Source organism: Oncorhynchus nerka, linkage group LG25 (assembly GCF_034236695.1).
Source record: "Oncorhynchus nerka isolate Pitt River linkage group LG25, Oner_Uvic_2.0, whole genome shotgun sequence".
Classification (NCBI taxonomy): domain Eukaryota; kingdom Metazoa; phylum Chordata; class Actinopteri; order Salmoniformes; family Salmonidae; genus Oncorhynchus; species Oncorhynchus nerka.
In genome coordinates, this window is record NC_088420.1 from 32407133 (window position 1) to 32695490 (window position 288358).

At 41.7% G+C, this 288358-nt stretch overlaps 2 protein-coding genes across 8 annotated transcripts; both read left to right on the forward strand.

The window, feature by feature from the left end:
- The first annotated feature begins 19929 nt into the window (after positions 1-19929).
- On the forward strand, positions 19930-136397 carry LOC115109404 (myocyte-specific enhancer factor 2A-like). Of its 5 annotated transcripts, none has more exons than XM_029634251.2 (11): positions 19930-20170; positions 26456-26584; positions 59528-59720; positions 77334-77537; positions 104232-104366; positions 107559-107772; positions 126716-126900; positions 128839-128862; positions 131937-132060; positions 132217-132340; positions 132528-136397. In XM_029634251.2, the coding sequence occupies exons 3-11, from the start codon at positions 59667-59669 to the stop codon at positions 132883-132885; spliced, it is 1422 nt and encodes a 473-aa protein (XP_029490111.1). In that variant the 5' UTR covers positions 19930-20170; positions 26456-26584; positions 59528-59666; the 3' UTR covers positions 132886-136397. The 5 variants fall into 5 exon arrangements, with proteins under 5 accessions (XP_029490111.1, XP_029490110.1, XP_029490108.1 ...); XM_029634250.2 differs by lacking the exons at positions 19930-20170; positions 104232-104366 and adding exons at positions 23639-23817; positions 104434-104568; XM_029634248.2 differs by lacking the exon at positions 19930-20170 and adding an exon at positions 23640-23817.
- Positions 136398-143865: 7468 nt separating this feature from the next.
- On the forward strand, positions 143866-186620 carry LOC115109792 (multiple C2 and transmembrane domain-containing protein 2-like). Of its 3 annotated transcripts, none has more exons than XM_065009745.1 (24): positions 143866-144055; positions 145336-146056; positions 146192-146416; positions 147306-147365; positions 147471-147567; positions 154658-154800; positions 155014-155090; positions 155212-155323; positions 155421-155453; positions 158141-158335; positions 159517-159647; positions 159752-159938; positions 160121-160214; positions 160327-160429; positions 160529-160631; positions 160774-160875; positions 160969-161043; positions 161358-161477; positions 171744-171863; positions 172912-172953; positions 178036-178145; positions 178314-178423; positions 180458-180555; positions 182821-186620. In XM_065009745.1, the coding sequence occupies exons 2-24, from the start codon at positions 145364-145366 to the stop codon at positions 182878-182880; spliced, it is 3090 nt and encodes a 1029-aa protein (XP_064865817.1). In that variant the 5' UTR covers positions 143866-144055; positions 145336-145363; the 3' UTR covers positions 182881-186620. The 3 variants fall into 3 exon arrangements, with proteins under 3 accessions (XP_064865817.1, XP_064865816.1, XP_064865818.1); XM_065009746.1 differs by having other exon boundaries at positions 143867-144055; positions 145336-145518; positions 145738-146416; XM_065009744.1 differs by having other exon boundaries at positions 145336-146416.
- The last annotated feature ends 101738 nt before the right edge of the window (positions 186621-288358 follow it).

The window sequence follows — 288358 nt, forward strand, 5'->3', positions numbered from 1 at the left end:
GATTGTGGGGAGGAAGCTATAACAAGTTGTATAGCTATGTAAACTATGACCAGCCTACCTCCACTCAACATGCCTGGACATTTTATCTGATATACATATCAACTTGCTTTTAAACAAACACTGCTTGAGTGCCACTACTTGAAAAAGAGTCACCCGATTGCACAAATGCAGTGCATGCCTAGAACTACTGCAGGTATCTGGATTACAATGGTCCCCTGAACTTGGCTGGGAAGTGGTTATTAAACAGAGCTGCCTATCATGTAAAAACAACCCTAAGCCTATCAAAGTCAAACACTGGCTGCCTCCTTTATGTACAATGTCAGCTTCAAGGACACCCTTCCAACCACAGATAAAACTGAAGAGATCTCGGGGCAGTTTAACCCTGTGAGTTCTCCCAGGATACAACACTGTAAAGGCAGTTCTGGATACCGGGACCAGAATGCCTGCAAATTTCTAATAGAGTATCAGCGGCCAACCGTATTTGGTTTATAATTCGAGACGCTTTTACAGTAGCTGTGCATCCAGCCGACTCTGCTCTTTCTTTGCAAGGATAGTGAATTATCTTAATCTTGTGTATCTAGGAGACCTTTTCTGAAGGAGGAAGGATATGAGGCAGAGAGACTCCATGCTTTGTCACAGCAAAACAGTGAGGAAGCCCCTCTGTACCAGACATTAAAACAAAATATGCTTATAAGGTCCAGCATTGATTGGATTGAATTACGGATGAGTAACTTCTCAGGGATCATTTGCTCTCATTCTTTTTTCCATAGCATGACAAACATTGGCAGATTTCCATGCCTTAGTTATACAGAAGGCCTGAGAGCTGGAATAGAGGGGGTACAAAGAGTTAGGGGCTCTCCTTTTGGGTTAAATAAAGCCCAGCCCCCTAAAATCTGCCTGCTTTTACACCGGGAGCACAGTACTATGCACTGTGTAAGTCCCAGAGGCCTCTGTGCCTAAGTATTTTGATGCCCTGGAGCTGCTGTGAAGGGCTTGGTGAGACCCCAGTCTCCTGGCAGCATGCAGCACCGAAGAGAGGAGGAGAAGACAAAGCACACAGCACTCTGAGGCTTCGTGTGATTAATGGCCGAGGTGTGTGTTGTAGTGGGTATCCTCAGAGCAGGTACAGATCAGTCTTCCTGTAAGACAAATCTGACACTGGCTCCCCCCCCTCTAACCCCCCCTCCAACCTCACCGCCATCAAACCCTCAGCTCCTCACAGCCAAGTGCACCCAGGCATCAAAGCTATAAATCATTCCTAAACAAAGCATGTTTAATCTGTGATGCACAGGCCTGACACGCACATTCATTACCTGTTGTAGGAAAAGTGCATGAGTCCCCTGTGTCTGTCTCCTGTTTACCTTTGGGAAAATAGTCAAATAAAGGGAAAAACTAAAAACCATAAAACAAAACACAGGAAAGCTTATATGATGGCAGTGTTTTTCTGTAGAATTCCAGAGACACAGCCTGGCATTGCTGGATCATTTCACTGGCATTTTATGGCGGAGGATGTGCTTGCGATTTGTTCGATTGCTCTTGCCAAGGAGATTTAGCTAAGGATTTTACTCATGCATTTGTAAGACATGAATAACAAATTATCTTTCATGGATAAGAGTTGGATCGTCTATGCTTGCTATGAGTCATAACACTTTGTTGAAATTGTGTACCTTCAATTTTATGGCAACCTTTAGAGTCGGCGAATGGAACAAATGTTATCTAGTGCAGGTATTTCCAAACTGGGGTATGTGCGCGCAATGCCATCGGGGGTACGCCAAATAATAACAACATATATCTTTTGTATTTTTTAACATTTACTTTCAAACAGTGCATTTATATTTTCCAACGGGGCTATACATTTGGGTGAGTTATTTTTCTTGCCTGAGTAGCCTCGTTTCACTGCCAAAAATAAAACGATACCATCTAGCGTTCAGCGAAATAACAACATAATGTCAAATACATGTAGCCTAGTCAAATAATGAACATCCAATCACATTAACCGCTACTCTCTCGCGGGAATTCCACTAACGGTCTGTATTTAGCTGCTGCTCATTCCGTTTGCTCGAAAATTGATAAATGGTTAAAAAAAAGTAAGGCCTGCATCCATAGAGACACATACTAGCTCTAAAGTTGTGGCCAAAAGTTTTGAGAATGACACAAATATTAATTTTCACAAAGTCTGCTGCCTCAGTTTGTATGGTGGCAATTTGCATATACTCCAGAATGTTATGAAGAGTGATCAAATGAATTGCAAAAGTCCCTCTTTGCCATGCAAATTAACTGAATCCGCAAAAGAACATCTCCACTGCATTTCAGCCACAAAAGGACCAGCTGACATCATGTCAGTGATTCTCTTGTTAAAACCTCTAGTGACTCCCCATCCCGCATGAGGGAGCGTAATTATCGACTGACGCTAATTAGCATAACGCAACAGACATAAATATTCTTAGAAAATATATTCATGAAAATCACAAGTGAAATATATTGAGACACAGCTTAGCCTTTTGTTAATCACCCTGTCATCTCAGATTTTCAAAATATGCTTTACAGCCAAAGCTATACAAGCATTTGTGTAAGTTTATCGATAGCCTAGCATAGCATTTTGTCCAGTTAGCAGTAGGTAACTTGGTCACGGAAATCAGAAAAGCAATCAAATTAAATTGTTTACCTTTGATGAGCTTCGGATGTTTTCACTCACGAGACTCCCAGTTAGATATTCAAAGTGTCCTTTTTTCCAAAAATATTATTTTTGTAGGCGAAATAGCTACGTTTGTTCTTCACGTTTGGCTGAGAAATTGCCCGGAAATTGCAGTCACGAAAACGCCGAAAAATATTCAAAATGAGCTCCATAATGTCAACAGAAACATGGCAAACGTTGTTTATAATCAATCCTTAAGGTGTTTTTCAAATATCTATTCGATAATATATCAACCGGGACTTGGCTTCTTAGTAGGATAGAGAGAAACAATGGCCGCATTTGTCCTTTACGCACCAAACACTCTGGGAGACTTCAGCTGACCACTGACGCAATGTTGACATTCAGGCTCATTTTTCAAAATAAAAGCCTGAAACTATGTATTGTGACACTAGACGCATTAGGGAAGCCATAGAAAAAGGAATCTGGTTGATATCTCATTCACTGCTCAATAGGGATGCAGAGCTTCTAAATAAGAGTCCATTCCTGATTGGATTTTTCTCAGGCTTTCGCCTGCAACATCAGTCCTGTTATACTCACAGACAATATTTTTACAGTTTTGGAAACTTTAGAGTGTTTTCTATCCTAAGCTGTCAATTATATGCATATTCTAGCAACTTGTCCTGACAAAATATCCCGTTTACTACGGGAACGTTATTTTTTCAAAAATGAAAATACTGCCCCCTGGTCACAAAAGGATTTAACACAGGTGTGAGTGTTGACGAGGACAAGCCTGGAGATCACTCTGTCATGCTGATTGAGTTCGAATAACAGACTGGAAGCTTCAAAAGGAGGGTGGTGCTTGGAATCATTGTTCTTCCTCTGTCAACCATGGTTACCTGCCAGGAAACACGTGCCGTCATCACTGCTTTGCACAAAAAGGGCTTCACAGGCAAGGATATTGCTGCCAGTAAGATTGTGCCTAAATCAACCATTTATCGGATCATCAAGAACTTCAAGGAGAGCGATTCAATTGTTGTGAAGAAGGCTTCAGGGTGCCCAAGAAAGTCCAGCAAGCGATAGGACGTTTCCTAAAGTTGACTCAGCTGCGGGATCGAGGCACCACCAGTACAGAGGTTGCTCAGGAATGGCAGCAGGCAGATGTGAGTGCATCTGCACGCACAGTGAGGCGAAGACTTTTGGAGGATGGCCTGGTGTCAAGAAGGGCAGCAAAGAAGCCACTTATCTCCAGGAAAAACATCAGGGACAGACTGATATTCTGCAAAAGGTACAGGGATTGGACTGCTGAGGACTGGGGTAAAGTCATTTTCTCTGATGAATCCCCTTTCCGATTGTTTGGGGCACCCGGAAAAAAGCTTTGGGGCATACGGAGAAGACAAGGTGAGCATTGATTATGCATTGATTATGCAAGAATAGTTTGCCATCCGTCAGAATGTGGCCCTGAAGTTAATTGACAGCATGCAAGGGCAGATTGCAGAGATCTTGAAAAAGACAGGTCAATACTGCAAATATGAACTCTTTGCATCAACTTCATGTAATTGTCAATAAAAGCCTTTGACACTTTTGGGGTTCACGTATATTGGGAGTAGTGCCTTTCCTCAGACAGTGTGTTATATGTGCAAAAGTATTATCTCACAACACGATGAAACCATCAATCTTGCGCAGACATTTAGAAAGAAAACATGCCAATTTGAAAAATAAGCCACAGGAGTTTTTTGAGCGAGAATTAAGACAACATTCGAGTAGTAAGACATGTATAAAAGAAACAGATAGCATTAACCTCTTGGTAGCGGGATGAAATTCGACAACATACGGTGATCGCTACATAAATAGTCATATTAAACATTCATAAAAATACAAGTGTCTCGCATGTATCGAAAGCCTAGAATCATTCTAATCCAACTGCGTTGTCAGATTTAAAAAAGGATTTACTGCGAAAGAATACGATGTGATTATCTGAGGATAGAGCCCCATAAAAAAACAACTATTTCAACCAGCACAGGCGGAACAAACTGCAATAAAATAAATTGTTTACCTTTGACGATCTTCCTCTGTTTGCAATCCCAATGCTCATTGTTACACAATGAATGGTCTATTGTTTGATAAAATTAATTTTTATAGCCTAACACGAAACATTTTGTGAACCGCTTGTGTCGTGAATCCTGTCTCATTCCATTTTCAACGACACACTCGAGGTAAATACACACACAGAACGTGACTTTTCCAGTCATGTTTGGTTTCATTGCAATCAACTGGCTTGTTTGTAACACAACCACACCTGATGGGTCATTTCGCGGGACGTATTGACTGAAAGAAACCGATTTGAAGACAACAAGTAATAACATCATTGTGCACCAATGATTTGCCCGCTGTTTTGTTGATTGACTGTATTTTAACCCAATGACCACTGATCGTCTTGAAATCTAGCTGGGTAAATAGCCAATGAGCTGAGGTAAACGGCAATATGTAATGGTTATGTGTTGGAAGACCAACCCATGTAGTAAACTCTGCCGTAAAGAGGGTCATTCGCCAATGAAGTTTCATACCGGAAGGACCAACGCATGTTGCGCACAGTGTTGTTTTGGTAAAGCATATATTCAGCTGTTTATATATCAATCAGTATGGCGACTAAGTCAGGGAAAGCTAAATCTAAGTCTAGATATACAGATGTACACACAATTTTAGAAGACATTGATCGAGGACGATTCATTTAGTGATTCCCAAATGGAGGAATATATTTTGAACGGACATCGTTTTGGACTGGTAAATTCTTCTCATGCCAATGCCGTTGTTTGAAATTAATAATATAAAATATTATTTGTGAAATGAAATAGCCTATTTGAGGCTGTTGAGGGGAGGGCAGGCCCACAACAATGGCCAAAGTGAAATGGAGACAGTAGATACAACTGGTCTGTTGTAATATAATAAAGACAGTAGATCTAGCTGGTCTGTCATAATATAAATGAGACAGTATATCTAGCAGGTCTATTTGTTTGTTTAGTTCATTTTATTTTTACAGGGACAGTGCACATTAATCAACGTTTCAGTAAAAGTGCCGGTTTTAGCCAGCCGGCTAATTTTCAACCGCAGTCCCTGGGCAGGTTATTAAAAACAATTACAATATAGACAATAGCACCATAGAACAAGCAAGACATAGCAACATAGGACATAATAAATAATAATATAATAATATATTCAACCTTATGTTCCCTGTATTCTATATATAAATATGTTTATTACACCTATTGATACAGGGCTCATATGTGAAACTATCCTAACTGAACATTTTCTTTCACAGTGACACTGACTCTGAATGGGAGCCCCCAGTGCCAAGGTGTCCATCCCCTACTGAAGCTGGTTCATCCAGCTCCTGCCAAAAGTGGTGTTCATCTGCCCAAATGTATTTCTGCAGGCATGGATGTGCTATGGCACCTGGCATCAGCAGCATACTATTGTGTGTAGAGGACTGAGGGTCTTCCAAATATTGAAAGTGTTTTATTTTGTAAATGTATATATTTTTTTCTTCATGTTTTTTCTCAATTTATTTTGGGAGGGGGGGGTGTTAGAATACCATTTTGGTATTTTGTATATAGTTATTCCATTCAAAATGTATAATTTCACCAACTTGGTCACTTCATGATAAATGTCATGTAGCACACTCATTTTGGAAGTTATCATTCTGAAACTTTGCACAAGTACTGATGCCCTCTTATGTTCTGCACTGAAATTGTCCCCATCATCCTATCTGAATGTTTGTTTTATCTTCTTCATTTTAAAGATGATGATACAACAATAAAAAGAAAAAACGTTTTTTTTCATTGTATTATCTAAACCAGATCTATTGTGTTACAGTGGGGCAAAAAAGTATTTAGTCAGCCACCAATTGTGCAAGTTTCCCACTTAAAAATATGAGAGAGGCCTGTAATTTTCATCATAGGTACACTTCAACTATGACAGACAAAATGATTAAAAAAATCCAGAAAATCACATTGTAGGATTTTTTATGAATTTATTTGCAAAAATAAATGATGGTGGAAAATCAGTATTTGCTCAATAACAAAAGTTTATCTCAATACTTTGTTATATACCCTTTGTTGGCAATGACAGAGGTCAAACGTTTTCTGTAAGTCTTCACAAGGTTTTCACACACTGTTGCTGGTATTTTGGCCCATTCCTCCATGGAGATCTCCTCTAGAGCAGTGATGTTTTGGAGTTGTTGCTGGGCAACACGGACTTTCAACTCCCTCCAAAGATTTTCTATGGTGTTGAGATCTGGAGACTGGCTAGGCCACTCCAGGACCTTGAAATGCTTCTTACGAAGCCACTCCTTCATTGCCCGGGCGGTGTGTTTGGGATCATTGTCATGCTGAAAGACCCAGCCACGTTTCATCTTCAATGCCCTTGCTGATGGAAGGAGGTTTTCACTCAAAATCTCACGATACATGGCCCCATTCATTCTTTCCTTTACACGGATCAGTCGTCCTGGTCCCTTTGCAGAAAAACAGCCCCAAAGCATGATGTTTCCACCCCCATGCTTCACAGTAGGTATGGTGTTCTTTGGATGCAACTCAGCATTCTTTGTCCTCCAAACACGACGAGTTGAGATTTTACCAAAAAGTTCTATTTTGGTTTCATCTGACCATATGACATTCTCCCAATCTTCTTCTGGATCATCCAAATGCTCTCTAGCAAACTTCAGACGGGCCTGGACATGTACTGGCTTAAGCAGGGGGACACGTCTGGCACTGCAGGATTTGAGTCCCTGGCGACGTAGTTTGTTACTGATGGTAGGCTTTGTTACTTTGGTCCCAGCTCTCTGCAGGTCATTCACTAGGTCCCCCCGTGTGGTTCTGGGATATTTGCTCACCGTTCTTGTGATAATTTTGACCCCATGGGGTGAGATGTTGCGTGGAGCCCCAGATTGAGGGAGATTATCAGTGGTCTTGTATGTCTTCCATTTCCTAATAATTGCTCCCACAGTTGATTTCTTCAAACCAAGCTGCTTACCTATTGCAGATTCAGTCTTCCCAGCCTGGTGCAGGTCTACAATTTTGTTTCTGGTGTCCTTTAACAGCTCTTTGGTCTTGGCCAAAGTGGAGTTTGGAGTGTGACTGTTTGAGGTTGTGGACAGGTGTCTTTTATACTGATAACAAGTTCAAACAGGTGCCATTAATACAGGTAACGAGTGGAGGACAGAGGAGCCTCGTAAAGAAGTTACAGGTCCGTGTGAGCCAGAAATCAAACAACACTGTTTCACGACGCATCAGTGACATGGCAGGAGATGTTTTGAAACAATTACTGCTTTGCATACAAGCCAGTGAATTCTATGTGTTACAACTGGATGAGTCAACAGATGTGGCATGCCTGGCACAGCTCCTGGTATATGTCCGTTACGTTTATGGGGGGTCAATTAAGGAAGACATCTTCTTTTACAAACCACTGGAAACCAGGACAACAGGAGAGGATATTTTTTAAGTACTGGACAGCTTTGTGACACCAAATGGACTTTGGTGGTCAAGATGTGTTGGTATCTGTACTCATGGCGCAAAAGTCATGACAGGGAGAAATAGCGAAGTGGTAACATGCGTGAAAGCAGTTGCTCCTGACGCCACTTGGGTACACTGCAGCATCCACCGAGAGGTTCTTACTGCCAAGGGAATGCCTGACAGCTTGAAAGACATTTTGGACACTACAGTGAAAATGGTTAACTTTGTTAAAAGCAAGGCCCCTGAACTGCACTATGCAATGATATGGGCAGCAACCATAGTGCGCTGGTTATCAAGGGGCACAAGCTTAAAGTTTTCTTTACTGAACATAATTTCACTTGCTTGACCACTTGTATGATGATGAGTTTCTCACACGACTGGTCTATCTGGGTGATGATTTTTCTCGCCTGAATGATCTGAATCTAGGATTACAGAGACTCTCCACAACTATATTCAATGTGCGGGACAAAGCTGAGGCTATGATTAAGAAGTTGGAACTCCACTCTGTCTGCATCAACAAGGATAACACACAGGTCTTTCCATCATTGTATGATTTTTTTTTGTGTGCAATTGAACTCAAGCTTACAGACAATGTCAAATGTGATATATTGAAGCACCTGAGTGAGTTGGGTGCGCAATTACGTAGGTACTTTCCCATCTCCAGTCCACTTACCGATATCTGAACAAGACAGCCTCATCGAAATTGCAACAAGCGGTTCTGTGTAAATTGAATTTAATCACAAGCCACTGCTAGATTTCTGGATTGGGCTGCGCACAGAGTATCCTGTCTTGGCAAATCACGCTGTTAAGACACTGATGCCCTTTGCAACCACGTACCTATGTGAGAATGGATTTTCGGCCCTCACTAGCATGAAAACGAAATACAGTCACAGACTGTGTGCGGAAAATGATCTAGGACTAAGACTCTCTCCAATACAACCCAAGTTATGTGCATCCTTTCAAGCACACTCTTCTCCTTAACCTGTGGTGAGTTATTCACCATTTTCAATGAACAAATAAGGTTTTATATGTAAGACGGTAAGATGTAAGATGGTTAAATACAGAGCAAAATGATTGATTATTATTATATTATTATTTGTGCCCTGGTCCCATAAGAGCCATTTGTCACTTCCTATGAGCCGGGTTGTGACAAAAACTCACACTCATTCTTATGTTTAATAAATACATCGTATAGTGTGTGTGTGGCAGGCTTACAATGATTGCAAAAAACAACATTTGAGAGTGCGCTGACCCTGGTGCTAGAGGTACGCAGCTGGTTGAATGTTTGAAGGGGTACAGGACTATAAAAAGTTTGGGAACCACTGATCTAGTGTATACTATGAACACAGGTCTATGTGATATTCTAGTCATTATTCAAATTGAACGAATGCAATGTATTAAATAGAAATGCAGTAAGTAACGTACTGCATTTGTTAGAATATTACAGTTATTTTCCTACAATCACAATACCTTTTTTGTGGACAATTTTCTATTCTATTATTAATCTATTCCATTAAATATGTGAGGAAACAGGTTGTTTAATCTGGGTGCCACCCAATCAGTGGGAGGTGAACAGATTGTGTTAGAGAATTCAAGTGTAAATTGATCTTAGATGTTAGATGTGAAAGGATGGGAACAGATTCATTTTTTTAAATTACTCACAACAAAAGCAACACTATTAGATGGGTAGACAGCAATGCCTGTATTTTATGAACACAGCAGATGAAATAAGATGAAGTAGATGTTTTTCTGTTAAGCAGATATCTTGTATGTGCATAATTATAAGTTTAGACGTTAAACTTACTCTTTATCAAATCAATACTAGCTCTTTTATGTAGTATCTCAGATGCATTTCCCTGGTCAGTGTGGCAGTATTAGTACAGGGATATGCTTAAGAAGCCCCAACATCTGGAGAAGATGAGGTCTGAAACGATCAAATAAAATAAAAAAGTCTCGCTCACATACTATTAGGCAAACAATTGATCCTGCTCCTAGTCAACATGTCCTTACATTAAAGGTGGTGGGAAAGTGAAGTGATGGCAACTGCTGATACGTTAAAGCAATGGCAGACGCAGAGACACTGGAAATGACAAGCAACAACTGCTTCCAAATGGGCTTTTTAGGCCCAGTCAGCACAGTGCAAAGAGTCAAAAATGTTGTCTGGTATGATATAAACTGAGATGCATCCCACTCTCAAACATGTCATGACACTTTCATTATTAATGACTAAATTCATGCAGAAAATTCAGCTCTTAAGCTTTCATCACCTTCCTTTAAGCAATTAAGAAAATCTTTGATTAAATATAACTCGCAACTTATTCCTTGTATTTGAAATGACTGTGAAATTTAGTAAACAATACGAAGGTGAGTCTGCAAATGAACACTCTTTCACTAACCAGATTTTCATCCAACCTTTTTATGTGCGTAAAGTATATGTCGGATAAACAAAATGTCACGACAGGCCTGATGAACACAGCTAATTTGTCGGTAAACTTTTCAAATGTTGACAAAACAAAATACTTTATACACGGTGGGATCTTTGTGTCTGTAAAATGAATTATGTAAGAAATATTGCTGTAATAACCATCGGCAGGTAGCCTAGAGGTTAGAGCGTTGGGCCCGTAACTGCATGGTTGCTGGTTTGAATCCCCAATCTGGTAAGAACCAGATGCAGACAGTTCAAAATAACAAAAGTTTATTTACAAAACAGGGGCAGGCAAACGACAGGTCAAGGGCAAGCAGAGGTCAGTAATCCAGGGCATAGTCGTAAGGTACAGAACAGCAGGCAGGTCCAGGGTCAGGGCAGGCAGAATGGTCAAAAACCGGGAGAACTAGAAAACAGGAACTAACGAGAAACAGGAGTAGGTGAAAAAAACGCTGGTAGGCTTGACGAGACAAGGCAAACTGGCAACAGATAATGGGGAAAATGGGCGACACCTGGATGGGGGTGGAGACAAGCACAAGACAGAGGAAACAGATCAGGGTGTGAAAAATCGATGTGTCTTTGAGCAAGGCACTTAACTATGGATAAGGGTGTCTGCTAAATTACTAAAATGTCTATATTGGAGTCACACGATGACATGTTGTTTGGTTCTCCCACTACAACTTGGTAAAGCAGGCAGTTTTTTGGCTGCAGATGAAATAAATTATAATGAACTTCACAAGGTGGTGAAAGTGGAAGGTGACAAGGTTGATGCTCCTTTCCAATAAATATTGAGGGTCTTATTCTGGTCACATGATTATTGATGCTTGGGTGGGGTACATGCCAATACCAGAGCGGACATATTTGCTATATAGCACATGTTTTGTAACAAAACCATCAGTAGAGTTGAAAATACGATGGAAACCCATTTAACTTTTATTTTTAATTCGGTACATGGGAATTTAACCACAAAAGTCATTTTTATGTGCACTATGTCATCATGCACAGACTTTTATTCGCAACAGTCAATATGATGGAATAACATTCTGGGTGGGAAAAAGCGCATCTTTTATTTATGCAGATTTGAGAATATTCACATTAAAATCTGTCGCCAATTGGATGGAAACCTAGCTAGCGACATCTTTAATAAGTTAACACTAAATATAAAGTTACTTTTTATTTAATCATCTATCCTGCCTTTCTCTTCTCTTAAAATGCATTATGGGAATAGATTGGGTGTATGATTCAGAAATGGCTCCTGTCCTCAAGTACTCAAGAGTTTCAAACAATCTGCTCATATATCCACTCCTTAGCTGAGAAAGATCCTAAGCAAAGATGGGGTGCAATGGCTTTGATGGAAATTCATCAGAAAAAGGGGATGCGCAAGAACATCTTGCGCAAGAATAGGACTGTCGTTGGCAGAAGATTTGACCTCACTAGACCCAACATTCATCTAGAAGGTCTGATAACAAATCACAATCAAACTCGTGAACAACAGGCCATCCAACCATGCTATGTTATCAACTTTCCCGATGTCGAACCCCAGATCTCTTGTAAGATTGATGAGTTTCAAGCCATTGTGACAAAAAAACACGTAGATGTTGCTGCAATCTCAGAGACTTGGTTTTCCCTCCACATACCTGAAGAGTTACTGGGCACTGATGGCTACACCCTTTTTTTCAAATGGCGAACCACTTGCCGTGGTGGAGGTGTTGCACTGTCAATCAGAGACTGTGTTTGTAACGGCTGTTAGAAGGAGAGGACCAAGGTGCAGCATGGTATGTGTCCATATTTATTTAATGAACACAAGAATAACAAAGATAACGACCGAAACAGTTCTGGCTGGTACAAACACACAACAAAAAACAACTACGACTCCGACGGGCGACTCCGGCAGCCACGGAGTGACGGGCGACTCCGGCAGCCACGGAGTGACGGGCAACTCTGGCAGCTCCTGACTGACGAGCGGCTCTGGCAGCTCCTGACTGACGGGCGACTCCGGCAGCCACGGAGTGACGGGCGACTCTGGCAGCTCCTGACTGAGGAGCGGCTCTGGCAGCCACGGAGTGACGGGCGACTCTGGCAGCTCCTGACTGACGAGCGGCTCTGGCAGCTCCTGACTGACGGGCGGCTCTGGCAGCTCCTGACTGACGGGCGGCTCTGGCAGCTCCTGACTGACCGGCGGCTCTGGAAGCGCTGGACAGGAGCGAGACTCCGGAAGCGCTGGACAGGAGCGAGACTCTGGAAGCGCTGGACAGGAGCGAGACTCCGGAAGCGCTGGACAGGAGCGAGACTCCGGAAGCGCTGGACAGGAGGGAGCACCTGGAGGGAGACGGAGAGACAGCCTGCTGCGTGGGGCTGCCACAGGAGGCCTGGTGCGTGGAGGAGGCACCGGATGGACCGGACCGTGGAGGTGCACTGGAGGTCACGAGCACCGAGCCTGCACAACCTGTCCTGGCTGGATACTCCCTGTAGCCCGGCAAGTGCGGCGGGGTGGAACAGACCGCACTGGGGACACCGTGCCACTGGAGACCAGATGCGCTGAGCCGGCTTCATTATTCCTGGCTCGATGCCCACTCTAGCCCGGCCAATACGAGGAGCTGAAATGTAGCGCACCGGGCTATGCCTGCGCACTGGGGACACCGTGAGCCTCATGGAATAACACAGTGCCTGCCCGGTCAACCTCTCGCCACGGTAAGCACGGGGAGTTGGCTCAGGTCTCCTACCTGACTTAGCCACACTCCCCGTGTGTGTCCCCCGTGTGTCCCCCCCAATCATTTTTTGGGGCTGCCTCTCGTCCCTGGTGCGCTACCGTGCTAACTCCTCATATCGCCACCGCTCGGCTTTAGCTGCCTCCAGCTCCTCCCTGGGGCGGCGATATTCCCCAGCCTGTGCCCAGGGTCCCCTACCGCCCAAAATCTTCTCCCATGTCCAGGAGACCAGAACCCTCTGCTTGGTCCGGTTGTGGTCGGTAGTTCTGTAACAGCTGTTGGAAGGAGAGGACCAAGGTGCATTGTGGTATGTGTCCATATTTATTTAATGAACACAGAAATAACAAAAATAACAAAGAGAACGACCGAAACAGTTCTGGCTGGTGCAGACACACAACAGAAAACAACTACCCACACCCATAGTGGGAAAACAGGCTGCCTAAGTATGGTTCTCATGAATGAGTGAATGAAGCAACCAACTCTAATGCTAAAGCCGATGCCTTCTGCAACACCCTCCTGCCTGAAATTGATAGAAAATTCCCTATAAAGACTGTGAAAACCTAGTCTTCAGACAAACCATGGCCGTCAGAACCGTTCCACAGAACATTGCCTGTTCAGCCTGATGTTCCTTGCTCAGTGTGCACACTAGTTGCAACTGATTGTGCCAAGGCATTCAATGTTGTAGACCACACAACAGTAGTACAGTGCCTCCTTGATCTTGGTGTGAGACCTCCCTTGATCCCATGGATCTGCAGTTTAATGACCGACCACCATCAGAAAGTACCCTACCAGGGGCATTTCTCTGACTGGGAATACCCCACTTGTGGAGTGGCACAGGGGACCATGCTTGGGCCTAGAGTCTTTCTAGTCCTGATTGACAGTGCCCTCTTCGGGACACAACAAACCCCTGGAAATACATGGATGACATGTATCTGGCTCAGACTTGGACACCTCAACTACCCTGTACCCTCCAACAGACCCTGAATGGTCTCAACATCTGGGTAGAGGAGCACAGAACCTAACCTAACAAAAATGTAAAGTTCTCCATGTCACCCACATGAGGCATCCACCCAGCCTGCCGACTCTCTCCATTGACCAGAACACCCTTGAAGTCTGTGACACCATCCAGAATAACTTACGATGGGACAGTCAAGTGTACCACATGCTGATATCTGCCAACAGGAAGCCGTTTACTCTGCGGAATCAGAAGAAATGTGGCATCCTATACCCAGAACTGGTTTCCATCTACACAGATTATGTGTGCCCTGTACTGGAATGCGCAGCCCCGGTCTGGCTCTGACGACAGACCAGGCTGAAAGGCTAGAAACACACATAAAAGGGTCTGTAAGACCATCCTTGGTCAGAAGTACTTAGGGTACCCAGAGGCAGTCTGTGCCCTCGGCTTGTGCACCCTATCTGACAGATGCACTAAACTGTGCCTTGACTTTGCCAGAAAGCTGATAAAGACCGACTTCAGAGCCTGGTTACCCCCCCCCCCCCCTCCTCCACCCTATAGGAGGAGCTCACAGGTAGTCATACAAGAAACTCAAACAAACTCGTCATCCCAAACTGTCATACGAAGAGATACAGGAGATCACCAATAGCTTATCTGAGCAGGCTCCTAAATTAAAAATGATTTTATATTTTAGCAGACATTTTTAGCACTTTAAATTAGTTGTATTTATTCAACATTTATGTTTTTTTACTGTTACAGCAAAGTAATTCAGTGTTTTTAAGAACCTGTAATAATGCTGAAGGACCAAACTAAATAAACACAACTAAATAATAATGCTTAGTGAATATCAATATCCCCTGTTAGCGTACAGTACCATATCCATGAATAATAGCACTGCTACCAAAATATCAGTCAAAACCCCATGAATGTACAAAGGAAACCAGCTCATAACAATGTATTTTGACTGATCTTAAGTATTTTTTCAAACGATTACAGGTGGTTTCTTTCAATTGTCATTCATAAATTAAAGTCAACAATGCATTAGTGAATCATCTTCAGAAAGATATTCTAAAAAAGAAAAAATCCCAATAATGGGTAGTACCTCTTTTTTGCTCAGAGTACAACATCAAACTATTCAGACTTTTCAATCTGTGCTTATTGCATAGATACTGCTGATGTTACCTGACCACAAAATGTCAGAGTGAATTATTTGGTAGTCATTTTAAGTGATAAATGAAATGATACTTGAAATTAAGGCCAAAATGAATAATGGGAAGAAGAGTTTCATTTCTAACCTTGTTCAATTTTTAATGAGCTCAGTACTATGGCTGGCACATTTTGTAAATGAAGACATGTCTGAATATTTGAGATAATTAAGGAGCTCATATTGTTGCCAGGAACTATTTACTTCTATCAGAGAAAGGGCCTGGCCAAAACAAACTGACAATAAGTTGTTTCGGGCTCCTCACCCCTTCGGAGCTCGTAAACATCGAGCAGTGTGAGGAACAGAGCAGCATGGGCTCGAAAACCACAGCCCAAGGGGTTTAGAAATCCCCAGGGGAGATCATCTAATCATTAAAAAAACATGCTTTACATGCCACCTCAGTCACTCCTGAGATAAGCACAGATGCAGGTACTAATTACAATAACCTTCATGTACGCTGTTAAAGTTATTTCACTAGAAAAAACATACATGATACACTCCTGTACATAAATCAACAGAGGCACACAAATACCTGTGCTTTGTCTTCGAAGGTGGATCGTACAAATGCATTGTGCTCCCTTTTGGTTCTCTCCTGCACCCAGGATATTCACCAATTGTGCAGAGGTAGTGAGGGCTTATGACTCCTCAACTATAGTACATGACCCTAACCTCTCACTCCTAAACAGTTTTCATGGATCTGAAAGGATTGGATGGGTGTAAGCAACATGGTGAAATCTGTCTAGCCTGCAGGTAGCCTTGTGGTTAGAGTGTTATGTCGGGTTGCTGGATCAAATCCCTGAGCTAACAAGGTAAAAATCTGTAGTTCTGCCCCTGAGAAAGGCAGTTAACCCAATGTTCCCTGGACACCAAAGACATGGATGTCGATTTAAGGCAACCCCTGCACCTCTCTGATTCAGAGGAGTTGGGTTAAATGCGGAAGACAAATTTCAGTTGAATGCATTCGGTTGTACAACTGACCAGAGGATAGGAGTTTATTTTGGACTGGGTATTTGGAAGGCAGGACTTTTGCATTCATGAGTGACATGTCTCTTGGCCTACCCACATGATTATAGATCTTGATCAGCCTGACTCGTGAGTCATGGTTTTGTATTCCCTGGTCTATGTGCTACGTCTCGTTCCTCTCCCTCAGGGAACTAAGATGACATATTGTAATCAGTCATTCTCATTACGCATGTCATACCTCCACATAACAGTTGTGTGCTGCTCTACACTACTCTGAGTTGGCTGGGCTTGGTTAGTGTTAATTACAGTTGGTAATGAGAGAACTGATCCAGACTGAGACATTGGGTATTTTTAGATCTTTGACAGAGTTATCTAACACATAGCTGGAGTCTGCACAGAGACAACGTAATATTTCTTTTTTCAACTTACTTACTGCTTTATTCCATTAGAAATAAACAGTGCTTTCACCTGAAGACTTGCTACCTGTGTTTTGTTGAATCATATTTTTGCGGCAAATAACATGCTGTAGATATGTAATAGTGTTAGTGATGATTTCACTGTCTTTTATAGAGGCTTTAATAAAACATATTTGTGTATTGTTACATTCAGACATTACTGTATATACAAGTTCTTAAAGTTGCTTTATGTTCAAATATATATAAAATTAAAATCAAGACATTTGGAAAATATTCAGACCCCTTGACTTTTGCCACATTTGTTACGTTACAGCCTTATACTAAAATGTATTAAATTATCATTTTTTTCTAAATCAATTTACACACAATACCCCATAATGACAAAGCAAAAACATTAAAAAAAAAAAGTTTACTAATTTATAAAAATTTAAAAACTGAAAAACCTTATTTAATAAAGTATTCAGACCCTTTGCTATGAGAATCCAAAGTGAGCTCAGGTGCATCCTGTTTCCATTGATCGTTCTTGAGATGTTTCTGGCCGCCCAGTCAAACTGCCGCCCATGAGTTGGCCGCCCAGTCAAACTGAACAATCAGGAGAGAAGGGCCTTGGTCAGGGAGGTGACCAAGAACCTGATGGTCAGTGACTGAGCTCCAGAGTTCCTCTGTGGAGATGGGAGAACCTTCCAGAAGGACAACCATCTCTGCAGCACTCCAACAAATGTTTGTTTTTTTTGTTTTATTTAACCTTTATTTAACTAGGCAAGTCAGTTAAGAACAAATTCTTATTTACAATGACAGCCTACCCCAGTCAAACCCAGATGACACTGGGCCAATTGTGCACCGCCCTATGTGACTCCCAATCACAGCCAGATGTGATGCAGCTTGAATTTGATCCAGGGAATGTAGTGACACCTCTTGCATTGAAATGCAGTGCCTTAGACCCCTGCGCCTTAGACCCCTGCGCCACTAATAGAGTGGCCAGACAGAAGCCACTCCTCAGTAAAAGGCACATAACAGCCCGCTTGGAGTTATGTAAATGTGATGTTTCAGAATTAAAAAATAAATACATTTTCAAACATTTCTAAAAGCCTGTTTTTGCTTTGTAATTTGGGGTTATTGCGTGTAGATTGATGAGGGGGGAAAACAATTTAATCCATTTTAGAATAAGGCTGTAACGTAACAAAATATGGAAAAAGTCAAGGGGTCTGAATACTTTTCAAATGCATTGTATGTGATTTGTTGACTGTCTGCCCCATGACTGGATTTGAAAAGTATTCAGAAAGTACCCCCATCGAGAAGCAGAGATTGGACAGTTAAAGATTAGAGAGTCACAGATTTGAGAGTCACAGATTGGAAAGGGGCACTGAAGGCTTTTTAGAGGGGCTGTTCTAATGAGCCATATATAAGTGTTATTTCAGAGATGCATGACCAGACTACGTCTTGGAAAACTGTGAGACACGGGGAATTGTTTGCAGAGTCCTAATTTACCAAGTAAACATCCATCTCTTTCTTCAATATCATATACCAGTATTTTCTTCAATATATTTTTTTATTGGAGGGAAAGTGTCTCTGGAGCTTTTTGTAGTCTGGTGCAAAGTTGGTACTCTGATGGAACCGGTTGTTATCGTTTGTATTTGTCCAACTTAATATTCATGTAAAATATTATTTGTTTTTGATACATAATTCCCAAATGTGGTGACCCTTGTGACCTAAATAATTATCGGCCAATTTCTAAACTTTCTTGCCTAGCTAAAATATTAGAATCCTTGATTAATTCTCAGCTAGGATCTTTCAATTTCAAGTCTCATAGCAAAAGGTCTGAATACGTATGTAAATACGGTATTTCTGTATTTTTTTTAATACAATTGCAAAAATGTCTAAAAACAGTTTTTGCTTTGTCATTATGGGGTATTATGTGTAGATTAATGAGGAAAAATATATTTAATACATTTTAGAATAAATCTGTAACGTAACAAAATGTTGGAAAAGTCAGGGGGTCTGAATACTTTCCGAATGCACTGTACTTTGGATTGTGATCAAATCAATCGTGTCCCTGTTTACAAATATCTGGGCATCTGGATAGATGGAAAGCTGTCTTTTAAAAACATTATTGATAGGACCGACGTTCCTATCGCTCCTAGACTACGGCAACATCACCTATATGAACGCAGCTGCCACTTCATTAAAGCCACTAGATGCAGTTTATCATAGCACACAGCTCTTTATTATGGGTGACATTTTAAGTACTCATCACTGCATTCTCTACCAGAAAGTTGGTTGGCCCTCTTTGCTGTCACGTAGCTTGATGCATTACTATGTTATCATTTACAAATCCCTTTTACAAAAAGTCCCACTGTACCTAACATCTTTACTAAAAATTTAGACACAAGTTACCACAACTGGTCTCAGGGATGGCGAACTCTGGAAATTCCTTTGGTCTCTATTGAGTTAAGTAAACCAGCTTTTAGTTTTTTGTGGAACAATCTTCAAAATGTTCTTACATCTGTACTCTGGTGCCTCTTTGGGCAATTCAGAAAGCTGATTGAGGACCTTATTATTAAAGAATGTTTTTGTTTTTCTTTCTTCTTGCATTTTGTATTTATATTTGAAGTGTGTATTTTCTGTCATTTATGTCATTCAGGGCTCATCTGTAAAAGACACATTGGTCTCAGTATGACTCCCTAATAAAATAAACATAAAAAATACATATGTAGTTTTTAATACAAATGTAACTTTGTTTACAAACATTTTTCATACTTGGAAGGCGTTGCACCATGCTTCTAATGCCATGTTGTAAAGATGAAGGATCTGACTTTCTGAACCTAACATCAAAAGTAAATCTTGTTTATGGGTCAGTTTAAGCATACGCTCATAAATACACTACAACAATTTATCTGGAAAGTCATTTTTAACTTGATAAGTCATGATGTTTGCACTCCATCTTCACATTGATATTAATCACAATAACACAAGGAGAAAAAACCTAACACCTTCTGTGCCCATGACTGACAGCTGTGGCTCGTCCAGAGAGCCCCAGAGCCCTGTCACACAACGCATGCCCAGCATGTCTACGTCCATCTGGGGTATTACCCTTCCAACTGCTGTCGCCCCACTCCCGGCAGAAAGACCAAGGGACAAGAGGAGGCAGAGGGTGTGAAGTCAGGCCTGTCAGGGGCAAGAAGGAAAGCATCCAAAGCCAGCTGGTCTGGCTTTGAAGAACAAGAGAGAAGCCGTGATACAAAGAAGAGAGAGAGTCAGATAAAGAGAGGAAACAAGAGATACAGAAAGTGAATCAATGCAGGAAAAAACCTGAAGACCCTTTTTGGTTCCGTTAAGGTATTTGTGCAAAAACTCAAACAGGTGAGACACACAGCAACATAGGCTTGGTGTTACACAAAGTGTGGGGGTGTCATGAGTAGCGTCTCCATCTTGACACATGGAAGAGGAGGGTTGTATATGAAGGAGTGTTACCCAGGCAAGGAGCATTCATGTGGTGAGCAACGGCTCATTCTACTGAGATGTCAAAGTATTATGCATTATTATCAAGGTGGTGATATATAGGAATATAACTGTTTCCCAATCGTATCACAAGTGACTGGGTATATGCTGAGGTCTTCAGTGGTATATGGTGAGGTTTTTCAGGGGTATACAGAGAGGGTTTCAGGGGTATATTAGGCTGAGGTTACAGGGTTCCAGAGCTTACAAGTGTTTGTGGAATGGATCTATAGAATCTGCCTCACCCTGGCAGGACTATTTTTGTAGACGGTCTGGGTTTTGCTAGGACTGAAGTCTAGCTACGAGAGGGATAAATAAACCCACTAAAATCAATGATAGTCGAACCGTAGGAACAATTTAATGAGGGATTTTAACAGTGCAGAGCTTCATTTGAGGAATTCATTATTCAGACACCTAATGTGGTTTGGAGATCTGGGATGTAACTCTGTGTCTGTATACACCCTATTTCCATTCACAGGTGCTGGTCCTTTCTACTCTAACATACACAAGCTCTGACACAAATGCCATGTACATTAGTATGAAAAGGGCAATGTATACCTTATTCCCTGATCTTTAATGGGAGTATAGAATAAACTTATACAATAGCTAGAATGTGATACCCCTAGGGAAAAACTTTAACTTTCCTGAGTAATCATTAATAAATGATGTATAAACTGTTAATGAATAAGTATTTCATTATTTGTAAGCATGTATAACAAATAATGCATTTATACACATATGGACATTTCTTCCTTGATAATGCTTTATGAAAGTTATGATAAAGTGTTACCCAGGTCATAACAGAGTGTGTAGACAGTGCACCAAAGTTATTATAGTAAACTAAAACTGAAACTAAAATGAAAACTAATCATCATCATCAATCATAATTAACAAACCCTTTTGAAAAACTAAACCTATTCTGGAACTATTACCTTTGACTCCAAAATGAACTAAAATAAAATAAAAACATGATGCTTTGATTAGGACAAGACAGAGCCAGCATGAGATATGGCTCAGAAACATACTTTAATACAGGAATAGCACTGTAGTCCAAAATTTCACATAATCCCAAAAAACTACATTGAGGAGATTGAAATAGTGCTATTTTGTTTAATTAAACTGCCTTTGCCATCCTCATGCTAGGTAGCAGCAGCCACAGCAGCCATTTTGGAATGCATGTTGCAGTGAATAACAAGGGGCCTGATTGGCTGACTATTCTTTGTTGTTCAATGCAACATACAATCCAAAATGTAGGTTTTTGGATAATGGGTACATTTATAGTATTCCTGGATTGAGGTACGTTTTATGACTGGCACCGGCTCTGCTGTGTCCAAAACAGAAGCCATGTCCTACCTTATAGGGTAAGGTGTACTTAGAACAATTGGGGCGGCAGGTAGCCTAGTGGATAGAGCTTTGGGCCAGTAACCGAAAGATTGTTCTGCCCCTGAACAAGGCAGTTAACCCACTGTTCCTAGGCCATCATTGTAAATAAGAATTTGTTCTTAACTTACTTGCCTAGTTAAATAAAGGTTAAATAAACTAAAAATATATAAACATTACCGTAAGGTTGGAAACAGTTACCCATACATGAAAAATGTGGCTATAGCTAATAGTGATGGGGGGAAACATGTATACAGTTAAATATTGCAAGATTATTTTGGACTATTATTATATTGATACTTTGAATCCCAAGTATGGATTTGTAGGTAGCATTAGCTAGTGCTAGTCGGCTGTACCTGCGCCAAAACTCTGGAATTTTTCATTCTATAGCTTGTTCTCCATCTTCTTCTTAAATAGTGAGCCAACATGTTTTCAGTACTTATATTTCCATGACTGATCAAAACTAATGTTCTCATGCTCTCTCTTGTCTCTGCAGCAGATATATAGTGAGTAATATGTCTGGAACATCAAATTTGAATAAAATTGCAGTATCAAATCGCAATACATATAGAATTGTGAAAATCGCAATACATATCACCTCGAGACCTAAGTATTGTGATAATATCGTATCGTGAGGTCCCTGGCAATTCCCAGCTCTAATATCTAACTTAATTCTTACATGCACTACAGTTAAAAAGCATTTGATTGGTGTAAACATTGGCGAGGGAGTTTCCTTTTAACATGTTTTTTTTGCACCAGTCTCGCATGATTCCTTTTAAATCCAAGTCATATTGAGATTGACATTATAATGTAAATCTAACCTTTGACCTGACCCATCACTTTATGTATTATAATTTTAAAAACTATACAACACAAATGGCTCCTAGCCTCCCACGCAACACTAAAACTGAAACTAAATATTTGTATACAACTAGGTCTAAAACTAAATAAACACAAACAAATCAGGTATGAAAACTAACTGAAACTAAACTGAATTTCAAATAAAACGAATGAATAAAAATGAATATGAAAACACAACTATATGAACCTTCCCGTGCTTACTGTGCACATTGATGGAAATATGGTGCCAGATCATTTACTTGTTTTCTTGATGCTTCCAAAACCCACTCCAGTAAGGTGCCCATGCAAAATCTTATAAAAAAAAATATGTCATTGAAACTAGAATTGACCTACGTTTTCTTTCACATGCACATGTTCCTTTAAATCCCGGTAAAAACAATCTGAGAACAGGATCTGCACCACACCTCTTCCTCAGATCCTTGCACTTACACGTGACTTTGTCACATGCGAGTTATACAGGTCCCACCTCCCTTCTGTAATTGGTTCTGACCAGCCGCTGATGATTTCTATTGGATCAGAAACATGTCCTTTTAAAATCAATGGTCCTATGCTGCTGTTGTCTTTTAGAGATATGACGTCAATCGTATCTAAGGGGTGTGAGGTGACGGGCCAACAATCATAATTAACACCAGAAAAAAAAACTTGTCGCTGAGATTTCATACTGTAGTTTCAATTAATTTGACTGTAGTTTCTGCCACAAGTAAACTCTGTCAATCACTTACAATGTAAGATAATTTGTTGCGTTACACTACCCAGGTGTCAACCACTTGACTGTAGCTACCACTTGACTGTAGCTGCCTACCGAAGAGAGGATCAGTAACAAACGTAGCCGAGTTAACGTTTAAAGGAGTGTTATTTTGACACTAAGATTTCAAAGAATGATGTAGTAAGACTGGAATTATAATGCTAATATCATTGGACATGTATTACAAACCATAGATATCCCGCTCGCGAAGTGTCCTTTCCACATACTTTTTCACTTTTTAGAGTCACCTTTTGGAAATCCAGATGATATTAGGTAGCCTACAAAAGGTACAAACCTAAGTTTTTTTGTAGTGACGATAAGACGAGTGGGAGGAGGTTGATTTCTACCTCGTCTGGTATTAGTCAGATAAGGGGAGGAGTCTCTCACTGACATGAGACTGGCTCTTCTGAGTTTGTCTGCTCCCTAAAATAGCAGTTCGTGTGTAAATGTGACTGAAATTACGTGTATGTCTATTGGAGCCTCTGATATAGAGTGTCTATATACAACGAGGAACTTGGGAGACAAGGTGAGTAGCAAAAATAGCAACAATATTGCACAGAGGGGCACTAGTGAGAGAGAGAGAAAGCGCAAGAGGAAGACGTAGAGTGAATTTGGGATCGAAAAGCCATCCCATACTGTAGCCTACATGTAGCGCTATGTGATTATGCCATGCCAGTTTCTGTGTTTATATTCTGGATGAATATAGTATGAACTATTGTTTATTAGTATTCCTAATAATAGGCGACACTTATTTTAGATATACATTGATTTTACCCTAGATGCCCGTGCGTCTTTGCTCTTATAGCTCCAATAAGTAAACAGTTATGCTTTATCTTATTTGGTAGCCTACAGTAATTCAATCAACTTTATCGTAGTCTGTCAATTTCAGGATATTTCTTAGAATAATAGATTATATCAATCGTCTTGAATTACTAATGCCTAGCTATGACTTTACTATAACTTGTTTACTGATTATGTTTGTGAGCGCGCAATATCGTAGAGTTAACAGTGTCGTGGACTCAGACAACAGGAGGAATGCGTTTGCTTGCAATTTTACTTGGTTTTGTATTATCTACGTTGAAATATATATATATTTTTCCACATCAATGCCATCACATCACAATAGATTACATGACATCAGATTACTTTTCGGCTTTTTGCTTTGGTTGCTTTGAAATCCTTTATAATTGTCTGTGTAGACTAGGCGAATTAATATAACCGTCTATGTGCACTATAGCTGTATGAACAACTAAAACTTGACTTTATCCATTCCATTGCATACCACTGTAAAATCGAATGCATTTTCTTACTTGTGGACTAGAATATTTCCTTATTTTAATAGGTTCACAATAATAAGTTAGTAGCCTAAACATGTGATTACTTTGTTATAAACAAATAATAGTAATATATAGTAGTCTATACAGTGTCAGTTTATTGGTAAAGATACTTTGCATTGTTAGTTCTGAAATCTACATTTTGCTGGTCAGTTGGTGGTGGTCATTTGTCCATTTAGAACTAGGCTACTCCAACTTCTATTGTTGCTTTGTTTTTATCACTGCTATTTGCTTGAGTTAGGGCAACATCTCCTCTGCTATGGAGCAATGTATGTTTGCCACCAATAAGATGTTTTCTTATAGTAGGCCTATGTCTTGTTCTCAGTTATAAGGGACTATTTTGATGATATATTATATTTATAGTTTGAATCTGATGTTTTTTTTTTTTTAGCCTGGGGCATATCTCCAGTAAGGATTCATTCCACAGTCAGGAGCTACATCACACTTATTCCCAGTAAAGGATTAATAGAGCAATTCTTCAATCTTTTGAATGGAAGAGTCATTGCACCTGTTTTGTATGGTTTTATTTCTAATTACAAGTCTGATGAGAGGCAGTCTGGTCACAGTGAATAGTTAGGAGAATGACCTCAACATCAGTGTTTTTCTGCACTAATGACTGAATGGATTGAACAGATTTACATCTATGATATTATGAAGGAGCCATGGTGGTTTATTGACTGTGTTGATTTGTTGTGATCATTTATCTGCTATTTCAAATTAAACATACATCATTAAATGAAGGTTTAACATAATAACAAATGACACTTTTCTGATTCAGCATATTTGTTTTGGAAGGCCACAAGCCATATTGCAGGTGTCAGTGTAAAGAGTTATGTGCAGTCAGTCAAGAGCTCGTAAACTCACACAAGATGGTCAAATAATAAACCCCAGGACCTTAGTTTGTTGTAGATGATTTACTGGCACTGTGAACTTCAGTATGAGGACAAAAGTTTATGGCATCTCCACTTGACTTGACCCCATTGTATATAATTCCAGACAGATAACAGTAGAGAGTGTTTCGTTGATACTGACTGATAAATGTCTAATGTCGGTTTCCCCAACCATGAGGTATTCCTAGCTTGTTGATAATGAAAATAGCAACGTTTTTTAAGTTAAGGGACGGCAGTCTTGGCAGCAATATAAAGGTATATCTGTGTGTATTTTTATTGAGTGTCTGTTTTGGTCCCGTCTGCATTAATTTTTCCCCCAACCGTTTACTGCCCCAGCTTATAGAAAGGTGATTTGCTGCAGTACAGTTAACTTATTTAAGAACTTATAATAAAATTGGTCATATGGCACTCATAGTATGATAGTATCCTGATCTGTAATATACATCCTTGTCTGTAATATATATATTTGTGGCCTTATTAACGAAAGAGCAATGCAATGTTTTGTTTGTTTCTCTAGTGTTATGTCAGGGTGCAGTAGATAGTTATTCATTTAATATCATCTTTCTCAGTACCATATTACATAATGTGTGTGTGTTTGTGTGTTCAGGCCTAAATGTCTCTGTAAATTGATAGATGTGTAAATACAGTATTTGTTGTGAGTGAAGAAAGTTGACCCAGGTAAAAGGGAGAAGTTCTGAGGTGGTGATTGGTGTGAGGAGTGGGGGTCTGGAGTGTCTCCCACCTCGCTTCTCTTCATAGCACCAGAATATCACAGCTTGGATTCAGCTCCTTCCAGGAGACACACAGGAGAGACGTTGAGTGTGTGGGCAAGTCGGATATGCAATTAACGCTGGTTGTCAGAAAGAGAATGCTGGCGTTTACACCATGCCTCTGAATTAATGAGCGAAACACTTTCTCAACTCTCTTCTCCCCCACCCAGGACATTTTTCCCAAGGAGGAAAACGCAGCAGGAAGCTTAACGCAGGCGAGGGAAGCATTGAAGGGAAAGGAAGAGACAGACAGGAGCTGGATTTTCCCATAAAGAGAATATCACTGCTTTGATAGTTGGGTAAGCCACGTGTTCTTAAAAATCTTGGTATTGTTGTTGTTGTTTACCTGTTTATTTACTCTCCTGTTTTTTTAAGAGAGTCACTTAACTTACTTAATTGTATATGCCATGGATCTCCATAGGGTTGGATGATGTCAACCTTTGTCCTATGGTGATTAGGTACTCATAAAACATTGTGATATAAGATGGCATCGCCCCCTATTGGCCAACCCCCAAAATTGTTTTTGTGAGAAAAAAAACTCAGTTAAAACAACTGTTGGGCTATAGCCAGAAATTGCATGCTATAACTTGATGAAAGATACGTTTGTTGAAAGCCTGGACAAAGCCTAAGTGGAGGAAAAGCTTAGATAATATTTCGGGTGGAGCTTCCGTATGGCCAGGTCAGTGTGTGTGTGTGTGTGTGTGTGTGTGTGTGTGTGTGTGTGTGTGTGTGTGTGTCTGTGTGGCATGCACATGATGGAGTGACAGTCAACTGATGAGGAACGGGCTGTTTTACCATAGTGAGTTAGGTTATAAATCATGGCTTGATAGAAGCGTACCGTTTTCAGAACTATAATTGTTTGTTATATTTCTCATAAAGCTGTGATTGAGAATAGCATATGCCTCGGCCTATAGATTCCATCTTTCATTCTTGTAATTTTTGATAGCGGCACATTATAGACAACTCCTTCTTAAGCTATTTGAATATTTAGGAAATAGGTTACTGTTCATAACTTCATAGCTATTTGAATATTTAGGAAATAACTTGTCTTGAAGCTTTTATGATAGACCTAGTAGGAGGATAGTTTATAGGCTATTTGGTTTTCAACCTCGCATGGGGGGATTTTTCCTGGCACACACAGAAAATCAATTTCTTAATCAGCTTAAACTTGATTGAACTTTATTTTTCTGTAGTTTATTTATATTGTTTGTTCACTCTCATTATTAGTCCCCCGGCTAAATTAAGTTTTTAGGGAATTAAAACAATATTTTGCTCTCTCCGACTCCATTCTTTGTGGCACGGTGCAAGTCAAGTTCAAATAGGCTAAACCATCGTCTGTCACATAACAATGTCGTCAACATCGATGATGGCTGTCAGTCATCGTTGATAGGTGATGCTGTTGTAATATCGCCCAACCCTAGATCTCCAGTAATGTTTTATGCTTTCTTTGGTCCTTTTGGTTATTCTCTTTATCTCAAGTGGGAAACATCATTAAGACCATCTGGTTTCATGAGAGTGTCAGCTGTACATGGATTTTGTAGTGTTCACCATGTTACACCATTGTACTGTGGCACAGCACTTCCCCTACAGTACACTTGAGAGCTGAACTGGTGTCAACTGCAGCTGACTCATCAGGCACAGTTTTATAGCACATTTTTGAGAGTTCTACAAGACTACTTGTTTTGAGAGAACCAGTAGCTAACACAATTAACCTTTAAACTTCTTTAGATAGATACAATAACAAAGAAGAGAAGCAAAGGTCATGATATGACATTATTTCATCAAAGTACTGAATGTGTTTATACATCGAGGTGTAAATTATTATTTGTTTTTCACTCTCACTCTCTCTTTATTCACCAGTGTGACTGCGACCCTATGTAGGAAGTCCTCTCTTATTCTCAGAGTTAGGTGTGAGGGAACTTTGGCAATTATGTTCAAGATATTTGTCAGAGCAACAACAGGAAAAACACTATGCTTCTTCTCTATGTCCACTTTGCTTAGTTTCTTTGTTACAAAGCCCTCTGCACATGCTCTCAGCAACATGATTCATTGTTTAATGGAGCTCCATCATCAAACTGGAGATTCCAGCATTCTCCCGTGAGACCTGGAGGCAGGATGCAGAATCTTGAGCCTAGCAGACAATTGTGTACGCTCTAGACTATTTATTCTAAAGGAACGCTTCCTGAGTACTTTAATAAATAAAATGGGTATAAATGTAGTTATTCTATTCCAGAAAGGGCGAACCATGAATATGGATGTTCTTTCTTGTGTTTATACACTGCATCAAATCAACTCTGACTTCCCCTTCTATCGTGTGTGGCTACTGCAATGGCTGTGTAACCCAGAGGAATGCACAGTGTCCTAGCGGTGTCACCCAACCCAACAACCCAATCCAACAGAGAGCTGAGCTCCAAACCCAGAAACCCCTGGCTGCCTCCTGTCTGACCAGCAGGTCACAGAGCCTCACCTTTGATGCTAAATGAGTTAGTTACCCCCAGGATACCATCCAGTTTGACAAACACACGCAATTATAATTTAAAATGTGCATCAAAATATTAGCTCCCTGTTCGTTTTTCCTCTCTCCTCCAGTCTCACAAAACTGAGTCAAGTTATTCTGCAAATACGTTGTGGAGTGTGGCCTGATCACATAATACAATATAAATAATTTGATTTGATTTGGTCACAGAGCCTCACCTTTCTCCTCTCTCCTGTCTCCTGTAGGCTGATTCAAAGCATTGACAGTAAGGCCTACCTCTGACAAGAGCTCTCATATTTGCTTAATTTAGTCCTTTTCCATCAGATTTCCCTTTAAAAGGCTCAGCAGTAACAGAAAATAACGTATTCTACGAATCCAAATTGACACAGGTAGTGCGGAAAGAGGGAATATTACTGGAAACTTTCTAGGTTTACCACTAACCTACCAGAATTTTACTAGAATTCAAGTTTTGGGAGGAATTTTATAAAATGACATCTCGTGGCCTTTTTGGATACTTCAGATTATCACAGATGTTCCTCTGTGTGGCCTGATCACATAATACAATATAAAAAATTGGATTTGATTTGATTTGGTCACAGAGCCTCACCTTTGATGCTAAATGGGTTAGTTACCCCCAGGATACCAGCCAGTTTGATAAACACACAAAATTATCATTTAAAATGTGTATCAAAATATTAGCTCCTTGTTTGTTTTTCCTCTCTCCTCCAGTCTCACAAAACTGAGTCAAGTTATTCTGCAAATACGTTGTGGAGTGTGCCAAATCAAACCGTCTATCATGCTATGAGGCTGCACAGTTGGAACTTTATTAGGCAGGCCCTTAATGTGCTGTGATGATGACTTCCAAACCGTTAGCCTGTGGATCAGGGACCAGCCCTGGCACAGGCTAATATACCACATGTACACTTTATAAATACGGCTTAATATCCTACATGGCGGTGCGGTTTCAAAGTTAATATAATTAAAATATTTTGAAATCATATTCAAACACTTATTATGCAGTTATTTTTTTCTTATTTTTTTTAAAGAAAAGCCACACTCAAATATATAATTAGACATGATTTTAAATCTGAAATTAAGAAAGATTTATACTAATAACGTACAGTGGTGCGGCCGATGGTCAATGTATACTTGGAAAAGCAAATGTAAAAAGCACCAATTTTTCCTATAGACCTATTTATAATTCTCATCACATCTGCCTGCTATGTCACTGTAGTATGTCAACAAAGCAACTCTGTTGACAATTAGCCCCCTATCATTCTGACCTAAATATCAATATCCTAAACTACAGTGGCTTATAAACATCTGATAGCCTGAAAAACTGTTTCTAACAGAAGCATGAGTGAACCACTCACTAATGCACTGTTGTCTAAGGGAGCACCTAACAGTGACCTTTCAACTGTCCTGCCCTTGGCTGTGACCTCTGGTAGTAAGCCACCCCATACGGCCCACTCAGCACATGTGCTGCTGAGCAGGGCAGAGCGGCTTAAAGATAGACAGCTTCTTCCTGTCTTCTTTGCCTTTCCCCTTCGAGCCCTCAGTCAGACAGAGTTGTCCTTACCCCCTCAGCTCTCTCTGGTCATACTGAAGAATCAGCTGAACCAAAGCGGCAGCCTCAATCTGCAGCTAATCCTCTTTCACTACTATCATCCCTGTCTCTCTCTCCCCTCCACTGTTTAAGTGGCCCACACAGGGTTAAGACTGCAAATCAACTTTGAATGTGAAAATGTTTTACTTGTTGAAGTAAACAGTCTTGAGGAAGTTCATAGTGTAAATTGAGTTATCAATGGTTTATGATAAACTTTCCCTTTTAAATCTATAAATCATCACAAGGATATTTTTTAAAGTTTCATAAGGACATTATGAACCATTTGTTACCAGGTATTAGATGATCACAGCTGTCTTTCTATATGGCATTGATTTGGGCTATTGCCATTTGAATGTCTCCTGTAGGCTGATTCAAAGCATTGACAGTAAGGCCTACCTCTGACAAGAGCTCTCATATTTGCTTAATTTAGTCCTTTTCCATCAGATTTCCCTTTAAAAGGCTCAGCAGTAACAGAAAATAACTACGAATCCAAATTGACACAGGTAGTGCGAAAAGAGGGAATATTACTGGAAACTTTCTAAGTTTACCACTAAACTACCAGAATTTTACTAGCTTTCAAGTTTTGGGTTAATTTTTATAAAATGACATCTCGTGGCCTTTTTGGATACTTCAGATTATCACAGATGTTCCTCTGTGTGGCCTGATCACATAATACAATGTAAAAAAATTGATTTGATTTGAAATGTCCGTATCCTGCACGGTTCACATATCATATGCTGCATTTAGACAGGCAGCCCAATTCTGATCTTTTTTTCACTAATTGCTTAAAAAAGATCTGATGTGAATAGATCTGATGTGATTAGTCAAAAGACCAATTTAGTGGACTAAAATATCAGAATTTGTCTGCCTGTCTAAACGCAGCTTATGATACGTGAACCGTGCAGGATACAGACATCTAAAAGGGTACTTTTGAGATATTGATATTACAATTTTCAAGGTTGAATAAATCAATGTGAATTTTTCTCAGAACATAGACTTACCTCATATTTTCGAGGACTCCATAACGAGTATAATGACACCAAGATATTGTCTGTATCATGTACGGTTCACAGATCAAAGGTTCTGACAGGAGGCATGTATAGGTCTCAAAATACAAATGTAAAAAGCATGTCAAACATCCTTCCTTCCAATGAAGTTTCTATGTGAGAATTGACAGATTTTGTTTTATTTGGGACATGCTGTCGTGGAATCGCCCCTAAGTGAAATTGACTAGAGCAGTTTTCATGTTGAGTCATGTTTGATCAACAGTGCACTCCAATCTTTAGATGTCTTTCTTTCTGAGGGCATGTCTGACAGGCTCTCTACAGATAAAAAATAAAGCAGTGCCACGACACTATGGCATTCGAAGAAATGGTACACATCATTAAAACAAACTGAGGGCTAAACTGACACATTGTCATAACAAATGTGACTCACTTGTATGTGAACTTTAAGGTGTAAAGTGTAAAGTTTTCTATGTTACTTAATTGGAGTAGGACAAGAACCATACTTTTAGTTTGATATATTCACCCTCTACCTCTAAGTCAAGTTAAGTGACTTGAGTTATACCGAGGACTGACAAAAGATATAAACTGAGATAAAATAAGTAGTACATGTATGCTATCTGCAGTGTGGCTTCTGAGGTTAGTGTGTTAAAGCTTCTGCTATGTGGTGGAGCAGAAGGGATGGCAACAAACAAAGTCACCATGCACCTGATGGACCGCTGGTCTCTCATTCTACAATATTAGTGTCACTATTGATACGTTAGCAAAAACACAATCATGTTGTGCATCATAAAAATAAGAGCCTTATGTACATAGTCAAGGAAGTCCATCCTGTGGTTGATTTGTTTGTTCTTTGTTTGCATGATACTGTAGGTGTCAGAAATGGATTTCATTTTGTTGTTGAAGATTTGTTGCATCGTAATAGCAGGTGAAAAAAAAAAGCGGTAGCCTAACAGATAACACTGAAATACATACATTATCATAGATCAGAATTGTTTTAGGAATTTCCCCATTAATTTAAGGAAAACATCACTTTTGCTGAGTTGCAGTTTGACTGAATTTCAATGAGACTTTGAAAAAACATTAAGGAATACATTATAATCTAATTTGCCAGATCAAAAGATTTCTTGTGACCACTAATATGCTCCCCTGTATCCCATTTAAGACACATCCACTTACGGTAATCTTAACATAAAAAGTTTGGAGTCCCGATGGAGGACCTGAGTTGTCTTGCAGGGTCGATAGGGTTGCACATTTTGGGGAATATTCAGAAGTGGAAATTTTCCATGGGAATTAACGGGAATATATGGGAATTAATGGGAATATATGCAAATTAATATTAATACCATTTAAATGTAGATGTGTTTTACATTGGATATATTTACCATATCATATGGAGACAGAAACATAAACCTTGTACCATATCATAAGTAGACATAATTCGGGCGGCAGGTAGCCTAGTGGTTAGAGTGTTGGATTTGCAACCGAAGGGCTGCAAGATCGAATCCCCGAGCTGACAAGGTAAAAATCTGTCGTTCTGCCCCTGAACAAGGCAGTTAACCCACTGTTCCTAGGCCGTCATTGAAAATAAGAATTTGTTCTTAACTGAATTGCCTAGTTAAATAAAGGTTAAAAAAAATAGCAAATGATTAAATCCTTCCACTAGAAAAAAAACCAGATTTAGTTACGAATTTAACTTTAATTAAAATAGTTGACTCTTTACATGGGATGATTTCACTGAACAACAAAACAAAGGGAATATTGAATGATCCCCAATGATCCATTCCGTCTCCCAAAATGCGTAAAATGATTTAGTCTGGAAACTAAAAGCTTTGGTTGTCTTCCTCTCAGGCTTCCATGTCTTCTCCCTGGACCTCCTCAATGTCCACCTCTTGAACATCAGACTCTGAGGCCTCACCTTCACGGTCACTTTCCAACAATGTTGAGGATGGCTCGTTGTCAGGCTTAAAAAGTCTTCATTTTTCAACCCTTGTTGGTCAGCCTGTTGCGTGCTTTGGTGTGTGTGTTTCCAAACAACGACCAGTTGCGCTCTGAGGCGCCTGATTTTGGTGGGATTTAGAGGAGGATGGAGGCAACAGGGGAAAGAGCCTCAGATCCACAAAGTCCCTTCCACCAGGTGACTGCCATATTGCATCTCCATCCCAAAGCCCTTGCTTGGAAGTGTACTTCGCCAGACTGCCAAGCACCTTGCCCTTATCCAAGACAAGGTGGTGAGACACTGTAGTGATGACACCATAAGCCTTGTTGATCTCTGCACCAGACAGGATGCTCTTGCCAGCATACTTGGGGCCCAACATGTATGCTGCGGCGTGTATGGGCTTCAGGCAGAAGTCTTCATGCTTTTTAATGTATTTCAAAACTGTAGTTTCCTCTGCTTGGAGCAACAGTGAAGTGGGCAGGGCAGTACGTATGTCTTCTCTTACATCTGCAAGCAGAGTCTGAAAATCAGACAGGATGGCATCGTTTCCCTCAATCCGTGCAATGGCTACTGCTATAGGTTTCAGGAGTTTCAGGCTGATTACCACTCTCTCCCAAAATACATCATCCAGGAGGCTCCACTTGATGGGGCTGTCCATATCGGCAGACTGTGATATGGCCATTTCTTGGAGAGACTCATTCCCCTTCAAGAGACTGTCAAACATGATGACAACACCACCCCAATGGGTGTTGCTGGGCAGCTTCAATGTGGTGCTCTTATTCTTCTCACTTTGCTTGGTGAGGTAGATTGCTGCTATAACTTGATGACCCTTCACATACCTAACAATTTCCTTGGCTCTCTTGTAGAGTGTATCCATTGTTTTCAGTGCCATGATGTCCTTGAGGAGCAGATTCAATGCATGAGCAGTACAGCCAATGGGTGTGATGTGAGGGTAGGACTCCTCCACTTTAGACCAAGCAGCCTTCATGTTCGCAGCATTGTCTGTCACCAGTGCAAATACCTTCTGTGGTCCAAGGTCATTGATGACTGCCTTCAGCTCATCTACAATGTAGAGACCAGTGTGTATGTTGTCCCTTGTGTCTGTGCTCTTGTAGAATACTGGTTGAGGGGTGGAGATGATGTAGTTAAGTATTCCTTGCCCACGAACATTCGACTACCCATCAGAGATGATTGCAATACAGTCTGCTTCCTCTATGATTTGCTTGACCTTCACTTGAACTCTGTTGAACTCTGCATCCAGCAAGTGAGTAGATAAAGCATGTCTGGTTGGAGGGGTAAATGCTGGCAAAGAACATTCAGAAATCTCTTACAATACACATTGCCTGTGAGAATCAGAGGTGAACCAGTTGCATACGCAGCTTGAGCAAGACATTCATCAGCATTTCTCTGACTATGTTCATTGAGTCAAATAAACTTCTGATTCCAGGAGGACCATGAGCTGTTGCTATCGATAAGGTGTCTGTTTCATAATTTTCACCTTGAATAGAAGTAGAGGGACTTTTGTCAGAGGTTGCTTGTTGTGAGCACCGAGGGAACTTATGCACTTGGCCAGATGATTCTGTATCTTTGTTGCATTCTTCACATATGATTTGGCACAGTATTTGCAAAAGTACACTGCTTTTCCTTCTACATTAGTTGCAGTGAAATGTCTCCACACATCAGAGAGTGCCCGTGGCATTTTCCTGTAAAGATGAGAAAAAAATTGTAAGAAAAAACCCAAATACAATTCCATGTACAGATAAATAGTTAAGCAGTTGGATTAAACAACTCCTTTGTAAGATAAATGTTTAAAAATGAAACATGTATGGAAATAGGACAGTGTAGTAGTAAGGGCTCAATTGCATCTCATTAGTGTGCAAGATCTTGAGAATCAGCTGTACATGGAAAAGTGCACTGCACATGTGATGGAAGAATGCACTGTGCATGCAAAGGGTTGCAATTCCATTGAATTGGGGATAGTTTAACCAAAAAATGCCAGGAGACCTCACTGTTATAAGTGAACTTTTTTGATGAATTTAAGCAAAATTCCCGAAATACCCAGGCTTAACATCCCATGGAAAATTTCCGGAAACATTCCAGAGCTGTCATCAAGGCTAAGGGTGGCTACTTTGAAGATTCTGAAATATAAAATATATTTGATTTTTTTAACACTTCTTTTGGTTACTACATGATTTCATAAATGTTATTTCATAGTTTTGATGCCTTCACTGTTATTCTACAATGTAGAAAATAGTAGAATAAAGAACAACTATGGAATGATTAGGTGTGTCCAAACCTTTGACTGATACTATACATACAAAAGTATAGAATTGAATCTGATTAGGTGTGTCCTGAATAATAAACAGATTTGCAGGTGTATGGCCCTTATTTGGGGATCTGGAGGTCATAGTCCCTAGTGTGACCCCATGCAGTCAGTAAGTACAGTTGCTGGTGGTGACCTAACACCCTCTTCTGGTTTGAAAGCTGGTCGCTGTCCACCTCTGGACTCAGACTATAAGTCCCACCATCTCTCTGCTCTGAGGGTCGTGTTTGAGCAGAATGACCGGTAGTTTTGTTTTCAAACTGAGCATTTTAAGTAATTAGGGACACTAGGGGTAGGGGGTTTAAGTCCACTAGGTTGTTTTGTATTCAGCAAAACATGTAGCGTTGTGTGTGTGACACTTACGAACTTGATCTTGATTTCAGAATGTCTTTACTCACCTTCGCTTTGACACTGTAAAATTATATCAGAAGTAGGTGCAGCCCAAAAACATTCTCCCCATCAATTTCCCCTACTATGCTCCTACACCAGTGTACGAAAGGAGACTTGACCCTTGCCATATGAGGAGAAGTGGAAGGCGGGGCAGGGACGTGTCACTAATACTGGGCTGAGCATGACATCATTCCTTGGCCTTTACAGCCCTGGCAGCATCCAACCAGGGAAAACATTACATCACTCCTGTAGTAAAACATGTAGTCTCACAATAACAACTTAGTGCTGGGAGCGGTAATACATTACAGGTTATCACCTGGAATGGAAAAACATTTGTAGATGTCTGAAATGTTTGAGTTTGAAAGTGAACTGTTTTGATATGGTGATTTATATTAGGGCACTCTGTCTTTCTCCATCCCCCCAAAATATATTTAATCCCTGTCCAGGCTGCAGTAGTTGTACCCTACTCTCCATCTCCAGAGCCCAGCTCTCTGAAGCCTCTGTTTGAGAGTGTTGAGGCTGCCAGTTGTCTGTGCCCTCCCTCATCTTCTCCTTCTCTCTACCAGTCCAGTCTCTCTCTGCCTGGGAGCAGACTGTGTGGCTTCCGTGAGCTGCTGATCCAGGTGAAATGGTAGACAAAACCCACTGGTCTATCAGCTGTTCTCTGGCTGTACTCGGCCAGTGTCACACTCAATGCTCCCCAGCTTGTTCCTAGTCCCCTCCCTCCCTCCCCTCGGCCCTCCTGTCACTGACCCAGCTGCCAACAGTGTTCAGACCATGTATGGGGGAGAGGCATCCGTCACCAGCAACTGGGCCACAGGCTATCACAGAACAGTTAGGCTGAAAAGATTCCTGGAGAGGCAGGCAGCAGGGCCAGTGGGTTTATCTCACTGTGTGTTGTGTGTGCGTGTGCGTGCGAGCGGGCATGCTTATGTGTGTGTGTGTAGTTATGTATGGATGTGAGGGTATGTTTGTTTGATGACCTATCAAACTGTTTGATGACCTATCAAAGTGGTGATCACAATGTGTCTGTCCTATTGACTTTAAAAGGAATGGGTTTGATTTGGTATAATATTGAGTCAGAGGACATTTAGGGAATTCCAAAAGGCTGAGTTGTGCATCTACAAAACATGTAAATTGTGTTAAAGATGGATTGTATCAGCTCTACTTTCTCCACCCATACACAATTCCTGTTGTTCCCCAGCACCGGTATGTTATGGAGGTACTGAATCATTATGCAAACTAAGTCAATTCTTCCTGGAATGCCTGGAAATATTCATAATATTGTTTATTTGATGTCGAGTCTTTTGCTTAAACAATACATTCTTGCATAATTTACAATACTTTTATCCTTGATCTTGAGACGGATTAGTTGGAGGAAAGTTTTCATGTTTTGTTCAGATTCAGTCTTCTGAGCAACAAACAACAAGTATAGAGAAAATACTTTAATATGACTCATTTTGTGTCCTTTGTGTCCTGTCAGAACGTAGCTTTTCCAAGGATATGCCCCCATTCAAACCTGATTGCATAAACACCAGTCATGCACCAGGCAGACACTGTTTATATAAGAGCACATTTTTATTTCAAAGTGAAAATTGTTACTCAGCTTTGACTTGGTATTGAAGTAAAATGACCTTGCATCCCATGAACGTTCTCCCTGGTGCCTACATGATGTGATTGTGTTTAATGTTATCTCTACTGTACATCTTTCCTCTTCTCCCTGTCGGTTTTAACAAGGACCCATTTACAATAAACGGAAGAGGTTTTATCATGCCAAAAACACTAAACAACCAATTGAAACCAGCAGACATAAAACTGATTTGTTGAAAATGAAGGCTTACGTTGTAATGGAAACAAATGGTTTCACCTTGCCAAAGTGATATGGATTTATTGGCTGTATGTTGAAATCAGTCTATTAAACCAATTACAATTATGTTGTTTAGCATTAGAAAATCTTCCAACTGTTGTACTTTTACCTCAAGGGATTAGTGTTACATTTAGTCATTTCCATAATCATCCATGTAGGCCTAGGTTTGTGTGGAGTCATATTTGTATTTTTTTATCTAATCAATGTTGAACCTTTCACAGTTATTGTGAGTCATAACCGTCCATGCTGCTTGGGTTGCATAAACATTTTATGTAATGGAACACTGAGCAACAGAGGGATGGAGAGCACAAGAAAAATGGGAAGAGAAAATCTAATATTTATTCCAAGCCATTTTTAAACTCCCATTAAAAGAAGCACCAGTGCTCTGTTGGTCAGGACAGGAAGAAACACACTAACAGCCAACAGAAACTAGACAGGATGTGTACAACACAATATGGTAAACACAGAGCAGTTTAATTTGTTTGTGTAGTTAAATCTGCCCGCTGTTGATCAAACAACATATTTGAAGGAGAATGAAATATCTAAACTGAATCGGAAAGTCTCATCTGGATATTCAGTGAATTTAGAGAGGGGATGAGAGTGAGGAACTGTAGTGCTGCCGATACACATTAATGCATGACGTCCCTAACCTCCTTACACAGCGTATTCCCCCAGGAGGAAGATCTTGATTCATCTGTGCTGTTTACCATTTCAGTGTTGTGTTCTATGGAACATCAAAAGGCTGCCATGCCACTTAGCACAGCTTGTAGGGGGCCTGGGGGGTAAGGGGGCTGTCGCACCCCTCTGCGTTGGTGGGATTATCTCTCCCTGGTGAGAAGTCCCTGTGATGATGGACAACCATGCAAATGGACACATACCACCACATCACACAGACAACAGGTTATTTGGGTGTGGGTGCATGCATGTTTACAGAAGACTCTGAAAATGGGCTTTTCCTGATATCCCTGAAAAGTTGATGTTATGATTGATGAAGAAAATCTACAGAACTGTACAGAAAAACAGAGGAATGTGTAGTCTGTGAATTTCTTTTAGACCTGTGTCATCTGTGACTCCATCCGAATGATTTAGAAAAGGAGAATTTGGTGCGTTGTGACACTTGAAGTGCTCATACAGAGAGAATGTCAGATTCTGACACTAACTCCTGCCAGGAAATCCACTGGTAAAATTGGCGTACTGTCATAAGAGATGTTGGTGATAAAATGTTTTTGGAGAGAGGTTTTGGCTCCGAGACATTAAGTGGCTGTTACTGTTTATTTTTTAAATTTAACTAGGCAAGTCAGTTAAGAACAAATTCTTATTTTACAATGACGGCCTACCCCGGCCGCACCCTTTGGGACTCCCAAAAACAACCAGTTGTGATACACCCCAGGATCGAACCAGGGTCTGTAGTGATGCCTCTAGCACTGAAACTCTATGAGATGCAGTGCCTTAGACCGCTGTGCCACTCGGGAGCCCTAAAATCTTATGTGAGTAGTTCATTTGATGTAAGTAGTTAGACACTTTAGTCAGTACATTTTGGTTGATTAGAAGTGATTACTGACTATCACATAACAAGGTATTAAGGATGATGGAACAATATTACATTTGGGGCTTCATCTAAGAACAGCAACATATTCAAGTGAATATACTTGCATATTGTTTGGGTTTAGCCTGTGGTTTGTTGACTATTGATGGAAAATTGCCAATGCCAGTATAATTTAGGATAGCATTAATGTACATCATGCATTTCTCAATTGCCAAAACCAGATCTTTTTAATCAAGAATAATCCAAGCTTGCATCCGTTTCTACATGCTTAAACTTGTACAACAATTAGCATAACGAGACGAACCTTGAGAAGGAGAGTGGCCTCTGCACATGAAATGGATATACCAGTTAGGAGAGGGTCATCTCTTCATCCTTGAGAAACTGAGAATCCATTCATTCGCTAGGCTCGAAAACTTGATTGACACAAATGGATCATTGGGAATAGAATTGTCCCAGCAGTAATTATGTTACAACGCTGCGGCTACTGCACACAACCAGCGTACCGGGGCTGGCAGGGGGGAGAACTCTTCCTCAAATCCATCTCAAGGTTTTATCCCTGTTTCCTCTCCATTTAAGTTCACACAGAAACACATGTGCGCTCACATACTCACACACACACAAACTCCAGCACAACAACATCTGTTTAGACTGTGCAGTTACAAAGTCTGAACTTCACTGCACTGTCAGTAGAAGTTACCTGAACAGTACAGTGTAACTGGCTCTGTCTGCTAGAGTGTACATACATGTTGGCAGTGATTACAGTACACTGTATCTCCAGCTTGTTGCAGTTGTCTTACTGGCCTCAGATTCTTCTCACTATGCCTTCAAGCCAGAGGAAGATGTGTATTGGTTTTGTTCTTCCTGCTGGTTCCATCATACAGGTTTGTCGGACTCAATATGGTGATAAATGAGAAACAAATGCCATATTAAAGTCACTTCAATGGAATTCTCTCATGGACCCCAAGGCATTTTGTCAAAGTCACCTTGCATAGTCCTCTCATCCCCTGACATTACTGTGTGACTGAGAGTGAGGGTGTCTGTCTGCTAGCGCTCGGTTTCACTGTCAGCATCTGATGTCCTTTATATTTCTGAAGATGTAGCCTATTATCCAAACCTTACCATACCTTTGAAACCTGCTCAATTCAGCTGATTTCAGCATGCAATAGAGGAATACATTAAAAAGTAACAATAGGATACCTGTAGTGATTGGCAAGGGTGTATGTTCTGTTATTGTGCTCTCTCCTAAAGAGCTACGTTTTTTGCATTTGTCTCCCAGGTTATTGATGGATGATGTATGATGTGGGGGTCTAAAGCTATTTTCCCCAAGAGAATATTCAGTTGATCCAGTGGGGTTTTCCTGATAATGTCATTGTGGAGGTGATAAGTATCTTTGTCTCTGCGTGCCGCTGTCTGTAGCTCCACCTTCCCAGCCAGAGTTGGGTGCTAGCAGGATGGATCATGGTTTGAACTTGCGTTGTTCCAATGAGGGATTACAGCTGGGTCAGTGGAGAGTTGGATTGAGGTAAGAGTCATCATTTGGAGAGATTAACCACTCGCAGCCTGGCCTGCTTTGGTTTGACTCCTCAACACAAACACTCAGAGCAAGATTCATGATGAAAAACCTAACCTTTGCATCATTGTCCCCTACAAGTCACACACCCATACATGTCAATGGATTTCTTTTTTGTATCAACTTGATCAAGGTAGGTCTAAAATGCATGCTAAAATAGTTATAAAAGTGGAGAAGCATTGCCATGCCCCAGTAGCCATAAGCTCAATAAACCATTATTGTTTACTATGCAAGCTATGCAGAACATGCTCTGGAATGTTTGTGAGTCACTGTTCAACCCTTGTTGAACTTTGACTTGAATTACCAATGTACAGTATGTCAGGGCTGGATCTACTAACATCATAACAAGCTCTACTTGAGTATAACTATTCATTGAAATAAACAAAGGAAAATACTTTCTATTGTCTGTTGGTATCTCAAGGTCATCTAAAAAAAACACATTCACCCTTCATTCCGTCAGTGACATAAAGCCATTACTCAATGTAACATTTTCATTATGAGTTTTGTCACATAGCTTTTAGTGGTTCAACGTATCACAGATATTTCAAAGGGTGTGGGTTTAAACTCATTGTTCACACAATGGTTCCTAGGAGTTATCATTTGGTGAGATTTGCAAGTCAAATGTTTTTTTCTTCACAAATTGAAATAACAGTATATTGCAAACCTCTTCAGAGTATAGCATTCATGCTTTTAAAAAATCTAAATCTTAAGCCAAGCAATTCATTTTAAACTTAATGACCATGTAGAAAATATCTACATATTTCAGTTCACCCCATAGGTTTATGTTTTGTGGAAATTACATTTCTTTATAACAGTCATGGCCCTCATATAGTTATTGTTTTAGCTTCTCAGTACTGTTTTTCAAGTCATTGTCTAGGAAGATAATGTCACCCCAATAAATGTTTTACAAATAAAGTTTACAGGCTGTAGAAAGTCCAATACGAGCACATATTAAAAGCATTTTATTTAACTCACAAGGGAAGCAGCTCTCCCTCTTTTTCTCAAAGCCTATTTCCCACTAATTTTTGTTCACACAGCCCTTTGGTAGATCTTATTAATATCTCATTAGTTGCCTTGGAAACAGAGGTGAGGGAATGTACAGAGTGAGAGAGCGAAAGAGAGAGATATGAGGGAGATAGAGAGGGTGAGAGATGTGGGAGAAAGGGAGATGTGGGAGAAAGGGAGATAGATGAGGGAGAAGGAAAAAGACGGAGAGAGAGGAATGGAGAAAGTGGTTTGTGAAGGATCAGCCTTGTGTCAGATTAGCATCAGGAGACATTAACACTAGTGGTGCTTCTTCTGGGACCACAATCCTCCGTCTCCCTGCTCTGCTGGAGTGGGAGATAAGCGTGCAATCACAAAGGCAAGTGTAGGAGCAGGAGAGAGAGGCTGGCTCGCCTCCACTCGCCCCCAGGCCAACAGCCCCATTGACAGGTACAGCACAGCCTGATGACAGGAAGAACAAAGACTTGGGGTGTTCATTTCTTAATGCACTTATGTCAGGGTCTCATTGAAATTAAGCAGCAGAACCGTGAGGGTTTTCTTTGCTCTATGTCCCACTCCGCGTAAAGCCTTACAAACTGGAACTGAGCCATTTCCTTACACTTTCAAGTTTTGGAGTTGAATTTCATATTTATACTGTTTTACATGGCTGTTTTCTTGTTATGTATGAACTTGCATAACTCATCATTATGTAACTCAGGTTATGTTTCAAATCATTATCCGTATTGGCCAAAACAAGGAAAGTACTGACGTCTAAAAGAATAGAAAGTGGTTGTGTGCTTGGTGTGGCAGCATGTGCCTGTCCAGCCTGTCTAATGGCCATGTACTGTAAATATAATAAACACACGGAGAGAATCAACAGGAGATGGAGTAGTGTTGTTGTTTAGTCTCAGACTTACAGTCAGGAAGGTAACAAGCAGAGGGATCAGAGAGGAAGGGTGTCCCCAAGGCACACTCCTTCCCTTTTTTCTCTCCCTCCATTTTTTTCCCTACCTCCCCTGCAGTGGGCATTTAGAGGGGTCCTGAAAAACAGGAAGTAGAGAGGCAGGAGGTTGAGTCTTGTCTGCTCACGCTGTGGCCTGGCCCTGTGGTAAGGATAGTCAAATGAGGTCATCACACACAGGAAGCACAACTGTCATGGCTATGCTCAGGACTTTGACTGATGTCCATCACAGTCAGAAGAATAAGGGAAATAGGGAAGGCTTTCCTCATATTAAACACTCAGTTAGACAGACAGCACAGTACATGTTTGAAAGTACAGAGTCTTAAGCAAGGAAGAGCTGAACATTCAAAGTATTAGATGTTTTTCTTGGCTTTAAGTTTATATAGATCATTGTAACCACATCATGCTCTGGATGTAGTTTTAGACTCTTGTGTTGTAGTTGATAACAGCATAATAACATGGTCAACAACAGGGTCAATAATAGCTCCTGTTCTCATCCTTTTTTACGAAATAAACCATGTAGGATGTCATATTTTGTGTTTGCCAGCATTGCGAGATGTATTTTAAGGTTAAGTAATACTAGGCATACGTGCAGAGCTTATTCAGACTTACTGACTGAGAGCGAAAGAGTGAGGGAGGCGGATGTGCTGTGTTCAGTAATTACAGTGGTAGTGGACTATGTTTTATTGAGTGTGAAAGGGCCGACCCCGTCACCAACCCTCCCCGTGTTCCAGAGGCCTGTCTCACGGGAGGGAGGAGGGGACAGAGAGATGGAGAGTGGCTGCTACTGGGCTTGCCTCTCTGGGCCTGTCTCTCACACAAACAGTAACACACAACAAAAGTGGTCAAACATCACTCCAACTTAGATGAATACCAAGGATCTACAGGGGCTTTTTAAACTAAACAATGCACAATATCGTTCCACTATTTTAACAGCTTCACTACACTCAGATGGTAGTCGTGAGTGAGGCTTGGTTTCATCTGGACATTCTGTGGGACATGTAGCTCGTATTGATTTTGATGTCAGCCTGATGTGGTCTCCGTCGAGACATATTCACTGTACATTGATCTCTGTGGTGCAAATGTTTGGTAAGCAACCTTTCAGAATTGCTGGACCGGTTTAAAGACAAAGTGGTCCAGGTGTACATTATCGAGGTCTTCTAAAGAGTACATGGTGAGATGTATATGTTTACATTCTTAAGCAAGGTTAAATGGACAGAATCGTCCTATCAAGCATCATTAGCATTGAGTAATGCTTTAAAGGGAGAGTTCAGTTTACCTCACCTTATGGATCAAATTGTTGTATTGGCCTGTAGTGCAAGGTTATTATAGTTTTGTGTTTTTATATTCGTTATTTTTTATTTATCCTAGTTTTTCTATTTTTATTTGAAATTCTTTTTAGTTTCAGTTAGTTTTCAGACCTGATTTGCTAGTTTTATTTAACTGTAGTTAGGATTGCAAAGCTACTGGTAATTTACCAAATTTACTGGAATCTTCAGTAATTTTGGTAATTAACAGAAAATCCAAGGCAATCTATTATAACTTTGGTAATTTATACTTGAATAAAAAAATTATTCATATATAAAATCATTTTGTCAATGAGTTTCTAGTAGATAGACCATATGGTTCAACAGAAATAGCCAATTTTTTTTTGAAAGCATCTAATCAATGGCATTATTTTCAATTATAAACTGGGTGGTTCGAGGACTGAATGCTGATTGGCTGAAAGCCGTGGTATATCATATACTGTACCACGTGTATGACAAAAAAATATTTTTTACTGTTTGTCAGTGGTGTAAGTGAGTGGTTGCGTGCATAAATGTGATAATGAAGGGTGTCTCAGATTTAGAAATTATGCTTTACAGCGAAAGCAATCCAAGCGCTTGTGTAAGTTTATCGATATCTTAGCATAGCATTATGTACACTTAGCATCAGGAAGCTTGGTCACGAAAATCAGAAAAGCAATCAAATGAACCGTTTACCTTTGATAATCTTCGGATGTTTTCACTCACAAGACTCCCAGTTACACAGCAAATGTTCCTTTTGTTCCATAAAGATTATTTTTATACCCAAAATACCGACGTTTGTTTGTCGCGTTATGTTCAGAAATCCACAGGAAAGAGTGGTCATGACAACGCAGACGGAAATTCCAAATAGTCTTCATAAAGTCCACAGAAACATGTCAAACGTTTTTTATAATCATTTCTCAGGTAGTTTTTAAAATATATATTTGATAATATATCAACCAAGTGTGTAGCTTTTTTCATAACAGCGCGGGTAACAATGGCGGCTTTACTCAATTGCGCACAAACTCACTCTGAGAGCCCCCACCTCTCCACTTACGCAATGTGATCCTTCACGCTCATTTTTTCAAAATAAAAGCCTGAAACTATGTCTAAAGACTGTTGACACCTTAGAGAAGCCACAGAAATAGGAATCAGGTTTACAGTTTTGGAAACTTTAGAGTGTTTTCTATCCTAATCTGTCAATTATATGCATATTCTAGCATCTGGTCCTGAGAAATAGGCCGTTTACTTTGGGAACCTTATTTTTCCAAACATAAAAATTGTGCCCCCTAGCTTCAAGAGGTTAAGAGGAAAGAAGAAACCTTCCCAGAGCAAACTCTCCCCTGAGAGCTTTCCTTCCCTAACCAACTGTAGCCGCTCTGGTAGCAACTTGATTTTTGCACACTCCAAATCCTGTTTAAATGCCAATTCCATGATCAAACATGATCATGCTCTAGTTGTAACAGAAGCCGTTCTTTCTGTTCAAAAGACAGAACACTAGGTCTAACAGTTGGCGCGGCCAATGTAACGAAACGGGGAGACGGCGCGTCCTCGTCAGAGGATGCCCCAGTGGTAACTTCAAGAATAACACTTTCCATCAGATTGGCTTTCAATATCAACCTAACATAATTTTAGACTTTTAGCACTAATTTCAATCTTGTAGTGTTCAGCAATCTTCAACAGCTGTTCTTCAGTACATAATTCTAACAGTTCCTCTGATGGAAAGCGAATTAACTCATCTACATTAGACACCATAGTCACTAGTAAATACAATAAAGAAATTCTCTCTCTTCCCCTATGCTGAGCACACCAGACCACAACAAGAGAAATGACAATCACACTGGGCACCACAGAAGATAAAGATATATATGGAGCTTCCCCAAAATCAACAATAACTCAACTATAACCATAGTCTTCGTACGGATTTGCGGTGGGTAATTACGCACTGTAGCCCGCTGGCAAAGGAAGAAAAAAACTCATCATGCTGGCAGATTCCCCCAAGCCACAGATGTGCACCCGAGACAACTGCTCAGTCCAGACACCACACAAAAATAACAAAATAACCATGCCCAATGTATTCCAAAGTGAAACACGTCACTAAACCTAACAGGGGAAAAAGAAAGGCTTTAGCGCCGGGTAGCAAGTGTCACTACCCTACCCAAATCTCCCACTGAGGTACACAGCCGATTGTACTCACCTCCTCAGACCAATGTCCCAACAGCGAGTAGAGCAAGAGTCTCCAACCTTAGCAGGGGCCTGGAAACTAACCAATGTACTCTCTCCAACACAGCACACAACCAACTATCCACCGCAGTGGCAAGTTTACCAAACAAAGACAACCAATACTGGGCCTACCAAACATTACAACTCCAGAAAAATCTGTAACAAAAGATTCAAACACATGAACTCCACATTTTCTCCCAAACACAATACCTTCAAAATCCCGGATGAGCCCCCACTTGTCACGAACCGGCTCGAGGTCCGTAAAAAAAAAGGGAGACAACATGGAGATTTGGAATAACAAAAATATAATTAACTGATGTAACGTAAATACAATTAACAATGGTGAGTGTAGTCAGTAATCAGTAGTGTAAGTGAGTGGTTGCGTGCATAAATGTGATAATGAAGGGTGTTGAAAGGTGCCAAAGCAAGCAAACACACAAAAATGCCACAACCAAATTCTAACAGTGCGTCTGCATGGAGAGAGTCTCCTCAATGAATGGGGAAGAGGTGTCCCATGTCGCTGACGACCCTCTCGGCTCCGCCCACCGGCATCCTAATAAGGAAAACAAGACCAAAGAGAAAGAATACAGCAGACAGAGTGGGAGGTTCGTCACATTTCTAAGATGGCGTAGCAGTCAGACGTCTATGTCTCTGTCTTGTCTCGTCCCATGTATGTATATTTTTATATATTTTTCTTCGCATTCTTTTTAAGATTTTTCCTAAACCTCAACTTCAAAATACTCTCCTGCAACCCGCCTCACCCAATGTGGTGTTGATCTGTTTTTTTTCTAAAGTATTTCTATTTACCTCCGAACTGGAATACCTCAACTGAAGCTAGCTAGCTAACTAGCTACCAGCTATCAGCTATCAGTCAGCTAACCCCTGCTAGTGGTCATCAGCTAATCTTTAGCTCAGAAATCTCTCACCAGTTCGTACAACGCGTTTCAAATCAGAGCATACCGGACCTATTTTTCTCTCCATATCCTCGGATTGCTACCGCAAACTCTGAACCTTTTCATCTGGATCATGGCAGCTAGCTAACCGCAAGCCGGGTTGACTACTCCTGGAAAATGTTTCCGTCCCAGAGCAAGCAACAACTAGCCTGGCGCAAGCACCAACTAGCCAACTACCCATACAATTACCTGGCTACGCATGCCTTTCCCTAATATCAATATGCCTTGTCCATTACTGTCCTGGTTAGTGATTACTGTCTTATTTCACTGTAGAGCCTCTAGCCCAGCTCAATATGCCTTAACCAACCATGTTGTACCACCTCCCACATATGCGATGACATCACCTGGTTTAAACGTCTCTAGTGACTATATCTCTCTAATCATTACTCATTGCCTATGTTTACCTCCAATGTACTCTCTTCCTACCATACCTTTGTCTGTACATTATGCCTTGAATCTATGCTATCGTGCCCAGAAACCTGCTCCCTTTTACTCTCTGTTCCGAACGTGCTAGACGGCCAGTTCTTATAGCCTTTAGCCGTACCCTTATCTTACTTCTCCTCTGTTCCTCTGGTGATGTAGAGGTTAATCCAGGATCTGCAATGCCTAGCTACACTCCTACTCCCCAGGTGCTCTCATTTGTTGACCTCTGTAATCGTAAAAGCCTTGGTTTCATGCATGTTAACATTAGAAGCCTACTCCCTAAGATTGCTTTATTCACTGCTTTAGCACATTCTGCCAACCCGGACGTCTTAGCCGTGTCTGAATTCTGGCTTAGGAAAACACTGAAATTTCCATCCCTAACTATAACATTTTCCGCCAAGCTAGAACTGCCAAAGGGGGCGGTGTTGCAATCTACTGCAGAGATAGCCTGCAGAGTTCTGTCTTACTATCCAGGTCTGTACCAAAACAATTCGAGCTTCTACTTCTAACAATTCACCTTTCCAGAAACAAGTCTCTCACCGGTGCCGCTTGCTAAAGACCACCCTCTGCCCCCAGCTGTGCCCTGGACACCATATGTGAATTGATTGCCCCCCCCCCCCTCCCCCATCAATCTTCTGAGCTCGTGCTGCTAGGTGGACCTAAACGGGGGCATGCTTAACACCCCGGCCATCCTACAATCTAAGCTTGACGCCCTCAATCTCACACAAATTATCAATGAACCTACCAGGTACAACCCCAAATCCGTAAATACGGGCACCCTTATAGATATCATCCTAACTAACTCGCCCTCCAAATACACAATCAGCAATCACTGCCTCATTGCCGGCATCCGTAATGGGTCTGCGGTCAAACGACCACCCCTCATCACTGTCAAACGCTCCCTAAAACACTTCAGCGAACAGGCCTTTCTAATCGACCATGCCGGGGTATCCTGGAATGACATTGACCTCATCCCGTCAGTAGAGGATGTCTGGTTATTCTTTATAAGTGCCTTCCTCACCATCTTAAATAAGCATGCTCCATTCAACAAATGTAGAACTAGGAATAGATATAGCCCTTGGTTCACTCCAGACCTGTCTGCCCTTGACCAGCACAAAAACATCCTGTGGCATTCTCCATTAGCATTGAATAGCCCCCGTGATATGCAACTTTTCAGGGAAGTTAGGAACCAATATACACAGGCAGTTAGGTAAGCTAAGGCTAGCTTTTTCAAACAGAATTTTGCATCCTGTAGTACAAACTCAAAAAAGTTCTGGGACACTGTAAATTCCATGGAGAATCAGAGCACCTCCTCCCAGCTGCCCACTGCACTGAGGCAAGGAAACACTGTCACCACCGATAAATCCACAATAAGTGAGAATTTCAAGAAGCATTTTTCTGTGGCTGGCCATGCTTTCCACCTGGCTACCCCTACCCCGGTCAACAGCCCTGCACTCCCCACAGAAACTCGCCCAAACCTCCCCCACTTCTCCTTAACCCAAATCCAGATAGCTGATGTTCTGAAAGAGCTGCAAAATCTGGACCCCTATAAATCAGCCGGGCTAGAAAATCTGGACCCTCTCTTTCTAAAATGATCTGCAGAAATTATTGCAACCCCTATTACTAGCCTGTTCAACCTCTCTTTAGTATCGTATGAGATTCCCATAGTTTGGAAAGCTGCCGCGGTCATCCCCCTCTTCAAAGGGGGAGACACTCTAGACCCAAACTGCTACAGACCTATATCTATTCTACCCTGCCTTTCTAAGGTCTTTGAATGCCAAGTTAACAGATTACCGACCATTTCGAATCCTACTGTACCTTCTCCGCTATGCAATCTGGTTTCAGAGCTGGTCATGGGTGCACCTCAGCCACGCTCAAGGTCCTAAACGATATCATAACCGCCATCAATAAGAGACATTACTGTGCAGCCGTATTCATCGACCTGGCTAAGGCTTTCGACTCTTTCAATCACAACATTCTTATTGGCAGACTCAACAGCCTTGGTTTCTCAAATGATTGCCTCTCTTGGTTCACCAACTACTTCTCTGATAAGAGTTCAGTATGTCAAATCGGAGGGCCTTTTGTCCGGACCTCTGGGTGCCACAGGGTTCAATTCTCGGGCCGACTCTTCTATGTATACATCAATGATGTCGCTCTCGCTGCTGGTGATTCTTTGATCCACCTCTACGCAGACGACACCATTCTGTATACCTCTGGCCCTTCATTAGACACTGTGTTACCTAACCTCCAGATGAGCTTCAATGCCATACAACTCACCTTCTGTGGCAAGTAAAACTAAATGCATACTCTTCAACCAATCACTACCCGCACCTGCCCGCCCGTCCAGCATCACTACGGTTCTGACTTAGTATATGTGGACAACTACAAATACCTAGGTGACTGGTTATACTGTATGCTCTCCTTCCAGACTCACATTAAACATCTCAAATCCAAAATTAAATCTAGAATCGACTTCCTATTTCGCAACAAAGAATCCTTCACTCATGCTGCCAAGCATACCCTCGTAAAACTGACCATCCTACTGATCCTCGACTTCGGCGATGTCATTTACAAAATAGCCTCCAACACTCTACTCAACAAATTGGATGCAGTCTATCACAGTGCCATCTATTTTGTCACCAAAGCCCCATTTACTACCCTCCAGTATTGGCTGACCCTCGCTTCATACTCGTCGCCAAACCCACTGGCTCCAGGCCTTATCTCAGCTCACTGGTCACCATAGCCGCACCCACCCGTAGCACGCGCTCCAGCAGCACTGGTCACCCCGAAAGCCAATTCTTCCTTTGGCCGCCTATCCTTCCAGCTCTCTGCTGCCAATGACTGGATCGAACTGCAAAAATCTCTGAAGCTGGAGACTCTTACACCCCTCACTAGCTTTAAGCACCAGCTGTCAGAGCAGCTCACAGATCACTGCACCTGTACATAGATCATCTGTAAATAGCTCATCCAATCAACCTCATCCCCATACTGTATTTATTTATTTATTTATTTATATTGCTCTTTTGCACCCCAGTATCTCAACTTGCACATTCATCTTCTGCACATCCTACCATTCCAGTGTTTTAATTGGTATATTGTATTTAATTTGCCACCATAGCCTATTTTTTCCTTACCTCTCTTATCCTACCTCATTTGCACATGCTGTATATAGATTTTTCTACTGTATTATTGATTGTATGTTTGTTTATTCGATGTGTAACTCTGTGTTGTTGTATGTGTCGAACTGCTTTGCTTTATCTTGGCCAGGTCGCAGTTGCAAATGAGAACTTGTTCTCAACTAGCCTACCTGGTTAAATAAAGGTGAAATAAAAAACAAAATAAATAAAACATCACTCAATGTGATTTTAATTTGAAAAGAATAATCCTGAGACTGGTGAAAAAAAAGATGTTGTTAAGAAACTCTCTCACCCATGTTTACACCAATCCAATGCTTTTTAACTGTAGTTAAAAAGTTACAGTGGAAGTCGGGAAGTTTACATACACCTTAGACAACTAAATTTAAACTCAGTTTTTCACAATTCCTGACATTAATCCTAGTAAACATTCTCTGTCGTAGGTCAGTTAGGATCACCACTTTATTTTAAGAATGTGAAATGTCAGAATAATAGTAGAGAGAATGATTTATTTCAGCTTTAATTTCTTTCATCACATTCCTAGTGGGTCAGAAGTTTACATACACTCAATTAGTATTTGGTAGCATTGCCTTTTAATTGTTTTACTTGGGTCAAACGTTTCGGGTAGCCTTCCACAAGCTTCCCACAATAAGTTGGGTGAATTTTGGCCCATTCCTCCAGACAGAGCTGGTGTAACAGGTTTGTAGACCTCCTTGCTTGCACATGCTTTTTCAGTTCTGCCCCCACATTATCTAAATGACTGAGGTCAGGGCTTTGTGATGGTCACTCCAATACCTTGACTTTGTTGTCCTTACGCCATTTTGCCACAACTTTGGAAGTATATTTGGGGTCATTGTCCATTTGGAAGACCCATTTGCAACTCAACTTTAACTTCCTGACTGATGTCTTGAGATGTTGCTTCAAAACATTTTCCTCCCTCGTGACACCATCTATTTTGTGAAGTGCACCAGTCCCTCCTGCAGCAAAGCACCCCCACAACATGATGCTGCCACCCCCGTGCTTCACGCTTGGGATGGTGTTCTTCGGCTTGCAAGCCTTCCCCTTTTTCCTCCAAACATAACGATGGTCTTAATTGCCAAACAGTTCAATTTTTGTGTCATCAGACCAGAGGACATTTCTCCAAAAAGTATGATCTTTGTCCCCATGTGCAGTTGCAAAACGTAGTCTGGCTTTTTATGGCGGTATTGGAGCAGTGGCTTCTTCCTTGCTGTGCGGCCTTTCAGATTATGTCGATATAGGACAAATTTTACTGTGGATATAGATACTTTTGTACCTCTTTCCTCCAGTATCTTCACAAGGTCCTTTGCTGTTGTTCTGGGATTGATTTGCACTTTTCACATGAAAGTACGTTCATCTCTAGGAGACAGAACGTGTCTCCTTCCTGAGTGGTATGACGGCTATGTGGTTCCATGGTGTTTATACTTGCGTTCTATTGTTTGTACAGATGAACGTGGTACTTCCAGGCATTTGGAAATTGCTCCCAAGGATGAACCAGACTTGTAGAGGTCAACAATTTTTTTATGGGGTCTTGGCTGATTTCTTTTGATTTTCCCATGATGTCAAGCAAAGAGTACCTGAGTTTGAAGGTAGGCCTTGAAATACATCCACAGGTGCGCCTCCAATTGACTCAAATGATGTAAATTAGCCTATCAGTAGCTTCTAAAGCCATGAAATAATCTTTTGGAATTTTCCAAGATGATTAAAGGCGCAGTCAACTGTGTATGTAAACTTCTGACCTACTGGAATTGTGATGCAGTGAATTATAAGTGAAATAATCTGTCTGTAAACAATTGTTGGAAAAATGACTTGTGTCATGCACAAAGTATATGTCCTAACCGACTTGCCAAAACTATAGTTTGTTAACAAGAAATTTGTGGAGTGGTTGAAAAGCGAGTTTTAATGACTCCAACCTAGGTGTATTTAAACTTCCGACTTCAACTGTAGATAGTAGGGCTGGGAATTGCCAGGGACCTCATGATATGATATTATCACGATACTTAGGTGCCAAGTTGATATGTATTGCGATTCTCACAATTCTATGTATATTGCGATTCGAGACTGCGATTTTACTTCCGATTTGATGTTCCAAACATATTTCTCACTATACAGTATGTCTTCTGCAGAGAGACAAACGAGAACATGAGAAAATGAGTTTTGATCAGTGATGGAAATTAAAGTGCTGAAAACATGTTGGCTCATTATTTAAAAAGAGGATGGAGAACAAGATTTAGGTTGAAAATACAGAAGTTTAGGTGCATGTACAGCCAACTAGCGCTAGCCATTGGTGTAGTGGTGCCTGGAGAAGTGGGTATACTCTAATTTTGCCAAATTCTTTCCAAATGGCACCCCTGGCAAAGGAAAGGCACCCTGTGTGAAAAATTATATGAGAAACAGTGACATACACTCTGAATGACCTAAAATGATGAATCCCATATCTTTCCCAGTCAGGCCAACCCAAGCTGTTCTGTGCAGTAGGCTCATTCTGTAGTAGGCCTACGATTGAAACAGATAAACTGAAGACAGTCAGGCCAACCCAAGCTGTTCTGTGCAGTAGGCTCATTCTGTAGTAGGCCTACTATTGAAACAGATAAACTGAAGACAGTCAGGCCAACCCAAGCTGTTCTGTGCAGTATAATCATTCTGTAGTAGGCCTACTATTGAAACAGATAAACTGAAGACAGTCAGGCCAAGCTGTTCCAGTAGCTCATTCTGTTCTGTGCAGTAGGCTCATTCTGTAGTAGGTGAAACAGACCTGCTGTTCTGTGCAAACTGAGAAGACAGTCAGGCCAACCCAAGCTGTTCTGGCTCATTCTGTAGTAGGCCTACTATTGAAACAGATAAACTGAAGACAGTCAGGCCAACCCAAGCTGTTCTGTGCAGTAGAATCATTCTGTAGTAGGCCTACTATTGAAACAGATAAACTGAAGACAGTCAGGCCAACCCAAGCTGTTCTGTGCAGTAGGCTCATTCTGTAGTAGGCCTACTATTGAAACAGATAAACTGAAGACAGTCAGGCCAACCCAAGCTGTTCTGTGCAGTAGAATCATTCTGTAGTAGGCCTACTATTGAAACAGATAAACTGAAGACAGTCAGGCCAACCCAAGCTGTTCTGTGCAGTAATTCTGTAGGCCTACTATTGAAACAGATAAACTGAAGACAGTCAGGCCAACCCAAGCTGTTCTGTGCTGTTCTGTAGGCCTACAGTAGGCTCATTCTGTAGTAGGCCTACTATTGAAACAGATAAACTGAAGACAGTCAGGCCAACCCAAGCTGTTCTGTGCAGTAGGCTCATTCTGTAGTAGGCCTACTATTGAAACAGATAAACTGAAGATAGTCAGGCCAACCCAAGCTGTTCTGTGCAGTAGGCTCATTCTGTAGTAGGCCAGTACTCATTAGGAAACAGATAAACTGAAGACAGTCAGGCCAACCCAAGCTGTTCTGTGCAGTAGAATCATTCTGTAGTAGGCCTACTATTGAAACAGATAAACTGAAGACAGTCAGGCCAAGCTGTTCTGTGCAGTAGGCTCATTCTGTGTAGGCCTACTATTGAAACAGATAAACTGAAGACAGTCAAGCTGTTCTGTGCAGTAGGCTCATTCTAGTAGGCCTACTATTGAAACAGATAAACTCAGTCAGGCCAACCAAGCTGTTCTGTGCAGTAGAATCATTCTGTAGTTCTATTGAAACAGATAGACAGTCAGGCCAACCCAAGCTGTTCTGGCTAGGCTCATTCTGTAGTAGGCCTACTATTGCCTGAAGACAGTATTGAAACTATTGAAACAGATAAACTGAAGACAGTCAGGCCAACTGTTCCAAGCTGTTCTGAAGACAGTCAGCCAACCCAAGTGCTCATTCTGTAGTAGGCCTACTATTGAAACAGATAAACTGAAGACAGTCAGGCCAACCCAAGCTGTTCTGTGCAGTAGGCTCATTCTGTAGTAGGCCTACTATTGAAACAGATAAACTGAAGACAGTCAGGCCAACCCAAGCTGTTCTGTGCAGTAGGCTCATTCTGTAGTAGGCCTACTATTGAAACAGATAAACTGAAGACAGTCAGGCCAACCCAAGCTGTTCTGTGCAGTAGGCTCATTCTGTAGTAGGCATACTATTGAAACAGATAAACTGAAGACAGTCAGGCCAACCTAAGCTGTTCTGTGCAGTAGGCTCATTCTGTAGTAGGCCTACTATTGAAACAGATAAACTCAGTCATATTTTACCACATTTTTTCATTCTTAGTCACACTTTCTTTGTTTTACAGAAAAACATCAAATTATGTATGTATGTTCTAAGTCCATAACAATGCTTAAACCACACTTGAGGGTAGTTACCATTTTATTCCAGGCACATAGTACTATTGTTTGATTAGTAGTGTTTCTTTAGCTCAAAATATCATTATTATTTAACATTTAACTGAGAACGTTTTTGGGAGTCTTTCCATCTACCAGAAGACAGTTAAGCCTATCATTACCATGGCTATATCTTTCTTGTTCCTTAATTGTCTGAAACCTGAATGTTTTACCTCATTAGGAGGCATGTTTTACCTTGCTTCAAAGTAACATATAGACTAAATCCCACCGTAGAAACATGGAGGCAATTATTTTTATAAAGACTTACACATATGTGTTGTCCTGTTCATTTAGTTTTCTTTAAACTTCCTTTCATTGTCTAGCAGCCAAAGGCATTATCCTAATCAAATTGGCAACCCATGATAGTTGCATCTCTAAGTCCCCCCTCTTTCTAACACATATTTCCATCTCTGTCCATGAAACCACTTGCATGTGCGGTGCACATTTTAGAACAGTGGTTTGCTGCAAATTGCATTTTGGAACATTCACTCGTAGGCCTACTGCCGTGTGTACATTGCATTGCTGCGCCTAAAATGTGAAAAAAGTATAGTTTTTCAACATGATAAGCCAAACATTCCGGCCTGTTCCATCAGCTCTATTAATTGATAGGCCACATATCTCCACTACACTACTTTAATCCCCTCTGCTGCCTCGGCCCTGCCCTGCTCTGCTCTGTCACCCAACAAGATTAGGACAGGTCTCACAGTCAAGACTATAACTCTGCTCTCTACCTACCTAACTCTTACACCTGTTCACTTCACATCCATCAAGCAGTTAACCAACCCAAAAGCATTTCTTTTAGTTTAGTTATGGATGAAGTTTAACTTAATTTTTACTTTGAATTTGATTGTGTAGGCAGTTATGTGAAAAGGTTTAAAACAGTAAATTAAAACAGTAAAGGTGTTGATTGTCTGTCTCCCATCTGGTTTCTCTTTTGGGGCAGCAGATAGCCAAGTGGTTAGAGCGTTGGGCCAGTAACCGAAAGGTTGCTGGATCGAATCCCTGAGCTGTCAAGGTAAAAATATGTTGTTCTGCACTTGACCAAGACATTGTAAATAAGAATCTGTCCTTAAGTGACTTGCCTAGTTAAAAAAATGTAAAGTATGCCTTAACATTCACCAGTTATTATGTGTTGATTTTACATTGGGATTCACAACACCTTTTATTAGGATAAAATTGGTCTGCATTTTTGTAATGGCAAACAACTTGTACTGTGTTAATTATTACTCTCATTCAAGTAAAATGATGCAAGTCAATCTAGGTTTACAGATAGAATAAGGAAATATATTTATTCAGAGTGGCTGTACCAAGCGGAGTGTAGCACACCTGGTGTCTGAGGGGCCTCAGCTTGTCATCTCATATTTATGTAACAGAAATGTCATGACACAAGGCATTACACCACAAGAACCTGCACTGTCCTGCACTGCTATGACATATCCTCTCACAGTTTAGAGACATGGTGGAATGTGTGTGTTTTACTGGCAATAGATTCAGGCCTACTGTACAATTGTACAATACAGTGTCAAGACAAGCAAGATAACTTACTTTCAAAGTAAGAGACAGACAGACAAACACTCATATAGACACACCAGTAGAAAAAGTGTCAGTATGAGTATTTGGAAACGGTGAATGAAAAAGTACACTCGTTCTCACTGGTGTGTTGTGATGTGGTTTAGGGAAATTCTTAATGGGTTTTTACGTGGTTAGTTTCCTTACTGTGGACAGCCATGCGTGGGTTGTTGGCTCGGTGAACTCATGTTGAGTTTGCCTAACAGTGGAGGTTAGATTCAGACAGCCAGACACTATAATGCCAGTGTCACAAACCCCCAAATTACTGTATGCAACTGGAACTGGCCATTTCTGGTCCCATGATGTTAGTCAGCTCTCAAGTGTAACCACACAGTAGTCTGTAATGCTGACTGTATCTCTGGACGTGGGCTGAATACTCTAACGTTAACTTTATTCAGAGGTTCTGCTCTATGGTGAAATGTAGTTGTATATGCATTTTTTTTGTGTGTCAGTGATGAATGCTCCTCCAGGGAGAGGTATATACAGTGCCTTCGGAAAGTATTCAGACCCCTTCAAATTTTCCACATTTTGTTAGGTTATAGTCTTATTCCAAAATGTATTAAATAGTTTCTTCCCCCTCATCAATCTACTCACATTAGCCCATAATGACAAAGCAAAAACTGTTGTTGTTTTAAAAAAACATTTTTGCTAATTTATTACAAATAAAAAAACTGAAATATCACATTTACATAAGTATTCAGACCCTTTACTCAGTACTTTGTTGAAGCACCTTTGGCAGCGATTACAGCATCAATTCTTCTTGGGTACGACGCTAGAAGCTTGGCACACCTGTATTTGGGGAGTTTCTCCCATTCTTCTCTGCAAATCCTCTCAAGCTCTGTCAGGTTGGATGGAGAATGTTGCTGCACAGCTATTTTCAGGTCTCTCCAGAGATGTTCGATCGGGTTCAAGTCCAGGCTCTGGCTGGGCCACTCAAGGACATTCAGAGGCTTGTCCCGAAGCTACTCCCGGACTGTCTTGGCTCTGTGCTTAGGGTCGTTGTCCTGTTGGAAGGTGAACCTTCGCCGAAGGTCTGAGGTCCTGAGCGCTCTGGAGCAGGTTTTCATCAAGGATCTCTCTGTACTTTGCTCCATTCATCTTTGCCTCGATCCTGACTAGTCTTCCAGTCCCTGCCGCTGAAAAACATCCAAACAGCATGATTCTGCTACAACCATGCTTCACCGTAGGGATGGTGCCAGGTTTCCTCCAGACGTTTCCTCCAGACGTGACTCTTGGCATTCAGGCTAAAGAGTTCAATCTTGGTTTCATCAGGTCTGAGAAGTTTTGGTGGTAAAGAGTTCAATCTTGGTTTTTCTCATGGTCTGATAATCTTTATGTGCCTTTTGGCTTCCGTCTGGCCACTCTAGCATAAAGGCCTGATTGAATGCTGCAGAGATGGTTGTCGTTCTTGAAAGTTCTCCCATCTCTACAGAGGAGCTCTAGAGTTTTGTCAGAGTGACCATCGGGTTCTTGGTCACCTCCCTGACCAAGGCCCTTTCCTCCAATAGCTCAATTTGGCAGGGCATCCAGCTCTCGGAAGAGTCTAGGTGGTTCCAAAAAAATGTCAATTTAAGAATGATGGAGGCCACTGTGTTTTTGGGGACCTTCAATGCTGCAGAAATTTGGAAAAAGTCAAGGGGTCTGAATACTTTCCGAAGGCACTGTATTTCCCTTAGATCAGAGGAGCAGCTAGAGGGCAGAGTTCATAAGGCCTGCTGAAGTCTGAACCAGTCGCCAGGTTGGCAGGTTACAGAGCACCTCACGTGGGAACTACCTCATCCACCTCAGAGGATTTAAACCTGAGGATGTCAACCTGAGACTAGGTGCACTCTTAATCATCTTAAGAGCAAAGCTGGGAGCAGCCTGGGTCAGATAAGGAAGAGTGAAGCAGAAGTATATTAGTTAAAGCTCTGTGATTCTGTCGTCCTGTTACTGGTTGTTAGGCTTTAAGATCGAAGAAAGATAAACCCAGTAGAAATGTACTTGGTTGGGAGTCATAAATGGCAAGGTGCACTTCAATAACAGCTCAATGCAGTAATTTCTCACTTCAAATGGAAAACATCATTTCACAATTAAGTTTAAAATGCTTTTGAAAGTCTTTTCATTGGTTCTGAATCAGGCCTATTCAACACTAAGGACATATCAATTGCATTTAGCATTTTCTAAGCAGTTTCCCCTTAAAGTCTGACGTGTTCTGCCAGTGGCTCCAGCTGCTGTGTAAGTGCATGTGGAGAGATAAGGAGACATCATGTTCTCCGGTCATTCTCAGATTCTCTCTGTATGTGTCAGGGAATGGAATACAGACTCCTTGGCTGCTTTGATGTGCCTGAGAAGAGATCACTCAGTGTTATGTTAGCTTCCGAGTGGTGCAGTGGTCTAAGGCACTGCATATGAGTGCTACAGGGGTCACTAAAGACCCTGGTTCGATCCTGGCCTGTATCATAACCGGCCGTGATCAGGAGTCCCATAGTACGGCACACACTTGGCCCAGCGTTGCCTGGGGTAGGCTGTCATTGTAAAAATAAGAATTTGTTCTGTACTGACTTGCCTGGTTAAATAAAACAAATATGTTGTTCTTTCCTCTTTCTTTCTATCTCTCTCTCTCTCTTTCTCTCCTGCAGATTGTGGTGTGGTCACAAGAAGGACAGAGTAAAACCGAGTAGAGTGTTGTACAATGTGCTAGGAGTGAAGGAAAGAAGACAAGCTCTGTTGTTTTTCTGATATTCTTGAGGTGTCAGAGAGACCAAACAGGACGCAGAGATGGGCCGGAAGAAGATACAGATCACGAGGATCATGGATGAGAGGAACAGGCAGGTCAGTGTCATCCCCATCCCCCCTACCCTCCACTCAACATAAAGAAGCCTCTCTCTCTCTTGCCACACAGGCTAATGGCAGTAGGTTATTGTTGCCCTGTATGGAGTTGAAAACAGGAGTTAAGTTCTCACCACTTAACCACCTGTTTTGAATTCTTGACAGGGACTCAGAGTGCCTACTGACAACACAGGACCAGGCATGTGCACAGATAGGGTTATACCTATGCAGAACACATGCCCCTTTGCCCTCCCACTCACCAAGTGCCCTTTTGGGTGGGGGTATACCATTTTTTTGTAAACAGTTTTTGTTGTTGTTGTTCTGAACCCACTGCCCGCAAGTCGTTGTGACATTGTCAAGTTCGCCACGAAATGCATCAGTGATTCGTATTTTCCAGAAACGGCACAGGAATGCACGTCTGTGTGTATGTGTGCGGTGCGCACGTAACAATTTTCTGGTAGAGATGGAAAGGCTTTCCCAAAAACCTTTTCAATTAAAATGTTAACTACAATGTAGCCTATGCCTACCTGACAGAATGATATTATGATAATTTAAATGAATCTAGTGGCCATTTGTTTTGCAAACTCTGCAATCACATGAGTCTACAGAAACACCACTAACCAAACAACGGTCTCTTCCTGGTTCGCATTAAAGGGTGACTACACACAAAACTTTAAATGTTTCATTTTTCCCTAACCTCAAAAGTGGTTTCCTGTTGTGGTGTAAACATTGTTGTGGATTTAGAACATTCAATTAGTTTTTTGTGAACGGAACTGGGAAAAATGGAAAAGAGAATTTATGAAAAGAACTATACGGAATCAGGCAAAATTAGGACAGGTGGAAGGGATGTATCTACTTGGGTAGGGGCTCTATGATTGGCTGAGGGGGACACAGGAAGAGGAAGTGTTTGGGGCTGGTGATGTCACAATCTTCTCATCCAATGGCAAGGAAGGATGGGCTCTGAGGTTGACTTTTTTGGGGGAGAGACAGGTAACTATCTCACCAATGTCTATCCATTAATTTCTCTGTCTCATGTTCTATTGCTCTGGCTCTCCCTTTTCCCAGAGTTTACTTCTCTCTTCTGGGGGTCGTAGAGAAAAACGGAGAACACCATCTTGTAGGTCAGACCATACTGACGCTACATACATTTCCATGATAAAATACATTTTCAGGATGTCTCATGGTGTTAAAAAACACAGCTCTAGCTTTGCCACCTTTCACTGTAGATGCGTAAGTGCGACACTGGCGAATGGAAAAAAACAGATATCTCTAGCTTAAACTGACATATTTTGGTGGGGATTTTTTGTTATGTAACTTAGATTGATGCACCGGTGCGTCAATCAACTCTAGGGGGTTAAAATGACAGATTTTTATAGGGATTTTTTTATTATGCTAATTTGATTTCCGCGATGGCACGGACATCGACCTTAAAGGGTTAACATGATTTTTTTTAATGACTACCTATCTCTGTACCCAGCACATACAATTATCTGTAATGTCCCGCAGTCGAGCAGTGAATTTCAAACACAGATTCAACCACAAATGCCAGGGAGGTATTCCAATGCCTCGCAAAGAGCCTCCTTCCTTGGCCTCCAACTGCTCTTAAACGCTAGTAAAACTAAATGCATGCTCTTCAACCGATTGCTGCCCGCACCCGCCTGCCTAGCATCACTACTCTGGATGGTTCTGATTTAGAATATGTGGACAACTATAAATACCTAGGTGTCTGGCTAGACTGTAAACTCTCCTTCCAGACTCATATTAAGCATCTTACAATCCAAAATTACATCTAGAATTGGCTTCCCATTTCGCAACAAAGCCTCCTTTCACTCATGCTGCCAAACATACCCTCGTAAAACTGACTATCCTGATGATCCTTGACTTCGGCGATGTCATTTACCTGTGCTTAGCTCCCTTCCATTTATTTTTTATCCTGAAAAACTGCCCAGTCAACGATTACAAGTATACCCATAACATGATGCAGCCACCACTATGCTTGAAAATATGGAGAGTGGTACTCAGTAATGTGTTGTTTTGGATTTGCCACAAACATAACTATTTCTATTCAGGACAAAAAGTTAATTGCTTTGCCACATTTGTTGCAGTATTTCTTTAGTGCCTTGCTGCAAACAGGATGCATGTTTTGGAATATTTTTATTCTGTACATGCTTCCTTCTTTTCACTCAGTCAATTAGGTTAGTATTGTAGAGTAACTACAATGTTGTTGCTCCATCCTCAGTTTTCTCCTATCACAACCAATGAAATCTTGAACTGTTTTAAAGTCGCCTTTGGCACAGTGGAGGCACTGTGCTATGAGGGAGGAATAATATATATTTTTATGAGCATGGCCTTATTTCTATTACAGGATGTTGGATGACTGACATTCATATTCCATTCACCCAGTTCAATGTAGCATTGATAGGTTTAGGCTACTACATTATACTCTAATTTTCCCCATACCCATCTTGAGGTTGCTACAACCAAGCCTATGAATGAAAGTTTACACTGTAGGTGCACACAGGTTGAGAGAAAAATATGAGCTGACAGACAGTGACTGATGGATAGACTGTGACACATTCAGTACTGCGTTGCACACTCTTGCCTGCATCTAGCTTATCTAGGGTGTAATCATTAGTTCAACAGTTGCAAACAAGAGTTTCTATTGGACAAATTCAGGTATTTTTATCCTCATTTCGTTTTCTTCCGTTTAATAAACGTTTTTCAACAGAATCGTTGGAAGGAATACACCCCTGATCGCGCCTAAATACAGTTCACTTTCATAGCTGCCACATTGTATTCCTTCTAGGCACTCTCCTCCTCTCACCTTTTACATTTGTTTGTGGACTTCAATGCACAAGACATCAGCTGTATGTGACCAGAAAAAGAAAAACATGTCATAACCCCCTCACGCAGCCTACATCGTTGTCCCAATATTAGCTAAAGTAACGTCCTAGTCAACATAGCTAATAGAACTAATGAGTTAGTAAAACCCGCTACAATCATGCAGAAACGTTACAGTGTATAGTCAGCAAGCAGTTTACCAGTTATACCGGCAGGCCCCTGTGGCAATACATTAATAAAACCAAAAGCTTACCTTGATTTGGATGAGTTCCAATGTTGTGTTGGATAGTCATAGCCAGCTAGCTAACATAGCATCCCTCTGTTGAGTAGGCTAAACAAGCCATCTGCATTTGCTAGCTAAGTAAGTGAAACTGAAAGTGAAAAAATTTACAATCTCTCTCTCTTGCTTCACCTTCGTTTTTGATGAAATGAATTTGTTGAACTGTTCAACTATTGTCTTTCTCGCTCTATGAGTCAACTACTCACCACCTTTTATGCACTGCAGTGCTAGCTAGCTGTAGCTTATGCTTTCAAGTTTCGAAGTTCATCAAAGGTAAACGATTTAATTTGATTGCTTTTCTGATTTCCGTGACAAGGTTGCCTGCTGCTAGCAAGGCATAATGCTATGCTAGGCTATGATAAACTTACACACATGCTTGTCTAGCGTTGGCTGTAAAGCATATTTTGAAAATCTGAGATGACAGGGTGATTAACAAAAGGCTTAGCTGTGTTCCAATATATTTCACTTGTGATTTTCATGAATAGGAATATTTTCTAGGAAGATTTATGTCCGTTGCGTTATGCTAATTCGTGTCAGGCGATGATTACGCTCCCGGATCCGGGTTTGAGAGTCACAAGAAGTTAATAACCCTTAATAAAGAGTTGCAGTCTGTTTTGGAATGGGTTGGCAGTAATAAACAGGTCCTGAAACTCAAAAAGGGGTCTTTTCACAGTACCCAAATCCAGAACAAATTCAAGAAAGCGTACAGTATTATAAAGAACCATTATTTCATGGAACTCCGTTTCATCTCATATTGCTCAAATAAACAGCAAACCTGGTTTCAAAAAACAGATAAAGCAACACTTCACGGCACAACGCCTCTCCCCTATTTGACCTAGATAGTTTGTGTGTATGCATTGATATATATAGGCTACGTGTGCCTTTCATTTTTTTTTATGTAGTTCTGTCCTTGAGCTGTTCTTGTCTATTCATTTTCTGTATTATGTTTCATGTTTTGTGTGGACCCCAGAAAGAGTTGCTGTTGCTTTTGCAACAGCTAATGGAGATCCTAATAAAATACCAAATACATAAATTATCAACGTCAATGATCAGCTGATTGCCCACCCTTATTTCCCAATGTCAATCATGTCTTAGGAGGCACTGTAAATAATAGCTTGCTTACAATTTGTGTTTTGTTGCAGAAATAAATACGCTTATACTCAAAAATGTTAACATTTTCACTAAAGAGGCAATTGGTATGTTATGAATTCCTAGATATTGATTATGAAAGGGGGAGGTGCGCCCTTTTTTCATTTTGAGCACCTGCCCCCTGAAAGGTCTGTGCACGGCCCTACACAGGACTGTTTGTTTTGAGGTAGGAATGTTCTCTGGTATTCAAGTGTGCTTCAATTATTTTCAATCCAATAGATGTAATTTATTGTTTGTAATACATTACCATTCTCCAGGACTGTAAGATAAAGTGTATCTATCCAGTGTAGGGGTTATCTGTAAAATGATATGCCTTCAATGTTGAGAAAAGATGGGATCAGCTGGCTTTAAATATGTTTATATTCCATATAAACATAGATTTTCTAGGTATAAACTGGTGTTATGAAACAAAGTAATGTAATCATGTCATTTAAACTGAGTGTATAATTTAAGCCTCATCTCAACAGCATTTATTATCAGAAAATATTAGATGCAGAAATAATGCAAAACATATCTGATCCATTATATTGACTGTCAATTGAAATACTGTTCACGCCATTCAGAAGAGAGGCCATTTCTATATTGGGTAGTGTTAGGATAGGTTACCTGTTTCATGGAACTGCAGCTCAGCTGCTGTCACTGACAATATGAATCTGAACAGAAAGAACTTATGTCCCCAAAGTCCCAGCTGGATCAACAGGCACCATGGCATTTTTTGTCAGTGCAGTCGTATTTACAGACACGATTCCCCCGCCACCCTGCAATTTCAGCCAGAGAAGTTGATGAGGCAGCAGCAGTATAGCAGGCTGCAGCAGGGGCTGCTTGGCGTGGGAGTGAACCCAGAGCACTGAGCAGTGAGTGAGCAGGGCGAAGTGGGGTGACTGCGGCCTCTCCACACTGGAGGACTTGTCCCTTGGCCTGGCAGGGCCCCTCGCTGGGCTCCGCGCGGCTCCATGCGGTTGCAGCTACTTGGTAGTAATTAGGAGCAGCCACTGCACCTCAGCACCCTGTCATTAGCAGGGTGGGTCAGTCAGCCGGACACACAGCACCCTTCTGTCCCTCGACTCTAACTGCCATGGCTCTGGTACTGGCCAGCCACAGAGTAGAAAGGCCTGCCCTGGAATTCAGTCTGTCTACCTGCTCACGCTAAATATAAACCCCTAAACAGCACAACACTTCCCATTCCTGTCTGCTCAACCACTGTCTCAGAGGCCTACTGTATAGCCGTGGAGAAGAGGGATCCCTAGAGTCTTTTGACCCCGATCCAATAGGATATATCCTTTTTTGGGGGTAAGATGTATATATATATTATTTAACAATACAAAACATACATTTACAAATGACAGCATACTGTCGCACATCAATGACATCAGACCTACCCAGACCCACCTGCTCACACCCTCTCTCCAGCGCCCGCATCACTCTCCGCCACATGGCCTCAAACTGCACCATTTTGTTTCTCTCCGTTGCCGACATACTTTCAACATTTAGGTAATATAGCATTTGACCTTTCCATTATGTTAACAAGGGACGATTGGTTGATTTCCAGTTTTTAAGTATACGTTTTTACAAGATGATTGACAAGTAAAGTACCTTCCAAACCATCGAGTATCTCATTGCACCCTCATATGCCATGTCTTGAAATATGCAGACAGACGGATTAAAAGTACCCTACTGTTCAAAGGTTTGGGGTCATTTAGAAGTGTCCTTGTTTTTTTAAAGAAAGCTATTTTTTTGTCCATTAAAATGACATCAAATTGATCAGAAATACAGTGTAGACATTGTTAATGTTGTAAATGACTATTGTAGCTGGAAATGGCTGATTTTTAATGGAATGTCTACATAAGTGTACAGGAGCCCGTTATCAGCAACCACCACTCCTGTGTTCCAATGGCACGTTGTCTAGAAGGCCAGCATCACAGAGTCGCCTCTTCACTGTTGACGTTGAGAATGTTTTTTTTCGGGTACTATTTAATGAAGCTGCTAGTTGAGGACTTTTCTCAAACTAGACACTCTGGTGTACTTGTCCTCTTGCTCAATTGTGCATCGGGGCCTCCCACTCCTCTTTCTATTCTGGTTAGAGTATGTTTGTACTGTTCTGTGACGAGAGTAATGCACAGCGTTGTATGAGATCTTCAGTTTCTTGGCAATTTCTTGCATGGAATAGCCTTCATTTCTTAGAACAACATTAAACTGAAGAGTTTCAGAAGAAAGTTCTTTGTTTCTGGCCATTTTGAGCCTATAATCGAACTCACAAATGCTGATGCTCCAGATACTCATCTAGTCTAAAGAAGGCCAGTTTTATTGCTTTTTAATCAGGACAACAGTTTTCAGCTGTGCGAACATAATTACAAAAGGGTTTTCTAATGATCAATTAGCATTTTTAAAATGATAAACTTGGATTAGCTAACACAACGTGCCATTGGAACACAGGAGTGGTGGTTGCTGATAATGGGCCTCTGTACGCCTATGTAGATATTCCATTACAAGTCAACTGTTTCCAGCTACAATAGTCATTTACAACATTGACAATGTCTACACCGTATTTCTGATCAATTCGATGTTATTTTAATGGTACATTTTTTGCCTTTCTTTCAAACAAAAGGACATTTCTAAGTGTACATTTGCATTGTAACACTTCTGACAGCCAACTTTATTGCATTCCCAGAAGGCATGTATTATTGAGTCATTGTTAGTTTTGCACTTAAGACATGACTCTGCCGTTGTGCTATAGAATTTGTGAATTTTTGTCTTTTACATAATACATTTTATACATTAGTTTATACTGGATTAATTGTACATTTTTGTTAACTGTAATTGAGTTATATTCCAACATTCACTCCGTCTTGTGCCAACATCAGTTGTTTTAAAGTCTTGGTTCCAATAGTTTTTTTACTATTAGTTTCTAAGAGACTGTAAGTTGGATAGGCTCTCTGCAAGGTTTTGCATATCTTACCTATCATATGAACATCCTTTTCTGACTCAAATAAGATTCCCTCAAAATTGCTCTGATGTCCAAACGATTTCAAATTGAAATTTTGTGATATGAAACTTTTATGTTACATCTATTTGAAAATATCTACATTGGTCAGTCAAAACTGCTTTTTAATTCTGTCATCGAAATAAATGTATTTCCTATTACCAAGTCATTTACGCTTTCTCTGTTTTTAGTTTTCCATTTGGACCAATTTATCGGGGAATTCTGAAAAGCTATCTATGGATTGTTCCATAGGGTTGTGTTTTTAGAATTTGATATTGGTTCTTGTAGAATACGCTTAATTTTCTTCCAAATATACTTTTTCATACTATGACCGAGTATAGTTTTTAAAAGAATGTCTTCGGTGGTGTAATTGGTATTACTGAGAATAAATATAAAAATAGGATGTATCCTATTCGCACCATCTCAAAATATCATTTGCACTCTCTAGCAGGTGGAACAACTTTCATGCCATGTGCACAGAAAGTTAATTGGGGTTTTGCTCACCCTCCTGAGGGTGATAACATGAGACCTCGTGACCCTGCCCCTCAGCTGTTCTGCTCCCGCTCCCCCATGTCTCTGACAGTTACCGTGTGGGATGCAGCTCTGCCAAGTGAGATACCAAAATCTACACAATGGGCCAATTATCAGCATAACACCTGTTTCTGGGTGGGATCTAAATAGCAGTCCAGGGGTGAGCAGACTCATGCCAGAGCATTAGTATCTGCACCATCTGCACTGACCTGTGACATCAGCAAAAAAGGAAAAGGAAGGAAGCAAGAACGTAGATTCAGGTTGTTTCTGATTGCTGATTTGACAAGCTGGGAACTCTCTGAAAACTTGCGGCTTGTAGCGTAAGGTGTAGAAGGGAAATACACTTACAGTACTGTATTGTTTTACAGAAAAGTCCAGGCGTGGAGACACACACTGCTTAGTCATTTATGTGTGTGTTGTCTTTCCATATGATTTTCAAATGTCACACTTCATCTCCCATAATGGTTATCAGTAGTGCCCAGGCGCTACCATTACTGTGGTTTCGCTGGCTCAGCAACAGAGACTCTTCTATGAGAATAGGGCACACTGTGAATACACTGGGAGTGCTGCTAAAATGAAGCTTCACCATGGTAATGTGATGTGTGTGTATCTTCTCTCCATGGACCTTGAAACACACAGTGTCCTGTCCCTGGGGTGTGCTCCTAACCAAGGGGAAACGACCATTAGCATACGAGCTCATTGTCGGAAGACAATTAGAATCGTTATCCGTGTGGCTTCACTGCCAGCAATCCATATTCATAGCGTTAAAGTGAACGAAGGCCTTAAGTAGGCTAATTAAATAGCGTGGTAATACAGGACGCTGCGCGGGGGGGGGGGGGGGGTCGTCTTCTCATATCATCACTGGAAGTGCTCTGGAAGGGCTGTTGACCTTTCACAATTTATGGCAGCGAGTGTGGCATGAGCTGGGAGGTCTGTAATTGCATCTATCAAAACAAATGGATTAGGCTCAAGAGCCCATGCAGGAATGAGCTCAGGCAGAGCACGTAAAGTGTGTCATTTCTAGGATGTTTCTTTGATTACCTTTGGATTGACTCGCCTATCAATTCTCTAAAATGTAATAATAGCCAACGTTTTAGCCATATCACTTTTTTACGAATAGATGTAGATTTCATAACCATAGCATTATTTTATGATGCTCACCCTATATCCCCTTGGTTCTACTGTTCTCTTCATCCTCTAGGTGTATGAAAGATGGAGGCTGAGGTCCTGTCATGAGTACAGGGCCCACAGGGCCCACACCGTTCTAGACACCAGTCCCTGAGTGTGGCCCTTAGTGTAGGCAATGGGAGGGAGAGAGAAGCTTCAGCTCAGCCAGCCTCACAGAGCAGAGCAGCCTGCCTGACATGCTAATTGAAAACCTGTGTAAGGGATGAATGCTATAATGGAGCTGGACAACAGGATCACTGTGGATAGATCCATCCTCAGCTCAGCACCACCCTACAATTACAACTCCTAATGATAACACTCACCTGTCTCATTTAGACAGTCTGGCTGGATAATTGAAGAGTAGGGGAATGTTCTGAGATGAATCCCTGAGGGCGAATCTGGCTTAAGTACGCTCACATGGCCTGATGAGAAGTGCCTTGCAAACAGAGAAACTCTCTGTTGTGGCTTGATTGTGTTGTGACGGTCCTTGCCTCATGAATAGTACAAAATAACAACGTGAAAGCCCATGGAATAGCCGAGAAGGACTTTTTAGCAGCAGCATGTGTGGGGTCTCCCTCCCAGTGAAAGGTACAGAGTGGCCTTGTTTAGTAGTGGAGTGGAGTGAGGCTGGCTGTGGCTGGCCTAGAGAGCTCTGCGTAGCTAGCTCCTCATGTCTAACGACGTCCTCTGGATGCCATTAAGCAGGCTCACCGGGGGTAATTGCCCAAGTCATTAAAAGTTTGATGATTTTCCTGCTGGGTGGAGGGTTGCCTGCCCTTGCTGTGGCTCACTTTGGATTTGGCTTTGGCATGTCACATGCTCATGGGCACAGTGCTGCTCTCTCCTTCTCTCTCTCTCTCTCTCTCGCTCTCTCTCCCCGTCTCTCCCTCTCTCACCGGGGAAGCATCGGAGCACATCACTATTTTTCATCCCTTAGTCTCCCCGCTCTGAAACTCTGAAAGCTCTCAGGCCAACGCTGTTCTTTTTTGAACAGGTAAAATCCGTGTTGATAGAGAATGTAGAGAGAGACAACAGGGAAAACGGGGGAGGCTAGATTGAGTGCACTGCCTATGACGCATGTTTGAAAAGTAGAATCTTTAAACTGCCTTACAAATGAGAGGGTAGCAGCTGTATGTGAAACTGAGACTATTATGTTGTGTTTTCACATATTTAAGTATTAGCAAAAGGTTAGTGAGGGAAGTTTAGTGGTCTGCTCCTGTTGTCAGGTTAGAAAGCAGAGACAATGTACCTATCAGGAGCAGAAAAACTGTAATGACTGTAATGATTCAAATGACGTCCAATACTGAGCAATAATTACATTATTTTTCTAGCAGCAGTCCTCTCACCGGCTCAGCCGAGTTGAATAGTGAAATTGTTCAACTAAACTCTATACATACACTATCAATGTAGACCTAGCAGAAGAGCTTGAGCGGTGGGCTCATTTCATGGAGTTTAATGGGAAGAATCTTACAGTTGAGTTTCAAGGTCAAGCGCAGCTGGCTGGCCAGACCTCTGGGTGCTACAGTGATCCATTGGAATGGGGGACTTATGGATGTCCGTCCCCCTCGTCAGAGCTGATCCAGCCAGACAGGACATGAAGGAAGGCCCTGTGCCTAGTACTGTACTCTAGTTCTGCACAGCCAGGGGGCCCGGGTCACTCTCTCAGCTGGTGCCAGGGCGCACAGATGGACAGTGATAGATTACTGTTGAGAGTTAGAATAGTAGAATACGCAAAGTACAATTTCGAAATTTGGTTGTGCATCAGCACAAACTATGCTGTTTACTTTCTTCGTCTACTTCATGTCGCTGAGTCTACCTTTAACATGTCATAAGTCAAGGCACAATGTGTAGAATTTCAGGAAATTAACTTTTAAACTTAAATTATTCTCTCCATTGTTAAGACAGGGGCCAGTAAAATATTTTGCCTGCGAGGTGGGGGGGGGGCCCATCAAAATATTGATTAGGCCCCCAGAAGGCTAGGGCCGGTCCTGGCTACTGGTATAATGCATTGTTAAGAGAGTTAAGTAGTTTCACTGTACAAATAGATTGATTGCACAAATCAGTTGATTGAATGTGTGGGTATGGACACAGACCTGTGAGCAACTGCGGACCCTCATGATGAATTCAGATTTATTGTGGCTCCACCTCCATCAAAGTTGCCCATCCCTAGTCTACATGATCCTTTCATGGCAGAGCAAGACGGCCATGCACTCAGTTTGATCTCTGGCAACACATTATTTTCAGTACAGTAGGTCATATACAGTAGCAGTCAAAAGTTTGGACACACCTTCTCATTCAAGGGGTTTTCTTTATTTTTACTATTTTCTACATTTTAGAATAATACTGAAGACATCAAAAGTAAAAAAGGGTTAAACAAATCAAAATAGATTTGAGATTTGAGATTTTTCGAAGTAGCCACCCTTTGCCTTGCTGAGAGCTTTGCACACTCTTGGCATTCTCTCAACCAGCATCGACTGGAATGCTTTTCCAACAGTCTTGAAGTTCCCACATATGCCGAGCACTTGTTGGCTGCTTTTCCTTCACTCTGCGGTCCAACTCATCCCAAACCATCTCAATTGGGTTGAGGTCGGGTGATTGAGGTGGCCAGGTCATCTGATGCAGCACTCCATCACTATCCTTCTTGGTCAAATAGCCCTTACACAGGCTGGAGGTGTGTTGGGTCATTATCCTGTTGAAAAACAAATGACAGTCCCACTAAGCGCAAGCCAGATGGGACGGCGTATCGCTGCAGAATGCTGTGGTAGCAATGCTGGTTAAGTGTGCCTTGAATTTTAAAAAAGCACAGACAGTGTCACCAGAAAAGCACCTCCACACCATCACACCTCATACTCCATGCTTCACGGGTGGAACCACACATGCGGAGATCATCCGTTCACCTATTCTGCATCTCACAAAGACACGGAGGTTGGAACCAAAAATCTCTCATTTGGACTCGTTAGAACAAAGAACTGATTTCCACTGGTCTAATGTCCATTGCTCATGTTTCTTGGCCCAAGCAAGTATCTTCTTCTTATTGGTGTCCTTTAGTAGTGGTTTATTTGCAGCAATTTAACCATGAAGGTCTGATTCACACAGTCTCCTCTGAACAGTTGATGTTGAGATGTGTCTGTTACTTGAACTCTGTGAAGCATTTATTTGGGCTACAATTTCTGAGGCTGGTAACTCTAATGAACTTATCCTCTACAGCAGAGGCAACTCTGGGTCTTCCTTTTCTGTGGCGGTCCTCATGATGTAATGTCTGCTTCCAACTCACACTCTCAAACACGTAGATCCCCTGAACGCAGCTCATGCTCCAGATCCCAATCACCTGAATTCTGATCACCTGTTTACACACCTGTATGTCATTATCACACACTATTTAGTTCAGTTCTTTGCACTCCATCATTGAGATATTTTTTGTTTTGTGACAAACTTCTATTTGGAGCTCTGTTTTTCCTGTAATTTCATCCTCCTGTATATAAAGTTTTTCCCTGCTTCATGAACAACGCCTTTTGCCTATTCCCTGCCTGTACTTTAGCCTATCGGATTTCCTGTTATCAACCTATTGCCTGATCTCCCGGACGACATTACTAGCCTTTTCCCTGCCTGTACTGATGCCTTTTTTGGACCCCTGTGTATGACCTTCTGCCTGCCCCTGGACCCATCTACCTGCCTCTTCCTGTGGTCCTTTACAATAAACACCTGCTGCGCCCTGCGCTTGAAACCAGCTCTCTGTTTCCCATCGTGTTCATTACACATGAGAGACAGTTTTATCATTGAAATTCTTCCGTATTGACTGACCTTCATGTCTTAAAGTAATAATGGACTGTCGTTTCTTTTTGTTTATTTGAGCTGTACTTGCCATAATATGGACTTGTTTTTTTTACCAAATAGGGCTATCTTCTTTATACCACCCCTACAACTGATTGGCTCAAATGCATTAAGAAGGAAAGAAATTCCACAAATAATACTTTAACTTCTTATGGCTGCAGGGGCAGTATTGAGTAGCTTGGATGAAAAGGTGCCCAGAGTAAACTGCCTGCTCCTCAGTCCAAGTTGCTAATATATTAGTTATATTATTAGTATTGGATAGAAAACAATCTGAAGATTCTAAAACTGTTTGAATGATGTCTGTGACTATAACAGAACTCATATCGCAGGCAAAAACCTGAGAAGAAATCCAAACAGGAAGTGGGAAATCTGAGTTTGGTCGATTTTCAACCCAGCCCCTATTGAATACACAGTGGGATATTGGTTATGTTGCACTTCCTAAGGCTTCCACTAGATGTCAAACGTCTTTAGAAACTGTTTTAGGATTCTACTGTGAAAGGGGATAGAATGAGAGGGGAATGAGTCAGAGGTCTGCCAGCAGTCACGCGCTGGTCACACGCATTTCACATAAGAGGTAGCTCGCGCTCCTTTGCTTTTCTGAAGACAAAGGAATTCTCCGGTTGGAATATTATTTAAGTTTTATGTTAAAAACATCCTAAAGATTGATTCCATACATCGTTTGACATTTTTCTACGGACAGTAACAGAGCTTTTTGACATTTCGTCTGCAATTAGGGAACGCGCTTCATGACTTTGGATTTGTTTACCAAATGTGCTAACAAAAGTAGCCCTTTGGACATAAATGATGGACATTATCGAACAAAACAAACATTTAATGTGGAACTGGGATTCCTGGGAGTGCATTCTGATGAAGATCATCAAAGGTAAGTGAATATTTATAATGTTATTTCTGATTTCTGTTGACTCCAACATGGCGGATATCTCTATTTGTTTTCTGAGCGCCGTTCTCAGATTATTGCATGGTTTCCTTTTTCCATAAAGCTTTTTTAAAATCTGACACAGCGGTTGCATTAAGGTGAAGTATATCTATATTTCCATGTCTAACACTTGTATTTTCATCGACATTTATAATGAGTAGTTCTGTAAAATGATGTGGCTCTCTGCAATATCACCGGATGTTTTGGGAAGTAGTGAACATAACGCGCCAATGTATACTGAGATCTTTTAAATATAAATATGCACTTTATCGAACAAAACATACATTTATTGTGTAACATGAAGTCCTATGAGTGTCATCTGATAAAGATCATCAAAGGTTAGTGATTCATTTTATCTCTATTTGTGCTTTTTGTGACTCTTCTTTGGCTGGAAAAATGGGAAAAAAATTATATGACTTGGCGGTTATCTAACAATCGTTTGTGGTGCTTTCACTGTAAAGCCTATTTGAAATCAGACACATTGGTGGGATTAACAACAAGATTACATTTAAAATGGTATAAGAAACATGTATGTTTGAGGAATTTTAATTATGAGATTTCTGTTGTTTGAATTTGGCGCTCTGCACTTTCACTGGCTGTTGTCATATCAATCCCGTTAACGGGATTTCAGCCCTAAGACGTTTTTAACAAGGCACACCTGTTAATTGAAATGTCTTCCAGCTGACTACCTCATGAAGCTGGTTGAATTAATGCCAAGAGTGTGCAAAACTGTCATCGAGGCAATTTTTTGGGGGAGGGGGGTCTACTTTGAAGATTCTCAAATATAACATATTTTTTATTTGTTTTAACACTTTTTTGGTTACTACATGATTCCATATATGTTATTTCATAGTTTTGATGTCTTCACTATTATTCTACAATGTAGAAAATAATAAAAAATTAAGAAAATAAAGAAAAACCCTTGAATGAGTAGGTGCGTCCAAACGTTTTACTGGTTCTGTATATAACCACTTGACCAAGCTAGACACTCTATTGATGTCACATCACTTTTCCTCTTCGTTCGTCTTCCCACATTTCATTGCTGATTACAGTTGTCAACGGAGAATTTTGGAACAGCAATGCCTGAGACGTGCACTTCATAGGATGAGTGGTGGAGTCATGAAGGAAAAGTAGTTGGAGAACGTTTTCTATGAGAGCAGAATTAGCACCCCCAGCTCGTCACTAGCAATGAGAGAGAATCTGAAAAGGTCAAGGTTTTCAGCCAGGCTCATAGTCAGGTGAAAAATCCTAATATAATTTCTGTCTGTCTGGTAGGCATTGTGTGGATTATTATAATAACCTTATCAAAGGCTGCAAAATTGATGGAGAAATAGATGCATTTTAAGTTTAGAGTTTAGAATAGTTTAGTCATTTTTTTGTTTCCATATTTGCAGTTGAATGTTTGGTAGAGAGTAATAGTAACACACTAGTAACTTGTGGTACTCAAAAGAAGTTTGTTTCACATGATTTACAGTGGATAGCAGTTTTTCTGTCACCGTGATTTGCATTAATTAGACAGTACATTAACTGAACATAATCATTACACCACCGTAATTCTTGAGGAACCCATAGAATGGTGTCTGTGTGTGTTTCTTTGCGAGCCATAGGAAAACACTACCTATAGCCCACGTGAACTCAAAGGTGCTTGTGGTTTTCCACTGAGAGGGGTGTCAACCCAAAGGCCCACGCCTTAGCAAGGTCTTAACTCTGCGGTGTAGGCTACTGACAATCATGACACAAGCAGCTTGTTCTCGCTGCATCTAAGATATTAGTCGATGATCAAAATGTCGCTCATTGTACATTAGTATGAAGCACAGTATGTGGGCATGTTTGACATGGTATTTTATTCTCTGATAAGAGAATACAGTACAGAAACCATTTAGACATTCTCCAGTCAGTGAAAGGATACAGACAGTATACTAGAATAGGGAACACTCCTCTTTAAGAGCAGCTGGCTCTGCGGGGGCGATGCGGGCTGATCCAGGTCTCTGTGCTTCTCTGGGTGAAATGAAGCAGGAGCCTGGGTCAGCGCAGCGCTGTGGCCCTGCTAGTCCACTCAGCACACTGATGGCTAGCTCAGCCAGGTGGAACAAAGTCCCAGCCCACCCGTTCAGTTTACTCACCCAGGGTTAGCTGCCTGCTTCCTGCTGAAAGGTGATGTCTCCCTCCCTCCATGGCTTAGTTTAGCAGACACACTCATCTGCGAAAACGTTGTCAATTTGTTAATTATTTCCCCACATGACAGTCAGTGCTTTCCAGACGGTTAAACAAACAAACAAGTAAACAAGCGAGCAGCTCTGAGGAGGAGAGTGAGTCAAGGGAGGTCAATGTCAGGTGGTTTGGCTTGTCATACGCCGGCCCATTAACCTGCTCCAGGAGCTACTGTAGCCTACTGTACTATACATTGTTATAGTCAGGTCTGATGAGAACAGAGTGGGGACTGGTCCTCTGTGGACCAAGGATACAGAGATGGCACATACCCTTGTCTGCCCTCGTGGAGCGTATTGCCTCCACAGCACAAATAAACACTATGACCTGCACTAAAGCAATGGATAGAGAGACTACTCTCCAGCAGGACTCATATATATCCATATGTCAAAGGTCATTAACTTTAACATGTTCTAAGACTTGCAACTCATGCATTTAAAGGAAATGTTATTCTGGTGTTTGGTTTTGTCATCATGTCCAAACCTGACATGTGTAAAGGGCCTGTGTGTCTCCCAGAGTTATAATGGACCTGTGTAATTACCTGTAGTGTGGAACATTTGAAATTCATTTTTCACAGTTGAAGTGACCCCACTGGCTCAGTTGAGACAGAGAAGCTATACAACGCATAGGATTATGTTGCATTATGCCATTTTAAATGAGGGTAGGCACAAGCTGTGACCAATTAAAGTTGAACAAAGCTAGCTCATCTGCCTAGCTCCTCTTAGTAGGTCAGTGAAATTGGTGGAAGTGAATACAGACACATTCACTCTGCTTTGGCCTGAAGCACAGATTTCACTGGCATATCCATAGAATAGCTCTCAGTGTACTGTAACTGAATGCACTTTACATGACGCACACTGTGAGGATGATAAGCTTGCATAAATGCTATCGAGGAGGTGTTTCACATAAACAACATTACAGAACCGCTTGTACAGTCTCAAAGTACACTGCCTGTAAAATATACCAATGGAAGAACATCTGCATTCCTTGTTTCCCTGTTTGTCTGGATGAGGTTCTACAATGAAACAGGGTCCTAGCATACATTACTGCATAGGCAATAAAGTAGTGCTACATAATGACGTGTGTATTGGGTACAGGCAACCACAGATACAGAGCTGAAGAGATGCAGGACAGAAAGTCTGCAGAGAGGGTTAGGTTTCAGTACCCCTGGAGTGATGCATGACCTACAGTCCCGTCTGTGGGATCGTGTTACAGGCAGAGTGATGCAGGGGCAGGGAGGGACCGCTGTCTGTACCGTACATGGAGTCAGGAGCTAATGTAATGTATGGATCTCTGTTCCCAACGCCCTGATTCAGCTTACCTAACCGCTACATGACTTTACACTGCCTGACCTCTGGCCTGCTAACCAATCACACCAGCCTCATATCCTCACTGTAGTTGTCCTAAAGGGATACACTTATGACTTGTGTATTATGAGAGATGGAGATAGGAAAGTGTCTTATTATTAGTTCTGAAACTGTGCTGCTGCAGCCTGACCCCTATCCAACCAGTAAGAACACCCCCAGGCTGCTGCTCAACATCATTTCCAATTCTGTTTAATCACCCTCTTTTATACATGCATACTAAATATGTGTAGATGTATCTATGCATCATTTCTGAATTTGAATAGTATTTTTTAAAGTCTGATTTTGTTCTGTGTGTAACTGATGATGATGGTCACTGTCTCCTCAGGTTACCTTCACGAAGAGGAAGTTTGGGCTAATGAAGAAGGCCTATGAGCTCAGCGTTCTATGTGACTGTGAGATAGCCCTGATCATATTCAACAGCTCAAACAAACTCTTTCAGTATGCGAGCACAGATATGGACAAGGTCCTGCTCAAATACACTGAGTACAACGAGCCCCACGAGAGCAGAACCAACTCCGACATTGTCGAGGTAAGTTGCTTTGACATTTTCACTGTATCAGGGCAGGAAACCATGCATATGCTTATGCAGAAAAAAATACAATGTTTGGGCTTTGAAGACTGAAGGGCTTGTAACAGTTTCCTTCTAGCTACCAGTCAGATAGGGGGCAGGGGACATCTGCAGCCTATGATAAGTTGAGCTTCAGTTCAGTCCAGCAACCGACAAGACAAATCTACCGCTGCACAGGCCTGCACTCAGTAGCTGTCCAAACAGCATGGAAACTCTGTTTCCCCCAGATACTATACTGTCTATACCTGCATGGATGAATCCCATAATCATTATACCACTGTTTAAGACAAAAAGCCTATACTTTACTCAGATGTTAGGTTTAATTACATAGCATTATGTAATGAACATACTTTCGAGATTCCTATTGGCTCTGAGAGTGTTGGAGAGAATTCCAGCAGCACTTGGTCTCCCTGGCAGCTAGTGTCCCTCTACATGCCCAAACACTCACAGAAGAAGAAGAAGCCGCTTGTTATGCCAGCCTATCAAATTTGTCGGCCAAGAGTATCACTGCAAAGAAAATGGGGGAGATTGTGGATCCATCGGGATCCAAATCCCTCCCACTGACGCACTTTGTTTTTCAACCTATTCAGAATCTGTTTTCTGAAGCTAGTGTCTTCACTTTTGACTAAATGAAAAACAAACACATTCAGGCCCAGTTTAAAATTCATGATAATAACAATAAAAGTGCTTTATTTGTTTTGCAAGCCAATATTTAAAGTAGACACAGACTAGGTCTTGTGTTTCAAGTTTTGACTGAGGTGTTTTCATTACAGGACAGACATTTCTCTGGTTTCTGCACTGCTAGCGGCATCGTAATACACTTGTGTTTTCACTGGCAGACTTCACTCAAAAATACCTTATTATTAATCTGTCCAACAGAGAGACTTCATGAGTTGAAAGAGCATGATGAATACACCAATTCCAAGAATCCCACATATTTCTAAAATAAATTTCACTTAAAGAAATTTGTAAAATTGCGTAAAAGGAGTCAGCTGTGCCAGGTATATTTTGTTCATGTTACTGCTGCTATTGAATTACCTGCTTGGCAGAGCTGCAAAACAGTGCTCTGGCATCCAGCAGTCTCAGCCCTCTATCAGGGGTCCTATGCTCTCTCTCTCTGAGCTGAGATGGGTCTCACCTGCATTCAAATAAATGGACACACTCCACCCTTATGTAACAGTGATACCATGTTTGTTTTCTGTTGTGACTTGAGAGTCCTTGTACTTATCAAGTACAACAACTGATTCTCGTAGATGGAAGAGGATTCATTGTTTGCTATTTGTTCCATGTTTCCTTTTTGTAGAGATACTCATAGAGATTCTACAGTATGGTAGTGTATGTGTCTATTGCTACAGTATTGTATATTGTTGATGTACGTGTCAGCTGTATCTTGTAATTGGCATGTACTGTACTCAGTTCGGCACACAGTGTCATCTCTAGGGAGCACTGCCAATGGTCCATCACTAACTCAAGTGTAGTACATGCTGGTGGGGATCTGTCCATTTCCCACGTAGCCCCTCTAGCCATCTGCAAGGATACTGCCCTGCTCTTGCTGCACGAACGAAAGATGAGAACAATGCAGCGTTGTCCCTGCTCACTCGGCCAGCATCTGTGCAGATATGTGCAAATCCCTCTAGCCCTGCTGGCTATGTGGCCAAGGTTCAGAAGTGAAGAAGCAGAGCAGAAGTAACCAGGCCTGTCCAGGCTCCACTTTTGAACATTTCCACACAAGCCACCATTCACTGATCCAAAAAGTGCTGCGGCACAAGAGCAAACGTCAGAGCCGTGTGTCATTCACTGAGCTCAGTGTCTGCTGTGGGCTTATCTGATATAGCCCAGGCTGTTGGCTGCATCTTGTTGTGGAGTGTTCTTATAGAGAAAGCCAGACGGCCTCTTCAATAAAAGACAAAGGATGTCCTTTTATTCTCGCAGAGCACAGAGATTGCCGATAGATGTCTGCACTTTTAAGCATGATCTTTATCATTAGAACACGGACTACTCTTTTGAAAAGGCATGATATGAATGTCTACCTGGTTGGCTGGCTGCTGCTTTCCTATTGGTGTAGTCAGTGTCATTGGGATGACTGCACTCCTAATGAGCCATCTCTCTCTCTCGCTCCCTCTCTCCCTCTGTGTTGATGTGTCTCACATGGAGACACTTACCCTGACACTTATCTAAATGTATAAATTGCATTAAACGGATAATTGCCAAACAAACAGTTATTTGCTCATCTGCCTCGCTTGAGAGACCAAGCGAATCCTTTCTGAGTTTTCATTGGGCAGCATACGGTCCAATTCCATGTGCGAAGCCAAATCAAAGGTCACATTCCTGCTCAGTAGTACCATCTAAAGATAAAGGCTGGGCCTTGCAGTGTGGGAGAGTATTTGCCATGTTTCTCACAGATGGATGTATGCCTGGGGCACAGTTTGATAGCCCAGTGGAGAGCTATGGACTTTGTCTTAAACTTGGCTCTGCTGTAGATACCAGAACAGCAGGCTCAGAGAGCTGTGCTTGAGCATGAATGTGTGTCTGTGCATGCATGTATGCGTGCGTCAATCAAATCAAAATTGATTTGTCACATGAGCCGAATACAAGTGTAGACCTTACCGTGAAATGTTACTTGCATGCCCTTAACCAACAGTGCAGTTCAAGTAGAGTTAAGAAAATATTTACCAAATAAACTAAAGTAAAAAATTAAAAATAATAAAAAGTAACACAATACCGAGGCTATATACAGGGGGTACCGGTACTGAGTCAGTGTGCGGGGGTGCAGGTTAGAGATAATGTTTACATGTAGGTAGGGGTGAAGTGACTATGCATAGATAATAAACAGCAAGAAGCAGCAGTGTACAAAACAAATGGAGGGAGGGGTCAATGTGATAGTCTGGTGGCCATTTAATTAATTGTTCAGCAGTCTTATGGCTTGGGGTAGAAACTGTTAAGAAGCCTTTTGGTCCTAGACTTGGCGCTCCGGTACCGCTTGCCGTGCGGTAGTAGAGGAAACAGTCTATGACTTGGTTGACTGGAGTCTTGCCTCTGACACCTCTGACACTGGATTGCAGGAAGCTTGGCCCCAGTGATGTACTGGGCCGTACACACTACCCTCTGTAGGGCCTTACGGTCAGATGCCGAGCAGTTACCATATCAGGCGGTGATGCAACTGGTCAGGGTGCTCTCAATGGTGCAGCTGTAGAAGTTTTTGAGCATCTCGGGACCATGCCAAATCTTTTCAGTCTCCTGAGGGGGAAAAGGTTTTGTCGTGCCCTATTCACGACTGTCTTGGTGTGTTTGGACCATGATAGATCGTTGGTGGACACCAAGGAACTTGAAACTCTCGACCCGCTCCACTACAGCCCTCGGGATGTTAATGGGGTCTGGTTCGGCCCGCCTTTTCCTGTAGTCCACGATCAGCTCCTTTGTCTTGCTCACATTGAGGGAGAGGTTGTTGTCCTAGCATCACACTGACAGTTCTCTGACCTCCTCCCTATAGGCTGTCTCGTCGTTGTCGGTGATCAGGCCTATCACTGTTGTGTCGTCTGGAAATTGAATGATGGTGTTTGAGCCGTGCGTGGCCACGCAGTCATGGGTGAACAAGGAGAACAGGAGGGGACTAAGTACACACCGCTGAGGGGCCCCAGTGTTGAGGATCAGCGTGGCGGATGTGTTGTTGCCTACCCTTACCACCTGTGGGCGGCCCGTCAGGAGGTCCAGGATCCAGTTGCAGAGGGAGGTGTTTAGACCCAGGGTCCTTAGCTTAGTGATGAGCTTCCTGGGCACTATGGTGTTGAACGCTGAGCTGTAGTCAATGAGCAGCATTCTCACATAGGTGTTATTTTTGTCCAGGTGGGAAAGGGCAGTGTGGAGTGCGAATGAGATTGCGTCATCTGTGGATCTGTTGGTGCAGTATGTAAATTGAAATGGGTCTAGGGTATCTGGGAGGATGCTGTTGATGTGAGCCATGTGAGCCAGCCTTTCAAAGCACTTCAGGGCAACCAATGAAAATCCCTCCAGCTCTATATTATCCGTGTCGTCGTTCTGCCACGACTCGGTGAAACATATTTCAGTTCTTAATGTCCTGTTGGTAGGATAATCGTAATCGTAGGTCATACATTTTATTTTCCAATGATTTGCATGTTAGCAAGTAGAATAGATGACAATGGGAGTTTACTCGCAGATTCCCAAAATACAGCCCGATCTGCGTCATCTTTTCCTCTGTCTTTTCTTCTCGCAAATGATGGGGATCTGGGCCTGTTCCCGGGAGAGCAGTATATCTTTCTCGTCAGACTCGTTAAAGGAAAAACCTTCTTCCAGTTCGTGGTGAGTAATCCCAGTTCTGATGTCCAGAAGTTATTTTCGGTCATAAGAGACGGTAGCAGCAACATTATGTACAAAATAAGTTTAAAAAATAAGTTACAAACAACAACAAAAATTTAAAAAAATAGCACAATTGGTTATGGGTGTGTAAAACGTCTGCCATCCTCTTCGGCGCCATCTTAATATGTATGTGTGGGTGTGTGTGTGGTGGTCTGAACTCCAACAACACTCCGGGCGACAACTGAACTATTGCATGAAATCTCCCTTTGTGGATCACGTCCACTTCTCCGTTTGATTAGAAGTGTCCCCGCTTCAATCTGATCCCACCTGCGTCTCGCCTTTAAAGACCCGGCTTACAGAGCAGCCTTTTATTGACTGAGTAGCTATGCTGGATAGATTGATTCACCGGTTCCTTTCCTAAGAGGTTAGGTCAAGCTTGTCTGGGTCTGTAAGGGCTTTATAGCAAATATCTTGCCAGAGCAAACTTTATTTGTTGCAATGTCGTTTTCCTGTGCTGAGTGAACATTTGTGCTGTGCTGTGCTGAGAATACAATTTAAGCTCATTTTATTTTCTTTACAAACAATTTGCAGTGGGCAACCTGTGAACCTTTTATCTGACTAATGTACAGAGGATACATCAAACCTTTTATCTGACTGATGTACAGAGGATACATCAAACCTTTTATCTGACTGATGTACAGAGGATACATCGAACCTTTTATCTGACTGATGTACAGAGGATACATCAAACCTTTTATCTGACTGATGTACAGAGGATACATTGAACCTTTTATCTGACTGATGTACAGAGGATACATCAAACCTTTTATCTGACTGATGTACAGAGGATACATCAAACCTTTTATCTGACTGATGTACAGAGGATACATCAAACCTTTTATCTGACTGATGTACAGAGGATACATCAAATGCAGGTCAACTTGAGCAAGATCACTGCGATAAAGAAACAGATCGACTACCCTGTATAATTAGACCATTGCTGTTCGTGTTGGGTGCTGTGGCAAAAGTCCTACAGTATAGTTAGTAGCTGTTGTTGCTTCTCTTATTGAATTTCATTTGTACCATAAATGAAAATGCTGCTGTAGGTAATTAAAATAATCAAATCATCCCTTCTCCTCTTCCTTCCCAACGGGAGATAATGAAATCTTCCTTTAGCTGTTTTATAACCTACCGTTATTCTGAGTACAGACAGCTCACTGTCTAGCTGAGAATCCTTAAAATCAGATATCATCTTCACAGGAACGATTTGGCGTCCATCTGTGCTTTTCTTTAAAATATTTCAACACAATTACTGTTTGCAGCTATGCTTGGATTAATCAAGTTTGCATTTAAATGAAATTGACATGGACTAAACACATTTAAAGTAATGTCATAAAATAGGGGATGTGGATATAATTGAATGGGATTATACAGCTGTAATAGTTTAAACACGAGTGGTAGACTACACTTTAGTCCATTGGTATTTATTAGGATCCCCTTTAGTCCATGATGGGAATAATGGCTTTAATCAAATTTGGAGCTGCAGTTTTACTCAAATACCATGCCTGGGCATGTAAAGAGCTGGACTACAATGGATATAAAAAGTTGACATTTTGCTTCTTCTTTTTTTGTCTTTTCCCATGCCCATCTTCTGGAGTAAACAAAGCTAGAGCAGTCATACGCAAATTCACCTTTATCTCCGACATTAGAGAGGCCGTATTTGTTAAATGTGGTTTTGGAAATAGAACAATGTTCCTCATTGTTGAGTGTTCTATAGATAAAGGGCTCATTCAGTGAAAGAAAATTAGCGTAAATATTACTTGCATCATCTCCATAGATTTATCAGTATTGTTACTTTCAATGATCATCTATTATTATGAATGGCACTCACTATTCAGAATAATAATCCAATAAGGTATGTAAATCCTGACCATTTCATAATGTCAGGTCTATTGGGTCTGCTTTTCTCTCTTTACTCCACTACTTTCCATTTGAATCATTCCACTCTTTCACCACAAAGCCTGCTTATAGTAACCGCATTGGCAGTGGATCATGAAATAAAGGCCTCTGACATAGAAACGACTGTATTTTCTTTTTTTATAAAAGAGCGAGTGTATCCAGGGTTTGAGACAGGAGGTGTTTATGTTGTCAATCAAAGCCAGTACAGTGATTAAGACTCATCTCTGTCTTAATGAATGCAAATTGGCACATCTGCTATGGTGGGCTAACTGTCCAGACTGTTCAATTAGCCTGATTGATCAATTATCTTCCTCCCGGTGCTTCTGCGGAGGACGTGACAGGGAAGAAAATTGTCAGCACAGAAAGATCGACAGGAGGAGAGGGAAAGGAAGCTCTCTGTTCGAAACCCTTCACTCTACCGATCAAAATACGGATGCTTTATTTGATTAGGCAAAAATGATGATGGAATTTCTTTCATTTTATTATAGTGGAGCATTCAATTTAATGATGTAGTCCTCAAATAGACGTTGAATTGTTGAATTGAAAATGATGGAAATGTTCTGAGTACATTTCTGTGTAATGATATTAGATCTAAAAAAGAAGAAGAATCAAAAGACTTCTGTCTTGAGCACTTTGCCACTCGTAAGAGTTCAGAGGACGGTTATCACCATGTAATAGATGCATTATATTACACATAAGTGGACTTGATAGGTTAATGGATGTCACTTTCAATCAAGATGAAGGGGTCATGATGTGTAATTACTTAAGTGAGTAATGAGTCAAATTTCAGGTCAGGTTGACACCGTGCGACAAAACAATTAGCAATCTCATTTACATGTTTATTGCTGGTGTTTTCTCCAATTCTCAATTGCTTGAGGAACAGCAGGAGGATATTTTGTGTCATATATAAGTTGCTTAATCTGAGTCTTGGCACTTTCCCTGATGAATTCCTTTCATTTGGACCAACGAATCATGTTTCTCAGGCAGTGGACACCAGGTCTCTTGCAACAACGTGACATGCCGTGTATTTATGCACAACACAACTGCACTTCAGTGGCCCACATAATGCTGTAATTATATGATGGAAACCATTGTCCTTTAATTTTAGTGTCTTACTCCAGTTTGAAGTGACCCCACCAAGGCTTCCCACTAGTTCATACTCGTATAAACAACTGTTCATTTACATTTACATTACATTTAAGTCATTTAGCAGACGCTCTTATCCAGAGCGACTTACAAATTGGTGCATTCACCTTATGACATCCAGTGGAGCAGCCACTTTACAATAGTGCATCTAAATCTTTTAAGGGGGGGTGAGAAGGATTACTTTATCCTATCCTAGGTATTCCTTGTTCCTCAAGTATAGGAAGTAATCATCGAAATGATTTGCCTTCTAGTGTGTTATCTTCCTGGAATATTATGAACATAGCCACGTTGGCTTAGTGAGTAAGCAGATGTAATGAACATCATAGCCCAGTGGTGAAGGCTCCCTCTGTGGAGTATCAGACACAGATTCAGGCCTGAGTGCTGTGTATCTCTAATTGTGACATTCCAAGATAATGGGGACAGTCACATGAGGCTCTGGCTGGCACAGAGAGAAGCTTTCACCACTGAATCCTCTCAAACATACCACTCCTCTAGAGGGGCTGGCTCTCTGGAACAGATAGAATGTAGTGCATACTATGAAGTCTGCTGTAAGCATGCACCTTACAGTATTTGTCTCAGTAAAACAAGAAAACTGTGATAAAATTACAAGCTTCAGTCTCAAATTGAATACTTAGTTTAAATTTCAAAGACATTTTGTGCGAGTCGTGAAGTCAGCAATCACCATACTGTATGATCATGTGACAAAGTGTTGCGTCGTAGGAGAACATGGAGCTGCCGTGTGCTGAGGAGATTCTTCTGCCTTATAGTTACTGGCATCACACATGGATTATTGCACTTACCTCACGCTCCAGTGATGTTACTGACTCTCCCAATCCTGGATGATTAACCAAGTTTGAAAGATTAATCTAAAAGGGGTCAGGGGCCTAATTTATGTTTGATATGCACAGATGACAACACAAATGAAAAGTATTACATTTTAATTGGCAAGTGCTTAACTTAGCGACTTGACTTTGGGTTGGCCAGAAGCGAGAATCCCTCTGATCCACTAAAGCCTTGTTTGACATTTGAGATGGCTGAAGGGTACACATGGTTAGCTGCACTGGCTCGCCTGCGTAAGGTCGCTCTGAGGGAGAATCTAAAAGCCCACTTCCCCTGATTAAAGCATGTTTTTACTACACTTATTCTTATACCACTAAAAGAAACTCTCACTTTAACAGAGTAGCCATACAATGTCCACACTATACATCAGGGTTACATACCACTGCCTGCAAAGTGATATAATCTGGCAAGATTTCAAAACCCATTGGGCATTTCAAAACCCATTGGGCAATACTCTCTTCCTCAGTCTAAACATCTATCTAACAAAGTCATTTAGACAGTCTCAGCAGCCTTTTTATCTTTATAGTGCCATGATTTAATTGTATATTTACCCATAAATTGTGTCGGGATTAGTTTGCATCATGGTCTCATTTCATTTCACTGATCATTGGCACCACTTGGTATCTGTTTTCTTCAGCAGTACCTTCTCATTCTTACTGCTATGTCGCTATAGCTCTCTCTGAGCACCCACAATATTAGAAATAGATCTTAAGCTAAGACTAATGTCAGTTCTATTGACATATAACTATTGAATTAAAGTAGATTTAGGGCATTTATGATTGATGAACTGCTGATCCCAATGTTAATATTCCAGCAGCAAACCAAATGTGTACCTTTTTGGTCTCTCAAGCTTTATTAAAATGACATTCATTTGCTTTTCCCTTCTTTTTCATAACCTATGATACATCAAATAGTTTCTACCTATGCCCGGTTTGTATGTTTATTCCAATAGAGGGGGTTTGGTTTAGTGGAGTACTATTCATGGTGAGATAGTGTATTGCAACTAATGCTCAGCTGAGGATCTGATAAGGTGTATTGGCTCATTATCTTTGAAGCCGTCTCTGTATTGATATATTTGTTGCAACTGGATTCTCTATGGAATTGGTCTGTAATGAGTAGGATATGAATAGAAGTGTCAATTTATCCATGCATTCATACTATAAACTGAGGCTGTCAGTGTCTGGGATTATTCTCTGCATTTGTCCCTGGAAATGGAACTGCACTGAGTGCAAGGGTCGGTCCTGAACCTGTTTGCTTGGGCTTATCTGTAATCATGTAATACAGAATAAAAACATTTGATTTTGTTCTAATGCTCATATTAAAGTAATGGATTTGTTTTGAAAAACAAAGCAAATGGCTAGTTTCCTATTACTGTGCTGTGTGTATCCAGTTCAGTGTAGGTGTTGCTGTGGATTCCAGGAAAGGTCAGTTAAATTAACCTGTACTGTCAGTCTGCACTGTCAAAACAAACACATTATTCTGAGCAGGCCAATGAGGCCATGGATATATCTGCAGGAAAGTGTAATGATGAGCCACCTAAAAATAATCAAGGAATCACTAATGTATATATTGAAAGCAAAAAAATAAGTGTTTTTATTTAATCAGGGGAGCCCATTGAGAGCAGGGTCTCATTTTCTATGGTGACCTACAGGTTACAATTTTTAAAAACTACAATTTCAACACCATAATACATGTTTACATTTAATCAAAACAAATGCAATTCTCATTTAACAAATTCAACGTTAGACTTCTACACTGGCCTAGCAATAATAGCTCTAACCTCATAGCTGAGGATTATGTCGTGAGTGTTACTAGTGGCATATGTCTGTACATTCTGTCAAGTGTATAAAAGACAAGATAAAACACTGATCTACTTTTGTTGATTGTGTTTTTAGGAAATATGCTTGGCACTGCAATTCTCTTCTACCCAAGGCATTTCATCTGCTTCCACATGTGAATAGGGAGGAATACTGATATGTTGAGTCTGATTTCTAGTAACACACACTGTACTTTATTACTACATGATGAAAAAAATGTCATACACACATAAAAACAAGTCAAGTTGTTAGTCAGGCTTTGTTGAACAAATGTTTCCGTCATTCTCTGAAGAGAAGCTAAAATCCACTTTTCATATGTTTTCATATTGCTGGATACACTTTTCAGAATTGTCTTTGTAGTTCTAGATGACAGAACGTTTTTCCCATGTACTGAGGTGCAGTACGCATTCTGGTTGAAAAGCCATCATTTGCCATGCTGAGTGTAGGAGTACTAATGGGGTTGTAGCCAGTCTCCTGCTGGGTTTCAAAGTTTATAGGACAAGGACTCCATTTCTTCTGGCCTTTCACTAGAAAAAGGGTCACCGCTCTCTTTGGAGTTTTTTTGCATTCTATGAAAGCAACACTTGTGATCATTTTTATCCAAGTCTTTTATAGAACATCCTATTTCACACCACATTTATGAAACAAGCCATGAATGGACTATAATTGTCTCTTTTTCCTCATGTTCACTATGGCTTGGTTGCTGTGGAAACTCATGTTAATGTTTCAGAAAAACAGGACATGGACAGTGAACAAATAAATCTTCCTCAGTTTATCACAACCAGAAGAGTCCCATTAAAGTGTGTGCATGTGTGTTAGCCCTTTGCCCCTGTTCTTCAACAAAGCCCCTGCACTCTTCACTGCGATGGTTGTTACCAGGTTACAGTCAAGAGTTTTTTGTTTTCATGCTTCATTGACGTCAGAGCTTCTTTTCATCCTTCACTCTCAAGTGTGATATGTATTTTTCATTTCAAAACTAGGTCTTCTTGGAGAGGGTGAAAATAAAAGGAGAGAGAAAAACAAAAGACCCCCAGCCACTGCAGTCCCTGTAAACATTACTCTCCAATGACACTAATGAGCCATGCTCTAATCTCAAGTGCTGGAGCACTGCACTGGCGGCTTTGTACAAAAAACACTAGCACTCATTCAGAAAGGAAACAAGAGAGATGACACGAGTACATGTTTTTTAAACTGAATGACAAATTACATTCGGGCTCTTTTTTTTGTGAAATAAACATTTCCCTCTGCTGTTCATCTGAGTAGAATTTGTATTATGTTGATTCTTTCTCATGTGCTTGTGTTAGAAGGCTCCATATGAATGAAATGTATTACTAGTGTTTCAGTGGTTTATGTTCTTAGGTGTGTACAGATGTGGGATATTCCCACTGATGGTTTTTGCTGTTAATTAGTTAACACAAACACTCTTGTATTAGATTAGAACTGGTTGGTGTCGGTGTAGTTCTCTTCTGGTTTCTTGCTGAACCCGGTCTTGAGATGAGAGAGACAGATCCTAACCTGTCCCTAGGTTACCTGTCTCCTGGCAGGGGGACAGACCCTACTGGGCTGGAGTCTGAGCAGTAGCACGAGTAGCAGCATCCCACACAACCAACACTATACTTAAATACACCAAAATATGAGTTTTTATTCTAAACATTCATGTGTGTTTCCCAAATAATGAGCTATCTGGGGCGTTTCTTAACCTATTAGAACCCTTTCACTTTGTGCTACACGCCACAGGGACCTACGCACAACAAAAGCCTGTCCTATGACTTGAATATTTTGATAACTTGGAAACTATTGATGTGTGTGTCTATGACCATCTCAGTATTGTTTTAAAAATTCTTTCTCCTCCTCTTAAAAATGTCTGTCCCCACTCTCAGGCATCATTAACTCCACAACTGCTAGTAAATTTACAGATGCTATTAAATGCTCTACTACTGATCATGTTCTTTGTCATCACACTCATGATTTGCTGAACATTTTCAATGACATGTGTCAGGTTGCTTTAGACTCAGTGGCGCCAGTTAAAACCAAGAATAAACTGTTTGCCAGTCTCACCTTGGTTAACACACTCCTGCCTTAAAAAGTGAATTTAGAAAGCCTTAACGTAAATGGAAGGCCTGCAAACTTCAAGTATTCTATGAGATAATGGAACTTGAGGCGACAGGGTAGCCTAGTGGTTAGAGCGTTGGACTAGTAACCGGAAGGTTGCAAGTTCAAACCCCCGAGCTGACAAGGTACAAATCTGTCGTTCTGCCCCTGAACAGGCAGTTAACTGTTCCTAGGCCGTCATTGAAAATAAGAATTTGTTCTTAACTGACTTGCCTGGTTAAATAAAGGTAAAATAAATTTTTAAAAAACATTTCCAACACTCAAATACATGGTTTAATGTAATTCAATAACACCAGGAATGAAGACCTTTACAGTAATAGAATTCTTTGCTTTCTACAGCATCTCATTGTTCTGGCAAATGTTTTCATATCTCAACTATGAATTACATGTTGCTGACATCATCCCATAAACACTTGAATGATCATTGCCATGATATATGATTCCTCGCTGTTTTACTTGATTCAAATGTCTTAAGTGATGTATTCTTTAGTTTCTAGAGGCATGCCACTGATTAACTGGCACAGGCCTACCATGGCTTATGGTAAAACTCTTTGTAAAAGAAGGCCTAACTTGTAATGCAATACATGTCGCTCAGCAGCAACATGCAACACCATGTTCATTTCATAGCCACTTTATTTTGCGTTTATGTTCATGTAGGAAGAGCTACACATGTCAGTCAGAATACATCGGAATACATCAAGTAGGTCAGCCCTAATTTGGTTTGAACTACACACATTACCAAAAGTATGTGGACACGTGCTCGTCAAACATCGCATTCTAAAATCATGGGCATTAATATGGAGTTGTTCCCCACTTTGCTGCTATAACAGCCTAAACTCTTCTGGGAAGGCTTTCCACTAGATGTTGGAACGTTGCTGCGGGGACTTGCTTTCATTCAGCCACAAGAGCATTATTGAGGTCGGGCACTGATGTTGGGCAATTAGGCCTGGCTCGCAGTCGGCATTCCAATTCATCCCAAAGCTGTTCGATGGGGTTGAGGTCAGGGCTCTGCAGGTCAGTCAAGTTCTTCCACACCGATCTCGACAAACCATTTCTATATGCACCTTGCTTTGTGCACGGGGGCATTGTCATGTGGAAACAGGAAAAGGCCCTCCCCAAACTGTTGCCAAAAACTTGGAAGCACAGAATTGTCTAGAATGTCATTGTATGCTGTAGTGTTAAGATTTCCCTTCACTGGAACTAAGGGGCCTAGCCCAAACCATAAAAAACAGCCCCAGACCATTATTCCTCATCCACCAAACTTTACAGTTGGCACAATGCATTTGGGCAGGTAGCGTTCTCGTGGCATCCGCCAAACCTTGATTTGTGCGTCAGACTGCCAGATGGTGAAACGTGATTCATCACTCAAGAGAACGCGTTTCCACTGCTCCAGAGTCCAATGGCGGCAAATTTTACACCACTCCAACCGATGCTTGGCATTGCACCCGGTGATCTCAGGCTTGTGTGCGGCTACTCAGCCATGGAAACCCATTTCATGAAGCTCCCAACGAACAATTATTCTGCTTATGATGCTTCCAGAGGCCGCAAACAGCAAAAAAAAGAAACATCCGTTTTTCAGGACCCTGTCTTTCAAAGATAATTCATAAAAAATCCAAATAACTTCAGAGATCTTAAATGTAAAGGGTATATACACTGTTTCCCATGCTTGTTCATTGAACCATAAACAATTAATGAACATTACACTTGTGGAACGGTCGTTAAAGACACTAACAGACGGCAGGCAATTAAGGTCACAGTTATGAAAACTTAGAGGTCTTTCTACTGACTCTGAAGAACACCAAAAGAAAGATGCCCAGGATCCCTGCTCATCTGCGTGAATGTACCTTAGACATGCTGCAAAGAGGCATGAGGACTGCAGATGTGGCCAGGGCAATAAAATACAATGTCCGTACTGTGAGACGCCTAAGACAGCGCTACAGGGAGACAGGACGGACAGCTGATAGCCCTCGCAGTGGCAGACCACGTGTAACAACACTTGCACAGGATCGGTGCATCCGATCATCACACCTGCGGGACAGGTGCGGGATGAAACAACAGCTCCCAAAGTTACACCAGGAACGCACAATCCCTCCATCAGTACTCAGACTGTCCGCAATAGGCTGGACTGAGGGCTTGAAGGCCTGTTGTAAGGCAGGTCCTCACCAGACATCACCGTCAACAACGCCGCCTATGGGCACAAATCCACCGTCGCTGGACCAGACAGAACTGGCAAAAAGTGCTCTTCACTGACGAGTCGCGGTTTTGTTTCACCAGGGGTGATGGTTGGATTCACGTTTATCGTCAAAGGAATGAGCGTTACACCGAAGCCTGTACTCTGGAGTGGGATCGATTTGAAGGTGGAGGGTCCATCATGGTCTGGGGCAGTGTGTCACAGCATCATCGGACTGAGCTTGTTGTCATTGCAGGCAATCTCAATGCTGTGCGCTACAGGGAAGACATCCTCCTCCCTCATGTGGTACCCTTCCTGCAGGCTCATCCTGACATGACCCTCCAGCATGACAATGCCACCAGCCACACTGCTTGTTCTGTGTGTTTTTTCCTGCAAGACAGGAATGTCAGTGTTATGCCATGGCCAGCGAAGAGCCCGGATCTCAAGCCCATTGAGAACGTCTGGGACCTGTTGGATCGGAGGGTGAGGGCTAGGGCCATTCCCCCAGAAATGTCCGGTAACTTACAGGTGCCTCGGTGGAAGAGTGGGGTAACATCTCACAGCAAGAACTGGCAAATCTGGTGCAGTCCATGAAAAGAATAGCAACTGCAGTACTTAATGCAGCTGGTGGCCACACCAGATACTGACTGTTACTTTTGATTTTGACCCCCCCCCCATTTGTTCAGGGGCACGTTATTCAATTTCTGTTAGTCACATGTCTGTGGAACTTGTTCAGTTTATGTCTCAGTTGTTGCGTCTTGTTATGTTCATACAAATATTTACACATGCTAAGTTTGCTGAAAATAAACACAGATGATAGTGAGAGGACGTTTCTTTTTATATAGTGTACTTTAATGACAGTCATGCCACCAATGGAGCGCCCTTGCCAAGTTTGTGTTTACTGTCTAATGTATAGCTGACATGAGAGACCACAGTGACCAATATGGACAGAGGAACTATGTTGACGGTTATGCTGAAGGCCAAACCATGAGCCCACCCCCATGTTCTCTACTGACCTTGTGGTCCCTGTAACAGAAATGTGACCCTTATTTCACATAGAACGGCTTCTGTATGTTAGCTCCGTTGGGCAACAATCAGTTTGCCCTCCCCCCGTCTCACCATGGGCAGTGTGAGACCTCCCTTCTCTACCCAGGGGCGAGGACAAAGCAGAGCACAGCCAGTTGGGAGGAGAAGGAGGGGGTTTCGCTGGCATCACGCCACCCTCCCCTGCCTTGCATGGCTGAGTGAGGAGGTGGGTGGGCAGGGAGGGAGGGGTGCTGTGGCTCAGATTGATGAGGCCAGGTCTGTGGTCTGGGTATAGAGTGTTGCAGAACATACCTCCTGCTGGCATATCCTGCCCTCTCCCTCCGCCCAGCGCTCCAAGCACCCCAGCCCTCCACACCTGCCCCAGCCCTCCACACCCGCCCCAGCCCTCCACGCCCGCCCCAGCAGCCTCCACGCCCGCCCCAGCCCTCCACACCCGCCCCAGCCCTCCACACCACGCCCAGCCCCACGCCCGCCCACGCCCGCCCCCGCCCCCAGCAGCCCTCCACGCCCAGCGCTCCACGCCCCCCAGCTCCACGCCCGCCCCAGCCCTCCACGCCCGCCCCAGCGCTCCACGCCCGCCCCAGCCCTCCATACCTGCCCCAGCTCTCTACGCCCGCCTTTTTGGAACTCCTAATTGTCCTTATGAATATTTTAAAGGCGAGCAAGTATGGGAGTTGAGGACGGGAGTTTGGTTTCAAGGGCTCTGACAGCTAATGATCCACTCTGTGGGTGCAGGGAGAGGGAGACAGGGAGAGAGAGAGAGAGAGGTTGATAATTAGAGAGAGGGGGAGGGAGGTGGGAGCAGGGAAAAAAATGTTAAGTGAACTTCTTGTAGTAGTAATAGTTTGTTTTGTGAATGGTTGTTTATACCTTTTTATCTTTAATATAGCTGTCTAGAGCTAGTTGGATGTAATGGAACGTGTTCGTCTCATTTGTTCCCAATCTTTTAAAGATGTAGATAATGATGACATTGAGATGCCTTTATCCTCAATTTGGACTTCAATTCCCAGTTGACTAAATTGTCTGAAAATATCCAAGCCACTGATTGAAAATGTGTTCTCTTTGACTGTGGCAACTAATATCTTTGCCACGTCCGTTATTCAACAAAGTCTCTGAGCAGCTGCCTGTCTCTCGGAGGGAATAGTATTGCTCTCTGCTGTGCAATTTATTCTTACTCAATAATATAGCGGCTATATTTATCAAAGTTTCAATCTAGCCAGTCAACCACAATCATTTTCTGCTCTACTGTAAATTGAGCTGACCTGAGACAGAGGCTTTCTCCTCCCTGTCTGTCCTTTAGGGACACGCAGACCACAGCTCAGTCAGGATTACTCTGCTTTTATATGTCTGCATGTCTTACTCTGTTTGGTGTATCAGCTCGGAGCTAACTGTGGTCTCGCCATTGTCCTGTTTTTGAGAGGATTGGATCAGACTTCAGGATATATTGTTTTCCAAACAGCTGCAGTCCGGTCATAATAACCTAACAAAACACAGTCTGTCCTGTACAGCTGAGAAGGAGCACCTCCTGCTGTATTTCCTGTCAGACAATGGGCTGAAGGAGAGGAAGGACATGCATGGGGTCATATCCTGATATCAGTTAGATCACTGATGATGTGGAATGGTCATGAGATTAAACCAGATATGTCTGGGAATCAAAACCAATTTCCTTATCTAGCCCTCCTTACTCTCAGACCAGGAATATGACCATTACCAGTGTGTAGAGAGGAGAAGCTGTTAGGGCCCTCGGTAATGGCATACAGTACATACAGCCACTAGCTGGAGACTTCACGAGAACAACCAACATACCCTTTTCCCCCTCAAGTGAAATCTACATCACCAAAGGAAAAATGGGAACATACTCACAGTGAAAGACTTGTCTCTTAAGATGTTATATAAAAGCTCAAATATTTGTGAGCAGATGAAAGCCTTGCTATCAGCCGCCTTCCCATGCTGATTCTCAACAGTGTTCACACTCAAAGAGGCCCTTTGATAACCACATTAGATGGAACGGGCCGGACACAATGGTGATGTCATGAGGATTAGCACGCTACCTTGCTTAGTGCGGCAACGTGCACAACAGCGAATTCACAACACTGCAGGGTGGGTGTGCAAGGTGGGGACACAGTTGAAATGAGGTGAGGAACACTACAGAAGCAAAAATAGTTCAAATATACATTATTTATATAGACTATAATCAAATCATAATGGCTCTTAAAGCATTATTTTGGTGTGTGTTCTATATAGCTACCACTGGAAGACACTGACAGTTCAGCCACAACCTGCCTTCTCCCCACATTTGAGAAGTTTGGCTTTTGTAACGACATCTACTGTCTACTTCCAAACTCCCTTTTATTCACATTCAGTACATGAATAAGTGAAATGTAAAAAGCTCGACACAAGCGGGGGGCATTGGAGTGTAATGGTGTTCCATCCAAGGCAGACTGCAGAAATTGCTTTGGCCCATTTCAGTGAAAGTGCTTCACAAGGAGCAGGTATGGTAGGTGGCTTACGCAACAGCTTTGGCTCCACTTTATCTTTAACTCATTAAATTATGTTTTCTTAAAAGTTCAATGTAAATGGGGCTATAATATAATCTCTGCAGTTGTGGTTAAATCATACATTCAAAATACTCAACTTTTTTGTTTTGATTGGAACAGTCATGTTTATTTTCTGTGACATAAACATAGATCTAAATGGAACACTATATTTGGCTAATATGGCATCGACAGCAGGCACCATGCCTCGTCTCGAGCAAGATGGCGCCGACAGAGAAGGTCGCCTCACTTCTAGTCCTTTGGAAACTTTGCAGTATTTTGTTTTTTTTTATGTATTATTTCTTACATCATATGTACACTACCATTCAAAAGTTTGGGGTCACTTAAAATCGTCCTTGTTTTTTAAAGTAAAGCAATTTGTTTGTCCATTAAAATAACATAAAATTGATCAGAAATACAGTGTATGTAACGGTTTTCTTCTGCTGAAGGAGAGGAGGACCAAAATGCAACGTGGTTAGTGTTCAACATCTTTAATATAGACGATAAACGAGAACACTACAAAATACAAAACAACAAATGTGAAAACCGAAACAGTCCTTTCTGGTGCAATGACACAAAGACAGAAGACAATCACCCACAAAATACCCAAAGAACATGGATGCCTAAATATGGTTCCCAATCAGAGACAACGACAAACAGCTGCCTCTAATTGAGAACCAATCTAGGCAACCATAGACATACAAAACTACCTAGAAAGGGTACAGCCCCATAAACATACAAAACCCCTAGACCAGACTAAACACATAAATCCCCCATGTCACACCCTGACCTAACCAAAATAATAAAGAAAACAAAGATAACTAAGGCCAGGGCGTGACAGTGTAGACCCTCTTAACGTTGTAAATGACTATTTTAGCTCAAAATGACCAGAAACAAATAACTTCCTTCTGAAAATCACAAGTCTATTCTTGTTCTGAGAAATGAAGGCTTTTCCATGCGAGAAATTGCCAAGAAACTGAAGATGTCGTACAACGCTGGGTACTACTCCCTTCACAGAACAGCACAAACTGGCTCCAACCAGAATAGAAAGAGGAGTGGGAGGCCCCAGTGCACAACTGAGCAAGAGGACAAGTACATTAGAGTGTCTAGTTTGAGAAACAGATGCCTCACATGTCCTCCAATGGCAGCTTCATTAAATAGTACCCACAAACACCAGTCTCAATGTCAACAGTGAAGAGGCGACTCTGGGATGCTGGCCTTCTAGGCAGAGTTCCTCTGTCCAGTGTCTGTGTTCTTTTGCCCATTTTAATCGTTTATTTTTATTGGCCAGTCTGAGATATGGCTTTTTCTTTGCAACTCTGCCTAGAAGGCCAGCATCCCAGAGTTGCATTTTCACTTAAAACTAGACACTCTAATGTACTTGTCCTCTTGCTCAGGCCTTATACCCTCGACACAGATATAAGGACCTCTCCCATCCTCCTTTCGGCAAATCCGACCATGACTCCATCTTGCTTCTCCACGCCTACAAACACAGACTCAAGAGGGACGTTCCGGTGGTCAAGTTCCGGTGGCCTGTCCTCGAGGGCCTTCACAGTGTTCTACAGGAGCACCAACGAGAGCATACTGTCGGGCTGCATCACAGCCTGGTACGGCAACTCCACCGCCGCAGACAGACGGGTGCTTCAGAGGGTGATACGTGCAGCTGTTGGGTGCACATTGCAGGACACCTACAATACCAGGTGTTGCAGGAAGGCCAAGAAGATCATCCAGGACCCCAACCGCTCAAGCCATGCCCTGTTCTCCCCGCTTCAATCACTCAGGCGCGGGCAGTACAGGAGCATCATGGCAAACCCCCCACAACAGTCACTTACCTTACCTGACATAGAGATATAGATAGAATTGATGGCTCCATTCTAACATCATATGAAAACAATTATTTTCTATATAACGTACAATTGAGACACTGCTTCAGTAGCTCATACTCGTGTGTTTGTAAGTTTAATATAAATGAACAACAGGTGCTCTGGAGGAGATGAGTGATACTGTAGATGTTATCATCAGTATGGGGGTTGGGCATACAGTACTATGAGTGAACAGACACATTTCAAGGCCTCTCTCACTTTCGGAACATCAGAAAAAAGCCTGTTCTTTTAACATTACACTCACACACTCACTATGATGCCCCGCTGGTTTGACGTCAGACAACCAGATTTTAATTTTTGGTGTATAGAGCCAATTTTCTAGCAGTCCAGGATGGCTGTGAGAAAATATCTGCTGGCCTGTTTCCCACTGCTCTTTATGAGCCTCCATGAGCCTTGTGAACAGATTACACAAGTTCAATCATCACTACTCTCTGTCTGCAGACCCATATACAGACAGACTCACCACCCACCCTCCATTATAAATGTTGTTGTTGAAAAGCCCTATAAGTTCTAATATATTCACACACCTCCAGCTTTGCTTTCTTAAAGGACTTTTGGTATTTGTTTCATTAGTCCACTATTGATACAGTCCCTAAATGTTTTTCATGTCAGCAATCAAGTTTTCAAGATATTGAACTTTCAAAATACAGAAAATACAGAGTATGATATGACCTTTGAAAGTGAATTTCTGAACTATAGAAGGAATAGAAAGGAAGAAATGGAATAGAACAAACACAACTTCAATTTTGTTTACCATAATTCAGCGTTGGTTGGTTTGTTTTGTGTAAACGTTTGTATGTATTACTGAACCAATAGTATAGAGTAAAAACCTTGGGTTGAGTGATGTCTGATGGCCTTCAGGGTTCCATGTGGCCCCTTCTAAGGCCATGTTAGTGTGAGGCTGTGTGTGATTGGCCGGGCCGGGGAGCCAGGGCCTGACAGGTGTTTGGGAGAGAGACACCTGTTTGGCCATGTGCTGATTTAGTGATCCATTTACTGGGAGCTGCGGGCAGCGTCTGTGGGACACCCGAAACATGCCAAGTCATTTAAGGAGGAATTACAGCCGTGCTGTCCCAGACCTTCACTCCTTAATGTGCTCAGCTAGGAGTACCTCGGAGAAGAAATCTGTCACTCTTCACTCTTTCTTAGGCATGAATACATTATATGCTGTCATAATGTTTCATTTCAATTCATCTTAGATTACGGAGGTCAATATTGACTTGTGAAATGAATTACCTAGATATGAGCACTCACTGTTGGGCTTTGTGCTGTTTAGTCTCAGTGCAATATGTTCCATGGTTTGTTCTGAGTGCTGAGTGTCCCTGGCACTGGATGTTTCCACTCTGGCCCCTCCCTGAGTGGCTAGCAGGGCACGGGGCCAGGGGCAGAGGGTGCGGCTGGATGGAAGTGCTGCCTGCGGCCCTGCCCATCTCACATAGCCATGGCCGGCCAGCCCAACCCAGCTATTCCCATAATGAGCAGGTTTGGACTTTAATTTGCAGGTCCTGATCAGATCTGTGGCAGTCTGGCGGAGAAAGTGCATAGTTTCCCTGGTAAACATAGCCTTAACAGGAGCCTAACTGAAGAGCAGCCTCAGTAAACAGGAAATGAACCAGGAAGGCGTTTTCTTCGAATGAGAAGAATGCCCCGGCTCTGTACCACACCAAACACTGGTGGATCTAAATGCACATTTACACATGTTGTGTATCATTCATCTCTCTCTCCAGTAACATTATCAGACATATATGACTGATATGATTTAGGTGCTTTTCAGAGTTCCCCTGCTTCAGATTTGAGCTCATACACTGTTTCATCAAGTGTTTAAGCTAGAGTAGAGTGTATAGTTTGTATTTGTATTATTAAGGCAGCAGCTACTCTTACTGGGGTCCAAACACATTAAGGCACTTACATCACACATAAAACAAAAGGTAAAACAGTACATCATATAACATTATTACACCACTACATATCTACAATATAACAATATTACGTGTGTGTAGAGTGTGTGTGCTTATGCGTGTGTTTATACCTGTGTGTGTGCCACTTCACAGTCCCTGCTGTTCCATAAAGTGCATTTTAATATTTTTATTCTTCTGACTCTACTGCTTAAATAATTTACCTGATGTGGAATAGCCATGGCTCTATGTAGTATTGTGCACCCCCCATAGTCTGTTCTAGAGTTGTGGATTGTAAAGAGACCTCTGGTGGCATGTCTTGTGGGGTATGCATGGCTGTGTGCTAGTAGTTTAAACAGACAGCTTGGTGCATTCAGCTTGTCAACACTTCTTACAAAAACAAGTCAATCTCTCCTCCACTTTGAGCCATGAGAGATTGACATGCATATTATTAATGTTAGCTCTCTGTGTACATTTAAAGGCCAGCCGTGCTGCCCTGTTCTGAGCCCATTGTAATTTTCCTAAGTCCATCTTTGTGCCACCTGACCACACAACTGAACAGTGGTCCAGGTGGGACAAAACTAAGGCCTTTGTTGATAGTGTTGTTAAAACCTCTTTGGGATATGTGGGACGCTAGCGTCCCACCTGGCCGAAATCCAGGGAAAACGCAGAGCGCCAAATTCAAATAAATTACTATAAAAATCTAACTTTCATTAAATCACGCATGCAAGATAGCAAATTAAAGCTACACTTGTTGTGAATCCAGCCAACATGTCAGATTTCAAGAAGGCTTTTCGTCGAAAGCAAACAATGCTATTATCTGAGGATAGCACCATAGTAAACAAAGAGAGAAACCATATTTCAACCCTGCAGTAGCGACACAAAACGCAGAAATAAAAATATAATTCATGCCTTACCTTTGACGAGCTTCTTTTGTTGGCACTCCAATAAGTCCCATAAACATCACAAATGGTCCTTTTGTTCGATTAATTCCGTCGATTATATATCCAAAATGTCCATTTATTTGGCGCATTTGATCCAGAAAAACACCGGTTCCAACTGGCTCAACGTGACTACAAAATATCTCAAAAGTTACCTGTAAACTTTGTCAAAACATTTCAAACTATGTTTGTAACTTTAGGGATTTTGTAACGTGAATTTGGGCATGCATTTCATCCGGATGTGAAAATACTGCCCCCTGTCACCAAGAAGTTAAGAAGGCAGAGCAGCGCTTTATTATGGACAGACTTCTCCCCATCTTAGCTACTGTTGTATGTTTTGACCATGACAGTTTACAATCCAGGGTTACTCCAAGAAGTTTAGTCACCTCAACTTGCTCAATTTCCACATTATTCATTACAGGATTTAGTTGAGGTTTAGGGTTTAGTGAATGGTTTGTCCCAAATACAATGCTTTTAGTTTTTTAAATATTTAGGTCTAACTTATTGTTTGCCACCCATTCTGAAACTAACTGGAGCTCTTTGTTAAGTGTTGCAGTCATTTCAATTCGCTGTAGTAGCTGACATGTATAGTCTTGTGTCATCCGCATACATACAGTAGATACACTGGCTTTACTCAAAAAATTTAAAAAGTAAGGGGCCTAGACAGCTGCCCTGGGGATTTCTTGATTCTACCTGGATTGTGTTGGAGAGGCTTCCATTAAAGAACACCCTCTGTGTTATGTTAGACAGGTAACTCTTTATCCACAATATAGCAGGGGGTGTAAAGCCTAACACATACGTTTTTCCAGCAGCAGACTAGGATCAATAATGTCAAAAGCCTCACTGAAAAGCCTCACTGAAGTCAACAAAACAGCCTCCACAATCTTTTGATCACCAATTTCTCTCAGCCAATCATCAGTCATTTGTGTAAGTGATGTGCTTGTTGAATGTCCTTTCCTATAAGTGCGCTGAAAGTCTGTTGTCAATTTGTTTACTGTAAAATAGTATTGTATCTGGTCAAACACAATTTTATCCAAAAGTTTACTAAGGGTTGGTATCAGGCTGATTGGTCGGCTATTTGAGCCAGTAAAGGGAGGTTTACTATTCTTGGGTAGTGGGATGACTTTTGCTTCCCTCTAGGTCTGGGTGACACACTTTCTATTAGGCTTAGATTGAAGATATGGCAAATAGGAGTGGCAATATCGTCCGCTATTATCCTCAGTAATTTAATAGACAACAATTATTTTCATCTCTTCCACACTCACTTTATGGAATTCAAATTTACAATGCTTGTCTTTCATAATTTGGTCAGTTATACTTTCATGTGAAGTGTCAGCGTTTGTTGATGGCATGTCATGCCTGAGTTTGCTAATCTTGAAAATTGAAAAAATCATTAAAGTAGTTGGCAATATCAGTGTTTTTTAATTTTATGAGCCATCTGATTCAATGAATGATGGAGCTAAGTTTGCCATTTTTCCTAAAATGTCATTGAATGTGTTCCAAAGCTCGCTGTTGATTTCACGTACATTATCAAGCTTTTCACACATATTATTCAGATACTGATAGTTAACACTTGGTGGTCTATAGCAGGTTCCCACAAGGCTTTAGGTGAAGCAGATGAACCTGAAGCCATATTACTTCAACAGTATTTAACATGAGATCCTCTCTAAGCTTTACAGTAATGTGGTTCTGAATATAGACCCGCATCACCGCCCCATTGGCATTTCTGTCTTTTCTGTAGATGTTATAACCATGTATTGCTACCACTGTATCATCAAAGGTATTATATAAGTGAGTTTCAGATATAGTTAGAACATGAATGCCATCTGTTACTAGCAAGTTATTGATTTCATGAACTTTGTTTCTTAGCCTACATATTTTAATTTGGGCTATTTTTTTGCAATTTTATGGGATGCTTGATTGTTTTTATTGCTTTACTGGGAAGTTTATCAGATGTAGACATGCTTATGTTTGATCAGGGTGAGCTTCACACAGTGGACTTCCTACTAGGGCACACACCGCCTCAGTGCTAACAGTATATCTCTGGTTCATAGGCACATGATTACTGCATACAATAGCTGTAGTTTGATTCAGTACTGGTACATTTGTAAAAGTTAAAGTAAACTGTGCCTTGGTAGACATGCACATTGTATAGTAGGAAATCATTGAAAACCAGTAAAGTTTCATATTTCAATCCTAGGAAATCCGACAGTAGTGTGTCATACAGAGCTTGTCAGCATGTTGGGATCTGGGTCCTTCCACCAAATCGGTGCCTTTTAAGAAGTGTAAATAGGAGTGGCAAAAAACTTTAGATTTCACAAAATGTTAACATTCTGTCATAAATAGCACATGTTCAACTTCATAGAAAAAAACATGTTTTCCCATCTCAAATTACTATAGTAAGTGTCTATTAAGTGCCAAATAAAGTAACAGGGTTGACCATATTAGGGTTGAAGATGTAATCTTAAATACCTTTATTCATTAAAAAAATCACATTTATTGAATTCACCATGTGTTCTATATTAAAGGGCACTTAATTTAATATAACAGGTTTTGAAAATGCAATATTCAGTATTGGTGAACAATACTTTGTGCAAAAGGCACTCTTTTCGTGGAACGACCTAGTTACTGTAAGCAGGGCTGGGTAAGACATGTTGTTAGATAGAGATCAGCCCAAACACCACTGTACTGTCAGAGAGCTGTCAGCAGATGCCAGATGCTGCTGCAACGCCCATGAACACCTACACACACACCAGCGTTACGTCCTGCACCTCCAGGATAATGGAGATGGAGGCAGAGACGAAGGGCTCATTAGTGCCTTTGAGTCCTACTCCTCTCCCTCACACCGTGACCCCTCCATCCAGAGGAGTCCGTGACTGCTGTAGACATCCGGCTCAGAGGCAGCCCAGAGACAGGGTAGGTCACCGCTCTGGGCCTGCACCAGCCTGATAGGGGAACCTGAACAGCACATATATAAATCAAACTTGATGTTCTCTGACTGGCTTGATATCACATGCTGTCACGTGCTGTCATGGGTTCTCGTTACCACCATCATTCACAATTTTAGCAAAGCGGAGAGAACTGCTCCTTTGATAGAAAGTTATAACAAGCACAACACAGTTTCACTCTTTTTATTTAGTTAATTTGATAGTGTGCAGTCTTTTTAAGAGGTCAAATGAAGCTATATCACACCATACCGTGTGCTCTTTACTCTTACAATAATCACTCCATTTCATGCTCTAATAAGCGTATTTGACCACATACAGTATAGTAATCCATTTTATTTCCTACATTACTTAACATTGATAAAATCCCATGAGTGGCAGCCATGCTGAATTAAAGTCTGCAATGTTTTAAACTGCTGCTCTGTTGGATCCTCTTATACCGGGGTGTCTTCCAGCTGGGTGGCTTATGATAACTGAGAGATAATGAAATATGCATTGAAACACACACATGCAGCAAGAGAGCGGGAAGATAGAGAGAGAGAGAGAGAGAGAGAGAGGGGGTTGGGTAGAGGTTGAGAAGAGAAAGAGAGAGAGTGCAGGGAGAGGAGTGCAGAGAAATATTTAGTTTATTCTGTGATGGTCTCTAAAGGATGAAAGGATAAGGATTGACATTTCAATTTGCCTATCATTGTTAACCATTGCATAGGAAGACAGTATTCATCCCATTCCCTGCTCATACCAGCACACTGGCAAGCCAAAAAATAACAAATTAATTCAAATATTTTTTGATTATTTATAAATGTACATGTGAAGGCAGGTGTATTATAATTTATGTATTACAAGTCATTGAATATCTGTCATATGTATTCAATTAATTAGTGTCTTGACTTGAATGATGCCTTTTACTTATGTTAGTATTTTTGTTCATGTTTTGTTATGGGAACAGGTTTGTAGAGGTGTATTGTAACCTACCTAGACATAGAGTCATGTGGTAGTAGACTGAGTATCCTGCAGTATATATTGTATGTGTGAATTGTGCAATTTTATTTCAGAAATTAAGAAACAAAGGCCATAATGACCTGTGTGCCAGTCCTGATCCAGATGACTGTTTTGGGCACAGCCCCCTCATGGACGACCGTTTCGGCAAACTAAGCGAAGAGAGTGATTTAATGTACAAGCGCTGTGGTGTAAGTACTTTTTCCCTCTCCTGCCATTTTGTGTTGATTCCTGTTTTTATGTTGATGTTCACTACAGGCGCTAAACAAGAAAGAACACAGAGGCTGTGATAGCCCGGACCCTGATGCCTCATATGTCCTCACCCCTCACACAGAAGAAAAGTATAAAAAAATTAATGAGGAGTTTGATAATATGATGAGAAATCATAAAATCGTAAGTAAATGCAATGATTTTGCTGCTTGGCTTTGTGGCACAAAGGATTTTGACCTCCTTTTGGTTTGACTTTTTCTTCTTTTTTTAATTATCCCACCCTGCAACCTCTGTCAACTACTATAAGCAAACATGGACTATTCAAGCATAACCTTTTTTCTGTTCATTGGAAGTGTATTTGTTTATTTTGTTGATTTGTTCTGCAACTTATATTTTGGCACACCCTGATAAGATCACATTGTTATGACAGGTTGAACCTTTTTAAAGCTCTATTGGGAAGATCATATTGAAAACTATAAGAAAAGGAAAGTGAATTTTTGTTATTGTGGAGGAGAAGCTTCTTTATTATAAAAGACACATTTCCCCCTGAAAAAAAAGAGGAAGATTCCTCCACTGGCTTAAATATTGACTGGTTCTGTAGCTTTGGTGATTTATGTCTTTTTTCCCAAAACCCAATTTTCACCCCCAAGCAGATCGAGAAATTGAATCTCTTTCAGTGCCTGGATCATTTGGCGAAGGGGGGGATAATTTTTGATTCATTTTATTTATCTTCCCTCCCCTTTGCTCATTGTATGACTCTCCTAGTTTCTCATCTTGGTGGGTCCTCCATTCACGTGGGCAATTCAAGTATTCGCCAAATCACAACATCAGTGGACTATCACTGTTTATTTTCCACTCTTTCATCAAGCTACTATCAGACTGGAGGTGACCAAAGTACCCTGGAATTACACAGAGCTTTACCTTAAGACAATAGTGATCTTATTGCGGGTGGCAATCATAGAATCCTGCATAAAGTATAGTGCTTCAACTGTTGTTTTCTCTCTAATTCTGACATGGAGAGCACCATTGTTTGCAATTAACACACTAATAATATCACTAACTGACTGCCTCACTGGACTATGCTGTGAATGGAGTGGTCTCACTGTCACCAGTTACTCTCACAAACTATTTGGATTGTCAGCACTGCACTGCACTGACATGGAGTTTTGATCCAAAATGCAAGTCGGAAGTTTACATACACTTTAGCCAAATATATTTAAACTCAGTTTTTCACAATTCCTGACATTAAATCCTAGTAAAAATTCCCTGTCTTGGGTCAGTTAGAATCACCACTTTATTTTAAGAATGTGAAATGTCAGAATAATAGTAGAGAGAATGATTTATTTCAGCTTTTATTTCTTTCATCACATTCCCAGTGGGTCAGAAGTTTCCTTACACTTAATTATTATTTGGTAGCATTGCCTTTAAATTGTTTAACTTGGGTCAAACATTTCGGGTAGCCTTCCACAAGCTTCCCACAATAAGTTGGGTGAATTCCTCCTGACAGAGTTGGTGTAACTGAGTCAGGTTTGTAGGCCTCCTTGCTCGCACACGCTTTTTCAGTTCTGCCCACAAATTTTGTGGTCAGGGCTTTGTGATGGCCACTCCAATACCTTGACGTTGTTGTCCTTAAGCCATTTTGCCACAACTTTGGAAGTCATTGTCCATTTGGTAGACTTATTTGCGACCAAGCTTTAACTTCTTGACTGATGCCTTGAGATGTTTCTTCAATATATCCACATCGTTTTTCTACCTCATGATGCCATCTATTTTGTGAAGTGCACCAGTCCCTCCTGCAGCAAAGCACCCCCACAACATGATGCTGCCACCCCCGTGCTTCACGCTTGGAATGGTGTTCTTTGGCTTGCAAGCATCCCCCTATTTCCTCCAAACATAACAATGGTCTTAATGGCCATTTTTGTTTCATCAGACCAGAGGAAATTTCTCGAAAAAGTATGATCTTTGTCCCCATGTGCAGTTCCAAACCGGTCTGGGTTTTTTATGGCGGTTTTGGAGCAGTGACTTCTTCCTTGCTGAGCAGCCTTTCAGGTTATGTCGATATAGGATTTGTTTTACTGTGGATATAGATACTTTTGTACCTGTTTCCTCCAGCATCTTCACAAGGTCCTTTGCTGTTGTTCTGGGATTGATTTGCACTTTTCGCACCAGAGTACGCTCATCTCTAGGAGACAGAATGCTTCTCCTTCCTGAGAGGTATGATGGCTGCGTGGTCCCATGGTGTTTATACTTGAGTACTATTGCTTGTACAAATGAACGTGGTACCTTCAGGCGTTTGGAAATTGCGCCCAAGGATGAACCAGACTTGTGGAGGTCAACAATTCTTTGGCTGATTTCTTTAGATTTTCCCATGATGTCAAGCAAAGAGGCACTGAGTTTAAAGGTAGGCCTTGAAATAAATCCACAGATACACCGCCAATTGACTCAAATGATGTCAATTACCCTATCAGAAGCTTCTAAAGCCATTTCTGGAATTCTCCAAGCTGGTTAAAGGCACAGTCAATTTAGTGTATGTAAACTTCTGACCTACTGGAATTGTGATACAGTGAATTATAAGTTAAATAATCTGTCTGTAAACAATTGTTGGAAAAATGACCTGTGTCATGCACAAAGTTGACGTCCTAACCGACTTGTGAAAACTATAGTTTATTAACAAGACATTTGTGGAGTGGTTGAAAAACGAGTTTTAATGACTCCAACCTAAGTGTATGTAAACTTCCGACTTCAACTGTATATTTTGGGAAATAACACAATTAGACTATCCGGATAAAAATAAGAAACGTTGATGATCTGCAGTGCTGACTATTACAATGCAAGTCTGAACACCTGGTACAAGACACTTGCTATTGTGCATGTTTTGATCTGTAATGTTTTTTAAATAGCAAAGTTATTGTTTTGTGCATTTACAGAAATATAGTGGTCATCTGTACATTTTATACATTAGTATTTATATATTATACAGGCTTATGTCAGCATCCAATAAACCTAGATTTGGAACATTGCCATTAGTTAATAGGACTGCTCTGTTAACCATACCAATGTGATTGATGTGGCATCATCACAGATGCCATCTCTGCCATTTCCTTCCCAGCGTGACCCTCAGCCCAGCGCCAGGTCTTTGATTCTCTTCATGTCTCTGTGTTTCCCTCCTGTAGCCCACAGCGCTGTCCCAGCAGAACTTCCCCATGCATGTGGCAGTGCCAGTCTCCAACCAGAATACCATGTCCTACAACCCAGGAGGATCCATGAGCAGCCAGGCCCTGGCCCAGGCCGCAGCCTCTCTGAGTGACAGCGGGATGCTCTCCCCCCCTCAGGCCTCCTTACACAGGAGCGGGGGTCAGCAGAGGCCCCCCACTCAAGGCAATGCGGGTCAGTACCACTACACCTCACTGTTGTTTTCACTACACCTGACAATAGTACGTACATGGTGGTAACTATGTATGGACTTCTCCTATGAAGTAGTGATGCACGACATACGCCTAGTTTCCTGAAACGGGTCACATGTGAACACGTTTATTTTAGGTTATATAAAGAACAGGATTTAATGAAAAGCAGAAAACAAACACAACATTGTTTCACATTCTTTAATAAACAGAAACAGGCAATTGGCTATACAGCTGGCTTCACAGTTTCCCCACCAAATAGGCCTACAAGGAAACTCAACATATCTCGATGATGTTGAGTATGTGAGGTAGTCTGTGGGTTTCCACAAAAAGATGAGTAAGAATTCTACATTCCATGTATTCTGGAGCATGAGTCCAGCTTCTTTGGAAGGATTGAGTGCTGTATCCAGGCTGATCCCTGGCTCCCAGCTGAAGGATGCAGATGGTTAATCATATAATTTCATGCATCTTATTAGCTGGCATGCTGGGAAGGACAGACCTGGCGTGGGCCCCAGCCCAGCCGGAAAAGTATGTCCTCAGGAGGTACTGATTAGTTCACTCTTGCTCTGCCCGACAGGCCCCCAGCTCAACCGACTGCATTCATTTGCCTACGACATGGTCAAAGGCCTCTCTTGTCAGTTTCAATTGGTCATTCCATGCTTTTTGGCACACTTCATTGCATGCGAGGGGACTGTATTTGTTGTCTGTATGTGAGGGGAGCATTAAAGCTGCAATATGTAACTTTTTGGCTGACCTGAGCAAATTCCCATAGAAATGTGAGTTATAGATATGTCATTCTCATTGAAAGCAAGTCTAAGACGTGGTATATCATTTCTATATGCGCTATTTCTATTCTTCCAATCATAAGTTTAATTTTTGTGTCTTTTACTTTCATTTTTGTACACCAGCTTCATTTAGCTGAAAATACAATATTTTTAGTGGTTTAAAAAAATTTATAAAAAATCACCCAAGTTTAGATGGTAAAATGATTCTCTACACTATAGAGTGCTTGTTTTGCCACAAACTGAAATTAGTCAAACTATTAGAATTTTAGCAACCAGGAAATAGTGGAGCGATTTCGACCGGCTCAAATCAGTCTTAATGTAGCAATATCTGAAATTGTGTGTTTTATATTGGATAAAAGTAGACTCAGAATGGTAAATCATACACTACAGTCGTGGCCAGAAGTTTTGAGAGTGACACAAATATTAATTTTAACAAAGTCTGCTGCCTCAGTTTGTATGGTGACAATTTGCATATACTCCAGAATATTATGAAGAGTAATCAGATGAATTGCAATTAATTGCAAATTAACTGAATCCCCTAAAAACATTTCCACTGCATTTCAGCCAAGCCACAAATGGACCAGCTGACATCATGTCAGTGATTCTCTCGTTAACACAGGTGTGTTGACGAGGACAAGGCTGGAGATCACTCTGTCATGCTGATTGAGTTCGAATAACAGACTGGAAGCTTCAAAAGGAGAGTGGTGCTTGGAATCATTGTTCTTCCTCTGTCAACCATGGTTACCTGCAAGGAAACATGTGTCGTCATCACTGCTTTGCACAGAAAGGGCTTCACAGGCAAGGATATTGCTGCCAGTAAGATTGCGCCTAAATCAACCATTTATCGGATCATCAAGAACTTCAAGGAGAGCGGTTCAATTGTTGTGAAGAAGGCTTCAGGGCGCCCAAGAAAGTCCAGCAAGCGCTAGGACGTCTCCTAATGTTGATTCAGCTGCGGGATCAGGGCACCACCAGTACAGAGCTTCCTCAGGAATGGCAGCAGGCAGGTGTGAGTGCATCTGCACGCACAGTGAGGCGAAGACTTTTGGAGGATGGCCTGGTGTCAAGAAGGGCAGCAAAGAAGCCACTTCTCTCCAGGAAAAACATCAGGGACAGACTGATATTCTGCAAAAGGTACAGGGATTGGACTGCTGAGGACTGGGGTAAAGTAATCTTCTCTGATGAATCCCCTTTCCAATTGTTTGGGGCTTCCGGAAAAAAAGCTTGTCCGGAGAAGACAAGGTGAGCGCTACCATCAGTCCTGTGTCATGCCAACAATAAAGCATCCTGAGAACTTTCATGTGTGGGGTTGCTTCTCAGCCAAGGGAGTGGGCTCACTCACAATTGTGCCTAAGAACACAGCCATGAATAAAGAATGGTACTAACACGTCCTCTGAGAGCAGCATCTCCCAACCATCCAGGAACAGTTTGGTGACGAACAATGCCTTTTCCAGCATGATGGAGCACATTACCAAAAGGCAAAAGTGATAACTAAGTGGCTCGGGGAACAAAACATCCCCAGACCTTAATCCCATTGAGAACTTGTGACCAATCCTCAAGAGGCAGGTGGACAAACAAAAACCCACAAATTCTGAAAACTCCAAGCATTGATTATGCAAGAATGGGTTGCCATCAGTCGATGTGGCCCTGAAGTTAATTGACAGCATGCCCGGGCGGATTGCAGAGGTCTTGAAAAAGAAGTACTGCAAATATTGACTCTGCATCAACTTCATGTAATTGTCAATAAAAGCCTTTGACACTTATGAAATGCTCGTAATTATACTTCAGTATTCCATAGTAACATCTGACAAAAATGTCTAAAGACACTGAAGCAGCAAACTTTGTGGAAATTAATATTTGTGTCATTCTCAAAAATTTTGGCCACCACTGTACAGTTGAGGAACAATGGGAAAGTCATTCTGCTTTGAAAGTTGATAAACTTGTAAACTCACTTTTGAGAAAATGTCCTTTGAATGTTTTGGTACTATTTAACCATGGCAATGTGACTGGGAATATGGCAAAGGCAAAGTGGAGTCGTAATTCAACGGCTCAGACACGAGACGTATGTGGCAGGGTCTACAGACAATCACGGACTACAAAAGGAAAACCAGCCACATCGTGGACACGAACGTTTTGGATCCAGACAGGCTAAACACATTATTTGCCCGCTTTGAGGATAACAAAGTGCCACCGACGCAGCCAGCTACCAAGGACTGTGGGCTCTCCTTCTCCGTGGCTGGCCCAGACGGCATCCCTAGCCGCTTCCTCAGAGCAAGTGCAGACCAGCTGACTGGTGTGTTTACAGACATATTCCCTATCCCAGTCTGCTGTCCCTACTTCCAGATGGCCACCATTGTATCTGTACCCAATAATGCAAAAGAAACCTAATTAAATGACTATCTCCCCATAGCACTCACTTCTGTCATCATGAAGTGCTTTGAGAGGCTAGTCAAGGATCATGTCACCTCCACCTTACCTGCCACCTTAGACCCACTTCAATTTGCTTATCGCCCCAATAGGTCCACAGACGATGCCGTCGCCATCATACTACACACTGGCCTATTTCATCTGCACAAGAGGAAAACCTATGTAAGAATGCTGTTCATTGACTATAACTCAGCATTCAACAACATAGTAGCCTCCAAGCTCATCATTAAGCTCGAGGCCCTGGGTCTGAACCCCGTCCTGTGCATTTGGGTCCTGGACTTCCTAACAGACCACTCCCAGGTGGTGATGGTAGGAAACATCATCTCCACTTTGCTGATCCTCAACACTGGGGCCCCACAAGGGTGAGTGCTCAGCCCCCTCCTGTACTCCCTGTTCATCCATGACAGCTTGACAATGCACGACACAACAGTATTAGGCTTGATTACCAACAATAACGAGACAACCTACAGGGAGGAGGTGAGGGCTCTGGGAGTGTGGTGTCAGGAAAATAACTGCTCACTCAACGTCAACAAAACAAAGGGGATGACCATCACCTGGTATGGCAACTGCACCGCCCACAACCGCAGGGGTCTCCAGAGGGTGGTGCGGTCTGCACAACGCTTCACGGGGGGCAAAATAGTTTCCCTCCAGGACACCTACAGCATCTGATAGGAAGGCCAAAAAGATAATCAAAGCCAACCACCCAAGCCACTGCCTATTCACCCCGCTGTCATCCAGAAGGCGAGGTCAGTGCAGATGCATCACATTTGGGATCGAAAGACTGAAAAACAGCTTCTATCTCAAGGCCATCAGACTGTTAAATAGCCATCCCTAGCACAGAGAGGCTGCTGCCTACATACACAGACTTGAAATCATTGGCCACTTTAATAAATGGAACAATAGTCTCTTACATTTTTTATTTTTTATTTATTTCAACTTTATATAACCAGGTAGGCTAGTTGAGAACAAGTTCTCATTTACAACTGCGACCTGGCCAAGATAAAGCAAAGCAGTTCGACACATACAACAACACAGAGTTACACATGGAATAAACAAACATACAGTCAATATTACAGTAGAAAAAAAGTCTATATACAGTGTGTGCAAATGAGGTAGGATAAGGGTGCTAAGGCAATATATTGGCCATGGTGGCGAAGTAATTACAATATAGCAATTAAACACTGGAATGGTAGATGTGCAGAAGATGAATGTGCGTAGAGATACTGGGGTGCAAAGGAGCAAAATAAATAAATACCTACAGTATGGGGATGAGGTAGTTGGATGGGCTATTTACAGATGGGCTATGTACAGGTGCAGTGATCTGTGAGCTGCTCTGACAGCTAGTGAGGGAGATAGGAGTCTCCAGCTTCAGTGATTTTTGCATATCATTCCAGTCATTGGCAGCAGAGAACTGGAAGTTAAGGCGGCCAAATTAAGAATTGGCTTTGGGGGTGACCAGTGAGATATACCTGCTGCAGCGCGTGCTACAGGTGGGTGCTGCTATGGTGACCAGTGAGCTGAGTTAAGGCGGGGCTTTACCTTGCAGAGACATGTAGATGACCTGGAGCCAGTGGGTTTGGCGATGAGTATGAAGCGAGGGCCAGCCAACGAGAGTGTACAGGTTCCAGTGGTAGGTAGTATATGGTGCTTTGGTGACAAAACAGATGACACTGTGATAGACTGCATCCAATTTGTTGAATAGAGTGTTGGAGGCTATTTTGTAAATGACATCGCCGAAGTCGAGGATCGGTGGGATGGTCAGTTTTACGAGGGTATGTTCGGCAGCATGGGTGAAGAATGCTTTGTTGCGAAATAGGAAGCCGATTCTAGATTTAATTTTGGATTGGAGATGCTTAATGTGAGTCTGGAAGGAGAGTTTACAGTCTAACCAGACACCTAGGTATTTGTAGCTGTCCACATATTGTAAGTCAGAACCGTCCAGAGTAGTGATGCTGGACGGGCGGGCAGGTGCGGGCAGTGATCGGTTGAAGAGCATGCATTTACTTTTACTTGCATTTAAGAGCAGTTGGAGGCCAAGGAAGGAGAGTTGCATGGCATGGTAGCTCATCTGGAGGTTAGTTAACACAGTGTCTAAAGAAGGGCCAGAGGTATACAGAATGGTGTTGTCTGCGTAGAGGTGGATCAGAGAATCACCAGCAGCAAGAGCGACATCATTGATGTATACAGAGAAGAGAGTCAGCCCGAGAATTGAGCCCTGTGACACCCCCATAAAAACGGCCAGAGGTCCAGACAACAGGCCCTCCGATTTGACACACTGAACTTGATCAGAGAAGTAGTTGGTGAACCGGGTGAGGCAATCATTTGAGATACCAAGGCTGTTGAGTCTGCTGATAAGAATGTGGTGATTGACAGAGTCGAAAGTCTTGGCTAGGTCGATGAATACGGCTGCGCATTAATGTATCTTATCGATGGCGGTTTTGATATCGTTTAGGACCTTGAGCATGGCTGATGTGCACCCATGACCAGCTCTGAAACCAGATTTCATAGCGGAGAAGGTACGGTGAGCTTCGAAATGGTCGTTGATCTGTTTGTTACCTTGGCTTTCGAAGACCTTAGAAAGGTAGGGTAGGATAGATATAGGTCTGTAGCAGTTTGGGTCTAGAGTGTCTCCCCCTTTGAAGAAGGGGATGACCACGGCAGCTTTCCAATCTATGGGAATCTCAGACGATACGAAAGAGAGGTTGAACAGGCTAGTAATAGGTGTTGCAACAATTTCGGCAGATAATTTTATAAAGAGAGATATTATCTAGCCTGGCTGCTTTGTAATAATAATGTTACTTTAATAGTGTTTACATATCTTGCATTACTCATCTCATATGCATATACTGTATTCTATACTATCTACTGTATCTTAGTCTATGCCGCTCTGACATTGCTCATCCATATATTCTTAATTCCATTCCTTTACTTAGATTTGTGTGTATTAGGTATTTGTTGTGAAATTGTGAGATACTACTGGTTACTGTAGATATTGCTGCACTGTCGGAACTGGAAGCACAAGCCTTCCGCAATAACATCTGCTACACACGTGTATGTGACCAATAAAATGTGTATTTGATTTGATTTTATTATTACTATTGGAGAGCCCTTATTTGTCTACACCCATCGTTCACACCCTCTGAAGCTTTATCCCCACCCATCTCTGTAAGGGTTGACTGAGCGTTCTGTACTAACAACAGCTGTCAAGCACCCAAGCTAACTTGCTAGCTACTTCCAGACACAAATAAGAGAACACTGAACATTACTCGCCCTAGCAGAGCTGGTTAGGCTGTTATGTTATCCAGATCGTTGGTGACTGTAACTGTGCTGCTGGCAAGAATTTAATTATGCTTTTTTGCCGATATTCAACGGGTGTTGAGTGTTCGTAAATTCAACTATTCTTCTCTCTGACACACTCAGACGAGAGTGCTCTGAAATCTGAGTAGATGACCAGACTGAATTTACGAACGCACCCGAAGTGGTTACTTGCATAGTGGAGTCTTTTATTAAGACATGTAGCTAGCTAGCTAGGTAAATAGTGAACCATAATCCCAACACATGACATTACTACCCTGCATGAATCGGCAGGTAGCTAACCAAACAGGTTCAATGTTAGCTAGCTAACATTAGGCTATAGCTAGCCAAGCAAATGGCTCTGAGATATGAATAATAAGATCATACACGTAACGTTAGCTAGTGAGCTAACAGTACATTAACTTTAAATGAAACCACTTTCTGTCAAAATTTGAAACGTGTAATATCTAAAAATGTAGCTAGCTAGACTATCTTACCCATACACATCATTCATGGATGGATCTCCTGTCGGATGCCATGGTTGCCCTTAATTTGAAGATGTAATCCGGAGACAGGTGTTTTCTCCATCTCCTTAGCTATCATACTCGAATTCAACTGATTTCAAAACACTTATGCAGTTTTACTACATGATATAAACAAAAGTGTGTTACACAGGATTCCCTTGACATACTGAACTGCTCAAATAGACAGAAGCTTGCTATATGGTAGACCAATCCAAACTCATCTCTCGGCATGTCCAGCCCACTCATTACCCACTCATTGGCTTAACCAACTAGGCTCGTAATTTTAAAATGTAATTCGTATTTACAGATGGCATACAAGTTTGTTATTAATGCACATGAAAGTTCACATGTACGAGAAGGCATTTCTGCCCAAAAACATATTTTGATAAAAAAAAAAAATTAAAATCACATTCAAATGGCTCTCCTGTGAAGTAGTGATCCGTGACATACTGCTAGTTTCCTGAAACAGGTCACATATGCAGGTTCGAGTGATGGGACAGACAAGCAGAATGTCAGCATGTTCTATTCTATCCCCAACACCCTGACAGTGTTCAGTATGTTATTCAGACTGCAGCTAGACATGTTGGAGTAATGATGCATGCAAGGCTCCAAGACCAGAGGGACAGGTCTTTATTTGGCAATTTGTTCCAAAGAAGAGGAATAGATGGTTGAGTACAGTAACCGAGGAAAATGGCGACAGCTGCTAATGTCTGTCCCTCCGCTATAGTAACACACAATCAAATCACCAAGGACACCAGGAAGGTCACACATCCAACTGTTCCTTCTGGATAGTAACAGAACTAGACTGTCTTTTGTTCTCAATAGATTGCTCACTTTGTGTTGCTTTAAACATGTTTTGTTAAGGGTTTAGAGATGACAACAGTCACTATATTTTCTTAGGGGCTCTCCCTTCATTAGGAACTTGTCTGTGCCTGAAAGAGTTAACATACTAAAGGGTAGTGTTGAGGCGGCTGATTCTCTTTAGCAGGTAAATAAATACAATGTTTCCTTTAAGACTGACACCTCCATACCACCATCCCTCCTCCAGCTTCCTTCCTCCTATTGACAGGTGCATCTGTTATTCCCAGTAAGTAACAAGGCAGCCCTTATATGGCTGGAGAGAGCCTGCAAGATGCCTATGCCAGCAGAACCCTGGAGGTATTCCGGCCATGACATCCCTCTAAGTCTTCTGTACACAATGACCGGACAGCCTGTCATGGCTGCTATGTGCTATGTGAGAGGCAGAGGCAGAGGCAGGTGGACATTAACCACTTTCCTTGCCAGGCAGGCCACTGTGTCTCATATGATACAATATTAGGGAAAGTGAATACCTAGTCAGAAACTCAAGCACCTGCGATAAAATCTGTAAATCTGTGTACGCGACCAATAAACTTCCATTTTTATATTGCTGTATATAAATATATACACTGCATACGGAAAATATTAATACGACCTTGACTTTTACCACATTTTGTTACGTTACGGCCTTATTCTAAAATGTATTCAATAGTTTTTTTCTCAACAATCTACATACAATACCCCATATTGACAAAGCAAAAACACGTTTTTAGAAATGTTTCCAAATGTATTAAAAATAAAAATGGAAATATCACATTTACATAAGTATTCAGAACCTTTACTCAGTTCTTTGTTGAAGCACCTTTGGCAGTGATTACAACTCGAGTCTTCTTGGCGCTACAAGCTTGGCACACCTGTATTTAGGGAGTTTCTTCCATTCTTCTCTGCAGATCCACTCAAGATCTGTCGGGTTGGATGGGGAGCGTCACTGCAGAGCTATTTTCAGGTCTCTCCAGAGATGTTAGATTGGGTTCAAGTCCGGGCTCTAGCTGGGCCACTCAAGGACATTCAGAGACTTCCCCTGAAGCCACTCCTGCGTTGTCTTGGCTGTGTGCTTAGGGTTGTTGTCCTGTTGGAAAGTGAACCTTCGCCCCAGTCTGAGGTCCTGAGCGCTCTGGAGCATCTCTCTGTACTTTGCTGACTAGTCTCCCAGTCCCTGCCGCTGATCACCTCCCTGACCAAGGCCCTTCTCCCGCCATTGCTCAGTTTGGCTGTGCGGCCAGCTCTAGGAAGAGTCTTGGTGGTTCCAAACTTCTTCCATTTAAGAATAATGGAGGCAAATGTGTCCTTTAGGACCTTCAATGCTGAATACATTTTTTGGTACCCTTTGCTAGATCTGTGCCTCAACACAATCCTGTTTCGGAGCTTTATGGACAATTTCTTCGACCTCATGGCTTGGTTTTTGCTCTGACATGCACTGTCAACTGTGGGACCTTATTTATACACAGGTGTGTGCCTTTCCAAAAAATGTCCAATGAATTTAATAAAGCACAGGTGGACTCCAATAAAGTTGTAGAAACATCTCAAGGATGATCAATGGAAACAGGATGCACCTGAGCTAAATTTTGAGTCTCATAGCAAAGGGTCTGAATACTTATGTAAATAAGCTATTTCTGTTTTTGCTTTGTCATTATGGGGTATTGTGTGTAGATTAATGAGGAAATTGTTTGATTTAATCAATTTTAGAATATGGCTGTCACGTAACAAAATATGGAAAAAGACAAGGGGTCTGAATACATTCCAAATGCACTGAATACTATATACAGACCACTTGACTTTTTCCACATTTTGTTACTCTAAAATTGATATTAAAAAACAATTTCATCAATCTACACACAATAGCCCTTAATGACTAAGCAAAAACATGTTATTAGAAATGTTTTTTTAAATGCCTTATTGACATAACTATTCAGACCCTTTGCTATGAGACTCTTTTTCCAAACTTTTTCCAAATTAACTCCATAATATCGACTGAAACATGGCAAACGTTGTTTAGAACCAATCCTCAAGGTGTTTTTCACATATCTCTTCAATGATGTATCGTTCCTGGAAGTGTGCTTCTCCCTCTGTTATCGCATGGTAAAATGATTGCCACTGGGAATTACGCACCAACTTAGACAAAGGACACCGGACGGACCCCTGGCAAATGTAGTCTCTTATGGCCAATCTTCCAATGATATGCCTACAAATACGTCACAATGCTGCAGACATTTTGGACGAACGGCAGAGAGCATAAGCTCGTTCACAGCACATTCACAGCCATATAAGGAGACGATAGTAAAACAGAGCTTCAGAAATTCAGCTCATTTCCTGTTTGAGGTAACATCTTGGTTTCGCCTGTAGCATCATTTCTGGGGCACTCACATATAATATCTTTGCAGTTTTGAAAACGTCAGAGTGTTTTCTTTCCAAAGCTGCCAATTATATGCATAGTCGAGCATCTTTTCGTGACAAAATATTGCGCTTAAAACGGGAAACGTTTTTTTATCCAATAATGACATAGCGCCCCCATAGGTTGAAGAGGTTAAGAACAAATTCTTATTTTCAATGACGGCCTAGGAACAGTGGGTTAACTGCCTGTTCAGGGGCAGAACGGCAGATTTTGTACCTTGTCAGTTCGGGGATTTGAACTTGCAACCTTTCGGTTACTAGTCCAATGCTCTAACCACTAGGCTACCCTGCCGCCCTTTAAAACTATAGATCTAAATGTAATTCTGTCCTGAATTGTGAGCCTAGATATGCTGGGTAGAAGTTTGAGTAAGAGGTTGGTGAGGTGATTCAATGCTCTGAGTCAGTGCTGTGTGAAATGTTTGGTCTGTCTGTATTTGGTCTTTGGCAGTGCTCGGAACCCTGACCCTGTGCTGGGTAAGCGGTAAGGTTGTGGGGTTGTATGTACCAAACTGGGTGGAACAGCAGAGACAGACTGCTTGGGAGAGAAACCTCTCTCTTCAGTGCTGCTGTCAGATGGCCATTTCTTACATAGCTCAGATTTTTCACAAGCTGCAGCTATTGGGAGAAGAGAGGCCTTTTGGACAAAGCAGACGGAATGCTCCTGTCTTGTACTGGTTGCTCTCTTTTCTCCCTCGGTGGTGTGGCTTTATATCTCTACTAAGAAGAGCTTACAAGCATGGAGAATGTCCTGGGAAATGCTCAGGATCAATGATTAAGCCTCGGGAATGGTGGCCCTGATCCGAACACTAATCCTACCTGTCATGCCAGCTCTTGTCCTTGGAAAGAAAACTCTCTTAATATTGACATGCACAGACAAAGTGCAAATTAATCATTTTGTCCATGGACATGACATCTCATTGCACCTTAGCATTTCTCTCTTCCACATTGTGGAAGCAGAAGTACTGCAGCTGGAAAGCTGTAGCTTTTTGGAGCCGTTGTCATAGTTTCCTTTCTGCAGCAGTGTGAAGGAAATACATTAGAGGCCTTTGTCATTTGATTGGAAATCGAGTATGTATTGATTCAGAATGAACATGAGCCTGTTTTCAATCCGAGAACATAATAATATTAAAACAAAAACATGAAAGTGTGTTTCTGTTAATGCACCACATCTTACGTTAAGCCACAATAGGATTTTCTATTTTCATACATTAATTTCACCCGTAGAACATTACAGGCAGTGCTAAATGTACACCGTGTTTAACTTGGGTAAATGAGGATCAGCAGAGAGGGTCATCTAGCACGTGAGAAGCACACAAGCCAGTGTTTAAATAAGGGGGAAAAAGTTTACATACACTAAATTGACTGTGCCTTTAAACAGCTTGGAAAATTCCAGAAAATTATGTCATGGCTTTAGAAGCTTCTGATAGGCTAATTGACATCATTTGAGTCAATTGGAGGTGTACTTGTGGATGTATTTCAAGGCCTACCTTCAAACTCAGTGCCTCTTTGCTTGGCATCATGGGAAAATCAAAAGAAATCAGCCAAGACCTCAGAAAAAAACTGTAGACCTCCACAAGTTTGGTTCATCCTTGGGAGCAATTTCCAAACGCCTGAAGATACCACGTTCATCTGTCCAAACAATAGTACGCAAGTATAAACACCATGGGACAACGCAGCCGTCATACCGCTCAGAAAGGAGACACGTTCTGTCTCCTAGAGACGAACGTACTTTGATGCGAAAAGTGCAAATCAATCCCAGAACAACAGCAAAGGACCTTGTGAAGATGCTGGAGGAAACAGGTACAAAGGTATCTATATCCACAGTAAAACGAGTCCTATATCGACATAAACGCCATAGAAAAAGCCAGACTACGGTTTGCAACTGCACATGGAGACAAAGATCATACTTTTTGGAGAAATATCCTCTGGTCTGATGAAACAAAAATAGAACTGTTTGGTCATAATGACCATCGTTATGTTTGGAGGAAAAAGGGGGAGACTTGCAAGCCAAAGAACACCATCCCAACCGTGAGGCACGGGGATGGGAGCATCATGTTGTGGGGGTGCTTTGCTGCAGGAGGGACTGGTGCACTTCACAAAATTGATGGCATTATGAGGAGGGGAATTTATGTGGATATATTGAAGCAACATCAGTCAGAAAGTTAAACCTTGGTCGCAAATGGGTCTTCCAAATGGACAAGGACTCCAAGCATACTTCCAAAGTTGTGGCAAAATGGCTTAAGGACAACAAAGTCAAGGTATTGGAGTGGTCATTACAAAGCCCTGACCTCAATCATATAGAAGATTTGTGGGCAGAACTGAAAAAAGTGTGTGAGCAAGGAGGCCTACAAACCTGACTCAGTTACACCAGCTCTGTCAGGAGGAATGGGCCAAAATTCACCCAACTCATTGTGGGAAGCTTGTGGAAGGCTACCCGAAACATTTGACCCAAGTAAAACAATGTAAAGGCAATGCTACCAAATACTGATTCTTAAAATAAAGTGTTGATCCTAACTGACCTAAACAGGGAGTTTTTACTAGGATTAAATGTCAGGAATTCTGAAAAACCGAGTTTAAATGTATTTGGCTAAGGTTTATGTAAAACTTCCGACTTCAACTGTATACACTACCGGTCAAAAGTTTTATAACACTTACTCATTCAAGGGTTTTTCTTTATTTTTGCTATTTTCTACATTGTAGAATAATAGTGAAGGCATCAAAACTATGAAATAACACATGGAATTATGTAGTAGCCAAAAACAAATCAAAATATTTTTTACATGTGAGATTCTTCAAATAGCCACCTTTGCCTTGATGACAGCTTTGCACACGCTTGGCATTCTCTCAACCAGCTTCACCTGGAATACTTTTCCAACAGTCTTGAAGGAGTTCCGTCATATGCTGAGCAATTGTTGGCTGCTTTGCGGCCCGACTCATCCCACAACATCTCAATTTGATTGAGGTTTGGGGGTTGCGGAGGCCAGATCATCTGATGCGGCACGCCATCACTCTCCTTCTTGGTAAAATAGCCCTTACACAGCCTGGAGGTGTGTTGGGTCATTGTCCTGTTGAAAAACAAATGATAGTCCCACTAAGCCCAAATCAGGTGGGATGGCGTATCACTGCAGAATGCTGTGGTAGCCATGCTGGTTAAGTGTGCCTTGAATTCTAAATAAATCACTGACAGTGTCACGAGCAAAGCACCCCCACACCATAACACCACCTCCTCCATGCTTCACAGTGGGATATACACATCCGTTTACCCACACTGCATCTCAAAAAAACACAGCGGTTGGAACCAAAAATCTCCAATTTGCACTCCAGACCAAAGGACAAATTTCCACTGGTCTAATGTCCATTGCTCATGTTTCTTGGCCCAAGCAAGTCTCTTCTTCTTATTGTTGTCTTAACAGTTGATGTTCAACTGAACAGTTGATGTTGATATGTGTCTGTTACTTGAACTCTGTGAAGCATTTATTTGGAAACTCTAATGAGCTTATCCTCTGCAGCAGAGGTAACTCTGGATCATTCCTGTGGCGGTCCTTATGAGAGACGGTTTCATCATAGCGCTTGATGGTTTTTGCAACTGCACTTGAAGAAACTTTATTGAAATTTCCCGTCTTAAAGTAATGATGTACTGTCGTTTCTCTTGGATTATTTGAGCTGTTCTTGACATAATATGGAGTTAGTATTTTACCAAATAGGGCTATGTTCTGTATGCCCCCATACCTTGTCACAACACAACTGATTGACTCGAATGCATTAATAAGAAGGAAAGAAATTCCACAAATTAACTTTAAAAAAGCCACACCTGTTAATTGAATTGCATTCCAGGTGACTACCTCATGAAGCTGGCTGAGAGAATGCCAAGAGACTGCAAAGCTGTCATCAAGGCAAAGGGAGGCAATTTGAAGAATCTCAAATATAAAATATATTTTGATTTGTTTAACACTTTTGGTTACAACATGATTCCATATGTGCCATTTCATAGTTTTGATGTCTTCACTATTATTCTACAATGTAGAAAATAGTAAAAATAAAGAAAAACTCTTGATTGAGTACGTGTTATATACAGTGGGGCAAAAAAGTATTTAGTCAGCCACCAATTGTGCAAGTTCTCCCACTTAAAAATATGAGAGAGGCCTGTAGTTTTCATCATAGGTACACTTCAACTATGACAGACAAAATTAGAAAAAAAATCCAGAAAATCACATTGTAGGAATTTTAACGAATTTATTTGCAAATTATGGTGGAAAATAAGTATTTGGTCAATAACAAAAGTTTATCTCAATACTTTGTTATATACCCTTTGTTGGCAATGACAGAGTTCAAACGTTTTCTGTATGTCTTCACAAGGTTTTCACACACTGTTGCTGGTATTTTGGCCCATTCCTCCATGGAGATCTCATCTAGAGCAGTGATGTTTTGGGGCTGTTGCTGGGCAACACGGACTTTCAACTCCAAAGAGTTTCTATGGGGTTGAGATCTGGAGACTGGCTAGGCCACTCCAGGACCTTGAAATGCTTCTTACGAAGCCACTCCTTCGTTGCCCGGGCGGTGTGTTTGGAATCATTGTCATGCTGAAAGACCCAGCCACGTTTCATCTTCAATGCCCATGCTGATGGAAGGAGGTTTTTCACTCAAAATCTCATGATACATGGCCCCATTCATTCTTTCCTTTACACGGATCAGTCGTCCCGGTCCCTTTGCAGAAAAACAGCCCCAAAGCATGATGTTTCCACCCCCATGCTTCACAGTAGGTATGGTGTTCTTTGGATGCAACTCAGCATTCTTTGTCCTCCAAACACAACGAGTTGAGTTTTTACCAAAAAGTTTTATTTTGGTTTCATCTGACCATATGACATTCTCCCAATCTTCTTCTGGATCATCCAAATGCTCTCTAGCAAACTTCAGACGGGCCTGGTCATGTACTGGCTTAAGCAGGGGGACACGTCTGGCACTGCAGGATTTGAGTCCCTAGTAGTGTGTTACTGATAGTAGTGTGTTACTGTAGTGTCCCGGCGTAGTGTGTTACTGATGGTAGGCTTTGTTACTTTGGTCCCAGCTCTCTGCAGGTCATTCACTAGGTCCCCCCGTGTGGTTCTGGGATTTTTGCTCACTGTTCTTGTGATCATTTTGACCCCACGGGGTGAGATTTTGCGTGGAGCCCCAGATCGAGCAAGATTATCAGTGGTCTTGTATGTCTTCCATTTCCTAATAATCGCTCCCACAGTTGATTTCTTCAAACCAAGCTGCTTACCTATTGCAGATTCAGTCTTCCCAGCCTGGTGCAGGTCTACAATTTTCTACAGTTTCTGGTGTCCTTTGACAGCTCTCTGGTCTTGGCCATAGTGGTGTTTGGAGTGTGACTGTTTGAGGTTGTGGACAGGTGTCTTTTATACTGATAACAAGTTCAAACAGGTGCCATTAATACAGGTAATGAGTGGAGGATAGAGGAGCCTCTTAAAGAAGAAGTTACAGGTCTGTGAGAGCCAGAAATCTTGCTTGTTTGTAGGTGACCAAATACTTATTTTCCACCATAATTTGCAAATTAATTCATTTAAAATCCTACAACGTGATTTTCTGGATTTTGTCTGTCATAGTTGAAGTGTACCTATGATGAAAATTACAGGCGTCTCTCATCTTTTTAAGTGGGAGAACTTGCACAATTGGTGGCTGACTAAATATATTTTTGCCCCACTGTATATATATATATATATTAGCATTCTATATATATATACATTCCTAATTAGCATTCTAATGTAGAATTGTTTATGTGATAAAGTCACACTGCTCAATGCATTAGGGCTGCTTTGCACACGGTTCCACTCTTGCCATGCTCTCTCTATTCCCACTCTGTCGAGCATTCAGAATGAGAGCTTGTCAATATGTAAGAGATGTCACTCTTCTCTCTGTTGTGCAATATGCCTGCAAGTTGTGCAGATTCTTTCATTAATGCCAGAGCGTTACAGTCTCTTGAAGAGCAATTACAAAGGTTGTTTGTGTGTCAAAAAGAGTCTATTTGAACATATTGTTCCTTTATTTCTAGACAACACTGGAAGCCGTAGCTATTCCCAGTAGATTACCACTTCTAATGTGTATGTTTTTTTTCCTTTAAAAAGCCTTCTAAACTGTATTTGTTTTATGTTAAGGGGCCCTCCAAGTGAAATATGGATTGGCATTCTTGGAAACACTACCGAGTGAGTGACTGTACTGTAATCTCTCACATACTGTGGCCCTGCTCTCTGTTTCCTGAGTCAAATCAATACCAGAGCACCCGCTAAAGAGTTTCTGTCCAGGCTCATTAATTATAATTTGCTCTCCTTTCCACTTAATCTATTAGAGGCTCTTGATTCACACCCATTAATCTTTTCTCATTAATGTGTATTCTCTTCCCTCACTGAGACTCATGTTCCTCTGGTGTTTGCTTAATGACAGTCAGGTCTGGTCAGATCTGCCTCACTTGCTCTGCGGTTCATTCTGGTGAAATCACGACTTAGTCAACAGAGTTTATTTTGTCTTACGTTCAGATGAAAACTGAAGGTTTGAGTGGTACAGACAACCTTGTAAGTTTGCTCCCACAGTGGGCGGTGTTAATTACTTACAACAAAAAGTATATTTATTTACCCAAACAGAAACTAAACATCATTGTACATGTCCTGGGGTCATTCACTGAGGATTTGATGGCAGAAGAACCATTCTGGTTCAGATGACACACAGAAAACAAATCCACAAATATGATTCTGCCAAAAGGCTTGTGATAATTTTCTCGTTTTAAAATGAACTGTGAGGTAAAAATAGTTGTTTCTATCTTGTAACAGTGCCCCATTTAGAAACCATTTAAAGGTCTAAAAGGGATGCTGGCACTAATTACATTTAAGTATTTTCTTCATCAGCTATTTTTAGGCATGGTCATCTGTACAAATGTACACTACAGTTATTCTGCATGTTGCTTTTGTGCACAACTGGCTTTAGTCCATGTCAAATTAGCTTCAAGGAGCATGTTTCTCCTCCGTTAGGCCCTAGTTACTGCCTACACATCCACGTTTGTAGGAACACTTTTGGACGGATTCCTTATGATGATATCATAGCTTCTGATCATTATCAGAGAGCTGTGTTGCTGCACCTTTTACAGTCATATCAAGCAAGATAGGACCCTCCCCCTCCCAAACTCCAGCCCAGATATAGCCTCACTTGATTTGCTCGCCCACTCCCACAATGGTTTCTGAGTAGAGCCGAGAAGAGAAGAAACCTCTGTGTGGAAATCCACAACCAGAGTTTTGCCTTTCAGAAAATAATTGATCTTTCTTAGAAATAAAGAAGTCTGATTTGCACTGACTTTCCAATAGTGAAGATACATTCTTTGCAACGGTTGTTGACCCAGATGGTACTCGTCCTCCAATGGACCTATGCTTATGTTAACGTATTGGATGTTTTGCCATAAGCAATAGCAGTGTCTGCTATTTATAGGGTTTGGGTCATTTACATGGCTAATTATATGCGTGCACCTTGGATTTTGCAGCATTCACTTCCAGTATAAGATGAAAGCGAGTGCTGGGAGCTATAGTAGTTTGCATTGCGTATGTTGTTGATTCAGCTGTGAGATACCATTGTATGTCTCATAACTGTTTATTTGGCCATGTATTGTGGTGTTTCTTATCTGTAGCTAGAGAGGTGATTGTTCCATTATTTCACAGAGCGAGGTCCTGCTTATTCTGCAGCTGGCTTGTGTTTCACTAGGTTCTATACAACACAATGGAGTACTCAGTTACTTGTTGAATTGTGTCACTGATCTCTTGATGAAATAATAGATAGCATAGATTCTTTCATCCCTCTGTTTCAAATAAAACAAATTACTATCTGTAATCTTTAAAAAAAAGCTGAATAATGGATCAAAACAAGTTAGAAACTGCTATTGAATTTGCTTATACTCTCACGTTGATACCATAGGATTTCATTGATTTCATTGCATTTATACCTCACATCAGTTCCATTCCATATATGCATGGTGTGACATGCACTGTAATGGTCCTTCTCCTGATCAGCTCTGAGATGGTGTCATTGCCCTGTGCTTTCTTTCACTTTGTTTTAGAGCTGCTGCCACAGGAAATGACTCTGGGTGGGGGGTAAACCAGCCTTATGACTCATTCTTCTGTAAATCTACCATTAGAGTAAAACAAGGAAATTACATTTCACACAAATGTATATAGTACCACGAATACAGTACTATGAGTACATAGTTTTGCGTAGCCAGACATAGTATTCCCATATTGTCACTTTAAAAAAAGTAACAATCTTTTAGCAAAGTGTTTTACCCAACTGTAATGGCATGCTATTCCCACCTTAAACAGCAGTCACAGTACATTTGTTAAGTGAATTGCTCCTCATCCCAGGATACAAGGAGCTGACTTTGATATCGTCACTCACAGCAAGAATGAAAGGCTCATCAATTCTGAAATGGACATTTTATTTTGGTAAATGTGCAGGATAATTATCAGAGTCTATTAAAACTTCCCAGAGGGTTGGGAACACTTAACGTTGCATGCCGTAGCAAGCTATGCAGCTTTAAATGGTTGGAGATTTGGCAGATGCCTGTTGTTGTGGTGGCTCACAGTCCCGTGATGGCTTTTGTCTCTGTGTGTCTCTCCAGGGAGTGGCTTTGTCAACTCCAGGGGCTCTCCGGGACTCCTGGGCACACCCAGCGGGAATGGCCTGGGGAAAGTTATGCCCACCAAGTCTCCACCGCCCCCTGGAGTGAACATGGGGATGGGAAACCGCAAGCCAGACCTGAGAGTGGTGATCCCCCCATCCAGCAAAGGCATGATGCCCCCACTGGTGAGTAGTCTACAGTCCCCACTCCTCACTGCACATGAGCAGACTGTAGGAACACTATGTATCTCTCAGTCCTAGGGCTGGCTTAGATTCTGGCTTAGAAGCATTCTCCTTTCCGCTCACATGTGTGCAACAGAGGGAGTTTCATTTTCCCTACACAGGATCGTGACGGTATCATTGTGGTATAGCGTGCCATGCTGGAAATGTTTTGGCGCAGGAGACAGTGTCATGAGGATATCAGTGCTGTCTGAGGACCCCTTTCCTCCTGGTGGGACTGATTGACGTGCAGCTTAGATTCACTTCCATCAACAGCAATCAGCAAGTAGCATTCGTTCTCATGCTGCATTTTTATTTGATCACCTACAGGAGCAAGATTCTGGACAGTGCCAAGCGCACAAACAGCGCTATAGCTAGTTGGTCTATATTTCTGAGGCCCAGTCACTCAATTATTCATATTGAAATGATAGGCCCTCTCTAATTATTATAATGAAGGTGCAGAGCACCGGAGGCTCCACTAGACTGTCTCATCAATCTAAATGAGAAGAAAGAGAAAGAGGAAAAAAGTGTTCAGAAATTGGCCAGTAATAGACTCTTTCCAACCTGCATGTTGCTGGAGCTCTCAGCAACGGGAGTTCCTCCAAGACACAGAGGCGTTGTTTGGATCAGGGGTGCCCGTAGCTTGGGCACCTGTGATCCATCCACCAGCCTGGAGCAGGGGATCAACATGTGTATGGTACTGTTACCATGCCAGCATCTGGAAGTGGTAGAGCTCCATACGTCACAAAGACAAAGCATTATTTTAGATATAACTGGTAGAATGGTTCAGACAGAGAGAATTTAGAAGGCCTGAATGTGTCAGTAGTATTGAGATGAAAGGGAGGGCCTGCTCTGCTCTGTCAGTGTAAACGCAACATTCCAGATAGGTTAAGGCTTTGGGGGCTGGCAGGTCTGCAGACAGCCTGTCATTAGGCCATAATGGTATTAAATTAATCACATCTCAGTGTGACAGAGTGGGGATGAAGGCTTAATCAGGGGCCCAGTGTGAGCCAGATAATATCTTGTCGCCCTTGTCGTGTCTTCCTGATGCTATTGATTGAGTGTGGTATTAAGACAGTCCTGGCCAGGGCACAGGGAAGTTGGAAGAGGGGCTTCCAGTTAGTCTCTTGTGTAGCAGAACAGTAGCCCTCAGATACAGAGAGACCCCAGTAATCCCTAGGTGAAACAAACATGCACAATATGCAGGCTTACTTTACTTTATCAATATATTACATTGACTGGTACCTCGTTGACTACTTTACATGAGCTACAAAGATTTGTTTTTTCATGAGTTGACCGAACTAGTCAGTCTTAGTTTCTTGAACACAGTTTTTTTTAAAGTGGAGAGCCTTCCAAATGAGTCACGTTAGAGCCTCAGGGTTGATGAAGTAATTTGATTGACATAGTTGTGTATTGATGCATGAGAGGTTAAGAACTTATTCAATGTGAGGTTAAGTCCAAGTCAAAGTGTGTTTGCTGACTTAAACTCTTCACCTTAGAGTTAATCCATTTCGGTTTTACATCAGTAACCTTCTGAGTAGCGAATAGTGGTGGATCCAAAATCATAGGTCAAACTCAGAAATGGTCACAAAAACAATGCTAAAGTGTTATAACATGGTCATTTAGCAGACTCTTCTATCCAAAGTATTTCAGGGAAGTTCATGAGTCCACAAAGAAATTGATTGACATTGCATTTGACAAAGAGGGTTTTGCAAGGTTACATGAATAGCAGAGGACAGGGTGAATTTGTAAGTCTAGAGGTCAGGCACGTCTAGATGACTTTTAGTTGTGGAATACAATCAGGCAATTAGGACTTTGGATTTCAACATTAAAAGGGTGACTGTAGAAGCCATCCTGACCTTCTCTTGTAACCCTGCCTCTCTTCTTCTCTTCTGTTGAGAGCAGTCAGAGGAAGAGGAAATGGATTTGGTGAGTTTTAAGAAATGCCTGAGAAAAATGGCTGAATGAGCACACTTTAAATCGTAACAACAGAAAGAGGCATATAGATCAGTAACACGTGTTCAGGAGTGACAGCTGTACTTGAACTGTAGATTTGAATAACTTGAACTGGGTTTATTGAATTGATTTGATTGAATGCATTTTATTTTTATAAAGACTAAATTGAGAAATGAACAGTAGCATCAGTGTGTCACTGCATGTTTTAGGCCTGGCCTGTTAAAGATGCCTCAACCTGTCTAATGTGCTGTGCACCGCCACTCCCATGTGTTGTTCAGGGAATGCCAGACATCCTGCTGGGTTTGTGTGTGTTTCTGTTTGTTTGCGAGTGAGCACACAATGCACATGTTCACAAGAACTATCAGACAGGTCCTACATCAATCTTGTGTCTGGTTACTTCAAGAAAGTAGTTTGGACAGACATCAAATATTATTTAGTCAAACGAAAGGTTTCGTAATATCACAAAAATTCCAAAGTAACTTCCCAAGAAGAGATTTCAGATCTTGGATTTATTTTTCTAATTGGGAGGGGCAGATTACTTCATTGTGGATTAAGTCTCTGAAGAAGTTTGTTTTTGATGATGTCACCTCGTTGGAGAGAATAGGAGCAGCAGATATTTATCAAACTGTCATGATGCAATATTGCCTCAAATGTAACCTTCAGCTGCACTATATTACAAGGATATGCCTTATGTGTTTGCTACACTTATTGAGTAAAGGTGTCTCTTGATGTTATTCCCACCCAGATCCCAAACAGTCCTGCTGCTCATGCTAAATGTCATTTTGCCTCTATCAGGTGCTAGCAAATACAGTGCATTCGGAAAGTATTCAGACCCCTTGACGTTTTCTACAATTTGTTATGTTACAGCCTTATTCTAAATTTTATGAAATTATTTTTTTCTTAATAAACGTACACACAATACCCTATAATGACAAAGCAAAAACAGGTTTTTAGGAATGTTTGCACATTTATAAAAAATGTCAAACAGAAATATTGCATTTACATAAGTATTCAGACCCTTTACTCAGTGCTTTGTTGAAGCACCTTTGGCAGTGATTACAGCCTCGAGTCTTCTTGGGTATGACGCTGCAAGCTTGGCACAGCTGTATTTGGGTAGTTTATCCCATTGTTCTCTGCAGATCCTCTAAAACTCTGTCAGGTTGGATGGGGAGCATCGCTGCAGAGCTATTTTCAGGTCTCTCCAGAGATTTTCTATCGGGTTCAAATCTGGGCTCTGGCTGGGACACTCAAGGACATTCAGAGACTTGTCCAGAAGCCACCTTGTTGTCTTGGCTGTGTGCTTAGGGTTGTTGTCCTGTTGGAAGGTGAACCTTCGCCCCAGTCTGAGGTCCTGAGCGCTCTGGACTATGTTTTCATCAAGGATCTCTCTGTACTTTGCTCCATTAATCTTCCCCTCGAACCTGATTAGTCTCCCAGTCCCTGCCTCTGAAAAACATCCCCACAGTATGATGCTACCAGCACCATGCTTTACCGTATGGATGGTACCAGGTTTCCTCCAGACGTGACGCTTGTCACAAGAGTTCAATCTTGGTTTCATCAGAGCAGAGAATCTTTCCCTTTAGGTGCCTTTTGGCAAACTCCAAGCGGGCTGTCATGTGCCTTTTACTGAGGAGTGGCTTCTCTGGCCACTATATGATGGAGGCCACTGTGTTCTTGGGCACCTTCATTACTGTAGACATTTTTGGTACCCTTCCCCAGATCTGTGTCTCGACACAATCCTGTCTCAGAGCTCTACGGACAATTCCTTCGACCTCATTGCTAGGTTTTTGCTCTTACATGCACTGTTACATGTGGGACCTTATGTAGACAGGTGTGTGCCTTTCTAAATCATGTCCAATCAAGTTAATATAGTACAGGTGGACTCCAATCAAGTTGTAGAAACATCTCAAGGATGATCAATGGAAACAGGATGCACCTGAGCTCCATTTTGAGTCTCATAGCAAAGGGTCTGTTTTTTTTTATTTGGAATGCATTTGCAAAAATGTCAAAAACCTGTTTTCACTTTATCATTATGGGGTAGTGTGTGTAGATTGATGAAACATTTTTATTCAACCCATTTTAGAATAAGGCTGTAACGTAACAAAATGTGGAAAAAGGGAAGTCGTCTGAATACTTTCCGAATGCACTGTATGTCTCACTTTTAGATCAGAACAAACAAGTGTAGCATTCAAAGTTGATAGAGGTACATAATGGACAGAATGTTATAACCTCAGAAGATTTGAATAAAGCATGCATAGATCTTTGGGAAATGAGTTCAGTGTGAGTGTGTGGGCCTGGTGAGTGTAGTAGGCTGCCTCAGAGCTTTTGTGGTCCTGTTGCTGCCTTATGAAGGCACTGCGTTGTGTGTGACTGTGTGCTTAGGACAGCATGCCAGCCACTGCAGCCAGGATTGCGGTTTTAAAAGGAGTTAGTAGTAGCTACTGTATATTATCCAAATGTAGGACCCATCTCTTTTTGTATCAGGCTTAAGAAATCTGCCATCTGTAAACGACTTGAGTGCTGAAGAGCATTTGCCTTAGCTTGTAAGGAAAATTGAATATGAAAAAGATTGCATATCAGCACCAATCCCACTATTGTATATGGTAAAACGATATCATACTTCAAAACTATATTCCCTTATCCATAATCCCTACATTGAATAACTGTTAAGAGATTTATCCACAAACAACAGCCCTCTTCTCAATATTGGACAAACACATGCAATGTCTTTACTTAATGGGATTGAGTTTTATGCTTATTGTGCATATTGTCAAGCCGTTGTCATATAACAAGCCTCAATATGTTATCTGGATTGTAGCTACATGTGACATGAAGCTACAATGCCCCCTCTTGGTGGAAAGTAGTATCACAACACATTTGTCCACTCACAATAATAATGGTCTTTATCAAGTTACTACATAAAAACATATAAAATGTAATCTATAACAACTGACATTTTGTATAATTTGGGTTCACTACAGTAAGGCCTATAGGGCCATACTGTTGCTTTGTTCATTACATCTGTGTTTTCCTGGTTTTGTTTGCAGAACACCCAAAGGCTAAGCAGCTCCCAGTCCCAGCCACTGGCCACCCCAGTAGTGTCTGTCACCACCCCCAGCCTGCCCCCTCAAGGCCTGGTCTACTCAGGCATGCCCACCGCTTACAACACCGGTGAGTCTACCCCTCTGTCCCCTGCCACAGCTGCCTCAGCCCTGCCTGCCTGGCTGTTACTGATTGGTCTGGTCTCCTGTGGTGAGAGGTGTTGCTGCAGTAACAGTGGGAGGGGGATTGTGTGTAACTCACTGTTCTCTGGTGCTGTTGTTGCAGAGTACTCCCTGAGCAGTGCAGAGATCTCCTCCCTACAGGGCTTCGGCTCTCCAGGGCTCTCTCTGGGCTCCATGTCGGCATGGCAACAACATCAACTGGGCCAGACAGCTCTCAGTTCTTTGGTGTGAGTAACACATTAGCAAACACACACACATACACATTAAGAAACCCACACATGAACACACATTATATACACATTCAAACTACATAGCTTGTGCTCCTTTAAATATCCCTTTTCCAACCACCACTCCAAGAACCTGATCTATGTCACTCTCCAAATGGCCACTGAGCCCGTGCTGTTTCTCTCACAGGGGTGGTGGTCACCTACCTCAGGGCTCCAACCTCTCTATCAACACAAGCCAAAATATCAATATCAAGTCAGAACCCATCTCCCCTCCTCGGGAGCGCGTCACCCCCTCTGGCTTCCACCAGCAGCAGCAACAGCAGCGGCATCAGCAGCAGCAGGCGTCCAGCCGGCAGGACCTGGGCCGCTCGCCAGTGGACAGCCTCAGCTCCTCCTGCAGCTCATACGATGGCAGCGACCGCGAGGACCACCGGCCAGACTTCCACACCTCCTCCATGGGGCTGGGCAGACCCCCGGCCGGCACCGAGGACAACAGGGCGAGCCCTTCTGTCAAGCGCATGCGCATGGACACCTGGGTGACATAGAGCCACATGGTCAAGCCTCCAGTCACCAGCTAGTCAGAGGGAGGGAGGGAGGGAGTAGACTTGGGGGAGAGATGGATGGGGTAGGAAAGGTCCTTATAGTTATCATTATAATATTATTATTTAACTCCATTTCATTTTGTAAGAAGGAGAATGGCAAATACAATTAAAGGACATATCTAAATTAAATACGTCTCACATGAATAAGAAGAGCATTCAAGTAGTTGGACTGAATTATGTACACAAACAGATGTTATCAGGTACTGGGTGCAATCAAGATTATGTTTGCAGGAGTCCGATGTTCAAAGAAAAAAAAGCAAATGAAACAATCTAGTTTATTGTAGTCACTGGTCTAGTCTGGCACTTACTTGTAGTTGCTGTTTTTGCTGTTGTGGTTGCAAGTTGCAAACAATCAAAGAAAGTCTGAGTGTTGCCTACTGGCTGAGGGCCCCTGCTTGTGGCGTCCACTGTTAGAGCGCAAGTTTCCAACATGATGGTGTAACCGCGTACACCTTTAATCTCATACAATGTTGACTCAATTTGTCTCTTCTATTAAGTTATTACATCAAATCGATGTGAAATCTCATTTAAAAACAAAATCGACCTCAGAGACACTACAACATAGTAATTTGAAAGAGGTAGAATTTCTCTCGTGGGGTTTGACAGGAAAAGCTATCATGTATGGGAAGGACATGGCTCAGAGTCATGTGATTAGTTCTAAAAGAGAGGAAAAGTATATTGCAATAATAACATATTCATTTTATAATCTGATATGGGAAATTAAGATAATGGGAAATGGTCCAGTTGAACTGGTAGCATAGTAATAGGAAGAAATATTCTCATTGCTCCAACAATTCATTGGTAATGTAAGCCAAAGCTGTACTGTATGTTTATTTGTTATTTTGTAGCTATGTTTTCCTAGCAATTCTCTCAAAAACAACTGTTTATCTTAGTTATGTTTTTACTGTGCTCTGTTACAACCAATACGAAGACATGCAAGCCAGATCTTGAATCAATATCTAAAGCCATGAACACTTGATGTTCTGTTTGTAAAATTCTAAATTTGAGCCAAATGTTTTCTTTTGTTATGTAAATAGCAACTTTAATATTTATCACCTTGGTGTTAAGTACGTGTGTATTGTACCATCACCAGATTCAAGAAAAAGGTATATTTTTGTGGATTACTGCCATGTTTACCCAGCGAGATCCTTATTAAGTAGAGTATTCACTGGTTAATATTTACTATTTTGTTAATTATACTGTGCTTTCTTTAAAATTTTGTTATTACTGTTTTAAAATCAGTGGATTTATTTCCAGAGTAGTTTTTTGGGTCATTTTCCCTTTAATAGTGGTGAATATCTGTCCCTAGGAAATTGTAATAACAGTGCTGTGAGGTTAAAGTTCCTGTATACCGTATGTTGTGAAGGAAAATCGCAATACTAAGGATAATGTGGTTCCTTCTATTGTGTTAACTATTTACCTGCAGCTGCTGGATACTCTGCCAACTTTCAAACCCAAGGTCCCATCTCAGCATTGCAAAACCGCCCATTGTGATTGTGCTTAGCTCAATCGAAAGATATGCCATATCATGAACCATGCCAATAAACCTATTTATGGTTAATGAAATTATCCATCGATAGATCACTCTGGTGAATTTTTTCACATTGAGTAAACTAAGTTACAAACGTTGTAAATATCATAGCCTAAATGTACATCTCAGTCATGATTATGTATAAAATGTATCCATTTTATAAATTGGCACAGTAAAATATCCTTTGTAAATGCCCCATCACTAGTAGGAAATGAATAATCCAGAAATCATGATGTCATAAACAGGGTGTAGTACTGGTGAGGGGAAACAGCCATTTTCTGTTTCACTGTTGTATGTTTGCCTGTGTGAGCATATCAGACCATGCAGAGGCATGTAGGTCATTGTCTGTTACAGGTGGCCCTGGATTCATTATACCCAATCCTCACAGTGACTAAGTGTCAGAGAATTCAGCAGCTAAAACGTAGTAGAGACAATGCAACTAAATTGACTTGATCTCACACTGCTGGATTGCACACATTTGTATGAGAATTGTGTTGTACAAAAGGAGTCTCTCTTTATATTTGCTATATTTTCCCTTGTGTGTTTCTTCTCCATGCCCACCTCCACCCTTTCATTTGATCCATAGCATAGCAGTTGGCCATAAGCCAATAGTGATCTATGTAGTTTACAACTCATACTCTGTCCAGATGGGACCCCAACAAAATGTGACTTGAAGGGTCCAGTCTACTATTAGATGTTATTGCAAGTCCCATATAGTCACCCTCAGTACTAGAATGAAGATTTGCGGATATGATGAAGTAGGAACTATGTGCTTAGGGCCTACAGGGCCTGAGCAGATGAAAATATGACTGTTAACCTTTAGTCCTTAAGTGCCACTGTGTGAGGGAGCGTGATAGGCAGTTGCACATCAATTTGAAATCATGTAAACCTTTTTGAACACATTGTTTTCCTCAGTCTTGATCAATTCAGAAATATTTTAGAGATGCATAAGAAACACAACATAACTTATTAATATCAAATTTAACACTTCAGGTTACAGAATAGCAATAAAACCATTACACTATTCTTAAAAGGCAGTAGCAGTATTTTTTTTTATAACTTCATCACACAATTACATGCACACTTTAGCACTTGGTAGGATATCAGGGAATTTTTCTAGGTTCACTCTTTATATGCACGGTTAGAAAATAGCCTTATCCCAAAGAATTACTCATGTTATACATCAAGAAAAGCCTCACAAAGCTCCAAACTTGCACCCCTACAGCTAAAGAAGCTGACATACATTACAGTACATAGACTGGATAATCACACTCCCCTGAAATCAGATTCACACAAGGAATGTATTGAGAATGTAAAGGGATAGACTTGCTTTTTTGGTCTATGTGCTGTGTAAAAATATGCACAACTATTGAATGTGAAAGAACAGGATTTAAGGAGACAACAGAACTTTGTTTGAAGTACTTTCTTCACTTTGCTTTGCGAGAGTAAGCCTACAATGCTTTGCTTTATGGCTTTTACAAAACAGAACTATGTGTTTGGTAATTGTTGTAGTTAATAGTTCACTTAAAGAAGCTGTTTGCGGTTTGGATGCTCAAACCGTTTGGCGGCACAAGCTGGACTTTGTTGCCATGAATGAAACAAACTGTTTCAAAATCAAGAGAGAATTTTAAGTTAATCTGCATTTTATTTCCCTTGAATGTGTTGTTTTATCTTCATTATACAATAAATATTCTAGTGAACTTTTTATTGAATGACTAAGATACCAAGCTAGAGATTGTTGTACAAATTTGTATTCTACATTCACTAAAAGTAAAACTATTGGCTTTTACTGTGTATTTTAGGTTATCTCACTCATCCTGTATAAAATGAAGTAAACAACTCTCTTACCTAGATTTTGTCCCCCTGTGAAGTCCCCAACAATAGAGACTGTCAGCTTTATTAAACACCTCAATGTATGCTTAAACACTAACTCTATGTGCCTTCATATGGGAGTGGGAGTGATGGAGAGGAAAGTGTCCCAATTCATTATTTACAAGCATCATTTCATGTTCACAAAAGGTCAGCACAAGTTGGCTTTCATAATACAGAAGTGCAGGAAGTGCGTTTTCAAACCGAATAGTTCACATTGTCATTGATCTTTTTGGAAAACCTTCATTCAGACACTACAGGCTATTATACATTGAGTATACAACACCTTAAAAACACCTTCTCTTTCCATGACATAGACTGACCGGGTGACAGCTATAATTCCTTATTGATGTCACTTGTTAAATCCACTTCAAGGGGAGGAGATGGGTTAACGAAGGATTTGAGACAATTGAGAATTGGATTGTGGGTGTTTGCCATTCAGAGGGTGAATGGGCAAGACAAAATATTTAAGTGCCTTTGAACTGGGTATGGTAGCAGGTGCCAGGCGTACTGGTTTGTGACAAGAACTGCAAACATTGTAGTCAACATGGGCCAGCATCCCTGTGGAACGCTCAACACCTTGTACAGTCCATGTCCTGACAAATTGAGGCTGTTCCGAAGGCAAAGGTGGGGGTTCAACTCAATATTAGGAAGGTGTCCTAATGTTTCGTATACTCCGTGTACACATAGGCAGGAATGTTGAACTACAGTTGTGCAGTACCAATGCTTACTGGCAGGTGGATGGGAAAGATATTCTGGGACTCCTGCATAGCCTGACCATAATCAATACACTTTTTAGCCATTATATGCTAACATTAATACTACCAGTAAAATAGGAGGACCCTACTGTCAGTGTGTGTGAAGCATAAATAGTCAAATGGGATCAGGTGAAACATGCTGTTGTATATTTACAGGTTTTGGGCTAGAAGGTAAGCTGGATCCACAAGTATTTACAAGACGTTGATGAACTCTGTCCTACGTAGACTTTCAAAATAACAAAGAATAATCGAAATAGCCAATAACTGAAGTTATGACTGGCTTCTGCAGAGTGCCTCCAAACTAGGCAGATCGCCTATAACTGAAGAGGTAGGCTATTTCATCAATAATATGTAATCCTATAATCAATATTTCTCTAAAGCCAATATACCAAATAGCCAATACATTTCACAATATCAGGATATACCCTGTAAAATCACAAGCATTCAATGGATAAAGATATAAGGAAAACACCCCACAACATAGCATCTGATCAGTCCACAAACAATCTGAAAGGTGAGTAGCCCAAAGGCCGGCAGATGGCCATATTGAGTCGTTTCATCTTACCATCCAAAGTTAATGTTAGTAACTGGCTATAGATTCATATCCCCCGTGAACCGGTTCATAAATTCAGCATTCTCCATTTAGGCTGCAAAGGCGTCAATTTCCTCCTTAATTCGATTTAATGGTGAGAAGGCAGAAGAAAACTTGGAAAATATGCATACATTTTTATGAAACACCATTTTCCACCACAGAGTACGAGTGTATAGGCAGCTGCATGAATTCCTTTTCGATGATAAGATGAAATGACTCCAGCCTTTTGGCTAGAAAGTGAGTTGGCAGCAGGTCGGTGATACAATGCAGTGGTGTAAAGTGCTTAATTAAAAGCACTTTAAAATACTACTTAAGTATTTTTGGGGGGTACCTGTACTTTACTATTTATATTTTTGACAACTTTTACTTCACTACATTCCTATAGAAAAGATTGTACTTTTTACTCCATACATTTTCCCTGACAAATAAAAGTAATTGTTACATTTTGAATGCTTAGCAGGACCGGAAAATTGTGAAATTTACACACTTATCAAGAGAACACATGGTCATCCCGACTGCTTATGGTCTGGCGGACTCACTAAACACAAATGCATCTTTTGTAAATAATATCTGAGTGTTGGAGTGTGCCCCTGGCCATCCGTACATTTTTAAAATGAGAAAATTATGCCGTCTTGCTTTGCTTAATATATGGATTAAAAAATTGTTTTAATACTTTTGATACTTAAGTATATTTTAGCAATTACATTTACTTTTGATACTTAAGTATATTTAAAACCCAAATACTTTTAGACTTTTACTCAAGTAGTATTTTACTGGATGATTTTTACTTTTACTTGAGTAACTTTCTAACAAGGTATCTATAAGTATGACAATTCGGTACTTTTTCCACCACTTGTTAATAAAATAAATGTATTCACATGCTATTGTGTAATAACTGTGGGACATATCAACAGGAATATGTGCTTGTAATCGTTGGAAATATGAAACATTTTCAATCTTTAAAAAAATATATATATACACACACACTATATCAGGGGTACGCAACCCTGTTCCTGGAGTGCCGCAGGTACTGCAGGATTTTGTTCCAACTAGGCACAACACCGGACCGACTGAGCTAATTGATCAGTTCAGCGATTGCCTAAATTCAACACACCTGGTCTTCCAGGTTGGTTAAATCAAAAACATGAAGCGTCTGCGGCACTCCAGGACAAAGGTTACCTACCCCTGCAACTAAATATACTAAAGTAAAGTATGTGGACACCCCTTCAAAGTAATGGATTCAGCTATTTCAGCCACACCTGTTGTTGACAGGTGTATAACATCAAGCACACCGCCATGCAATCTCCATAGACAAACATTGACAGTAGAATGGCATTGTTGAAGAGCTCAGTAACTTTCAACGTGCACCGTCATAGGATGCCACCTTTCCAACAAGTCAGTTCATCAAATTTCTGCCCTGCTACAGCTGCCCTGGTCAACTGTAATTGATGTTATTGTGAAGTGGAAACGTCTAGCAGCAATAACAGCTCAGCCGCGAAGTGGTAGGAAACACAAGCTCACATAACGGGACCGCCGAGTGCTGAAGCGCGTAAAAATCATCTGTCCTCGGTTGCAACACTCACAACCAAGTTCTAAACTGCTTCTGGAAGCAACATCAGCACAAGAACTATCCGTCGGGAGCTTCATGAAATGGGGTTCCATGGCCAAGCAGCCACACACAAGCCTAAGGTCACCATGTGCAGTGCCAAGCGTCGACTGAAATGGTGTAAAGCTTGCCACCATTGGACTCTGGAGCAAAAAAACTATAAGCCCTAAGACCTAAGTAAAGGGCTTTCCAGACAGGAAGTGGCAGCAGAGTTTCCCATTCATTCTCAATTAAGATAGGCGGAGGCGGAATTCTACCCAGACAGAGAGGTCAGCGGTGCTCAGTCAGTGGATTGCCATCAGACAATAATATGGTGAAAATAAGGATGTCCTTTGTGAAGGTACTTAGAAATACATGCTCTTGCTTCCAGACAGGTTTGACGAATGGTGGAAACCAACCACAGGGTCAAACAGGCCACACCAGTCCCAGGTTTTCATATAGTGATAAGAGTGTTTTAACGATGCATATTTCCCATGCATTGAAGATGATGCACTTAGCGACAGTTCTTGTTATGTTACGTTGGAGCATGTGTCTATACGTCCCATTATCTGTGTGTTAGAGATGTCTACGTAGAGTATTTATTTTTATTTTTATTGAACCTTTATCTAACTAGGCAAGTCAGTTAAGAACAAATTCTTAATTACAATGACGGCCTACCAAAAGGCCTCCTGTGGGGACGGGGGCTGGGATTAAAAATAAAATAAATATATGAATAAATATAGGACAAAACATAACGACGAGAGACAACACTACATAAAGAGAGACCTAAGAAAACAACATAGCAAGGCAGCAACACATGACAACACAGCATGGTAGCAACACAACACATCAACAACATGGTAGCAACAGAAAATGGTAGCGGAACAAAACATTGTACAAACATTATTGGGCATAGACAACAGCAAGGAGATAGAGACAACAATACATTACACAAAGCAGCCACAACTGTCAGTAAGTGTCCATGATTGAGTCTTTGAATGAAGAAATTGAGATAAAACTGTCCAGTTTGAGTGTTTGTTGCAGCTCATTCCAGTTGCTAGCTGCCACAAACTGAAAAGTGCATGACGTGTCTCCTCTCTAACGCCCAGGAAGCTCAGATTCCAACTCCCATTCGAAAGCTCTGCAAGTGTTATGTCAAAATGCATTCGTTATTCTCCAAATATGATGTTTAGCTGAGCAACCATCTTCATTTATTACCGTTTGGCCAGTACGTACTTCCAAAAAAAGGTATGAATAAAATTTACAAGCAATCTAAAAAATGTATCTTCGGCACTTTCAATGTATTGCGCTGTTGTTGACTTCGGACGTAAGAGTGTAGAAGGCAACTCTAATGAGTCCATTTTGACCCTTGAATGGACCAATGGCACTTGAAAGCGCTGTGTTACAGGCCATCTTTCATGGGTCTACTAATCTCTGCCCTCAAACAGCGTATATACCTCTAGTGCTCCACTAGTGCATGTTTTTGGGGTTCAGTGTTCTGGGCCACTTGTGCATGGTACTGGAAGAGCTCCAGTGTGCATTTGTAAAGTAACCAACAGGCCACCTGCAACAGGGGCTTGCCCACTCTGGGCCCCAAGTCCTCGCTTTTAACTGGTTGCCAAGCTGGGGCTTCTTTCATGTGTGCCTGAGCTCTAAGACATTGGCAAATATTGAACAAGGCTTGGTCCAGACTCAAATGCATCGGTTGTCACAGAGTCACCGCTGTTATGCAGAGAAGATCAGTGTGTGAGCATCGCTAGGCCTGTTGTATTAACATCCGTGTGTGGACAAAGCTATTGTTGATTCTCAGCCAACATAAATGCTCACTTTTGATGAGCTTAGGCTTTACCATGTTGCACTGTAAACAAACGGAGATGAATGAAAGAAACAGAGCCTGGATATGTTATCTACAGACAAGTGATGCAGTGATTGGATGTTAGTGTTGGAGATCAGTAGTAGTAGATCACAGCCATAGCCTGCATTCTTTACTCAGACTTCATGACTCAGAATCCATCTGTATCATATTGTTTGCCCAATATAAATATGAACACCAAAACATTCTTGTGTATGTACTTTCCTCTTAATTTCTGAATGTAAAAATGTTAGACATACTGTACAGTAACGCATCTTTTGGGACCATTAGTGACCTACTGTTCCTTTGTTTTGAAGCACTTCCATAACTTGAGGATTTCCGTGTCCACACTGTAGGCCTGTTTGTTTGCTCAACGAATGATCTATTATTTATTTAAAGTGGAGAATGATCGTCATTGTGCCTTTACCTTTGTAAATGGCCTGTGAAGAATAGTAACGACTAGCCCAACAATTTACTCTTAAGGAGTGTAGGCGAGCCTACCGTTACGTCTTAAGATTGTTACGTTCCCTAATAAGAAACCCAAAATATCACTCCTCAACAGAAAAAGGTAACTAACAAATGAGCCACTGACAACCAGAAGGAAACAGGTGGGTTTTTAAAATGTGTTCTGAAAGTCATCCATGGGGGTTCCTCCTGACTGGGTGCTGGCAAAGCCACCTCGAGTAGGATCTTAAACACCATGGATGCCCACTCGCTTTGCCGGATATCAGACAAACTAAAGGAAAAGAAAACCCACAACAGGTAAGGGAGTGCAAATGAAACAGGTGAGACAAGATAAAAAAGGCTTGGTTTCACAACTTAGAGGGAGTGCTAAACAGCAGTCATTCAACAGCTCTCATGCCAACTAGAGCATTGGGTCTGCAGCTCTTCAATATCACCTGTGCCAGCACCGGTGAAACTAACAACAGACTAACGAGGGGCCAGGTGCAACACATCCTGACCAACGAAGATGACTCCAGTCAGTGCACGTCCACACCCAAATATAACCAACCTCGAAATTGAAAACCAAAGCATGTAACAAGGTCCAAGGATCTTATGTTATTTTCAGAGGTAGACTTGCTCTGGCAGCCAAAACAGCCATCTAAATGTGACTCGATTATCAATTGCAATATGGTTCTAGAAACATAAAGCCCTTTACTTTCATACCACTTCAAAATAATTTCACAAATGCAAAACACGCACTTCCTGTACACTAGTGGATGCTCCTCAGAGGAGGAAGAGATGACCATCCTACTCAGTGAATTTCTGAAGAAAAATAGTGAAACATAAAAAATAAAAATAAATGTCTGAAACTATACTAAATATATTCACGTCACCAAAAAAAACGGATTAAAAACACTTTTGCAATGAAGGTCTATAGTAGCTCAACAGCGCTCTCTAGGTTAGCTCCATGGTGTGGCCAAAGGACAGCTATTTTCTGTCCTCTGGGTACATAGACTTCAATACAAAACCTAGGAGGCTCATGGTTCTCACTCCCTTCTATAGACTTACACAGTAATTGAGACGACTTCCGGAGGACGTCCTCCAACCCATCAGAGCTCTTGCAGCATGAACTGACATGTTGTCCATCCAATCAAAGGACCAGACAATGAATCTGGTACTGAAAGTATAACCTACAGCTAGCTAGCACTACAGTGCATAAGGTGTTTTGAGTAGTTAACTCAAAGAGAGAAAGACCATAGTTGAACAGTTTTGAACAAATACATTTGTTAGTGCAGCTAATTTCGTCTACTCAGTAACCGGACACCAGCAGAGATTAATGATATTTTGTGTGCTCGAACAACCGAAAGAACTCTCACCGAAGTCCAAAACAAACAAATTATTCGGAACTGTTTTGGCTCGGAAGAATGCGGATGCTTTTAGCAGCACAAACTAGCAATTCCCCATCTTCACTAGCATACAGATTATAGCTAAAGAACTAGTGGAGGAATGTACATAAGCACATACCTTAAAGGTTATAGAAATAATACCTTGTGGTAAATAAGAACTCATGTGTAAGCAGTTACAACAAATTACAAATCTCATATACAAATTGCTGGACATGAGGCTGCCACGTGCAAATCAATTGGCTATAGTAAAAATAGCAACTCGGTGTGCTAAAGTTAAAAAAAACGACATAACACAAAATGCATTATGATAAGGTACTTAGTGTTGCATGAACACAAACTTGTACAAAGTTATTGTAAGTAAGGAAATAACAAAGGCAATGTTGGCACCAGCGTAAAATTCCCTGCTGCTTTCAACAAGTTAGGGCAGGTTCTGACCGCAGAATATGCACATTTCTGCATATGCAGAAACAGGTGAGTGACGTAGCACCCAAAATGGCAGGGAATATTGTACGCTAACCCTAACCCTATAAAGGTGTGTAATAATTGTACCTTTTGTTTTTTTGAAAACGATGCCTTGCTGGTATGAAAGATACACTCCTTATGTTTCCAAAACGGTACCACAAGCAATGTGTGTTCACACTCAGACCGACTGTCAGAGCTCTTCACAAAAATTCCCCGGAAAGAAGATACCTTCATGATATGTGCTAAAGGTAGTTTGCATCTATGAATGGGGTAAGTAAAGAGATAGAAGCCTGTTCACCACTTAAACCTGCTGTTGGTGGACAGGAAGCATTTCCTTGTGATGAAACTCACCTGGTTGGGCCATGAACATTAAAAGGGTGGAACTGGTGTGGCCTGTTTGGTGGTGTTGTTTCTCTCCGCCAATTGTCAAACCTGTCTTGAAGCAAGAGCATGTATTTACAAGTTCCTTCACAAGTGACTTCCTCATTTTCACCATACTGTTGTCTGATGACTGTCAACTCACTAACTCTCTGGAAGTTTCAAACAACATACTTGGAACATATTTATATTTCCTTTCTGTAAGGTCGTGAAGCAGCGGTGTACTGTCTAAACAGGTATGTGGATGTTTTTCATATTTAATTATGTAATATGATGATAATTTGTTAAAGGCCCAATGCTGCCGGTTTTATATAAATATCTAATTATTTCTGAGTATCAAGTACATTCCTGTACAGCTTTTCATTAAAATTGTAAAAAAGAAACAAAAGCCCAAAATAATTTATCAAGTCAGAGTTTTGCTAGGAGTGATCTGAGTGGGGAGGGGAAACCTGAAAACTAGCTGTTATTGGCAGAGAGGTTTGGAACTTGCTTTGTTATTGGTCTATTAACTTATTTACCGCCTGGTGATGTCACCCGGCAAGCCGAAAGTCCACTCTTGCAAAACCTGCTGATTAGAAGGTCCTGTGTAGATTGTATTTTCAACCAACAACTATCAGGAAAAGACAATGATCAAATTGTTTCACACTTTTACAGTGTTCGTTTCATGAACAGTTGTACAGTAGGATACAAAAAACTGAATTTTGACTGCACTGGGCCTTTAACAATCTCTATAGGATACAATATGAACGACATTTCTTTGATGAGAACCCAGAAATGTGCATACACACTAAGCTAACATATGTAATTGTCTTAAGATGGTCATACCATGATTCTATTTGATTTTGCATTTTAGGACCCCTTTAGGTTAAAAAAAAATATATTACAAAATTATTTGACAAAATCTAGCATTTGGTCTTTACAACTATAGCCCATAGAAACACATTCAATAACACATGCATAAACGTCAAAAAAGACCGTTAGAAAATTAATCACAAGGAATAATGTTTTGAAGTGTCTGTCCTATATCTAGGACATATAATAAAGCCCAGGAAATATATATATTTACACATATTTAACCCCTTATTTTTGTTGGCATAAACTATCTCTATACTTCCATTAATTTGTATGGGTTACCTTCAGACGACTCCCGTGACACTTGTGGGGGTCGTAAAGCAAAACGGAGAACACCATCGTGAGAGTCTCCCCTTTTCACAGTGTAGCCCAGACCATTCGGACAATAAATATGTTTTCATGAGAAAACTGAGTTACCGGATGTCTCATGGACTGACAAACATCGCTGTAGCTCGGCCATCTTCCACCACAGATGCGGAAGGCTGACACATGTGGATGCGGTGGATTGAAACACAGTCCATGCAAAAAATATTTCTAGCTTAAACTGATGGATTTTGATGGGGATTTTTGCTATTATATTACTTAGATTGACCAACGGGTGGGTCAATATACTGTCAAGGATGAACCAATAATGTTGTCATTTTATCTTGTCTCTGTGTGAAAGGTGTAGCCTGTGCTCTGCATATCTCAGCATGGGCCCCAAGAAGAAAAGTGTCTGGGAGAACCTGTGTGAGAAGACCAAGACCCAGTTTAACAACATAAAGAAGAAGACAACCCCGGGGAAGCTGGATGAGAAAAAGCCCAAGCCCCTGCGTTATAGACGCAGTATGTCAGTGCCAGACCTGAGGTTTGTTCAGGAAGCTGAATCCTCTGCAGTAGAAAGTGCATTCCCCACAGCATCGGACGCCATCTTATTTGGTAGCTCCTCAGATTCAAGTGATAACACCTCTTTTATCTCAGTCCCTCTATTCATGGACGGGCTGACTGCAACTGATGCAGGCCCCTCAGGTAGAAAGACTGTGTATGGTTTGGCTTTCAAAGATAACATGAATGTGTCTGTTTCTAGAATGAGTGCACCTGTGGAGACACAAACTCTCTATGATGAATCAGAAGAGGAGGACATGGCAACCTTTATGGGCAGAATCCACATGCCATCAGACAAATGGAACACACCTGCAGAGAGATCAACTTCTTCTGCTTCTTCTACTTCAGCAGAAAGAGTAAAAATACCAGCGGACAGAGGGAACCCACCCGTACTTACCCCGAAATCAAATGCTCCAAATATATATGTGTGCACAACAAGATTGACTTCATCAGTGGAGGGAATAAATGTTTCTACAGAAAGATTGCTCTTCTCTGAAGACAGAGTGGCCGCTAGGGACCGAGTGAGTACATCTGCTGAAGGATTTGCTTCTTCTGTCTCTGACCAAACAAACCTAGTTACAGAGAGACTGTCTGCTTCCAGTGAGGGAGGGAAACAACCAGCAGAAGTGAAATGGTCTTTTCCTCCAAATCCACAGGACAGATTGAACATCCCTCCAGATAGATGGTCTCTGCCAGTGAACAGGGCGGACAGGATTGGCACCCCTGCTGACAGTATGGACGGTTCTGCGTGTGGAACCCCATTAGAGAAAGAACCCTACATGTTCTGGCCCACTGACTCTGAGGACTTGGATATGCCAGAGCCCCCCGTATCCACATACATCAGAGACATCTTCTGCAGGGAGCTTCAGGAAGACATTGAGGTCAGATGACACACTAATATTGAACTTTATCATACCCTCCACAGATATAGTTATAGGCCTAGTGCACACAGTGTAAAGTCAAAATACGGACTAAAATACAGTTTTCACACACGTTTTCATATAAAATAAATGTATCTACAGTATGTCACAGTAACACAGGATACTTTAGTGACCATAAGACAGTATGTTTGACGTAGTGTATTTTCACTGTGGTCTCATTAGCATGAACATTTGCAAGCTCTCTTTTCACATTCAAATAATGTGGACTGGTTTTTCACACTCTTGAGCAGTTATGCCTGCTCTCTGCCTCAAGGTTTTCTATGATCAGTCTCTAGATCTGTTACAATAGAATTGCGTAAAGTCATGGATTGTGCTTAAGATAATGCTTCAGTGTTTCTTTGTCAGAAATGTAACCTTTATGTAACTAGGCAAGTCAGTCAAGAACCAATTCTTATTTACAATGACGGCCTACCCAGGCCAAACCCGGACGACGCTGGGCCAATTGTGTGCCGCACTATGGGACTCCCAATCACGGTCAGATGTGATCCAGCCTGGATTCAAACCAGGGACTGTAGTAACACCTTTAGCACTGAGATGCAGTGCCTTAGACCGCTGTGCCACTCGGGAGCCTGATATGATGTCAAATAGAAGCAAACATTTTTTTGAAGCTTTTGTGTAGACCTAAAGTCACTTCCAAGGTATTATCTGTGGATCTGTCTAATTGATGTTTGCTATGCATGGCCGGAAACTTGCTGATCTAACTAGTTGCAGTCACAATTATAGTAAGTTCAACGTTGGTCAAGAATGACAACCGAACATTATAACATGTAACTTTGTTCCATACTGTGTAGAATGTCTTTTTGATATGCTTACATTCTTTCTCCCGTAGTTACCCAGCGAGCACAATGACTTCTATGCCCAGCCCTTGCAGGATCAAGCAGGCAACAATGTGAGTACTGGACTTGGACATTGTTAGACCCTGTTAATGATAATGGACAACACTAAGGCTGTAGGCTATAGAGCATCATATTAATGTGATTCCTTTCATTGACAGGCTATGGCAGCAGGGAGCCAACCTGGTCCTATTCAGAAGTACCTCCTCACTGTCAACCTGAAGGAGGGCAGGAACCTGGTCATCAGAGACCGTCACGGTAAGTGGAAGGAAAGTACCTGGAACTTCTGGAGGTCTACAAATGGATGAATGTAATCTCTGAGACATGCTGGATATATTGATATATACAGTTGAAGTCAGAAGTTTACATACACCTTAGCCAAATACATTTAAACTCAGTTTTTCACAATCCCTGACATTTAATCCTAGTAAACATTTTCTGTCTTAGGTCAGTTAGGATCACCACTTTGTTTTAAGAATGTGAAATGTCAGATTAATAGAAGAGAATGATTTCTTTCTATCATCACATTCCCAGTAGGTCAGAAGTTTACATACACTCAACTAGTATTTGGTAGCCTTTAAATTGTTTAACTTGGGTCAAACGTTTCGGGTAGCCTTCCACAAGCTTCCCACAATAAGTTGGGTGAATTTTAGCCAATGCCTCCTGACAGAGTTGCTGTAACTGAGTCAGGTTTGTAGGCCTCCTTGCTCGCACACGCTTTTCATTTCTGCCCACAAATGTTCTATAGGATTGAGGTCAGGGCTTTGTGTTGGCCACTCCAATAACGTGACTTTATTGTCCTTAAGCCATTTTGCCACAACTTTGGAAGTATGCTTGGAGTCATTGTCCATTTGGAAGACTCATTTGCGACCAAGCTCTAACTTCCTGACGGATGTCTTGAGATGTTGGTTCAATATAGTCACACAATTTTCCTCCCTCATGAAGCCATCTATTTTGTGAAGTGCACCAGTCCCTCCTGCAGCAAAGCACCCCCACAACACGATGCTGCCACCCCCATGCTTCACAGTTGGGATGGTGTTCTTCGGCTTGCAAGCCTCTCCCTTTTCCTCCAAACATAGTGATGGTCTTTATGGCCATTGTTTCATCAGACCAGAGGACATTTCTCCAAAAGTACGATCTTTGTTCCCATGTGCAGTTGCAAACTGTAGTCTGGCTTTTTAATGGCGGTTTTGCAACAGTGGCTTCTTCCCTGCTGAGCGGCCTTTCAGGTTATGTCGATATAAGACTCGTTTTACTGTGGATATAGATACTTTTGTACCTGTTCCTCCAGCATCTTCACAAGGTCCTTTGCTGTTGTTCTGGGATTGATTTGCACTTTTCGCACCAAAGTACGTTAATCTCTAGGAGACAGAACGCGTCTCCTTCCCAAGCTGTATGATGGCGGCTGCGTGGTTCCATGGTGTTTATACTTGTGTACTATTATTTGTACACATGAATGTGGCACCTTCAGGCATTTGGAAATTGCTCCCAATGATGAACCAGACTTTGTGGAGGTTTACAATTTTTTTCTGAGGTGTTGGCTGATCTCTTTTGATTTTCCCATGATGTCAAGCAAAGAGGCACTGAGTTTGAAGGTAGGCCTTGAAATACATCCACAGCTACACCTCCAATTGGCTCAAATGATGTCAATTAGCCTATCAGAAGCTTCTAAAGCCATGACATAATTTTCTGGAATTTTCCAAGCTGTTTAAAGGCACAGTCAACTTAGTGTATGTAAACTTCTGATCGACTGGAATTGTGATACAGTGAATGATAAGTCAAATAATCTGTCTGTAAACAAGTTTTAATGACTCCAACATAAGTGTATGTAAACTTCGACTTCAACTGTACATACTTACAATTTGAGGAGGAGTATATTATGCTGAGTCAGATGATGAAAAAGCAGTTCATCATATTTACATTGCTGATCTTAAAAAACTATTGTGGAAGCAAATACTGTACAAAGGGCACCTACCTGTGTCGAATGTATTTTTGACAGTGATTACAGCATGCTGTTCTTGTTCATCGTTATTTTCACCTGCGTAAAGACATATGTTCATATCACAGTAGCTGCCCTAAACAGTATGTTTTCACTGTTTTAGACAAACTGAAGCAGAGCAATTGAGATTATACACTACCGTTCAAAAGTCACTTAGAAATGTCCTTGTTTTTGATAGAAAAACATATTTTTGTCCATTTAAAAGAACATCAAATTGATCAGAAATACAGTGTAGACATTGTTAATGTTGTAAATTAATATTGTAGCTAGAAACTACAGAGTTTTTAATGGAATATCTACATAGGTTTACAGAGGACTTGTGAGCCATCTGTTTCTCAAACTAGACACTCTAATGTACTTGTCGTATTTCTGATCAATTTGATGTTATTTTAATGGACAAAAATGTTGCTTTTCTTTAAAAAAAAACCTTCTAAGTTACCCCAAACTTTTGAACAGTAGTGTATATTTGGTGAAACTGTCCCTCAAATTGTTTGCTTTACTATGGTAATTTCCAATAGAAACTGTGTTCCACTTTCACTCAACATTAATCCCGCCCTGACTTTCAGGGTGTGTCTCATACACACAGAAATCAAACAGGGGGAAATGGTGTGGTCTACAGTATGTGTAGGCCTAATGACAATGCTGTTGATCAATGCTACTGTTTACAAGTGAAGGTCCCTGTTAAATGTTGTCGGTGAAGAGCAGGGAGACACCAGAAAGGCATGCAGTCAGACCAGATTTGGTCTCTGTCTCCAAAAACACACCTGGGAGCCTTTCCTTATGGAAGCACATCCTACTCCACTCCATATTAGCAGCTACACTAGAGGTTACATGGGCCTGGTATCTTAGATAGGTTTCTGTCACTGGAAAATATGGATTATCTTCATATAATGCAGAAGTTTATTTTGCCAGCCAAGCTCCTAGTGGTGGGCTGAATAGATTGCGAAGCACTGTGGCGGTTTCTATGTAGGCAAATGTGTGTGGAGAAACAAATGATGTGGTGTGGTTTTAATAACCAATGCAAATTTTAAAGGCTAAATTGTTAAGTCAGTTGGAGAGTGCATGCAATGTTTTGCAGCTGCTGGCAAACTATTTTCCTGCCATAAATGACAAACTGCCACCTGCTGGAGATTTCCTAAAATACATCCTAAGAAGTTCTCACCTCTGTGTGTTCTGAACCCCTGAAAGGAAATCCCTGATCTCACATCATTATGGTGTGAAACGTTTGTTTACTTTGTCATACTTATGAGTTCAGTCTGTATAGGACAGTAGATGTTGACTTGTTGGAATGTCATTATATAGCGTTCTGTCATATTCTACACAGATTAGATCAGGGATGGGCAACTGTTTATGGAACTCAGTCAGGGTCTCAATGTACTTTTGAGAGTTAGAATAGTAGAATACACAAGGTGCAATTTAGAAACTTGGTTGTGCATCAGCAGTTTCTCTTGTTTTATCAGTCACTGACAGTCACTCAATTAGCCATGTCAGCTAACCATTTTTAGACTGGTAAATTAGGCCGAATACCGACCGTTCATGCAGGGCACGTGCCCAGGGGCCCTGACCTCCAGGGGGCCCACATTGATCTGGTTAGTCACTCTCACTCAGATATCACACGTGGCATAAGTCATGGCAAAATGTGTATAATTGCAGGAAATGTACTTTACAACTGCAAACATTTCTCTGCACCCCATGGCAAAATGGTTGAATTGCAGGACATTAACTGGATAAATAAATATCTGTCCCATGGCAAAATTTGTGGAATTGCATGAAATGTGTTATACAATTGCTCAATTCTCTCTGCCCCATGGCAAACATTTGTAAAATTGCAGGTAATTAACTTTAAAACATAAACTTGTCTCTCTGCCGCCAAGACAGGGGCCAGTCAAATGTTTTGACTTTAAGGTGGGGGAGCCCCCCAACCAATCTCACTTAAGGGCCCTACACACATACACACTTAAGGGCCCTACACGACAGAGCGTAGTTTTCACACGTAGTTCTATATACTTTTGTTTGGCTCAAATCTCGGAACGGAACATATATGACACTCCGTCGCTCTGTTTGCGTGAAGTGTGTAGTGGCCTTTAGGGCCCCCAAAAAGGCTAGGGCCGGCCCCATCAAAGTTGCCCATCCCTGAATTATACTCAACGACTGTGGAATACTAACTGATTGTTTGGGGTCTGGATCCCAAAAATGATTGATTGTTAGACATAACATTTTCTGAATATGAATGATCTAATCTCACCTCCAAAATACAACTCAAATGTATACCTTTTTTTTTTTTTTTTACATTTCCTCAGTCCTCTGTCAATTGTCATTGTGGACTTGTAGGGATACAAAGAGATTTTGTCTGGGGAAGCAGCAACCTCAAGTGTCAATAGACTGAATTGCTGTTTGAAAGTAACGCGTGGCCTTCATTCATTTCTCCTCTGCTATTGAAAACTAACATTACTGCAACATTTTGTTTGTTGGATGTTTTTGGCTGCATTTCAATAAAACCTTCTTAGATCTCCAATCTTAAGTTTCACCTCATCGACCATCGCTGCCATATGTAGGCTTTTTATTTGTCAAATGTATACATTTTCTTTTTTTTAAACTAGACAAGTCAGTTAAGAACAATTTCTTATTTTCAGTGACAGCCCAGGAACAGCAGGTTACCTGCCTTGTTCAGGGGCAGAATGACAGATTTGTACCTTGTCAGCTCAGGGATTTGATCTTGCAACCTTTGGTTTACTAGTCTAACACTCTAACCACAAGGCTACCTGCTGCCCTGATACAACAGGTGTAGTAGACCTTACCATGAAATGCTTACTTACAAGCCCTTAATCAACAATGCAGTTTTAAGAATAATACAAGTTTAGAAAAATATTTACCAAATAAATTAAAGTAAAAAATAAAAGGGCACCAATAACAATAACGAGGCTATATACAGGAGGTACCGGTACGGAGTCAATGTGCAGGGGTACAGTTTCGTCGAGGTAATTGAGGTAATATGTACAGTACCAGTCAACATTTTGAACACACCTACTCAGTCAAGGATTTTTCTTAATGTTTTACTATTTTCTACATTGTAGAATAATAGTGAAGACATCACAATATGAAATTGCACACATGGAATCCTGTAGTAACCAGAAAAGTGTTAAACAAATCAAAATATATTTTGTATTTTAGATTCTTCAAAGTAGCCACCCTTTGCCTTGATGACAGCTTTGTACACTCTTGGCATTCTCTCAACCAGCTTCATGAGGAATGCTTTTCCAACAGTATTGAAAGAGTTCCCACATATACTGAGCACTTGTTAGCTGCTTTTCCTTCACTCTGCGGTCCAACTCATTCCAAACCATCTCAATTGGGTTGAGGTCGGGTGATTGTGGAGGCTAGGTCATTTGATGCAGCACTCCATCATTCTCCTTCTTCTGTGGATCTGTTGGGGCGGTATGCAAATTGGAGTGGGATGATGGTGTTGATGTGAGCCATGACCAGCCTCTCAAAGCACTTCATGGCTACAGACGTGAGTGCTATGGGTCGGTAGTCATTTAGGCAGGTTCTTGGGCACAGAGACTATGGTGGGCTGCTTGAAACATTTAGGTATTACAGACTCGGCAAGGGTCAGGTTGAAAATGTCATTTTCTTGCCAGTGGGTCAGCGCATGCTTGGAGTACACGTCCTGGTAATCCGTCTGGCCCTTCAGTCTTGTGAATGTTAACCTGTTTAAAGGTCTTGCTCACATTGACTACGGCTAGCATGGTCACACAGTCATCTGGAACAGCTGGGGCTCTCATGCATGCTTCAGTGTTGCTTGCCTCGAAGCATGCATAGAAGTAATTTAGCTTGTCTGGTAGGCTTGTCACTGGACAGCTCGCGGCTGGGCCTCGCGAGCATCGGAGCCGGTGTAGTAGGATTCAATCTTAGTCCTGTATTTAGGCTTTGCCTGTTTGATGGTTCGTTTGAGGGCATAGCAGGATTTCTTTTAAGTGTCCAGGTTAGAGTCCCATTCCTTGAAAGTGGCAGCTTTACCCTTTAGCTCACTGCAGATGTTGCCTGTAATCTATGGCTTCTGGTTGGGGTATGTACGTATGGTTACTGTGGGGATAACGTCATCGATGCACTTATTGATGAAGCCAGTAACTGATGTGGCATACTCCTGAATGCCATCGGATGAGTCCCGGAACATATTCCAGTCTCTGCTAGCAAAACAGCCCAGCTTAGCATCTGCTTAGCATCTGCATTATCTGACCACTTCCGTATTAAGCGAGTCACTGGTCCTTGCTGCTTTAGTTTTTGCTTGTAAGCAGGAATCAGGAGGATAGAATTATGTAGCCCTCCACTTGTGCTGAGGTTTCCTGTGTAACTGTGGCCATGGCTTCCCTGGCCTTGTTGTCTCGAGCCACAGCTCCCTGCTAGTTGAGACCTTACTTCTCCTGACAGGATGTCACCATGATGATGATGCAATCCCCACACGCCCGCTGCCTCTTCACCGTTTTCCCAACAATCAACATGGTGCCAGAGACCCACCAACACCATCCACTGTCATTACATATTCTAAAAGGACCCTTGCCACCAGCCCCCACTTCTATTTTTTTGTTCTCCCTTTTCACCGTTAATTTCCATCGTCACCGTTCTCAGTCATGCCAGAGCTTTTCTTCTCACTGGCTGCCACATTCTCCTCCTGTCAAGTTGCCTGGAGGTTTCCCTGTCACAGACTGGCAGGGTGGAGCTGCTGTGGGTCCTGCCTGCCTTTGGGAGATGTTCATTTGGAGTGGGGAGCTGACAGGCCTGACAGCCCATCCCCGCAGGGCTTTGTCATGTGATTCAAGCCTCCCTGCAGGCTCTCTCAAGCACCCCTTTATTCCTCCATACAAATGAAGGTATGGGACTGGCTTTCATTTTTCAGCCAATCTGCATGCAATGGCTGAAACAAAGACACCCCGTCCCCCCACTCCACCACCAGGCAGACTTTCTTAACAGGCTTGGGAGATTAACACCGGTTGCTCCTGGTTGCTGGACTTTATTTACTGGTTCTCTCATGCTGGCGAGAGTTTCTACTCTTTCACAATTAAACAGCTACATCCCTCTGTTTTCTGAAATAAATGTGGGGTGCACCTCCTCCCTGCATATCTCAGTTTCTCACACAACCGCTCTTTGATTTATCTAGCTGGGGGAAGGGTGTGGATATATATTGTCATATATGTGTGATATCTTTTTTTATACCATTTTTGTAAATTATGATACTCACCCCTTAGCAAGTATGATTTTGTGTCATGATTGATTGTGTTGATAATGTTGTGATCTTATAATGGTTTTTATCTGCTATTATCTGAACATTCCATTTTCCTTCATTTTCTCTAGGTACAAGTGATCCTTATGTCAAGTTCAAACTGGAAGGAAAGACGTTTTACAAAAGCAAAGTTGTGCATAAGAACCTGAATCCAAAATGGAGTGAGTCCTTCTCTTTCCCCCTGCAGGATTGGGAGCAGGTTGTCGACGTGAGGGTGAGTATCCCATTAATCTGTTGTTTTGACTTTCGTTGTCTAAGTAACACCTGCACATGAACGACAGTGTACTTATATTGTCTTAAAAGTGTCATAGCTATGGCCTGTATAGGATACACAACTGGCATACAATAAGAGTTCATTGTGCCAAAGCCTGATTGACATACAAAAAAACATATTTTATTCAGAGTATGGTGTTTCTAATTGCTGTAGGTCTATGATAAGGACCGTACCACTGATGAATTCATGGGTTCCAGCACAATTGTGATCAAAAACCTTGAATTAGACAAGTGAGTAATACACACACTACTAATCACTCAGCCTGTATATCATCTAGTAAACTGCAGAACGTCTTGTGTAGACTCAATCTGGTAAATGATTGTATGTGTCTGTATCTCTCTCTTTGTCCAGGACCAGTGAGATGGTGTTAAGTCTGGAGGACCCCAGCAGTCTGGAGGATGACATGGGCGTCATCGTCATTGACACATGCCTAACTTTCAGAGATGCTACGATCAAAAGACCAGTAAGCCTCATTTGACTGGAGTCTAAATAATGTTGCATCTCAGATTTTCAATCTCAATATTTTCACGTTTGTCCGTAAATGTTTATCTCCATTACAGAAATGGCACCTGAAAAATAGAAGAAGATTTAGGGTAGGTCATTGCATTTTCTACTTGCGTATTTTTCTTGTGTAAATGTAATTCTAAAAAGTGTTCTATGCCAATATCTGGCAATGTGTCTATTGCTAGAATAGATATTCACAATACAAGTTATACTAACAGTATACTCCTCATTACTCGTCAGATGAGAAATCAAAATATGGCTGATATTGTGCCTATTTTCCAGCAGCAGGGGGCAGTATATCACTGCATTATAAACGATGACCATGACAAAGAATGAAGTCAAGTCCGAGGATTTTTGTTTTTGTGCATGCGTTTTCAATCGTAATTGTGTGAAATAATGTATTTCTTAGTTAATGGGGTTAACTTCCTTGTCACATTGCCAACGACAAGTTTTGTTTTTGGAATTGTATTGTGTTTACAATGTCAGACTAAACCATACATTAGAATGATCTAAACATTTTAACTTCATATTTACATGTTAAATAAGCTCACTTAGGAGTAGAGCCTCTTTGGGGTTTAATATACAGCTCTATCTCTTTTGAAGCATTGCGATTTAGGCTGAAATTGGAGGCAGTTAAAGGGTTTTGTTTTTTAGACTGACGCTTCTCTTATTACGGTGATTGTGGGTTTATTCTCACACCTATTCACTCGCTACATCTGCCACAGTTTAATCTCCTGATAGGCCAGTAGACGATCTCCATTTGATGTTAAATAGATAAGAAATAAAACCTATTTCATAGACACATTGTATGCTCTGCAGATGGACAAATGAACAGACAAAGAAACAGAAATGTGTGATCCGACTCTCCCGATGTTCCTCTGCTCAAATGATGGTACAAATGTAGACTTCTGCAGAGGCAGATGGCATAGCCAAGATTTGTCTGTAGCAGTATGACTATGTTAATTTTGTGACACGATTGAATTAATATTTTTTATAAATATAAAATCCTGTTCCATTTGACACCTATCCTGGTGTCTGGGACTGAGCACTAAGCTCTTAATCATTCTTCATCTCCCACTGCTACTCCCCACTCGTGTTCAGTACAACTACCACAGAGACAGTGAATAGAAAATGCCACAGTAAAACTCTGTCCCTGTGCATTGTGTGATAGTGTTTCTGTCTGGAGGGGGCTGTGTGGGAGAGCGGGGGCTCTGCTGTTTGAGGCACGTTGCCAGTATGAGATGCCGAAGATTCGTGATGCTGATAATTCCCAGGCATAGTGGGCAATAACCCAGATGTTAGGATGTAATATCACAGCTGTGGATGGACAGAGCCGAGCTACCAGCCAAATGGATGTAGGTCTGAGCCCATCCTGCTCGTCCCCATGCTGTCCTAGCATATGGAAGCAATCGCAGACCCCTTTAAGGACCAGGAATAGACTCTCTTTAGGGGCCACTTACAGTTAAGTGGAATTGTTTTGTTGGCCGCTGAGATAGAAATGTGTCCAAGATAAACACTTGGCGGGCCCTGCTTCATGTCGCTCCTCCACTCCACTGTGTTCCTCCTCTTTAGAGAGGAGATGAGGGATATTTATAGGGCCGAGCAGCACTGTGCCATGGTATTCCATGTTAATACAGGTCCCTGAGACGTACAGGCTTTGATCCCCAGCGGCCTGGCCCCTGGGTGACGGTGTGGGCAGTGACCCCGGAGAGGAGGGGAGGGACGGGGTGGCAGGGGGCCATAGCTGGGGCTGGGCTGGGCCTTTTGAAGCCGTGCCGGCCAGGGCAGCAGAGGGAGACAGAGTATCAAAGAGGTCGGAGCAGATTACAGTCCTGTTCTTTAATTACGGTCAGCCTCACACATCCCCTCTCTCTCTGCTGTTTGTTTTGAAAGAGATGGCCTATCACTGCACAGGCTCAAGGGAACTTTGAACACATAGATGCGTATCAAGGCCTGTTTCTCCCACTCTGTAGAGCCTCAGATCTATCTCTTTTTAAGCATTGTGATTTAGGCTGAAATTGGAGGCAGTTAAATTGTTTTGTTTTTTAGACTGACGCTTCTCTCATTATGGTGATTGTGGGTTTATTCTCACGCCTATTCAGTCGCAACATCTGCCACAGTTTAATCTCCTGATAGGCCAGTAGACAATCTCCTTTTGATGTTAAATAGATCCTCCCCGTCTTCCCCTGTGGCCCGGAAGGACGGTTAGATTTGGGAAAGGCTGTCCTTGATGTCTCTGTGTTCTGATATCCTGGACATCTTGTTCCTCTCATACCCTTCTTGCTGATTTTAGAGATTTGATTGGATAATTGAGATTTAGTGAAGAATAGACCAATGTGTACAATGCTGTATATGTCATTGCCAGGCTTTATGTACATCCATGCATAATTTGCTGATGAGAGGGCTGTGTGGTTGGTTTGCATCATTACTCACTGCGGCCGGCTGTCTCCTGTGCAGTATGCCAAGTGTCCTGCCTCCCCACACTCTGTCTCTAGGTCTGTGATGAGTGGGACTGTCACAGCCAGGGACATCTGGCGGCTCTGCTCACTGACACCCCCCTCTCTCCAGGAACCTCTCCTCTCCCCACTGACGTGGCTCTGCTACATTCACTGGAGAAAGGCTAATGTGCTCAAACAGAAAGAGGCTGTAGCCCATGCAGTCCATGCAGATGAGGTGCCAGACTTGAGGCACCGGTGAATAGTGGGGTAGCCACTCAGAGGGTTTTGTCATGGAGGGTGTCCTAATGCAGCTGTGTGTCCATGTTTGTGTCTCTCAGGGAGGCCAGAACCAGAAGGGGGACCAGCCCCAGGATAAGGACCAGCCCCAGGGTTCAGCTGAGGCCACCAATATGAGCCAGCTGTGGAGTGGCGTGTTCGGTATTACCCTGTTAGAGGGACAGGACATGCCTGAATACGGCCAGGGGGACGTCTATGTGCGTTACAGACTGGGAGAGCAGAAGTACAAGAGCAAGGTGAGCTTATTTCTCGATCTATTAGTCCTTTTGCCTCCTCCCTTCCTTTTGTCTCTTCCCTTCCCATTTGCACATGCTCTCCACCCTCCTTTCTGCTACTAATTTCTTCCCACTCCCCTTTCTCTCCTTCTCTCCCTCCCTCACTTTCTTTCTCTCTCCCTCCCTTTCTCTGTCCCTCCCTTTCTCTGTCCCTCCCTTTCTCTGTCTCTCCCTTTCTCTGTCTCTCCCTTTCTCTGTCCCTCCCTTTCTCTGTCCCTCCCTTTCTCTGTCCCTCCCTTTCTCTGTTCCTCCCTTTCTCTGTCTCTCCCTTTCTCTGTCTCTCCCTTTCTCTGTCTCTCCCTTTCTCTGTCCCTCCCTTTCTCTGTCCCTCCCTTTCTCTGTCCCTCCCTTTCTCTGTATCTCCCTTTCTCTGTCTCTCCCTTTCTCTGTCCCTCCCTTTCTCTCTCCCTCCCTTTCTCTGTCTCTCCCTTTCTCTGTCTCTCCCTTTCTCTGTCTCTCCCTTTCTCTGTCTCTCCCTTTCTCTGTCCCTCCCTTTCTCTGTCCCTCCCTTTCTCTGTCTCTCCCTTTCTCTGTCCCTCCCTTTCTCTGTCCCTCCCTTTCTCTGTCTCTCCCTTTATCTGTCCCTCCCTTTCTCTCAGCAGGTGTGTGTCAGTGTTTTACCTCCACCTTGGCTCACTGGAGCATGGCAGAGCAGCTCATTAGACTGGGCATCTCTCTGCACCATGCTCCCCTTCAGGTGGAGGGCTTCACTCCGCTTCACTTGATTTGCATACCCAGCAGGCCCTGCTCGTCTACCTCTACTTATTGGCCTCCCTCCTGATGATTCTGCAGCGTGCCAGTCTTGTGTTCTCATGTCATTTCTCTGTAAACCTCTCTGGTTTTGTTTTGGCTTGTTTGTTTGTTGAACAAAGCTAATCCTAACTGGATGCTGTCAGTAGTTACAATCCTAGAGAAGAGGCTGAGGAGCGCTCACACAAAAACCCCTACTCTCCTTTCCTCTCCTCTCCCCCGCCCCGTCCTGGTCGCACTGAATGAAAACTAAATCCACCTTTCATGTAATCTCTGCTCACTGTGACACTGCATTAAACCTGACACCGCTTTGCATCAGGCCGTGTGTGTTCCAGTGCCCACCCACACTACAGTACTGTATCAGCACTATGCTCTATCGCTCTCTCCCTCAGAACCTGCGCATTCAGGCCAACCCTCGGTGGAGGGAGAAGTTTGACTTCAACAAGTATGAGAACTGGCTGGAGCCACTGAATGTGGAGGTGTTTGTTAAGAGAGGCAGGAAGAGTGCGGAATCCTGGGGAATGTTAGTATGGCCTTGATTGTCTGATTGTTTGTTATCTTCGCTGTTCTTTTAAAATGGACATGGTTCAGCCGTGATATTGAAGGCTGATACCGTCTTGTGTGCAGGTTTGAGGTGGACCTGTCCAAGCTGCCAGTAAACACACAGCAGCTCTACACACAAGCCCTGGACCCAGGCAAAGGCAGGCTGATATTACTGGCCACCTTCAACCCCTGCAGTGAGGCCTCCATATCAGACATTAACAAACCTCCCCTGGAACAGCCAGACGAGAGGGACCAAATACTGGAGAAATATGTTAGTATCTTTAGGGAAATATTACTACTTATTCATGTCACTTTTGACATTTTACATGCTTGAATTAGTAACTACAAGCAGACAAGTAAATACATTTCAAAAGCGATCTATACTAACTTGCAGAATACTAACTTGCGTTTATACATTTAACTAAGACTGATGGTGTCATTTTACCTTTGCAGAGTTTGAAGAACTCTCACAAAGGTGTGAGGGAGGTTGGCTTCCTTCAAGTCAAGGTTTTCAATGCAACAGATCTCACATCAACTGATCTCAATGGTGATATATCACTCCACTTTTAACCATTCCCCTTTGAACTGGTCACTTTCTATGGCTGAGTCCATTTACACTTGCACACACAATGTAACACAGCTTTGTTCTTTCTTTGCAGGGAAAAGTGATCCATTCTGTGTACTGGAGCTGGGGAACAGCAGGCTACAGACTCACACCATCTACAAAACACTCAGCCCCGAGTGGAACAAAGTCTTTACATTGTACATGTGTTTTTCCTTGGTCTTAAAGTGTACTTTGTAAACATGAATGCAAATGAATGTATTCCTTCAGATCTGGACTAACTAGTTTTCTGTTGACAGCCCAGTAAAGGACATCCATGATGTGTTGGAGCTGAAGGTCTTTGATGAAGACGGAGACAAAGCCCCAGACTTTTTGGGCAGAGTGGCCATTCCACTACTCTCTGTAAGTTGGGGATCCTTTGATTCATAATAGTTTATTCATTGACATTGACAAGTTGTACATGTCATGGGTCAGAGAGGTAGGAGCATCTTCAGTAAATACTAATGTGGTGCAATTGATTGACATGCATTTTCTAATGCTACAGGTTCAGAATGGACAGCAGGTCACCCGAGGGTTGAAGAATGAGAACTTGAGGGGTCCAGCCAAAGGGACCATCTCACTGGTGATGGAGGTCCACTATAACCCAGTAAGAACTCACTGGCTGATTCTAGCCAAGCTCATGCTCTTTGACAATTGACACAATCACTTTGTCTTTGACAATTTGTAACATCTTTCTCAGGTTAGAGCCGGCATCAAAACCTTCAAACCAAAAGAGGAGAAATTCATGGAGGACAACAGAAAATTCTCCAAAAAGGTTTACCTTCGCAATGAATGTTAGGCATATAGAGTCTAAAATGTATGATTTATACACATAGAGCATGGTAGATACCGTTTGTTGGATGAAGGAGTACTGGAACATGCTCCTTAAATCACAGAAACAAAACTTCCATAGGCAAGCAGCATGTTAGCTTTGATTGGTCATAGTCTAACTATTTGGCTCAAGACAACAAACCAGAAAAGCCACACAGCAGCAAATAAGGCCTTGAATAAACCTGATTTTGAATCATACACATAAAGCTTTTATCAAATCATGCTAGCTGCCATTTTGTTTGCATTATTTCCCATTAGGTCCTTGCCCAGAATATCTACCGAGTTCGGAAAATCACCCTGGCAGTGCTGCATACGTTACAGTACATTAAAAGCTGTTTTCAGTGGGAGAGCACACAGCGGAGTGTAATAGCCTTGCTGGTAAGTCATTGCCCCATGCTAATGAACTAGTTCCAAGCCTTGGGCTGTGCAATTGGTGTATCCTATTTCACTGCAGCACTATTTTAACACTTCCTTCTGTTCATCTGCGGTAGATGATAGGTACAGTATGTTCAGGTATAGGCCTACTTAGATCATTGTTACTGTTTCTCAGTCACATGCTCCCTAGAATTGACACGGCCAGTCTTTATCTCCATGCTGAATTTGAAAGTAAAGTACAAGCTGTGCTATATCCTTTAATTCAAACCCCACTTGGCTTGCTTCAGTGTTCTTCTGGCACGAGGGCTTTATGTGAAGGCCTTGGGTCTGGCTGTTTGGTCATCTGACTTCTTAGCTAAGCCCTCTCCTCCTGGGGACGGTGTCCTCTGTGTGGAGGAGTAGTGACAGTTGGCCTGAGAGATTTGATCCTTGTTTAAATGTCTCTGTCTAGCTGTTTTAATGAGGCATTGTGATCTAATACCCTAAGCTGAAATAATCTTTATTTCACCCTGTGAATCTCCCACCTTAAAGCACATGTAATGTCATCATGAATAAGAGCATCCTCGTGCCATAAAGCCCTGGTAGCATCAAGTCAGGGTGAGGAAGCAGTCACAGACAGGGTGTGTGAAGATTCCTTTCTTCACAGCCTTCATTCCTCACTATGTTCTGTTTCGGGGGCGACGTGTATTTCATACCTGGTGTATTCTATAAGCTCTGCTCACTGATCCTCAAGTGCATATCCCCTCAGGCAATGGCCAGTCTCACGGTATCAGTACAGGTATGGACACAGACAGACAAGGAGACAGACTGGCAGACAGGAAGCTAGTGTGTGCAGGCAGATAGACGGAGACTGGGAGGGAGAAAGGCACGTAGTCAGCAATGCGGGCATGCAGGAGGGTAGGCGGGCTGACGGGTGACAGGTCAGCGGGATAGGGCCATCTCCTGGCCCCCACCTATAATTAAATGCTCTGCAGGCCACCAGTGTGTGGTGGCACACTCTAATCTTTCATTTCCACTTCCACTACACCTGCTGTTCAAGACGAGCCCACAAATAGGAGATCTGAGAAGGGAAAAACAAGACATACTGTGACCAAAATTATGTACATTTTTGTTGTTGTGTATTTGTACCTAAAGATTAACAGTTTGAAATGTTTTGTTGAATTTGTGTAAGAGCTGAGTGCTCCTGTTGCAGGGATGAAATGGTGTGTTTTAAAATGTGTTATCTTGATTGTGAGTAAGATGGACAGTTTGTACCCATGCAGTTCCATTTAGAGACAGACACACTGCAATAGAGCAGTCTGGCTATCTGCAGTCCACTGAGCCCTATGCTTTCCTCTGGAAAATGCTTTCCTCTTTCCTCTGGAAAGCATTGCGCTTGTGTTAAAGGTGTCTGCCAAGACTTGCCTGAGGAGAGAGTGAATCAGCCTGCTGATAAATAAGCCGTGTTAATCACCCACTCACCAGCAGATAGGAGTTAGACTGAAGAAAAGTTCTGATTTCTAATCAGGCATCGCATCCTCAACACCTCACTACATGAAGAGCAGCAACAATCAAAACCTGAATATGGCCTTTGGAGCGACAGTCAAATATAACTATTGAGTATTAACACAGACAAAAGCCTTGCCATGTGAGACAAGAGTGCAGCCGAGGGGCCTTTACAGCCATTGCAAGCCCAGTGGCGTACCATTACACACGCCATTGCCCTGGCCCTCTGTGGGGTCAGCCACAGCACAGCGACACGAGGACCACTCCTCCTCCCAATTTGCAATTAAGTTTGTGTTTGGAGCTGTCTGGAGCAGCATGCCACCGTGCCTTAATGAAACAAGCTACCGCTCCTATATTTCTATCTTTAGGCCCTGCTAATAGGTAACTGATTCAGACACTGACAGATGGCCTCCGCTTGCCTCTAAGATGTGCATAATCAGAGGATTATCTTCTCCTTTCTACAGCAGCACTCTGCCTCTGCTGCTTCTCAGAATATGCTGCTAGGAACGGCTGCAGTGTAGGCTTAGACTTTAATATACATTACAATACATTATTTATCAGCCAGACAGACCATTGCTGCCGTTTTACACCACATGCATCCTGTAATGCATTACCGCTGATGTGGTTTCATCTCTGGACTGTGGGATCCTCCGCTAGTGCCTTACCAGAAAGCCTTAGCCGCCAAGCTGCTGTAAATCCCATAGGCTAATGCTCTGACCGGCTCAAAACATGCAGTCAATTCAGGGAATGTGGATCTTCGTGTGTGCATTATGAAATACCTTTTGGTATGTGTGAAGTATTTTTTGTTTGTTTGAGAGATTTGTCTCACAAAAGGAACAGTGCAATCTAGTTTCCCATGAGCTGCATTGGCAATGTTTCGAGCCTTAGGTATCATTGAGAATATCATTTAAAACAAAAACATCTCAGTCACATAACTTCTCCCTCCAACTGGCCAGCAGCATATCATCCTGCATCCCACTGCTGGCTTGCCTCTGAAGCTAAGCAGGGTTGGTCCCTGGATGGGAGACCAGATGCTGCTGGAAGTGGTGTTGAAGGGCCAATAGGAGCCCCCCCCCCCCCAAAAAAAAGAAAGGCCCCAGGGCAGTGATAGGGTGCAGTCTTTCAGTTGGGACGTTAAATGGGTGTCTTGACTCTCTGTGGTCGCTAAAGATCCCATGGCACTTATCATAAAATAATCTGGCCCTCATACCATAATGGCCACCTAATCATCCCCAGCTTCCAATTAGCTCATTCATCCCACCCGTCTCTCCCCTGTAACTATTCCCCAGGTTGTTGCTGTAAATTAGAATGTGTTCTCAGTCACTTACCTGGTATGATAATGGTTAAATAAAAATTCCCTCATGTGTGGCAATCAGAAAAGTGAGTATTTTGAGTAGACTATTTAAATTGGGCATACAATGTACACTGTTTTAAAATCAAGACGGCTCATCTTATAATTATAATGCGAAGAGGAAGCCTGTTAAGAATGCCAACTTCTGCAGCGCTGTCATCGTTTGCAGGGCTTGAGGTTACTGATTCTGATTGCGTAATCTCCTTTGTAAATGGAGTCTATACCTTGGATTTTCCACCCATAGGTTTCAGTTTCAAAATAGCAACTTTCTAATTAGGTAATGTTCAAATAATATTTTGCAAGCATTTAAATAAACTTCTGGCAAAGCCTCATAAACGTCTTCATTGGTAAACAGAAATACAAACAAGAAATGTGGATTTCTTTCAGCGCTTGTTTATGCCACAGTAATGAGCCTAGGATGTGCCTTTTTCTAAAGTTTGTCAATGGCCTGTTCCCTTCTTCTGGGAGAGAGAGAGAGTGTGACAGCTAAAATCTTCATCAAATAACTCCCTTTTAAATATGCTGCTCCCCAATACTGAGCTAGATGAATGTGCCATACATCAGCAGCAACTGCAGAGAGAGGGGTCACCCAGAGTTCTTTCCTGTAGATATTTCCAGTGCCTGTAGATGGAGCTATAGCACTGCTGAACTATGTAGTGGAGAGCCTGATGGGTGATAACTCTTCTCCCAGCTACAATTCTACATGGGAAAAACTGTCAAAGTCAAAGCCTCCTTTCTGTGGATCTGCTGGACCAACAGAACAGAAGTTTCTCAAACATACTAAAATGAGCATATTAATCTGTTTCAGAGGTTTAAAGTTGAGAACAATTTAGATTTAGATTAAATGGGGATGGAGGTCCTCAAAAAAAAAGAAAAGGGATTATTTACACATGAAAGCTGATTTTTAGCTTTTCTGTCATTAGTGCGCTTTAAGTATTTAAGTAGAATTAATATTTTAACATATTAGGTGGTCTCGTCTGTCAGGAGTTCTGATTAGAAAGAAACCTGTATATCTTATGTGTGTATTTGAACAGCTTTCTTTTTGACACTGCCAGGTAGCAACTGGTTTAGACATCATTTGACAGCCTGTGAAATGCTGATTGCCTCACATCACAGACTGTAAAGATGGCTGTTGATGAATGTTTGATGCGGTGCAGCTGAAAAACACTGTTGGCAGCTGCCATGGCTGCTTTTTTTGGCTGATAGAATCCTCATCTCCCAGATGAGAGCAGGACAGGGTCAGATCTGGATCCAGAGGTCCCAAGGGACCACCTGTGAGGTGTCGCCGCACCACGCCCGCTTGCCCCCCAGCCGGGCCCATTACCCAGAATACCAGGACGGCCAGGATCAAAGCCATAGTCAGTGCTGTCATAATTATTCTAGTTAACACCGTCCCCAAAAGTGACATGTTTGGTGAACACTGATCTGTCCCTTTTTGGTTTACTGCGATGCAGTAATGCAGTATGTATGACCAAAAGAGTGTGAGAGGAGTGTAAAGTCAAACTTTATACATGCATGTGAAACCTCTCGTTCCTTTCTCTGCATCTGTTTTCTTTCTGTTGAAAAAGTTGGAGGTCTGTGTGTGGCTCGGCTGGCTGGCCTTAAAAGACTGGGTTCTTGCGTCTCGGGGGTTACACTCTTAAACTCTATGGCTGTGGGAGTTCTCACATAGTTTGCATTGGGAATATGTCAGGGAGGGAGAGGAAGACAGCCCTTTTGAAAATAGTCTAAGATGTATTAATTATTAAAGAATGGGATATCAGTACCCACAATTACTGAGAGCCGCCTTCTTATTTTAAATAGTCGGTACTGCTATTGAGGTGCCACATTGGATGGCAGTGTGTCAGTTGACAGCTCTAGGGGCTAGCTGGTAACCGTAACCTTGAGACAAGTCCTCTTATTATACAGAGAGCCTTTCTCTGGCAGACAGTTGTCCTCTCTCAATTAGAGCATTAAATAACATATTTTCTGCAAAATAGTACACTTGTTATTTTCAAGTTCATTTTAATAATTCATTGTCTTGTATTGTATAATATATTCATTTTCATTACAAATATAAAGCAGTATGAAATGATCATTTCAGAGGATAAACAAGATGATGTTGCTATGAATAACACTGCAGCCCTGTGTTGGTGCATCCGCCGTGGTGCTTTGTCTGTCCCTCCGTAGCGCTTTAATATTGTGCTTATTTTGGCCCCAGATGAAGTGTGCTCTGTGTTTAACCCTGTGGTGTGTGCCGTATCGTAATGACTGCCTCTAACATGCTCACCACCTCCCCAGTCACAGAGGACACCTCTCCCAAGAGCCTGTGACCTGACCGTGTCTGTGTGTGGCTGTAACGGGGCAGACCTCGGCCCGTGTGCGCTAACATGTCTGTGAGCCGAGCTGACAGGGAGGGAAGGGAGAGAGAGTAAACGCTACTCCCTCCCTCCCCACCTCCTCGGGGGAAAAGGCTCTCATGAAGGATCTGTCACCCAGGAGGTCGTTCAGTGCTAACGCTCCCGACACGGATTAAACACTTGTGGCCAGTGCTGGAGCTTGGGGTTGGAGTGGTCACTACTGACAGGCACCACGGGGCCCCTACTGACCGCCCTGGTACAACCCTGGTCCAGCCCCGCTCCACCCTGACTCCAGACCTGCTTTAGCATTGGCATGTGTCAGACAGGCAGGGAGACAATGGCCAACACCAGTCTTGCAAGGAAATGCTAATGCCCTGCCTAGCGCTGCTGATCTTCTCTTGTCTTCCCTTCCCTTTGATAAGGAGCCCGCTATCGCTATACTGTACTAGTACTGGCATCCTTACTAGCAGCCACTGAATTTTCTTAACATTCCTAGTGTTCTAAGCTTTCAATTTCCTTATTTATGAATCATTACTGAGTTAAACTCAAGTAGATTCATTGTTCAAATTTAATTAAATTGATAGAGTTTACATTGAAATGTATTGCCTTGTTTCATGGCATACTTAAAAGCCATTGCAGTAAGTAAAACTCATATTGTTCATATAGTTTTTTTATTGTTTTTTAAATATGGCTTGGATTATCAGAAACTTGTCTATACCAATGGTTTATTTGTGTGTACTGTGTATACATTCTTTAGTGGTCCGAGCTGCTACAGATGATACATTCATGCCCAAGAGGGAGGTGAGATTTCCCCTCTCTCTCTTTCTCTTTCTCTCTCTCGCTCTCCCTAGTCAATAAGACTTGAGCTGAGCGTATGTGAAATATTTATTTAGCGTTAGCTCCGAGCACCATGGCTGCCCACACCATCTCTACCTGCCCTGCAGAGAAATCTCATCTGTGCTTCCTCTCTGCCTCCGACACCCCCTGAAAGCCTGTCCCCTTATTGGCCCGAGCTCACCACAAATTACATGTCTAATTTCTCTGCATTTACAGCTGCTTTAAAGCCTACCACAGACTAGCGTCCCCAACATTAGCCCTCAGCTAGACTCTCTGTTCCAGCCTGGCTGAAAAAAAGGCCTGCGTGAGCCGAGCAGCCACTGGTGTCTTTGATTCATTATTAATGTCTATTTTTTTGTATTTTAATTTGAGGAAGCAATGCAGATTACTCCCACTGCCCTTGATTTCACCCAGAAAAAGTACATCTATACCAGAGTGGCGATTATGCAAGATTTTTACCCCTCTTTACACACACACACACAGAGAGAGACAGATACCCCTGGAGCCTGTAGTAAGCCTTGTTCAACTTATTCAGCTACATTCATGTAATCTGGCATTCATCCACAGCCCCACTGACTGACCCCCATAATGCTAGTTGGCTCTGTCCTCTCTCTGCTCTGTTTTTCGCTTAGTTTACAGTAGCTTTCCAAGCTCAACCAAAGATAGACACAGAAGAGATAAGAATTTCCCCTTTTTATAGATTTCCTATAGTTACAGTATTAGAGCTGCTTAGTATTGTATTTGTAATTACGGTGTCCTCTTTAATGCAAGCTTAATGTCAGGGTAATAATGAGTGATACACTATTTGGTAATAATTGCTATAATTGTAGGATTAAATACATTCAATGATATGATTCCATAACACATTTCATTAGTTTGGCACATACAGTATATGTTTACATGGAGCTGTGTATATGTGCAGGGTTTGGCAGCCCTCCTGTCTAGTGTTTAGTCAGTCAGTCAGTCGTCTGGTTGGTAGAGTGGGTCCTCTCTCTCCCATTAATCAATTTGCAGGATGGTAGAAACTCTTGGAGAAGGCGTCTTCGACCTTTTGTTCCTACTGCGGTCCCCTCTCCCCCTCCTGGGAGAGTGTGGGTGGTGTGAGCTGCCATGCTTGCTCAGCTTTAAGAGTTATTTTATTCACACTTTTAATCGCTGAGTGCTTTATTATTAGGTGCTGGATTCTGCTGGCCAGGGGATCTGCATGAGAAGGCGCAGAATGCATTTACTGAAATCATATTAATGGCACTATAAAACAAATCTGTCAGCCTGTTGTTAACCCCGCTGGCAGAGTGGCGCTGCCCAGGGTCGGCCCTTCTCCAGGCTCTTACAGGTGGCTAAGGAGAGTACATCTCCATCACCTAATCCACTGCTCGCTAATATTTTTTATTCATTCATTATTAGACACCCCATGCATAATCATGTAGGCATTTTTCAGTAAAATGGTGTTTGTCAAGGGAGGTTTCCTACATTAAAGACACTCCTCCCAGACACACATACTAACACTTGTGCAATTACAAGTCGTTCATTATCCAATTCTGCTGTGTGTAAACGTACCGTTCAGGTAGATCATTTATTATTAGCTCCCCTGCTTCCTGTTTGTTGCTTTCTGTCCTTTTAGTGAAATAAATGACTGCTTTACCGCCAATGTAAAATATCAGTGTTGAGGTGTTTTGGATTTTAAGGTTCCCGTTGTCATGTGTAATTTGTAGTGGGATAAAAAAAAACGACGATAGGACTGAAATGAAATGGAGCCCAACTTTGAGGCCCATTAAAAGGTGGATTCTTTTCAATATAAATGTAGACTTAAGCCTGACAGGTTGCACTTTGTCCACCCCGTCCTTTAATCACTCACGCTCGGCACTAATAAAACATCAACCACTTAGCGAGGAATTAGTTCTCTCCATTTCACAGAAGCCTCAGAGAATGTGAGGAGACGGGGGAAAGGTATAACTTTGCCTCTGCTCATTAATGAGAAATATCTGATGGTGAAGACGCAGCTCTGTGAGCCTGAGTGAAGGAATTCCAGCAGCTTTCCCAGATGTTCACAGTTACATTTTTATTAGTGTTTTTTTTTTAAAAAGCATGTAAATTCTCCAAACACGAACTGACACACCACGAGGGAGGAATTGTGGAGATATTTCTGACAGTTTTGGTTTCTACCCTCATTTAGGTGCTCAGTTTAGACACCAGCCATTGTATTTCTCTAGCCTTTTATCTTGTCCACCAAGCCAGAGCGTTGTGAGCAGAAATTTGCATTAGTGGGCGATTATGAATACCTGTGACAGATTCTCTCTACTGACTCCCTGGGAGGAAATGAATTGCCTCCCATTGTTGACTCGCACAGGAAGACAGAGACCAGGCAATTAGACTTTAGTGGTTAATGTAGCAGCTTTTGCAGGGAGGGCAAGGGGGTTCAACATTCCTGCTGGGCTCATGTTAGTTTCCAGGCATTTTTTTGTTGCGGGAATGCTCTCAATATGACAAGCTACCTGTCCAGCAGCCTGCTGAATTCCTCTGGGGTGAAATTAGTGTAGGTTTAGAATAGTCTCATGGGAATAGAGGTGACAACATATGATGTAGGTTATTCATAAATAGAAGCAGACATGCTAAAGCTACCTCTGCACATCATGCAAATTCATTGTTTTACCTTTAGGTTTTCCCACCAGCGTTTGTTGTGGATGCGTAATTCAAATAATTTGATATGGAGAAATTGCAGTAACATATTGTGTCCTCACATCTTGGTCATCCCACGGTGTTGTTCCTACACTTCACATTACACAGATATTACGAACGATAGTAAACCTATGTGATGAGTAGTAAACCTATGTGATGAGGAAGCCTAGGGCTGTGAGGGACCAGTGTTTGGAGTATTACTAATGGTTCACGTTTCCCTGGAGGCAGTTTGAATCCATTGAACCCAAGCCTGGTGTGGCAGTAGGTAGACTGCCCCAGAGCCAGTAGGGCTGGAAACAGGCTGATATGACAGGACCAGTCTGCTGTTTACAGGGCTCAAATGGAGGCCTGAAGGCCCAAGCGGTTCACATCCTGTCTAAGGTCTAAGTCAAACATATTGTTTCTACTGTAACAAGCCCCCAGCAGTCCACACTCAAACGGCACAGCATGCCAATTTGTAAGTCGCTCTGGATAAGAGCGTCTGCTAAATGACTTAAATGTAAATGTAAATTGTAGTGATCTAGTGTAGAGTTTTGAGAATCCATCCCACTCCTCATTCCATTGGGTGTTGTAGGTTACTAGGTTTGTTTTCTTCTAGCCTTATGGTTAAGTTCCTCCTCTCATGAAAACAAAGTTAAAGAAAGAGAGGAGTTTTTGTACCTTTTCAAAGAGTAAATCATATTTTATGATATAGAAGGGAGTACTTATATCCATTACAAAAGAAAATGGCCTCCTCAGAAATGGGTAAAATGAATGTCTAGGCAGAGTGTTACACAGTAATAGATATAAAATAATACTAACTTTGAGGACTTCATTTCTTCATTGTCAACTTGCTGGTGTGTTCCTCCTCACACACTGGACAATTTCAGCAAGAGCCAAACTCATTAGGCTGTCACTAAATGGGTTTAAATGCAGCCGTCCAATTAGTGCTCTGCTGTGAAGTGCAGTGGGTGTTGTGTGCTATGCTTACCGCCGTTTCTTTACAGAATTATGAGGGATTACTCATTCAGTGTGATCCATCTTATTTCAACCAGGGGTCTTGGCTTTTCTCACTATCATCACCGTGGAGGGGTAAATGTTGCAAATGCTTCTCCAGTTGCCATATGTTCCTAGTCACAGTCAGTCAGACAGCCCAAATTCTTCCCAGTCTAAGAGGGTTTGATATGCTGTATAAAATACAGGATTCCATGCCGACCCTTGTCAGACATTCCGTTCTGCATAAAGGCACACTGCCAGCACTGTTATCGTTGTAAATAAATGGGATTTTGGAATATAAAAAATTATCCCCAAATGCCTCTCTTACCTCCCAGCCACTAAGATGCTGTGTAGTTTAGTGGCGTAGCTTTGCATTCTTCTGTGCTGTTCATGGGGCTTGGGCGGTAGGTAAACCCATTATGTTTATTTGGAGAGGTGCATGCTGGGATGTGTGGGGTGAGCAGGACATTGTGTCTGGGCTTGGGTTCTAGCCCATGTTGTATGACGGCGATGCCACCCTTCGTGCTGTATCCGTGCTGTTTGTGAGTCTCACACCCCACTCTCTCCCACACTATGCCTCTCCCTGACCACCCCCTGTCCTTCCAGACCTTCATGGTGATGGTGTGGACCTGGGAACTCTTCATGATGCCCATCTTCCTGCTGCTGCTTATCGGCTGGAACTACTTCCAGGTCACCCCGGGGAGGGTCAGCAGCAATCAGGACTTGGTGAGTGTCTCCTCCTACTGTACTGTACTCTATACAGAGCTGGTCTATACTACACACGTCATAGCAGCTCTTCATGTCCCCCTCGCCCACTCACTGGTCAGAAGCATACAGAGCAGAGCAGCCTCTGGCTGTCAGGACATAGATTGGCACTCCCACTAGAATTTGGCTGTGTCGAACTGCCCACAATGCTCTATAATAGTGAATGAAGAGTATGCCGTTAACATCATTTTTTCCCAAATATTAGCAAAATGCATTTTTTCATTTATTTACTATGTTGAGGCATACACAGTATTATTTGAGCATACAACATTGCATTGATGCTGTGTTGATACTGTTCTAGACACAGGGTATTTATTACATTCTCAAGATGGTACGGCTATCTCCTCTGTATCAAAGTCGAGGTTATGGAAATGAAGTCTCCCCTAGCCATGTCTGTAAAGGTTAATGCTGTTCCCACTTCTCAATGTCCCCCAATTTCACTGTGTTGTAAGCTATCTTGATGGCCAGGGCCCTGGCCTGCAAACATCCCCTCCCTGCAGCAACATCCCCAACACCAACCCACTGATTGTGTTTGTGGCTGCTGGCAAAGATGCAGTCCCTGGGCAATGTTAAAGCCCGGGTTCACCCTCATATCAAGCGTGGAGCCTCTTTCACCTCTCCGTGACCCTGTGCCCAGCAGTAACACAGCCCTGTTCACAGGCAATGTCACAGTGTGCACCATGTAGGCATCAGGGATGAGTTGACGTGAAGTAAACTAGGCAACGGCATCCAAATTAAATGTTTTTTCTCCCCTCTTTCTGTTTTGATGTTGTGAAGAAATGAGATTGCTTTGCTGTGACAGTGCTCTTGTGAGGAAGGCCCTCTTTCACCTCTCCTTTTGTGTGAGGTCACCCCTGTGATGCCGTCTCTATGAAACAGGCCTCTCCCAATAGGGGTATATGTACTAGAGCAGGATTTCATTACTAGGTGTTTGTTCAAAATGCTCCAGTGCCCGCGTGTGTCCCTGTCCATTTGAAAACACACTCTACCTCTCTCCATTCTCTTGTAGACGAACATGAACATGACCGATGATGAGGAGGAAGATGAGAAGGTATTTGATTTGATTTATTTCTAACTATCTTAATAGTCAAATATTCTGTATGCCAAGTTATACAAGATCTAGTTTGCATAGTTCCACTGGAAATGGTCTCGCAGAAACGAACATTTAATTTGTTCAAAATGAGGACAGAATGTAGGAAATAGTAATGCCATGTGACAAACACGTCTCCTTCAGCACTTACTACACTCTATTCCATTGGGTATTCAGTATCACTACAAATGTGCTCTGCTGCAGTATCCCAGTCCTTTGAAATCCAAAATCTATGTTAAACTGCATCATTAATTGAAGTTTGTCTGCCATTGGGGATATTAGTAGCGAGTGAAGATGTGTTCACTTTTCTAAATGGGATGGTTACTATGTGATTTACCTTTCCCCTACCCTAACAAATGAGGCCAAGCGCAACGGTACAGCAGTATACATATTTACAGACATCTGAACAGTATCTACTTATCTATTCTATAAAGATTATCACTCACTTAAACAATTGGACCTCTGTATTCATAATGATGTCATAGTTCTAATTGTTAATCTGAATGTGATTTTTTTTCTCTTGACACCCAATACCAAAACAAGTATTTTAATGCATGCCAACACCAAAAGGAGAAGACAAAAGAGACATGGTCTTTATTCCTTATTCCTCCTATCCAGACATTTCCTTTCATTTTAGTCAGGAGAGCGAAGAGTTAATGGGATGTGCATTATTGCTTTATGGTGGGGAAGTGTGGATCTGCTGCAAAGCCTCCAAGCAATGATCCCTCTGCAGTACGTCTAGGCCCAGGAATCATATCCATAATATGCTCAATATATTCTGTTGTGATGACCAGGGGCTACCTTCATATAGAGAGGAACACCCTCCGCTAAAAAACAGGCCCGTCCTCCAAATCCGGTCTGAAAGCAAAGGCTAATTCATGGATGAAACTCTCATGATATGTGTGGATACACATAACGCAGTGTACGCTTAGCTGCACTGCATTTGTAATAAGAGCTTAGAAGAGACAATCCTGCGGCCAAATATATATAGCAATGATATGACAATTGTGTGTTTGTATGAATAGTGAATGAGGATGTGCCGCTTTTATGGTGTTCCTTTTAATAACGCTACTACTGAAATAGGATCATTAGAAGCAGGTCTTTATCATCTCAATGATTTGACAGTTTTTGGTTTCCTTTCACCTTACTTTTTTTTCTTTAAGATGAAAAAAGAAATGGGATTTTCAAAAAGCAGGGAGGAGATTTTTCATGTATTGCCATATATTGCGGAGTAACAATTTAAACCAAATAATTCCTGTTCCTTGAAGTCCTCTCTGAACGGTTTAACATGAGCCAGCTAAGACCATTCACACTCTCTTCTTTAATTTACTAATGAAGCAGTTGCCTGTGTTTGTTTTAAGCTGTCAGATTTCATTTAAAGTGGCTTATTTCTGTCAGATTATGGGTTTGCTGTCACTTAAATGTGATATCATGCAGGCAGATCAAGCAGTGTAGCTTTACACTTTATATCAAGATCTTTCAAACTATTTGGGGTTAAAGAGTGGTCAGTGTTAAAGATGTGATGACTTCAAAGGCACTACTTTTTCCCCTAGTCCTTTTGCGAAGATGTGAATGAAGGCTATCTCCTCTGAGAAGGTTACCATTAACACTCAAATATGAGTGTTAAAGATAAAACATGTAGAACATACGGGGTCTGTAAAATGTATATAGGTTCAGAACTTTTGTGAAATAGCACAGTTACAAATAGAAATCAAACTGGATGCTATCAGAAATAGAGGAAGGACTAAAAACAAACAAAAAATAACTATTGTAAAATAGACTGTGAATGTAAAATGTGTATAAGATGTATAAATTGAAGGTAAAAGCCGAAGTGTTTATTAGTTTACTCCAATTGGGGGATCGATGGTAGGGTTTGCAGGGAATAATAATAAAGGTATATTCTTTTAAAAAGTATGTATGTCTATATAGGTATGTGTATGTATATACAGTATGTGTATATGTATGCATGTGTGTATGGATATATATATTTACCCAAAAAATATATGGGGGATTGGAAATTATGCAGACAATTACATTGATGGAACCAATATTCTTTCCGCAATATTTAGCTGATCCACCCCTTAAAAAAGGGAGAAAAAAAGAAGAAAGAAAACACTCAAATATGTGTTTCCCCTGTTTTCCCCTGGAGGAAGGAAATATATAAACCTCCGCTAGAGCACTAGGAATGTGAAGGCATGACGTTAAGGAGAGACGAAAGGCCCGGCTACGTTACAGCAGGATAACAGATCTCTCTCTCTCTCTGTGAACAAATCTGTCCTCAGGGAAAGAGACGGTTTACAAATGATGTGGCCAAAGTGACTTCCTTTTGGCCTTAGGTATCAATTGTGCAGATAGACAATATTTAATCATAACATAAAAAATACAAAGAAAAACAAGCCCATAGATCTCCATCATAATGAACAGAGAAGATAAAATAGGTCTCCTATGGCCTTTGGCTGGTATGGCTGGTCTGGGGGAGGGAGAGGGCGCACATTCTCCTCAAGCACTGTCCAGGGGAGCAGGGGGTTGGATTCGGGGGGTTGAGGAGGTGGCAGATTGAGCTGGAGGGGTGCTTTCGCTTACCTCCTCAGACCGTTGGGTCACCTTCAGCACACCGGCCAGACCGACTGCAGACTGTGATCAGTTATGTGCATTATGGTAGGTATGTACCCGCTAAAACGTACTGCTTCTGGGAGCTGCTCACTGCTCACACGTTTGTTTGTGTATTCATTTGTTTGTTAGCTTGTTTTAACACCATACCAGAACCTATGCCAAAATCACAGGTGTTTTTCATTAAGATGTGCATTTTCGCGCCTTTGTGGAATAAGTCACTAGAAAATATTCAGTCAAGCTTTGAATGAATATTCAAATTTGATGCCATTTATTCAAATTAAAGCAATGTTAAATGAGCTTTCTTAAGCGTTTGATTATGCCCAACATGCCTGTGAAACCACATTTGCTATTTACCTTTGTGCAGAAGATCAAATCCGTTCCCACTACGGCGCCTTAAAAGGTAGCGTTTACCATTTTTTTTTCTGAAATGAGAATATGATTTGACACATGTTTTCTAATCAGTACACATTTACGATTTATGTGGTCCACCCCCCTCAGTATACCCATCCCTTTCCAAGCTGTTTTATTTTTTTTGTTTGCCAGGAGCACAGAACAGTTTTGTAAGGGGCTAAAAAGGGAAATGAACAAAGATAAATAATATCATCAAATGAGTGATGTAGTAAAGGACTTCCAATTTTCATTACTATGGAGATGGAGGACTTCAAGGGTCTTAAGGGAGATGAATGGTGATAATCAGGAGAGCTTGTTGATGCGCACTTTATAGTACATATCTTTTGGACCTTTTTTTTTATTCAAATGAAAGCTTATCTTTGGATAATCTTTGTCTACATTTACCTTGTGCACACAGGCCTATCTGTTACAGTTAAATAAGAGTTCATATCTCTTATCAGGTTTGAATCCTAATTCATGTTTAGGGGGCCTTAAACAAGTTTAGATCGAGATATGAAAGGGAATCTGAGCCTAACTGATGATGCTCCATATCCAGTGAGCTCTAATTTCCCTGTGCGCAGCTCTCTCAGTCCATCAGGAGCACACAGACATGGATCTTAAATGGCTTTTAGCAGGCAAAAATCTGCTTTGAATGAGAGCTCAGGAGAAAGAGCTCAATTAACACCTAATGTGAAGTAAAGGATCTGCATTCACATTAGACTGAGGTTGGTTTTCTTTATGCCTTGCTGCAGACAGTGCCGTGTCTCTTCTATAGGATGATAGGCTACAGTACTATTCCCCTGTCTCTATTGTATGACACTATGGGATAATAATCTCTTCACAGATCTCTCAGAGAAAGCATATTTGAGATATTTCCAGCGGCCTGGTAGGGGAGGCTCTCTACAGGGGTGGGAATTGCTCTCTTCCTGTGTTTGTTGTGGAGGAGACTTGGGACTGACAGTGGGGAGTCTATCTGTGCTGGGCTGGCGGACAGCGTGTTTTCCCAGGGGCTGCCTCATGAGACTGATAAAGGCATTCTGTCTGGACGCTGTCACTGAGCCCAGGCTGGGGCTGGAACTGCCTTCTAACACAAACATATAGACATCCTCAAGCCTCCTGTTAGACTCCATCAGATATCTTCCTCCCCCCCCTCTCTCGCGCTTCTCTGTCATCATTTCTGTCATTATTTCCTCCTTTTGATGTCTTCTCCTCAGCCCTCTTTAGCTCACATTACTGGTGTTATCATCTGCAGCCTCTCCTCTCCCTCTGGAAAGCTTCTCAGTGCTGCTTCTTCTCTGCCGTTACCAGCACTCATCTGATCATGTCTATTTCAACTGAAGAATATCTATTCTTTTCCCCACACTGAAATTGGCAGACACCATACCATGTCCATCTGGTCTATATAGGATGTCTGTATCATATCACGGCTTCTGCACCATGATATTAATTTAGCAATACAAAATGAACAATATAACACTATTAACACTACCTTGGTGATGAGAGTGGACATAGCCAAAGCCCATTCACATGAAATGAGTCTTATATGAGTGAAAATATATCCAATGATTACAACCCTGTGATCTGGGATGGTTGAGCCACTGCTCTCTCACACACAGAGGTGTGAGGACAGAGAGCCAAACAGAGTATAGAGGTGGGTGGGATAGAATTGGCAAAACAAGTCTAAACCCGCCCCGTGGATTGGTTGCACCATGTAGCCTCTTTCTACTCTTCCTGTCTGGGTCATCTGGGATGCTGCCTGATTGCTGATGGCCATTTTATGTCCGTCTCATCCTCCAGTTAATCTGTGATTTAGATGTAGAGCACTTCCATTGTTTGTGGCGGACAAAAGCAGAAATCATGACAGCTTTCCAACGTTGAATCTGCCTCATTTTCAAAAGCATAGTCTGAAGAGACATTATAGGCCATTCAATAGATGGAATTACTCATGATAGTACGGCAGAGATGAACTGGGCTTCGTTTGCTTCCTCAAACAATTGACATGCAGCACAGTAGACCTCATCAGTGCCTGTGTACTTTTAGGAATCTGGGAAAAAGGGACTGATGGAGAAAATCCATATGGTTCAAGAGATCATCATCACTGTCCAAAACATTTTGGATGAAATCGCATGCATAGGGGAAAGAGTCAAGAAGTAAGTTTGACATTTTATGCTCACAGTATACTGGTGAGTTCAATGTTCTCTTCAGCAGTGGGTGTATAATGCTTTGGCTAGCAACTACATTATTGATTGTGCAGTATCTTGTAACATCCTAGTCATAATGATATTCTGACTTTATTTGATGTAATATTTCATCCACAGCACATTCAACTGGTCTGTGCCCTTCCTGTCCTGCCTGGCCTGCTTGGTTCTCTTTGTGGCAACAGCAGCATTATACTACATCCCACTGCGCTACATTATCTTCATATGGGGTAAGTCAAATATACAGCATTATTTTTATTATAAATACTGTAATTTGTCATGAATAGCTCCCCTTCGGCAAAACATTGTTGAAGAAGAGAATCACAGTAAATAGCGCTTACATCCATTATATAACAGTCATTTGAACACTCACACCTCTTGAATGCCCAGAGCTCAGGCTGCTAGCTCCAGAGGCCCATTGTGCTCAGAGCTCTGCTCAGTGTGAGATGTAAGCAGGACAGTCTAAGGCTAGGCCCAGGGTCTGTGAGAAAACAAAGCCGAGCAGCGAGGCAGGGAGAACATCATGCTGTATATAAAACAGGATGTCCTTGGGCAGTGTAGGCTACTGGTGTAAACCCTCATTATCTGCTCCAGTCCTACAGAGATAGACAGTTGCCTCAGCGGTCAGAGGGAAACAGACACTCCTCCTCCAGCTGTTAGCCAACAACTAACTGTACTTCTACACTGCCTCCAACACAATCGATACCAAAATCATATCAAACAACAGCACTGATACACTCTCCTGACTCCACAGTTAACCCCCATGTCTGGTTGCAAGGCAAGCCTTTCATGTAGTCTGTACACATTTAGGTCCTTAGGTTATTTGTGTACACGTTGAGGTAAGCGCTGTAGCTAGCAGTGAGTATATGGTCCCATTATGGTCTGTTTTCTTTCCAGAACTACTGTGGAATGCAACCAAATGGGGGGAAATAACAGTATTGAGCAAAGAATAAACTTATTTGATTGAGTGATATGGAAAGGTAGTTGGGAGTGGGGTGGTGATAGGGGGAGGGGAGGTTGGTGGTAATCTCTGCTCTGGGCTATTGTACTGAATGTGTACTCAGAGGACCTGAGTCGCCTTTGGATACAGACTAAAGTGTATGTTCTGCAGTCAACTATCAGGCTCTGTTCAAAAGCTGTCATGGATGTGTGTGTGTGTCTGCCTGCATTATAGCATCCTCTGTACGGTTGTGCTGACAACTTCTACATTTGTGATGATACATATCCATTGCACTGTCCATACAACCCCACCACCTTATTGATGTACTGATTCAATTGAGTTCCTGGGGATCAATTCAAATAGCATCACAGGGTGCAATTTCATACAGTGGTGAAGATAGACGTGGGAAATAGGGGTGCTGAGGGTGCTGAAGCACCCCCTGATAAATCAGGGGGGAAAAATATAATCATACAAAAATAATTACAAATATACAGTATATATATTTTTTCCTCACAAAAGTAGTGCACTGGGCCTTGACTAGTATTAGCTGACCGATATAGACGTCTGTTGCTTTGCTTTGGCAAGAAAGGTAGTTACACAATTAAGAACAGTATCTTGCAAGATTCAATAAATTAATTGTAAGAGTAGTTGCCCTGTCATGTACATCAACACGTGCAAAGTTATGGGCAAAGACACAAAACATCCTTATCAAATTAAATATTTGTCTTGATCAAATAACATGTAAAACAACCACTTTTTGTGCAGTAGTACCTGCAGACGTTTCCATCAGCCGGAAGAAAAACAATGCACAATACTGTAATTGAGTACATTGAGACATCAAGTGGTTTGTGATGATGTGGCTCAGTTGGTAGAGCATGGAGCTTACAATGCTAGGGTTGTCCGTTTGATTACCACAGTGCTAAAAAGTATGAAAATGTATGCACTCACTACTGGAAGTTGTTCTGGAAGAGTGTCTACTAATATGGAAAAGGAATGAATAGACCATTTCAGTTTTCACATAGAAATACAGTGTAACAAAGTATTTCAAGAAACTGGAAAACATTTTATACTTCACAAATATTATCAGATTAACTGTTTTGTACATATAATTATCACACTCAAGTTACAAATGCTGGTAAACACTCAAATACATTTTGTAGAACATTTTTCACAAAGGCTTTACTACTGTAGTCCTATATTAGTGGACCGATATAAACGTAGCTATGGAGGTGAAATCGCTAGCGATGGGTAGCAATATTTTTTTAATAAAAATATGCAGGTCTGGATGACACCTTTATTTATTAATGTGTCCTTGTTTTCACAGGCGTTAACAAATTTACCAAGAAGCTGCGCAACCCGTATGCCATTGACAATAATGAAATACTGGATTTCATCAAGAGGGTGCCCTCTGATGTTCAAAAGGTAAGGGTCCAATTTTCCATACAGACAGAGGGAATTCCCTGAAGATATCTGCATTATTTGCTCTAACAGAATTCCCAAGTGTTGTCGAAATATATCCTCTGGCTTTGTTTGATTATTAATGGACTCACGCCTTTAAAGCACCCATGGCCCAATTATTTCTGGCAGTGGTTTGATGCAGTCGCCCCGGTGCCTGGATGTGTTCTACTCTGATCTGTCCTCTGCCATATCGCTCCAGCCTCATTCCTGATTAGCAGTTTTGTCTCTCTGTGATAAAAGTGCTGTGGCATCCGGGCCTATGATTGGCCAGGGGACGGTGGCGGGCCCCTGATGGCTGTAGTTGTGTGTGGCTGGTGTGCCCAGCTCTGAGTCAGTTGAGACACTCTGACGTGGCCCCTGTCACATCAGGGTGGGGGAGTCAATGAATGTAGTCGTGAGCCCCGGCCGTCCTGCTGGCTGCCATATGTGATCATATATTAGCCATGGCTGATATGTCATTTGCGGTTACATCACAGGGCTGATAGTAAATAGCTGCCAGGGCAGGGTGCTGTACTTTAAGTGGAGCTGGGTGTTCATCCTGTTCACTCTCTGTTTTGTTCTCTGACTGAGAGGCTGAGTGTGGGCAGGAAATAGAGCAGCACTGCTCCTTCCTCTCCCAGGTACTTTACAGACAGTATTCAGCCAGGATACGTGACTGTCTGGATCTGGAAAGACACTCTGAACCCCAGTCTCTTTCGCTGCTGTCCCCTTGATGTCCCTCTAAGAGTTATTGCCAAATGTTCAGTGATGTTGTTGGAGAGAAGCCTATGTGATTTTTCAGCTGAGCAAGTTGGCAAAACAACATGAATACATTTAATTTCACCATCTTTTATATGTCTCACATCTTTTATGTGACACATTTGTTCAAGTTTTGAAAATGACCATGGGGACAATACTTTTTAGTTTATGGTTCAGCTATGTCCTGGATGATGGCTACAAATCATTCATGGTGACTCACCACTACATAAACCTCTGTGAACAATAATGTTGCTGAATAATACAAACACAATAACCATAACAATACACCACAGATTGCTGTTGTTACCTTACAACTTCAACCCTTAGAAAGGCCTAGGTATGGACACAGTCGAGCCATATTACAAAGGCTGGAAATGGACTCCTTTTTCACAGCAAAATTACTTGGCAATTAGAGCCTGTGCAAATCTACAAAGCCCCCCTCAAACCGGGACTTCTGACAGGAGTGTGTCTGTCCTGAAATAAGAAGCATCTGTCAGTTCTGAGAACAGTTTCATGTTTTGATGCAGACGGCAGTCACTTTGTTCCCTCATTCATTCCATCTCCCATTCTAATAATCAGGATTTGGTAATTAGTATGGAGTCTCTACCTTGATTCAACAGAACCATGTTACTGTTGTAGCAAAAACAAATGCTTTTGAAAGCAAATTTTCTTAAAACTTCATCATGCTGAGTTTCTAAATCTTTTTCAAACTAATGTTTCACATAGTTTTTATTTTATTTCATGTTTTTTGGCCTGTTATTTTCACTACACACATTACAAAAATTACACAATGATACCAGATATTTCAGATACTTACGTTATTTAAACCATTGGCCATAGTAAGCTCCAATTTGGAAGTTTAATTCTAGATTTTCCGCCTTAATTCCTGTTACAAATATTTTTGGACATATAGGAATCTGTGTTAAAGATTGATTTCCAGAACATTGACATGACACAATCATTGATGTTGAGCCTCATAATTCTACAGTGCAAACATACTGTAGCTGAAAGGAAAAAGGGGTTTAAGATCAAATGCCTAAGTGGCATGTCTCTTTTTTTCGTATCATCTTTGAGATCCCATTGAAGCATGTAAAAGTCGACATCCCATCGATGCTAGTTGCTACTTTAGTCAAGAAACCTGGCTGAGGATGTTCTTTGCTTCGTATAAAGTTTTCTCAGAAAGGACACAACTTGCACGAGTGATTATGCAGTTTACTCCCTCACTGGCAGGTTGTCTCAAAAGTTGATGACAGCTTCTAATATTGCGATTGTGGCAGAGGAGGGGGGCGTACACTGGTACGGAACCATTGACTTCTCAAATCCTTCCTCCTTGTGATTAATCCCCTCTGCTCCTGTGTTTATAAAATGATTCATTACAGGCGAGCCCGCCTCGCTTTCCTCTGCACCAGCTTTCCTCGGGGGAGCCATTACCGTGCGCTCTACTGAGTTCAGATTACCTGTCTCTAACCAAACTCCTGTTTGTTTTTACAGGTGCAGTACAGCGAGCTGAGAGCGCCCAGCGTCCAGAGCCCACCACGAAGGAGAAGGTAAGCCCCTTGGACGTGCTGGATGAAAGGACCAGGCTCCTTCTGAAAACGGCACAGCCCAGTCTGCTACGATGACAACGCTCCAGTGCCAGCAGAACCTGCGACCCCTTATCCCCCTTACTCCCCCCTCTCCCCTGCCCCGTGCTGCGGGGATGCAGTCAGCCGCTCTCCCGCTTGTGTGTCTGCCACCCCCCTGACAGGGGCTGTGCACTGCACCGGGCTAGGAGGGCAGCACATGGAGCTGTCAATCATAGAGCCAGAGACACCGTCCGCCCACTCCGGCCCAGCTTGCATCCATTCATGCATTTTATAAAAAGAATGAGAGCTAGAGTTTGGTTTAACTCAAACCACTGCTGTTTTGCTTTTATAGATTTGAATAGTAACACCTTGATCAGACTTGACAGCCTCATTGCATCAAGGCTGCCTAAAATATTCTGCAGTCAAACTTTTTTCATTATGTAATCCAACATTTGTGCTGGATGTGTATGCAACAAAAGTTAAACATTCCCCTTTTGCTACTATTTCTGTCAAGTCTATGCATACAATTTGATGTTTACATTGGATTTATCCAACATCTGCACCACACGAAACACACTGCAACTGCCTCTGCAACGCATTGCTGCAAGTCAAACACAGCATTACATTGGAAATGAATGTACTTCTGATGTACAAAATGCGCCTTCGGTCAGACCAAGGCGTTCAACTGAACTGCTGCAATGCTTTGACTCATTTACATTTTCATTTCATATAAGGGCAAATACAATACTGTAACTTTGCTAAATCCAGTTATTACTTTGTGGTCACATTTATTTATTTTTATTATATATATTTTTTATTAACCTCCCTCTTCGGAGGACACATCTTGTTTATTTATTTACAGCTTTTCTGCTACAATTAACAAATCAAATTGTATTTGTCACATGCGCCGAAAACAACAAGTGTAGACCTTACCATGAAATGCTTAGTTACAAGCCCTTAACCAACAGTGCAGTTCAAGAAGAGTAAAGAAAATATTTACCAAATAAGCTAAAGTAAAAAATAATGAAAAGTAACACAATAAATAACAATAACGAGGCTATATACAGGGGGTACCGGTACCAAGTCAATGTGCGGGGGTACAGGTTAGTCAAGGTAATTTGTACATGTAGGAAGGGGTGAAGTGACTATGCATAGATAATAGCAGCTGTGTACAAAACAAATGGAGTACCAGTCTTTATTTTTTACTATTTTCTACATTGTAGAATAGTAGTGAAGACATCAAAATTATAAAATCACACATGGAATCATGTAGTAACCAAAACAGTGTTAAATAAATCCAAATATATTTTACATTCTTCAAAGTAGGCATTCTTTGCCTTGATGACAGCTTTGCACACTCTTGGCATTCTCTCAACCAGCTTTACCTGGAATGCTTTTCCAACAGTCTTGAAGGAGTTCCCACATATGCTGAGCACTTGTTGGCTGCTTTTCCTTCACTCTGCGGTCCAACTCATCCCAAACCATCTCAATTTGGTTGAGGTCGGGTGATTGTGGAGGCAGGGTGATCTGATGCAGCACTCTATCACTCTCATTCCTGGAAAAATAGCCCCTACACAGCCTGGTGGTATGTAGGGCCCAAACCAGATGGGATGTGCCTTGAATTATAAATAAATCAGTGTCACCAGCAAAGCACCCCCACCACATAACACCTCCTCCTCCATGCTTTACAGTGGGAAATATACATGCGGAGATCACCGATCATCCGTTCACTCACACTGCATCTCACAATGACACAGCGGTTGGAACCAAAAATCTCACATTTTGACTCCAGACCAAAGCACATATTTCCACTGGTCTAATGTCCATTGCTCGTGTTTCTTGGCCCAAGCAAGTCTCTTCTTATGATTGTTGTCCTTTAGTAGTGGTTTCTTTGCAGCAATTTGACCATGAAGGCCTGATTCACACAGTCTCCTCTGAACATTTGATGTTGAGATGTGTCTGTTACTTGAACTCTGTGAAGCATTTATTTGGGCTGCAATTTCTAAGGCTGGTAACTCTAATGAACTTATCCTCTGCAGCAGAGTTAATTATGGGTCTTCCATTCCTGTGGCGGTCCTCGTGAGTCAGTTTCATCATAGTGCTTGATGGTTTTTGCAACTGCACTTGAAGAAACTTTCAAAGTTCTTAAAATGTTCTGTATTGACTGACCTTCATGTCTTATAATAATGATGGACTGTCATTTCTCTTTACTTATTTGAGCTGTTCTTACCATAATATGGACTTGGTATTTTGCCAAATATGGCTATCCTCTGTATACCCCCCTACCTTGTCACAACACAACTGATTGGCTCAAATGCATTAAGAAGGAAAGAAATTCCACAAATTAACTTTAAAGAAGGCACACCTGTTAATTGAATTGCATTCCAGGTGAGTATCTCATGAAGCTGGTTGAGAGAATGCCAAGAGTGTGCAAAGCTGTCAATCGAGGCAAAGGGTGGCTATTTGAAGATTCTCAAATATAAAATATTTTGGGATTTGTGTAACACTTTTTAATTTACTACATGTTTCCATATGTGTTATTTCATTGTCTTCACTTTTCATCTACAATTTAGAAAATAGTTTAAAAAAAATAAAGAAAAACTAAAACCTTTGTATATCATTATTTTAATTCAAATGTCAATTCACTGTACAATAATTTGTATAAATTACCAGAATATTCTTTATAATGAAGAATACATTTTCGGAATCGAGCCAAAGGAAAGTTTGATACATGTAACTTTGAGTTTCCAGTCTACTGTGCAACTTCTCAGGTTTCCTGTTTTGGTATGTTCTTCTTTGTATATCCTCAAATCTATTTTTTATGAATTGTAAAATATAGAAACAATCCCATCTCCGACTGGAGTTGTTGCAGACTGATTTTGTCCCTAACTACACTGTACTGGGGATGGATTAGGCCACTTCTATCCCTGTATACACAGTAAACACATCTGATTGCACAACACACCCATTGGAACAGAGCTCATGCATTGGCCACCACTGTGCCTTGGTTACTGAGCTCACATCAAAGCACTGTACGTCGGTCCAGTGCAGTGGCTAATGCAGCGCTTTGTTGCCTTCTCACAATAACAGGGTCCACATGAGAGAGAGCTCATCTCTCCAAGAGAGTACTCCCCATCCTCAGCACTTAGTGCTTCACATTTCCATTAAAATCACCTCCCCTGCCTAATGGTGGCTACACAGACACACACGCACACACACAGCTCCATGATAGTCTTTCTCTCCATGATGGAGTTCTTGGAAGAGTAACATATGGTTTCTTTTCCATCAGACATAATCCCCAATCAGAGGGCATTTTACGGTTTGCTTCGAGGCATCTTCAAGTTATCCACAATGATTAGCCTCAAGCACTGATGTGATGTTACTTAGAGATGATTATTGGTGTGTTTGGAAGATTGTTTTAGATCTTATGTGTATTAGATTTGAATGTGATGATTTTCAAACAGTTTTATCCTTGATGGGCCTACATTAACTGGCTCTTTCATTGCCTTTGAGAAATGACTATCTCTTTTCAATGGGAAATCAATTATTCTCATGACATTTCTAGACTAAGGACATATTGCTTGATGGATCAAATCTATGTGGAATACTTTTCGCACATATAACAGTGGAACTTTAAACATATAACATGTTATCAGAGTTCTTAGAGATTGGCCTTTTTGTCATTGGCTCTCCAAACAGTAGGCCATTAAAATAACTTATTGTTCATTTGGTGTGTTTTCTCAGTTAAATAAATAAACAAGTAAGCAACACTTAAAAATAGCCCTAGTTTAAGAAGAGTTTGGGCTACGGTGAGCCCTGGACCTCAGCACTGGGAATTTGTTCCTACTGATTGGTGTGCTGAGCATCCCAGTCGGGCTGCGGGCGCTCCCCCTCCTCTGCAGTAGCAAGCTGGTGAAAGAGCATCCGTCTGTGCTTTGTGAAGAGTTTGATTGGCTCAGGGGGACCCGGTGGAGCCCCGGGCTATCTCTTTTGACAGCCTGATAGAGACATCACTGGGCTCTCCCAGGAGCTGCCACCAGGGGTCCATTTCAAAGTGAGGGGGAGTCGAGGTGACCCTGAGCTTCTGACGAGCTAAATCCCACACACAAGCTGAAGCCCTGCTGCATTCTGGGCTCCACTGGGGGCGGGTGGGGCTGGCATGGAGAATGAGGAGGGGTGGGGTTCCCACAGACCACTGAGGAGACCCAATGAGGTGTCCCTGAGAGGTGAAACCAATTAAGCTTCGCTCCCAGGGTACTGTTAATCATCATATTTTAACACTCCAAAAACGCCACACCAGATCGTCTGTATCTCACACATACAGTTAGATGTGTTCTGCAGTATCTTTCATCCTACAGACTCTTGTTTGGATTCAATGCAGAACTTCTGAAAATACAAAACAGAACTTTCCAAAGAGAAATACTGCAATTGCTTACTGATGATAAATAGTTTCTGAAAGAAAGGACCAAATTACTATAAAAGGTGACATTTTGTCTTGATGTTAAAACCACTTCATGTACCACAATGTATGACATGAGCATTGTTGGCCAATATTGATTAATTGAGCCTGGCTCTGGGGACTTCTGGGAACAAAGAGGTTGGAGCTCTCATCAGTAAAGATATTATCGAGGCAAATTACATCATTGGCATTGAGAGGTCATGGTGAATAGGCTGTCTGCTTCCTAGATGTCAAGTCAATAGGTGAGCTTTTGGGCTTGGACGCTCTCTGTGTAATTTTGAGACATTCGAAGTCAACGAAATAAAGATAATAAATAGATAGGATTAGAACTGCCATTGCATTCTCACAGACCATACTTTCTCTCTCCTTTTTATAGAGGTAATCATATTTAATAAATTATTTATACATTTATTTCCTCCCGGGAAAAGCCCATATCTCATCAGAGGAAGCCACCATGCAATCTGGTCCCTGAATGCATTAGAAACTCCCTGGATATTTTACAAGCTCGCTAATGAACATTTGAGCCAGTTAACATTGCCTGGATCATATTTTTTCCACTAGTTGTTGTTGTTGTTGTGCACTGCGTGGCAGTGATGTCTTCATCAGCCTGTCAAAAAAAACGCCTGCAGCTGTGGTAGATCCCCCCCCAGAGCCTGTCACACTCCTTGTTTCCATGGTAGTCCTTCAGGCAGCACCACAGGCAGGCTGTGCGCAAGGACCCCTACAACCTGTTTTTTCAGCAGTCGCTTCTGTGATGTGTAGCTCCGAAGCGGGCGTCAAACTAGCAAGCGCAAGCGCAAACACATAGAACACTGATCCCTTCTGTCCTTCACAGGTGTACCACCCTGCCTTTCAGAGGATGCCAGCAAGGGCTTCATTTTAATATTCCACTACACTCCGCACCTCTTTTTAGTAATTGTTACATGAGCGATTTCATGATGGTTCTCTGACCTCCCATCATGGAGACACTATATTACCACAGTGCAGCAGAGTAACAGAGGCACTACGCTTGGTTATACTTACAGGTGTCAAATCTATTTGGTTCTAGTCATTTGTTCTAGTTGTACCATTTGAAAAACGGGCCAAAGAGATTAGCACTAATGCCCTGAGTCTGGGCTGCCATGAATTAAAACGCCAGAGGTCAGGGCCTATCCTAAGAGGACCTTGACACCAATAAAGTGGCAGGCTTTCCTGGAATCAACTCAGTAACGAGATCCAAATGAAGGCCAGATTGTGTTGCTACAGTCCCAGATTGTTCAGCCTCCATAAGCATGTGCCCGAGGAGACTGCATGGAGAGCTTTTAAAAAGACGTCCAGGGCTTTATTCAGGTGCCAGTTTGCATTGTAGGAGTCGGTTTATCCTCAAAGTCAACTATAAAAAAGCCAATCAAACAGTTTTATACTGTCAGTGTCGCTCTTTATTCAAGAACCAGCTCTAATGACAGGAATACTAGAAAGCGCAAGAACAGGGACTGATATGGTCTCTAGGATTAGGGGTGAAAATATGACTATGTTAACAACAAAGAGAAATATGACTGCTAATGGTGGCTGTTTCCAAAAGTCACAGTTTGCTAATAATTTATACCGTGGTCCACTGTACTCTGTGGTGTAAAGACATTTCAAAAGCCATAATTCTTTGTAACATATCAAGAATAGATGGTAGCCTTTAAGATATTAAATGAAATCATTGGCCTTTAAAAGCATCTCTCCGGGGACAGCCTGCATTAATAAATTCAACTGATACTGCTTTAATATTATTCAGAGTGCATTAAAATGAAGCGAACAGCTGGGTTCATGGCCGGTCTCTGGAGTATTGCCTGTGTCTTGAGTGGTGGTTGAATGCAAAGCATGTCTGATGCAGTGCAGCGGCCCTGCGCGCTGAATGCAGGGCCACAAGGTCTCTGTGTTACAGGTGCAGGCCTGACAGGCGCTGTTCTTGGATCAGGGGGTCCTGGGTACTGACATGGGCCTCAGGGCAGAGACCGTTCTGCCTATCTCGGAACAATGTCACACGTGAACAGAAACATCAAATCAGGACAGCCTTGCTGTTATTACTGTGCTACTGTTACTGAGAGAATGACAAAAACTTCCAGTAATCTATAAATGGGCACTATTTCAAAATACTGTGTGTACTTTAATTAAGCTAGCTAGGGCAATGTCATTCAGAGGCATTTGCACTGGTTTCAACCTTAATTTCTTATTCTTCAAAATACCTATCCCAAGACTCCCTGAAAAACAGTGGCAACTGTTACTGTGTTTATCCTGGTAAAATAAAAAAATAAAAAATGAAGCTATACAACCTTGACAAAGAACCTTTAACATATTTGTAGGAAAAACACTGGGCTGACTTAAAAAAAAAAGAAAAGCAACAGAACTGTAAAGCCTTTGTTAACTTCTTGTGTTACCTCGGTGCTCTGTACTTAGTGTGAGCGTCAGGCAACAATACGCAGAATAATCTAACTGCATATTTCATTTTAATTAACAGTGATATAACACATTGTGACTCTAAGCCTCCTGAGGAAAGAGCACAATATTTGGTTTGATGAATCTGCTAAAGCCACCGATAGTCTCGCCGTTGCTAACCCCAGGGGAATCCGGTATCATTATAGATAAGGACAGATCTCCTTTTTGTCTCACTGAAAGAGAGGGAGGGAAAAACACATTTCCACAGTGGCTGGCACATGTGTGACTGCAAAAATGTTCAATATTAATAGCCTTTCATCAAGGACACAATTAGGACACCTCTATTTGACACATTCTATAGCATCATAATGAATATGTATATGCAGTCTCTAGGAAGGAGACATAGCAGAATTACAAAGTGAAATCACAGTAAACCTAGTAGAATGAAGAAGCCCACAACATGACAATCAGGAGCTGATATATTTTGATCTGCTGTGAATTTAAAAGAACCAAGAGACTAAAAGTATATTATAAGCCCTATTCATAATTCACAGCCTAGGACAAGTTGTGTATTTACACAAATTAGCATACATTTATACAGCTACACGTTTGAAATTTCAACAGCCACACAATCACACACTACAAACATAACATGGCCATACTACTTTAATCTTATAGAGATACCAACGGTATTGCAGGAACTACCTCTCGTATATCTTCAATCAATGTTTTTATTCAAAGCTACTTGTGTGTTTCATGCCTCTCCTTCTTCCCCAGCACAATGCATATTGCATTTGGCCATGCATATTTTCAATAGGTTTATCCTCTTGCTTATTAATTTGATGCTTGAATTAAAGTGGCAAATCCTAATAAACATAGCTTTATAGGATGATGTATCACTCTTCTAAATCTGATCAATAGTGGTCCTTTTAAGTTTATGAAATGACTGCAGTTAGGCTACACATGACTGTGAAGGTTCTGTGGCAAAACCCTTTGTTGCTGAGTTTTAACTGTGAGTGAAGTAATGTTTAAGCCTGGACAGTGTGTGTTTGGCTGGGCAGTTGAGTGAAGAGAATAACCCCATGGAGTTCACCTCCAACACAGCAGCAGCCTTCTCCTCAGTAGTAGTGTCAGAGTGACACCAGACCAGTGTGCCAGACAGCAGCAGATACCATCAGGCCCACTAACCAGGCCTGCTAATTACTGTCTCCTAACAGGTCCTCCAGTGCTGAGGCAATGTATGCTCTCATTTCAGATTAAAAAATAAATGCATATGGAAAAAAGGATCAATTACAGGAAGGGACAGAAAAAAAATCCATCCTCTAGCTGAGTAATTAGACGTAGACTTTCATTGGAAGTGCTTGCTCTGTGATGAAGGTTTAAAGAGTCCAGTGGTAGAGACACTAAAACTGTGTTTTATTTACGACGCTGCCGTGTCACCCACCGGGGCCCAATTAGGCTGTGACTGATGCCTCTGAAAGCTCCTTGCTGCTCCTCTTTGACAGGAAATGAAAGCTCCAATTGCTCACGTCCTTCCACTGACCCGCAGGCTCCAGGCTCAACCTGTTTCACTGCAGTCTAGGCTGGTGGGGAGCAATGACTTCAATACACCGCCACGAGAACAGCGTTTTGTTCCTCTAGTTAGTCGTCTCAGACTTTTTCCAGCATGTCACATCACTTATCTGCGTCAACAGAGCAGAGCGCCGTGATGATGTGAACGTTTAAGGAATACAATTCTTCAAGGCAAGTTCATAAGACACAAATGGTCTTGTAGGCTTAACCTGGACTCAGGGGTAGATGTAACATATTAAATGTAAACCTGTCTCCCTCCATATAGTATGATACAGTATGTTACGTTTCATATGGTATATTTTAGTTTGTGGATGTCCATCATCCATTTCATATATGTTATGAATTGCAATTCATATAATATGTTACGAATTTGCATTAAGTATAATATGTTACGAATTCCAATTTCTTGTGCCTAAAGTTAGCTAGGTGGCTAGATGGCAAACGTTAGCTAGGCTAGGGGTTAAGGTTAGGATTAGGAGTTAGGGTTAGAGGTTAATGTTAGGGGAAAGGTTATCTAACATGCTAAGTAGTTGTAAAGTAGATAAAAAGTAGCAAGTAGTGGCCAAGTTGCAAATGAGCTAAAATGCTAAAGTCCATGATGTGATTAGGGGAACCACATGTCCCGGATTGTGCAGGTCAGTCACGCATTTTAGCCCCTTGTCATGCATTTTATCAACAAATGCAAAAACCACTAATTTACAAAAAAAAGTTGATTTGTCCCTTATTTCAGTCAGACATTCCAACCTGTCTCTTTTGCAGTGAAGTTATGCTTTTGATAAGATATACAATATATCATAAGGATGTGGTACTGGTGATGTTAAACATGTTTCCAATCGTTCTTGAGATCTGATATTCTGATCAACGGAAGATGTGAGGTAGGCCAATGTCATATCATCAACCAATCACTTTTATCAAATCCTTTCGGTTAAAATTCCAGCTAAACTTGGAGAGGACAGCTAACTAAAGCGTGCGTCTGACAAAGAGCTACAAAAGTAAGTAAATAGCTGTATTAGAATGAAAATATATAAGGTGATTTTGTCAAACTTGTGAGGCTCTCCATGCTCATTAGTTGCTCATTCAACATTTTTGCTACTTTACTCAATGCAGTTTTCAATGTCTCCCTTCAATGTCTCCTTGAGACCAACCAGAAATGTTTCGTGGCCAAATATTCCCAGATTTTCATAAAACAGCCACACATTTTTTCTCTCATTTCTGCTTTACCAAATTTAGCATGGGGCAAAAGAGTGGGCTTCAATTAGCTAGTTTGGTGCAGCGGGCGTTCTGTGCAGCAGGAGGAGAATTTTTGCGGGACAATACCTAAATTGTCCTGCATTTGGGTATTTTAAATGTGGTCACCCTAGAAAGTCCCGCAACTTCATCCCTTTGTCCCGCATTTGGGTATTGGAAATGTGGTTACCCTATATGTGATTCTAACACGCAACCTTTGGGTTGCTAGACGTTCATGTTATATGCCCACCCATTCTCCCTGACTAACTACCCTCCTTTGTTTTTTGGCTTAAGTAAGCTTCGGTCTAATGTAACCATACCAAACATAACATATACAAATGTGAGTGTCACAGTTTTGAGGCTTTGAGACTAGGCTGGTAGGCTAGACATTTACTATGTTACGTCTTTGAGGCTAGGCTGGTAGGCTAGACATTTACTATGTTACGTCTTTGAGGCTAGGCTGGTAGGCTAGACATTTACTATGTTACGTCTTTGAGGCTAGGCTGGTAGGCTAGACATTTACTATGTAAGTCGCTCTGGATAAGAGCGTCTGCTAAATGACTTAAATGTAATGTAAATGTTACGTCTTTGAGGCTAGGCTGGTAGGCTAGACATTTACTATGTTACATCTTTGAGGCTAGGCTGGTAGGCTAGACATTTACTATCATGCATGGCTACCTCCTGTACTGTTTCTTAGATTGAGATGTTAAACAACATCTACTGTACAGTGCTGCAGCATACTGAATGAGCAGGTATCTTACCTACATGAGGGAGCTGTGTGGCTGTTCCACAAGAAAAGGTCATGATTGCCATGTTGGATTGCATTCTTGTCAGCTTCAGACAGTTTGTCAGAGTAATTTTCTTAATTAACTGCGATGTGCTCTGATTAAACTGATATTTACCAATTTACATCCTTTCAGGCTTTAAATTGCCTTTCATAGTCTCCAAGCATGTGTTTTATAACCAGGAGATACAAACAGAGCGTGAAATATCTACTCATGTTTCTACACAACATTAAAAGAGTTGTGTGTTATTTTGCATGAACACATACATGTGGAAGATTGTTATATTCACCATTTGTTTTGTCAACCATCTACAGGAAATACTGTGTAATGTCAAAGTGGAAGACAAATTCTAACATTTGTAAAAAATAAAAACGAATATATTGCGATTACATTTACATTTACATTTAAGTCATTTAGCAGACGCTCTTATCCAGAGCGACTTACAAATTGGTGCATTCACCTTATGACCTCCAGTGGAACAGTAGTGCATCTAAATCTTTTCAGGGGGAGGGGGGGTGAGAGGGATTACTTTATCCTATCCTAGGTATTCCTTAAAGAGGTGGGGTTTCAGGTGTCTCCGGAAGGTGGTGATTGACTCCGCTGTCCAGGCGTCGTGAGGGAGTTTGTTCCACCATTGGGGGGCCAGAGCAGCGAACAGTTTTGACTGGGCTGAGCGGGAACTGTACTTCCTCAGTGGTAGGGAGGCGAGCAGGCCAGAGGTGGATGAACGCAGTGCCCTTGTTTGGGTGTAGGGCCTGATCAGAGCCTGGAGGTACTGAGGTGCCGTTCCCCTCACAGCTCCGTAGGCAAGCACCATGGTCTTGTAGCGGATGCGAGCTTCAACTGGAAGCCAGTGGAGGGAGCGGAGGAGCGGGGTGACGTGAGAGAACTTGGGAAGGTTGAACACCAGACGGGCTGCGGCGTTCTGGATGAGTTGTAGGGGTTTAATGGCACAGGCAGGGAGCCCAGCCAACAGCGAGTTGCAGTAATCCAGACGGGAGATGACAAGTGCCTGGATTAGGACCTGCGCCGCTTCCTGTGTGAGGCAGGGTCGTACTCTGCGGATGTTGTAGAGCATGAACCTACAGGAACGGGCCACCGCCTTGATGTTAGTTGAGAACGACAGGGTGTTGTCCAGGATCACGCCAAGGTTCTTAGCGCTCTGGGAGGAGGACACAATGGAGTTGTCAACCGTGATGGCGAGATCATGGAACGGGCAGTCCTTCCCCGGGAGGAAGAGCAGCTCCGTCTTGCCGAGGTTCAGCTTGAGGTGGTGATCCGTCATCCACACGGATATGTCTGCCAGACATGCAGAGATGCGATTCGCCACCTGGTCATCAGAAGGGGGAAAGGAGAAGATTAATTGTGTGTCGTCTGCATAGCAATGATAGGAGAGACCATGTGAGGTTATGACAGAGCCAAGTGACTTGGTGTATAGCGAGAATAGGAGAGGGCCTAGAACAGAGCCCTGGGGGACACCAGTGGTGAGCACGTGGTGTGGAGACGGATTCTCGCCACGCCACCTGGTAGGAGCGACCTGTCAGGTAGGACGCAATCCAAGCGTGGGCCGCGCCGGAGATGCCCAACTCGGAGAGGGTGGAGAGGAGGATCTGATGGTTCACAGTATCGAAGGCAGCCGATAGGTCTAGAAGGATGAGAGCAGAGGAGAGAGAGTTAGCTTTAGCAGTGCGGAGCGCCTCCGTGATACAGAGAAGAGCAGTCTCAGTTGAATGACTAGTCTTGAAACCTGACTGATTTGGATCAAGAAGGTCATTCTGAGAGAGATAGCGGGAGAGCTGGCCAAGGACGGCACGTTCAAGAGTTTTGGAGAGAAAAGAAAGAAGGGATACTGGTCTGTAGTTGTTGACATCGGAGGGATCGAGTGTAGTTTTTTCAGAAGGGGTGCAACTCTCGCTCTCTTGAAGACGGAAGGGACGTAGCCAGCGGTCAGGGATGAGTTGATGAGCGAGGTGAGGTAAGGGAGGAGGTCTCCGGAAATGGTCTGGAGAAGAGAGGAGGGGATAGGGTCAAGCGGGCAGGTTGTAGGGCGGCCGGCCGTCACAAGACGCGAGATTTCATCTGGAGAGAGGGGAGAAAGAGGTCAGAGCACAGGGTAGGGCAGTGTGAGCAGAACCAGCGGTGTCGTTTGACTTAGCAAACGAGGATCGGATGTCGTCGACCTTCTTTTCAAAATGGTTGACGAAGTCATCTGCAGAGAGGAGGAGGGGGAGGGGGAGGAGGATTCAGGAGGGAGGAGAAGGTTGCAAAGAGCTTCCTAGGGTTAGAGGCAGATGCTTGGAATTTAGAGTGGTAGAAAGTGGCTTTAGCAGCAGAGAGAGAAGAGGAAAATGTAGAGAGGAGGGAGTGAAAGGATGTCAGGTCCGCAGGGAGGCGAGTTTTCCTCCATTTCCGCTCGGCTGCCCGGAGCCCTGTTCTAGATTAGATAAGTCTCTAAGAGCTTTGCGCACCCGGATTGTACAATATTTGCACATTATTATTTTTAAAATTCTTCAAGCTTTGTCAAGTTGGTTGTTGATCATCGCTAGTCAGCCAATTTTCAAGTCTTGCCATAGATTTTTAAGCCGATTTAAGTCAAAACTGTAACTAGGCCACTCAGGAACATTCAATTTCATCTTGGTAAGCAACTCCAGTGCATATTTGGCCTTGTGTTTTAGGTTACTGTGTTTTAGGTGAATTTGTCTCCCAGCGTCTGTTGGAAAGCACGTGGGAGATTGAAAGATGAACTGGGGTCATCTGAACTGAACCAGGGTTTCCTCTAGGATTTTGCCTGTGCTTAGCTCTATTCTGTTTCATATTATCATTAAGAAAACACCCTTGTCCTGGCTGATGACAAGCATACCATAACATGATGCAGCCACCAACATGCATGAAAATATGAGGAGTGGTACTCAGTGATGTGTTGTGTTGGATTCGCCCCAAACATAACACTTTGTATTGAGAACATAAAGTACATTTCTTTGCCACAGTTTTTGCAGTTTTAGTTTAGTGCCTTGTTGCAAACAGGATGAAAGTTTTTGAATATTTTTATTCTCTACAGGCGTCCTTCTTTTCATTCTGTCAATTAGGTTACTTTTGTGGAGTAACTACAATGCTGTTATCCATCCTAGTTTTTGCCTATCACAGCCTTTCAACTTGTCCTGGGATATAAACAGAAACATTATTTTACCTGAAATGCACAAGGTCCTCTACTCCGACAGTTCATCCACAGATAAAAGTTTAAAGGTTTGTTTCTAGTAATCTCTCCTCCTTCAGGCTTCTCCTTCTTTGGACTATATGGCGGTTGGCAACCAGCTTTAAGGTGCATTACCACTACCAACTGGACTGGAATGTGGACCTCAGTTCATCTTTCAATCACCCACATGGGTATATGCTCCTATAAACCAATGAGGGAGAGGCGGGACTTGCAGCGGGTCAAGTGTCACAAATAAAACCAAGTTATGTTTTAGAGGCTGGCTACTCAGACGCTCATTGACGCGCACGAGCAGTGTGGGTGAAATTATTGAATAACATGTATGTGTAAATTTATTTTGCGGTCAGCATGTTAGCCTCATGGTGAAATCCCTGAGTGGTTTCCTTCCTCTCCAGCAACTGAGTTGTAGTGATTGGGTGTTTTGATACACCATCCAAAGTGTAATTAATAACTTCACCATGCTCAAACGGATATGTCGGCTTTTAATTATATATTTTTTTGCAGTCTACCAATTGGAAAATCTCCCTGGTCTTTGTGGTTGAATCTGTGAATGAAAATCACTGCTCGACTGAGGGACCTTACAGATAATTGAGGTAGTCATTCACAAATCATGTTAAACACTATTATTACACATAGAGTGAGTCCATGCAACTTATTATGTGACTTGATAAGCACATTTATACTCCTGAACTTATTTAGTCTTGCCATAACTGTAAGGGCTGACGCCAGAGATGAGAAGATGAGAAGCAGGTACGGGGAGTTGAACATTTAATGCGGAACAGACAGGTAACAGGACAAGAAAAGCATCAGCACACGGGTATACAAGGATATACAAACATTAATGCTGAAGCAGGGAACAGAGCGAGGAACCCGACAGATATAGGGAAGGTAATGACAGAGGTGATTGAGTCCAGGTGAGCCCAATAATAGCTGATGCGCATGATGGGGAGAAGGCAGGTGTGACAGTACCACCCCCACAGGAGCACCCAACTTACGGGCCGGCCAAGGCACAGGCGCTGGGCGTGAAACCCAGACGAACCGGCAGAGGCGTGAGAGCTTGGCGTGCCGACTGAGGCATGAAGGCCTGTCGATCCGGCGGAGGCGAGAAACCTCTCGAGCCAGCTAGGGCGTGACAGCCCGACGAGCTGGCTTAGGCACCCCCGGTTCCATAGGTGTCGGGCCCTGGACCCGACGTCACCCCCAACCGGAACGTCAGCACTCCCAGATGCTTCGTATGATGGCTTGAATAAAGTTGAACATTTAATGCGGAACACACGGTTATACAGACATACGAACATTAATGCAGAAGCAGAGAACAGAGCGGGGAGCCAGACAGATATAGGGAAGGAAATGACAGAGGTGATTGAGTCCAGGGGAGTCCAATAATCGCTGATGCACGTGACGGGGGGAAGGTAGGTGTGGGTAATGATGATGACAGGAGGACGCAATGCCGGGGAGCCTGGCGCCCTCGAGCGCCAGGGGGGAAGTGCGGGAGCAGTCATGACAATAACGAAGGGGTTGAATACTTATTGACTCAAGACTTTTCAGCTTTAAATGTTTTTTACTAATTTGTAAAAATTTTGAAAAACATATTTCCACTTTGACATTATGGGGTATTGTGTTTAGGCCAGTGAAAAAAACATATTATTTTTTTACTCAGGCTGTAACACAAAATGTGGAAAAAGTAAAGGGGTGTGAATACTTTCTGAAAGCCCTGTAGACTAATTAATAACTTCACTACCAGTCTTTCACAGATGCCACTGTGCACTATAACAATACATTATACGTTTATGTAATTCTTGAATTACCATACACAAAGTACTGTATATGTCATTTACTAGTTTTAATAGACATACAACCCCTAGAAAACCCCTGAATGCCTATGGATCTTTAAGCATGCAGCAGGAGAGAACCAATTAGCAACTATCTCTTTTATATTCCTCCCTATCTGCAGTAAGTGAGTGTGAGCGTGAGAGGGAGAGGTATGGGGGGAGGAGTTTGAGCAGCACAGACAGACAGAGAGAGAAAACAAAGCCATCATCTCCCAGTGCTTGCCCTCTTCTCCCCTCTCCTCTGTAGCTCCAATTACTGCCTCCTCTCCCTACCATCAGTATGCAGCAGGGCTGCTTCTCTCCACCACTCGCCCCAGGCCATTGAATATGTTACCTCCGCTATGGGGCTAGGGGCTCAGGGGCACCGCACCCCCTAACCCCTTGGATAATTTGGGATTCCTGCTCCTGCCTTGGAGAGACGAAAACAAATAAAACACCCAAATAAATAAAGAAATAATGCTGCCTCTCAAATATCCAGAGATCTACTGATTTATTGATTTGGTCAGTCTTTTGTTTATTGTTCTTTGTAAATAATTACAGAGCTGCGACCAACCGGCGCCCCATCATCACCCAATGAGTGTGGCTAACTGGGGTATAGTACACAGCAAAAGTTATGTGAACCCAGTTTGTGTATTGTTGAATTTTGTTGTGTGGACACAAATAATACATGTTGATATGGTGGCTATGGGGGAAATTATGCATAATGCTTCATAATTCAATATTCAACAATATTATATTTTCATATCCGTAATGAACTATTTAAGAAAAAAGGCCCGAGGGGGTGTGGTATATGGACAACATACCATGGTTAAGGGCTGTTCTTAAGCATGATGCAACGGGGAGTGTCTGGATATAGCCCTTAGCCGTGGAATATTGGCAATATACCACAAACCCCAGAGGTACCTTATTGCTATTATAAACTGGTTACCAACATAATTAGAGCAGTAAAAATACATGTTTTGTCATACCTGTGGTATATGATCTGATATTGTAAACCACTGCTTTCGGCCAATCAACATTCAGGGCTCGAACCACCCAGTTTATAAATATCCTTATGGACTGATGAGGATGCATAGATACTAAACTGGTCCAATACTATTGCACCAACCATTACTAGATAAGTATAATTATTATGTCCTGTTAAACCACAAGGGTGTACAATGTACTCGAGGCAAGCCTAAAAAGCTGTTCAACGTAACATGTTGTTGGATTTGGAAAGCCATAGTCAATCAATTAACAATATACAGTAATAGTACGCTTAGCAAAAAATTGTCATCTTTAATCTACAATCTGTGGATACTATGAGATCAGAAAGGTTCAGAATTCATGTAAAACATCACAGCACAGTTGAAAAATATGTGGGACATGGAAATCAAGAGAGGGTGGTCTGCGGAGATAGGTTAGATGGGCTAAGAGTATCTGAGGAGGTGATTAAAGCTCATGATCTGTAATATGTAAACACTAAATATCATGTATATCAGATACTGTAAGGCTGAGTACCATTTAATGTATATCAAACTGTATTTCTGACATTTAATACTGTGTATAAAAGTACCATGTATTTGAAATGTATATGTAACAAAATAGCTGTAAAAAAAAAAAAGGAAAATGTAAAACAAAGTTACCTTTGTCCTTCATAGAGAACGGGTGTTGGGTGGGCCAATAATACAAACAATTATTATTATTTTAAAAAATCTGATTTCGGTTCCATCTCTGTGTCTTTGGGCTAGGTTTCAGGTATAGCTCTGGAGACCATACAGTTCTGATTAAAAAACTTAAGGTGAACCCGTCGTCCGGGTTAGGGCGACTCCTTGTGGCGGCCGGGCGCATGCGGTGTTTCCTCCGACACATTGGTGCGGCTGACTTCCGGGTTAAGTGAGCAGTGTGTCAAGAAGCAGGGCGGCTTGTCGGGGTCGTGTTTCGGAGGACGCATGGCTCTCGACCTTTGCCTCTCCTGAGTCCGTACGGGAGTCCTTGCAGTGATGTGAAAAGACTAACTACCAAATGGATATCACGAAATTGGGGAGAAAAAAGGGGTAAAAAGTGCCAATAAATGTATAGATAATATAACAAAGGCATATTTGTGTTTCAATTCTGTTATAATAGTCCTAAAGCTACTTCATAACTACCTTGTCTGACTATGTAGTACAAAAAAAATATAGCATTCTAGTAATGTGGATGGGGAATATAATAGTGTACAACAACAATGAAACCATATTTTTTTGTGACCAATATCCCGTCGAAAACCTTGAATAACAAAGCTGTGTTCCAGTTCAACACTGTATTCTGTAAAAGTGTGTTATAGCACTGTCTCTGCCTTTCATCTCTGAGTTACTCCTACACTGTGATCCTCACACTGTCTTCTTTGTCCACAGCTGCTCATCCCACTCGCCGGTGAGAGCAGATGCAGGCTCACTTACTGGGTAACCTCAGCACTGAATTGTTTTGAAGATGTGATAACAATAGTGGGGGATTCGATGAAATGGGATAGAAATGGTAGCGTGAAAAAGAGACCTTCCACTTCACTGTGCTGCCTGGGTTACCAACTGAGCTGGGGCTCCGAGAGCTCCCAGTCAGATACAGCTCACATTGCAACCAAACCATTTTATTCCTCCAATAGTGACATTAATGCCTCTTTAATATGCTTATCCCCCCCCCCCCCAAAAAAAAAAAAAAAGATAAATAAATAGTTTGAGTAATTGATTACTACATTACTTAATGTAGCGATGAATCAATTCTCCAAAATGTCAGTCCCTGCTATGGTAGCAGGGGGAGAGAAGCCGTGTGAGACATTGAATGTGATCGAGCCATAGGGGGAATTATGAGACGATTAGGAGACGCTGTTGTTACTCTTGGCTTCTCCAAGGATTTTGTCACTGAATGTATCTCCCTGTTAATAGTTGACAGTGGGCGGTCAGGGGATGTTAAATCAGCTGGCCAAGGGGTTTTATATTGTGATATCTTTAAATAATGTGTTCACAAATTAGAGGATGAGGTAATGTGAGGTGAGGTAATCCACTTACTATGATTAAATGGGACACTCTGCTTTTCCACCACAGTGCACTGGTCAAGTTCAACATTCACCACAGCCATTGTTTTCTTCAACATGATATAGCACATCTGATGAAGTACCTCCAAATGAGAAATACTGAACAAGATCTAGTGCAACTACTGAGTAGTATGTAAAACTGAAACTATCCTCTGCGTAGATATCCTATGGCAATGTTAGACTAACGACATTCCATTCAGTTAAGCAGCAGTGGGTATGACACAGCAGTAGAAGAGGCACCTGCTCCTCAAAGACCAGCTATAATCACTCTCATCTGCCCCCGCTGACACACTAACCTGGTGTTACTTAGGAAAGGAGATCTGCCTCCGAGATCCTCAAACACTTTTTCATGGCCCAACGTATTACCTTCCTAATTCAGGCCAGATGTGACGTTCCTGCTCCGCCACCCTGTTTTTCCCTCTCTTCTCCATCTCATTCCCACCTGCTAGCTGACCCGGAGACCCAGCGCTCCAGACTTTCATTTGGTCTGCCTCTCCTGAAGTAAAGTTCTTTGGCTCATTGCAATCCTTCTTTCTCTGGCATGCCACTGCCTGGAGGGTCTGCTCTCCAGTGAAGTGCATGTAGAAAAGCACTGGCATCTTCCCTCTGTCACAGCCCCCCATCTCCTTTGTTACATCCATCAACGTCTTAATCCGAATCCCCATGTCCATGACCCTGAGTGACCAACCTCCCATGTAGATGGCTGAGAACCAGGGCTTCTAATATACAGGCTACATACAGGCTCTTACAGGATCCTTTCTTTACCAGCCACTCACAGCCATACTGAACCTTATGCAGACAACCTTCATGAATACTGTACTCATACTTAACCTTGGATAAACATAATGTAATCATATGTGTTTTAGTGTATTGTAAGGATTGCTTTATCAATGCAAACTATTGCTGTTGCGCAATCTTGGACTGAATAAAACCCTTTTGTCTTGAGAACACATTGGGATTTAAATGAAAAACCAAAGGAATGTCATTGTTGGATGATGAACACCGTTGGCTAGTGCTGACCGGCTGAAAGATTTGAGATTTAATTGGATTGGTTGGCAATCCCATCCCATGCTGACGGACATGTCCGTATCCCAGAAGTGCCCAGCGTCTGTCTCCTCTGAATAGACCCCAGTTAATAATCTGTCTACCCTAAACACTTTACTGTTAATTGTGTTTCTTTTTTTGGGGGGATAATTAAGACAGCGCCTTTGCGCTTCGCTTTGGAATGCAGATTCCACCAGGACTGAGGCAGGTGCCTCTTACTAAGAGACACTTACCGAGAAGAGCTGTCAATCAAACCTAAAGAGCTCTCAATTTCCTTCAGCTCTCTGAATCTCTATTCCCTTTAGTGAGTTTATTCCAAACACAATTTTAAAGACTCAGGGATTAGGCAGGTAGCAAGCAGAGGGAATCAGAGGGAATCATTGCTCCCCAGCCTAGAGTCTAGTCTACCCTGCCTCACTCCATCCGTAGGCTACTGGGATGGTGGACTGCTTTCCCACACAGATGATAAGTGCTCGTGCATAAGGGACTTGCAATCATATCATCATCATGAAACTTATCACAGTTATTATGGCTACAGACATATTTAATTAGGCATTTAGAGGTAACTGACTGGACTTTTACATAGGCTTTCAAACACTTGCATGCTTTGCCCCTGCATCATTGTGAGGCCAATTCCCATTGCACACATTCCTTACATCCATCCCTGTTTGCCGGTCCTTTGTATAAATGATGGTCAAAGGGATGCATTTGATGCACGTCTTTCTGAAAATAAATCTAAAGGCCTATATCTCTGTCTGTGTTCTCTCATATTCCTTATTCATGCAGAACGTTAGCAGGGAGAGAATGAAGCATGCAAATGGAACAATACAGAGTCTTTGAGGAACATAGAAGGAGACGCCTATTGTTAGTCTTCTACCTGACCTGGAGGGCATTGTCAAGCAGCGCAGAAACAGGCAGACATAAAGAAGCGTATAGTAAAATAACACAATCAAAGACTATCCACAGTGCGTGGTAATGGTGCCCATTCTATGTGTTCAGACTGTGTCCTGATCTGGGAGACAGGCCACAGAGAGGCGCCAGCAGCTATTCACGCAGGAGTCGCCGCAGCAGAGCGGGAAAGCAGGTCACAGAGTCACGGCTACTAAGAGCAGCCGTGCTATAGAGTACCACTGACAGGCTGGGCCAAGGCTGGGGCAGCAGCTGGGTGGGTGGGTGGCTGATTGAGGAGCAGAATTTGCATGTATTTTGCCTGCTCTCAAAAATAGAGAGAGGATTAATACTACTTTTTCTGGATGAGAGAAAATATTATACATCGCTCTGAGGTAAAAATTAATTAGCTATTGTATAGTGCATTGGTTGAAGAAAGAATGGTGTTTATACTATAATACTATATTCAATCACACTTGGTGCTGCACTATTTTGTAGTCATTGAAGGTTAAAATATTATATTTTGAGCATTGCAACAACAAAGATGGATCAGTTAAGTTTCTAATCTTTATATTTGAAATATGTGCTGTCACGTTTTGTAAGTGTGTAAAATGCATTGAAAGACAGAGTGAATCTGAGCTTCTCCCAGCAGCCTCGCTGCTCGTCGCACACAGACAGGAAATGGACAGGCACTTTGGGGGAATTCAATTCACTTGTCGTCCCCTGTGAAAAAGATTGAATCAATAAGACATTTGAGGTGATTTAATGGTGTTAACATACCCACAGCACGGCACAATGACTTAAGCAAAACCGGCTTCATGGATTATTGAGTTCAGTGTAAAATCAGTCACTTCTCTTAAGTCTCCCAGTCCATTTCACTGAGAGCAATAGATGGCATTAACTGTACATTTGAAGGTGATATTTTCTGTGAACAGTCTGGTGATGGATTCTGAAACAGATAACATTATAACCACTGCTATACAATTCACTGTCATTTTTCAGATGTGCTTTGAGAATTGTGAAAGTAGGGTAGCTAAAGGCTTAGTTTTCATAATTCTCAGAATCCTGGCAAGGGAAATGTGTTGTGCCACTGATCTACAAACATGAGCAAAAAGAACAAATTGTACAGCTAATAATAATAATATTTCATTATACTTTTCACATTGACTATCCTCTAAATGAGTGGGTGTACAGCATGTTGTGGTATGTTAGTACAGTGATACTGTCTGTCTGTCTTTCACTGATGTCTTAAACAGCTGAATAAAGTCAGAGAGTTGACCACTAAAGTCTTGCCACAGCTCACCAGCTGAGAAGTATACAGTAGGTGGTGAGTCCAAGACTTCCTCACAACCACTGCATGAACCGTGGGAGGATCGTGGATCTGGAAACACTCGTTTGCCTTTCTTCACTAACTACAATAACATCCTCTTCTTATTGCCTCATGCACATGTCCTCTCTCTGTGTGCATTATGACCCTGATGAGCTGACCACATCCTTGGAACACTTCACAAGATAAATAATTGAACTCTCAATAGCCCTTGATGGACAAAAATTGCTCCTCCAGCTGCCTCTTCTTCTCCTTTGTTCTCAGGAGGAGCAAACAACAAATGTGGCTTCACAAAACCTCACACTAAGAAAACACATTTCACTCTCATATCATAGCAGATAAGGAGGTGAAGTTGCATTATCCCCTGTTCTGATGATTAGTGTTATTACAGGTGTATGTTGTACAAATAGTGATGAAGGAAGCATCAAAAGAAGTATGTGATCTTAAAAAGAATGTTTTATCTTACCAGCTGACTGATGAAACTGGCATCAGGTATCTGTCACTACCTAACCTCCTCAGTAATCTGAAAGTAGACAGACAGACAAAGGTTTGTGGTTATGAGGAGTATTGTGGTTTGAGCTATAGGTGGCAGTGTGCTACCACAAAAACCAATAGCAGCATACCCAGCAGTGCTGAGGATCCAGCTCTAGGCAGAAGCAGGTCTGAGACTCCTCTCCGTATTTAATTAGACAGAAACTGATACTTACATGTTCATTTCTCAGCTGCCTCCCATCCAGTCTGATTGGGGAAAATGCTTTATGGTCCTATTGTAAGTTTAACTGCAACCACAAAAAAATAACCACACTTTCATTGCAAAAAGCCAAGAGTTAAGACCTTGTTTCACACCTCCTACGAGTAATCATTATAGCAGGTAGCTCTGTCAAAATCATAGTAGAGCTGTGAAAATCCTGAATTGAGAGTACTGAGGCAATTACATTGGACAAAGAAACCAGTTGGAAAAATGCCTCAGGTAAGCCTTTGTCTTATGCCCATGTCTTAAAGCCATGAATCTGAAAAAATAAAGTACCATATCCAACTTTTAGTCACCTGCTGTTCCAAATACTATATGGCTGTGAATGTCCTAAACAGAGGACTATGATGTGAAGAATAGAATGAATGATACTGAAGTTGGCTAGATCTTGGGCAACCCTTTTGCCCCAAGAAAGCCATACTGCTTAAGGCTGATAAGTTAACTCTTGAATGAAGATTGTGTCTGAGATGATAATGGTACTAGTGATGGACTATGCACCACCATCTGAGTAAAATGTTAACTATGCAGGAGGTAGCAGTAGGATTGAGAAAAAAAAAGGCATTGGTGCCTCTATGACATGAAGCAAGTGAGCTGAGAAATACAGTGAGGAAGATGAGAGGAAGCAGGATTTGATGGTGAGAGAGAGAGGGGAAAATAGAGAGGAGTTGGACGTCAAACGGGGTCTGAAGCTTGGCTTACCACTAACCCATGCATCCTTATTAAAGGCATACTAAGGCGATTGCACTGTTAATGGACCCAGATGTTGGGCGTGTATATAGCAGTGCCTGCCTTTAGACAGGTGTTCCATACATACTGTAGTCCAGTTGGCAGAGTGCCAGAGCGAGGGGCTAAGGCAGAGTAGGATAGGGCCTTTATTATGTTATGACGGAGGGAGGAAACCATCAGACAGGATAGAGATATGGGCTTTCCTTTCCAGATTAATTAAAGAAAGGATCAATTAACAGTGATGAAAACCACAGCGGCATACTGACTAGCTGATAGTCCAATCAAGCCTTGAAATGCAGAGCAGTTGGCATGTTTTATCTCTCCCAACTTAATTGCAATTTTCCAGAGAGAATGACGTGATCAAAATGACAGGGTGTAATTAGCATCATATGAATAAAGTATTTACACCGTCTTGCACCAAACAGTTGCATTTGTCATTCTGTGGTTTCTGGATGAAGTGTGTCCAGCTCCACCTCATATACATACAGGAGAAAAGACTATGCCGTGCAAACAGAGGCTCTTCATTTTGCAATTTATTCACCTCCTCTCTCTTTATGCTCACCTTTATCATGGAGATTCTGAACAGAGCTGTGCTATTAAGAAGATCAGCATTAGCTTTTGCTCTCAGTCGCAAAACGTCTTGGCAGAGGACAATTTGTCCCTCTCTACCCAATCATACCAGTTGCATTTGGTTATACAATAAGGAGAATACAATATGGAGAATACATTTAGATTCAGAATCCTCACTACTTAACAATAGATATTAGGGAAATGATGACCTTGCAATGGTCAAAATGATTAAACAGATTTGAACTGGACTGGTTAAACGTGTGTGGGAGGAAAGATTAATAAATGTTGCTATCTAAGTATAAAAAAATAACTACTCACATATGATATGATTTACAATAAATTGCTCTCTAGTAATGATTATTTATTTTATAAACCTAAAGAATAACAAATAGTGAAGATGGGCTTTGCAAAGTAACCATGACCTTTGACCCCAGCAAACTAAGGTTGTGTTCTAGTTCCTTAGAGACCATGGCCCCCATTCTGTGGTACATCAAATCAAATTTAAGCTAGCTACATCCACGGTAACATTTGATCACCGTAGGCACTGTCTGACCCTGCTCTCCAAATGATCATAATTATACTACCTCACAACCAAGCTTTACTGTACTGATAGAACTAGTAGGCTAATGCAGAATCTACGGATCCCTCTCACATTGGTGGTCTTTAGAATGTAGCTATTTGCTTGTTTTTTTTATAATTAATTCAGTTATTATAACAATATTAGCTAAGATTAAACACACACACATTGCTCATTACCTTGGGAACACAGCCCACCAAAAGCCAATTTCCTGTTGAGGAAGACTGAGTAACCCTGATTGACCTCCAGATATTCCCATTACCATGGCCTAACGTTGAAGAGGAGAGCAGACTTATTGAGCTAGCTACCTCAGCCTCAGCTGGAGCTGCAACCATAATAGCCAACCACTGATTCACAAGCCAAACATATCTCCTCTTATAATTATTAAGGAATTTATTTCCCTAACAAATCATGTAAATCAACAAGGTTATGGGAAACATTTAGACATTACAATGTATATCAAGTGGGATTCAAAGTAATGGTGCCTTCTGCTTAGTGGGAAGATTCTTTGACAGATGGAGGAAAACAAGTTTAGGTCAAACATCCTTTTTTTGTGCATTTGAACAGGATATTTTGAAGTCGGTTCCTTTTTGGATGAGTACTATCATCTGGGGCTTTGTCACCAACCTGTTTTTATACATTTTGGATACTGTAAAGGTTTTCAAAGGAACGTCAAAATGGTCGCCTGACTTTGGAGTATGTGACTAATTGATCTAATCCCTTTCCTTTTTAAAAGCGTTCCCAGTGGGATACTATTCACCTGTCATTATACAAAGTTAGTTTCCTTTCCACACTGTACATATCCAGCCATTATGTGGTGGACTGTCTGTAAGGCTCTCTCTCCCCACCACAAAGATGCTTAGATATATCCATGTCGATAATGCAGCTGGATGGAAGAGCAGCCTAAGTGAGTCTGTCATAGTAATTATGGAGGATGGTCAGGTCTTCAGCTAGCTCTGAGGTACACTGATCTATATACTGGATGTAAAGAGTCTCCTGAGCACTGGAATATTGAAAATACATACAGTACTTTATCTACCTAAAAGCACTGGCTGAGTGGCTGAGGAAAACCACATGCATTGTATGTCATGAAAATAATGTATTACAAACACACTATCAGTGTGCCCAATGGTCAAATGTACTTTCCATATTAGATCATCTAGTTGGTTTATGTTAGAACTGGAATAAAGGTTACCAGCTCACTGGTTAATAAGGCAGATGTATTGTTACAGGATTGTCATTCGTTCGAGGCTATGCTAGCTGACAATCCAGTGAGTTCTTGACAGGGAGAAGATGTGAAAGCTGCAGCCAATATCCATCAGCACTCTTATGAAGCATCCAGACTTCTTTTCTTTTCTCATTTCCGTGCCTCCGTTGACAGATTTTGCAGCAGAATAATGCTTACCAAAAATACAGACCATATTATAGTGAAATGCATAAATAGCACCTGTCACTTATGACTTATGACTGTGAGGGAAGAATTAGACTTGGTTGAAATAGTTTGATTTCTAGTTGAAATGGTATAGAAATGTCTAACTATGTCACTGTCAATAATCTTTAGTAATGGACTTGACAGGTAGGGAGATGATATTCCAACACAGTCCATTATCTAGAGTTGGTGAGTTAGCTGACACAGACAGTTGGACTCTATGAAACAGGAGTCAAGCAGCAGTAATTGTAATGTGTTTGTGCATGGACTTTTCCGATGAAGCGGAGACAGTTCACAGTCATTTGGTTCAAAATGGTAACATAATGCAATAATGTTTTGGAGGCAGTTGTTTTGATTGGGAAGGGATACCCACTAAAACCGCAGTTACAAAGTGAGAACATAATATTAGTGTCCATCATTCGAGGTAGCTAACAGGGTCTCAGTTTCAGCTTTTCGGAAATCAAATTAGTCCACCAGACATCCAATTTGCGTTTTTGTTTAGTCAAATGTACTGCTGCTGCTTTGACTGCTGTAGGGCAGAGAGAGAGAGAGAGAGAGAGAGAGAGAGAGAGAGAGAGAGAGAGAGAGAAGCAATTCAATCCCATGTCCATTCTCCAGATTATTTCCTCATTTTTTTTGTTGTTTAGGCTAAATGGAATAGGCTAAATCTTATAATAACACAACAACAACTTGATGGCATGAGCTATCTACTGTTACTAACTAGCCCGCTAACCTCTGTAGCTAGCAAGCAAGCAAAGCTAAAAGGATTGCAAACGGGTTACCATAACTCTAGCCAAACAAAAAAATATATTTCTAAATAACAGTTAGCTGGCTAGCATTTATGCGGCCAACAAACATGTTTCTCACAAGCTAGTAACGTATTTCCTCCAATGTTATAATGAAAAGATGGCTCTCGCTCCCAAAACACACGTTTTCTGGAGACTTGTGGGCAGAGTGCTGACGTCGCCCATTGTATGCGCTTTCGGTAGCCTGACTGCGTCCAGGCTAATAATAACCTGCCCAGGGACTGCGGTTGAAAATTAGCCGGCTGGCTAAAACCGGCTCTTTTACTGAAACGTTGATTCATGTGCACTGTCCCAGAAAAATAAAATAAACTCAAATCAAACTGAGGAGAAATCCGTACACAATGCATCCCTGACCTCCTCCTGAAGCGGTCAGCCAGATCTGAACACAATCAGACCACAATGCAACTTTCGTGTGTCTAGACCTGTCTTTTCAATGCGATCTTTCTATTCTGATGGCAGAAGTCGCATGTAAGTGTCAAGTGTAGACACAGCCTAAGGTGAGCAGCTAGTTCCTCCACAGTTAAATCATATCAAATGGGCTATTGACAGCATCCTGTCAATGACTGAGCCCTTGGAGGGTTGGCTATTTGCACATTGACTGATTGACTGTTTCTTAATAGACACATAATTGGTTTCAAAGACCTTCCAATGGAGTGTCATTTGCCAGAGCATTTGTGATAATTCACAGCCTGTCTAATTTTCTGTTGGACACAATCCCAAATTAAATGCTACGATGAGAAATGTGTTATATTGGCTAGAGAAAATACATTTTTAGCTCCACAAAAGATCTTAATTGTGATTGAATCCAAATAAAAATTTCAAAGTAACTACTTCCTCGCCAAATGCATGCCTGTATCTATCAAAGTTTCGAACATAAACAAAACACATTCAATGGGTAAGCAATTACAGAGGAGGTGTTTGGGTTGGGTACCTACGTATACATTCTATACGTGGAAAAGAAAAATGTGGGGAGTGCAATTTTCTGCATCTTGAACTCTAACCCCCAGTAACATTATTCATGAGCAGTAATATTACAAGCTGTTTTTCTTCATTCCAGGCCTTGGACAATGTTGATGGATAGTCATTTTCACATGGCGGTTTTGTTTGCTTTATTTATCTGCTCTCCTGTCTGACATATTGCACATGCACCCATCATCGCCTCCATCAGTGAGAGAGAGAGAGAGAGAGAGAGAGAGAGAGAGAGAGCACTTGCAGGAGGCTGTAGTGATAATAGCAGAGACATTTAAAGAAGAAGGGTAAAAAAACGACCCCATGATCCACAAGCATTTCATAAAGGCTCTGCTTTTCAAACCAGCTGCTCCAAGGATTTTTTAACATCTATTAATGCAGAATTACTCCAATTACAAGCCTTGCTTGCACCAAGGCACCCACCGCTGCCTGCGTGAGATGGTGCACACCTCTGGGAACCAATCACAGTCCTCCCAGCCACCGGCAGCAGATGTAAGCAATTTACTTGTGATTTCTTCATATTCAGTGTGAGACGAGCTCCTGATGACCCTCGACCCTGGAGCCTGCAGGATTCTAACCCTATCAAATTAAAGCTCTCTGCTCACTTATTCCCTAGCGCTCCGCCGGTGCTAAGCAGCCATCTCGCTGCATAGCAACGCCAGTCGGGCGTGCTCGCTCATACGCCCTGCCTCATCAGCCGCTATTAGAGAAAATATACAGTGCTCTAATTGGATGAGATTCAGCTAAGGAAGTGCAGTTAAAGGTCATTTGCCACCGTGTGTCTCCTGCTCTTCAGAATCATTTCTGTGTCCTCTGTCTTTGGGAGCTGTTAAACAATAGGCCAAAGTTACAATCCTTTCTCTCTCCTCCTGACAGAGAGTGGCAGCGGCCGTGATGAAAGGAGAGTCCTAGGAATCATGTCAACAACATGGTGAGGCACCTGACTGTTGGTGCTCTGTGCCGACTGCAGATTTCCTCGACTGTACTGCTCAGTGTCCTGGAGCCCATGGCCACAACCTTGTCGTTAACCAATTTCATACATTCGCAAATGGTTTGTCTCCTATTCTAATCAGCAGTCCGTTTTTTGTCATCTTTGGTCACAGTGTCAATTTCCAAAGGATGCACTTTGGTGTATTTTCACACACAGATTCAAAATCACAGAATTATAGGCTAAGCCTTCTAGGAACTACATGCTAACAAGATGCTACCAAATATCAACATTGAAAAGCTAACGGTTGTGTTTGCTTTCACATAGACACCATCATGACAGGCTGAGAGACTGTTATAATAGCTAGCTAGAAGACAGAATCTACTGGGACATTACCATTGATTTTTCTTTCCTCTTCATTCTGTTTATAGGCTATCCCTATGGTTTCAGAGATAAATATTTTCATTCTGCACTGATAAAAAATGGAAATCAATATGTTTGCAATGTGTTTTCCATGGAAATGTGTATCACTCATCTTTGGTCCTGAAAACACATTTCCTCAATTAGTGTGATTTCATTTTCTCTGATTATTTAAAATCGATCTTTACCAAACTTAATGGAAGCTTATCATTCATCGCTAATGTATATATATTTTTGTTATATTATCATAAACTATGTAACAGTGGATTGCTTTAGTTAAAATGCCACTATGATTCTAATCACGATCATCTTAACATTTGCCAAAACAGCCACTGAAGTAATGTTTAATTTTCAGTCGTTACCTGGGTGAAATATCATCCTGATGAAAAGCTTGGTTGCTTCAGGACTCAATCAGCCTGAGTAAATGCTGCAGTTTGTGTGGACTCATCTATGAGTGGGGGGCTTTAGAGGCTCCCTGTCAGCCAATTTTACAGCTGGAAGGGCAAAGGCCTTTTGAGCTCCACTGGAGAACTGAGGAGCATTCAGCGAATGAGAGGGCTGGGCCGTGCAGTCCCACAGCTTCTCCCACCTTTTGTCCTGGCTGAAAGGCCTTGCCGCCTGAAACGCTTCACTTGACGGGCCAGTGTTTGCTTTTGGAAAGCCTGATTAAAGCAGGCGATAGATACACACACACACACACACACACACACACACACACACACACACACACACACACACACACACACACACACACACACACACACACACACACCCTAAGCCTATCAATGACTCCCACCACCCCCCAAGATACTGTATTTGCCCTTGCGACTCGGGAGCTCTGAGAGAATGCAGGCGCCCATTGATCTGTGCCTGATAAAGCCCTTGGCATGGTGTGCATGGTGCCTTATGTGATTCATTCCGCTCAGGCGAGTCCATTTCAGAGAGCTGTGGCTGAGCTAATGTGGGCCACGCTGCGCCAGTCACGGCCTTTGGGACTGGGCCTAAGTGCTGTGAGTCCTGACGCTTTGCTCTGAAATTCTCTTGCACGGCCAGAAGCGCAGCACTTTCACACTTCCTTTGGCAATTCCTTCAAGCTATTCCTACTGTATGTCTGGACAGGTAGGTAGGTATAATAATTAAACACTAGATACATGACATGGAGATTTCTAAGTTGAAACTTTAGCGTCAGAATAAATGAGAGTTTGAAAGATCTCCCAAGATTTGTGGGATGAAAGTAAACAACAAAGTAACATGGAACGTATTAAAAGGTTAAACAAAACTCAGTGCCAGTCAATAGTGAGGTAACACCTGTCCATCCATACAATATCCATGTGTCTTTGTGGTTGTTGAGCACACACTTTGGTCTGTGACATAAGACAGATGCTCTTTGAGGTCTTATTGGCTGAGATCCTGCTCTCTGTCACCTCTCACCCAGAGGTGACTCTGTTGCCACTGAGCTCCATACGTTATCGGCCCTAACACAATCGAATGCACGTTCAGCGAAAGGGGGTCGAAGAGGAGGCAGGCACAGAGGCACCCTCATGCACATAGAGGGCCAACCCCTGTGACCTCTAGCACCTGAACCATGACCCTCATTTACAAGCAGGTCAACTCTGCAACAACTGCATTTACACAGGGTCAGCTAAGATCTATGTCCTCTAAAAAGCTCTAAAAAGCAGAGGGATCTTAATCATATAGTGTTCCCTGAAACCTGGGGCATTGGTGCACACCGGCAGCATATGCGAGAACGGTCATGACCCCGGTCTAGCAGGAAATATAGTGCATTATTTGGACAACCCCACACACGGACACATAGCAGTACATCTACACACAACTTTCATCTCAGCCTAATAGATGATGCATTGTCGCAAGCCTCTGAAGTATTAGTGTAGCAGTACCTCTGTAAGTGGGAAAAATAAATAGTTTGTCGGTTCCTCACAAACTCTCCAAAACAGAGAGCCTAAAAAAGGAAAACATTAACAAAAATGTCTAGCATTAAAATATAAGTCATGTTTTCATTTACCCCCCAAAACACTGTATACAGCATACAGTTGAAGTTGGAGGTTTACATACACCTTAGCCAAATACATTTAAACTCTGTTAATTATACAAAATTCCTGACATTTAATCCTAGTAAAAATTCCCTGTCTTAGGTCAGTTAGAATCAACACTTTATTTTAAGAATGTGAAATATCAGAATAATTGCAGAGAGAATGATTTATTTCAGCTTTTATTTTTTTCATCACATTCCCAGTGGGTCAGAAGCTTACATACACTCAACTAGTATTTGGTAGCATTGCTTTTAAATTGTTTAACTTGGGTCAAACGTTTCAAGTAGCCTTCCACAAGCTGCCCACAATAAGTTGGGTGAACTTTGGCCCATTCCCCATGACAGAGCTGGTGTAACTGAGTCAGGTGTGTAGGCCTCCTTGCTCTCACACACTTTTTCAGTTCTGCCCACGAATGTTCTATAGGATTGAGGTCAGGGCTTTGTGATGGCCACTCCAATACCTTAACTTTGTTGTCCTTAAGCCATTTTGTCACAACTTTGGAAGTATGCCTGTGGTCATTGTCTATTTGGAAGACTCATTTGCGGCCAAGCTCTAACTTCCTGACGGATGTCTTGCAATTTTGCTTCAATATATCCACATAATTTTCTTCCCTCATGATGCCATCTATTTTGTGAAGTACACCAGTCCCTCCTGCAGCAAACCACCCCCACAACATGATGCTGCCACCCCCGTGCTTCACGGTTGGGATGGTGTTCTTCAGCTTGCAAGCCTCCCCCATTTTCCTCCAAACATAACAATGCTCATTATGGCCAAACCATTATATTTTTGTTTCATCAGACCAGAGGACATTTCTCCAAAAAGTATGATCGTTGTCCCCATGTGCAGTTGCAAACCGCAGTCTGGCTTTTTTTATGGCAGTTTTGGGGCGGTGGCTTCTTCCTTGCTGAGTGGCCTTTCAGGTCAAGTCATTTTACTGTGGATATAGATACTTTCGTACTCATTTCCTCCAGCATAATCACAAAGTCCATTGCTGTTTGATTTGCACTTTTCTAACCAAAGTGCATTCATCTCTAGGAGACAGAACGCGTCTCCTTCCTGAGCGGTATGACGGCTGCATGGTCCCATGGTGTTTATACTTGCGTACTATTGTTTGTACAGATGAACGTGGTACCTTCAGGCATTTGGAAATTGCTACCATGGATGAACCAGACTTGTGGAGGTCTACATTGTTTTTCTGAGGTCTTTGGTTGATTTATTTTGATTTTCCCATGATGTCAAGCAAAGAGGCACTGAGTTTGAAGGTAGGCCTTGAAATATATCCACAGGTAAACCTCCAATTGACTCAAATTATGTCAATTAGTCTATCAGAATCTTTTAAAACCATGACATAATTTTCTGGAATTTTCCAAGCTGTTTAAAGGCACAGTCAACTTAGTGTATGTAAACTTCTGACCCACTGGAATGGTGATACAGTGAATTATAAGTGAAATAATCAGTCTGTAAACAATTGTTGGAAAAATTACTTGTGTCATGCACAAAGTAGATGTCCTAACCAACTTGCCAAAACTATAGTTTATTAAAAATACATTTGTGGAGTGGTTGAAAAATGAGTTTTAATGACTCCAACCTAAGTATATGTCAACTTCCGACTTCAACTGTACATGATGAACCCAAATGAATTGATAATCATGTTACTCAAACTAAACATCCTTTATTTGATATTATGAACTAGCAACATGGGCCAGCATTCCTTTTATAAAAAAAATAATTTAAAAAAGAATACAAACCACATATTCTTTTGGACAGTTAAATGACTTTAAATGTGATGGCACAGAGGAGTTCATTGTAGTTGATTGTGCCTTCTTGGCATACAGCTGTACTGAAACAGTATCCTTATTGCTGAGACATCTCAATGAAACTGAAAAAGCTGTCTTTTTTGATCTGACCTTCTGGCAATACTAAATGGCCCTAATAGGGGTGACATAATGTACCATTTTTTGGTTAATCAAATTCCCACGGAGCTCAAGAGCTGGCAAATCAGCCCTACAGTTGAAACTTGACAGATGTTGGGTAATGTTCATCTGCTTCACATTAAATGGATATTGATTTATTATGCCAAAAATGTTAAATTTTCAGTTAAATTTTCCTTACCACACCCTCACAGTGAAACCAATTTCTGCATTTCTATAATATTAGTAGGAACTGACATTAGTATGAAGAGCCAACAAAAGAATATAAATGCTTTATAACATTGAACAGTTCTGAGCACATGCTGGGATGTCTTGTACAAAGACAAGTTCAATTCCAGGTAGAGACATCAATATTCTTGCAACATATTATTTCACCTCACATATTTCAGCTGCACATTACACAGCACACACTACACCTGTCAACTGACAACTCTGCACTCATAATACATTGATATGAAAAGTGAGGGAGAGAGAGAGAAAGAGAGGGGGCAGAGGAAGAGAGATTGAGTGAGTGAGTAGAGAGGGAGAGGCAGGGAGAGAGGGAGAGGTCACAGCAACCGCGTGATGGTCGCTGACACAGGAGTTCAGCCGGCGGTCGGGGAAGCAGTTGAAGATGAAGCAGCCACACAGGCCAGGCTCTGTGTGCAGGTGCCCCCTTGCTGCCCCGCATGCTTTCATCCCCCATCCACTCCCACATTGCCCCGCTAGCCCCGCCTGCCATCCACCAATCAGGGCACAGGGGGGCGGCGGCCCAGCGGGGCCACATCAAAGCCTTCTCAGGGCTGATGCTGGCACAACACAGAGGAGCACAGAAGAAAGCAAGGAAGGCCAGTTAAAAAATGGGAGTCCAAATGGACCCTTTCTTGAAAAAGGGCACCACCAGAACAAAACATTTCATTCTCTTCACAAACCAGCATTATGCCAACCTTACATCCCAAAACCCAGACACATTTTTCTCCATGCCTTGAGCCAATGTCCTCCTTGAGTGTGTGAACAAGAAGGATCATTTAATCAAGAAAATCCAATCTTCCAGTTTGGGGAACAAAGTTAGATTGGAATAAGTGCAATATGTCCCTTTCTTTTTAAAATTATAATTTCATAGGTGAAATTAAAGCATCTCGGAGAGAAGGCTTTTCATTGGGGGCATGCACTCAGAATTTCATATCCCTCCAAAAACCTATTAAAACATAGTATTTCCATAAAACAGAGACAACAATTATAGGATTAAGTATTTCAGAAAACTTCAGTTTCAAACATGTTGCTTAATAAAGTGTGTGGTGGGGGATAATTCTGAAGTACTGTACAAGATGCATGGTTTCAGGTAAAGCTAACAGCTACAGCCTACAAGGCAGTGCACACTTCAACAATTAGCTAATTAATAGGTGATAGGAGCAAACAAGATCTAATATTTTCATCAAGTTATAGATTCTTTAACATTTAGGAAAATCAAGCCCACACTTCAAATGAGGTATCCCTGCCATTTTGCCTTCATTCTATAACCCTTCATGCTCTCACCAAACTTAGTGTGACTTTCAATATGAACACTTTCACATTGAGTAGGTGTTTTAAAATGAGAATCACTTCTACGATAGACATGAGCAAACTGTACACAAGCGTTAGTTCTACAAAACAAGCGTTAGTTCTACAAAACAAGTGTGTCAAGTCCCTCAGTGAGTATGGTGCACAATCCAGCTAGCTCTTGCATACAGTACGTAAAGGATATTAATGGGTTCCTATGGGAGAAAACGCGGATGCCCATGAGTGAGCGTGACTAAAGTAGGACTATGAAAGGGTTCCTCACCACACTGTAGAGTACATGAGGCAGGCCATGATAAACAAAACAACAGATATCCAATTATGTGCCACAACAGGGAAATAAAGAAAAATGTGTCTGTACAATAACAATCGTTTAAGTTCTTCCCTGCCCCTATGGTGCAGTAGCTATGTAAATTGAGCATAATGTAACGAAAAAATACAAATATACTTGCCTGAAGAGTCTCTTTTGATTTAGCTAAATGCACTCTTTTCTCATTCTTTCCCCCAATGAAAGCAAACACAAGCTTGTGATCAATACTGAACACAACAACAGCAACAAAACAAGTAACTGAGCGCTAGGATGAACTAGAGAAAAGGTTTCACAGACTGCATTCATGATCCACTAATGTTTTGTCATATCAATAGGCTAACCTACAAAAACTGCTAGGGAGTTTTTACTAGCCACTGTGCTTCTACATCTGCATTGCTTGCTCTTTGGGGTTTTAGGCTGGGTTTCTGTATAGCACCTTGTGACAACTGCTGATGAAAACAAGTTTTTTGTAAAACATATTTGATTGAATATGATTGAATATATTTTCAAGTCCAGATGTTTGAATTCAAGCTATCTCGAGCATGTCATAAGGCAACAAAACATGACATTCACCCAGGGCTCTGTGTACATTACAGTTAAGTCATATCTGGAGAGAAAGAACAAAGACCGTTTCCATCCTTTTTTCCCCCCAGGAAGTCACACTTGTATTGACTGATACATAGCCCTTGTTGAGCATTACTCATGTGGTGAAGACATACACCAATTCCGTCTGTCAAAGCATCACTGGAGAAGCGACGCTTACGAGGGAGTGAGAGTGAAGCCTTATTGGTGGACATATCAGAAACAGACAGGTGCTGCTGACCCTCAAGTGGAGTTGGTCCACCACTCTGCCGTTGGGCACTGCGTAAGTGATGATATAGACAAATAGCTCACCATAATGAAGACTTATTGATGACTTGTGTTGCTGTAATGATGATATTGATTGAATGTGCTGAGCTACTATTTGTATTATTCAAACGGTTTGACATGTGTCAATGTCAATCTGTTTGCTGAGGAAAGTTCTATATGACTGGTATCAGAAAGAACTTGTAAAAAGGCAATTTACAACATCTTGTCAATTGTATTACATGTGCTAATAATTAAAAAATGTAACAGAACAACACATTTCTGGACTTACTGTAACACTGAACAACAAAGAGCTACTCTGCAGTAAGTGGGAACATTGGAACACATGTTACTGGTCCCTGGAATCTTGTGTAAAGACATGGCTGACATTTTGGCATCATCCTCCATTCTGTTTTCGCTCTGTTCTCTGCTCCTGTGCCAGCTCAGCCTGTGTGTGTTATTTGCTGTGACTTGGCACTCTGCTTCCCCTGCTCACATTACTACAGCATCAGAGACTGATTTTATCTATCTACAGACCCTAAACAACCAACTCCGGAGGTTGGGAGGACAATCCTGACAACATGGAAAAAGTTGCATCTGAAAGAGGCGGACGTTTATCAATGCACTGTGTGACTGTAGGAGTCAGTATGATGCTGTTGCAGTGGCTTTCTGCAGTGTGTGTACGGGATGACCTTCCCATTGTTCCTGAAAAGAGGCCTTGTTGCCCCCGGTCTGTCCCTGCTCTTCTCCTGGTCTGGGATGTGTCTGTGCCTGGGGCCATACTCATCAGTAGCTCGGCACCACCTATCCGTCTTCCCTCATTGTGCACAGAGGTGACAGCTGGCATTCAGCAGTTTGTAAAAGGCTTTTAAAAAACACGCAGGGCCTCCATCCTCGGCTACATTAAAGTAATTAGCTGCCAAGCTAGTAGAAAGCACCCCCCACCAAGTGCCAGCAAGACTGTGGATTGAAGTCGGCATCCTGTTTGACACATCTGGGCAAGGGAGAGTAATGAAAACAGCTGCTTCTGCCCATATGGCATCCAAAGGCTGGCAGCGCGGCGGTGTGCTGTGCCAACCTTAGGCAAATTATCCATCATTAATCCGGGGATCTGACCAGCATACGAGTCGCTGCTAATCAAAACATCTGGGGTGGTGGCAGAAAAAGGGGGGAGGGCTCACTTGAAAGGACCATATTTTGAAAGTAGAGGGGATGCAAGGCTACTGTTCAATAAAGGGCCTGGCTAAATTAAAGGTGTGAGATCTGATACACCCGATGTCACAGGATGCAGAAGGCGAGGTCAGTACAGGTGCATCAAAGCTGGAATCGGGAGACTGAAAAACAGTTTCTATCTCAAGGCCATCAACTCCGCACCTTAGAGGCTGCTGCCCTATATACATAAACATCTAATCACTGGTCACTTTAATAATGGAACACTAGTCACTTTAATAATGTTTACATACTGCTCTACTCATTTCATATGTATATACTGTATTCTATTCTACTTTTAGTCAATGCCACTCCGACATTGCTCGTCCTAATTTTACACTACTTTTCAAAAGTTTGGGGTCACTTAGAAATGTCCTTGTTGTTGAAAGAAAAGCACATTTTTTGTCCATTAAAATAACATCAAATTAATCAGAAATACAGTGTAGACGTTAATGTTGTAAATAACTATTGTAGCTGGAAATGGCTGACTTGTAATGGAATATCTACATAGGCGTAGAGGCCCATTATCAGCAACCACCATTCCTGTGTTCCAATGGCACATTTTCTTTTGGGGGTACTATTTAATGAAGCTGCCAGTTGAGGACTCTGTTTCTCAAACTATACACTCTAATGTATTTGTCCTCTTGCTTTTGAATGGTAGTGTATATATTTCTTAATTCCACTATTTTACTTTTAGATTAGTGTGTATTGTTGTAAATTGTTAGATACTACTGCACTGTTGGAGCTAGGAACACAAGCATTTCGCCACACCCGCAATAATATCTGCTAAATATGTGTATGTGACCAAAAAAACTTTTTTTTTTTTTTTTTTGCAACCACACAAAGCCTGAAGACATGAATGTGCTGATGTAACAATATCTGATAGAAGACAGTTGTCAAAAACAATGGGCCTCATAAAAAAATTATATCCTCAATCCATTATTTTACAGGTCTCTCCCACAATATAATAACTGTATACTGTATATTTCTCTCTGAATAGCAATACATCCTTTCACAGTATCCACTCACAGTTTGAATGATTAAGCATGGGAACACACCATTCAATGCTGCCAACTTTTGAAATCCATGCACGATAAACATTTACTTCAAAAATCAATGCTCAGATACAATTTGATTAGCTGCAAATTGCCCTCACATTTGTTTCTGCATTTGTCTATGGTGTGTCCTTTTCACTCATAGGCTAGCCTGTTCAAACCCGGCCTTCAAATTCCCTCAGAAAGTCAGTGACATTAAAATGTCCTTTGATGTGCCTTTGCCAAGCAGGGAGTATTAACAGTAATAGTGATTCTGTCACTTAATGCCTTTCCGGCGATCAATAGCTCTTAAATGCTACAGTGGGACAATTAAAAATAAATAGGAGGTTGCTCCAGTCTAAATCAGATTATACATAACTGCCCCTAGCTGGCTCTCAAAAGCACAGTATGGCTTCACCACCAGCCTCACAGCATCCTGGTTCAGGAGTGAGGCTGAATTTAAAATACATAGCTTTTATTCCTCTCTACAGCGACCACAGCTTCTTGCTTCAATCTACCCTACAAACAAAATGATGTATTTAAAAAACGGAAATAAATGTAAGGATCTAAAGCTAAAATGTAAACACTGAATTAATCACAACATTAGACATTTAAAGAATACTTCGATTTCAGTGGTCTTTTGGAAGCCTGTCTGTCTGACATGGCAGTGTGGTCGCAGGTTACCCAGAACCCCCTGTGGCTGCTACTGTAATGTCAACACTGGTAATAATACAGATGTAACTGGAGGCGGAGCATGATGGGAGCCCTGGCTGACAGACATGACCAAACTCAACACAATTAGCCGGTGACAGCAGGTGCTGCCTGACTCCGCCGCGTTAACACATCTCAGGTTTCCCTGTAATGGTCACAAAGTGATCCTAACTTTCAATTAACACATCCCCTGCCTCCACACACCAGCCAGCCAGTCATTTCCGCATCGCAGCCATTAGGCGTGTGGGCAGGAGTGCTTTGGCAATTGGCACACCACCCATCTCTATGCCGGCTGACTGAGAGAGAGAGTGAGATAGGCATTTCTTATTGCCACAAGGCGACTTCAACAGACACACAAACACACACACACACACACACACACACACACACACACACACACACACACACACACACACACACACACACACACACACACACACACACCCTCCAGAGTTTCACACCACCGACTGGAGTCATTTGCCACACCATTGTTTAAAATAATATCTATCAGAGTCAGTTTCTGTCCAGCCTCAAAGAGAAGTACTGATGTTAGCGCTCCAGTCTAAATCAGGATAAATGGGAAGAGAAACTCTCCTGGAATGAAGAAGGATGAGGTGACACTGAAGAGTGGAAACACACACACACATGCGCATGCATGGACACACACCACACACACGCACTGTACACTCTCACACACAGGAAGAGGGTGATCTTCTTTCAATACCCCACCATCCATCATGTTGTGACTCCCCAACAACAGTTCTACAGCTGTCTTCAGAGCAGCACTCTGATACCAGGGGAATTACAGGCCACAAAAGAGTGCACAGATAAGGAGCACTGCTGTACACTACAGCTATGTATTTTAACCTGCCGCCCTGTCTCCATCAGACCAGGATGAGCTACTGTTACGGCCTGTCAATGGAGTCTATTGACCTTTAATGATTCACTGACTGTCTTTACCTGAGACAACAGCCAGGCCAGGGGATGAAGGGGTTGGGCCAGACAAATACACCAGCACTCAGAATCAGCCCGATGAGAACCACTGCCCTGCTCCATTGAGTGCAATTCACCAAGTCACTGAGCAGCCTCACCATCCATATGGATGATCACGTTCTCATCTCGGTCATCCATGCCACGCATGCAGAAGTAATGTAATACCCACATGAACAAATATGGTATAAATACTGTAGTATTGTCACGACTTCACGACTTCCGCCGAAGTGTTCGGCGGTCAACGTCACCGTCACCGTCCTTCTAGCCATCATTGATCCATTTTTCATTTTCCATTGGTTTTGTCTTGTCTTCCAACACACCTGGTTCCAATCCCATCAATTACATGTTGTGTATTTAACCCTCTGTTTCCCCTCATGTCCTGGGCGGAGATTGTTTGTTGTATTTAGGTGTTTATTGTTCTGGTGTGTGACGGGTTTTGCACCCTCTATTTGTTATTTTGTATACTTTGGTTTTCGGAGGTTTTGATGTTTATTAAACATCTCCGTTTTTACCAAGTTCATTCTCCTGCGCCTGACTTCCCGCCCACCAACACGCACCACATTACAAGTATTACTATATTTATACAGTATACTATAGTATTTACTGTAGTGATTTTGCAGACATGACTGTAGTATAATGTCTTTGCACTATTTTAATGGTATGCATCATCATCTGAAATAGCATTGTTGTTTTGAAATAATATCACTACACCACCAATAGATGTACTGCTGAATAATGGTAAACTACAATGACAGTCATGCAATATAGTCCTCAGGCAAAGTGCACATTTAAAATCCCTTATATAATTATTGGTAATGGTAGCCAAAACTGCTGCTGTGCATTTATCATTTTCATTAAGTAAATTGTGTAGGCCTACAACATGATGTAAGCTGTTGGGCATTGCAAGAAGCAGTTATTATATATTTAGTCATTGATTACAAGGAACAGTACGAACAACATTTGCAGCAAATGAAGCAAAACATACACTTATATTCATAACGTATTTTATATTCGTAATATATTTAAAGCTATTCTAGGAAAAGTAAATATGTGCATATCCCTAATAGCATCAACTTATGGACTATAACCTCCACATCATATGGATGACGAGCAGGCCTCAGGGAAGACCTTTGTGATGACATGTTGATTGTCATGTTTTCCTTTAGGTATACTGTACAAAATGAATGTGACTGAGGCCAAGATTCAATCAGATCAAGCGTTAACCTGCGATGGCCGACACCTGCATAGCTGATGTATTGGTGGTGTTGGAGGTGTGGGCAGTGTCACCCGTTAGCCTAGTGGTTAGAGTGTTGGGCCAGCAACCAAAAAGTCACTGGTTTGAATCCCCGAGCTGACAAGGTGAAGAATTTGTCGACGTGCCCTTGAGAATGGCACTCAACCCTAAGGTGTAGATTACATCTCACATTCCAGTGTTTGAAAGTGTAAATGAAGCTGCATGGGTTTTCTCTTAATGCGACCCCCTGCAGCCAATGGCAATGTCTGCTTTAGGTATAATGCCGGGAGCTGCTTGTGGATTTGACATCTGTAACACAGTTCCATGTCCGGTTACTTTGTATGTAACAGTAGAATTATGGTGTATAACACTGTGAATGAAGCCTGTCCTCGGGGGAACCTAACCCAGTTGCACATGTTATCCAGGCTCTATCACCGTTCTGACCTTGTTTGAGGTGCAATGAAGGTCGTTGTGCCGTGCTCTTATCTTCCTGGGAACTGGATAAAAATGACAGGTCCCTCCAGAGCCAAGATAAACATGTGCTTTAATGGAAGCTGTGTGTAATTTGCTCTTTGCCATCTTAACTGTAGGTATTACTACTTTAAATGGATACATCTGTCTGTGTGAAGTCTTTCATTACCTCTACTCATTACCAGTGCATCACAGGGCTCCCTGTGGACACGCCTTTTACGCGCTCCATCCGCCGAAATGCACTTTAACGTTGCAGAATTTGACGCTTGTCTCAAAACAAATTTGTCTGAAGCAATTCAAAACTATCACTACACAAACAGCCAGTGCAACATAAACTGTGGGGTTTACATTCCCATTTCTCCCTTTGTGTCTGGAAAACCATTGCAGCATCATTGTGTCACATTATAAACAGTATATTTGGCTACAAGCATATATCAAGCATGACGCTAAAAACGTTAACACGAATATTACTCTCACAATCCCACTGGCCATATTGCACTGGTGTGTTTATGTAAGAGGTCAAAGTCCCCTAATCAGGGTGTTAAACATAACCTGTGCTCTGCAAGATCACAATATTAGCCTTTATATGATCTTCATATTTACCTTTAGTTAGAATACAGTCATCCACAAGGTTCCATGGTTCCTTGAGATGTGTATAGGCTGTGGGCTCTGCCCTGGTCACTCCCTAGCCACACCCACAGTCACTTACTGTGGCGTAATCAGAAGGACACAATGCTTTGGAACGTTCACATATAAATATGTTATGTAGAACAAACATGCCACTCCGACATGTAGAACAAGTAATCATGTCAGCTCTGTTGATGGAATTTCTATCTGCAACGTTCCACTACGTTTGGCAACTGAACGTGGCCCTGGGGTATATTCATTAGACTGATTCTGTTGCAAAACGATCTGTTGCAAAACATTTACTCCAACCTGAACAAATTATGCAACAAAAACAAGCACTTCTATTGGACAAATTCAGATAGGTCCCTCCCTGTATCTTTCCATTTGCTCTGTTTGCTTTCGTTGGGTTCTTAAAACGGTAAACGATTTACATGACAAGACGTAATGAATAAACCCCTGATTTGAGTGTCAGGAACATGGTCAGAAGGGGAAATAAGCTATCTTGACGGCAAGACATTTGATCAGAAATGTTTGTAATTAGAAAACTGTTTATAATTTTAAAACCTAGTTTTCTGACTCCATACAAGTGAGATATTGTCAGAGATATTGTATTGGTCATCAAGAGAAGGTTCCTTTGTGTAGAGTGTGGACTATTGACTTCAAATAACCAAAGTGGAACGCCTTTTCTTTTTTCCTTTTTTTTTGTTTTTGTGAATTTTAGCCCTTTTTCTCCCCAATTTCATGGTATCCAATTGTTTAGTAGCTAGTATCTTGTCTCATCGCTACAACTCCCGTACAGGCTCGGGAGAGACGAAGGTTGAAAGTCATGCGTCCTCCGATACACAACCCAACCAAGCCGCACTGCTTCTTAACACAGCGCCATCCAACCCGGAAGCCAACCACACCAATGTGTCGGAGGAAACACCGTGCACCTGGCAACCTTGGTTAGCGCGCACTGCGCCCGGCCCACCACAGGAGTCGCTGGTGCGCGATGAGACAAGGATTTCCCTACCGGCCAAACCCTCCCTAATGACACTAGGCCAATTGTGCGTCACCCCACGGACCTCCCGGTCGCGGCCGGTTACGACAGCGCCCTTAACCACTGCGCCACCCGGGAGGGCACTGGAAGGCCTTTTCTTAGGCCTATTTACATATATGTTGGTATTTTTCCTTTAGGTTATTACATAGACTAACAATTGAACTGGTTAGATCAATCCTATACATTTGAGTTTATTTGGGGTATTTCTGGTTTGATTCTGTTGTCCCAGCTGATTCAAATGTGAATACACATCTTTACAATACATTTCTGCCCACCCTTGTTTTTTTATTAGCAGCGTTGAGTGCAGCTCTAATGAACCCTTACAACAGTAACATTCAAGATTCCATACTTTCAATCCCTCATACAGTAAGTATGTCATGAAATGTACAGGTAACTAACAGAATAGAGGAAACACCAACATAAAGGGTCTTGATTGGGCTTTGGTGCACCACGAGCCAGAACAGCTTCAATGCACATTGGCATATATTCATATAAGTGTCTGGAACTCTATTGGAGGGATGGGAGTATTTGGTGTTTTGTTGATGGTGGTGGAAAACGGGCGCCACTCCAGAATCTCCCATAAGTGTTTAACTGGATTGAGATCTGATGACTGAGACAGCCATAGCATATGGTTTACATCATTTTCATGCTCATCAAACTTTTCTGTGGATGGGGGCATTGTCATCCTATGGGGGCATAGCTATAGTAGCCAAAATAATGGAAAAAATAATGGCCTGCCTAGCATTTTTAAACGATACGATATACGTTATAGTCCATTTACATGGAAATTAATTCTGTGACGTCAGCATAAAAATCCACAAACACAACATATGACATGCTGTATGGAAAACTGGAAGGTTAGTACAAGTCACACATTTACATTTTCACCTACGGTCTGACTGTGTATTAGGACTACATCTGTCCTATGTACCACTGTTCAGCAGCCCGATGGCTGATGAAATGAAGCTTGCCTTGCTCTGTACTGAACAGTGGGAACCTGAATCCGTTATTTTTGGCAGTTACCTGTATGTACAATTCTGTTCCATTTTTGTTCCAATTCCATTCATGACATACAGACATGCATTATGAAGAGGTACCATTTGTAGTACAGCCACAGTGTTAACCACTAAGACTGACTGACTGACTGCCAGTGTTGTGTCATGCTGGGTGGAGGTCAGGAGGCCTGGGATAGGGAAGTCTCTGTGGATTGGAGGGTATCTGAGAAGGCATTCCACTGTGACTGCTGAGGCTATACTCCCCTTCACTTCTGATCACAGCTAAAGGTCCTGTACCCCGAAGACAGCATATTGTCAGCCAGATGAACACTCTCATGTGTGCTGCTGGCCTTAAACACACTGCCATGCTCAATGAAGGCCAGTGGAGCATTATGCCGTTTGATACTTCAGGGAGAGGTAAGGTGTCCTAACTCGTGCAAGAGGCAGGGACAAGCAGAGCTTCTTATGAATTAAACTATTTTAGAAGTAAAAAAAAATTGCAGCATATGCTGATGATGTCAGTTTGCTCATGACCTCGTTTAGTGGCTGAAATGTTGATTCTTCAGAATAAGTCTGTGCCTGCACTTACCATAATTACATAATGTTCGCCTTTTGGGCCATGTTTATATTTGAAAGAGCCACATGAGCACAGGCTGAGCCAATGGCACTAAATCACCTCGTTTGGACCTTGGAAAACATACTGGAAATGATCTAGGGCAGAAGGTGGAGGAGGGCAGGGGAGAGAGAGAAGGCTTTACCTTTCCTCGATCTTTACGGCAAATGATTTGCTTCCTTTTGAGTTATTATATATTAGTTATATAACGTTTGCACAGCTGTGTTCCTCAGCTGGACACATCTCCTGACACACCATAGTTTCCCTTCTCCTCTAATCTACAGAATCATGAAAGCCATTGGCCTTGACATGGCTTAGATCCGAGCCCCGGGACTGATATACTGTATGCTGTAGACCCTGGAAGGGGAGGGAGGTAGGGGGAATGGGGGAAAAGGAAAGAGGGAGGGGAGAGGAGAGGAGAGGAGAGAGGGAAGAGGAGGAGAGAGGGGGAGGCGGGAGGGGGGAAGAGGGAGGGTGGACTGAGCACTTGCCTTATTGTAGTCAGGATGCTAGGAAGGAGGCTAGGCAGCCTACTGCAAGTCAGTGACATCATTCATATGATGTACTGTACATTCTGTTATACTCTCTCCAACGTGATTGGGGTCTAAAACAAGCTACAACTGAGCACTTTTACTGTAATGGACGTTTAGACTATTACTACTTTCACATTCAGATTCTGCAGTGTGGTGTCGACCCTGCTTTCACAATGGCTGTTCTATCTTATCCTTTTTCTTTCTCTCTTTTGAGTTTTCACATTTTCATTAGACAGCTTAATTCTGATCTATGCAGAATGGATTAAAGTGTCTGAAGGGACTGCTGTGACGTATCCGCCAGCAATCTCATGCTGTCAGGCGACTGTACCTCATTGGAGAAAGCCTGATGAAATAAATGCTGGCTGCTGACTCCTCCAATTTCACGGCTCTCCTCAGTGTCACCCCGAGTGCCTTCTCCCAGATTGAGATATTTGCAAACTGTCATCTCCGATAAATAGCTGTCTGGAGTGATGCTGCTTATGGCCCCTTAGGTCTGATTTTAAGGAGGTTTTGTGAACATTTCCCCATCTCCTCTGTTGTGCTGGTTAGAAATCCAGAGTGCTACAAAGCACTGTGACAATGGAGGCCTCCCCTCTTAAAATTAAACAACACACACACACAACACCTGTCTCTGTCCTGTCTCTCACTTCCCATGACTCCTTATGGTTATTAGTTATCTGACATGCTGCAATCATTGAACTCCATTAGTGGAGGCAAATCCCTCTCCCTGTCCGCCGGATGAAATAGGCTTTGGCATAGTTTCGTGCTCAAATTAAAATGTGTCATGTCTTGTGCAGCCACAGAGACGGGACATGTCGGGATGGTCCCTCCGAATGATATCTGGCAGCTCGTTATTCCATGTACATTTTCATTAGTATCAGATTTACAAGTAAAGTTTTCTTATTTAGATAACATAAGCTACACACTTTGAAATATTCCTTAATAAATCTCAGCCAGTTATAATGATTACATCTGTTCATTATGCTCTTGCCGTACCTTACCCCTCTAAACATAATTCAAATTGCCTTATTCCAATGCAAAATCTCTTCCCATTAGCCAATCCTGATGGGGCTCTGATAAGGTCATTGGTAAGTTTGAGGACCCTGTCGTTGGCTGAACATAGAAACCCTATGGTGATGAACGTAGATCAATGAGTGAGACCAGGTATAGGTTTAAAACAACCCCATACTGTTGCCACTTTATATACAGGAGTTATACACTGTATACATGTGTACCTTAACTTATTGACAGCTGCCCTTGGCATTATGAGGCATATGGCATTAATGAAAAATAAATGGCAAGGTAAATGTACAGGCTAATGAACATGCTCAATTTGCGATAGGAATCTGTACAAATAGTTTGAGGCTATTTGAACATTACAAATAGCTTGTATAAGAGTGTGAACCCTAAAAGACGTTCATATCGGACACACACTTTACTGCTGGCCTCATTAGCACTGGCACCATTGAAATTGAGCAGAAATACCGTATCAAAAGTTAAAGAGGGGGTTAATGAGAGGTTTAACAGAGCACCACAGAGCCATGAAAAATAAACCATAAAATGTTGCTTCTGCATCCATTAAAACGGCTGTTCTTTCCTACTTTTCCAGCCGTCCTCTGTCAGCTACAACAGGAAATGCAGGCAGGCTGTTCAACAGCGTCACAGGCCTTTATGAGCTTAGTTATTTCCACTGCTGTCCCACATTTAATAGCCATCGGATACACCCTGCGTACAATCGGCTGCTCCTGATAATATCATAACCAAGTATTTACCATAGACGTTTAAGATTTCCCAGATAACGCTGAAACACTAGAGCTGCAAATTTGTTAATATCATTAAATTATGTTACCAGGAACTGAAGCTGACAGAATATGATCCCACAAGGCCCCAGTCTGTGGAAATAATTTATAATGTAACAGCGATAAAACATGTACAAGTTATCAGGTTCAAGACCTCTCCCAGTATCTCAGGGCTCCAGTTACACATCTGTCTTTAGTACACATGTTCAAACAATTAAGGAAAATGTCTCTTTCACTGGCTGCAAATTGGAAATCAGTTGCCCAATGTCCATTTTTAGCACCGATCATTCACTATTATATGATCGTCAATATCAAAAAAATCTGACCAACAAATGAAAAATATGTAAAATGTCATTAAACCATTCTTTAAAAATGTGTTAGTGTGGTCAAACTCTGTACATAGTCTAGATGTTTATCTGTTAAACATCAGACAATGCTCCCAAAAGTAGATGCCCTGTGGAATCTGGGCAGTAGTTCTGCTGCTCCTCGCAAGCAATTGATGCTGAACTTTGTGCAGCACAGTACTCATTTTGTGATACTAGCAAAGTAATTCATTTCATAATATCACTATGGCACCTAAGACACCAGGATGCTTGTAACCATCAGCACCAATTACTCAAGTCATGATATGAATTGATTGCTTATCTGGCATCAACATGGTTCAAATCTGTCTTAATCTGTGTTTGTGTGTGTGTTTTGTGTGTGTCAACGTCTATTTTCGAAGGTGACAGTTGGAATCAACATATCAGCTCTAGTAAATGGGACGTAATGGCCCGGCGGGAGAGAGGAGAGATGGCTCGTCTTTAAAGCTGCCATAGTGTTTATTATCTCCTTTATTATATTCACAGTGGTAATGTGATATGTCACACTGTTGCTAATACACTTCTGTACGCTGTCATCTGGCTGTAATGCTTATCAGGCCTGTGCTGATGACTTGCCCTCTTGTCAGGGGTAATTATCCCTGAATGTGGCAGGGTGGTGGGCTCGCCGGGCTGGGGACTGCTATTAATGGTGGAGAGGGATGACGTGAGGCTGGCTGTGTCCTCTCCACCTAGCCCTGGGTTAGCAGGTGCTACAGTATACTGAAGCTCCTCTAGTCTGGGGTCAATGAAGGGCAAGTGAAGGACCCATTTGAGGCTAAACTTAGCATGAATTGTTGAAAGTGTATAGTGTTTTTCCTGCTCTTCATGCATACAATTGTCTGGCCTGTTCTCTGGGTTTGTAATGCACAAGTCCATGAAAGGGACATGGTGATACCGTAGGAACAGGAGAACAAGCTATACTGTATCTTCAAGAGAGCCTGTTTTACATGCATGTCATGAACATTTTATTTTATGCATTTCATCAAACTTACAATTTATCCTTTTTGAAAGTAAGCCTTGCTGCTGACCTTGAAAGGCTGAAGCAGGGCACAGACATTATAGTCTTTGACATGTGACTGAACTATTCAGTGGTGCTTGATTGAAGTGAAACAGGTTTGAAACATTTTCCCAGAGCTCGGATTACTCAACTTCAAAGCGTCGATAAAATGTCATACATATGCAATTTTGCCAAGTACTAGCCCACATTAAAATATCCTACAGTAAAGTAAAATCACCCCATGTGACATTCCATACTATAGTCAGGGTGAGGGTAGTCTCCACAGCTGTCAAAAATGCCGTTGTATTTCCGATGGTCAACCACAGCCCCTTCCCGGTCCAAGGCTTGTAGTGTCTCCCTTCAAGCTTTGTTTGGTTCAGAAACAAGACAGTTTCCCAAAATAAAACTCCTCTCATTGACCTTCCTGTTCCACTGAGGAGTGAAAATCCCTGTTCTCTGTGCCAACACAGACTCATTACTCCCCTTTTAAAAGAGAGCTCTGTGGTCCTGGAGGCCTCATTACAGCTGGAAAAGACACCCTGGGACACGCTAGGAAAACAGTGAAGACCCCCACCCCTCCCCTCCCCCTTGAGTAATAAGCCCGCTAAACTTCCACAAAAGAGTGAAGAACGTACAGTGCATACTGTAACGTCTGCTGCAGCCCCCCCGCTGTCCCATAAGCAAGATGTCTTTGAGGTGTGAAGACTTAATGGCTCTATAACTAATGGATGTTTTATAAGCTTGCCAACTGATTAAAGCATTTTACATGCACAATAGTCCATGGCAGAGAATAAGTAGACCCGTTTAAATCACTGCTGCAGTACAGCTGACAGAATGATGCACTGTGAAGTTTCTCATTTCCACTATATGTCATCATGAGTTCAATGTTCAGACAGCAATACTAGTTCAACACCAACTCCGGGGAAATCTTTCAAAAAGACAGAACAGAACTTAAACATCATACTCAGAATCTTTGACTAATGATATTGACAATGACAAAGCCACAGTTAGATTCAAATACAAAACATGTATTGGGGTGCATTGACTTCAAAGTGAATTGGTATTCAAATATTAGTTTAGTTATTTTTAGTGATAAATGTATGTTGGACAACCTTGTGGAAAGGACTGAAACACAGCTGCTCTTTCTTTGGACTAAAATGTTATCTGAACTAACAAACTTTACGATATAGCCAATTTTGCCTTTGCAGCTGGCCCATCTAGCGGAAATCGCTCAGACCTGCCTCCAGGGCAAGATTCATGACAATAAACTTCAACCTGCGAAACAGACAGGGACCCAAAAACCTCACAATTAAATGTTCCCACAAAATCCTGCAGACGGTTTTGTTTTAAAATTGCTGCAAGCTGTGATTCCCATGTGAAAGACATCAGCAAGCTGCCTCCTCCTGTCAGTCACTTCTAAGGACGGAGGGCCTGGTATGTCAAAGTCACGACCTCAAGCTCCAGGCAAGTGTTTCCACTCACAATTATCTCCACAGCTTCTATTACACAGGCTGTTTCTGATGACTATGATAAACTTAACCCACCTACATTGCATCACTGTGCAAAACAAATAAATACATGTAAACAACAGTGGTCAGTTAATGTAAATAGAGGAGACATGTGGTTGTACTCAGCTATACTCTGTCTTGGCTAATAGTGGTGTAAAATGCAGAAAAGAGCACTTTGCTATTTTAAGTTATTACAATATTATTATTTGTGTATATTTACACATTTGTATAACGTTCATATTTAGAACATTCCATTATGAATATTTGTATAGAAAAAAACCTGTTAGAATGCACCATTAGTTTAGCCTGTGTGACATCATATCTCTGACATAATTGCTTAGCTCATTAGGCAAGAAGAAGTCTATGGAGCAATACATTTTTTGACCGTGTTAAATTCATTTTTTGTAAACTTTTCATTACTATATAAAAGTTAAAACAAAGCTTTGAAATGTTTTTTATTCGCATGAGACTCACTGCTTTTACATAGACTACTGTGGTTGCATTTTTTGAGAAGGTTGCGCCACTAAATTTAGTCAAAAACTATGCTCACGTTGCAAGCCTTGAAATTGAGGACCTCAGACACACTGTGTAGCCTCACGACAAAAAAGGACAGAATTTTCACGCCTCACTAATGATCTAAAATTCTGCGATTGGAAAGAGAAAATGATACTATGCCGGTTGTTGTTGAAAGAGATTGACATAGTTATCAAAACGTCATGCCAGGGTTAGCCTACACAAAACACAGCCCTTATTTTAAGTGTTTCTAAAATCCCCTATGGGAAAAATGAATGGTGGAAAAACGATTGGAACCATTTCCCTGTTTGACCGCTAGGTTTTATGGGTATTATGACACCTCCGCTGTGGGGCTCTATAGTGAGAGTTTAAAACTCTTAATGAAGAAGTACTACTGTAGCTCTCTTACCTGAAGATGAGAAGAATGCTGATCAACTTAACTGTTTTAAACCTAAATCAGCAAGCATCAACAAGTTTGTCCGACATACTGAGAAATAGACCACAAAAGTACACAAATGTACAGGTGGAAAAAAGGATGAAGATAATGATGATGATGATGTTGATCCAGGTGACAGCATTTCAGAAGTTTCAGTGCTGCGGCGCAAGAACAAAGGCAAACATGGCTCTGTTACTGGACGCAGATTAGTAGCTTCCTCCACCAGCTCCTCAGGTTCAGCATGCTTAAAAGAAGAGTCAGAACATGCAGCACTGGTAGCATGTGCAGCATCTCTAAAGAAGAAGCTAGCTTTAGAACTTGAAAAAGCACAGCTGAATGCTAAGAAGGAGCAACTGATGCTAGAGACAGTTATTGCAGCATCCAATGCTAAGCTGAAAGGGTTTGAAGTCAATGATGACACTGGATGACATGGATGGATTTTTCAAGGCCAAGGGAGGATCCAGAGGAGCCTCAAGACAGAGCGAGGAGTACAGAGTCCATCCCTATGCACCACCATATAGAAGAATGAAGGCATGGAAGTTGGCCCAGGTACAGAACGCTGAAGACCAGATCCCAGTGAAGAGCACCAAAGGCCTGTGATGCACGTACAGGATAAACCAAGATATGAGACAGATCTCGATCAATTCATGCAGCGTCAGAAGGAGATTATAGAGATGCTCGTGAAGCAGCAAGATTTTTCAAATTTCCAGCAGAGAGACATACCTGTGTTCAAAGGTGACCCGCTCGTCTACAAGTCCTCCATCAGAGCATTCGGGCATGCGATCGACAGCAAGACAGAACGGCAGCCGAGATAAGTTGTACTACCTGAAACAGTACACCAGTGGAGAACCGCAAGATCTTGTCTGCAGCTGTGAACATGAAACCTAAAAGCTGCTATCAAGAAGACAGGAAGCTACTTAAAAAGCATTATGGTGATGATCTGAAGAAAAAGTCATTGCCTACATGGGGATAAAGCTTTGAAGTGGCCACAGATCAAGACAGAAGATGGGAAATCATTGCACATGTATGCGCTACTCCTGACTGGATGTCGGAACACCATGAAAGACATTGAGTACATGTACGTAATGGATAATCCCACAAGCATCGAAGCTTCCTTACAAGACGAGTGAGCGGTGGAGAGGGACAGCCTTCGATGATCAGGAATGACAGAGGGCTACCCTGAGCTTCAATCAGTCAGCCTGAGATTAACCCTTTACAAACAGAAGAATCTTCTAGAGCATCACATGAATAAATACAAAGCAACACTGCATAAGAAAGCACCTACAGTGGAAGATTTGGCCCAAACTAAGATTGAGCTAATCCGCTTCAGCCAGAGACAGAGGTATCCAGAGGAAATCAAAGCATTGCAGAAAGTCCAGTACACTAGAGCAACCTATCAGTAAGCTCTGCCTGCCACAAGAACCAGATTGAGAGCTCACTGGAAAAAAAGTGACAAAAAAAACCTATTCAACAAGTGATAAAAGAGAAAACCAAGAACACTCAATTCAGGAAACTAGGCGTATGTCGCAAGTCTTCACAGGAGAAATGCGTTTTTTTGGAAGAAATATCTTGTTGAACATGTGAACTTTCATGTGCCTTAATAACAAACTTGTATGCCATCTGTAAATACGAATACAATTGTTAAATTACAAGCCTTGTTGGTTAAGCCACAGAAAAAGTGAAGCAACCTTCCCACTAGCTATGATTGGCTGAGATAATGAGAGGACTGGACAGGCAGAGTAAGGAGTTCGGATTGGTCTGCCATAGAAGCTCGTCAGTTTGCGTTGGTAGTACTGTCCAACACGGTTTAAAAAAAATGTATTGTCTAGTGAAGCTGTCATTCCTGACAGGGAGACACGTCCATGTACAATGATGTATACAGGTAACATTACATTTTCAGATATTACACGTTTTCACATTTTTTAGGAAAGTGAATTAATTTCAAGCTAAAGTGTACTGTTAGCTAGCTAGCTAACGTTAGCTGGCTGGCTCCCTAGCTGACGTTATTATTCGTTTCCCAAAGCCGTGTGCTGTTCTAGTTAGAGCCTAATGTTTGCTAGCTAACATTGAACATGGTTGGTTAGCTCCCAGCACTGTGACATTGTTTGCACTGTTTATTGTTTAACTAGCTAACATTGGCTGGCTGGCTCATTAGCTAACATTACGTGACTTGTGTACAACACTCGTTGAATACGGCCGGTGTCAGTAAATGAAGCATAATGAAATTGTTGCCTGCAGACCCGGTTAGGCTGTATCATGTTATCCAGAGGTAAACAAATCATCGGCCAGAGCGTTAAGTGTGCACTTTTAGAGCGAACCGAGATGGGTGAGGCTAAAGCTTAGGGTGAGGTTGTGAACTATGCTGAATGGATGTAGATAGACAAAGAAGAGCTCTTCACTAGATAGCAAAACATTCAAAGGTGATTTTCTCAAAAGTTGATCAACTTTCAAAACAGAATTACTTTCCCATTGTTCCTCAAATGCAGTGAATTATATACCATTTTGTAGCTCTGAGTCTCTACTTTCATATCATGAAAAAACACAATTTCAAAAGTCACATATTTGCATATCTGTGAAATGTTCATATTTAGAACATTCCATTATGGACATTTGTATAGGAAACACCTCATTAGTGTAGCTTCAAAGCTTCATTAGTTTTGCCTGCCACCACTGTCATATCACACTGTGTATGCCCACGGAAGACAATAACAGAATTGTCGGGATTTTCATGCCTTGTTAACGACTGAAAACTCTGCGATTGGAAGGAGAAAAAGGTACAGTGACAGTTGTCCTTATGGAAATGAAGTATTGAAGGATAGAATATTTCTGTGAAGCTCAGGATTGCTAGCAACAGGCAATGACAAAACTAATAAGTTACCATTGAGGCCTACTAGCCACAAGCTAATGCAACTGTGTGATACATCTGTGTTCAGCATGTTTAGGTTGCAGGAGGTCATTGCTGTACAGTCAATAGCCAGAAGCAACACCCTTAATTTACAATGAGCTGACACATTTGCTTCAGTAAGGAAGTTGTATACTGATCGAATGAGTTGAAGTCTCAAAATAGCAACATTAAGAAAGTATAAAACTTCCGTTTAGCATCCCTGAGGATTGTGAGTATGCCACTCAGGATTTAATCAGTTCTGGATGACCTTATTGCCGGCAGAGGTCAGCATTCCCAGCAGTTAACACGGAGGCAGATGGCAGCTCTGAAAGATTTAGTAACACATGTCAAGTAAGGTTCCCTTAAGGGATCAGCCCATTTATAGCATCAACTTCCAACTCATCTCCCTACCACACTGATGTGAATGCAACTCCCGCTTCACTCCTAAAGTAGAGTAGATTGTTCCCTAATAAAATTAGGGTTTGTATCAGTCTTTAACGATCTGTAGTGCAGTACAATAAGATTACCGTTTAATTAGATTAAACATTACATGGAAAATAAGCCAGAATAGACCACCAGTCATTAAGAAAATGACTATACTGTATGATATGAATTCCATAAACAATCTGCTGCCTTTTTAATGAGTTTCCATAGCCTACTGTAAAGGTGTGAACAGACTGAGGAGAGAAAAGCCCTTCCTGGAGACATGAAAACTGAAAGTAAATCAACATTTAGCTCCCATGTAATGGATCCCTGGCTGTGAATTTGCTTTGTTTATGACATTGAAGTCAATTGATTGGAAACAACTGACTCCTCACATGCAAACCAAATGTAGGCAAGAACTGTTGAGCCAAACGGGACTGCTTATTGATTGGTCTGTAAATGATAAAGTTGTTTTAATTGATCAGCTGGAGCGCTGTGAGTTGGAGGGGGCCAAAGGGGTCTGGGGCCAGGGAACTTAAGAGCCATTAAGCACAAGTGAGTGCACTGTTGTTGATGTGAACAGATTATTGTGGCTGGTCAAGCTTTAAAAGAACACTGATCGCAGTGATTATCTTTTCACTGGGAGCACTCTGAGAGCACTGACACAAGTCCAATGTTTAAGAGATGTTCAGCAGGGTGACATGTAACTGGAGAGCGTTCCTCTCACCACAGAGGATAAATGTGCTACTGCCTGCCTGGGCGTGTAAGTGGCTTGTTGTGCCGACAGCAGGTCAGCACATCTTCATTTTCTTAATACTTATTAACCCATGGGCTGTGACTCGGAGGCCAATGGCTTTCAAATGTCTAGGAGTAGCCCTTGCTTAACTGGACTGAAAATCATCATGGGTTGTTAATGTTGGCATTTAAACAAGCTTTTAGGAACTGTTGCCTACACCAATACTGCTACTGAGGACCTCCTCCAAAATGGGGTTAAGGAGGAAGATTAACATTTCACCACAATGAAATGCTTAAAAGACATAAGGAGGACTTGATATCTACCAGCTATTGGGCCTAGTTTGTGGAGATGTTTTTCCCCTATACTGTCTCCATCTTTTTTAATCAGATTGTAGGGATAGAAAGCACTGTATGTTATTTCTGGAATAAATACACTTTATGTTTTCTACACCGTGAAGTGTATATTTTGTTCATTGATACCATAGCAAATCCTGCTTGAGTGACAGAACATTGAAAAATGCCAAAGTTGGAGAGAGCTTTCAAGTTTAGGGAGAATTGACTATGCAAGACTGACACTGACTGAATAAGCAAATGTCAAGCAGTTATCTTGAGCAACAAGAGCCTCAATCATAATCTGAGTGACTCACTTTCAAGTAGTTGTTGAAAGAGGGGATATTTTGAAAAAAGGAAAATATTTAATATAGTTTCCTGTTCTCGTCATGTCCATAATTCTGAAGCTTTCTGCAGTTATGTTTTCATAATGATGAGATAACCTTGATATTCCATCTCTGAATCACATGATGAGTAAAAAATACCTGCGTAAACTTTGGATGCTACAAAGAAAAAAGTGCATAACAACATCTCTCAATGTATTTGAGCTGTCTCAGAGTTGTCAGAGTACAATGATGTTGACAATTGATTCATGTGCAAATGTCTCTATTCCCCGGATGGCAGTCAGGGTGTATAAAACTCACTTCTCCCTCTGTGAGAATGACAGGAAGCAGCGAGTCAAGACAACAAAGCTTTCACAAACAGCTGTCTGCTCTGACAATTATCAGATGTATTTATTGACAATGATTTAAAGGATACACTTTGTGAAAAGCATAGCTGAAGTACACAGACATTTTTGCCAGTTAAAAATGAGGGACGATTATGACAATACACTGTACCATTTTCTGTGAGCAGATGTTGCCAATCATTCTCTCATGTTGAAGTATAGCCATCTCAACTAGATTAGATAAAACAAACTCTCCCGACAGCAGGATGTTTATGGAAGTTTAGTGACAAAATGAAAAAGGTAAGATGTGTAGGCAGTGTCTAGCTATAACATACTATTCCAGTGATTGTAAACTATTACGTCTGTGTCCTTTCATGGGGGAGAAAGTTCATCAGAACTAAAGAGCAGAGTTGCTTTCGCCAAAAAGGCAACTACAGGTGCAAACCTACTGTCACCTCTGTGCCACACAGGTTCTAGCTTTCTCTGGCTCTGCATCGTAAGATACTGAGAGCATGGCCTTATGGATACAAAGGTGGTTCATTTAATAATCTCTCTGTCTAAAGCCCTTCTAAAAGGTGAGAGTAATAACACTTGTAACCCTACTTGTGCCCCATAGTCAGGGAACTGCATGGAGCTGCATGCTACTTGGCTGTGGGGGACATGTGTTAATCCCAGTTGTGAGACAGCACTACCCTCCATCTAGAGGCAATGGGCCTGCGTGCTTCATAATAACACTGCCATGCCCCACTGCTATCCATTAGATAAGAACCCTGCTCAGTTTGCTCACTGCTATAAGCTATCATCAATTTGCCGAACCTAGGCAAAGGTGTTAATTTGTATTAGGGGACACACACAGCATGTTCTGCACTCCTGACTTATGGGGTGGATGTATACCAAGGACCAACAACTGATATGGGTAACAGGTCTTTCTAAGAGCAAATGTTTGACTTGAACTAGATGTAAAGGAATGGGGTTCAGGATTGCGAGGCGATATTTAGGATTATGTTTTAGTGTTACATGAGCCTTTGGGAAGATTTGTTGATCAATATCAGGTGATATCAGTGCTAGGCATGTGTCCTTCACAAAACAAAATGTAAATGTAAAACAAGCTTTCCATAAAATCATTATAATCATTTTGTTGTGGCCAATAAGGAAACAAACAAATTGCAATAAAAATTCATCACAATTCAACAGAACCATCCAAGGTTGCATAACCTACTAAATGTAAAACCTACTAATGTTTTTTTTGTAGAGAGTGAAGGGTGTTCTAGGAGACTGCACTCTCATTCTCTTCACGATGGCTCTAATTTGCTATCTGTTCTCAGCAATGCAGTGCAAATATTTTTTTAAATTAGGGGTCATGTTCATATTCTGTCCCAGAGTAAGTGATAGTCAAACAATGAAGGCCGAGGAAGGAAAGAGACGTGATTTCATTTCCTTATTCAAATCAACCTAGAGTTGGCTTAACCAGTGATGAGGCTATTTATTCCCTGAATGTAAAATTCATGACTGTAATGAGACATGATGAATGCAAGGAAAAACACCAATAGAAAACTAACACAAACCTGACATTCTTTGAAAGTAGAGAGTAAATTAAAGTTAATGTAAAATAGTTGGTCCATTGCTAGGATATAGTCTAGCTTTATTTGCATGCCATACTCTGGATTGCTGGGCAAATGTCAGAAATTGTGAAGACCTTAGGTTTGAATAACTCATCTCATATTTTGCACTGAAATACTCACGCAGGAGTGTACACCTATTTTCTAGATTCGACCAAGAAATATATTCAAACCCGGAGTCAGCAACCAGCCAGTCTCAGACCGACATCTCTGTTCTTCTGTAGGATTCTATAGGCCTATTGTTCCTCTGTCTTCTTCAACTTCCACAGACTCTAAAAACAGAAGCATCTCCCATTATCCATCTTTATTATCAATCCATAACCTGTATATTGTCTCCTGTCACAACTTGACATTATCACCTATGTTTCATGGCAAACTACCAGCTGTTTCTTGGAACAGAGGCTCTGAACATCTCTGACCCGTGTCTATGTGGCTCTAACATATGTTTGCATAAACACTCCACCTACACAGATTACAAACTGCACACAGATAGAACATTTTGACACAAATTGTCTCAATACACAAACAGCCAAACACATACCACCCATAAACAAACACAAATGGCTGAAACTGGAAAAAATACAAAACAATTATATGATATCTGAGCCAATACAATTGCAGTAGGTGGAAAAGAAAACATCTGTTTTCAACATGCAGAATCGACACCAAAAACATTTCAATATAATATGAACCTAGAGAATGCTCTCAAATCCTTTCAATTCTAGCGAGCATTCATCAGTTTCATCAGTTTCATAATGATAAATCAGTACCATTGCAAACCACTACTGCAAACCACTACAGTGTCATCGTAGACAACAAGAACATTACCTTGCAAATACCTCATACCCTTTCACATTGATCTGGTACTGGTACTCCCTATATACAGCTCCATTATTTTGTATGTTATTCCTTGTGTTACTATTTTTCTTTTTATTATTATTATTTTTAACTGCATCGTTTGGCAGGGGTCGTAAGCACACATTTCATAGTTAAGTTTACACCTGCTGTATATATATAACCATATATAACCACACTGGTGATAGATCATGCATTAGCACAGAGAGAGCTTACCTGCTATGTATTAACTGTTGAACACATGCAGGAGAGCAATTCAGGAAGTTTGTAATGGCCGAACGTAAGAACCAACTGCATTTAATAGATTGCACTTCAGTGACTTTCTTCTACGGCTGTATAGATTGGTAAACAAATCATTCTCAAATTATGCCGGGATGGCTCATTTTCTTATTGACTCCCAGGTGCCGCTATTTTAATCATTACCTAATTGTCCGGCTGCTCTATCGACATTATAGAGGCCCTCCCTCACTGATTCTGCTGACACTGCCAGGGGCCTCCTAGATCTGGGCTAACCTTTCGATGTCCATTGACACTCCAGGGTCTGATGATGATTGATCGAGGTGGCCCTTGCCGTTAGATAATACCTAATCAGCGTTCAGAGTAATTTGTGTAAATGAGACCTCATTGTTGATGGTAGGCAACTTTAGGAGCTTTCATGCACACTGAATCTGTGTAGGGATTGGATCAGCAAAAAACTTTGCTGGTTTAGGTCTACAGATGTTGGATCTTAATTTGACCTAGAGTATATTGTCATAGCATAATAAACCTGCAGCAACAGTATTTGTCCCGGGCTTTCAAACAAATATTGTCCTCCGAAACACGAACCTGCCAAGCTACACTGCTTCTTGACACACTGCCCCTTTAACCCGGAAAACAGCTGCACCAGTCGAAGGAAACACCGTAGAACTGACGACGAGTCAGTGTGCATGCGTCCGGCCCACCACAAGGAGTCGCTAGAGAGCGATGGGACAAGGGCATCCCGAGCAGCAAAACCCTCCCATAACCAGGACGACGCAGGGCCAATTGTGCGCCGCCTCATGGGTCTCCCGGTTGCGGCCTGCTGAGACACAGCCCAGGATCAACCACGGATCTGTGACGCCTCTAGCACTGCGCCACTCGGGAGGCCCCAAAATGACTCGTATTCATTTCCTAGCTGTAAAACAGTATATTGGCAGATACAGTGCATTCGGAAAGTATTCAGCCTTTTTTTTTTTTACTTTTTCCACATTTTATTACGTTACAGCCTTATTCTAAAATGGATTAAATAAACATCTGTGCATGAATCTACACCTTTTTCTCCCTGAGTTACACAATACCTCACCTAAAAACGGAATGGCTTCAGTGGAGTTACAGCGGCACCTAACCCAGCAAGAGGATCTTATGGAGGAAATTTGCCATCTTTTCCGCCAGCCTATCCCTACTCCTCCGATGCCAGGTATTGTAACCCATAGCCCTCCTTCGTTCATACCATGCCTGGAAAATATGACAGTTTGCCTGGGAAATGTCAGGGATTTCTGATGCAATGCCTCAAATACATTGAGCACAACCCCACTAACTTCGCCACAGACAAGAGCAGGGTGGATTTTGTTGTTTCTACTCGCAGGCAAAGCCCTGGATTGGGCCACCGCTATATGGACTGCTAACAGCACAGAACTCGGATCCAAGACCCATTTCCACACCCTCTTCAAATAGGTATTCGATCACTCTTCCTCCAGTCGTCTTATAGGAGACTTCCTTATAGAACTTCAACAAGGATGCACTTCAGCTGCCAAGTATGCCCTAGCGTTCCGCACCATGGCTGCAGGGAGTGGATGGAATGAGGCTACTTTATTTACCGTCTACCAAAGAGGGCTCAACAGGGAACTTCAGGCGGCGCTGGCCTGTAGTGGTGAACTTCAGGATTTAAATCAATACATCCATCGATCGGCCTTCCGTCGAAGAACTCTGCCACCCAGGAACCCGAAATCTCTTTCCATGATCCTGTTTGAGGCCGTTGGGCCATGCTCCTCTCCTGCGTATCGAACGTCAAAAGCAGATCCAAGAAGGGCTCTGCCTATACTGTGGGGGGAAAGATCATCTACTCAGCCATTGCCCTGTTCACCCCCACGAAGAGATGAGAAGGGTCCCCCTGCTGCCATGCAGGTAGGCGTGTCCTTATTTCTAAATATCTCTCAGAAGAAATTCTCCGTCCCAGTAATGATAACCGTGAAGGGGGTTACCAAGTACGTAGAAGGCTTGATAGATTCGGGAGCAGCAGGTAATTTTATAGATCACCAGCTAGTACAAGAGCTTGACATAGATCTAACACCTGTCACCCATCCCTTACGGATTAACACCCTGGATGGGCAGCCATTGGGCACACGCTTCATCGCGCACCTGACACATCGTCATCCTCCAGATTGGAGTCTTCCACACTGAAACCATTCAACTCATGGAACTCTCATCCCCCAAACATCCTCTCATCCTCGGACACCCCTGGCTTTGTCGTCACGACCCTGCCATCTCGTGTCAACAAGGTGAACTACTGTCCTGGTCTTCTACCTGCTTCTCCAGTTGTCTCAGCCTACCCTACAGAGCCACCACCATTGAGGACACTCTGTGCCATACCATCTGAATACGCCCAGTACAGCAATGTCTTCAACAAAACCAAGGCCTCCACTCTGCCACCACATCGCACAGGAGACTGTGCTATTGACTTACTCCCTGGAGTGTCCCCACCGAAGGGCCGTGTTTACCCCCTATCTATCCCTGAAAAGGAGGCAATGGAGAACTACATTGATGAATCACTCAAATGGTTTCATTCGTCCTTCTTCCCTGGCTGCGTCCAGCTTGTTCGTTGGAAGAAAGGACAGTTGTCTCTGTCCATGTATTGATTATCATTCCCCAAATGACATCACGGTCAATAACCGTTTCCCTCTGATCCCAGCATCCCTTGAACAAGTGGGCAGCGCCAACATCTATACTAAACTTGACCTGTGAAGTGCATATAACCATGTCCGTATACATGAAGGCGACGAATGCAAGACGGCCTTTATCACCGCTCGAGGGCACTACGAATACCTGGTCATGCCTTACGAACGCCCCCGCATTCTTCCAATCCTTTATGAACTGTAAGGGTCTGCCTTTCTTTTCTTAGTAAACCTTGTGTTCTTGAACATAGCCCTGTTTTTCATTTTGTTCATTTATTTCACCGGCGTTCGTTTCTCACCTGGTCTCATCAGCTCCCTATTTAGTTAATTCTGTTTGTATGGTTGAGGTATTGTTTTGTCTGCCTACCTGTGTTTGACCATTGCCTGCCTGTGACCACGATTCCTGCCTTCTGCGAAGGCATAATAAACATCTGCCGTGCTCTGTGCGTGAATCTACACCTTTTTCTCCCTGTGTATTCATTACACTCTGGTGTAGTCCGTAATGTTGCATGATCAGTGGTTAGGCTATTAACTGGCAAAAAGTATGCTACATAAAAAGTGCAATACTGTTAATATAAGCATGTGTTAGTGTCTGTTTTCACTGACATTATGTAAATCACAAAGCTCATCTGCATTTCTTGCAATGCAGGAAAATTCTCAGCAACAAGAGTGATCAAATTAAGATCCCACATCAGTACGTCTTGCTTCAACACAATGGGGAAGATGAACGGGGAGAAATAGGTGAGGAACTACTACTCACACAACGCAGTCAAGAGAACAGCAACATGAAATGGTGGCATATTAAACATGAGGTGAGCTCACCAAGATAATAGCAACGTAATACATTTTGTGTGTGAATGCGCACACAAACACACACGAGGTTGGTGACACCTTCATTGGGGAGAATGGGCTCTGGATAATGACTGGCGCAGAATCGGTGGAATGGTATCAAACGCATGGTTTCCAGGTGTTTGATTCCATTTGATCTGTTCATTCTTATGAGCTGTCCTCCCCTCAGCAGCCTCCTGTGACACACTTTCTTTCTCTAGTCATCCATCACATACTTCATCACATAATAGTTCCTAATCACCACAGGGATTACTTTTGTACATCTGCATATTCTCCTTAATATTTCTTAAATTTTCTCTATTATGCGAGTCTCTTATCTTCATAGAGCTATCTACCATGAACCATGGGCGTAAATGACTTCCCTTTCTGTAAGACTACTTACTTTAGAAAACCATTTTGTCAGCAACTCAGATTGAAGTAAGTGCAGCAGGGTATTAGAATGATAATAGGTGGTGCAAGTGCTCTATTCTATAAAAGTGGGATTATAAAAAAGTAGTTATTCAATTCATCGTTTTCTTTCAAATTCAATTTAATCTCTGGCAATAATAAAGGCAATATCAAGAGCTTTTCTCCAAAACGTTTTGATTCATTATGAACATAAACGCATAGCAAATTCCATGGATTAGGATTTACTGATGAGCACTGACCCAAATTAATCCTGACTAAATCCTCCATACAATAATCTATCAAATACAATTACAGTATCTTCTACTGCAGTATGGGGCTGGTGAGAACAGTTAATGTCAGCTTTCCAAAGTTGCTGTGTCCCAGACAGTCAGAGGTTGATCATGGAGGATGGATGTGTGCCCCACGGACATGCTCCAGCCTGGCCCCTGTAAATAGAGCCCTACTCCCTGCCACACTAGGTTCCACCCTGTTCAAGGCCTGGGCTCATACATGAAGGCCAGGGCCCTTGATGATGATTGATCATGTTGATTTCTTCATTACTTTAAACCCAATCAGTGCTTGTTGTGATTTGAGTGATGATAACCTATTATTATGGCTTCTTAATTTTACTTCACCAGTGGACCCTTTGGGACAGCAATAAGGGATCAATGATTTTTCTCTCTTTGCATACATACTGCCAGATTGGAATTCTTATCTCAACTGTGAAGTTCAAATGCACATATTCAGTCTAATAGATGCTGAGGACTACTTTACCTTTTAATACAACAGTGAGTTGTCCCTTTATCTTGAGTTCATGTGCATGACACATTGCAAAAAAACTATGCCTATTATGCATAAAACTGACAAAATATAATCATTATTTTTATGTTACAAAAGATGCACTGACCTCATATTGTAGCTTATAGAGATGCCAACTGATATATACATCTAGCATTGAAAACAAGTGATAAACTATAAACAATAATTTGACAGTATCTGTTTGTTTGTTGTGTATACAGTATTTATCTATATAATAATAGCTTCTTTAACTGACTTGAGACAACAATTATACAAATTACTTATTGAAAAACAAACTTTAATAAATAAAGTTAAATGCATTGGTGATATGACTGTCAGGACTCATGGGTTATGTGTTTTTAAGCGTGGATTAAAAGTATAATAGATTTTTCAAAATGATATAGACTGGTATCAAGCATTCTGGGACGACAAAAGACCTTTAGTAATGGATAGTCTGTAGTTGTTTAACAAAACAATCACAGGAGAGAGCTATTCCAATCTGTTTCTATGTCAACAATCAATCATAGAGGCAAAAATGAGACATTTCAATAAAGCCACTTTCAAAAGCATTAATGAGTCTTTCCACAGAGGAGAGGCTCAGATGTGTGGCAGGGAGAATTCTAAAGAGAGGTCATGCTACACATTTATGAGTATGATCAGAATCAATAGGACATTTGGAGATAGAATATCACCAGTCCTCCAGGACTCTGTGCCAGATAGAAGTGATTCATCATTACTCTTAAGCTCAGAGCATTGGGTTAGAGACGCCAAAATTCCCCAGCTTAATTGCAGACAAAGTACTAGGTTAAAAATGCTTTTTTTTGCTTTTTCACATTGTAATTTCAGAAGATTTACATAATATATCTGCCACTAATAGTGGACTGATGGTGTTTCAGAGTATTTCTTAACCGCCAGTGTTGTGATTGGCTGTGATATTCACCTATTGATTTCTCCCGTCGGAGCGGCATCGTCTGTCAAACTGGGAAAGCTGTTTTGACTTTGTGGATGTGTATGGAAAACGCTCTGTCATTACCTGGTTGCTCAAATTCGACACTGTTCACTCAATTTCAGTTTACGTGAAAAAACAAGCACTGAATAGCGTAGGGAATCATTGTACCATCTAAATTGATGTAAAATATATTTTTAATAACAATTTTTTTTTACATCTGTTTGAAACTTGTGGACCAAAACCGAAAGTTACTTTCGTTTTCGGGAAATATCACAGCCAATCAAAACACTGGTGGGTAAAGTAATACTGTGAAACACAATCATTATACTTTTAGTGCCAGACATATTATGGACATTTTCTGAAATTACAATGTAAAAATTAAATTAAAAAAATCTGTATAGCACCTTTAAGTTCAGGAAAGCAAATCATTATCTTAATAAATATGTCAGTTCTTCTGTGGAATATATCTAGAGTAAAATAAAGATCCATGTTCAATATTCTGTATTACTGGTTGACAAAATACAGTGCATCCTATTATGATCCTTTTCATAGTAATATTATTACAATCATACCACAACAATGAAAGCTACTGTACAGGATTGTACTGTGAGATCTACATGAAAGAATGTCATGGAACACATCTAAAGAACTACTGAAGTCTATAACAATTCTTGTTTGTAGCCTTGACAATGCTGATCCTATGAGGCACTAATGCCCTGAATTACAGCAGATGAATGGGCCACTCTGTTGGTCATGACAGTATTTTCACTACCCATCTAGTCCTTCCCTTTTCATCTTATTCCCTTTGGTGAATCCCTGGTCCAAATGTTGTCCCCTTTCTTCTGGTCTCAATTTCTGTTCATCAAAAGCAAGGTGAATGTATGTCCAAATCCATGGCCTCAACCACAACAGACTGTGTCATTAGAGCTCAAGATGGGTGGGTTTGGCTGTAAAGACACACAAACACAGATGTCTGTGGGTGAACACACACGCACGCAGGCACGCACAAACACATGCGCATGCACACACTCTCGCACACACACACACACACACACACACACACACACACACACACACACACACACACACACACACACACACACACACACACACACACACACACACACACACACACACACACACACACACACACACACACACCCGCACAATCTCACACTCTCACAAACACACACACACTGCTGAAGTATTTGATGTTGTACTTGTTTGAAGCCAAAGTCTTGTTATCAGTGCTATATTCCAAGCTCCATTTCCCAGGTTTTTGATAGGAGTCCAGGTCTTTCATGCAAGAGCCACCGTTGATATAGAAGCCAACAGTGTTATGAGAAATGACATTGTGACTGATGGTTAACTTTTCAAAATGCCTGCCTTATGTTCAAACATGACAGGTACAACCAACTACCAAGTGACAGACAAGCCAAAAATACACACACTAAAATGAAAATAAATACTTTGACATGTGATGGACATTTTTGGGAGGGTAAATCTTACCGTGAACATTTTGCAGGCAGATTAATATAATAGTTTCTGCCATTGTGGTAAGTTTAAACAATCATTATAATTCAACATTACTGAAGAATGTTATGAAATCAGACATTCGTATCCTCATAAACAAAGTGGAGAACGTGAACTAGTGGGTTGAATGTCTCGTGGGACAGTATCACTTGATACATGTGTAAAATCAAAGCATGCTTGCCAATGCTTGTTTGGGTGAATTTATTTGTTAAGGATTTCAACCCCCAGTGCTTGGGTCATCCCGACAAGTCTCTAAGACATAATGAAAATTGGTAGAGCTATAACCAAGAAAAATATTTAAAAACCAAAAAATAAGATACCAAGATTATAAGAGAAATTATGGAACTAATATTTTCTTACTCAGCAGTGTTTCATCTTATTCTATAGATGTCTTAAGGTGGCTTTATCAAGTCATTCTGGCTCCCTGCCCCATAGACCCCACCACTAACACCCACTCCTCATGGTTCTGAATTCAACCAATTACAGGCAGTGTAAGCAGACATTACCAACAGTCATGATGCTGCCATTTCCTGTTTGAAATTAACCCAGCCAGCCTGGACCACTGGCAGCATGGGCCTGGGGAGGGGAGAAGAAGAGGAAGAGGAGGGGAGTGGAGGGGTGTGGTTGAACTCCCATAAAACAACTGACCTGAGCAGTAGGACTGGGAGTCATCGGTTTTAAAACTATGACATTAAGTTGTGTTGTAAAACAGTGTTGTACAGTTTATGTAGGAGAAACATATAGGCACGGCTAATCTAAGCTACAGTAAGTAGATACAAGGCTGAAAATCTTTCTCCAGTGTTTATACCATAAAATAATTGGTGTTTAGGCCTATTTCACACTTGGAATCTGAACCATATGTGCTTGCAACAAGTCCACAGGGAGTGTTCAGACAAAGAAGGGAAAAAAACAAGTTTCATGGATTGGATTTTCTCTTTGACTGTAATCACTTCTCTTGAGGCCCATTTGAGACCCTGGGCCAAAAGAGAAACCCAAAAAACTGTTCGCTACGATTAAGCAGTGATACAGCATGCCCAAATACTGATAGGATGGCAAGTATTTATTTTCTCTATCCAAGTTTTCCACCCCCTCTACTTGTCTCAAAACTTTGGGTTACAACTATAGGAATGAAATAAGAGAGGAAAGAGGCGGGAGAAAAGACAACACAGGTCTCCTCCTTACACTGACTGCCTAAGGGATGTTTTTTCTTGTTAATAGCCACCCATCACCCCCTCAGTCTCTCCACCAAGATTTACAAGATAAGTGAAGGGCAAATGACCAATAAAGTATTTCATTTTTTCCACATAGTCAGGTGGTATCAGTGAGTGAAAAGTGAGTCTCTTCCCAGCAAACCGGGAACATTCCCAGAACATTAGCGAAGATTCCCATTAAAGTTCTGGTTAGGGTTTTATCTAACATTAGGATAATAAAAACTTGAAATTAAATATCCTTGGATATATCGAGCATATCCAACAAAAACTGTCCAGTCGTGCTGATGATTAAACCATTTTTGTATAAAACATCCGCCTGAGGTTGTAAGAACATTCCCAGAACAAATGTTCTGTTCTTTAAAAGGTTCCCAGAATATTTAATTAGGTTGTGGGAACAGTCTGGTGGAACATTATATGGTCATCTAAAAATATATGTTCCCAAAACACAACAACGGTCCAGTTTTGCAGATGATTACATAATGTTAATTTTAGGATGCAAAAGAACATTCACCCGACGTTGCAAGAACATTTCCTGAACGCATGTTCTTTAAACGTTCCTCAAATGTCTTTATTTTGTTGGAACATTGTGGGGATATGACAAGAGATAGGTTCCCAAAACACTAAAACTGTCCATTTGTTGGGGGGGGGGGGGCTTGGGTGAGTCCACAGAACAGTGGTTTCCTCAACTCTGATAGTTGTTCCTGTGGTGCTACAGAGGGAGTCTTTGGCCACTGATCAGGGGGTAAGTGAAGGAATGGAGGGCCATGATTCCACCTGTGCGTAGCTGAAAACTCAGCCAGATGCTTTCCTCTGGTGATGTCATCTGCTATGTTGTTCTGTGTGTCAACATACCTCCAATCCTGTGGTGATGTGTGGTCCAGGAGTTCAGTCACACAGACTTTGTATCGGAAGGATTCTGAGAGAAACCAAGTCAGCACTGTAGTGGAGTCTGACCACAGAACTGTCCTGTCCACAGGTAAGGTGCTCGGTCTGTACCAGCTTGACCCGCTGGGCACCTGTAAGGGCAGCGCACAGTTCAAGGTGGATAATTGAGAGAGGATGTTTAGGAGCTACTCTTGAGTGAGCCATGACAAAGAAGACGTGGACTTGTGCCTGCAGGGTTTCCTGTGGCATGCCATTGACCCATAAGCCTGCTCTCTGGAAAGTGACTCTGTGAGATGTTCACTGGGGCTATAGCATCTGCGGATCTGGATCTTGTCCAAGTCAGGGAGCTCACCTTCCCACTCAGTCCAGGCCTGCCAAGACTTTGTACACATTTGTCAGGGTAAGGCTCTTGTACTCAACTGGTCGGTGCTTGTAGCCCAATGTATCCGATGGACAGTGCCAACTCAGGCCGAGGGTACCCTCTCTTGGTTCTGTTCGGTAATGACTCAGAGTTCAGCCCTTTCAGATCGTGCTTCAGGAGGAAGGTGGTCAACTACAGATGTCTGGTTGCTGGCCAACTGCCGTATTTCGTAGCCCCCCTGAAGCTATCAGTTCTCGCATTCTGACCAGCAGTTGTTTGGCCTCCTGGATGGTGGGAAGGCTCTGTAGACAGTTATCCACATAGAAGAAGTGTAGCACTGAGTTATGGATGTCTTTGCTGTTCTCTCGGTTGTCGTGCACATGTTTCTGAAATGCATATGTGGCACAACATATGCAAGCACTGGTTGATGCTTATTTATAAAACCCTCTTAGGCCTCACTCCCCCCTATCTGTGATACCTACTGCAGCCCTCATCCTCCACATACAACACCAGTTCTGCCAGTCACATTCTGTTAAAGGTCCCCAAAGCAAACACATCCCTGGGTCTCTCCTCTTCTCAGTTCGCTGCAGCTAGCAACTGGAACGAGCTGTAAAAAAAAAAACTCAAACTGGACCGTTTTCTCTCCATCTCTTCATTCAAAGACTCAATCATGGACACTCTTACTGACAGTAGTGGCTGCTTCGTGTGATGTATTGTTGTCTCTACCTCCTTGCCCTTTGTGCTATTGTATGTACCCAATAATGTTTGTACCATGTTTTTTGAAGCTACCATGTTGTTCTGCTGCCATGTTGTGTTGCTTGTCATGTTGTGTTGCTACCATGCTGTGTTTTTAAAAATTAAAGGTTTAAAAAACTAAGACATGGACTTGCGTTTGTTGCAAAGGGTAAGACTTGCCACTCATATACAGTGCATTCGGAAAGCATTCATACCACTTTACTTTTTCCACATTTTGTTATGTTACAGCCTTATTCTAAAATGGATTAAATAAATTATAAACCAGACAGAGATAGGAAACCACTCCTCAGTTAAGGGCACATGACAGCCCGCTTGGAGTTTGCCAAAAGGCACCTAAAGGACTCTCAGACCATGAGAAACAAGATTCTCTGGTCTGATGAAACCAAGATTGAACTCTTTGGCCTGAATGCCAAGAGTCACGTCTGGAGAACACCTGGCACCATCCCTACGGTGACGCATGGTGGTGGCAGCATCATGCTGTTGGGATGTTTTTCAGCGGCAGAGACTAGTTAGGATTGAGAGAAAGATGAAAGGTGCAAAGTACAGAGAGATTCTTGATGAAAACCTGATCAAGAGCGCTCAGGACCTCAGACTGGGGCAAGGTTCACCTTCCAACAGGACAATGACCCTAAGCACACAGCCAATACAATGCAAGAGTGGCTTTGGGACAAGTCTCTGAATGTCCTTGAGTGGCCCAGCCAGAGCCCAGACTTAAACCCAATCGAACACCTCTGGAGAGACTTGAAAATAGCTGTGCAGTGACGTGCTCCATCCAACCTGACAGAGCTTGAGAGGATCTGCAGAGAAGAATGGGAGAAACTCCCCAAATACAGGTGTGCCAAGCTTGTAGTGTCATACCCAAGAAGACTCAAGGCTGTAATTGCTGCCAAAGGTGCTTCAACAAAGTACTGACTAAAGGGTCTGAATACTTATGTAAATGTGATATTTCAGTGGTCTGAATACTTTCCGAATTCACTTTACATCTGGGGGGGGTCTTCCTATCTGTGTTTGAGAGGTGGTAACGCTTTGACGTTGGTGTGCTGGGTAACAATGCTGACATGGTGCAGGAGTTGCTTAGGAAGGGGTAGGGTAAATCTCTGGGTGCCGGGGTGGAGGAGGCTGGTAATGGTTGGAATAGACTTGAGGCTCAAGGTAGTACTGTGGTTGTTGGTAAAACTGCACAGTAGGTTGAGAGTTCATGAGAGATTTACAAGATTGGTTGACGTAGGTGAGGGCGGTACATCCCGTATAAACACAAACTCACTCCCTTGACAACTTCCTTACCAACAGCTCTGCACTGCTCCGCAAAGCGCAAGAAGTAGGCTATGAATCCTCTGACTTCTGCAGAGGCTGTATCACCTTCAATGCTGCATGGCCAATGCAGACATCGGATTGACCACACAGCGCTCAGAAGCACAATGCACTTCTTTCTGCAGAATGCGCTCTCTCCTGCCATTTTGTGCACATTCATTGTTTCATAACCTCGTTGTGTCAATTGTTTGCGTTTTATTGTTAGTGTATATCAATTCTCCATTACATATATCACCAGTAGTACCGTTAAATCTTATCATTTCTAATCTACCATGTTTGTTTGGTCACAGTAATGTCTGTAAATGCATCCAATATATTATTCCTCATTGTCAGGGGGGACATTGTTTGCAGAGCACACAACCTATGCAACACTTGTGAGAAACAAGTTTTGGTTTAGTTCATTCCATTTACATGTTTTGTCAATTCAATTTAGTCATTGACTTTTGTTTGGAGCGCTTCTGTCAATATTGAGTAAGGATGTGCACCTGATTACGCTTAGAAGTAGACCTATAGGCTACATGGCCTGTTCGCAAATGTAGGCATGTAAATGTGCCCATTTGGGGACCTGATAGTATTTCTGATTGGCTTTATGCACCACCACTAATGAGCTGTGGAGCTTCTCAAAGTAATGTTTCTTCACCTCAAACAGCAAGCAAACAAAGTATGTTTTTACATCCATTAAGAATGACAATAGTTCATGTATTTGAAAAATCTTTCCAGCTCTCTCCCTTTCGATAATCACTCAACTTGTAAGGGAAAAATATCATGCTCTGAAACAGTGGAAATGTGATAAAATAGGCCTACCTGATAACTTCTTATCAGTGCTTGACTTGGATTGAAATAGGTTCCGGTACTCATTTTGGGTGCTGGTACTTATATTTAGATGCAGGAGCTCCACAATACTATTGTGATAATATTCTATAAGAGGAACAGGAGCTCAAGCAGTAGAAAAGAAGCACTGCTTCTTATCCCTTGCACAAATAGCCCACACAGCTGTGTCAGCCCCAAACTCACTGTAGGGAAACTCTAAGGCCCAGAATATTTTATATACAGTTGCAAGTTCGCCAGTGCAAGCTTCAGGTTGGACCCAGTTAATAGTTCATACAATGTTTCAAATTCGTTGCAGACAGGCCATGCCTAGCCAATGTGATTTATAGGATATTTATTTTTATCAGGATATTCTCTACCTGCAGGCTGCAGTTTTTATTTGCTGTCTTTATGTAGGCTATTTTTACTTAGTTGCCACTGGCAATAGAACTTACTTTTTGAGGTTTGTATCATTTTCCTTTAGATTTGGATAGAATTTGAGAAATGAAGACGTTATTAAAAATCAAATGATACCATTGCACAAAAAAATGTGCATATGAAAACCATAACTGGCACGCAGATCGGTATAAATGGTAAGATAAATTGACATTCTACATGAGAAAGTTTGCTGACTCCTCGTGCAGCCTATTCCCGGCAACTTCACAAGAGTAAAGGCCTAATCTGCGAAGGCCAGCAGGAGTGGAAGGAGAATGGTTGGGTCAGATTAAGTTTATTTTCTTCTGTTTATCTAGATCTCTGGCTCCCTCTTGTCATTTGTGTCTCATTTCATCAAACAGTAAGCTTAAAGCATTAGGTCAATTCATATAGTTGATTTTATTAAAACACATGCCTGTGTCTGTGTCTATATATGGAAAAATACATGTTTAAAAATGGTCAAAGGAACAAATGACTTATGTGAACAGAAAAGACGTCCACTCTTAATGTGCAGGTGAAAAAACAGTGCTGAATGTGGTGGCAAGGTGACCAGGTGGAACGCATGATTCGTTCGTTCTGCAGAACAGCAATGTTGGCCTATATGCTGTTGAGGATGGATGGCTTATTGGTGAGTGTTGCCTATTCAGTTGAAGTACAGTATATTTGCCATTGCTAAATCAACTTCAATTGTCCTAATGGTCCTCTCTCTGTAGCTATGTTTTCATTTTTACTGGTCAAACCACAACTGAACTAGCCAAATAAAACCTTTTGGTTGTACTCAATTTCTCTATTTCAGTCTCGAAAAAGTGTTTTATTCGTCGCTTTTTTTTGGTTGCGCCATTGTAGGGTATTTAATTGTACAGATTTGTATATTCCCCACGTGGTTTAAAGGAATGATTTGGACTATATACTGTATGGTTAATTAGGGGCATTTCGAAATGCAAATACCCAAGGTCGTACATGAGCACTGAAGCTGAGAACAATTGGTATTTATCAACGATTATCTCCTACCAGTCTGCATATGACGCTTGTACGATTGTTTGATAAATCACACTTTTTCTATGCATACGAACATTGTAAATTCCGTTCCTAAGTTATATTTTTGTATATTGTTTATGCAATATTTATAAAATAGGCCCCAGGTGTTCTGTCAATATTCTTGCAACATCAAAGGAAATTTTTGTGCACCCTGATACAAATATCTGAATGTCAGCAAACTGTACAGTTTTAGTGTTTTGGGAACCTATCTCTTGATATATTCCCACAATCTAAAGAAACATTCTGGGATCATTGTGAGATCAAGAGAGATGATTCTAAACTTGAAGATACTGGTATTTAAATTATGCTTTAAGAAATGTGCTAGAATAATTCTTAGTTCTTAGACATTCTTAGTTCAGAGAGAGAGAGAGAGAGAGAGAGAGAGAGAGAGAGAGAGAGAGAGAGAGAGAGAGAGAGAGAGAAAACACGGTTGTGAGCATTCTTTACTCCACTGTTCTAAAAAATGCACTTCCTCTTTGAAAATAGATATTTGATTTCATATTTGGCTGGATTTCAACACACGTTCACCCTCAATTTCCATCTGAAGGGGATTTAGTTGACACTCCCATTCAAAACTAAACCCAAAGCTTAAGATATCCCTCAGGAACCTCTCATTCATTCATTCATTCAGCATTCACATGAGTGCATTAGATGGGCTATCAGCCTACAGTAACGCTTCCTGTTTCTCCAAGACACCTTTTTCTCATCTTCTGTCTAATTCAGTTGTGTTAACAATTTTCATACTAGAGGAAGAGGCATCGTATTACTTCAACTTGAGATTGATGTTCAATTTACCAACATAAAAGCTTGTACCAAGTCACAGACCAGGAAATGTACTTTTACTCCGGTTTTCCGGACACAGATTAAGTGTTCTCCTGGACCAAAAAACAACAAAAAAACTATGAAGAATCTGCATTGAAAATGCTTTTTAGTGTTAAACTTAATCTATGTCCAAGAAACCGGCCCTTTAAGTTTTAATTACAAGTACTAGTTTTATTTCAAGCATTCAGGCAATTACATTTTAGAGTAAGGTTCTTTCAGTTGAAAATGACGAGCCATAAACCATAACACATTACAGTATTAATCAGATAAGTGTTTCAAGACACAGTGAGAGAGAAGTGAGAAAAGGGTCAGTGAGAGTAATTGGAGTTAACAGACGCCTACATTTCCACTGCCTCATTGAAAGCAATACATCAGTATACATAGCTAAGTTAGGTAAGCATTTCATCACTCTCATTAAAGTACCAAAGAAAGTGGAAAAGTATACAGATTTTGAAGCTGTTCACAATTCTTTTTGGATGATAGGGTAAGAAAGTAGTTTGATGCTAAGCTATTTCAAGTAACTACAGTATTTCTAAGCCTTATTTGAAAACCATGAGGAAATCAAAACCATCACTATATTGACATAGAGCATGTTAAATTGTCAAGGTTAAAATACCTTTGAAATATTATTACTCTGAATGATGTACTGTCCATTTAACGCAAATACAAAAGTAGCATATACTTATTTTTAATTTATTTCACCTTAATTTAACCAGGTAGGCCAGTTAAGAACAAGTTCTCATTTACAACTGCAACCTGGCCAAGATAAAACAAAGCAGTGTAACACAAACAACACAGACTTACACATGGAATAAATAAACTTACAGTCAATAACATAATAGAACAAGTCCATATGCAGTGTGTGCAAATTAAGTAAGATTAGGGAGGTAAGGCAATAAATAGGCCATAGTGGCAAAATAATTAGAATTTAGCAATTAAACACTGGAGTAATAGATGTGCAGAAGATGAATGTGCAGGTAGAGATACTGGGGTGCAAAGGAGCAAAAAAGAAATAACAATATGGGGATGAGGTAGTAGGGTGGGATATTTACAGATGGGCTTTGTACAGGTGGAATCATCTGTGAGCTGCTCTGACAGCTGATGCTTAAAGTTAGTGAGGGAGATATGAGTCTCCAGCTTCAGTGATATTTGCAATTAGTTCCAGTCATTGGCAGCAGAGAACTGGAAGGAAAGGTGGCCAAAGCAGGAGTTGGCTTTGGGGGTGATGAGTGAAATATACCTGCTGGAGCGCGTGCTATGGGTGAGTGCTGCTATGGTGACCTGTGAGCTGAGATAAGGCGGGGCTTTACCTAGCAAAGACTTAAAAGATGACCTGGAGCCAGTGGGTTTGGCGATGAGTATGAAGCGAGGGCCAGCCACCGAGACCATACAGGTAGGAATGGTGGGTGGTATATGGGGCTTTGGTGACAAAACAGTTGGCACTGTGATAGACTACATCCAGTTTGCTAAGTAGAGTGTTGGAGGCTATTTTGCAAATGACATCGCTGAAGTCAAGGATCGGTAGGATAGTCAGTTTTACGAGGGTATGTTCGGCAGCATGAGTAAATGATTCTTTGTTCCGAAATAGGAAGGCGATTCTAGATTCAATTTTGGATTGGACATGCTTAATGTGAGTCTGGAATGAGAGTTTGCAGTCTAGCCAGACATCTAGGTATTTGTAATTGTCCACATATTCTAAGTCAGAACCGTGCTGAGTAGTGATGCTAGACGGGCGGGCAGGTGTGGGCAGCGATCATTTGAAGAGCATGCATTTAGTTTTACTTGCATTTAAGAGCAGTTGGAGGCGACGGAATGAGAGTTGTATGGCAATAAAGCTCGTCTGGAGGTTTGTTAACACAGTGTCCAAAGAAGGGCCAGATGTATACAGAACGGTGTCATCTGTGTATAGGTGGACCAGAGAATCACCAGCAGCAAGAGCGACGTCCTTGATGTATACAGAGAAAAGAGTCGGTCCGAGAATTGAACCCTGTGGCACCCCCATAAAGACTGCCAGAGGTCCGGACAACAGGCCCGGATTTGACACACTGAACTCTGTCTGAGAAGTAGTTGGTGAACCAGGTGAGGCAATCATTTGAGAAACCAAGGCTGTTGCGTCTGCCGATAAGAATGCAGTGATTGACAGAATCGAAAGCCTTGGCCAGGTTGATGAATATAGCTGCACAGTAGTCTTTTATAGATGGCGGTTATGATATCGTTTAGGACCTTGAGCGTGGCTGAGGTGCTCCCATGACAAGCTCGGAAGCCAAATTGCATAGCGGAGAAGGTACGGTGGGATTCGAAATGGTCGGTGATCTCATATGATACTAAAGAGAGGTTGAACAGGCTAGTAATAGGGGTTGCAACAATTGCGGCAAATCATTTTAGAAAGAGAGGGTCCAGATTGTCTAGCCCAGCTGATTTGTAGGGGTCCAGATTTTGCAGCTCTTTCAGAACATCAGCTATCTGGATTTGGATGAAGGAAAAATGGGGAGGCTTGGGAAAGTAGCTGTGGGAGGTGCAGAGCTGTCGACCGGGGTAGTGGTAGCCAGGTGGAAAGCATGGTCAGCCGTAGAAAAATGCTTATTGAAATTCTCGATTATGGTAGATTTATCAGTGGTGACAGTGTTTCCTAGCCTCAGTGCAGTGGGCTTCTGGGATGAGGTGCTCTTATTGTAACGACCGTCGTCCTGAAATGAATAAGTGGACCAAAGCGTAGCGTGGTGAGCATACATTTAATTTATTTAAGATAAAATAACAAAAACGACCGTGTAGCTTAACAGGGCTATAGTGCCCAAAGATAACTTCCCACCATGACAAAAGGGAAAAAGGCTAGCTATGTATGATTCCCAATCAGAGACAACGATAGACAGCTGTCCCTGATTGAGAACCATACCCAGCCAAAACATAGAAATACAAAAACATAGAAAACAGAACATAGAATGCCCACCCAAATCACATAAAAAAGCTCTCTCAGGTCAGGGCGTGACACGCATTTACTTTACAGTGTCCCAGAACTTATTTTTCTATTTGAAAAAGCTAGCCTTTGCTTTCCTAACCGCCTGTGTATATTGGTTCCTAACATCCCTGAAAAGTTACATATCGCGGGGGCTATTGGATGCTAATGCAGTACGCCACAGGATGTTTTTGTGCTGGTTCAGGTTTGGGCTATAGGGCTATATCTGTTCTTAGTTCTACATTTTTTGAACGGGGCGTGCTTATTTAAGAATGTGAGGAAAGCACTTTTAAAGAATAATCAGGCATCCTCTACTGATGGAGTGAAGTCAATATCCTTCCAGGATACCCGTGCCAGGTCGATTAGAAATGCCTGCTCGCTGAAGTGTTTTAGGGAGTGTTTGACAGTGATGAGGGGTGGTCGTTTGACAGCATACCCATTAAGGATGCAGGCAATGAGTCAGTGATCGCTGAGATCCTGGTTGAAGACAGCAGAGGTGTATTGAGAGGGCAGGTTGGTCAGGATGATATCTATGAGGATGCCCGTGTTTATGGATTTAGGGTTGTACCTGGTAGGTTCCATGATAATTTGTGTGAGATTGAGGGCATCTATCTTAGATTGTAGGACGGCCGGGGTGTTCAGCATATCCTAGTTTAGGTCACCTAACAGTACAAACTCTGAAGATAAATGGGGGGCAGTAGATTGCAACTCCACCCTCTTTGGCAGTTCTATCTTGGTGGAAAATGTTGTTATTGGGGATGGTAATGTCAATTTTTGCTGGCCTTCCTAAGCCAGGATTCAGACACAGCTAGGACATCAGGGTTGGCGGAGTGTGCTAAAGCAGTGAAAAAACGAACTTAGGGTGGTGGCTTCTGATGTTAACATGCATGAAACCAAGGCTTTTACGGTTACAAAAGTCAACAAATGATAGCACCTGCGGAATAGGAGTGGAACTGGGGGCTGCAGGGCCTAAGTTAACCTCTACATCACCAGAGGAACAGAGGAGGAGTGGGATAAGGGTACGGCTAGAGGCTATAAGAACTGGTCGTCTAGTGCGTTGGGGACAGAGAATAAAAGGAGCAGATTTCTGGGCGTGGTAGAATAGATTCAAGGCATAATGTACAGACAAGGGTATGGTAGGATTTGAGTACAGTAGAGGTAAACCTATGCATTGAGTGACGATGAGAGAAGTTTCATCTCTGGAGGCATCAATTAACCTAGGTGAGGTCTCGGCATGTGTGTGGGGTGGGACGAAAGAGATATCTAAGGCATTTTGAGCGGGACTGAGGTCTCTATAGTTGAAAAAAAAACAATAAAAACTAGCCAAGACAGCAGTAGACAAGGCATATTGACATTAGAGAGAGGCATAAAGTAATCACAGGTGTTGATCATGAGAGCTAAGACACCAACGGGTAAATGGCAATGAATGGGCAAAGCGGGTCAGTTAGGTACATACAGGACCTGAGTTTGAGGCTGGGGCAGACAGGTAAACAAAATGAGGTACTGTGTTATTGAAACGGTCCAGGGGGCATCAGCTGTGTAGCTGAGTGATCATAGGGTCAAAAGAGCAGCAATAGGTGAGTCAGGGTGCCGTTCGGTAGTCACTACTACCCTAGGCGAGCAGGGGACAGAGCGTTCAGAAAAGCTAGCGGGCCGGGGCTATTAAATGGTTCTTAGGCGATATCGTAACAGAATAGCCTGTTGAAACCACATCGGACGAACACGTCGGCAGTCCAGTCGTGATGGATTGGCAGGGCTCCTGTCAACAATAAAGGGTCCAGGCCAATTGGCAAAGGAGGTTTCGTAGCCCTAGAATTAGCTGGTATCTGGGCCTAGCTCGAGTCTAGCTCAAGGCTAGCTGGTGCTTGCTTCGGGACAGAGGCGTTAGTTAACAGTAGCCACTCGGTTGCAACTAGCTAGCTGCGATGATCCGGAGTAACGATCCGGTGTAGTGACCCAGAGCAGCAGGAAACCGGTGATATGGTAGAGAGAAGCAGTCTGATATGCTCTGAGTTGATATTGCGCTGTGTAGACTGGCAGGTGATTGTCCGAGCTAAGGCTGGCTGATGCTGGGGAAAAAAGGCGAGGACCACTAGCCGTGGCTAACAAAGACTAGTAGCTAGTTAGCTGGCTAGCTCATGATGGAAGTTCCACTTATAAGGAATAAAAATAGCAGATCCGTACCACATTATGCTTTGTACTGTACATACGTAGAAGGAGCACAGAGAGATGATTACCAATTACAAGTACACATGCTACACTTAAGCTTAAGTTAAAGGGGAAAGGGAGAAAAAAAGAAACAGGATAGTCTTTTTTCATACATGTAAAGCATACATTATGTCCGATCGTGCAAGCACGATGCCACCGTTGAACAGCCAGTCAATGAAGAGGGCAGGGAGAGGCAATGGAGCGAGGTAATGTGTAATCTTACTACTCAATGGGCTGTGCCCAGCAACGGGCCTCTGAATGCTGGAAGTGTCAGGGAGATAAATAGCGGAGTGTCCCCGTCGAAAAACATGATTAATACCCCGCCTGGTGACGCTGCTGAAGATGAAGTGGGAGCAGCTGGCTCAGGCAGCGCAGGCACGCAGGGAGAGGTGGGTGGGGGGACGGGAGCGAGCGCAACGGAGCAGAGAGGGCAAAGAGTAGGACACACTGGCAACTAGGGGGAGGGAGGCGAGGCAAGGCAAGGGCAAGCGAGGCCACCGTAGGCACAGGGACGCCTACCTCCCATACCTCCCCTCTTCTCACCACATACACACACTCACCATGGCTCACTGTTTAAATATTCTTCATGCACATAGCCCACACATACATGGCAAACATTGCATAATTTATTTCAACTTTTAAAATACATTAGGGTTAAATGTCATAGCGCTTGAATTTTATTACACTGCAGTGCAGCAATTTTCTGTAGTTGATAATTGGAAGTTTTCACCTTTGGATGTGATGCTGTTTCCTTCTACAAGGCACTGTCATAGAATAAACTCTTGGATGAAAGTAGAACCATTAGCAATACAATTAGAGGACAGTGGCCATGCAGAAATATTTTGTTATAATGACAACATGGAATAAACATGTCTTCTATTTAAATAACTGCTAATGCTCAATATACAATGATTATACTTTAAATATTTAGCGTGAGAAAGAAGTGGTGGGATATGAACGTGTAGAGTTATTGGGTCTGTTCTGTTGTGTAAGTAAACATGTCGAGGGGTGGGCTACTTTTTCATGGTTCAGGGGCCCCAACCCTCCCCTCAGACAATTAACTTTTCCAGTGTAATGAGATGATTGATAAGCTGGAAGTGTGTGCTTTAAGGAGATATTAATCATTCCCTCTGGTAATTTTAATCATGTGTTCCATCATTCCCAGATGCTGAGGATCACCTTCCTAGCAAACAAAGGGCGGCCACGCCACTTGCATAGTCATTTTGTTCTAGTTTAACTATATTTTATGCCGGTTTGTTCCTCCCATCTGTTCGCACGAAGCCTACACAGCCCACGTTGCACATTGACAAGCTGGGGAAGCAGCGTGTGGGAGTGTGCTTGTGTGAGTGTGTGTAAACTTTTGAAAACAGGCATATTTGAAATGGTAAATGTAGTCCTCTAGGTTCGTGACTCTGTGGTAGACAGCCATCAGCCACCTTCACACACACACACACACACACACACACGCACACGCACACACACACACGCACAATTATACGCCGATGATACCACATGGTGTGGGCAATATGTCAGAGTAACGCACATTTTGGCATTTGAACCAGTCACTATTATTAGAAGTATGAAGAAGAAGTGCTGCAGGGAAGATATGTTGTGGATAAGAAACAACTTCAAAACAATCTCCCTCCCTTAACTCCCTTGAAAGTCGAAGAGAGACAAATATATTCCCAAAGCACTGATTAGTTCATGTTCAGTGCCTCCATTGTACTGTACCTCTATCTTCCTCCTCTGTGTTCTTACCAAGGCAATGGAAGATTCTGAGTTGTATCCCAGAATCAAAGGGATTTCTCCTATGACTTCTTTTCAACCAACATATTGTCACAACCGAGGTATGGGGAGATTCGCTGTGGCCCAGAGGTATCTGCAAACACTAAAATAAACAGAAACAACTAATCAGATATACAAAGACAACAATAAACCACAACTTTCATATGGGAAAACACACTATTACAAATGCTCAGAATAAAACACCATGTTTGCAAAATGTGAAATATCATGCATATACTTGCAAGGTACTGATATTGTGAAGGACATATACAGAAGTAGACAAGTATAAATGAAATGTAATTCATGAAACAGACAACAATGATTAGTCAAATGAGATTAACTAAAACCCTGTCACCTTGAGAGAAATCCCATATGCAGCATGACGTTGAATCCCAAAGCACTTAAAGTACAATTAATCATGCATGGGTCCAAGTTTCATTGGATATAAAAACATATATAAGAGTATAATCTTGGGGTGAGTGAAACTTCCTGCCTGTGCTAAAACCTGGGACACCTCCAAACTTTAGTTTGACAAGTGTCCTAAATACACTTAATCATATACAACATTAATGACATCCTGTTGACAGATATTCCATCATCAAACTGAATGTTTTTGAAAGTTGTTCAAAGGGGCTTGTCTGAATGTGAACAGATTAGAATAGCTTGCACGCAGTCAGAGGCCCATGGTGAGCTGATAGGTTCCTCCCTGGAGGAGTCGATAGGACACATCCTCAAATGCACTGAGCTGCACTGCTTCTAACAACCATTAATTGCAACCAATATAAAAAGCAATTTAATTTTACATTGGCCTCATCTGTTATCGGTGGCACACTTGTGCAGAGTACATAAAAGTAATAGTGGCTTTCAGGGGCTATTCCCTACTTATTATCTAATAATGATGAATGAACATGCCTGGAAGTGACAGCTGTTTGGGTGCTTTGTTTGCAGTCAGGTATCTATTTGCAACATCCCCTGAAATCAGGTCTGTTTGACTTTGAGGAGGTACCCAAAACAACTTTACCACATTATGGGTTTCAAATATGTTGTAGGGAAGATAAAACAAACACTTCAATAGTAGATGTAAATATCTATTACCAAAATGCAAGGTGAAGTAAAACCAAAATCCCCATTCGTTTAAAGAGGTCAGTGTTGGGTGACACTGCAGCTGTCATGTTTTTTGTGAGTACACGGGGAAAGCATAACCTTTTCACATTTATCCTCACTAAGAGCGTGCTAATAAAAAGATCCTAATCTGAAGGTCTTGACCGGCCCCTTTGTGTATGTTTACCTTCGGACATTCCAGGTGCTCTCTGCCTCAAGAGAAGCTTGAAAGCACCTCCACAATAGCCTACCCCATGAAAATGTGGAGGAAAAGAACACAAGATTCTCGTTCTGTTTTTCTAAAACACATGAATCTTTGTCATGTAGCATTACATGTTGTCAGACAACCATATGCTAGTGATAGGGGGCGCTTGTCCACGGCAGCGTAGCCTAGTGGTTAGAGCGTTGGACTAGTAACCGGAAGGTTGCGAGTTCAAACCCCTGAGCTGACACGGTACAAATCTGTCGTTCTGCCCCTAAACAGGCAGTTAACCCACTGTTCCCAGGCCGTCATTGAAAATAAGAATGTGTTCTTAACTGACTTGCCTGGTTAAATAAAGGTAAAATTAAAATTTAAAAAATATCAGTGATGTATAGAAGGTCAAGCAGAATGTAATGAAGAGCTCAAGTCAGGTCACATCCCTTTAGACATACCCCTTGGTGTTACCCTAGCAGGTGTGCAGGCAGAGGCCACCCACTATAAAGCTTTTTACGCTGACTCTGGTATCTGCTAAAAACCCTGTCATGCCTTCACCATGACTGTGAGTACAGTATACCTCAGTGAAAAGCTGTACTTCACAGCTCACCATCATTTTCTAAGAGACATTTTATTAATGCCAATCTCAGTGGTGTTGACAGGCGAAGGACCTTAAAACAACCGTTTCGTGAAGGGTGGCTTGAAGGAAAACACAACTACTCAATAGCCCTCGTTACTTCCATCTTGCTTTATCCTGGCACACTTGCTCCACTGCATGGCTAAAAGACAATTAATCCTAATAATCAGGGCCATCAGCATCATTGCTCATTCTGGCAGACCCCTTTTTCCATAGGGGCATAGAGGGAGAGCTTGAGCCCACGATCTCTGCTGCACAGATGAACCTCTTACAGATGTTGAGAACGCAGAGACTGGTTAATCGCTTGGCCATTTCAAAGTCTTTTCTGAAAGATGGGAGATGGGAGAATGAATGAAGGATCTTCCATGTCATGTATGTCTGTGATTAGGGTTCTGTTGTGATTAAGCATGAATCAGACTTTTCTTTCCTTTGATTTGTAATACATTAATCACTTTCACAATGTTCTATAGAAGTATACTGTGCTGTTTTTATTGAGCTAGTATTGTAGCAATCCAGACAGAGCGGGCACGACTGCATTGGCATTTATTTAGTGACAGACAACATTCCACAAAAACCAAATGGTTGTGGTACAGTCACAGTGTTTGACATATCAGCACGGGAACGTAATCTTCTCAAATTTTGAGTCCAAATGTTCGGGCAAATGTTACAGGCACAGTCTGTGTGTGTGTGTCAGCTGAGGGACTGGTAAGACCGTAGAAGACAGGAGGCCCAGGCAAACAAGCAGATGCTATGGGGCTGCTTGGAAGAAGAGAAATCATAGTGCAGCAATTATGAGAGTTGAGAATTCAGTAAAGCGGAGCACAGTATGTTCTCTCAGCATCTCAGCAGCACTCACAGCATCCCACACTACAAGATCATTAGGCCATGGGACACATTCACTCTGATTTTAGTTTGAGGAATTAATGCAACAGCATCTGTACTCCCAGAGACATCCATTCTGGCACATGCTACGTATGCAACTAGCCAGCTTCGATGTGGTTATGCATTAGGTTATGGATTATCTTCTTTAAAAGGATCAAATGTGGCCACACCTGTTCAGTTTTAAGCAACACCTCTCTTTTTTTCTGAGTGCTATGTGAGGGGCAGGCATATTAATCACACTCACAGCCACTAATGCTAACAATCAGTCAATGCTGTTGGCCAGGCTCTCCATCTCTAGTTACAGGAGGTTTGTCCTGGGGCCTGCTGATTTGTCCTGCTACTCTGCCTGTAGGACAAAACATACACAACAGAACAACCCCACTCTCTTTGTTTAGCAATGCCAATCTTATGGAGCTGGATATTTTATTTATGTGAAAATATTGAATCATGTAATCTACTATATTTCTTTCTTTCTTTATTTGGATCCCCATGAGCTTTTGCAGAAGCAGCAGCTACTGTTCCTGGGGTCCCCAAGAAACACAAGTAACAAAACACTGATACACTGACAGACAAGGACAGTCACAGAAATTTTAAATACAACGATATACAAACAATACAACAACAAAAATTATACAAACACCACAACAGCAAAAATGATGTGTGTTGGAGTGTGTCTGTTTGTGTATGTGTGTGTGTCCTCACAGTCCCTGCCATTCCAGGATATGTTGTTTAATCCATTTTTAAAGGTAATTTAGCTTTTTGCTTGAGTAATTGGAGATGGGAGTTCCATGTGATCATGACTCTGCATAATACAGTGTGTTGCTGTGAATTCATTTTGGACTTGGGGACTGTGAAGAGATCCCTGGTGGCATATCTTGTGGGGTATGTATGAGTATCTGAGCTGAATGTTATTTGATTATGCAGACAATCTGGAATTTTCATCACTGTAATATTTCTCATAAAAACTAGGAGAGATGCAGTCAATCTCTCATCAACCCTCAACGAGGAAAAACTGTCATGCATGTTGTTGATATTAGTTCTGTATGTGCAGTTAAGGGCAAGGCATGCTGTTCTGTATTGAGCCAGCTGTAGCTTTGCTAGATCTTTTATATCTGGTACCTTTCATTGAAAACAGACAGCTTGTAATGGTCTTCCTGACGTGAAGTAGAGGAGGAACAAAACGCAGCGTGGTTATATTGATTCATGTTTAATAAAAACAGATAAACATGAACACTACCAAAACAATAAACGTGGAAAACCAAAAAACAGCCCTATCTGGAGCAAAACACAGAGACAGGAACAATCACCCACAAACACACAGTGAAACCCAGGCTACCTAAGTATGATTCTCAATCAGAGACAACTAATGACACCTGCCTCTGATTGAGAACCATACTAGGCCGAAACATAGAAATACCCCAAAACATAGAAAAACAAACAGACTGCCCACCCAACTCACGCCCTGACCATACTAAATAAATACAAAACAAAGGAAATAAAGGTCAGAACGTGACACAGCTTTACTCTACTTGATATAATTAGAACTACACTGAACCAAATTATAAATGAAACAACTTCAAAGATTTTACTGAGTTACAGTTAAACTAAGGACATCTCTCAATTGAAATTAATTCAGTAGGCCCCAATCTATGGATTTCACATGACTGGAAATATAGATATGCATCCATTGGTCACAGATACCTTAAAAAAAAGGTAGGGGCATGGATCAGAAGACCAGTCAGTCAGTATCTGGTGCTACCATCATTTGTCTCATGCAGCGCGACACATCTCCTTCACATAGAGTTGATCAAGCTGTTGATTGTGGCCTGTGGAATGTTGTCCTACTCAGTGGTGTAAAGTACGTAAGTCAAAATATGTTAAACTACTACTTAAGTTGTTTTTTGGGGTATCTGTACTTTACTTGACTATTTATTATTCTTGGCAACGTTTACTTTAACTTCACTACATTCCTAAAGAAAAGAATATTACTTTTTACTCTATACATTTTCCCTGACATCCAAAAGTACTAGTTACAATTTGTCAGGAAAATGGTCCAACTCATACACTTACCAATTCACTAAACACAAATGCTTCATTTGTAAATTGTATCTTAGGGTGTGCCCCTGGCTATCCGCCAATAAAAAATTAAAAAATTAAATGATGGAATTTGGTTTGCTTAATATATGGAATTTGAAATGGTTTATTCTTTTACTTTTTCTTTTACCAAACGTGCTCAATGGGTGACGTGTCTGGTGAGTATGCAGGCCATGGAAAAACTGGAACATTTTCAGCTTCCAGGAATTGTGTACAGATCCTTGCGTCATGGCATTATGGCTGTGCATTATGATGCTGAAACATGAGGTGATGGCAGCAGATGAATGGCACGACAATGGGCCTCAACATCTTGTCAAGTTATCTCTGTTCAAATTGCCATCAATAAAATGCAATTGTGTTCGTTGTCAGTAGCTTATTTCTGTCCATGCCATAACCCCACTGCCAGCATGGGGCACTCTGTTCACAACGTTGACATCAGCAAAGTGCCCGCCCACACAACGGACGTACTGCCAAATTCTCTAAAACGACGTTGGAGGCGGCTTATTGTAGAGAAATTAACATTAAATTCTCTGATAACATCTCTGGTGGACATTCCTGCAGTCAGCAAGCCATTTGTACGCTTCCTCAAAACATATGGCATTGTGTTGCGTGACAAAACTGCACATTTTAGAGAGGCCATTTATTGTCCACAGCACAAGGTGCACCTGTGTAATTAATATGCTGTTTTTATAAGATTCTTGATATGCCACACCTGTCAAGTGGATGGATTATCTTGGCAAAGGAGAAATGCTCACTAACAGGGATGTAAACAAATGCGTGCACAACATTTGAGAGAAATAAGCTTTTTGTGCATATGGCAAATTTCAGGGAACTTTTATTTCAGCTCAAGAAACATGAGACCAACACTTTACATGTTGTGTTTATATTTTTGTTCAGTATAGTTATCATGGTCATTCGCTAATCGATTAATAAATAATTACTGTAATGCGAGTGAACTAGCAAGTATCATTATTATTCCATTGCATTGTGTTTTATTTATATGATGGCATTCAATTATTTATAAATGCATGCATCCTCAAACACATTTGTTGATAATCTGAATAATTATTACAAACACGTCATCTTTAATGACATTATAATGAAATGGAATCTGAGGATTGTCACGGCTTTCTTCCTGGGAAGGAGAGGCGGACCAAAACGCAGCGTGGTTATAGTTCATGGTTCTTTAATCAGAAAACTCAAACATGAACAAACTACAAAACAATAAACGTGAACACCGTAACAGTCCTAACTGGTGCATAAAACACAAAGACAGGAAACAATCACCCACAAAATACCCAAAGAATATGGCTGCCTAAATATGGTTCCCAATCAGAGACAACAATAAACACCTGCCTCTGATTGAGAACCAATCTAGGCAACCATAGACTTACCTAGACACCTAAACTGAACACAACCCCATGAATCTACAAAAACCCCTAGACAAGACAAAACACATAAATCACCCATATCACACCATGGCCTAACCAAAATAATAAAGAAAACAAAGATAACTAAGGCGTGACAGGATTCTATTCAGCTAACGTCCATGTTCCAAACCCAGAATAATTTGCTATAACAAACTTCATTTCAGAAATATATTCCCCTTCCATTAATTTTCACAAAATAAACAGCTGGTTGGTTGAACTGAGCGGAAACTGCATACTGAGCAGGACTGATCCTGTCTGACTATCATCCACCAGTCACATGAGGCAGAACTGGCATGTTTGGGTTTCTACTAGAGAAAGAAAGCTTCACTTGACAGCTTGGAGCTGAAAACTGTAACAGTGATACAAATTACACCAAATCTGAACAGGGAATTTCAGGCTCTAAGAAAGTTGACATATCTATGAACATGGTGTGTGCAGTAACGGATGAATGTATGTGGGCTTTCTATTTGTATATATATTTTGGGCTTAAAACTGAATGCTAATTATTGGGCTTCACATAGCGTAAAATGTACAGATGTGGGGACTGTCAGAGCTCCATGGGCTGTTGAGCTTATGTGCATTTTGACAGTGGTTGGATTTTATCTCTATTCCTTTCCTGAGAACCACCTACAGAGTACAGACATCATCATATCCTGCCAACGTCAGTCAGCAGGTTGGCTTTTTACTTGAATGCAATTTCAGCAAAATACTGTACCTCACAGGATTGACGATGGGCCCCATTAAATAAAAACAGTCACAAAGGTTTCCAGAAAGTCTAAAATGAAATTTTTCTTGTGCAGAATTAAGCACACTTTAATTACAATGTTGTTCTCACTTCAAAAATATTTTGCTGAGTATCTCTAAATATGCATATTTGAATCTTTAAAATACACTGAACAAAAATATAAACGCAACATGTAAAGTGTTGGTCCCATGTTTCACGAGCTAAAATAAAAGCACAAAAAGCTTATTTCTCTCAAACCTGATTCTCTCACATTTGTTTACATCCCTGTCAGTGAGCATTTCTCCTTTGCCAAGATAATCCATCCACCTGACAGGTGTGGCAGATCAAGAAGCTTATTAAACAGCATGTTCATTACACAGGTGCACCTTGTGCTGTGGACAATAAAATGCCACTCTAAAATGTGCAGTTTAGTCACACAACAATGCCACAGATGTCTCAAGTTTGGAGGGAGTGAGTAAATGGCATGCTGACTGCGGGAATGTCCACCAGAGCAGCTGCCAGATAATGTCATGTTAATTTCTCTACAATAAGCTGCCTCCAACGTCTTTCTAGAGAATTTGTCAGTACATCCAAACAGCCTCACAAGCGCAGACCACGTGTATGGCGTTGTGTGGGCGAGCGATTTCTGGATATCAACGTAATGAACAGAGTGCCCCATGGTGGAGGTGGGGTTATGGTATGGGCAGCCATAACCTACGGACAATGAACAAAATTATCGTGGCAATTTTAATGCACAAAAATACAGTGTCCTGATGATGTTTCACGGAGTAATAGACAGGATACCTGATGTCTGCCATAAAGAAGCCAGCTGGAATCAAGGGCATGGTGAAAAGCATGTCTGCCATAAAGAAGCCAGCTGGAATCAAGGGCATGGTGAAAAGCATGTCTGCCATAAAGAAGCCAGCTGGAATCAAGGGCATGGTGAAAAGCATGTCTGCCATAAAGAAGCCAGCTGGAATCAAGGGCATGGTGAAAAGCATGTCTGCCATAAAGAAGCCAGCTGGAATCAAGGGCATGGTGAAAAGCATGTCTGCCATAAAGAAGCCAGCTGGAATCAAGGGCATGGTGAAAAGCATGTCTGCCATAAAGAAGCCAGCTGGAATCAAGGGCATGGTGAAAAGCATGTCTGCCATAAAGAAGCCAGCTGGAATCAAGGGCATGGTGAAAAGCATGTCTGCCATAAAGAAGCCAGCTGGAATCAAGGGCATGGTGAAAAGCATGTCTGCCATAAAGAAGCCAGCTGGAATCAAGGGCATGGTGAAAAGCATGTCTGCCATAAAGAAGCCAGCTGGAATCAAGGGCATGGTGAAAAGCATGTCTGCAGATTTTTCCAGGTGACGGACAGATTCTCTGTGAGACTATGTCACAGGGAGGAAAGCATTGTATACCAGGGATGGGCAACAGCGGAACAATTTACAAAAACAAAAACAAATATATTGATGGTTTTTTTGATGAGATCCTCAGGCCCATTGTCATGCCATTCATCTGCCGTCATCACCTCACGTTTCAGCATGGCCCAATTTCACAAGGATCTGTACACAATTCCTGAAAGCTGAAAATGTCCCAGTTCTTCCATGGCTTGCATACTCACCAGACATGTCACCCAATGAGCACGTTTGTGATGCTCTGGATTGACGTGTACGACAGCGTGTTCCCGTTCCCGACAATATCCAGCAACTTCCCACAGCCATCGAAGCGGAGTAGGACAACATTCCACAGGCCACAATCAAGAGCCTAATCAACTCTATGCGAAGGAGATGTGCATGAAGCAAATAGTGGTCACACCAGATACTGACTGTTTTTTATTTTATTTTTGTCTCTAACTTTTTTTTAAAGGTATCTGTGACCAACAGATGGATATCTGTACTCCCAGTCATGTGAAATCCAAAGATTTGAAATTATTTAAATTGACTGATTTCCGTATATGAACTGTTACTCAGTAGAATCTTTGAAATTATAGTATATTGTGTTCACACATTTGTTCAGAATAGTTTCGTTTTGGACTTAAAACCTGGTTGTCAGATATGATTGAAAATGGCTCAACATTGATGTATTTATGGAAAGTGAGAGAATTGTCCTATAGGAACGGAAGATGTTAAAAGATAACAAAAGTAACATTTGCCAAACATGAGAATGGGAACGTGAAGGCTAAACTCAGTTTTAACTCAACACAATGGCATCAGCCAGATGGCAAAGTCTCCCCCTCACAACACAACACTGTGATGTCTGTTGCTGACAACAGCTGCATAATATGTTCCACTGCAGTATGTTATCATATACCACAAAGCACTCTTATTTGTTAAGGAAATGTTTCTTTACACAGCATATTGATTGTGAGCCAGATTGCTTACTCTTGGGAATAAACTTCACAGAGCAGCTTGGCATCAATTTTGATTACTTTATTGCTGAAGAATTCCAGATGTTCTGACGTGTGATTCAGCCTAAACATAGGGGGATAGTGGGGCTATGGTTGAGAGAAGCCCCAAATGTTTGCATTTGGAACCAATTACTACCCTACCCCAGCATAAATATCAGCTTTCACCCTACTCCCAACATTGTTACTGATTTAGCACCTATAGGACATTACTCATCATGCCTGTGTAAGGCAACCACATTCTAGCCATTATCTCTTGTTATTTAGGAAGGACTTGACATGTCAGCTTCAAACCTAGTGTTAACCTGGAAAGTAAGCTGAGTAACACATTTTGGCAAATTGAGGATTTAACACAATCTTAACCGTAATCAGGAGAGTTAACACATCAGCTGTTCAAAATCATTTTAAAGGGAAAGTATTTGATAGCTCAGACACACTGGAAGGATTGCCTTCCAACAGTACTTAGCACCTTTGAACAGAGTGTCAGCAGTCAATCTCTTTTGTGTTCACACAGCAAAGACCTTGGAAGTTGTCAGCCACTCAGCCTTAAATACTCCAAACCAGAAGGTGGCAGTAGCGTTGTTTGGCAATGCATAGCCATGCGTATTGCTTATGGTCTAGATTCCAAGCAATCTGTGCTAATGTTGCTATTTTGTAGAAAGCCCTAGCTAGCTAAGTATACTGCACTAACTCGGCAGCTAACATAGGAAGCTGTTTAATGGAAACTAGGTCATCCACTGTGATTTAATTATAAGGTCAATACTAGCTACAGTGGTTAACTATCTTGGAGGAAGTATTTAGTGTTGTGTGCATTGCGTCTGTGCACTTAGCTAGCTACCATCCCATAGCTTGCATTGCATATGGAGTGTGAATGGCTCATCTGTGGATGTACGGAAAAAATGCCTTATTTATTATCATTTTTTGTTGGCGCCCCCACGTGGGGGTTCATGCTCTCTGATTGGCTCAAAGTCAAGTTTTTGGCCACTGATGATCATTGCGATTCTAAGTAGAATCGGTAGTTCGATACTAACGGCTCGGTACATAGCAGGTACCGCTTTCGTTCTGGAAAGAGAAGGAACGGCCTTCCACTGTCTATCCACAGTCTATCAGCAGTGAGATTCTCTTTTGTTTCATGCTTAAGCAAAACATAATGCCGGTACTGCAGACATAGTCTGGAATCTCTCGTCATGATTTCACCATCACCTGCAAAAAATATTATTTTGTATATATCTTGCAACACCAAACAAATTTAAGACATTTTCAGTAATAACATGAAAAAACTAAGTGTGCAGGTGTTGTAATTTCTTAGATGAGGTATTTATGGAGGAAATGTATTTATGCAACGTTTCCAGAAAGTAGGGCTGAAATCACTTATCTTATTGTAAATCAATAAACAAATCTCATACAATTCCAGCACAAATCTCATACATATGTTTTTTACTTGCATTTATCCATTGCAACTTACATGAGTAGATGCTTTTTCATACTGGTCCCCCATGGGAATCAAACCCACAACTCTGACATTGCAAGCACCATGCTCTACCAACTGAGCCACATGGGACAATACCATTGACTTGCCACATACCATTGACTTGGCATTGAGGATATTAGTAGAATATGCACATTGCCCTCAGCAGCATTTGAAGTTAAGCATAATTGCCCAATTCACCCGAAAGTTACACACTATTGATAATGTATAGATAACTTCAGTTGTGTCACATTTGCAGAGTTAAAGTGCACAACACGGAGGTGTTAGAGGGGGGAGGAAGAATGGTGGAAAATATTAAACATACAGTATGTAGCTCAGCATGCAGGATTGAAACGCACATGGGTGGATTTTTAGCCCCAAGGAGAGCTAACACTGAAATGCTCTTTGACCATGAAACGGCCCAGTCCGGTTATGGTGGTTAATGGCTGTTTGGTGCAATGCTGGGGCTAGGCAGTAGATAAACAGGGGGAGACTGACTCAGAGGGATTCTGCCTGCTCTAATAGGGTCAATGTACAGTGCAGGAATGAGGAAAGTCAGGCCAGTGATGATAGCATTTATTTGATGTTATAATTGCCAACTTACTGTCATGTGGAATGATCAATGGATCTAAGAAACAGTGGTGGACACTAGCAAAACAGCACAAATAGAAAATGTTGATATGTAGGCTATTCTTTATACTTTGTCTCTTCTTCTGAATTATCTACACACAGGCCCTCTTCAGGGAGTATCAATATGGTGGTCCTAGCTCCTTTTTCCCAGACTCTGTTTTTTCCTAACTCTCCTGGTTTTGAACCTTGCCTGTTCTGACGCCGAACCCGCCTACCTGACCACTCTGCCTGTTCTGACCTCGAGCCTACCTATCCCCTTGTACTGTTTGGACTTGGACCTGATCACTGAACCCCTGCCTGTCCTGACCTCAAGCCTGCCTATCGCCTGGTACTGTTTGGACTGTGACCTGGTTTATGAACTCTCGTTTGTCCCCGACCTGCCTTTTGCCTATAACTTTTGTTATAATAAATATCGGAGGTCAACCATCTGCCTCCTGTGTCTGCATTTGGGTCTCGCCTTGTGTCCTTATATAAACAAACCATACAACCCTATGCACAAGGACTACTTTGAACAATCTCCACTGAAAATTTAACAAAAACACATTTACTTGGAGACCAGTGCAGATGCAAAGTATGGTAACAGAATGACCGCACAAACAGCACAAACCATCATTTTGTTACTACTGTACATTTTGCATCTGCACTGTTCTTCAAGTAAATGTGTATTCGTAACATTTCCAGTGAAAATTACCATGTTTTATGTGCTACAACGGCCTACTACATCGCACAGTTCAGGCTCGATCTGATTTATCTCTAGAGAAACTGTGCAATGTGGGAAGAATGGGGAAAAAACAACAAAATGGAATTAAAATAATTGAACCTCCGTCTGTCAATTAGTTGCTTAAAAAAATGGAAAATAGCAGACATTTTAGTTAATCGCTCAGCACTATGCAAACATAGATGTATCATACATGTAACATTCTCCTCAACACAGGTCCATACAACATTCTTAAATGTTGAATCAAAAAGTAATGTGTGGAATACATTGGTGTATTTGGGCAGTAACTTTCTAAAACACTTACATCAAGCCAAGTCTAGTTGGAATGACCTTTACAGATGATTCATGAAATGAATTCATGCTTGTTGAGTACAGTTGCCCTGTTCCTATGATTCCTCGACCAGACAACTTATCCAACGTTGATAGGACTAATTGCTGGCTAAGAGTTGAAATGCCTCTGACTGACACATTGCCCTCATCATTGCAAGGTCCTAAAATCCTATCCTCCAGCTAAATTCTGGAAAGGGCAAAACTTAGGGCGAAATGGGGGGTATCGACCCTTCCGCAAGACATGGCCATGTTAGAGATGAAAGGTGACAAAATCAGGCCTCTTTGGGATCACCATCGAGCTGTATAGCATGTGACAGAGAAGAGATATCACATGTATTCTGTTGGCAAGTGTCCATATTTAAAGGTCATTTCTAGGATACAGGGAAAACATTGTTGGACTACTCACTTTTCAACTTTAACCCAGTTTAGGAACACAATAGGCTTCGAGGGTATCCAGATTTTATACTGTCATACCGCCATCCCGGGATTTACGGTATTACTGGCATAGCACACAAAGGTGCGTTAAAAACACCCCAAAATATTATTGGGCCTCTATTACTAAAATACAAACAAAATTAGCACAAGTAATAGCAAAATCACACAGACACTGTTAGCTAAATGCTAACGAGCGAAAACGAACATAAACTAATTTTAAAGATAGGCAAATCCAGCTCATAAAGTTATAGCATAGCTAGTAGCTACCGAATGTCATTTTTAGTAAGTGTGGACATTTACAAGGGAAAGTGAATGAGATACACTGTGCATTGAAAAAAGCTGTGATGCATGCTTTTCTGAAGGAAGAGCGGCATGTGTACACAGAGCAGAGGGGAGTAGAGGAGAGAACAGAGGAGGGAAAAAAACACTAGTAGGAAGCACAGGGGGAAAAATGGCAGCTGTACAGATTACAGAGCTCTTTGACTTTTCTGTCGCGCTCTCAAACGCGGCAGAAAGCCGTTATAAGTTATCTGATGGCAAACACTTAGTAGTGAACTGCATACAAGCTGTGCGGCGCAACTCATGTGTGCCTCACAACAGAGACTCACCGATATATAGAACGCTATGGACTCACCAGCTACTGCTTTCTCCCGTTGTGCTCTATACAACAGACACGTGACTGGCTCAACTGTTCTGGGGAACTACGGTAAGCTTCATAATCTAAAATAATGTGACAGGTGGAATGAACGCAATCTGCTTTATCTCCTAACGTATTGCACAAGTTGACTGCAGGTATTACCTTAAAAAATAGCTACAAATATTCACATTTAATGTTAAACAAATTTTGAAAAACCATCCTGTGGCTTTTTCCAAATACCCCGATATACGGTATACCATATACTGCCCAAACCTAGAACACAACGTTTAGCCTACTTGAAATGCTGACTGAATCTGCCTTCAATATTAACTGCCCTTTTTCTAATTAAGTCTATTTCACTGGGTTGAATTTCCCAGGTAGATCAGAAGCAGTACATTTGGACGCACGCTCGCCAAACACAAACACACACACACACACACACACACACACACACACACACACACACACACACACACACACACACACACAATCATCTAAAACATGACCCTAAGGTTATAGGGAACTGATTGTAGAGCAGATCTTATTTAATCAGGTCGGGCGATGAGTCGCGATAAGGGATTGACTCGTCTGCTGCGATACAGATAGCGCAGAGGAAAGATGGAGACAACTGAGGGATAAGCTGTAAACCTATTCTGATTAAACTTGTCTGACAAACCTCTAGTGGAGACAATGACAAGTGCAATATGGGGTCAACTATCAGTCATTCATCAATGAGCTCCTCCAGTCTCGATTTGAATTTTGAGCACTTGGCAGTATTAACCTTCCTAAACCCAAGTTGCAGACTAGGACAGTTTAGCAATGCCAAGCACTGACAGCCCAAGAATCAAAGTTACTGTTGTGTGTCACTTTAATAAATGCTTTCAGTCACATAAAGCCATGGATAAAGGCCAGTAAGTGATAACACGCATTCCTAAAGCACTTCATAAAAGTCAAATCCTATGACTAGCTCCATTGAGAAAATGAGACTTAACGGTAAAGTCGCCTTTTTAGAGAAGATCCTGCCATGTCGTTGTCTGTTTCCATGATGACTTGTCTCCTATGTACAGAGATGTAGGATCTTAATTCGATCACCCTGTTGCAGGACATGTCAAACTTGCAGTGTACTTGAGGTTTAAAAAGGCATCTGAAGTTTGCAATTTCCGCTTAAAAATGTCAGACTTGATTTTCCTTATGAAAAAAATGTATCAACCCTTAAAAAAATGTCCATTGATTATAATCCACATAATAATTCAAATTTCCTGTTGCTGCAGGATTATTTTCCTTTTGTAGCAAACTGGCTCAAATTAAGATCCTACATCTGTAAACCACAACAGCTTTACTTTGGGATATCCAACTGTGATTCCCCTTAAAGAGGAGCTATCAAGTGGCTCAGACACACCGTGTTAGCAGTGTTTGTCCCTAAACACCATAGAACAGAGTGGGACAGGCAAAGGCTCTCCGCTCCAACAGCTAGATAAACCAAGTGGAGATCAGCTCAGCTCATAGGCCCTGTGCGGTGCAATAGGCAGCTCAAGGTCATCTGATATAAGCCTTTGATCCATATGAGTGGGTGGAACAATGTGGCCTTCACGCAAGGAGGTTACCTCTGTGACATTTCCTGACCTGAAGGTCTCTGGGCCAGGAGTCAGCACTAGATCAGGTTCCATCAAATGGGAGCTGGGAGGGATCAATTTACTGTCTTGGGGACACTGGGAACCCTGACTTTTCAACACTTTGAAGTGACCGACACCAGCTATGAAATGTCCTTTAGGATTTTGAATATGACTGTCAATACTTATCTCCATCCAAAGTCAATAGTACAGTGGTAACCATACACATGATTCCCAGTCTTTGCTAATAACCATAGGGATGGACTACCACAGTTTTAAATATAGAAAATAAGGAATCATACCCCACTCCTCCCCTCAGCCCCACATTTTAGGTCTGTTTTTCAAAATACAGATGGATTATGTTCTCCGGTGGTTCATTTCTATCTTTGAAGTACTTAAACAGGAGGTTAGTCTACATCTCCATATCAAAGCATTATGAATTGAGCCATTTTCCTTCCCTCTTATTTCAGTGAACAGACAGAGAGTAGCCTGCAGTGATGTGCCATTATCAGCCAACACAGAGCTCCTTTCTAACAGGAGTAACAGTGCAACAGAGAGAATCAGCAGCATTCTACTGAAGCGAAGAAGGAGATCCCTGGGCTTTTTGAGCAAGGTCAATGCCGAGGCAAGGCACATCATGTTTAAAATTCAGTCCTCTCCCCACTGTTGAGCACTTGAAACGCACAGTGCCATCCAACCACGAAACCTGCTAGCCATTATGTAAAGAGACATAGGGCTTTAAGTAAACACATAATCTTAATGAATGCAGGGATCTGGGGGGGGGGGGGAAACCCAAGTCAAGCAGGGCAGGGTCAGAAACACGGAGGGAATAATCCTGTGAGTCAACAAGACAACTGTTAACTCCCTATTATCACAACCTGCAGCAACAGTGAGTAGAAACCTTGAGTCCCCAGCCTTTGATATGCTTCATCTTCACACCAATAAAGTGTGGGCCTGAAGCCAAATGCTCATGCCTTTCTCAGTTGCCTACACTTGAAAACCAAGTCAGCCAATTTGAGTGTAGTTTACAGCATGGTCACCACCAAAGAGAAGGATTCAAGGAGTAGAATGTATGACAACTAATCAACTAAATAGAAGATAACAATGAGACAAATCATGAGACTCCATCCGTGGCTGATGATCCCGTATGCAACTTGACATGAGTACAATGACATTTATCCTGTGTAACCTGCACTCTAAACTATGTATCTTTGACATATCTGTCATGCCATACTGCATGGATATCCGGTTCAGGACTTCCTCTTTGTCTCATGAACACTGACCTTCATCATTGGCCCCAACTCATCCTGGATGCATAAACTTAAAACAAAAGGACAGCCATTAGATGACATGTCACACAATCTTGGGGTCTTGTTCTGGCCTTGTGCCTGCTGGCTGTGTTTTTGCTTTTCCCAGTTTGCTCTGTGAGACTGCCAGGACATTGAGCCTGACACATCAGAACTGCTGCTCTCTTGGTGCTCTCTTGGTGCCCTCTTTCATTCCCACTATCACAGAGTCAAAGCCTACAGAGACGGAGCTGTCCAGAGACTGAGCCCTGCTGGGTTTGACTGGGCCAAGATCCCATCAAGCCTGGAGGAGAGGGTCATCCTCTTCCCCGACTTCCACTTGCTATGATCTCTGAACCGATTCTAAAAAGGCCCCTGACTTGATTCGAGCAGACAGTCCCTTTTGAAAGCTCCCTTTGGTTTCGCTTCTGTAGCCTGGAAAGGGAAGAGCAGGGTTAGGCTACACACAAGCAGTAAAAACCAAAGAGAGAGAGAAAAAGATACAGCTGATAGCCATACTCCAGGTGCAGATGGCACGCTGTGTTGTGTGGCCTCAATGAATCATGTCAGTCTAGAGATTGGAGGCATATAATATGGAAGGATCACATGAAAACATTGTCATCCAAAATTCTAAGAATAATTAGTAAAAGTAATTTCCATGAAAGGGAACGGCTACTGGTTTGCCAAGACACTTAGGGTCTCTACACAGCTAAAATGACTTACTGAGAGCCCAAACAAGGAGTCAAGCAATATTCTTCACAAAAACTATTCACATACTGTAGTTCTTACATTCTGTAGTTTGAGGAATCTTAATCTAAATTCTGATGACAATTTATATTTGCATGATAAGAACTTATACAATAAACGTAATAAACATATTTTAGTTGTTATAGTTTGTGTTAATACCATGTATATATATACATGTGTATAATGTGTATAAGTACTTTTTTCTGGCAAATTCATGATCTGATCAGAGTAGACACTGGCACCAAGGGCTGCAGGCTAGTGCAACCCTGGAAACCAGTCAGGGTGAGAGGTCAGAGGAGGGAAAGCAAAGATCCAAGTCCCATCCCATTGTGTGACACGCCGCCATCACCCACTCACCCCAGAGGCTTAGTGTCAGTGTTATCACTTCAAACACTAAATATCTTCACATAGTTTCTTCAGAAATAGAGATATGGATCCTTTCCAAAGGTCAGAGCCTGTTGAAGTTTCCATGATTAAGCCATGCTTTGTTGTTTGACTTTTCCCCATTGAAATCTGTACTTTTGGGTGCAAATTGTGTATTTGGCTCAACCTTCAAGTTCAATCAGGCTAAAGCTCTATACGGTATAGGTCAGTGTCTAATTATATAATGAATATTAAGAAGATACCATATTCGGAGAGGTGACTTCAAATGCCATGCTACACTCTTAGAAAAAAGGGTTCCAAAAGGGGTTCTTCAGCGGTTTTGAGTTCCGTGTAGAACCCTCTGTGGAAAAAGGTTCTACATTGAACCCAGAAGGGTTCTACCTGGAACCAAAAATGGTTCTTCAAAGGGTTCTCCTATGGGGACAGCAGAAGAAACCTTTTAGGTATATACAGTGCCTTGCAAAAGTATTCATTCCGCTTGGTGTTTTTCCTATTTTGTTGCATTACAACCTGTAATTTAAATGTATTTTTATTTTGATGTCATGTAATGGGCATACACAAAATAGTCCAAATTGGTGAAGTGAAAAAATAACTTGCTTAAAACATTTTTTTATTTTTTTTACTGAAAAGTGGTGCTTGCATATGTATTCACCCCCTTTGCTATGAAGGCCCTAAATAATAGCAGAAGTCACATAATTAGTTAGATTGCACACAGGTGGACTGTATTTAAGTGTCACATGATCTTAGTATATATACATCTGTTCTGAAAGGCTCCAGAGTCTGCAACACCACTAAGCAAGGGGCAATACCTAGCAAGCAGCACCATGAAGACCAAGGAGCTCTCCAAACAGGTCAGGGACAAAGTTGTGGAGAATATCCAAAACTTTGAACATCCCACGGAGCACCATTAAATCCATTATTTACAAATGGAAGTAATATGGCACCACAATAAACCTGCCAAGAGAGGGCCGCCCACCAAAACTCACAGACCAGGCAAGGAGGGCATTAATCAGAGAGGAAACAAAGAGACCAAAGATAACCCTGAAGGAGCTGCAAAGCTCCACAGCGGAGATTGGATTATCTGTCCATAGGACCACTTTAAGCCGTATACTCCACAGAGCTGGGCTAACGGAAGAGTGGATAGAAAAAAGCCATTGCTTACGGAAAAAAATAAGCAAACATGTTTGGTGTTCGCCAAAAGGCATGTGGGAGACTCCCCAAACATATGGAAGAAAACACTCTGATCAGATGAGACTAAAATTGAGCTTTTTGGCCATCAAGGAAAACGCTATGTCTGGCTCAAACCCATCACCTCTCATCACCCCGAGAACACTATCCCCACACTGAAGCATGGTGGTGACAGCATCATGCTGTGGGGATGTTTTTCATCGGCAGGGACTGGGAAACTGGTCAGAATTGATGGAATGATGGATGGCGCTATATACAGGGAAATTCTTGAGGGAAACCTGTTTCAGTCTTCATGAGATTTGAGACTGGGACGGAGGTTCACCTTCCAGCAGGACAATTACCCTAAGCATACTGCCAAAACAACACTTGAGTGGTTTAAGGGGAAACATTTTAAATGTCTTGGAATGACCAAATCAAAGCCCAGACCTCAATCCAATTGAGAATCTGTGGTTTGACTTAAAGATTGCAGTACACCAGCAGAACCCATCCAACTTGAAGGAGCTAGAGCAGTTTTGACATGAAAAAAATCCCAGTGGCTATATGTGCCAAGCTTATAGAGACATACCCCAAGAGACGATAGCTGTAATTGCTGCAAAAGGTGGCACTACAAAGTATTGACTTTGGGGGTTGAATATTTATGCACTCTCAGGTTTTCACCTCCCCAAAATCTATTTTAATTCCAGGTTGTAAGGCAATAAAATAGGAAAAATGCCAAGTGGGGTGAAAACTTGCGCAAGCCACTAGACAGCAAAAGCAAATTCTAAGAGTGTATGAGTCAAAATAATCCTGGATTTATCCCAGAGTTGAAACACCATACCATAATATATCTATACTGGGCACCATATGTCTATCAAAGAAACAGAAACACTGAAATATGTCAGTTTAATTTGACCAAGTCAATAATCACATGACTAAGATCCACACCCGGTTGTCAAAAAAGAGACACGTGCTGTTTTCTTGTCTGCAGACACCTACGGCATCATGTACGACATCATAGCCACTGCTGAAGGCTAATCTCCAACCACTGGGATCAGATTTCCAGCAGTATTGACAGTTCAAGAATCAATCTGGGCCAGCTTCCTGTACTGAACCTGATGTAGCTCTTATACTACGCCTGTGACTCTGAGCTGTACAACTCGCCAGTTTCCCTGTTCTGTGTGCCTGCTTCTGAGAGGGTGATAAAAAAAACATATTTTATGGGTCACTGATGTCGCTGCGCTGATACTAATCTTTTCTTGCACAAAACTACAAGGCCGCCCATATTTTCACTGCAGTTTTGCATCTCCTCCCTCGTTTTCCTTCTACAAATAACAACTACAGCAGAAAAAAAGTATCAAACGAGTTGTTAATAAATATATAATTGTGTGGTCAAAAAGTGTGTTTTCGCGCTGCATGAAACCTCCCGGTTTCTGCACCAAATAGAAGGCGCTGCAGGCAGTCTCTTGAGAGAAGGTCTCATTTTCAGCCTCCTGCCGTGCAATATTCAGTCCTGTCTGAAATAATATGGGACTCATTTCAGGGCTTAGGAATTCTCAAATATGCTGACAATAACTGACAGCATAGTTTCAAACAAAACACAGTTTTTCACGTGGAAGGTTTTAGTGGCAGGCTACATTCAAGGTGCAGAGATCCTGCATCCAAGATCAGGGGTGTCACATAACTCCACAGCTGGTTTATGGCTATGCTTGATGCCATAGATTGCACTCAGTGCCAAGTAATACCATACTGAGATGCAATCTTATTCCAAACATCATTAAGTAAGTACCTTCTGAGTTAATACAGAAATGTATTGTCATGTTTTAGTGAATAAGATATCAATAGCATCTTTGTGTGGAGTATGCCAATTTTTTTATTTGCTTTTACTTCTAAATACACTTTTTTTTAAATCACCTCAGATTTGAAAATAATAAATAATTGTGATGAGTTGGGAGGTTGATATCAAATCTTAGTGATAACTTTTCAATTCGTATATCAGTCTGAATGCATCTCAAGTTCAGCCGATGCTGAATAAAAAAAAAATAATAATAATATATATATATATCAAGGATGCATCATCAATTGCATAGAGAAACAGAGAGACGAAGAATGTTACTACGAGAGGCTTTGGTGAAAGGATTCAAGGACTTAACAATTCCACATCCTCTCAGCCCATCCTTCATCTCTAATAATCAAGCTTGGCCACAGAATATCCCTCTGGATGGGCAAAAAGAATGTTGCCTGTCCTCCTCTCACTCATCTTAAAGACTGCAAGTCTTGGGTCTTCCCCTTGAAGTCCTCTGTCACTTTTATGACTTCAAATGCTAGGCAGAGGCTTTTTTAACGGACTGCCATGTCTTTAAAGGCAGATCATTTTCTGGGCTACATTAGCATGAGATAAAGGGCAGCCCATCTAATGCAAAGGCAGTCTGGAGAAGCCTAGACCACCGACGCTGTGAACTTCTTTGTTGCTCGTATACAAAAGGGCACCAATACAGGCTTACCAGTTGTGGTAAACTGGAGGATATGGGACAATAAATCATGCAGCTTGCACGAAAATAGCTGTTTAATCTAAAGACAATTCAACTGCCAATGTGTGAGCTCACTGTGGTAATTATATTACAGCAAAATTCCATGAACTTCCAATAAATTCCCTGGTTTTCCAGAAACCCTGGTTGGAAGATTCCAGATTTCCTGCTTATTCCCTCCTGATTCCGAGAACCTCCAACTAGGATTACGTAAAAAACTGGGAATTTATTGAGATTTCTCAGAATTTTGCAAACCTAATTATAGTAAACAATGTCTTATATTAAATGGAAAATACCAATGAATTTACTAGCTCACAAATGTTTGAATGGTCAATGTCCGGGCCGCCGCTGAAATCGAATTAGCATAATAAAAATACAAAATCAACATCCGTCAGTTTAAGGTAGAGATATCTGTTTTCTTTTGCATGGGCTGCATCTCAATCCACTGCATCCGCCAATGTTGCTCTTCTGCATCTGCGGTGAAAGGTGGCAGAGCTAGAGCGGTGTTTGTCAGACCATGAGACATCCTGAAAATCGGTCTTCTCACAAAAACATCTATAGTGTCCAAATGGTTTGGCGTACAAACTATTATGAGACTCTCACAAACACGATGATGGTCTCTGTCCTGCTCTACGACCCCCACAAGCGTCACAGGACTCGTCTGAAGTTGGTAAAGCCGATCTGCCAACGTCTGTCTGTAGAGTGCCAACAGATTGGGCTACACACTAATGTGAACCCTCTGTGGAAAGGTGAGTCTCTCACAAATACGTACTGTATATGTCGGTTGTTTTGCTCTAGCATGCCCACAAGCCTCACAAGACTAGTCTTTTTTCTGATAGTATATATGGAGATATGGAGATATATGGAGATAGGTTAGGTTAGTGCTATAGGTTAGTGCTATAGTCATATATAGGAATGACACTTCAGAATAAACTTCCTTTATATTGTATTATTTTTACTACCTGTTTATCCATATATGAAGCATTTCTATGAGCTAATTATAGAAGTAAGGCCAAATTCAGTGTTTCATCAAATAATTTTAGTATATATTTTCTTGATACCTTAAAGTGTCCTAAAATTCCAAATCAAATAGCAAAATGATCCTTGGTATGACCATCTTAAAACTATTCCATATGTTAGCTTAATAGAAGCCACCCTCCCCCGGCTTAGACTCTTCCAACCAATTGTTGAAATTATATTTGAGAAATAATATTATTTTCAGCACACAATGCCCTTTCAAGAAAAGCAGAATACATTTCACATGTACCTGTGCAGCATTATCTAATGAGAAGGTTCCCTCACAATGCCATTCAATATATGGTGAGAGAAACCCTTCAGCGTGTGCAGTCTTTCTCTATTCTCTATAGTTAGGTGTTATAACAATATAGCATGGGGAGGTGCTGGGTGAGCGTGTCGCGGCAGGCTGCTCCAGAGAGTAGGAGGCTGCAGGAGGCGGCTTCTCTCCCTCCCTCACAGTGCAGGAGGCCACCCAGCCACACACAATTACACCCAGAGCCAGGCATCAGCCTAACCCCCACTCTGCCATGGGCCAGGCCTCAGTTGGATCTCAGCATGCATGCTCAATGATCTGTTATTAATTAATCAATCAAAACTAATCAAGGTAAACCTTTCTTTTTAAACAGGTCAGAATACACTGTTCCACATGGGTGGTTTGAACTCATAAAATACAGCACTATGCTCACAGAAAATGCTTTTCTGAAGACAATTGTGGATTCAAAGAAGGCTTTTGATACCATTAAAATAAGCCTGCTAATAAATAAGGCTGCCGTGCTCATACTTTATATAACATTTATGCTATTTCAACACACACACACACACACACACACACACACACACACACACACACACACACACCACAAGAGCTATGTGAATAACAAAGGTTCAGGTGCAAAATTTGATAGATTATAATGTGAATTATAAATGTGTGGACAAATAACATGCTAGGTTGAGACATAAGAAGCTTTGGCTTGCCTATAAACTATCATGCATAACTTCATCTATCTAAATTAGACATTGCAGAATTTGTTTGTTAGTATAACTCTTTTTTGGAATGTAGTAGCCTGGTTAGTGTCCAGTTTTGTAGCAATCCACTGTACATCAAATGTTCAAAAAACAATAAAACAATCAAATACATGCCGGTGTGCTTACATTGTTGCTTGCAATGCTGGGTAGAACTACCCTCGATCCTTGAATGTTTCCTGAAACTTCAATTTGGGCCTTCAAAAGTAAATCCACCGAACATTTAAAAAAACATGGACATAATAACCCAGTATTCTAATTGAGTAGCCAATGCTGCTTCGGTTTTTCGATTATAAATCAATTTGCAGATCATTAAAGTAATTATTACAACACGGGAAAATGTCCAGAATCATCAGGAGCGAACAGTGGGATATCATGTTGGAAGACCTGACTGTACAGATATGTCCACTGAGCGGCGCTGTGGCCCGCTTTTTGAAGGTATACATGCGCGAGATGGAAGGCGGAAGCAGTTATCCTTCCTTCGGGAAGTGCACGGAACCGTTATGTGTTAGACAGTTGACGTTGACAATGATGGGGGAGTGAACTACAGCTATTTAAAAGGAAACTGCAGGTAGGTGAAACCCTCAGACTATGCTTATCGCGAGTATGCAAATTAAGCATACAAGTCTTCATAATCTAGAAATGCATGGTTAATCATTCTCAGCGCATGGCGTCAGGGTGAGTTGTTGGCTATACTCATCTTGGAAAGTCACACCTTCCCCCGAAATAGTCAAACACTCAGTCAACGCACAGATAAACAAAACGCATTACAAAATATATTTTTCAAATAGTGTCTAATTCATTTGTCCTCCTTTGTCTGTTCTGGGGTGGCCTTGTTTGTAAAAGCATGTGCACATGGAAGCTCTTACATTGCAGGAAATGCCAAGTAATGTTGAAGTGTGATCAGATTCACTCAATTAATTTACAGCTTTTATATTTTATACAGTGTATTCAGTATCATCAATGTAGTTTCCATACACATGTATTGTAATATAGTCTGTATTGATAGACTCTCACTAGACAATGGGATATGGGTTCAACAAAGCAAATGAAAAATAACAATAATATTCCAGAATCTATTTTAGGCTACTTGGGTCTATCTTTATTTCTGTAATTCTTGCTTCTTCTCTCTCTCTCACACATAGCCTTCAGTCTCTTTAATAATGGTGAATTAGACCTACCTGCAAATCAGTTAACAAATTTGACTCATCAGACAACTTGTAAAACAACAACAGTTCTTTCTACAAAGTACATAGCTGGTGAAGGATTAGCATTGGACCATATAATCTGCCCCAGCCATATTATAGAAACAATGTTACTATGATCTGGTGAAAGGTTAAAAACAGGTCAAGATTTCATACTCTGTAGTAGGGCTGGAAATTGCCAGGGACCTCACGATATGATATCACAATATTTAGGTGCCGATAAGATATGTATAGCGTTGTGTGTGTGTGTGTGTGTGTGTGTGTATATATATATGTGTATATATATATATATATATATATATATATATATAATTTTATTGAACCTTTATTTAACTAGGCAAGTCAGTTAAGAACAAATTCTTATTTACAATGACAGCCTACCCCGGCCAAACCCAGACAGCGCTGGGCCAATTGTGCGCTGCCCTATGGGACTCCCAATCACGGCCAGATGCAATACATCCTGGATTCAAACCAGGGACCGTAGTGATGCCTTTTGCACTGAGATGCAGTGCCTTAGACCACTGCGCCACTTGTTATGGTTCGATACTGTGATTCTATTGTGATTCGATGTTCCAAATATATTGCTCGCCAT

Bases quoted from the DNA above. Each gene is read 5' to 3' on its own strand.
- LOC115109404 (XM_029634251.2), top strand. From the start codon at position 59,667: ATGGGCCGGAAGAAGATACAGATCACGAGGATCATGGATGAGAGGAAC. The intron at 59,721-77,333 runs GTCAGTGTCATC...CTGTCTCCTCAG, and splicing joins TGGATGAGAGGAACAGGCAG to GTTACCTTCACGAAGAGGAA. The intron at 132,061-132,216 runs GTGAGTCTACCC...CTGTTGTTGCAG, and splicing joins GCCCACCGCTTACAACACCG to AGTACTCCCTGAGCAGTGCA.
- LOC115109792 (XM_065009744.1), top strand. From the start codon at position 145,364: ATGGGCCCCAAGAAGAAAAGTGTCTGGGAGAACCTGTGTGAGAAGACC. The intron at 147,366-147,470 runs GTGAGTACTGGA...TTTCATTGACAG, and splicing joins AGGATCAAGCAGGCAACAAT to GCTATGGCAGCAGGGAGCCA. The intron at 160,632-160,773 runs GTAAGTTGGGGA...CTAATGCTACAG, and splicing joins TGGCCATTCCACTACTCTCT to GTTCAGAATGGACAGCAGGT.